This window comes from Melanerpes formicivorus, unplaced genomic scaffold (assembly GCF_026170545.1).
Source record: "Melanerpes formicivorus ecotype bairdi unplaced genomic scaffold, bMelFor1.0.p_v2 SCAF_8, whole genome shotgun sequence".
Lineage (NCBI taxonomy): Eukaryota > Metazoa > Chordata > Aves > Piciformes > Picidae > Melanerpes > Melanerpes formicivorus.
The window spans coordinates 25758168-26002269 of record NW_027142360.1 but is presented as its reverse complement, the minus strand read 5'-3'; the positions used below and the strand labels follow the sequence as shown (position 1 = coordinate 26002269).

The window sequence follows — 244102 nt, the reverse complement described above, 5'->3', positions numbered from 1 at the left end:
AAAGACCTCTGTAGGATATCCCCCATGGAGGAGCTTGTCCCAAAGTTATATGTCCTGATTAATTTTCCTGTCTCACAACAGATGCAGAGCCTAAGCTTCTGTGTCTTTCACAACCTTTTGCTCTGCAGAAGGGAGCAAATGGCTGCAAGATGACACAAATCCTCAACTAAAAAAAGAGCAACTTGTGGAGCCAGTGAGTTTCCCAGGCACAACAAAAGGCCAACTAAGCTCTTTCAGATATTGAACCAACCACTAATGTGGAAGGAAATGCCAGAGCCCTGAGATGTTGGACACTAGCATTCAGCTGATGAGCTTCATAAATCTCCATTTAGTTTGGTATTCAATCAGCACTGCACAACAAGCCTGGAATAAAATAAACCTCAGATTAACAAAAAAAAAAAAAAGAAGGAGAAGAAGAAGAAGAAAAGAGAAGGGCTACTGTTCAAGTATCTCATGATGGGCTCTCTTCAGCACTCATCTAGGAGCCACTGTAGGAGTGAGAGGATCAGCACCAGCTGTAGGTTTCTGAGAGGCCAAAGGGGCAAAGGGAGCTTAAAGATGATGTTAGGGAGAGGGAAAGAAGCCAAAGCTTTCTCAGCAAGAAGCTTGCTCAAGGGGGCATAGCTATCATAGAAGTGTTTGGTTGGAATCCAAGATCATGGAGTCCAACTGTCAGCAAAACCCCACCATGGCCATCAAACCATGGCCCCAAGTGCCACGGCCACAGGGTTCTTGAACACCCCCTGGCATGGGGACTCCACCACCTCCCTGGGCAGCCTCTTCCAATCCCTGACCACTCTTGCAGCAGAGAAATTTCTCCTAATCTCCAACCTAACCCTCCCCGGCACAGTTTCAGGCCAATTCCTCTCCATCTATCACCTGAGACTAGGGAGAACAGACCAGCCCCCACCTGACTGCAACCTCCTCTCAGGGAGCTGTAGAGAGCAATGAGGTCTCCCCTCAGCCTCCTCTTCTCCACACTAAACACCTCCAGTTCCCACAGCTGCTCTTCACCAGCCCTGTTCTCCAGACCCTTCCCCAGATTTGTTGCTCTTCTCTGGACCTGCTCCAGCCCCTCAATGTCCTTCTTGGAGTAAGGGGCCCAAAACTGAGCCCAGGATTCAAGGTGCAGCCTCACCTGTGCCCAGCACAGGGCACAATCAGTTCCCTGCTCCTGCTGGCCACACCACTGCTGCCCAAGGCCAGGATGCTTCTCATTCTCTAGATGTCCTTGCCCTCCCCTGGTCCTGCTCCAGCAGCTCAATGCCTTTCTGTAATCCTGCTCTGTCTCCTGCCTTCACTGAGCTTACAGGATCAAGAGTACATTTCAGGGCAGCTTAACAGTTAGCAGGTTCCAAGCAGCAAGAGGTAGCTATCCATCCAGCTGATGTACAGGCTCTGGCTGACCTCAGTGAAAGCTGGGGAAAACTAAACCTCTCCATGTCAATCAGGTCAGAGGAGTGGGTAGAAGAGGTCAGCACAGCTCTCAGCTGGTGAAGACCTCAGGTTGGCCTGGTGATGTGCCCCAGGCTACCAGCACTGCTCCTTCCACAAGCAATACTGCCAGGGTCTTGAGAAGCAATGTTGGAAGAGTCTGAGAGAGTTTCTGGTAGGCTTTCAGTGACAACCAACCTCTGCCTCGTCTTTCATTCATTCCAGTGGCCAATCTCTCTTTCTGGGAAGAACTTCTTCCTAACATCCAGCCTAAACCTCCCCTGTCACAGCTTCAGACTGTGTCCTCTTGTTCTGGTGCTGCTTGCCTGAGAGAAGAGACCAACCCCTGCCTGGCTACAGCCTCCCTTCAGGGAGTTGGAGAGAGCAAGAAGGTCTCCCCTGAGCCTCCTCTTCTCCAGGTGAAGCAACCCCAGCTCCCTCAGCCTCTCCTCACAGGGCTGTGCTCCAGACCCCTCCCCAGCTTTGTTGCCCTTCTCTGGACACCTTCCAGCATCTCAAAATCTTTCCTAACCTGAGGAGCCCAGAACTGGACCCAGGACTCCAGGTGTGGCCTGAGCAGTGCCGAGCACAGGGCAGAATGACTTCCCTGTTCCTGCTGGCCACACTATTCCTGATCCAGGCCAGGATGCCCTTGGCCTTCTTGGCCCCTTGGGCACACTGCTGCCTACCATCAAACATTTTTCTCTTGGCAGATTTTGCTTCTCAGTCCTGAGGGATAAAATGCTTCTGATTTTGACAGAAGATTCTCCTCTTGGTCTTCAGTTCCCTCTTGAAGAAGGAGAAAGTATCAGATCTGCTTCCTCCCATATGGAACTTCTCTGGGATACTGTGAGGGAAAGTCAGCAGTAGCCACTTCAGATATATTCAGCTTGTTAGCTCCTTTCTCCTTTGCTCCACTTAAAGGTCAGGGCAACATAATGAAATACTGAAGGGTTTTGCTTACAAAACATTGGGGTTTCCCCAATTTCAATAGCTGGAGCTTTTGGGAATGAACAAAATTGCCCTATGAATCCCCAATGTGTTAAACTGCCAGCTACAGACTGAGAGTGTAGATGTCTTGCTCAGTAGGGAAGGAAGCCCACAAATGAGCATGGAATTACTACTGCACTGTTCCCACCTTCCTCCTCCCACCCCTTTCTCCTGAGTGAATGAAGCTATACAAACTTAGAGTGCAGGGAGGCTAAAAATAACTCTATCTCAAATAAAAGTCACCTTTTTTTTCAGCCAAGCATTAACTGCTAGCAAGCTACATCACATCATTCTGATCATTTCCATCAGAAGGAGTAGAGTTTATTGTGCTGAAGCTCTTCATTTTCACAGGGTTTTATCTGCTGGAGGCTCTGCAGAGGGGCTTGGCCAGGCTGGATCAATGGGCTCAGGTCATGGGTATGAGGTTCAACAAGGCCAAGTGCCAGGTCCTGCACTTGGGTCACAACAACTCCATGCAGAGCTCCAGGATTGGGGCACAGTGCCTGGAAATATCCCAGCAAAAAAGGACCTGGAGGTGCTGGTTGACAGCAGCTGAACTTGAGCCAGCAGTGTGCCCAGATGGCCAGAAGGTCACCAGCATCCTAGCCTGGATCAGGAATAGTGTAGTCAGAAGGAACTTGAGTACTGGGTTCAGTTTGGGGCCCCTCACTCCAAGAATATTGAATGGCTGCAGAGTGTCCAGAGAAGGGCAACAAAGCTGGGGAAGGGTCTGGAGAGCAGGGCTGGGGAGGAGCAGCTGAGGGAGCTGGGGGTGTTCAGTGTGGAGAAGAGGAGGCTGAGGGAGACCTCAGTGCTCCCTGGAAGGAGGCTGCAGTGAGGTGGGGCGTGATCTCTTCTCCCTAGTCTCAGGTGATAGATGGAGAGGAATTGGCCTGAAACTGTGCCAGGGGAGGGTTAGGTTGGAGATGAGGAACAATTTCTTTGCTGCAAGAGTGATCAGGGATTGGAAGAGGCTGTCCAGGGAGGTAGTGGAATCCCCATACCAGGGGGTGCTCAAGAAACCTGTGGCCATGGCACTTGGGGCCAGGGTTTGATGACCATGGTGGTGCTGGGGTGAAGGTTGGGCTCAATGATGTTTTCCATCCCAAACAATTCTGTGACTAATCAAAATTATCTCCATGTCATACAGGTCAAAAATGACTCACTGAAGGGAGCAGCTTCCAAACAGTACAGAAGTGCCCTTTGATAGGAGCCCAGCCTAAGGAGCTAGCAGCCTTTGACTCACTGCTTGAGCCATTCTGCATCTGAGATGTGAAATGCACTTCTTGTTCTGCTGGCTATTATTTTAAGGATGCCAGGTGGAAATAATTCCCTCCTAATCTTAGGAAAACTCAAACTCCCCTCTGACATTCACAGACTAAGAACTAGACAACCACAGTAGCTGGAGGAGATTTAATTCATCATCATTGGTACTGAGAATGGGAGAGAAAGGGAGAGAGAGAACAGGCTGCCCCAAATCCATTTCATTAATGCCTGGTGAGTATTAAATGCTATTATTCACCTTAGCTTATGGGATGTATTGCAGTGACAAAACTCTCTCTGCCTTTATTTAGTGCAGACAGAATTAGCTTTTCCTCCTCATTCTGTCTGTCTGTCTGTCTGTCTCTCCTCTGTATGACAGCAAGCTTTGTTGGCCTCAATCCAGACACAATTAATACAGGATTTGTGCTTGCTAGGTCTTAGCTGGTCTTAAAAATTACCCACCTTAGGTTCAGATCTCATAGAATCATGGAATTCAGAGATTCAGAGGAGGGTTTGGGCTGGAAGGGTCCTTAAAGATCTTCTAGTTCCCTTGCCATGGGCAGGGACATCCTCCACCAGGCCAGGCTGCTTGAAGCCCTCTCCAACCTGGCATTCAATACTGTGTGCAGCTCTGGAGTCCCCAGCACAAGAAGGACATAGAACTGTTGGAGAGGGTCCAGAGGAGGCCACAAAGATGCTCAGTCATAGAAGCATAGAACTGTCAGGGTTGGAAAGGACCTCAAGGCTCAGCCAGCTCCAACCCCACTGCCATGGGCAGGGACACCTCACACTGCAGCAGGTTGCTCACAGCCACATCCAGCCTGGCTGCAAACACCTCCAGGGATGAGGCTTCCACCAGCTCCCTGGGCAACCTGTGCCAGTCTCTCACCACCCTCATGGGGAGCAACTTCTTCCTAACATCCAATCTCAATCTCCCCATTTCTAGTTTTGCTCCATCCCCCCCAGTCCTATCACTCCCTGACACCCTCAAAAGTCTCTCCCCAGCTTTCTTGTAGCCCCCTTCAGATCCTGGAAGGTCACATTAAGGTCTCCTTGGATTCTTCACCTCTCCAGAGATGAAATGTAACAAAATGAGTTACACAGGTATTAACCAATATTTATATATATATATATGTATTTATTTACACTTAAATAATTTCTATCACCTATAAATACATTAACTATTTCTCTATTTCAACATGAATATGTATATATAGAGATATTTCTCTCCTTGATAGAATATGTGAATATATTAAATCTAGGCAACCTGTTCCAGTGTCTCAGCAGTCATTGATAAAAATATTTAGACAGGACAGGTCCCAGTACAGACCCTGGAACAGGAGGCCACCCAAAAGTAGTTTTATTGGGACTGAGGTCTGTGGCCTCTTCATCAGGAGTTGGGGCAGTGTTGATTCATTTCTGCTTGGAGGAAAGGAGCCTCATGTTAGGATAGGATAGGATAGGATAGGATAGGATAGGATAGGATAGGATAGGATAGGATAGGATAGGATAGGATAGGATAGGATAGGATAGGATAGGATAGGATGGGATGGGATGGAATGGAATGGAATGGAATGGAATGGGTTGGGAAAGACCTTTGAGATCATCCAGTCCAACCTATCACCCAACACCATCTAATCAACTAAACCATGGCACCAAGTGCCTCATCCAGGCTCTTTTTAAACACCTCCAGTGATGGTGACTCCACCACCTCCCTGGGCAGCACATTCCAATGGCCAATTTCTCTTGCTGGGAAGAATTTCTTCCTCACCTCCAGCCTAAACCTCCCCTGGCACAGCTTGAGACTGTGTCCTCTTGTTCTGTTGGTGGTTGCCTGGGAGAAGAGACCAACCCCCACCTGACTGCAACCTCCCTTCAGGGAGTTGTAGAGAGCAAGAAGGTCTCCCCTGAGCCTCCTCTTCTCCAGGCTAAGCAACCCCAGCTCCCTCAGCCTCTCCTCACAGGGCTGTGCTCCAGACCCCTCCCCAGCTTTGTTGCCCTTCTCTGGACACCTTCCAGCATCTCAAAATCTTTCCTAAACTGAGGGGCCCAGAGCTGGACCCATGTTTGGCCATGGAGCAGCCAGCAGCAGTGATAAGAGTGGGGCTGCTCTCTTTTTACATCCCTGGACATTTCTCATGCTGCACAGGGATGAAACAAAAGGAGCACAATGCTGCCTGCTTCCTTCAACAGAAAGGAAGAGACTTATTTGTTTGTGGGGTTGTTTGGTTGGGTTTTATTATTTTTGGGGCCTTCTGGACAATACAATGGTGGGAGCCAGTTTATGATGACTTTTCCCACAGGCTTCCCCTTGGGAATAGCTCTCTCTACAATCCTATTCTTGTGGCCCTGAAGAAATAGAACCCAGGGGGCTTTTTTTAGCTTGAAAATGACTCCACCAGGCACCTTTCTGCAACTGAGCTGGAACAAAGCTGTGTCCTGCAGCCTGATGCTGATCTCTCTGAGTATCTCTCTGAGTATCTCTCTGGGTATTTAGGGAAAGTGGCACAGCCACAAAGTCTATAAACAAAGACTCAGGGGATGTGGCATTCTCAGCTTTTAGAATTACTTTAGAGTGCCCTAAATGGAAGTGGATTGTAAAATACAAGCATTTGTTTCAGCTGGACATTCTGGGGAGTCCAAGAAGGACAGGAGAGGGCACAGCAAAGGGCTGCAGAGATGCTGAGGGGATTGGAACAGCTCTGTGATGAGGAGAGGCTGAGAGAATCGGGGCTGTTCAGTGTGGACAAGAGCAGCCTGAGGGGGATCTCAACAATGCTGATCAGTACTTGAAGGGTGGCAGTCAGGAGGATGGGACCAGGTGGTTCAGTGGTGCCCTGTGACAGGACAAGGGGTAAGAGGCACTGATTTGAACATTAGAAGTTCCATCAGCACTGGTTAGGCCACACCCTGAGTCATAGAATCATGGAATCAATAAGGCTGGAAGAGACCTCAGAGATCATCAAGTCCAACCTATCACCCAACACCTCATGAGTGACTAAACCATGGCTCCAAGTGCCACATCCAATCCCTTTTTGAACACCTCCAGGGATGGGGACTGCACCACCTCCCTGGGCAGCACATCCCAATGGCCAATCTCTCTTGCTGGGAAGAACTTTCTCCTCACCTCCAGCCTAATCAGAAGTTCCTAACACCTTGAACCTAATCAGAAGCCTAACATCAGAAGTTGCATCTAAGCATGAGGAGGAACTTCTGTAATTTAAGGATGATGGAGAACTGGAGCAGGCTGCCCAGAGAGGTGGTGGAGTTTCCATCTCTGGAGACATTCCCAGCCCACCTGGATGTGTTCCTGTGTCATCTTCTCTAGGTGACTCTGCCCTGGTAAGGGGGGGGGGGTTGGACTGGCTGACCTCCACAGCTCCCTTCCAACGCTTATTTTGTAGTTCTGTGTGAGAAGACCTGCCCCAATCACCCTAGCAGGGACATGGAATAGCCATTCTCCACCTGTAATGCTTAACATAATGAAAATCAAAGCCCTCAAAAGCAAGAAAATATTCCCATAGCATCAGCAAACCATCCATCAGCAGGCTGGCATGAAGTGTACACAGAGCCCAGAGCAGCTTGCAAGGAGCACAGGACCTAGCCAAGCCCTGGGGATGCTAATGCAGATTCCTCGGGATTCTGTAGAACGTCTGGTGGAGCTGCAGACGTGCTGATGGCTTGAGATAATAGAAAGAGCTTGCCAGAGTTTGGCACGGGGGTGGGGATGGGGGTGGGGATGGGGAGGGGAGAGAACATCCTCCCCTCACACAGCAAAGTTAGATGCAAAGTGGCTTTTAGCAGGGGTAAGCCTGCTAAGACACCCTGAATAATCCCCAGATATCCTCAGCCTTTAACTGAGAGAAGTCATTGAACTGCATCTGCCTCTCTCCAGTGTCACTGCAGTATGCAAATTGCTTCCTGCCTGGAGTTCTGCAGAATCTGCTGCTAGGACCTTGTAAGGAAGGGGAGGGGAAGGAGAAAGGAGGGGGAGAAAATAGCCACAAAGTAGAAAAAAAGCAGATGGAAAAGTAGATTCACTTTCTAGGGGAGCTGCCACTTGTCACTGCTCTGCAACATATTTATGCAGAAGCTGCTAAGCCCAGGGGGTTGGAGCCAAGCATGCAGGCAGGCTGTGATGGATGTGGAGATCAATTGCTTGTGAAGGCAGAGAAGGTTCTAACCCAAGCTGATACTTTTCACTTAAACAAATTCTGTCACTTTTTGGGGTTTCTTTCCCTGTCTCTAAGCAAACTGTTTCCAGCTCTCACCTGCTCACATGGCATGGTCCTGGCTTTCCAGAGAGGAAGAGCCTGAATTAGGCTAATTGCCATAGATTCATAGCATGGTTTGGGTAGGAAGAGACCTTAAGGATCATCCAGTTCCAAACCCCCCTGCCATGAGCAGGGACACTTTCCACCAGCCCAGGCTGCTCAAGGACTCATCCAACCTGGCCTTGAACACCTCCAGGGAGAGGACATCCTCCCTGGGCAACCTGTGCCAGTGTCTCACCACCCTCACTGGAATGAATTTCTTCCTCATCTCCAGTCTCAATCTTCCCTCTCCCAGCTTCAACCCATTCCCTCTCATCCTGTCACTCCAAGCCCTTGTAAAACGTCCCTCCCCAGCTTTCCCGTAGCTCCCTTCAGGTACTGGAAGGCTGCACTAAGGTCTCCCTGGACCCTTCTCTTCTCTAGACTGAACAGCCCCAACTCCCTCAACCTGTCCCCATAGGGGAGTTTCTTCAGTCCTTTAATCATCCTCATGGCCTCTTCTGGTCCCTCTCCAGCAGCTCCTCAATTTAAGATGTTGAGATGCTGGAAGGTGTCCAGAGAAGGGCAACAAAGCTGGGGAGGGGTCTGGAGCACAGCCCTGGGAGGAGAGGCTGAGGGAGCTGGGGTTGCTTAGCCTGGAGAAGAGGAGGCTCAGGGGAGACCTTCTTGCTCTCTACAACTCCCTGAAGGGAGATTGTAGCCAGGCAGGGGTTGGTCTCTTCTCCCAGGCAAGCAGCACCAAAACAAGAGGACACAGTCTCAAGCTGTGCCAGGGGAGGTTTAGGCTGGAGGTGAGGAGAATATTCTTCCCAGCAAGAGAGATTGGCCATTGGAATGTGCTGCCCAGGGAGGTGGTGGAGTCACCATCCCTGGAGGTGTTTAGGAAGAGCCTGGATGAGGCACTTGGTGCCATAGTTTAGTTGATGATGGTGTTGGGTGATAGGTTGGACTTAGTGATCTCAAAGGCCTTTTCCAGCCTGGTTAGTTCTGTATTCTGCATTCTGTAAAAGAATCATTTGCTGCAGGGCAAAATAAGGTTAACCCTGGCTCATACCCAGGGGACATTAACTTTTCCAGCTTAGAGAAAGCAGAGACTTTTCTGGTGGCAGGAAAGCTGAGGCTTTGCCCAAAAACCCTGAGTCTTGCAGAGGGAACTTTCATTCTGTTCAGTCTCAGCAGGAGAACGATGACATTTGTCAGGCAGGAGCAGTAAATTCAGGCTCCACTTCCACCAATGCAGTTGGATAAAGTGAGGTTGCTTACAGAACAGGCTTCAGACAGGAAGGCTGGGAAGCATCTGTCAGCTTCCCAGCTGACCTCTGCAGGGTGGAATGGACCTTGGAAGCTAAAATGCTAACTGAATGTGTGCTGCTTCTTACTTCTGCTTGTTTGCAAGCAGCAGCCTCTAGTTCTATTTGGGAAATAAATACTTTTGGTCCTGTGTACCCTGCTGGGAGATAAAGGAGATGTAAGCATGTGGAGCATGTTGCCTGACCTGACAGCATTCCATGCTTGCTGACCCTCAGAGTTTAAGATCAGGTCCTGGGCTAGGCTGGCAAGGTTCAGCTCCTCAGTGTATTTTACTGAAGGATCCAAGAGTGCTTCCCCTCAGGCTGAACAAGCTGATCTTTAAAGACACTAATAGAGCTGTCTTAAAAAAACAGGGAGACTTTTCTGATGAGGTATCTGAAAGGTAATTTGAGGAGGTTGGACTAGTTGATCTTTGGGGGACTCTCCCAACCAGGACCACCCTATGATTCTGTGACTCTAGTTTATTTCCTTGCATACAGCTCAGCTTTAGTGCGATGAACACAAACATTGTGGAGAGTCTGGAGAACAGGGCTGGGGAGGAGCAGCTGAGGGAGCTGGGGGTGTTCAGTGTAGAGAAGAGGAGGCTTGAGGGGAGACCTCATTGCTCTCTACAGCTCCCTGAGAGGAGACTGCAGTGAGGTGGGGGTTGGTCTCTTCTCCCTAGTCTCAGGTGATAGAAGGAGAAGAAATGGCCTGAAATTGTGCCAGGGGAGGGTTGGGGATGAGGAACAATTTCTTTGCTGCAAGAGTGGTCAGGGATTGGCAGAGGCTGCCCAGGGAGGTGGTGGAGTCCCCATCCCTGGAGGTGTTCCAGAACCCTGTGGCCATGGCACTTGAGGCCATGGTTTGATGGCCATGGTGGGGTTGGGTTGCTGGTTGGACTCCATGATCTTGGAGGTCTTTTCCAACTGAAACAATTCTATGATTCTATGAACTTTAAGGTCCCTTCCATGATTTGATGAGCAGACCTCTCCTCATGCATGTGTGCTCTGCACACCCCACAGTCCTGCACATCTTCCTCTAAGAACTCTGCTTTCTCGTCCTGCCAGTTTTCCCTTTCCTTTCTCTGCCTCATTTGCCTAAGGAGGTTTTCCCTCTGTTGCTGTCACAGCTTTTTAAGGCTGCTCAGCCCACGCAGGTCTTCCCTGTTCTCTCTCATCAAAAAGAAACCATCTCTTGTTTGTAAGTAAGGGACTAAAATACAGCATCCTACCCACTTCCTTATGAATTTTCTACTATTTGGTTGCCATGGTACCACAGGCTTGTGAGTGCTGGCTGGTGAGTGTCCCTTGGGGCTCACTGCCCAGCCTCATTTGCCTCTGCACTGCCCTTCTTCTCTCAAGTACACAACTTGAGGCCAGTGTGTAAAACCCTGCACTTGGATGTGTTCAATCTCCTGCCCTTGGATTCTGCCCATCTGTGCAGCCTGGCAAGGTTCCTCTGCAGAGCTCTCCTACCCTCTAACAGATCAACTCCTGCCCCCAGCTGGGTGTCATCTGCAAACTTACTGATGATGGACTCAATGCCCTTGTCCAGATCATCAATAAATATATTGAATTTGTATTGCCCATAACTCACCTAGGAAACTCTTTGTGGGAGGCCAAACATATTCACTGCAATTCCCTGGCAACTGTGTGCTGCTGTTTGAAGCACAGGCTTGAGAGTGGACCTAAGGATGAGCTCAGATAATAGAGGCAGCTGCTTCTCCTGGGAACTGGGAGAAGTGACCTCCCTCAAGTGGAAGGCAGCATTAGACCTCCCCTTCTCACTTCCTCTGCCAGTAATCACAGCAGAAACAAGTTATTTCCTAATGCTGTATTGCTGAGGAGAGGATCAATCATCTCATCCAAGATTAGAAAAGCATATTAATTACAGAATCTTAGAATTGGGAGGGTTGGAAGGGACCGCAAGGATCATCCAGTTCCAAACCCCTGCCATGAGCAGGGACACCTCACACTAGATCAGGTTGCTCAGAGCCACCTCCAGCCTGGCATATAAAGTAACCCCCACCCTCTTCCCATCCAAACCTGGAACAATTTGAATTTGTGATGGCTTCCAGAAGTCAAAGAGACTTTGGACAAATTACTGCAGTGCCAGCAGAGCTGAGTGACTGTAGGCAGAGGTTAGCTGCAGACAAGTCTTGCCACATCTCCCTCTGGTTAGAGCAAAGAGATGAGCTGCTCCAGTGGGCAGCTCAGATCCTCTTAGGGCTTCTGAATTGTCATCTGAAATAACCTCTTTCTATTAACACCTTTCTAGTTCTCGTTCCAAGAACCTCTTCTTTGCCCTAGGGAGAAGCCATTAAAATATTCTTGGTCTTTCAGCCTCTTTCCTTCATCCTTTCACAGTGAAGGTAAATTCTGCCCTACTCAATCCTCTTAGGAAATGAAATTTCAGCTTTATCTACTGATCTGTACTTCTGTTAGGACTTACTTTCTTTCGCTCTTTCTTTCTTTCCCTCTTTCTTTCTCTCTTTCCCTCTTTCTATCCTTTCTTTCTTTCCTTCTTTCTTTTTCATTCTTTCTTTCTTTCCTTCATTGTTTGCTTTCTTTCCCTCTCTCTTTCTCACTCTTTCCTTCTCTCTCTCTTTTATCTTTTCTTTCTTTCTCTCTTTCTTTCCTTCTCTCCTTCCTTTCCTTCTTTCTCTCTTTCCTTCCTTTCTTTCTCTCTTTCCTTCCTTTCTTTCTTTCTTTCTCTCTTTCCTTTCTTCTCTTTTCTCTCTCTTTTTCTTTCTCTTTTTCTTTCTCTTTCTCTTTCTATTCCCTTTTTTCTCTTTCTCTTTCTCTTTCCTTTCTTCTCTTTTCTTCCTCTCCTTCTCATTTTTCTTTCTCTCTTTCCCTTCTTTCTTTCTTTTTCTCTCCTTCCTTTCTTCTCTTTTCTTTCTTTCTCTTTTTTTTTTTTTCTCTATTTTCTTTCTTTCTTTCCTTCTTTCCTGAATTCTTTCCTGAATTCCTTCCTGAATTCCTATTTTTTTCCTTCCTTCCTTCCCTTAGACTCTCTCCTGACATTGCCCAAACTTGCACAAGCATCCTGTAACTTCTTATCCTACTGACAATCAGGAGCAGAATATGAGACTCCACCAGACCTGGAGACTTCTTTCACATAGTTAACCAAACAGGCATCACACCTCAGCAGATCAAATCTGCCATAATTACAATTGATACAGACATTTTCCTGTGAAATAAATCTTGGTGAAAGATGTTGATAGGCAAAGGCCAAAATTTTTACGCAGTTACTCACTTCTGGAATGAAGTAGCTGATGAAAACTTGTGCAACTACAATGGATCAGGTCTGGAGGAGCTCTGTAGGGACTACAGCAGCTCAGCAGATAGCTATGAAACTTATGGACTCCAGCAGTCATCTATTCCTCAGGTCAAGGGAGGTTCTCCTGCCCACCCACTCTGTCCTTATCAGACCACACCTGGAATACTGTGTCCAGTTTTGGGCTCCCCAGTTCAAGAGGGCCTAGGATCTACTGGAAAGAGTCCACAAGAGGCTACAAGGATGCTGAAGGGACTGGAACCTCTGTGTGATGAGGAAAGTCTGAGAGCCCTGGGGCTGGTTAGCCTGGAGAAGAGAAGGCTGAGAGGGGATCTGAGCAAAGGTTACAAATATCTGAAGGGTTGGTGTCAAGAAGCAGGGGCCAGGCTTTTGTCAGTGGTGTCCTGTGATAGGACAGAGGGCAATGGACACAAACAGGAACCCAAGGAGTTCCCCCTCAACATGAGGAAAAACTTCTTTCCTGTGAAGGTGCTGGAGCCCTGGAGCAGGCTGCACAGAGAGGTTGTGAAGTCTCCTTCTCTGGAGACTTTCCAGCCCCACCTGGATGTGTTCCTGTGTGACCTGCCCTGGGTGACTCTGCTCTGGCAGAGGGGTTGGGCTGGATGTTCTTTCAAGGTCTTCTTCCAACCCCTCCCACTCTGTGACTCTATAATTCTATGATTTCTCCTATCTGCATTTTTATCATGGAAGTGTTAGGGTTGGAAGGGACCTCAAGGATCATCCAGTTCCAAGCCCTCTGCCCTTGGACAGGGACCCCTCTCCAGATTAAAGCTGCTGCACGTTCAGAACTGTTTGTTTCACACACACAAACCAAAGAAGAAGCTTTCATTAACTAGAGGCAAGGCTCCTTTGGTCTGTGGGAGATCCAGCTTGGAGTTCTCCTGGCCTCATCACAGCTGATGTGAATGGTTTGGCTACTCAGTGGGTTCCCTTCTTGCGGAGGTGTGAGAAATTCCAAACCCATCAGTTTCAGCTGCACAGGAGCACAGCTAAAACTCCCTGAAGCCACATTTAAACATGACACAGCCTGACTTTCACCAAGCAGCCTCAAATTGTAGGGCTCTGATGCTCCAAAACCTCTCTTGCATTTGCTTTTATGCAAAACAAGGAACAGATGTGCTTCCAGTCCTTACTGGCCCTCTTCCCAAAGTAGGTGGATGAGAAGCAGGCCGAGGAAGAAAGAGAGATGTGGGCAAATTATTTCCCATTCCTCCTGTTTCTGAGTTGCTAGAAGGCAAAACTGCTGCCAGCTGACCCTTAAATGAATAAGGCTGTCCAGATCTAGCTTTTTCCCTTGTGCTTTCACTTCATAACAGAAGTGTTTGAGAGATTAAAGAAAGACCTTTCTTGATGGAGTAATGGCTTCTTATCAAACCTATCAAAATATTATGGTTGCTAATGATATTCAGTAGGATCAGTGCTTGTCAGAACACATCACTCTGTGCCCCTCTTTGGTGTAACACTAATGGGGGTTTGGAAAGATTTGGAAGCTGATGAATCTTCTACCCCTCTAAATAACTCCAGAATGAGCCAGGCACGTTTCTTGCTTTTATTGTCACCTTTTTGCCTTACAGATGGGTTCATCAAGTGCCATTCATCAAACACTCTCACCAGGAAGGTGTTTCGAGGAAGCTGGGGCTCAGCGCTCCTCTGGAAATTATCCTGCAGACAGAGCAGTTGGTTCTCATGAGCTGAAGCAAAGGCAAGCACACTTCCAGCATAGCCCCAGGACTGCAGCCACACACACACACACCCCAAAATAAAATGTAAATGGCAAAGGCTGGAAATGATGATCCAAGGCAAAACCCTCCAAAAGCACTTTGCAGCTTCTGCTCCCTTCCCAAGGTGCTAAAACACAGAGCAGACTTAAGGCTTGCAAATTAGAAACCTGAAGTTCAGCCTCTGGATATGGCCAGAAGTGCTATATCTCACCTTCTGCTAGACATCTCTCTCATGTCTAAGCCAGGTAATAATTCAGAGTCTGGACATTTTTTTTCTCCTCCTTTGTGCATAGACTCAGGGAATTACAGAATTGTTGGGGTGGGAAAGGCCCTCCAAGACCACCAAGTCCAACCAGCAAGCTAACACCACCGTGGCCATTAAACCTTGTCCCCAGGTGCCATTGAACACCTCCACTGGCAGTGACTCCACCACCTCCCTGGACAAGCATCTTGCATAAGGGGAAGAGCTATGCATGCAGGACACATTCCACTCACCCCAGTCATCATGAGACTTCATCTGGGGCAGAACTGAAGCTCTAGGTGCTACCTGTTCTGGTTTGGGCCAGAGGGATGGACTCAAAAATCCAATGTCAGGGGTTTTACAGAGATTCTTTCTTTCCCCCCTACGTCCTAAGAGATCCACTGGGAGAAAATGCATACAGCAGCTTCAGGATTTCTTGGAAAGCAAGACATTAAAGGTCTGCTCCTTCCTCTGTTACATGCCACTGTCTCCCAAACATCACCAAACAAGCAGTTCTGAAGCCTTTTGTAGCTAAGCATCACAGGAGAGCTCTGGGGTCGCCCTGTGGTCCATCTGTTGTCACCCCAGAGCACCTCTCCTTGATTCCCTACTTTCCTGTACCCTGCCCAGGGCTGCTTCCTACTCTCTCACTTCACTGCTCTGTAGATTTAACTATTAACAACTACATTTTCATGCTTTCAGAACACCCATTGCTGAGAGAACTCATTTGTTTGGCCTGTGTCTAGCATCTTGGGTGAAAACCATGCTTATTATATGTTCAGGGCTGAGGTTTCTCATTATCACCCATTTAAGCTGCTCCAATTTACACAGCAGAATTAAACATTAATAAGACAGGAGAAGGGAAGAATGAGTGAGATCCTGAGGGCATTCACCTGGGAAGGAGGAGAAATGGATTCCAATGTCTGCTCCAATTAACATTTTAATTTCTGCTTTCTTAAATTGTCTCTGGTTCAATGAGTATTTCCCCTGCCGAGCTCAGCAGCTCCCCCAGATGTGCTTGAGAGAAAACCACAGCTCAGAGCTCTTCCTAGCAAAGCTCAGAAACCCTTCAGCCAAGGTGGGCCATGGCCCTTCTGCTGCAGGAGATGGGCATTGGTTCTGTTGCCTTACTCCTTGCCTCTTTCGTGACACTTCCTCCACAAGACCCCAACCAACATAACATAAAAGAGACTACACAGAGCTCCAGGTGCTAAGGGGATGACTAGTAAGTCAGAAGAAATTCTGTCTCACCTTTGGTTTCCAAGGTGTCCTAACTCCCTGAAGGGAGGTTGTAGCCAGGTGGGGACTGGCCTCTTCTCCCAGGCAAGCAGCACCAGCACAAGAGGACACAGTCTCAAGCTGTGCCAGGGGAAGTTTAGGCTGGAGGTGAGGAGAAAATTCTTCCCAGGAAGAGTAATTTGCCATTGGAATGTGCTGCCCAGGGAGGTGGTGGAGTCCCCATCCCGGGAGGTGTTCAAGAAAGGCTTGGATGTGGCACTTGGAGCCATGGTTTAGTTGTCAGGAGGTGTTAGGGATTACCTAACTGAAGGTGTTTAGGAAGAGCCTGGATGAGGCACTTGGTGCCATGGTTTAGTTGATCAGATGGTGTTGGGTGATAGGTTGGACTTGATGATCTCTGAGGTCTTTTCCAACCTGGTTAATTCTATTCTATTCTATTCTATTCTATTCTATTCCACTCTACTCTACTCTCCTCTACTCTACCCTACTCTAAGTGCATAGCAGCCTGGGGCTGGCCAATAATGTCAAATAAAATACACAATGATTTGGATTTTCATGCAACAGAGTATAGGCATCAAAAATACTCACTTGTCAAACAAGCTGAAGAGATCAAACAGAACAGGAAAGCTGTTACAAAGCTGTTAGGATGGAAGAGGGGAGATTCAGAATGGAGGTCAGGAAGGGATTCTTGACAGCGAGGTGAGGCACTGGGAGAACTTGCCCAGGGAGGCTGTGGCTGTCCCCTCCCTGGAGGTGTTCAAGGCCAAGTTGGATGAGGCCTTGAGCAGACTGGGCTGGTGGGAGGTGTCCCTGCCCATGGCAGGGGGTTGGAACTGGATGATCTTCAAGATCCCTTCCTGCCCAAACCATTCTATGGTTGTATGATGGGAAGCACATCACATGAGCAGTGTGGGAGTAAGGTAGGTGTAGTAGTTTCAGGCTACACCACAGAAGGACGTATTTTGTTGTAAGGATACAGAGTGCAATTTTTCTGTGCTTTCTCCAGTGTGATGGGGCAGAAAGAAATGCTTACTCCTTGGGAAAAATCAGGTAATATCTGGAAGAAAACAGAAACTACCCTGGCTCAGGTTTCTGCTTCATTGTGTGGCCACTCTCTGGGCATACACACAGCAGGAGGCTTTGCCACAATGCCACATTAATTCCCACTCTTTAAGGATGGAGAAGCCTTTTCCTCTCCCGGTCTCCTTAGGAAATATTTGTCAGGGATTGGCACAGGCTGCCCAGGGAGGTGGTGGAGTGCCCATCCCTGGAGGTGGTCAAGAAACCTGTGGCCATGGCACTTGGGGCCATGGTTTGAGGGCCATGGTTTGATGGCCATGGTGGTGCTGGGTGGCAGATTGGGCTGGTTGATCTTCTTCAGCCCTAATGATTCTATGATTCTGCTTAGAACTTTTCCCACACCAGAAAGCAGCCAAATCTTCTCTGAAAGGTTAGAACCTTCTATCACTATGGTCACAGAGCTGCTGGACTAGGCAGTCTCCAGGAATCCCTGCCAATCTGCATCCTTGGATGCAATCTTAGAGGTCTCTTCCAACCAAAACAGTTCTCTGATTTGATGTTTGTAGCTGTTGGTGTTACTGATCTGACTGCTCAGCTGAGGAAGCCAATCTGTGACTCCAGTGTCATGCCAAAGCTGCTCCTTCTAATCATAGAATGGTTTGGGTTGGAAGGGAGCTCAAGGATCAGCCAGTTCCAACCCCCTGCCATGGGCAGGGACACCTCACACTACAGCAGGTTGCTCACAGCCACCTCCAGCCGGGCTGCAAACACCTCCAGGGATGAGGCTGCCACCATCTCCCTGATCAACCTGTGCCAGGCTCTCACCACCCTCATGGGGAGGAACTTCTTCCTCACAGCCAATCTCAATCTCCCCATTTCTAGTTTTGCTCCATCCCACCAGTCCTATCACTCCCTGACACGCTCACAAGTCCCTCCCCAGCTTTCTTGGAGCCCCCTGCAGATACTGGAAAGCCACAAGAAGGTCTCCTGGGAGCCTTCTCTTCTCCAGACTGAACAGCCCCAACTCTCTCTTCCCGACTTCTGCCACAAACTGAACCATTCAAAAGCTCTATCAGACATGGGAACAGAGCTGAGGCATAAGACTCATCTCCACAAAAGGATCATTTGCTTTCAGATGGAAACAAAAAGGGTAATTGTCTCTGCTGGGAATCCAGGATCATGACTGCCTAGCAATGTGTTATTACTTAACAATCCCCATGTGTGCTTTCAGGTAGAAGAATGGTGTCTGGCTTGCTTTGTAAGCAGCCTGGCTTTTATTGCTTCCCTGGTGGTACAAGGAGCTGCTTTGCAAAATTTATGCTAAACATCACTTTTATTCTCACCTCCTATTGCCCCCTGGGGAAGCCAGAGTTTAATCACCAGGGCACGAGGGAGTTTGGAGAATAAGGCTGAGGCTTGTTTCCAGGGAAAGGGGAGGTCAAAAAGACAGCCACCCAAGACAGGTGTGATAGAATCAGCAATACAACAATGACACTGGGATTATCCAGGCAAATCATTGACAACAAATAGATATTGAATAACAAATTAACAGCCTGTGAAGGGCTCCATTGTGAGGTTATGAAATGGAAAACTTGCTGGAATATGAGTCACTGCTCCACAGAAAACATTGCCTCTCACAAAGGCATTGACAAGCTCTCCATGGGACAGCAATGTGCCCTTGTGGCCAGGAAGGCAAATAGTCTCCTGGATGGCATTCAGAAGAGTGTGGCCAGCAGGACGAGGGAGGTGCTCCTGCCCATTCAATCTGTCCTTGTCAGACTACATCTGGAACACTGTGTCCAGTTTTGGGCTCCCCAGTTCAAGGGGCACAAGGATAGGATAGGATAGGATAGGATAGGATAGGATAGGATAGGATAGGATAGGATAGGATAGGATAGGATAGGATAGGATAGGATAGGATAGGATAGGATAGGATAGGATAGGATAGGATAGGATAGGATAGGATAGACCAGGTTGGAAGAGACCTTCAAGAATAGAACAGAACCGAACCAAACCGAACTGGACCAGATGGGAAGAGACCTTCAAGATCTTCAAGTCCAACCTGTCACCCACCACCATCTAAGCAAATAAACCATGGCATCAAGTGCCTCATCAAGTCTCCTCCTAAACACCTCTGGTGATGGTGACTCCACCACCACCCTGGGCAGCACATTCCAATGACCAATCTCTCTGTCTATGAAGAATTTCTTCCTCACCTCCAGCCTAAACCTCCCCTGGCACAGCTTGAGACTGTGTCCTCTTGTTGCTTGCTGCTTGCCTGGGAGAAGAGACCAACGCCTACCTGGCTACAACCTCCCTTCAGGGAGTTAGAGAGAGCAAGAAGGTCTCCCCTGAGTCTCCTCTTCTCCAGGCTAAGCAACCCCAGCTCCCTCAGCCTCTCCTCACAGGGCTGTGCTCCAGACCCCTCACCAGCTTTGCTGGAGAGTCCAATGGAGGCTGTGAGGATGATGGAAAATCTGTCTGATGAAGAAAGGCTGAGAGCCCTGGGGCTGTTCAGCCTGGAGAAGAGAAGGCTGAGAGGGAAACTGATCAATGTTTGCAAATACCTTAAGGGTGGGTGCCAAGAATGTGCTGCCAAGGGAGGTGGTGGAGTCACTGTCCCTGGAGGTATTCAAAAAGGATTGGATGTGGCACTTGGAGCCATGGTTTAGTTAGTCAGGAGGTGTTGGGTGATAGGTTGGATTTGATGATCTCTGAGGTCTTTTCCAAACTAGTTGATTCTATGGAGAAGAAGGGGCCAGGCTGTTTTCAGTGGTGTCCTGTGATAGGACAAGAGGCAGTGAACACAAGCTGGAACCCAGGAGGCTCCACCTCAATATGAGGAGAAACTTCTTTGGTGTGAGGCTGCTGGAGCCCTGGAGCAGGCTGCCCAGAGAGGCTGTGGAGTCTCCTTCTCTGGAATAATAAATGGCCACAGTGAGTGAGTAGCTCTGATGTTTACAAACATTTTTGCCAACCCAATGGTTATAGATGGAGGGGGTGGGAAAAGCAGGCAGTGCAGCTCTCTAATTACTCCTCACCTTCTTCCCCTGCATGCCTTCTTCCCCTGCCAAAGATAAAATCTGCTCTGTCAAACACTTCTCCAATCTTTCTTTAACATCTTCCAGCTATGGAAAATTAACAACCTGAGGTGAACTTTCCTGCACCTCTTCTTTTTTTCCTTCTTCCTCCTTCTTCTTTATTTTTCCCCTTGGAGACTTTTTGTTGGTGCCTACTGCTACTAGAGCTTGCATTTAACAAACCCCAACTTGTATTTTATGTGTCTTTTTTAATTGTTTCTTTCTCAATATTTTTCTCTGGGTGACATACAGCAATTTCTCTGCATTGAATATGCCATTTACTTTCAAGAATTCACTGCAGCTCACTTCTCTGCTGGGGGCAGGAGTTGATCTGTTTAGAGGGTAGGAGAGCTCTGCAGAGGGACCTTGCCTGGACAGATGGGCAGAGTCCGAGGGCTTGAGATGGAACACATCTAAGTGCCAGATTCTACACATTGGCCACAGCAACCCCATGCAGTGCTACAGACTGGGGTCAGAGTGGCTGAGAGCAGCCAGGCAGAGAGGGACCTGGGGGTAATGGTTGATAGTAGGCTGAACATGAGCCAGCAGTGTGCACAAGGGGGCAAGAAGTCAAATGGCATCCTGGCCTGGATCAAGAACAGTGTGGCCAGCAGGAGCAGGGAAGTCATTGTGCCCTGTACTCAGCACTTGAGTCCTGTGTCCATTTCTGGACCCCTCAGGTGAGGAAAGACGTTGAGGTGCTGGAAGGTGTCCAGAGAAGGGCAACAAAGCTGGGGAGGGGTCTGGAGCACAGCCCTGGGAGGAGAGGCTGAGGGAGCTGGGGTTGCTTAGCCTGGAGAAGAGGAGGCTCAGGGGTGACCTCATTGCTCTCTACAACTACCTGAAGGGAGGTTGTAGCCAGGTGGGGGTTGGTCTCTTCTCCCAGGCAAGCAACACCAGAACAAGAGGACACAGTCTCAAGCTGTGCCAGGGAAGGTTTAGGCTGGATGTTAGGAAGAAATTCTTCCCAACAAGAGAGATTGGCCCTTGGGATGTGCTGCCCAGGGAAGTGGTGGAGTCGCCATCACTGAAGGCGTTCAAAAAAGGCTTGGATGTGGCACTTGGAGCCATGGTTTAGTTGTCAGGAGGTGTAGGGATTAGCTAATAGGTTGGACTTGATGATGTATCAGGTCTTTTCCAGCCTGGTTGATTCTATGATTCTCAAAGCATTCATAGAATGGTAGGGCTTGGGAAGGACCTCCAGAGATGAAGTCCAACCCCTCTGCTAGAACAGGATCCCATGGAGAAGCTCACACAGGCTCATGTGCATGTGGGTTTGGAAAGGCTCCCTGCTGTGTTCTGTTTGCTTAGGAAATATTTGTGGGGTTTTGTTGTTTGTTTGGAGTTTGTTGTTTGTTTGGGATCCTGTGTGATACTGTTTCAGCAAGGCTGTTTGGGTTGGTTGGGAGCTGAAATGGAAGGGACTAGCCTTGTCCCTTGATTTTAGTAGATACAATTGGGTTACTCTGTCAGGCCTTCAAAGTCTCTGCAACTCATCCAGCTCTTCTATTATCCATCCCTCCCCTATTGAAGCAGTGTAAACACTTTTCCCTTTCAGTGCTGCACCTGTGCCAACTGACCAACCACCCCTGAGTTTGGAAGTGAAAAGAAGGAGACGTGTAGCAGAGGCTCAAAGCAACATCACAGCTCTCTGTCCTACCACAGGAACAGAGCTTCTTCTCTGAGTCAGTATTAACCCTTCTGTCACTTCTTCATTTTACACCCCAGACTTTTTGTCTCTGTCCCTTTCTGGCTCCTTCCTGCGCTCTCCAGCCACTTTCATGTGGACTGAAACCTGATCCAACCACAATGATCTTTGTGATGATTCCTGACAGTGAGGGTGGGGTTGAACCTGGAAGAGAGGAGATTTAGGCTGGAGATGAGGAAGAAATTCTTTGCAGTGAGGGTGGGGAGACACTGGCACAGGTTGCCCAGGGAGGCTGCGGCTGCCTCCTCCCTGGCAGTGTCCAAGGCCAGGCTGGGTGAGACCTTGAGCAACCTGGGCTGGTGGGAGGTGTCCCTGCCCACTGCAGGGGGTTGGGACCAGATGATCTTTAGAGTCCTTTCCCACCCAAACCATTCTATGAATCTATGAATGAATCAATCTTGCAGCCTCTGTTTCAACAAGTAGTGCAACCCTGAAGCTTCCAAATGCAAATTGTGTCTTTTGTGACAAGGCTGTGGGCAACAGAGAAGCTCCCTGCCCTGGCTGCCATGCTTCTTGGTGCCACTCCTTCTAGAAAGGAAGAGGAATTTGTCCTTCTCCTGAGACCAGCTGAGCATATCCAAGTGCAGAGAAGCTATGAACAGCAGCAGCATAGGGCAAGCAGCCAAGGACAGAGAGCAGAGTGGAAGCATGAATCACTACTGACATATAAAAAGGAGTTTTGCTCCTCAAAGGAGCAAAGGTTCTTTCCAGGCCGGGTTGGATGAGGTCTTGAGCAACCTGGGCTAGTGGGAGGTGTCTCTGTCCATGGCAGAGGGGCTGGGGCTGGATGATCCTTGTGGTCCCTTCAAACCCTGACAGATACTATGATACTATGATCTTTAAGGTCCCTTCCAACCCAAACCATTCTGTGATTCTAAATCAAGAAGCAGGTCAAAAGCTAAGACTCAAAAGCAAATGAAAGCAGGAGACACCCAGACAAAATGTTGTGGCTCTTCTGGAGGTGAACCTCATGGAGTTCAACAAGGGCAAGTGCAGAGTCCTGCACCTGGGGAGGAATAACTCCCCGCAGCAGCACAGATTGAAGGTGGATGTGCTGTAAAGCTGCTCTGTGCCCTATTCCAGTGAGCAAACAAAGAACTGCAGGGAGGAGAAGTGGCTATCAAGAAAGTCCCTCCATTTACTGTCTGTGTCAGCATCTGGTGGGTTTATCTGGAACAAAGAGGGGAAGGCTGGATTAAGCATCATTATGAAGTACTTCCTCTTCTCTCCATTAATGCAGCAGAATAAATACTGTATGAAATTACCCAAGGGTAAAGGTCAACTTGAAAGAAAATGTCAACAGAATATTTCTGGAGTTCCCCTTCTTTGCTCTACCATTTGTTCCATCTCCTGCCTCACTCCCAACAACCCTCTTCTCTGGCCTCCCCTTCTCTCTCCAGCTGTCATGGTTTTTCTTTCAGCAGCATTCAGATTACTTCCCCTGGAGTTCCAGGTTTGTGGTGGTTCAATCTGAGAAAGCAGGTGGAGCCCATCTACCAGGAGGGATTATTCTGCCAAGGCTTTGCCTGTATCAGGAACAGGGTGGCCAGCAGAAGGTCCCTTCCAACACAGACCCTCCTAGGAATCTAACATGTTCTTTACCATGAGGGTGGTGGACCACTGGAACAGGTTGCCCAGGGAGGTGGTTGAGTCCCTGTCCTTGAAGACATTCAAGGTGAGGCTGGATATGGCTCTGAGCAACCTGATCTAGTGGAGGATGTCCCTGCTGACTGCAGGGGGGTTGGACTGGCTGACTTTGGAGGTCCCTCCCAACCCAAACCACTGCATGACTCTATGATCCCAGCCATGATTACCACGCTGGGAGGTTGTTGGAACAAACACTGTGAGCACACAAAACATTTCCTGCACACAACCAACCAACCCTTCCTGCAAAACAAGACATCCCAAGCACCTCTAAGGGAAGATAGATCTAGACCTTTAGTGTTTAAAGACATTCCAACACATTTTAACCGTTGTTCCCCTCCACTATTCCTACAGGAATGGGGAAGGGAATCCCAGGAAGCTTTTCCAGTCTCAACACACCAAATTGCACTACTGCTCTTTTCTTCCTTTTCTGTCTCCCAAGCTAGAAATTACAGAGAAAGGGAGAAAATAAACAAAATGCTGGCTAGTCTAAACAAGCAAATGAAGGCTGCTAGCAGAATCACATTTTTTTGGTCCTCCTGGTTTAAACTTCCTCCCACAGCAGTCATAACACCAGAAGACATCTCTCAAAGGATTTCAAACGTGGTTGAAAATAGCTGAAAGCTTAAGAGAGTTTTGACAGAGCAGCAGAGAATCCCAGAGCTGTTGCAGCGGGAGATCATCTCAGCCCCATCCTCCTTCACAAGCAGGGTCAGCTGGAGCAGATTGCTCAGCACTGTGTCCAAGCCAATTTTGAGTAGCTCCAGAGATGGAGACTCCATAACCTCTCCAGGTCACCTGGCCAAGCATTTGAACACCTGCATAGTACATGAGTGTTCTCCTGTCTTCAGAGGCAATCAAGGAAAGTGTGGCCAGCAGGGCCAGGGAGGTTCTTCTCTCCCTCTGCTCTGCCCTGCTGAGACCACAGCTGCAATCCTGTGTCCAGTTCTGGGTTCCCCAGTTCAAGAGACCTGCTGGGGAGATTCCAAGGGAGAGCTGTGAGGATGCTTAGGGGACTTGAGCATCTCCCCTGTGAAGAGAGACTGAGAGCCCTGGGGCTGTTTAGTCTGGAGAAGAAAAGACTGAGAGGAGATCTGATCAATGTCTATCAATATCTGTGGGGTGGGTGTCAGGTGGAGGGGACCAAGCTCTTTTCAGTGGTGTGTAATAATAAGCCAAGGAACAACAGGTACAAGCTTGAACACAGAAGGTTTCACCTCAACATGAGGAGAAACTTCTTTACAGTGAGGGTGCCAGAGCCCTGGAGCAGGCTGCCCAGAGAGGTTGTGGAGTCTCCTGCTCTGGAGGCTTTCCAAACCCTCCTGGATGCATTCCTGTGTGACCTGCCCTGGGTGATGCTGCTTTGCAGGGGGCTTGGACCTGATGATCTCTGGAGGTCCCTTCCAGACTCTAATGTAGTGTGGTACTGGAATTTCATGGGGTTTAATCTAAATTAGACACCTGAGACAGTCATCTGAGAAGACTGGCAGTGTCTCACTTGGCTTCTGCTTACTGGTCCAGAAGGGTAAAGATACCCTGTAGCTGTGATATTTGACATCTTCACACAGAGACCTGATTCTCTGTGGCATCTCAGCTAACATTAGATGCCTGTGTTTGGGTGAGTCAGCAGAGCTCCACAAGACAGATCAAGATGATCAAAAGATGAGCACCTCCCTACAAAGACAGGCTGAGGAGCTGGGGAGTTTCAGCCTGGAGAAGAGAAGGCTCCAAGGAAACCTTAGAGCAGCCTTCCAGTACCTGAAGGGGGCTATAGGAGAGCTGGGGAGGGACTTCTGAGAAGGGCTGGGAGTGATAGGATAAGAGGGAATGGATTGAACCTGGAAGAGAAGAGATTGAAACTGGAGATTAGGAAGAAATCCTTTGCAGTGAGGGTGGTGAGACACTGGCACAGGTTGCCCAGGGAGGCTGTGGATGCCTCCTCCCTGGAGGTGTTTGCAGCCAGGCTGGATGAGTTCTTGAGCAACCTGGGCTTGTGGGAGGTGTCCCTGCCCATGGTGGGGGGCTTGTAACTAGATGTGATTATGGTTCTTTCCAAACCAAACCATTCCTTGACTCCATGAATCTATGATTCCTCTAGGCTTGCTCTCACTAGCACAGGGGATTAGAATCATAGAATCAATAAGGTTGGGAAAGACCTCAGAGATCATCAGGTCCAACCTATCACCCAACACCTCCTGACTAACTAAAACATGGCTCCAAGTGCCATATCCAATCCTTTTTTTGAGCACCTCCACCACTGCTACCAAGACAAATCTTTCTCCACTTCTGTCTAGGCCAGACCATGACCATATCCTGAAGGAGAAACCATTTTAGGCAGGGAAATAGAATAAAAAGAGGTTAAAAGTTCTCCCTAGGAATAGGTTAGGGAAGCACAGCTCTGCTTTGGGCAGCCCACTCTTTTCAAACCATGAGGATCTAAGTCTTTACTGGGTGCATGGTATTTGTTATCCAGAGTTTTCTGAGACCACTCTGGTTAATCTCAGTCTCTAAACACAACAGCTTCCCTGCACAGACATTCACATGTGCCATTAATTTATGGCTGCTGGCAGGCTTGGAACCTCTTGGATTTATGGAAGGGAAGGATAAAGGCTGTTGTTGTTGTTGTGTGGTTTCAAGTGATTCCTTGTCAGGAAGATGTGTGCAAAGGGCACTGCTAGTGACAGGATTGTGTCCTCAGAGCAAGCCCTGTGAAGATTTAAAGCTGGAGGAGTATACAGAAGTGAGGGAAAACATCACACAATCACAGAATGTTAGGGGCTGGAAGGGATCTCTGGAGGTCACCAAGTCCAACCCCCCTGCCAAAACAGGGTCACCTAAGGCAGGTCACACATCCAGGTGGGTCTTGAAAGTCTCCAGGGAAGGAGACTCCACAACCTCTCTGGGCAGCCTGCTCCAGGGCTCTCCCACCCTTAAACTAAGGAAGTTCTTCCCCATGTTTAGGTGGAGCTGCTGATGTTCAATTTCATGCCTATCACCCCTTGCCCTGTCACTGGGCACCAATGAAAACAGCCTGGTCCCATCCTCCTGACACCTACCTGTAAGTATTGATCAGAAGTGATGAGCTCTCCCCTCAGTGTTCCCTTTGCCAGGCTAAAAAGCACACAGGAATGTCCAATGAGGGCTACAAGGATGCTGAAGGGACTGGAATCTCTGTGTGATGAGGAAAGGCTGAGGGCCCTGGGGCTGCTTAGCCTGGAGAAGAGAAGGCTGAGAGGGGATCTGAGCAATGGTTGCAAACACCTGCAGGGTTGGTGCCAAGAAGGGGCCAGGCTATTGTCAGTGATGTCCTGTGCTAGGACAAGGGACACAAACTGGAACCCAGGAAGATCCACCTTCCTTGCTGTGAGGGTGCTGGAGCCCTGGAGCAGGCTGCCCAGAGAGGCTGTGGAGTCTCCCTCTCTGGAGCCTTTCCAAACCCACCTGGATATGTTCCTGTGTGACCTGTCCTGGATGACCATTCTCTGTCAGGGGGGTTGGACTGGATGCTCTCCAGAGGTCACTTCCAACCCTTACCACTCCAGGATTCCATTGAGGTTTCATTGATTTCAATGGGCTTTGTCCCAGTTGATGGGGAGAATTCAGGGCTCTATGTCTCCAAGGTGCTGCTAGCAATAACAGCACAAAGGAATGGCTGAAAATCACAAGACCATCAAGAAAAACTGTTGCAGGTTGGTCTGTTGTTGTTGTTATTTCCCTCCTCCCGAAAACCTCCCTACAGCACATTCCCTGTAAACTTATGTAAACCCCACAGATGTCTACATTTTATAACACAGAGGTATTTTTAGCCAGTCCATCATCTGTGCCTTCCTGCACTAAGCAGCTCCACACAGGCCACCAGTGGGATGAAACCCTGGAGAAACCAACACCTGAATCATCACCAGGGGGAATAGTCACATTCTCAACCTCATTTGCCTTCAGGGCTTTGCAGGTGCTGAGCAGGTTGCCCAGGGAAGCAGTGGAAGCCTCATCCCTGGAGGTGTTTGCAGCCAGGCTGGATGTGGCTGTGAGCAACCTGCTGTGGTGTGAGGTGTCCCTGCCCATGGCAGGGGGTTGGAACTGGATGCTTGAGGTGCCCTCCAACCCTAACAATTCTGTGACCCTATGCTACTGCTAAGATGCATGATATGCAAAGATGGCACATGTTGGGCACTCAAAAATGGTCCCACAAATGCAAAGATCTTAGCTGTGAGGTTGTTTGGTAGAGGGTGTGCTTAAGCACTGCCAGACAGAGCTGTGTGGTGGCCTCTGCTACGTGCCACTGGGAGGAATTGGTGCAGCCCTTCTCATGTGGTATGCACAGAATTACAGAATTATTTGGGTTGGAAAAGACCTCTGAGATCATCCAGTCCAACCATCAACCCAGTACCACCATGGCCATCAAACCATGGCCCCAAGTGCCATGGCCACAGGGTTGTGGAGCACCTCCAGGGATAGGGATTCCACCACCTCCCTGGGCAGCCTCTGCCAATCTCTGACCACTCTTGCAGCAAAGAAATTCTTCATAATCTCCAACCTAACCCTCCCCTGGCACAATTTCATGCCATGTCCTCTCCTTCTATCACTTGATACTGGGGAGAAGAGACCAAGCCCCACCTCACCGCAACCTCCTCTCAAGGAAGCTGTAGAGAGCAATAAGGTCTCCCCTCAGCCTCCTCTTCTCCACACTAAACAACTGCTCCTCACACTCAGCTGCTCCTCCCCAGCCATGTTCTCCAGACCCTTCCCCAGCTTTGTTGCCCTTCTCTGGACCTGCTCCAGCCCCTCAATGTCCTTCTTGGCGTGAGGGCCCCCAAACTGAACACAGGATTCAAGGTGCAGCCTCACCAGTGTCCAGTACAGGGCACAATCAGTTCCCTGTTCTGGCTGGCCACACATTGCTGACGCAGACCAGGATGCTGGTGGCCTTCTTGCCCACCTGAGCACACTGCTGGCTTGTCTTCAGCTGGCTGTCAACCAGCACCTCCACATCTTTCTCTACCAGGCAACTTTCCAGCCACTCTGCCCCAAGCCTGGAGCATTGCTGGGGGGTGTTGTGTCCCAAGTGCAGGAGCTGGTACATTCTGTTTTGGCCATGGTGTGTCATTTGTCAGCCAAACTAATTTCCTTGCTTGCAGTTTCTTAGAGGTTCTCAGTGCAGGTCTCTAGCACTGAGCCTGCTCTGTGCTGGCCTGGGTACCTTACCTCTGTGATGTTCAGTTTGCTGTGTAGACTGACACCTAAGAGGAATGCTGGAGGCTTGCTTCACTGTTCAACATGAGAATTCACAGCTCTTACATGAACTAGCAAGGACTTTAATTATGGAGCTCTGAAAATGGAGGACTTGACAGCCCTGGGGTCACAGAGAGGCTGAGAATGCCAGAAGGTTTCTTTGGCAATGATTTTGGGATCCTGAGTATATGATGAATCCTAAATTTATATATGAGAAACTAACTAGAGCTGTGCAGAGGAGTTTGAGAGCCTGTTTCATGGGATTAAGGGATGATTAAGATGAGGGGAAGGTTTATTTCCTTTAATTGCCCCCTTTCCTTTAATTACAGTCCTTTATAGAGGAGAAATGAGGTGCTTACACAATTCAACGGTGGATGACAAATGCTAGTCCTCACCAAGGGGTTGATCTTTCCAGTGAGGCTGGTGAGACATTGGAAGAGGTTGCCCAGGGAGGTTGTGGGTGCCCCCTCCATGGAGGTGTTCAAGGCCAGCTTGGATGATGCCTTTATCTCATGGAAGCTGTCTCTGCCCATGGCAGGGGAGTTGGAGCTAGATGGTCTTTAAGGTCCCTTCCAATCCAAACCGTTCTATAGATCTATGAATCTGTTGTGGATTTGTTTGCACAAGGAGTCTCCTCCCTCTCAGGATGATTACTGAACTCCTCAGACATTATATGTATATGAAAACTGTCCTGGGATGACTCCCAGGTTCACTTTACACATGTAGTAAGCTTTAAGAGTCACTGCAGTTTTCTTCCATACAATCATTACACTTGAAGCCATGGTTTAGCAGTCAGGAGGTGTTGGGTGACAGGTTAGACTTGATGATCTCTGAGGTCTTCTCCTACCTTATTGATTTCTATGATTCAGGTTGGAAAAGACCTCTAAGGTCCAACCATAACCCAACTCCCAGAACCACTGAACTACATCCTGAAGCACCACAGATTCTTGAACACCTCCAGGGATGAGGACTCCCTGGGCAGCCTCTTTCAATCTTGACCACTCTTGCAGCAAAAAGATTTTCCCTAATCTCCAACCTAACCCTCCCCTGGCACAATTTTAGGCCTTTTCCTCTCCTTCTATCACCTGAGTCTAGGGAGAAGAGACCAACCTCCACCTCACTGCAACCTCCTTTCAGGGAGGAGTAGAGAGCAATGAGGTCTCTTTCTCAACTGAGAGCATAGCAATGCAAAACCAGGTGAGATAAATAATTTCTAACAACTTTTAAACCCCACACTCATGTGAAAATGTGGCTGCTGTAGAAACATGAGACATTTCTGCAGCAAGACAGACACATTTCCTCCTGGGAGGTGACTGGAAGGATGTTAAAAACACACAAGATGTACAGGAACTGCAAAGACTGAAGGCTGGCTAAAGAGAATCCCACAAGAAAAGCCAGGAGTAAGGAGAAGTTCAGTTATTCCATCTAACCGTGCTGCCAACAGGGAAAACATGTCTTGGCCTGAGACTCTGCCCTGGGGGTAGGGAGGAGAAGCAGCTCTGGTTTAGGAAATAGTTTTGGCTAGCAGGTAACATGAAAAATAGAATCCTGTGATTCCCAAAAGGAGATAATGAGTTTGGAGGGAGAGGAGGGAGAGGAGGGAGAGGAGGGAGAGGAGGGAGAGGAGGGAGAGGAGGGAGAGGAGGGAGAGGAGGGAGAGGAGGGAGAGGAGGGAGAGGAGGGAGAGGAGGGAGAGGAGGGAGAGGAGGGAGAGGAGGGAGAGGAGGGAGAGGAGGGAGAGGAGGGAGAGGAGGGAGAGGAGGGAGAGGAGGGAGAGGAGGGAGGACAAGCCTTCAGTTCTATTTGTCTGATGTCCTGCCTGTGATCCATCTGGCTGAACAAACACCAAATGCAGATTTCTGATGAAACCCTCAAAAAAAGTAGGTCAGATCTCGAGCTTCTGGAAGAGTCACACAGCTTGCAATAGGAAACAAACCAAAGTGTTGCTGAATGCAGGCAGTGGCTCACCACAGAGCAGCATACAGACACCTGTACCTACACACACAGCCCCAGACACACTCGTACTGCATGACTTAAGCTGTCATAAGATGATAGAATGGGTTGGATTGGAAGGATCCTACAGGATCCTCCATTTCCAAACCCTCCTGCTGTGGGCAGAGAGAGTTTCCACCAGCCCAGGCTGCTCAAGGCTTCATCCAATGTGGCCTTGAACACTTCCAGGGAAGGAACATCCACAGCCTCCCTGGGCAACTTGTTCCAGTGTCTCACCACCCTCACTGGAAACAATTTTTTCCTACTCTCCAGTCTCAATCTCCCCTCTTCCAGCTTCAATCCATTGCCGCTCATTCTATCACTCCAAGCTCTTGTCAAAAGTCCCTCCCCAGCTCTCCTGTAGCCCCCTTCAGGTACTAGAAGACTGCTCTAAGCTCTCCCTGGAGCCTTCTCTTCTCCAGGTTTAGGAAAGATGTTGAGATGCTGGAAGGTGTCCAGAGTAGGGCAACAAAGCTGGGGAGGGGTCTGGAGCACAGCCCTGGGAGGAGTGGCTAAGGGAGCTGGGGTTGCTTAGCCTGGAGAAGAGGAGGCTCAGGGGAGACCTTGCTCTCTCCAACTCCCTGAAGGGAGGTTGTAGCCAGGTGGGGGTTGGTCTCTTCTCCAAGGCAAGCAGCACCAGAACAAGAGGACACAGTCTCAAGCTGTGCCAGGGGAGGTTTAGGCTGGATGTTAGGAAGAAGTTCTTCATAGACAAAGAGATTGGCCATTGGGATGTGCTGCCCAGGGAGGTGTTTAGGAAGAACCTGGATGAGGCACTTGGTGCCATGGTTTGGTGATAGGTTGGACTTGATGACCTCCAAGGTCTTTTCCAACCTGGTTAATTCAATCCTAGTCTATACTTTGTTCCATCTGACCCACCAGCTCCACACACTCAAGGCTTTGTCAGCTCCTCTTGTGACCAGCGTGGCTCTCATTCTTCTCATGGGTCAGATCTAAGCCACAGGCAACATGTGGTAGCCTCTCACACTATCTCCATCTGGAAACAAGGACTCCTGCACATCCTGAGCCTTTTCAGCATGCAATTTTCACATGGATATGATAAAACATTTCCCATGAAGGCTAAAACAGCTTCATTTTATTTACCCTACTCAGAAGTCTAACTGCCTATTAGATTGCTAAACTGAGTGCAAATTAAATTAGTCTGTGTGAGATATTTCCTTCCCTGACTTGAATTCTCAAGTTGCCTTTTTGAGCTGGGACAGGAATGGCAATGGAAATCTTGCAGTGTTTTAAGCTGTGCAAGTCAGCTCTGGACAGTGTGTGGCCTCAATCCTCACTTGTCAGCGTGTTTTTTTCCTTGCTGTTCTTCCTCAGCTTCTCCACATTAATACCCCAAAGGATAGATCTCAATTTTGTTTTGGCTCTCCCTCTGCTAGTTCCATCCCATAAGTTTCTATCAGCTTTAGCTTTTGGGAGGTCATCTAGGCTACAAATGAGAAGGATTTGGTCATACTGTGGGACTTGAGCTAACCTCATCAATTCAGGTCATGGAATCATAGAATTGTCAGTGGTGAAAGGGACCTCAAGGCTCAGCCAATTCCAACCCCCTGCCATGGGCAGGGACACCTCACACTACAGCAGGTTGCTCACAGCCACATCCAGCCTGGCTGCAAACACGTCCAGGGATGAGGCTTCCACCACCTCCCTGGGCAACCTGTGCCACCCTCATGGGGAACAACTTCTTCCTAAAGCAGTTAATCTGATTTCAGCCTGGTATGACTCTGACCAAGTCTCACATAAAGCTTCAACACTCCGCACTTGGTTCTTAGGAACTTCTCTGGATCTAAACAGGGCTGCTTCATCAGCCAGAGGTTTTTCCTGCCTTGCATGAGATCCTCAAAGAGACAAACTATGCAAACATTTGTTGCAAGGGTGTTGATGTGTTTCCACAGTGATTCTTACAGGAACAAAGCAGCCACCAGGGACTCTGGGCACAAAGCCTGTCTCTGGCCCCTTTTCAGCTTCCTTCTCATGGAAGGAGCTTATGAAACAGCTGGGTGCCTGCCCCTGCTGCTTCTGCTGTTTGTGTGCTGTTCATGTACTGTTCATTGAGACTTACTGCTTAACTACTGGTTGGTAGTGGGCTGAACATGAGCCAGCAGTGCGCCCAGGGAGCCAAGAAGACCAATGGCATCCTGGCCTGCATCAGGAACAGTGTGGCCAGCAGGAGCAGGGAGCTCATTCTGGCCTGTGCTCAGCACTGCTCAGGCCATGTCTTGAGTCCTGAGGTGTCCAGTCCTGGGCTCCTCAGGTTAGGAAAGATGTTTAGGTGCTGGAAGGTGTCCAGAGAAGGGCAACAAAGCTGGGGAGGGGTCTGGAGCACAGCCCTGGGAGGAGAGGCTGAGGGAGCTGGGGTTGCTTAGCCTGAAGAAGAGGAGGCTCAGGGGAGACCTTCTTGCTCTCTCCAACTCCCTGAAGGGAGGTTGTAGCCAGGAGGGGGGTGGTCTCTTCTCCCAGGCAAGCAGCACCAGAACAAGAGGACACAGTCTCAAGCTGTGCCAGGGGAGGTTCAGGCTGGATGTTAGGAAGAAATTCTTCCCAGCAAGAGAGATTGGCCATTGGAATGTGCTGCCCAGGGAGGTGGTGGAGTCACCATCACTGGAGGTGTTTAGGAAGAGCCTGGATGAGGCCACTTGGTGCCATGGTTTAGTTGATTAGATGGTGCTGGGTGATAGGTTGGACTCAATGATCTCAAAGGTCTTTTCCAACCTGGTTAATTCTTCTCTATTCTATTTATCCATGCTGTTAAGTGGGAAAGCCATGTTTGCTGCACACATAACAAGTCTGTAGGCCAGATGAAATTCCCTCCTTTTGTAACAGGGTAGCTCTCAAAAAAAACCAACCCAGAGAATTTCATCCTATAGTCATAGAATTGTTTTGGTTGGAACACACCTCAAAGGTCATTGAGTCCAACCATTGAGCTAACACCACCACGGCCACTAAACCCTGTCCCAAAGTGCCATGGCCACACATTCCTTGAACACCTTCAGGGACAGTGATTCCATCACCTCCTTGGGCAGCCTGGGAGCTAGAATGCAGTCCCTCAGCAGACAGGGACTCCCTGCAGATCTGCTGCATGCCTTTCCCTACTGAGAGCAGACCATCCCAGCTGGAGAGAGGCTGCAATCAGCTGTTTCATTTGGTTATAAATAAAAGATTGAGAGATCATCTCTCCACTCCTGACAGATCCATTGATTTCCCACATTTTTGGCAGGTTTGGTGTGGCAGATGTGTGCAGGAGAGCTGAAGGCTGTGCTGGTAGCTGCTTACAGATTCTTGGAAGCTGCTGTTTCTGCTAAGTTATTCAGTTTAGAGCTGGAAGCCCACATCTTAGAATAAAACTTGATGACATCTGTCACAGCTTGATGACTCCTGGGGAGGTAGCCCCTCAGTAAAAGCAAATACCAGTGTGATCATTCATGTGCAATGCTGCCATCTATCCAAGGCCTGCAATCAGTTTCCCATCAAACCTTAGCATCATGCAATCATAATCATGGTTGGAAAAGACTTTGGAGATCACCAGGTCCAACCTTCAACCTAACACCTGCACCAGGGGAGGTTTAGATTGGGTATTTGGAAGAATTTTTTACTACAAGAGTGGTCAGGGATTGGCTAAGGGGAGACCTCATGGCTCTCTACAACTCATTGAGGAGAGATTGGTGTGAGGCAGGGGTTGGCCTCTTCTCCCCAGTCTCAGGTGATGGAAGGAGAGGAAATGGCCTGAAATTGTGCCAGGGGAGGGTTAGGTTGGAGATGAAGAAAAATGTTTTTGCTGCAAGAGTGGATTGGCAGAGGCTGCCCAGGGAGGTGGTGGAGTCCCCATCCTTGGAGGTGCTCAAGAAACCTGTGGCCATGATACTCTGGGACATGGTTTGATGGCCATGGTGGTGCTGGGTTGCTGGTTGGACTCAGTGCTCTCAGAGGTCTTTTCCAACAGAAACAATACCAACCTAAACTTCCCCTGGAAATTTCAGGCCATTTCCTCTCCTTCTGATACTGGGGAGAAGAGACCAACCCCCACCTCACTGCAGCCTCCTCTGAGGGAGCTGTAGAGAGCAATGAGGTCTCCCCTCAGCCTCTCCACACTGAACACCCCCAGCTCCCTCAGCTGCTCCTCCCCAGCCCTGTTCTCCAGACCCTTCCCCAACTTTGTTGCCCTTCTCTGGCCATGCTCCAGCATCTCAATGTCCTTCTTGGAGTGAGGGACCCAAAACTGAACCCAGCACTGGAGCTGTGGCCTCACCAGTGGCAAACATCTTACAGAGCTGGCCATGAAGGGCTAGGAGTCAGGGGGGTTTGTAGGAGCCTAAAGGACTTTGCAGTGCCAGGAAATCAAACATGAGTTTTGTGTTTATCATGCAACCAAAAGTTCTCTCCAGAGATGAAATGTCTCAGATATTGATGGAGTCTATTAAAATTTACTGGAATGTGGAAAGCCTGGACTGAGGCTTGAGGAGGAAATTATTTCAGGTCATGTGAAAAGTGAATGGGCTGGTCGAAGGGTTTTGTTTCTAATTAAGGCAGAACACCAGGGCAGCATGTACCAAGCATCCACAACGTGGATCTGCTTCAGTTTGTACAGTGTAGCTATGAAATAAAGAGGAACAAGGCAGTGATCATTATCTTTGGCTAGCTTGGAGCAAATTCAGACTGTAATCCTAGAACTAGGTCACTTCTGGTCCTCATGCCCCCCCACATAAGGAGGACATTGAATTGCTGGAGAGGGTCCAGAGGAGGTCATGAAGATGATTAGAGGGTTGGAGAATCTCCCCAGGCTGGGAAAGTTGGGGCTGTTCAGCCTGGAGAAGAGAAGGCTCCTGGAAGACCTTAGAGCAGCCTTCCAGTACCTGAATGGAGGAGCAGGGGAGCTGAGGAAGGACTTTTTACAGGGACTGGGAGAATGAACAGTGGGAACTGGATTGAAGCTGGAAGAGGGGACATGTAGTCTGGAGATGAGGAAGAAATTCTTTCCAGTGAGGGTGGTGATACCCTGGAACAGGTTGCCCAGGAAGGCTGTGGATGCCTCCTCCCTGGTGTTTCCTTTGAGTTTGGAGAACTAGAAGATGTTTTGAAGAGAAACAACTGGCCTTCAACAGCTCCAGGGAAGGGACACCCATGGCTTCCCTGAGCAACCTGTGCCAGTGTCTCCCCACCCTCACTGCAAAGAATTTCTTCCTAATCTCTAGTCTAAGTTTCCCCTCTCCCAGCTCAAGGCCATTCCCCCTCATCCTATCACTCCAAACCCTTGTCAAAAGTCCTTCCCCAGCTCTCCTGTAGCCCACTTCAGGTACTGAAAGGCTGCTCTAGGGTCTCCCTGGAGCTGTTTCCTCTCCAGACTGATCAGCCCCAACTCTCCCAGCCTGTCCCCATAGCAGTGGTGCTCCAGCCCTCTGATCATCTCCATAGCCCTCTTCTGGACTTACTCCAGCAGTTTGATATCTCTCTTGTCTTGGGGGGCCCCAGGACTGGATGCAAAACTGCAGGTAAGGTCTCCTGAGAGCTGAGCAGAGGGGCAGAATCCCCTCCCTCACTTCAGCAGATGTCTTTAAAGTGCAGGTGGCTGGGGTTTGACTGCCCAAGAAAGAAGTAGAGGAAAAATGGGCAGAAGCATTAATGAAAAGAATGCCTCCAGAAACCGGAGTTAAGTGAGACAGCCCTGCATGAAGTATCTGTGCCAAAGAACTCTCACCCCAACAAAACATAGGAAGAGAGGGAAAGCTTAGAGTAAATTTACTGCAAACTGTTTGCTAGTGGAAATAAAGTAAATCAACTTATGAGGGAGGCTTCTCAGCTAAAGACAACTGAGGACACAGCATTTTGGGGTCAGTGCAACCCAGCCAAACCCCAAGGCCAGTTAGAGGACAACAGTTGAAGGTCAGGCCTTTTCCTGAACTCATTTAGTTTATTTGTTCTCTTCCTCTCATTTTGTCAAATTCCTAGGACAAGCCACAAGAAGCCCCTGCCTTGTGAAGGGGGTCAGTTGAGGACCTGGAAAGCCTGGAGAAGAGAAGGTTTAGGGGAGACCTTATCTCCATGAATCAATAAAGGGTGGTTACCAAGAAGGTGGAGACTCCCTTTTTACCAGGAGCCATGGGGGGAAGTTACTGCTGGGAGGATTCCTGTTGGGACTCCAGAAGGAAATGTTTGTCCATGAGAACAGTCAGACATAGAAGTCACAGTCTCACAGTATCACCAAGGTCGGAAGACACCTCAAAGACCATCGAGTCCAACCTGTCACCACAGACCTCATGACTAGACTATGGCACCAAGTGCCACATCCAATCCCCTCTTGAACACCTCCAGGGATGGTGACTCCACCACCTCCCTGGGCAGCACATTCCAATGGCTAACAACTCTCTCAGTGAAGAACTTTCTCCTCACCTCCAGCCTAAACTTCCCCTGGCACAGCTTAAGACTGTGTCCTCTTGTTCTGGTGCTGCCTGGGAGAAGAGACCAACCCCTTCTTGGCTAAAACCTCCCTTCAGGTAGGTGTAGACAGCAGTGAGGTCATAGAATTGTTAGGGTTGGAATGGTCCTCAAGTATCAGCCAGTCCCAACCCCCCTGCCATGGGCAGGGACACCTCACACTACAGCAGGTTGCTCACAGCCACAGCCAGCCTGGCTGCAAACACCTCCAGGGATGAGGCTTCCACCACCTCCCTGGGCAACCTGTGCCAGGCTCTCACCACCCTCACGGGGAGGAACTTTTTCCTCACATCCAATCTCAATCTACCCAATTCTAGTTTTGCTCCATCCCCCCCAGTCCTGGAGGTGTTTAGGAAGAGCCTGGATGAGGCACTTGCTGTCATGGTTTCATTGATTAAATGGTGCTGGGTGCTAGGTTGGACTTGATGATCTCAAAGGTCTTTTCCAAGCTGGTTAATTCTCCTCTATTCTCATCATTGGTTCCCTTATCAGGGACTTATCAGGCTATTTATAAATCTCCATCTATTTCTGGTGTTTTGGATCCCCAGCTCTTCTGGAGTGAGATGTCAGCAGTTGATAGTAGGTTCATCTGTGCTATTCCATAGCAACCATGCTAAATATGGATCAGGGGCTGACTGAATTCTTTTTTAGCACACATTTTTATCACCCTGATTATTTTCTTTCTCCTCCCCAGCCTGTGTCAGTGGGTTATAAGGACTAGCAGCTACATATCTAAACCCATCAGTCACTGGGAACTGCCTCAGCTGTGCCCACATCTCTTGATGAACCTCAGGCTGGGAATAAACCCCAGCTGAAAATCAACCCCCAGAGCTGATGCACTTCACCCAAGAAGAGGAAGAGTCTAATGTCAAGGAGCTTGCACCCTCAGCAAGCCTGCAGATGATCCCAAGCTGACTGGTGTGGTTGACAAGACTGAAGTATGGGATGGATGCCATCCAGAGGGACCTCAGCATGCTGGGCTCAGAAGCAGCTAATGAATTTCAATAAGGCAAAGTGCAAGGTCCTGCACCTAGGTTGGGGCAATCTAGCTATCAGTCCAGGCTGGGGATGATGAGACTGAGAGCAGCCCTGCAGAAAGACTTAGAGTGCTGGTGGAGGAGAAACTGGACATGAGCCAGCAGTGAGAACTGGCAGTTCAGAAGGCATATGGCAGCCTGGGCTGCATCAAAAGATGGAGAGGTGATGCTGCCCCTCTGCTCAGGCCTCACCTGCAGTAGTGCCCAGCTATGGGACCCTCAACACAAGAAGGATATGGACCTGCTGGAGCAGGCCACAAGATGATCAGAAGGCTGGAGCACCTCTCCTATGAAGAAAGGCTGAAAGAATTGGGGCTGTTCAGCCTGGAGAAGAGAAGGCTCCAGGGAGACCTTAGAGCTGCATTTCAATATCTGAAGGGAATCTATAGGAAGGCTGGGGAGGGACTATTTAGAAGGGCTTGGAATGATAGGATGAGAGGCAATGGATTGAAACTGGAAGAGGGGAAATATAGGTTGGACATCAGGAGGAAGATCGAGGCCCCATCCCTGGAGATACTCAAGGGCAAGCTTGATGGGGCTCTGAGCAACCTGATCTAGTTGTGCATGTCCCTGCTGACTGCAGGGGGGTTGGACAAGATGACCTTTGAGGGTCCCTTCCAACTTGGTGCAATCTGTGGCTCTGAATAATTCGTCTGGTAAAAGCAAACCTTTTTATAGATGGCTTCAGAGCAGTTAAAAATGCAATTGGAAGTGACAAGAGGGACATGCTTCATGCTCAAGCAACAAAGGCAATGTCAGCTTTTAGAGCAGAGAGCAAGGTGCTGACTAAAGTTAACTGAATCTTTAGAGGAGCCAGAGACAATTCCAGGAAGTTTATCAAAAGTATCCATTTTTTTAAACACAATTCAGTGTAGGACATCAAAGAGGGAAAAAATAAAGGTCCTGGCAAGATCTTTGAACTCCTTGAAATAGAATCACAGAATGTTAGAAGGGACCTTGAGGGATCATCCAGTTCAACCCCCCCAGCCAAGGCAGGATCACCTGGGGCAGGTCATACAGCAGCAAATCATCCAGGTAGGTTGGGAAAGCCTCCAGAGAAGGAGACTCCTTCACTTCTCTGGGCAGCCTGCTCCAGGGCTCCAGCACCCCCACTGCAAAGGAGTTCCTCCTCATGTTGAAGTAGAACCTTCTGTGTTCTAGCTTGTACCTGTTGTGCCTGCCCACATCACTGGGCACCACCAAAATGAGCCTGGCACCTTCACCTTGACCCCCACCCCTCAGCTGTTGATAGACATTGATCAGATCCCCTCCTCAGCCTCCTTTTCTCCAGACTAAACAGCCCCAGGGCTCTGTCTTTCTTCACAGGAGAGATGTTCTAGTCCCTTCATCATCTTCATAGCTCTTTGTTGGATGCTCTCCAGTAGCGTGCTCTCTCTGGAACTGGGGTGCCCAGCTGCGTCAGCACATCCCATACTGACCCACAGCTGCAAAGCTTCCATGTGAGGAAGCCCTCCTCTGCCCCAGGAATGGATTAAAGGTTGAGGAGGGCAGATTTAGACTGGAGATTAGGAAGAAATTCCTTGCAGTGAGGGTGGTGAGACACTGGAACAGGTTGCCCTGAGATGCCTCCTCCCTGGAGGTGTTCAAAGCCAGGTTGGATGAAGCCTTGAGCAACCTGGGCTGGTGAAAGATGCCCCTGCTCACAGCAGAGGGGTTGGAACTGGATAATCTTTGAGGTCCCTTCCAACCCAAAGCAATCTATGATATAAAATGAATCTTGCCAGTGGCCCAAACCAAAGTAAAGCTGAAACTTTCTGCTTTGGGGCTCCTTCAGGAGCAACAGCCTTTAGAAGAATGTCACCCAGAGCAGTAAAGCTGCTCCAACAATCAGTGTTTTCATCTGCAGGCAGAGGAAGAGCTTGCCATGACTGAGATACCACCTGAAATACTGCCATCAAAAGTCTCTTATGGCACAGCACTCAGAACCTAGCTCCTGTGCCTTCAAACCAGGCTTCAGAGTGATGACCAAAGGGCATCTTCCAACAAAGGCAGGAGGCACTCACCCATGGTACTGCCAATAAAGCTACAACATGAGGATGAGCAGAGGGCTGGAGCTGCTCTGCTATGAGGACAGACTGAGACAGCTGGGGTTGTTCAGTCTGGAGAAGAGAAGGCTCTGAGTAGACCTAATTGTGGCCTTCCAGTATCTGCAGGGGGCTACAAGAAAGCTGGGGAGGGACTTTTGAGGGTGTCAGGGAGTGATAGGACTGGGAGGGATGGAGCAAAACTAGAAATGGGGAGATTGGATGTGAGGAAGAAGTTCCTCCCCATGAGGGTGCTGAGAAACTGGCACAGGTTGCCCAGGAAGGTGGTGGCAGCCTCATCCCTGGAGGTGTTTGCAGCCAGGTTGGATGTGGCTGTGAGCAACCTGCTGTAGTGTGAGGTGTCCCTGGCCATGGCAGGGGGGTTGGGACTGGCTGATCCTTGAGGGCAATTCTATGATTCTATCACACACACCCTCCTTGCAAACCAGGATTCTGCTCTGACACAATTTGTTTGCTGTTTCTAAGGATTTTCCAGTAAATTGGAAGGTCTTGGCCCTGCCTCTCCCATTCTATGTTCTTGGCTACCTCATTGCTAAAAGAATTAGCAAGTCTCCTAAGAGGATCACACTTAAGGTCGTTTACCAGGTCATCACAAGATTGGTGGTGGCCACTCTGCCTCCAGCAACATTGTTTTTCTGAACCCGCTGTGCATCCACCACAGCCCCCTGGCAGGTTTTACCTCTCCCAGTGAGACTCCTGTGTTGACACTCCCCTGAAACTCAGCTGAACCCTCACAAGTTCATTTGGCCTAAACAAATCTCCATAAATTGGCTTTTCCAACAGGGCTTTTTTTGCTTCAAAGGATTTATTGCCCATTCTTTTTTGCTGTCAAATGACTCCAGCTGGGACTCTTAGGGATAACATAAATCATTTCCCTGTGTCACTCTCGTGTTAAACATAAGGTTTCCTGGAGCATGGGAGAAGCTTTTGAACAACCTGTGTAAAACTTGGGCCTTCTACAATGGGAATAGTTCACAGAATCACAGAACAGCTTCTGTTAGAAGAGATCTCTAAGATCATGGAGTCCAACCTTCAGCCTAACACCACCATGGCCACTACACCATGTCCCATGTGTGTATCTAGTTTTGGGCTCCCCAAATCAAAAGAGACTGGAGAGAGTCCAATGGAGAGCTAGGAGGATGATGAAGGGATTGGAACATCCCTCCTATAGAGGAAGACTGAGAGCCCTGGGGCTGTTTAGTCTGGAGAAGAGAAGGCTGAGAGGAGAAATCTGATCAATGTCTACAAATACCTGAGGGGTGGGGGGCAGGATGAAGGGGCCAGGCTCTTTTTGGTGGTGCCCTGTCACAGGACAAGGCACAACAGGTACAAGCCAGAACAGAGGAGATTCCATCTTAACAGGAGGAGAAACTACTTGGCTGTGAGGCTACTGGAGCCCTGGAGCAGGCTGCCCAGAGAGGTTGTGGAGTCTCCTGCTCTGGAGGCTTTCCCAGCCCCCCTGGCTGTGTTCCTGTGTGATCTGCCCTGGCAGGGAGGTTGGAATGGATGATCTTTCAAGGTCCCTTCCACCCCCTAACATTCTCTGACCTTCTCTCCTTTTGGGTCCTCTTGCTCCAGTTCCCACACAATTTGCTTCCCTCTCCACTTTGACTTTGCCATCTGTGGGACATGTCATCTGCACACAGATGTGAACAATGCTTGCATTAAAGGGATGCTTCTGCCTGGAGGTTCCCAACTGCAATTCCCTAAGAGGAAAGGGAAGAGCAAACCCAAGTGTAAAGCAGCAACACAGTTTCCATTTGGAATGTTCCCAGTGTGTGTCCAAAGCACAACAAAATATGATGTAGCTGTGAAAACAGCTCTGATCATGGCTCACAAAGTGATTTTTTAAGTGCTATTTGTACAGGGAATACAATAAAACCTCTCCATCAGCATCATCTAAGTCACCTCTTGCACAATCCTTCCTCTACTCAATTATCACAACTCTTTTTGAAGTGGATTTTGTTCCTCATTTGAGCAACAAGGCAAATTGAGAAATAGGCACCAGAGTGACCACTACAAACCTCCCTGAAGTTTTCCAGACCCCCTTCTCCTCTAGGATCTGGCCCAAGGCTGCCTGCCTTAAAAATAAAGAGTGAAGAAAAGGGAAGGAAAACAAACAAGCAAAGACAGAGACACAAACCCCTTGAAGAAACTCATTGAAAAGAATGATCAATGATGAGGTGAAGCAGCCAGAGCACTGCATTTAATAGCACATATAAAATATATAGCAGAGAACATTAGAGGTTAGGCAAGTTGTTAATCACACAGTAGCATAATTGTATTAGGAACAACTAATAGGTGATTGTTAAACATCTATATTGTGCATATGGACTATGTGTGGGCACACCTTGAGTCCCGTGTCCAGTTCTGGGTCCCTCTGTTTAGGAAAGATGTTGAGGTGCTGGAAAGTGTCCAGAGAAGGGCAACAAAGCTGGGGAGGGGTCTGGAGCACAGCCCTGGGAGGAGAGGCTGAGGGAGCTGGGGTTGCTTAGCCTGGAGAAGAGGAGGCTCAGGGGAGACAGAATGCATGGGGCTGGAAGGGACTTTCAAAGGGCATCCTGTCCAACCCTTCTGCAGTCAGCAGGGATATCCCCAGCTAGATCAGGTTGCACAGAGCCCCCATCAAACCTGACCCTGAATGTCTTCAGGGACAGGGCCTCAACCACATCTCTGGGCAGCCTGTTCCATTATTTCACCACCTTCATTGTGCAGAACTTCCTCCTGATGGCCAACCTAAATCTCCCCTGCTCCAGTTTCAAATCACTGCCCCTTGCCCTATCACTCCAAACTCTTCCAAACAGCCCCTCCCCAGCCTTCCAGTAGGGTCTAGTCAGATAACACAAGCAGCTCTAAGGTCTCCCTGGAGCTTTCTCTTCTCCAACCTGAACAACCCCAAATGTCATCCTGTCTTTGTAGGAAGGATGCTCCAGCTCTCTGATCATCTTTGTGGCCTCCTCTGCATGTGCTCCATCAGGTCCTAGTCCTTCTTGTGTCGGGGGTGCCAGAGCTGGACACAGCACTGCAGGTGAGGTCTCAGCAGGGCAGAACAGAGGGGCAGGATCCGCCTCTCTCTATCCTCTGGCCACACTTCTTTCAATGCAGCCCAGGCTGCCTTCTGTGCTGCCAGTGCCCATTGCTGGCTCATGCCCAGCTTCCTCTCCACCAGCACCCCCAAGTCCTTTCCTGCAGGGCTGCTCTCAGTCTCATCATCCCCCTGCCTCTAGGATTGCCTTGACCCAGCTGCAGGACCTTGCACTTTGCCTTATTGAACCTCATGAGGTGGTTCTGAGCCCACTTCTCCAGCATGCCTAGGTCCCTCTGGATGTCATCCTGACCTTCAGTCTTACATATTAAGAGGTATCTAATATGTTTAGATGTAAAGAGCTATCCAATATACATATATTTGTGTAAGGTGGATATATTCTATGTTTTCAATGTATTTTATATCATATATTATATTATAATAATGCATATAAATTATTTCTGAAGATAGAGGTAAGTGATATAAGTTCCAAGCATCCATTTGAACAGACCTTTTCCCCCCCTAGAGGAAAACCAACCTCCCAGCTTCCCTCATCAGATCCACATCACAGAACAAAGAAACAAAAATCCTACTCTGGAATAGCAGTGACCCAAAAAATAGAGGAGGGAAACATTTCCCTCCCCCCAGCAACTAGTCTCATCTATCCTGCACTTGGGATAAGTCTCATCAAGACCCTTTCATTGTATGAGCTGCATCTGGGCTGTGAGTTCAAAGTGGAACAATTAAGGAATTAGTTGTTGTAGGCCAGAAGTCTGAGAGATTTAACAAGCAAAAGCCTTGTGGTCATCTGTCAGGTTGGTTACAAAATGATTACTGTTCCTCTCCCTTCACAAAATAAATTGGTCCAGCCAGCAAAACAAAGCATAACAAAACCCAACCCACCACCAAACAAGAACATTCCAGAGGAACAGGCTCTCCTCTGTGGGTGCAGGAGAGACTTAAATAACAACAAAACTGTCACTTCCAATCAAGATTAGATAAAGCAACACCCAAGAGAAGGATGCAAGCTCTTATATGTGATGGGAATGGTTTCAGTGTCAAGGGAATTCCTTTCAGGCCTCACAGCTTAGGTCTTCATGAAGCTCTGAACTAAATCCCTGCTGCTCTCAGCTGAACATTCTCAAAAGCAGGGTAGGGAAAACAGCCCTGGAAACGTAGCCTGAGAGCAGTCACAAATCAAGAGGCTCCTTCTCAGCCCTGACCTTCTGCATGCAAAGCAAATCCCTGCTAACAGATTGGTAGAGACACACCCTCTACCCCCTCCCAACCCCACCAAACCCAAGATTAAATGTTTCCTTGACTCATGTTTTGTGCAAGGCTGGATCCTTCCAATGGATTTGAAGAAAAGGAAAGGGAGGAAGTCCCCACAGGATTCCAAACTCAAACTGTTTGGGTTTGAAAAGAGCTCTAAGATCAAGTCCAGCCATCACCCCAACACCACCATGGCCATCAAACCACATCCCCAAGTGCCATGGCCACAGGTTTCTTGAACACCTCCAGGCATGGCGAGTCCCACCACCTCCCTGGGCAGCCTGTGCCAGTCCCTGACCACTCTTGTATCAAAGACATTTTTCCTTCTCTCCAACCTAACCCTCCCCTGGCACAGTTCCAGGCCATTTCCTCTCCTTCTATCACCTGAGACTAGGGAGAAGAGACCAGCCCCAACCTCACTGCAACCTCCTTTCAAGGAACTGCAGAGAGCAATGAGGTCTCCCCTCAGCCTCCTCTTCTCCACACTGAACACCCCCAGCTCCCTCATCTACTCCTCCCCAGACCCTTCCCCAGCTTTGTTGCCCTTCTCTGGGCCTGCTGCAGCTCCTCAGTGTCCTTCTTGAACTGAGAGCCCCAAACTGAACACAGTACTCAAGGTGCAGCCACACCAGTGCCCAGCACAGGAGCACCATCACTTCCCTCCTCCTGCTGGCCACACCATGGCAGAGCCAGGCCAGGATCCTGGTAGCCTCTTGGCCACCTGGGCACACTGCTGCCTCCAGAACAGTTGGCTGCCAACCAGCACCCCCAGCTCCTTTTCTGCTGGGCAGCTTCCCAGGCACTCTACCCTAAGCCTGGAGTGTGGGATAGAAATGGGACCCCTGTAGCCTGGGACAGCAATTCTCTAATCCCACAGCTGAGAGGGCTTGAAGGAAGCACAAAATTAGCATCAGCCTCCTGGATCACAACACTTTGCTGGTCTTGATTGCCTCCAACACTGAAAGCACTCCCTTTCAGAACTCTTCAGAGCCTTGGCTTAAAATAGCTTTTTCTTTTCCTCCCCCAAAGGTCCTCCTGGAAGGAGAGTCCCCAGATCCATTGTTCCAGCAGGCTGGGCCCTTGGCCTCATTTCCAGCAGCACTTGATTTACAATTGTCTCCCTTTTTGTTCTTGTACAAACATTGGCTTTTGGCCTAAAGGGCCATTTTTCTGCCAGTTTTTTTCTCCTCCTCAATACCTGGCTAACCACACACACACACTGGTGACTTTCTCAGCCTCAGAGAACAAGCTCTAGCTCTCTGGAGAACTTCAGCCTCCTCCTTCCCTTATTCACCCAGCAGAGATTCTTGGAGAGTTGTTTTGCAATAGGTCACCTCCAGAGATCCCCTCCAGCCCCTACATTTATTGATCTTGGATGTAGAGAGCCAAAACTCTGTATTTCTGATGAGCATCAGCAGTGTCTGGTAGGAGGAGCAGCTCCATTTCCCCCTCCCTGCAGGCCAGGTTGGAAGAGGCACTCTGGGCCATGGGGTGCTGCTAGGTTGATGCTTGGAGTCAGTGGTCTTGGGGGTCTTTTCCAATCCAAACAACTCTGATTCCATGAGTCTGTATTGCTGGTCAATGACAGGGAAGCTGGAACTGGATGGTCTCAAGGTCTGTGATGAAGAGGTTATTAATATGAATTACACAATTATAAATTCTATTAATTAATAAAATCATCAATAACCCATTAACCACTATTTTATAGAGTTACTTCAGGGCACGATCGTGAAATACATCCCATGAGTGATTTAGTGTTTGCACTTTGGACCCAATTAGAGTATCTACAGAATTCGGTTCTCTTCAGGGCACGCAGGGAGCAATTCCGCCGCTTGTCCACCAGGCGGCGACTCGAGAGAACGCTGCCGGCTTCACTATACAGAGTGGGACACTGGGCTAGGGGGTCGGACTAGGACCGTGCTGCTACGCACCTTCCTCTCCCCTGCCACCACAGCTCCTGCCCCCTCTACACCGTCCTCCCCCCTGCCTCATCGTGCCCCCTGCCTCCACAGCTCCTGCTCCAGCTCCACCAGCACCATCCTTGTACCCATCCCAGAGCCAGGGCCAGCCCCCCAGCCAGCCAAGATACCACCCAGAGGAGCTCAGCCCCATGAGGAGCCCCAGCCAGCACCCGTGGAGCATATTGGAGCAGCCAGCAATCATTGCCCTAACAACCGGGGGGCCACCAGGCCCCCCGGCCTTTGTTGTCACCACCACCAACACCCAGTGTGCACCAGGGGCACTCACCAGGGATGAGAGGAGGATCCTCAGCCCAGATGGGCTCAGCTTAGGGCTTCTGTCCCTCCTGGAGGGGATTAAATAGGGGAGTGGGTGGGGAGGGGCAAGTGGCCACACCTGGGGTGGGAGGAGACTCCAACAGAGCCCAGGTGCTCTGGGTTTGAGGGGAAAATGGGGTGAGTGGGGGGCAAAGGGGCAGATCTGGTGGGGGAGGAGAGGTGGTGGTGGAAGGAGGGGGTTTACAATAACTTTTCCATAAATCTTTCATGATGCACAACTGCAGCTCCTGCTTTGCAAAAGGAAGAACCCCAGCAATGCTTCACAACATAAAGCACAGTGGTGGCTAGTGCAGTGACAGCTTCCCATCATCATAACCATGCTTGGTGGGAAAATCTGTGCTCTGCAGAGCAATAGAAGAAGCTTTAGCAACAAAAACATGTTCTGCAAGAGAGAATTTCCCCCTGGATAGCAGCAGCCAACACCAGGATGGTTGAGGGACTGGAGCACTGCCCTGTGAGGAGGGGATGAGAGCCCTGGGGGCTTTTTAGTTTGGAGAGGGGATTTAATAAATGTTTATATATATCTGAGGGCTGGGGGGCCAGAGGGAGGGGACAGGGACAGGCTCTCCTCTGTTGCACCCTGGGATATGACAAGGGGCAATGGATTGAAACTACAACACAGGAAGTTCCACCTCAACATGAGGAGGAACTTCTTCACTGTGAGGGTGCTGGAGCCCTGGAGCAGGCTGCCCAGAGAGGTTGTGGAGTCTCCTGCTCTGGAGACTTTCAAGCCCCATCTGGATTTGTTCCTGTGTGACCTGTGCTGGATCCTATGGTCCAGCTATGGCAGGGGGGTTGGACTGGATGATCTTCAAAGTTCCCTTCCAACCCCTAACATCCTATGATTCTTTTTAGGAACACCACTACTGACCACTGTGCAACAAGGCCATCTGGTGCTGCTTGTTGCTCCTTCCCTTTGGGAATGCTTCTATCTAGGATCATTTGGCATTTGTGCCTCCTCTCTTCTCCTCCCTCTCTACTCTGCCCTGGTGAGGCCACAGCTGGAGTATTGCATCCAGTTCTGGGCAATGCAGTTCAAGAGAGACAGGGAACTGCTGGAGAGGCTCCAATGGAGGCTCTGAGGATGCTGAAGGGACTGGAGCATCCAGGGTGCTGATTAAAAGCAAAACAGTGTTTTTCCCTCTAATTATGCAGCTGCAGACAAGCAATAAATTCTCAAGAACTAAACTACTGCCCTGGAGGGCTGGTAAGAAGCAAGACCATGAAGATTGTTGCCATTCTTATTTATTTCCAAGCTGAGATCATCACATACTTCCACGATGATAAGCTTCTCAGGCCAGAGGCCACATCTTCGAGTGGTGCTGTACAGAGCACTGCAGCTGATCCTGTCCCAGGGAGAACTGGATTGGTGCCTAAGATTTATTTTCTTACTGCCCTAAACTGTAGCACAACTGCTACTAGGATGAGAAGGAAGACTGAATGCAGGATGGAAGTATAGAGCACTGCTGTCTTGAGTTCATCCTTATCTGTAGACCAGCTGGGTGTGATACAGAATAGAATAGAATTAACCAGGTTGGAAAAGACCTCTGAGATCATCCAGTCCAACCTATCATCCAACACCATCTGATCAACTAAACCATGGCACCAAGTGCCTCATCCAGGCTCTTCCTAAACACCTCCAGTGATGGTGACTCCACCACCTCCCTGGGCAGCACATTCCAATGATCAATTTCTCTTGCTGGGAAGAATTTCTTCCTAACATCCAGCCTGAACCTCCCCTGGCACAGCTTGAGACTGTGTCCTCTTGTTCTGGTGCTGCTTGCCTGGGAGAAGAGACCACCCCCCTCCTGGCTACAACCTCCCTTCAGGGAGTTGGAGAGAGCAAGGTCTCCCCTGAGCCTCCTCTTCTCCAGGCTAAGCAACCCCAGCTCCCTCAGCCTCTCCTCCCAGGGCTGTGCTCCAGACCCCTCCCCAGCTTTGTTGCCCTTCTCTGAACACCCTCCAGCAGCTCAAAGTCCTTCTTGGAGTGAGTGGCCCCAAACTGAAGCCAGTACTCGAGGTGTGGCCTCCCCAGTGCCGAGTGCAGGGGGCTGGGTGCAACACAGCCAAATGAAGGTGAGTACATGCTCAAGGTGGTATGTTGAAAATGAAGATCTATGCCTTCTACTTTTGGTTAAGACATCCTGCCATTGTTGCATTTTCCTCCCCCACCTCCTCTCATTGTGCCTGGATGAATACACATCCAATTAAAAATACCTCCCTCTGTGTGTGGAAAAAGACAATGCCCTGATAACTGCACCTCAGGAACAAACACAGATGCTGGGGAGGTAGAGAGAACCTCCATAGCATGCTGGATTTTAATGCTCACTTCCACCTGCAGTCCTTCAAGGCTCCACATTCCTGGTAACAGTGGAGAAGGGACAGAGAATTCACAACCTCACCTAAAACCTGCAAGATGTTCCTCATGGTTTAGATAGTAGGAAGAAGCTCTTCACCAGCCTGGCCTTGAACACCTCCAGGGAGGGGACAGCCACAGCCTCCCTGGGCAACCTGTACCAGTGTTTCCCCACCCTCACTGCCAAGAATTTCTTTCTCACCTCCAGTCTAAATCTGCCCTCCTCAAGCTTCAATCCATTCCCCCTCATCTTACACTCCATGCCCTTGTGAAAAGTCCCTCCCCAGCTTTCCTGTAGCCCCCTTCAGGTACTGGAAGGCTGATCTAAGGTCTCTCCAGAGCCTTCTCTTCTCCAACTTTCCCAGTCTGTCCTCTTAGGAGAGGTCCTCCAGCCCTCTGATCATCTTTGTGGCCTCCTCTGGACCCTCTCCATTAGATCCATGTCCTTCTTAACCTGCAAGTTAAAGCTTCTACAAAGGTTACAACCCAACTGTTTAACCTCCAAGCCCCCAATCTATCCACAGAGGGCCAGACAGCAATTTTCAAGCTGTGGCCAGCAGATTCTTCACTAGAAGCAGCACTTCAGCCATGTGTATGAAGAGCAGCAGCACACCACATACCTGCTGTTGCCTGGAGCTTTTAAATCATGCCTTTTAAACCCTCATTTTTTACCCCCTCAACCCCTTCCCTCCCTCCACTCCACTTATTGCCAGGCAATTGTTGTGGTAACCTCTGCAAATGATCCATGATAAAGAAGAGGTCTATGCAAGGCCTTCAAGCAGGGAAGATCTCTCCCAGAGATAAGTAGCACATCTTAGGACCTGGCTCACTGCCCAGGGCAGAAAGTTGAGGAGAGAGGATTAAGTTTAAACAGCAGTTCCACAGCATGAAATGAGAGACAAGATGAAAAGTAAGAGCCAGGTTTAGTGCTTCATTAAATTATTCCTCAACCCAGCTCTTGCCTTTCTTTTTCTTCCTCTCCTTTCTTTCCTTCTCATCATTAAGTACAAAACTTTGGTTTAGGTGGTAGATTGAAATGACTAAATAAAGGCACTGCAGGAGGATAACAGCAAGAGTGGAACTGGCAAAGGTTTTCATTCTGTGTCAGAGATCAGAATGGGGAAAAGGAAGTATTTGAGCAAAGTAAGTGTTTAATAAAACCCACACACCTGTGACAAAGGAGCAAACCAGCAGTGGCTGCAAGGAGGGCATCCACACTTCCCTGGCTTAAACATGGCTACAGTCATAGAGTCATAGAATGGCAGGGGATGGAAGGGACCCCTGGAAAGCATCCAGCCCAACCCCCCTGCCAAAGCAGGGTCACCCAGAGCAGGCCACACAGGAACACATCCAGGTGGGTTTGGGAAGTCTCCAGAGGAGACTCCACCACCTCTCTGGGCAGCCTGCTCCAGGGCTCCAGCACCCTCCTGATGTTTAGATGGAACTTCTTATGTTCCAGTTTGTGCCCATTTCCCCTTGTCCTGTCACTGGGCAGGAAGTTTTCTACAGACAGTGCAGAGAGTGCAGTCTGGTGTGGGAATGGTTCCACATTGAATCCATGCTTCACATGCTCTCTGCTGGAGCCACACTCACTGAATCACAGAGCATTAGAGGTTGGAAGGGACCTGCAAAGTTTATTGAGTCCAACCCCCCCCAGCCAAAGCAGCATCACCCAAGGCAGGTCGCACAGGAAAGCATCCAGGTGGCTTTGGAAAATCTCCAGAGGAGACTCCACAGCCTCTCTGGGCAGCCTGCTCCAGGGCTCCAGCACCCTCACACCAAAGAAGTTTCTCCTCATGTTGAGGTGGAACTTCCTGGGTTCCAGTCTGTGTCCATTGCCTCTTGTCCTAGCACAGGCCACCACTGAAAAGAGCCTGGTCCCTTCTCCTTGACACCAATCCTTACACATTGATCAGATCTCCTCTCAGCCTTCTCTTCTCCAGGCTAAGGAGCCCCAGGTCTCTCAGCCTTTCTTCATAGGTGACACACTCACATCCTTTCACCATCCTCACAGCCTCCTTTGGACTCTTGCCAGCAGATCCCTGTCCCTCTTGAGCTGAGTAACCCAAAACTGGACACAGTATTCCAGGTGTGGTCTCACACAGGAGAACCTCCCTAGACCTAGACTATGATACTATGATACTAGACTATACTATGATACTATGATACCTGCTGGACAGCCTTTCCTTGATGGACCCCAGGATGCCATTGGCCTTTTTGGCCACAAGGGCACATTGGATAACTTGCTGTCCACCAGGCCTCTAAGGTCCTTCTCCATGGAGCTGCTTTCCAGCAGGAGGATCCCTAACCTGTACTGGTGCATGGGGTTGTTCCTCCCCAGCTGCACTTGTGCTTATTCAGTGGGTTCATTATCCCCTTGATTTCAGCAAGCTGCTTGTAGTGGTGGTGTAAAAAGGCATGGGAAGAGAAACTCTGTGATCTTGACAGAAAGAGTAAAGCTACTTTGCTAGAAACAAAGACTTTACTACACCAAGGGCTCAATCCAGATACAAAGTGAGTAAGGACCACTGCATAACATACTGGTTACTGTGCCAAGAGTGCCTTGATCAGCATCCAATGAACTGGGGGATGAGAGGAGGGGGAACCAAAAGAGTAAGAAAAGCAGAGTTTTGGACATCAGTTTTTAAAGTAACCAGAGGAATGACAGGTGAAGATGAAAAAAAAACCCAAACCCACACAAATCCTTTAAAATAAAAGCAGGAAGATCTTAACAGCACCATCAGATTTCTAGCAGGTCAAACTACAAACCAGAAGGAGTGGGAGTAACAATCAAAAGGGGTTTGCATCCAGCTTTAGAAGACAGCTTGTGCCACCTTTAGGACACTCAGTTCCACCTTTAATTGCATCCTTTCAACATCTTTAGCTCCATCTTTAGAACACAACTGAAAACCTAGGTGTGGTGTTGCCTCCTCCTAGTCTACAACCAGTGGCAGTTGGATGACTCTCTGGTAAGTTCAGCCACCAAACACTGTAAAGAAAAGGGTTGGTTTTTGTCTACAAAGGTATCAAGGGATGGTGTGTAAACTGAAATCACAGAGTGCATCATCAGGTTGGAAGGGACCCTCAAAAGTCATCTTGGCCAACCCCACTGCAGTCAGCAGGGGCATCTTCAACTGGAGCAGGTTGCTCAAGGCCACATCAAGTTTGATCTGGAATATCTGAAGGGATGGGGCCTCCACCTACTCTCTAGGCAACCTGTTCCAGTGCTTCACCACTCTCACTGTGAAAAGCTTCCTCCTAATGTCCAGCCCCAATCCATGAAACGTTGATAATGTTAACATTATCAAGAGGAATGTGGCCAGTGGTGCTAGAGAGGGGATTCTGCCCCTTGACTCTGCTCTGCTGACACCCCACCTCCAATCCTGCCTCCAGTTCTGGTGTCCCCAACGGAAAGACACAGAGCTGTTGGAGTGAGCCCAGAGGAGGGCCACAAGGATGAGCCAAGGGCTGGAGCAGCTCTGCTATGGGGACAAGCTGAGGGAGCTGGGGCTGTTCATCCTGGAGAAGGGAAGGCTACAGGGTAACATTGCAATGGCCTTCCAGAACCTGAGTGGGGCTACAGGAAAGCTGGAGAGGGACTTTTACAAGGGTTTGGAGTGGCAGGACAAGAGGGAATGGATTAAAACTGGAAGAGGGAAGATTTAGACTGGAGATTAGAAGAAATCCTTTGCAGTGAGGGTGGTGAGACACTGGCACAGGTTGCCCAGGGAGGCTGTGGATGCCTCCTCCCTGGAGGTGCTCAAGGCCAGGCTGGATGAGGCCTTGAGCAATCTGGGCTGGTGGGAGGTGTCCCTGCCCATGGCAGGGGATTTGAACTGGATGGTCTTTGGGGTCCCTTCCAACCCAGCCACTGTATGAATCCTGCTGAAACCCTGCACTTTCCTCACACCAAGCACTGCAATGCCTCTTGCTGCCTGCTCAGTGATATGCAGTCAGTTATTCGTCAGACCACTTTCCAGCTGGATCACAGACTCCCAATCAGAAGCAGCCTCCTGCCCTGATCCTGCTGGCAGCTGCTGAAGACTATTCACCATTCAATATCCTCTCAATCTCCTCCAGCCTTTTCAGAGCAGCCACTCTCTTTTTCTCAATATCTTTGATTTCTTCTGAGGACTTTTTTGGGCTCTCTTTGTCCACACTGACTTTCTCTGTTCGTTTCTTGCTTTTGGAGTGTCCTTTATTGTCCTCAGCTGTTGCTGGGGTAGCTTTCTGCTCACTTTTGACTTCGTTCAAGTGTTGAAAGGAGGTTTTTTTCCCTTCTGCTGCTGCAGTTGCAGTCCCTGTCCCAGTCCCACCTGCTGGAAGTGCTGGCTGTTCTGCAGCACTGGATGAGGCAATTTTACTTCTGACTATGCTTAGGTGACGTTGGATGTACTCCTCCTGAGGTGCCAGGGCCAGTGTTTCAACCAAACACCTCTCTGCTTTTATTAAGTCTCTCTCTTCAAAGTAAACCACACAGAGATTATGTTTGCCTTGGACATTGGTGGGATCCAGCTCCAAAATCCTTTCAAAACACCTTTTGGCTCCAGCAATATCCTTCTTTTGGTTCATCAGGATGTCTCCTTTCAAAATCAAACCTTTGGTATGATCTGGGTAGTATCTGAGGAGGTCTTCTAGGACAGGCAGAGCCATCAGCTCCTTAGCTGTCTGCGAATAGAGCAGCGCCAGATTGAAGAGAGCGCTGCGGAAGTTGGGCTGCAGCCTGATGGCTTTCTTCATCCAGGCTTCTGCTTCTGTGTCCTTCTTGTCATCCATGGCCAGCATCCCCAAATTGAAGTAGCCATTTGCATCCTGGGGCTCCTCTTTCACATAATGCAGCAGCCTCTGCTTGGCTTCAGGTCTGAGCTGAGCATCACCTGAAAGGACAGAAAAGAGACTTCAGTCCTAGCTCTGCCCTGAAGGAGCTTCAGAGCAGGCCTCTGAAATGTTCATTCCTACTACAAAACAGAAAATGTAACAGCTTGAAACACAACTGTGACAGGGAGAGGGCTTTAAATGCTGCTTCTCAGCATGGCTGTGTAAAGGCAGAACAGAGAGAACCACAGAACCATTGACCTTCCTCACACAATGACTGCATCCACAGGCTGGGCTCAGTGGGATGAGTGTGAACAAAGCCAAGGGTTGGGTCCTGCGCTTGGGTCACAATAACCCCAGGAATGCTCCAGGCCTGGGGCAGGGTGCATGGAAATTGCCCAGCAGAAAAGGACCTGGGGGTGCTGCTTGACAGCCAGCTGTACTTGAGCCAGCAGGGTGCCCAGGTGGCCAAGAAGGCCAACAGCATAGTGGCAATGGTGTGGCCAGCAGGACCGGGCAGGTGACCATGCCCTGCACTGGGCACTGGTGAGGCCACAGCTTAAGTACTGGGCTCAGTTCTGGGCCCCTTACTCCAAGAAGGACATTGAGGGACTGGAGCAGGTACAGAGAAGGGCAAGAAAGCTGGGGAAGGGTCTGGAGAAGAGGGCTGGGGAGGGGCAGCTGAAGGACCTGGGGATGCTTAGCGTGGTAAAGAGGTAAATGAAGGGAGACCTCATTGCTCTCTACAGATCCGTGAAAGGAGGTTGCAGTGAGGTGGAGGTTGGTCCCTTCTCCCTAGGATCAGGTGATAAGAGAGGAAATGGCCTGGAATTGTGCTAGGGAAAGGTTAGGTTGGAGGTGAGGAAACATTTCTTTGCTGCAAGAGTGGTCAACTGAGCAGAGCCTGTCCCTGTCCCCTCCCTCTGGCCCCCCAGCACTCAGATATATATAAACATTTACTAAATCCCCTCTGTCTTCTCCTCTCCAAACTAAAAAGCCCCCAGGGCTCTCATCCCCTCCTCACAGGGCAGTGCTCCAGTCCCTCAACCATCCTGGTGTTGGCTGCTGCTATCCAGGGGGAAATTCTCTCTTGCAGAACATGTTTTTGTTGCTAAAGCTTCTTCTATTGCTCTGCAGAGCACAGATTTTCCCACCAAGCATGGTTATGATGATGGGAAGCTGTCACTGCACTAGCCACCACTGTGCTTTATGTTGTGAAGCATTGCTGGGGTTCTTCCTTTTGCAAAGCAGGAGCTGCAGTTGTGCATCATGAAAGATTTATGGAAAAGTTATTGTAAACCCCCTCCTTCCACCACCACCTCTCCTCCCCCACCAGATCTGCCCCTTTGCCCCCCACTCACCCCATTTTCCCCTCAAACCCAGAGCACCTGGGCTCTGTTGGAGTCTCCTCCCACCCCAGGTGTGGCCACTTGCCCCTCCCCACCCACTCCCCTATTTAATCCCCTCCAGGAGGGACAGAAGCCCTAAGCTGAGCCCATCTGGGCTGAGGATCCTCCTCTCATCCCTGGTGAGTGCCCCTGGTGCACACTGGGTGTTGGTGGTGGTGACAACAAAGGCCGGGGGGCCTGGTGGCCCCCCGGTTGTTAGGGTAATGATTGCTGGCTGCTCCAATATGCTCCACGGGTGCTGGCTGGGGCTCCTCATGGGGCTGAGCTCCTCTGGGTGGGATCTTGGCTGGCTGGGGGGCTGGCCCTGGGATGGATGGTGAAGCAGGAGCTGCTTAGGCAGGGGGGAGAATGGTGCAGAGGGAGCAGAAGCTGCTGTGGGAAGATGAAGTGGGGTGGTGGTGAGGGACAAAGGCTTGGTGGCCCCAGGTTAGGTAGAGAGCTTATGGAATGGAGCACAGCAACATTGAGAGGCCACCTGCACCACAATGACTTTATCCAGGCAGAGGACAAGCAAACTAAAAGCCAAGGATTTCAGTCCTGAGAGTTTCTGAATTGAAAGTTCCCGTGGGGGGTGGCAGTATCTCTGTCTAGAGAGCTACCTCTATGAGTCTAAGATTACTGAACTGCCTTCCCTTCATGAGCCAAATAGGAAAATGGGAGGAAGAAAAAAGCCTGCAAAACACTTTTGTACCTTGGGACTTTTAGAAGGCCTTAGGTTTAGTTTATTTTCTTGTGAATTAGTGGTTGTCTCATCACAAATAAAATGTCTAACAACACTTGTGGGTGCTACATAAAGGGGGGGAAATCCCTGATTTAGCAGCAGATGGACTCTGTCCCCCAGTATTGTATCACTGTTTTGAGCCTACCTTTGAGCACCAAGTCACAAGCCAGAAGAGGTTTCCTTAGGAGGTCATCTCACACTTAGAAAGCTCTTCCCTCAGGATATTTCTACCACTTCCAGTCTGCATTTACTTTTCCTTGACCCTGCTCAACTGCTATTAATTATTTACTTAAGTATCAGAGTGGGTCACACAGGAAGGCATCCATGTGGCTTTGGCAAGTCTCCAAAAGAGGAGACTCCACAACCTCTCTGGGCAGCCTGCTCCAGGACTCTACACTTGGCCTTGCTGGATTTCATTCAGTTTCTCCCTGCCCAACTCTCCAGCCTGTGCAGCTCTCACTGAATGGCAGCACAGTCTGAGGGGTGTCAGCCACTGCTCCCAGTTTGGTGTCATCAGCAAACTTGCTGGCAGTGCCCTCTGTGCCCTCAGCCAGGTTGCTAGCAATGAAGTTCTTTAGTATTGCCAAGAGTGGCCCTGGTGGAAATAGGTGAAGTGAAAATGCTGCTTGTAGCTGTTGAGGGCATCCTCTGTGTGCATTGCCTGGGCAGGGGAGTGGAGAAAAGCAGTGCACAGACAGAAGTAGTGCAGGTCACTCTTAGATGACCTTCAGTAACTGCTGATAGGAGGTGATGCAGCCTGCTCCTGCTCTCAAACTTCTGCTGAAGGACAGAAGTTTGTGAAGAAGGAAGGTGGAAGGGAACTTGACTGTCCTGCCTGACAGCAACCTCAGGAATTTCTAATCTTTCTGCTTTAGCCAGAAAAAGAAAGGACTGCCTTGAGAAGGTAACTCAAGTAGATTCACCCAGTCAGAGTGGCTTGGGTTGGAAAGGACCTGGACACCATCCAGTTCCAGCTTCCCTGGCATTGACCAGCAATACAGACTCATGGAATCAGAGTTGTTTGGATTGGAAAAGACTCCCAAGACCACTGACTCCAAGCATCAACCTAGCAGCACCCCATGGCCCAGAGTGCCTCTTCCAACCTGGCCTGCAGGGAGGGGGAAATGGAGCTGCTCCTCCTACCAGACACTGCTGATGCTCATCAGAAATACAGAGTTTTGGCTCTCTACATCCAAGATCAATAAATGTAGGGGCTGGAGGGGATCTCTGGAGGTGACCTATTGCAAAACAACTCTCCAAGAATCTCTGCTGGGTGAATAAGGGAAGGAGGAGGCTGAAGTTCTCCAGAGAGCTAGAGCTTGTTCTCTGAGGCTGAGAAAGTCACCAGTGTGTGTGTGTGGTTAGCCAGGTATTGAGGAGGAGAAAAAAACTGGCAGAAAAATGGCCCTTTAGGCCAAAAGCCAATGTTTGTACAAGAACAAAAAGGGAGACAATTGTAAATCAAGTGCTGCTGGAAATGAGGCCAAGGGCCCAGCCTGCTGGAACAATGGATCTGGGGACTCTCCTTCCAGGAGGACCTTTGGGGGAGGAAAAGAAAAAGCTATTTTAAGCCAAGGCTCTGAAGAGTTCTGAAAGGGAGTGCTTTCAGTGTTGGAGGCAATCAAGACCAGCAAAGTGTTGTGATCCAGGAGGCTGATGCTAATTTTGTGCTTCCTTCAAGCCCTCTCAGCTGTGGGATTAGAGAATTGCTGTCCCAGGCTACAGGGGTCCCATTTCTATCCCACACTCCAGGCTTAGGGTAGAGTGCCTGGGAAGCTGCCCAGCAGAAAAGGAGCTGGGGGTGCTGGTTGGCAGCCAACTGTTCTGGGGGCAGCAGTGTGCCCAGGTGGCCAAGAAGGCTACCAGGATCCTGGCCTGGCTCTGCCATGGTGTGGCCAGCAGGAGGAGGGAAGTGATGGTGCTCCTGTGCTGGGCACTGGTGTGGCTGCACCTTGAGTACTGTGTTCAGTTTGGGGCTCTCAGTTCAAGAAGGACACTGAGGAGCTGCAGCAGGCCCAGAGAAGGGCAACAAAGCTGGGGAAGGGTCTGGGGAGGAGCAGCTGGGGGTGTTGAGTCTGGAGAAGAGGCTGAGGGAGACCTCACTGCTCTCTGCAGTTCCTTGAAAGGAGGTTGCAGTGAGGTTGGGCTTGGTGTCCTCTCCCTAGTCTCAGGTGATAGAAGGAGAGGAAATGGCCTGAAACTGTGCCAGGGGAGGGTTAGGTTGGAGAGGAGGAAAAATGTCTTTGATACAAGAGTGGTCAGGGACTGGCACAGGCTGCCCAGGGAGGTGGTGGACTCACCATGCCTGGAGGTGTTCGAGAAACATCTGGCACTTGGGGATGTGGTTTGGCCATGGTGGGGCTGGGCTCACATTTGGCCTTAGAGGCCTTTTCCAGCCCAAACACTTCTCTGATTCTGCTTACAGTTGATTTGTAGCCCAGGCCCACTCCATTACTCCATCACCTGCTGAAATCAATTTAGGTACCAAAGGTGTCTCTAGAGGTTTCACAGAGGTTACTTTCATCTATGGGTGAGCAAATGGAATGCAGAGAAGCTGCCACTTCCATCCAAGCAGCTCTTAAAGACACAAACTTGAGAGGGGAAGGTCTCAGTTTGAAAGAGTTGATTGACACAGACCACCCAGGGTGACTTCATGTGCTGCCAGGCTAAAATACCTTCTAACCAATGCCCCCAGCTCCTTCTTCACCCAGCAGCTCTCCAGCCACTCTGCCCCAAGCCTGCAATGTTGTTGTGGCCCAAGTGCAGCACTCAACAATAGACCTCATTGAATCTCACACTGTTGATGCTATGAACTTCTGCTTCCCAGACACAAAGCAGCTCACTGAAAAAGGAAAAGGCAACAAAATACACTAGCCTGGATCCTATACAAGCAAAGACAGAGAAGGTACGGAAGGGACAAGCCACCAACCAGACTCCTGCATCAGTAGTGCTGAATTGAACAGGGCCAGCTTGTGTGTTGGGTTGAGCTCCAGAGCTCTGTTGAAGTTCTTCAGGGCTTCTGCTGGATCCTTCAGCTCAATGTAGACTATTGCCAGGTTGTACCACAGGTCTGCGTTGGTTCTGTCTAGCTCCAGAGCTCTGAGATAAGCTTCCTTAGCTTTCAGAGGTTTGTTCATTTTCAGAAGCAGTTCTCCCCTGTGGAAGAATTAGATTGAACAGATTCACAGATTGCACCAGGTCAGGAAGGGACCTCACAGGGCATCTTGTGCAACCCCCTGCAGCCAGCAGGGACATCCACAACTAGATCAGGCTGCTCAGGGCTACGTTGAGTCTGATCTTGAATGTCTCCAGGGACAGGGCCTCAGCCACATTGCTGAGCAACCTGTTCCAGTGTCTTGCCACCCTCATTCTGAAGAACTTCCTCTTGATGTCCAACCTGAACCTTCCCTGCCCCAGGTGCAAACCATTGCCCCTTGTACTGTTGCCACAGGCCATTCTGAACAGTCCCTCCCCAGCCTTCCTGCAGGTCCCCTTCAGATATCAGAATGTAGTTAATAAGGTCTTCCTGAAGCCTACTCTTTCCCAGGCTGAAGAGGAACAGTGTGGCCAGCAGGGAAATCATTCTGCTTGCACTCAGCACTGGATAGGCCACACCCTGAGTCCTGTGTCCAGTTCTGGGCCCCTCAGTTTAGGAAAGATGTTGAGTTGCTGGAAGGTGTCCAGAGAAGGGCAACAAAGCTGGGGAGGGGTCTGGAGCACAGCCCTGGGAGGAGAGGCTGAGGGAGCTGGGGTTGCTTAGTCTGCAGAAGAGGAGGCTCAGGGGAGAGCTTCTTGCTCTCTCCAACTCCCTGAAGGGAGGTTGTAGCCAGGTGGGGGTTGGTCTCTTCTCCCAGGCAACCACCAACAGAACAATGACCAACCTCTGAAGTGCTGAAGAGATACCTGCTGATGTAAGCCTGCTTGAAGTCTGGCCTCATGCTGATTGCTTGGCGGTAGAGCTGATCAGCTTCCTCCAGCCGTGACTCGTTGGCTCGGATTAAGTTTGCCAGGTTGATGTAAACGTTCAGATGGTTAGGAGCAACCCTTGCTGCATATTTTTTGCCTGGAATGATCTGTCAGATAGAAGGGATGTACCAAAATAAGTAAAAAGATGAGTGAAAAGATGAAAGGCATTCATAGAACCATTGAAGTCTTGGTGAGAGGTCTGACTTGATGACCCTTGAGGTCTTTTCCAATCTTATTGATTCTGTGAGTTGTCAGGGTTGGAAGGGACCTCAAGGATCAGCCAGTTCCAACCTCTCTGCCATGGCCAGGGACACCTCACACTGCAGCAGGTTGCTTACAGCCACCTCCAGCCTGGCTGCAAACACCTCCAGGCAGGAGACTTCCACCACCTCCCTGGGCAACCTGTGCCAGGCTCTCACCACCCTCATGGGGAACAACTTCTTCCTCACATCCAATCTCAATCTACCCATTCCTAGTCTTGCCTTGGGCAGGGAAACTGTGGCAGTTTTTAGGCTATGCCTTTAAAATGTAGCTGTAGATTTTGAGCAGAAAAGTAGAAAACTAGGAATAATTCACTACTGGGTGTGAAAAGGCAAACAAAAGATTATCCTGGACAGATTCATTGGGCAGCTGCTCCATAACATCCTTCACATTGCATTTGCACTCCTTTTATTCTTTCTCTGGTCTGGCTGCTCTGCTGGGGGGAGAACATGCTTTTCTGGCTGGCCTTGAGGAAACAGATAAGAATGCTAACATTGCTTCTCTGAACTAACATTCCTTCCATCTCCTCCTTTCTTCTATTACAGGGGGAAGAAGGAGGGGTTTGAGGGGAGTGAAGCAGCTCCCCTGCTCTCTGGGAAAGCCAGAAGGGGACCAGGGGGGAAGAAGGAGGGGTTTGAGGGGAGTGAAGCAGCTCCCCTGCTCTCTGGGAAAGCCGAAGGGGGACCAGGGGGGTTTCTGTGCTATTTTCCAACTGTAAATCCGTGTACAATATTGTAAATAGTGTTTTGCACATACTGTATTCCATTGTGGAGTGTAGTTCTTGCTTGTAAATACAGCTTCCATTTGCTTCCAACTGAGCTGGTTGTGTTTAGTTAACGTGGATGGGAAACTTTAACCCACCACAGACACCTCGCACTACAGCAGGTTGCTCACAGCCACATCTACCCTGGCCTTCAAAACCTCCAAGGATGAGGCTTCCACCACCTCCCTGGGCAATCCAGTGTCACACCACTCTCCTGGGGAAGAACTTCTTCCTAACATCCAATCTCAATCTACCTATTTCTAGCTCTGTTCCAGTCCCCCCTAGTCCTATCACTCCCTGACACCCTCAAAAGTCCCTCCCCAGCTTTCTTGGAACCCCCTTCAGATACTGAAAGGCCACAAGAATGTCCCCTTGGAGCCTTCTTTTCTCCAGACTGAACAATCCCAACTCCCTCAGTCTGTCCTCATAGCAGAGCAGCTCCAGCCCTCTGCTCATCCTCATGGCCCTTCTCTGGACACCTTCCAGCACCTCCAGATCCTTCCTGTAATAGAGGCTCCAGAACTGGACACAGTGCTCCAGGTGTGGTCTCAGCAGAGGGGGAGAATCACCTCCCTTCCCATGCTGGCCACACTTCTCTTGCTGCAGTCCAGTAGAGATGTATTAACTCAGCCATGACTATGCACAACCTCCCCTTTTAACCACAGGCTGAGGGAAAAAATACTAACAGCTTGAAAGGGTAGAGCAGGACAAATAGCAGGAGTCTAGGTCTGAGGGAGTTCTCTGCTGTGGTGGTTGATCAAATGAAGTCAGCAGTTACCTGTGGCATCAGGGATTTAGCAATCATGTAGGACTCCTCAGCTTCTTTAGTTTTGTTTAAGTTCTTGTAAGTTCTTCCTACATTCATGTGGGCACCAATATCATCTGAAAACAAGAAAGCAATGACAGAATCCTTTTGCTTGGTAAAAGACCTTCAAGGTCACTGAGTCCCACCATTATCTGACTCTGGTGCTAAACCATGTCCCTCAGAGCACACACCTTAGCGTTAAGGTTGGGGAAAAACCTCTAAGATCAGAAATCCAACCTGCTACCCAACCCCTCCATGACCACTTTCAAGTGCCCAACCTGCTACCCAACACCTTCCAGAGAAAGGCAACAAAGTGGTGAAGGGTCTAGAGAGAAAACCAAATCTTATGAGGAGCAGCTGAGGGAGTTGGGATTGTTTAGTCTGGAGAAGAGAGGGCTGAAGGGAGACCACATTGCTCTCTACAACTCCTTGAAGGGAGACTGGATTGAGGTGAGGGTTGGGCTCTTCTCCCTACTATCAGGTGATAGGAGGAGAGGAAATGGCCTGAAGTTGGGCCAGGGGAGGGTTAGGTTGGAGATTAGGAACAATTTCTTTGCTGTAAGAGTGGTCAGAGATTGGCACAGGCTGCCCAGGGAGGTGGTGGAATCCCCATCCCTGGAGCTGTTCAAGAACCCTGTGGCCATGGCACTTGGGGCCATGGTGGTGTTAGGTTGATGGTTGGACTGGAAGATCATGGAGATCTTTTCCAACCCAAACAGTTCTATGATTCTACACTTGGAGTGGGTAGAAGCCATTCAAGGAGAACTAGTCCAAGCTGCTACCTGGCTGCACTTGTGTGGCTTGGATGAAGAACTGCAGAGCTCTCTCAAAATTCTTTTCATTTTCCAGGGCATGCCCCACGTTGTTCCACAGCTTTGCATTGTTCTTATTCACCTACAACCAGCAAAAAACCAAAAGGCCCCCAGTCATAAGGTATTAAGCTGAAATTACACAACAGTTGCTTTCCACCATGTCTTAAAGATGGAAGAATGCACAGCACAGGCCAGATTTCATGCAAAGAGCAACAAAACCTTGCTTCCAGAATGATGACACTGAGCTTGGTGCTGAACATCTCTTTATTTTAGTTCTTTGGCCCTAGAACTACCAAAATGTTTGAAAACCCATGATGGGCTGTTGTACAAACTCTCCTAGTAGGCCATATGCACACTGAAGAAATTCTTCTGTGCAGCAGAAATTTGGGTGATTTGTTTTGTGCTGTACTGAAGCATATTGTGCTTTCCTCCAGAGAAGAGAAGACACTCAGCTGCTCTCAGACAAGAGAAAGTGATCATTGTTTCTTGCACATTAATTCCCATCTGTGCTTCAAAATACTTTTTAAAGTGCTCTCCAGAGCAACTGATCAGATGGCACTGCTGCCAACAGGGAAATCAAAGTGGAAGAGCAAGCAAAACTTAGGGATCTGTGTGGCCAGCAGATGGAGAGAGGAGGTTCTGTCCCTCTGCTCTGGTGAGACCTCACCTGGAGCAAAGTGTCCATCTATGGGACCTAAACACAAGAAAGATATGGACCTGATGGAGGGGCACAGGTGATCAGAGGGCTGGAGCACCTCTGCTACAAGGACAGGCTGAGGGAGTTGGGTCTGTTCAGCCTAGAGAAGGGAAGGCTCCAGGGAGACCTTCTAACTCATTTCAGTGTCTGAAAAGTGCCTAAAGGAAGGCTGGGGAGGGACTGTGTGGAAGGGCTCCCTTGAGCTCTCTCCAGTAGTTCCTTGTCCTTCTGGAGCTGGAGAGCCCAGACCTGAGCACAATGCTGCACACTGGCCCCACTCTTCTTAATGCACCCCAGAAGGCCATTGGCTTGTAGTGAGGGGATGAAGGCTAATGGTTTGAAACAGGAGCAGGGGAGACTGAGGCTGAACATTAGGAGAAAGTTCTTTACAGTCAGAGTGGTGAGATACTGGAACAGGCTGCCCAGGGATGTGGTTGAGGCCCCATCCCTGGAGACATTCATGGTCAAACTTGATGGAACTCTGAGCAGCCTGATCTAGTTGGAGGTGTCCCTGCTGACTGCAGGGGTGCTGGACAAGATGACCTTTGAGGGTCCCTTCCAATCTGATGTATTCTGTGAATCTGTGATTTCCCTCCATGTTTATCATGCTATTCTACAGCTTCCTGAGAAGCCCAGCAACACCAACCTGCCCTTATCCTTTTCAAGCAGAAAACATTACCTTTAGAGCTGACATAAACAGGGTGTACTCTGACTCCCAATCCCAGTTTCTGTGCAGTGTTTTTAAGGCATGAGTGAAGAGCACCACAGTCAAACAGACCCAGGAGAGTTTTCTTAGCACACTGTAAAATGAAAGAAAGATTTGTTGTAAGCACACAAAGAATTCTGCTTTATGCTGGAACAGACCTGCAGCTGGGGAGGAACAACCCCAGGCACCAATACAGTCAAAAAGTTGTCCTGCTAGAGAGCAGCTCCATGGAGAAAGACCTTGGGCTTTCCTCTATGAAGTGAGGACATCTGAGTTAAAGCAGTCATGGGCAACACCACCTTACCTTTTGTTGGCTAACTTCTTCCATCCATGTGCTACCAAAATGCAGAATCCCATGCTAGGAACATAAAGTACCCGTTCTGCCACCACAAACCCAACGGGGAAGAAGAGGTTTGATGCAGGAATGAATGGCAGCACTATTAAGCAGAGTGCCTAGAAAGAGGGAGGCAAATGAATTAGCAACCAAGGTTGGACTGAGAGGTCCCAAAACTGAACCCAGTACTTGGAGGGGGGGGGAGGGGAGGAGGGAGGGAAGGAGTGGAACAAAAAAAAAAGGAGGGCGGGAGGGAAGGAGGGGGATAAAAAAAGGGAGGAGGGAAGTGGAATAAAAAAAGGGAGGGAAGGAGGGGAGTAAAAAAAGGGAGAGAGGGAATGAGGGGAATAAAAAGGGAGGGAGAGAAGGAGTGGAATAAAAGGAGGGAGGGAGGGAGGGAAGGAGGGGAATTAAAAAAGGGAGGGAGGGAAGTGGAATAAAAAAAGGGAGGGAAGGAGGGGAATAAAAAAAGGGAGGGAGGCAAGGGGAACAAAAAAAAAGGAGGGAAGGAGGGGAATAAAGAAAGGGAGGGAAGAAGGGGAACAAAAAAAGGGAGGGAGGGAAGGAGTGGAACAAAAAAAGGGAGAGAGGGAATGAGGGGAATAAAAAAAGGGAGGGAGGGAAGAAGGGGAACAAAAAAAGGGAGGGAGGGAAGGAGGGGAACAAAAAAAGGGAGAGAGGGAATGAGGGGAATAAAAAAAGGGAGGGAGGGAAGGAGGGGAACAAAAAAAGGGAGAGAGGGAATGAGGGGAATAAAAAAAGGGAGGGAGAGAAGGAGGGGAACAAAAAAAGGGAGAGAGGGAATGAGGGGAATAAAAAAAGGGAGGGAAGGAGGGGAATAAAAAAAGGGAGGGAAGGAGGGGAACAAAAAAAGGGAGGGAGGGAAGGAGGGGAACAAAAAAAGGGAGGGAGGGAAGGAGGGGAACAAAAAAAGGGAGGGAGGGAAGGAGGGGAACAAAAAAAGGGAGGGAGGGAAGGAGGGGAACAAAAAAAGGGAGAGAGGGAAGGAGGGGAATAAAAAAAGGGAGGGAGAGAAGGAGGGGAACAAAAAAAGGGAGAGAGGGAATGAGGGGAATAAAAAAAGGGAGGGAAGGAGGGGAACAAAAAAAGGGAGGGAGGGAAGGAGGGGAACAAAAAAAGGGAGAGAGGGAATGAGGGGAATAAAAAAAGGGAGGGAGAGAAGGAGGGGAACAAAAAAAGGGAGAGAGGGAATGAGGGGAATAAAAAAAGGGAGGGAAGGAGGGGAACAAAAAAAGGGAGGGAGGGAAGGAGGGGAACAAAAAAAGGGAGGGAGGGAATGAGGGGAACAAAAAAAGGGAGAGAGGGAATGAGGGGAATAAAAAAAGGGAGGGAAGGAAGGGGAATAAAGAAAGGAGGGAGCTTGGCTGAAAATCTTAGTTTTCCCTTTGACTATATAAAACTACAGAAGAAAAAGACTACAGGCATCTTTGCATTCTAGCCCCAAAGGAGATGCATGCAGTACCTCTGTGAGCAACCAGGCTCACCCACTTACACAAACCAGAAATGCAGAGAGCCAAGCCCTGCAGCATTCATACCATCAACACAGTCTTGGAGGAGTCCCCAGGATAGCGGAGACTGAAGACAATCAAAGATCCCAGGAAGCCAAAGAAGGTAAGGGTGGCAACGTTTCTAACATCCAACACTGACTCCACCAGAGGAATAGTTCCCATTGTCCAGTCACAGCATAATTCTGAGGGGTTGAATAGAAGCCAAGCATTCACAGGGAGGAGGTAGTTGAAAGTCAGCTGTCTTGCTGGGGATGGACTAACAGCAGCTGGGTTATCAAACCTACAGCAAAGGAGAAGGAGGAGCTCAATGGGGGAAGAAAAGACTTGGTCTTGATCCACATTGTGCTCAGAAACCAGCAAACTTCAGACTCATGGACAGAACTCCCAGAAATCTACAATATCCTGATCCTCCAGTGCCTGCCAGGTGTGAAACCTGGGAGCCATGCCCCACAACTCATCTTAGCCCAGGATGGATGCTCCTCCAAGTGAATATCCCAACCCAGCCTCTTCATCAACATCAGCCTGAAGAAACAGGATGATCAACACCTAAGGCTGGACTCAGTGTTCAGGGCAAACACTTAGTTCTTGTATTTTCCCATTGCTCAAAACAAGTTTTCACCTCTAACATTATTCAGATACACTTCTCTTCAAGCCTTTGCTGATCTTCAAGGCAATGCTCTCTGCACAGGAAATACTTTCCATGCAGAAGAAGAAATATCAAGATGTTTGGAGTGCTCAGTCAAGGGTCCAACACGGAGCCAATAAAAATGCTTTAGTAAGATAATCAGTTTCTGAATTACTAAGATAAACGACCAGAAGCTTAAAAACTAATTAAGGCCTACTCAGATAACTGAGTATTTGGGAGACTCTTGTCAGCAAGTACTGAATGATAGCATTGAGCAATGTCACCCAAACATGGAATTTCTACACTCAGTGCTGGTCAATTTTCACTTGATAAACACTGAAGCTGAAGCTTTTATTCATTCAGACATCACTACAAAGTCAGAGAATGGCAGGGGTTGGAAGGGACACTTGAAGATCATCCAGTCCAACCCCCCTGACAAGGAAAATTCACCTCCAGAAGGTCACACAGGAACACATCCAGGTGGGTTTGGAGGGTCTCCAGAGATGGAGACTCCACCATCTCTTTGGGCAGCCTGTTCCAGGGCTCAGACACCCTTAGATTACAGAAGTTCCTCCTCATGTTTAGGTGGAACTTCTGATGTTCAAGTTTGTGCCCTTTGTCCTGTCACTGGGCACCACTGAACAAAGCCTGGTCCCATCCTCCTAAACCCCAGCCTTTAAGTATTGATCAGCATTGATGAGATCCCCCTCAGGCTGCTCTTTTCCAGACTTAACACCCCCAATTCTCTCAGCCTTTCCTCATCACAGAGATGTTTCAGTTCCCTCAGCATCTTTGTAGCCCTTTGCTGTAGCCTTTCCAGCAAGTCCCTGTCCTTCTTGAACTGAGCAGCCCAGAACTGGACACAATACTGCAGATGTGGCCTCATCAGGGCAGAGTATAGAGGGAGGAAACTCCCTTTGTCCTGCTGGCAACACTATTGTTGAGACCTTGGAATGCCATTGGCCTTGTTGGCCAGGAGGACATTAAGCCACATTTTACTTAGCAGTGCCTATAAATAAAGAGACATTTGACTATTACCTTGTAAACACTGGAAGCTGAGACTGGATAACCTGGACTCTGACAACTACAAGCAGCAGTGTGCTGAACATTAGGACTATGAGCTTCAAGAGTGTTCGGAGCATGGAGAAAGGAATACTGCCCTTCCCTCGAAGAATCTGTACAGCTGTGTCCAACAGCACTGGCAAGGTGTACTGCAAAAGAAGAAAGGGGTTGTAAGCAGAGGGGGCACTCATTAATCCCTCAGATGAACAGGAGCACTCAAGCTTTTCTCTCTTGGTTTTCTCCCCATAGCCACAGAACTCAAGCTCCTCAGAGCCTTCATGACAACCCCCAACCACAGAATCACAGAATTGTTTTGGTTACGAAAGACCTCTTGAGATCAGAGAGTCCAACCATCAGCTCAACACCTCAAGTAGCAAAAATCAGTGCTGAAATAGGACATTTCCAACTGCTTCAGGTCTCATTACATGATTCCTGAGGAGAAACTCATCTCACTACAGGATTCCTGAGGAAAAATTCATCTCACTACAGGATTCCTGAGGAGGAATTCATCTCACTACAGGATTCCTGAGGAAAAATTCATCTCACTACAGGATTCCTGAGGAGGAATTCATCTCACTACAGGATTCCTGAGGAGAAATTCATCTCACTACAGGATTCCTGAGGAGGAATTCATCTCACTACAGGATTCCTGAGGAAAAATTCATCTCACTACAGAATTCCTGAGGAAAAATTCATCTCACTACAGGATTCCTGAGGAAAAATTCATCTCACTACAGAATTCCTGAGGAAAAATTCATCTCACTACAGGATTCCCGAGGAAAAATTCATCTCACTACAGGATTCCTGAGGAAAAATTCATCTCAGTACAGAATTCCTGAGGAGGAATTCATCTCACTACAGGATTCCTGAGGAAAAATTGAAACATTTCAGCAGCTTACCCCTTGAGCAATAAAAACTTCATACACACAGCATATGCCCACCACTGTTATTCCTTGCTCTTTACACAGGGTTGCAACAGCTACCAGAAGCACAGTCACTGCAATTGGAGTCCACACTGCAAATCAAGGAGACATCACTGAAAATGTTCCATCTGACAGCAAAGCCAAAGATATATACAGTAAATTAACCCAAGAAGTGAAGGCTTGGACTCTTCATGTCTGAACATGCTGTGTTACAGCACCACAGAATGGCAGGGGCTGGAAGGGACCTCTGAAGATCACTGAGTCCAAACCCACCCTCCACACCATATGACATCATACACAGGACCTAAAGGTGAGGGGAAAAGGGGCTGGGAGCTGCTGCTGCTGCTGCTGCTCCATAGCTGGGTATCAGTTGGGGAGTGGTGAGAAAATGTGTTGTGCATCCCCTGGGCTTTATTGTCTAATTCAGTAGTAATGACAATAAATACAATGCAGTAAGAGTAGTGGTAATAATAATAGCAGCAGTAATAATAGTAGCAGTAATAAAAACAGTAGTAACAATGATAGTAATAATAGTAGTACCAATAATAGTAATACTAATAGTATGAATAATAACAAGAATAATTATAATCTTCTTTTTCTGTCCTATTAAACTGTCTAATAATAATAATAAGATCACCACCTTCCTTTTCTGTCCTACTAAACTACTAATAATAATATCATCTTCCTCTTCTGTCCTATTACACTGTCTAATAATAATAAGAAGAAGATCATCTTCCTTTTCTGTTCTGTTAAACTGTCTTGATATCAACCCACAAGTCTGATTCTTCTCCCCATCCTGCTGGGGCTGGGTCAGCAGCTTAATAGCTGGCTTGGCTTTACCCATGGCACCAATATGACCATTTCAAGAGCTTCAACAATCAGTGAGACAGAAATCAACTCATGCCTGTATTAGACAATCATTTACCTATGGTGTTATCTGGTCCTTTAGATTTTGTGTATGACAAAAAGGCAGCTAGAAAAAAGATAGATGACAAAAGCTCTGCTCTGCCCACGACTCCAGTGACCTGAAGAAAAGAAGCAAACCCAAGATGATTTTAGTGACTCTTGCAGCCCTGGAAGGATTCATGGCAGATGCTCTCACAATATGCATACACAAGATCTAAAAACCAAGCTTCCAGCTCAATCAGCACTGAATTCAATGACCCAGCTGGCCACCTGTGGTTGATGTGCTCCTCTCTATCACCACTCAAGACAACTGAGAAATGCTGTACTTAGGAGACTAGCTGGAAAGACTTAAAATTAGATGCATTTTAATTACAGAAGAGACAAAAGGCACCATCAAATGATACAGAAGTGTCCTTCTTAAACTGAGGAGCCCAGAACTGGACACAGTACTGAAGGTGTGGCCTAAACCAGTGCTGAGTCCAGGGCAGAATGATCTCCCTGCTCCTGCTGGCCACATTAAGTCCGACAGCAGGGGGATTCCACTGCAGCTGCACTTAAGTCTCAGTCTCCAAGGGTTTGAAGTTCAGCACCAAGTTGTAGCAATCACACGGTACTCGGGCGCCCTCCTGTGGCCACTGCCAAGCATCACACCTCTGGCACATTGCCTTACACATGAAAGCTTTCAGTACACAGCGGTTTGTAAGATTTGCACAAGATTTCTTGCTAACTCTGTCGCACAGCACTGAAAGCAATCGTGCAGCTGTTATCCCAGGAGGAATCTGACAGTCCAAGTGTAAAAAAAATCCTCATAGCTGAAATTACTCCAGTGAAGGAGACTCCACAACCCCCCTGGGCAGCCTGTTCCAGGGCTCCAGCACCCTCACAGCAAAGTTTCTCCTCCTGGTGAGGTGGAACTTCCTGTGTTTCAGTTTGTGTCCACTGCCCCTTTTCCTAGCACAGGACACCACTGAAAATGGCCTGGCCCCTTCCTGTTACCCACTCTTAAAGTATTTATGAACAGTAACAAGATCTCCTCTCAGTCATCTCTTGCACCATTTTTCAGCAGCTGCGTGGAACACCAAACAACTCCAAGGGTTGCAATCCATCCCCACCACCACCATATTGCAAAGGGCAGGGTAAACACAAATAAAAACTGCAAACCTCACCCTCTGGGGCTGTTTGGGGTCTTTTTTGGAGTTACAATATATAAGGAGATTCAAACCACCCTTACATTTGAGCTCAGCTCATGCAGCTGGAAGGAATTCAGCACGACAGAGCTACACCTACCGCTTCCGTATGTATTGGGTGCACTGCAAAGAGCAAGGACGCAATGACACTGCTCCTGTTGTCCAGAAAGAGCTTGCAGACCTTGAGGAAGACTATGCAAACCACCCCATGAAAGACCAGGTTTAGGAAGTGGTAAGAAACTGCATTTAACTCGCTGAACAGGTAGTTCAAGCGAAAGGTGAGGACCGTGAGGGGACGGTAAGATTTATGACTCCTCTCCTAAAAGGAAAGGAAAGAGAGAAATCAGTCAGTCAGCAGCAATTTCTAAAGGGATTTGTTTTTACTCCCCAAAAATACCTTTCTGAAAATATTCCTCCCCTCTATTCTCAGGCAGGTATTTTAGGTATTCTCAAAATACCTAAAAAGGCAGTAAGAGTTAAGAAAACCCCAAGACAAACCCAGTCATGGATGTTCCCCTCCCTGGAGGTGTTCAAGGCCAGGCTGCATGAGGCTTTGACCTAGTGGAAGGTGTCCCTGCTCATGGGGGCTGAAACTGGATGATCTTTAAGGTCCCTTCCAACCCAAACCATTCTGTGATTGTGTGAAATGAAAATTCAATTGAAAACTAAAATGTTAGGCAGAGAAGTTAATTCTGACTGCATCTGGTGTTAGGACAAGAGGCAATAAACACAAACTGGAACACAGCAAGTTCCACCTCACCAAGAGGAGAAACTGCCTTGCTGTGAGGGTGCTGGAGCCCTGGAGCTGGCTGCCCAGAGAGGTCGTGGAGTCTCCTGCTCTGCAGGGATTGCAAACCCACCGGGGCCTACCCTAGGTGATCCTGCTTTGGCAGGGGGGTTAGACTCGATAGTCAGAGGTCCCTTCCAACCCCTACCTTTGTATGATTCCATTCTTCCTACTTCCACATAGTATTAATGAATTGTTCAAGCATTTCAGTATTTGGGTGGGTATTTTATACAATAAAAACCTGGTGTGCTCAGCTAAATGCATTATCTACATCTTTTCAGTGTACCTCTGCTGCTAGTTAATCCAGCCCAAAACTTCCTCACCCCCAAACCTTCCTCACCACTGAAAAGCTCCTAAATCCTTTAATCACTGCCATCCAATGATGTTCATGAACAACTGTAATGCCAGTGCAGCTTTTCAGACAAAAACACAGCCACTCCACATGGGCTACTAACCAACACCTCCGAATTCACATAAATACACTACAGTTGGATTCAACACCCATTCTCTAACTTTGCTGTTTGAGCATCAGCTTTCCTTCCAGCAGTTAGAAACACATCAGTGTCTTGTGTTAGGGAAAATCATAGAGTCAGTAAGGTTAGAAAAGACCTCAGAGATCATCAAGTCCAACCTATCACCCAACACCTCATGAGTGACTAAACCATGGCTCCAAGTGCCACATCCAATCCCTTTTTGAACACCTCCAGGGATGGTGACCCCACCACCTCCCTGGGCAGCACATCCCAATGGCCAATTACTCTTTCTGGGAAGAACTGACTCCTCACCTCCAGCCTAAACTTTCCCTGGAGCAGCTTGAGACTGTGTCTTCTTGTTCTGGTGCTGGCTGTCTGTTAGAAGAGATCAACCCCCACTTGTCCACAACCTCCCTCCAGGTAGTTGGAGAGAGCAAGAAGGTCTCCCCTGAGCCTCCTCTTCTCCAGGCTAAGCAACCCCAGCTCCCTCAGCCTCTCCTCATAGGGCTTGTGCTCAAGACTTCTCCCCAGCCTCATTGCCCTTCTCTGGACACATTCAAGTGTCTCAATATCCTTCTTAAACCGAGGAGCCCAGAACTGGACACAGTAGTCAAGGTGTGATGGTCAGTTGTCCAATTTTGATATGGGAATTAGATAACACAATTAGTGTCTTGAAGCTCAACACATGACTTCGTTTTCTTACAAGCTGCTTTATTGAACAAAGGGAAAGGATATAAGCAACACCTGTCCTTGATACTACAGTACAAAACACTAACATTACCAAGTGTCACCAGAAACAAACTCTTCTGTTCAAACCACGTTAGGGAGAAGTAAAAACCCTTCTGCAAAATTTCTTGCTCTGTTTCCTAAATGTTTACCTCTGCATCTCAGAAAGGTTACCTCAGACATTGGTGTGCCCCAGAAGTCATTCTGAAACAGATTTTTTAATGGAGTAGAAGGATGCAGATCTTTATTGTCCAAAATTGCTGAAACATCATCAAAAACAAAGCCACAGAAGAGACTGTTCCAGTAGCAGGCTGCCACCACGCCCACTATTAGTGCTGCTTCCTTCAGGCTAACATCAGCCATCTTCTTGGAGAGTTTTCATGGACAAAAGCTGAAATAGAGAGGCAGAAACCTGAGTGGTTAAAAACTAAATTTGATGAATAAAGTTACATTAAGACATTAAATACTTTAAAAGTTAATGACACCACCTAGCTTTCCTCAGTTCTCAAGCACCTTAGGAATTTCAGTGTTGAAACAAAATACTCCCCTTAAAGCTATCTCCTTAAAGATGCTCCCCTGAAAGATGCTCCCCTTAAAGATGCCTTCCTTAAAGATGCTCCCCTTAAAGATCTTTCCTTAAAGATGCTGTCCTTAAAGATGCTTCCCTTAAATACACTCCCTTTAAAGATGCTCCCCTGAAAGATGCTCCCCTGAAAGATGCCTTCCTTAAAGATGCTTCCCTTAAAGATGCTCCCCTTAATGATGCTCTCTTTAAAGATGCTCCCCTTAAAGATGCTCCCCTTAAAGATGCTCCCCTTAATGATGCTCTCTTTAAAGATGTTCCCCTGAAAGATGCTCCCCTGAAAGATGCTCTCCTTAAAGATGCTCCCTTAAAGATGCTCCCCTTAAAGACACTCCCCTTAAAGACACCTTCCTTAAAGATGCTCCCCTGAATGATCTCCCCTTAAAGATGCCTTCCTTAAAGATGCTTCCCTTAAAGATGCTCCCCTGAAAGATGCCTTCCTTAAAGATGCCTTCCTTGAAGATGCTCCCCTTGATGATGCTCTCCTTAAAGATGCCCCCCTTGAAGATGCTCCCCTTAACAAGCCCTCACAAAAGCTGCCACATTCCATGTTTTCCTAAATAAAGAAGGCTGGGGATGAGTTGTGGTGCAGTTTTTAGCAGAGAGCTGTGCAAGCTGGAAAACTTCAGTCCTCTTAGAAGCCTGAATAATTTAACATGGTGACACTGAATACTAAGTTGGCAAAATGTTAATTATTCATGGGTTTAAAGGTGGCTCTCAAAATATTTCAAAAGCAACTGGGGGGGTGTGTGTGTTGGGGGGGGGAATAGTGATTTAAAATATTCTGAAGAATAAACAGGAAAGGGAAAAGCATTTCATAAACACAGGTGCTCAAGACCAGGTAAAGAAGGGCATTAGTGATAATAAAGAGTTCAACCTACCATTGAAGCTCACACTTGGCTCATTTGCAGTCTTCAGAGGAGTTCATGAAAAAGCCATTTTTTGGCCTCAGTTTTGCCCAGTTGCTCCAATGGCACTGAATGTGGATCAGATTCCTGAGCAAAAACAAAGCATGCACACACACAAAAAAAGACACAAATTAACTTTGCCTTGCATTATTTCTGCACATCTTCCACGAACCTTCCTAAGCCACTGATGATCTCTTCACTAGGATTGCATGGGTGACCTGATCAAAAGGTTTAACTGCTATGCACCAGGTTTGAAAACACTCTTTAGCCTTGGAAGAATAAAAAGGTAACTACAGGCATTCCCTTGGAGCACTAGCTGAGAGATTACTGCCAATTGTTGGGATTAAAGACACTGGAAAACTACAGAGAGCTGAACACTGACTTAGCTTTGAGGGCTGCAGCAAGAGAAGCATAGCCAGCAGGACAAGGGAGGTGATTCTCCCCCTCGGCTCTGCTCTGGTAAGACCCCACCTGGAGTACTGGGTCCAGTTCTGGAGCCTCTATTACAGGAAGGATCTGGAGGTGCTGGAAGGTGTCCAGAGAAGAGCCATGAGGATGAGCAGAGTGCTGGAGCTGCTCTGCTATGAGGACAGACTGAGGGAGTTGGGGCTGTTCAGTCTGGAGAAGAGAAGGTTCCCAGGAGACCTAATTGTGACCTTCCAGTATCAGCAGGGGGCTACAAGAAAGCTGGGAAGGGACTTTTTAGGGTGTCAGGGAGTGATAGGACTGGGGGGAATGGAGAAGTGGGGAGATTCAGCTTGGATGTTAGGAAGAAGTTGTTCCCCATGAGGGTGGTGAGAGCCTGGCACAGGTTGCCCAGGGAGGCGGTGGAAGCCTCATGCCTGGAGGTGTTTGCAGCCAGGCTGGAGGTGGCTGTGAACAACCTGCTGTAGTGTGAGGTGTCCCTGCTCATGGCAGGGAATTTGGAACTGGATGATCCTTGAGGTCCCTTCCAACCCTAACAATTCTATGCCTTTATGAAACCAACCTTTATTGCTTGCTCTTCAATTACATTTTGTAGGTTTTCACTTTTGCCTGCACAGAACAGATGTCAAGGCAGCTACTAATCCTTTAATCCCAGGTAATTCAGATGCTTTTACAAGCCTCCCTTACAATTTCTAGTCCTTCTTAGGACCCAGAGCTGTAATTTTATGTCATTACTGATTGTGCTGTTCTCTGGCAATTACATTTACCTGCATGCCAACTGCTGAGAAAGTGCTGCTTTCATCTGAATGAAAGGGAACTCTAAGGCATAAAGAAATTAAGAGTTTTAGCCACCTTTAAAATCAGGTTTAAGTAGTTAGCTCACCAAGAGAGAAATCTGCTTGAGAGCTACAAGGGCTTGTAATGATAGCACAAGGGGCAATGGCTTTGGTGAATTACACTGGAGATTAGGAAGAAATTCTTTCCAGTGAAGGTGGGGAGACACTGGAACAGGTTGCCCAGGGAGGCTGTGGATGCCCTCTCCTCAGAAGTCTTCAAGGCCAGGCTGGATGAGTCCTGGTCTAGTGGGAAGTGTCCCTGCCCATGGCAGAGGGGTTAGAACTGGATGATCTTTAAGGTCCCTTCCAACCCAAACCATTCTATGAATCACAGTTTCTGCATTTACAATTCACCCTCTCCTTTATGTGCACATTTCCATCACAGGTGTGACTGCACACACATGGCTGTAGTTTGGTTTTTCAAGAGCCACAGGCACTCCAGGCAATTCTGAACAGCTTATTAATATTGTTATGTTGATTGACTGACTAGTATTACTTATTAATTTACTGCAAGGAACAAACATGGGCAGCAAACTGCATCTTCCTGGGTTTAGCAGCGAGTCACACAAGGCTCTGCTTGAACTCTCTGAAGCTTGGTCACCTCAAACGCCTCACACATCCTCCTTCCCAAATTGTGGTGTGCAAAACCACCAGGAGGTCTTGGCAACTAAAAGGATATCTGGGAGAGCCCCCATTTTCCAGCAGCCTACTTCCAGGGCAAACACAAAGGGAGAAATGGGAAATTCAAGACCATGCACACTCTGTACCTCACACAAAACTTCATTACTTCTGACTTCATTAGGACATTCTAAAGTTATTTCATTCTGAAGTTATTTACCACCAAGGCAGTTAATGCTCTGCTGAACTGAACTATAAATGCGGCTTTGCAGTCCCCCACGACAGGTCTTTTCCAACCTGGTTAATTCTGTATCCTGTACTAGATGGTGCTGGGTGATAGGTTGGAATGATGATCTCAAAGGCCTTTTCCAACCTGGTTAATTCTGTATAACAAGTCAGATTTTGAGGAAGGCTCACCATCAGAACTTCTCCTTCCTACCTGCTGCTACAGCTGGGTCCACCACCAAACTACAAGCTTTGGACCTGGAATGATGATCAGTGTGCTGAAAATGCAAGACTGAAGTAGGATGCTTATAAAAGCTCATCTGTAGTTGGTAAGCCAGGAATAACTGAGTGTCTGCCATTAATCTCAGAGGGAGACAGTAATTGCTGTTTGACAGCCAATACTCTTCTCACACCAGCTAATCTGTCATGTTTGAGGTTTGCAAGTAAGAAGCCATATAAGGACTGTGCAAGACTGAGAACATCACAGATCACAGCTGTGCTGAGGCACTGGTATGATTTGGCTGCTCAAATGAGTTGGACAGGTTCCCCTTCTTGCCCAACAGACATGTTGAAATCTGCTATCCAACCAAGTATGGTCTTGCAAGTGGCAGTGCCTCACCACTCCCAGAGGCTGATGTAGGGATAAATACCTGTCAAAGGCTGACTAACAGCCTCTTTGCCTGCTGGGATGGAGAACCACATCACTGACTGCTCCAACACATGTAAACAGATTGATCAGCCCTCCAGGTATTTTTTCATCCCACCTACCTGCTGCCTTGACAACCTGTGTGACTGCCCACCAGACAGCTCAGCTAGCCCTTGGGCTGCACCACGGCCAGCTCCTGGTCTAGGGAACAGCCACAGTGCCCTGTGAGAATGGGTGGAATCAGGACAGGCACAAACTCCAGCACCCAGGCTTCTGTTGGATGGTTTAATTTACAACAGTATCTAACCACATCATAAAGAGCACACAGCTGAAGACAACAAGCAGCAAGAGAAGCCTTGTGAGACAGGAGCTGCAGGACTCTGAGAGCTGGGTTTGGAGAAACAATGCCCACCTGATTGTTAGTCTGATGTTTGTCAAGCTGTTTGGCACAGAAATCTGCATGTTGCATGCCACTGGTCTGCTGCAGAGACATTCAGTGGAAAGGGCAGACAAGAAGCAGAGCTCTCAAGCAGGTTTGGTTTGTAAGGCATGCAGATTTCCTCTTCTAACCTCTTGAGAACCCTCTACCAGCTCAACCAGTCTTGACTTCAAGAATTACAGACAAAAGATAGAACAAACCCAACCCAGCAACAACAAAAAAGCCCAAGTGAAAGGCCAACTGAAAGGCCAAGTGAAAGCCCAGCTCGCTTTGAGAAAAGCAGGGAAGCAAAGCATCAACCTGCAGTCCCTACCAAATCCATGACACTACAGATGGTTGAACAACACACACTGAAAAGGAAGTAGTCTGCACATACAGTAACAAAAAAAAATGTGTCATTAGCTTCTAAATTAAAAAGTATCCTCAGCTGGGAGACTTAGAAGTGTGGAAACCATCTTCTGCCCACATGAATTGAAGAAAAAGTAGGGAGGATGAATTTATTCCAACAGTGCTGTTTAGCACTCCATAATTAGCCAGTAGCTAGCTCCTAATAACCAAGTTATCTGCCACCTTACATCAGAACAGAGCCTTGCAGGAGGAAATCTATTTGTGTTGGTCAGACACAGCTCAGTACCTAACTTTAGAAGCTCAAAGCATGCACTTATTTTTATGCTTCTACTGGGTAATGGCACTAAGACAGACTGGAGGGAATTAACAACAACTTCTGATCAATCCTACTTCAAAGATGATGGCCTGTGCAAGACACTCTGAAATTCTTTAGATTAAAAAGACAGGAGGAAGTGGCAATAACAGAGAGTTTGAGAGCCAGTAATAGAGTTTGAGAACCATGGCACTATCCATAATGGAACATCAGTTGTTACAATCACAGAATCATAGAATTGTTAGGGTTGGAAGGGACCTGAAGGATCAGCCAGTTCCAATCCCCCTGCCATGGCCAGGGACACCTCACACTACAGCAGGTTGCTCACAGCCACATCCAGCCTGGCTGCAAACACCTCCAGGCATGAGGATGAGGCTTCCACCACCTCCCTGGGCAACCTGTGCCAGGCTCTCACCACCCTCACGGGGAAGAACTTCTTCCTCACATCCAATCTGAATCTCCCCATTTCTAGTTTTGCTCCATTCCCCCCAGTCCTATCACTCCCTGACACCCTAAAAAGTCCCTCCCCAGCTTTCTCATAGCCCCCTGCTGATACTGGAAGGCCACAATGAGGTCTCCTCGGAGCCTTCTCCAGACTGCACAATACCAACTCCCTCAGTCTGTCCTCATAGCAGAGCAGCTCCAGCCCTCTGCTCATCCTCATGGCCCTTCTCTGGACACCTTCCAGCACCTCCAGATCCTTCCTGTTAACAGAGGCTCCAGAACTGGACACAGAGCTCCAGGTGGGGTCTCACCAGAGCAGAGCAGAAGGGGAGAATCACCTCCCTTGACCTGCTGGCTATGCTTCTCATGCTGCAACCCAGGATGTGATTTGCTTTCTGGGCTGCAAGTGCTCACTGCAGGCTCATGTTGAGCTTCTCATCCACAACCTATGGACTGATCTCTTTATTTTTCTTTAACCTCACATTTGAGACAGTGAATACTTTCATTCAGGCTTTATTAAATGTCTGTGCATCTTAAAAACCCACATGACATTTTTCAGTCCTGCCAGGATGTTTGCATGTTCAACCATTATCAAAGTGTTCTCTGGAGAGGATGATGTAAGCATCAGTAGGGCAACTGCAACCCCACAGTGTCAATTTGATAATCAGTGCCTTGTGTGTGCTGTGTGAAGCATAACTATTATGTAAATCTCATGGAACTTCATTTTCTTCTAATTAATCAGGCTGCTGGAAAGTGGGGGGGGGGGGGGGGAAAGACACAAACCAGGCAATTTGCATAAGGATCAGGCAGCCTCTTGAAAAGCTTTGAAAACAAACTAAGAAGCAATTATGCACATCTATAAATCACCCCCAAGATTTATTTTTAGATAGGTGAGCAACAAGTGGTGGCTGAATTGTTGAGTATCAGAAGAGAAGCCCACAGGAGGTGACCAAACCCAGCAGTACAGACCCTTAAAAATGGCATTTTAATTCAGCTCTTGAGGCTCTGCCACTCTCCTGGTTTGTCTTGCTGCTCTTCCTGGACTTTTATTTTAGGCTAAAATGGCTATTGTTTCTCCTGACTTGATAGGAGTGTTTAAAGACAGAAAGAGGTCATCATTTTGTTTCTGCTGTTTCTTCCCAACACAGCATTTAAAGTTACCTTCTCTTAATAATGACACTTGAGGTGCTACTCCAATGAACCCACAGAGAGATTCACAGTTACTATTCAAATGATTGCCTTTGAATCTCATATGGGAGAAGCCAAGCAGTATTTGGGAAGATGGAAGAATGCAAAACATGTCTGGATTCCTCTTTCATCTTGCTGATATCCTAGAGCAGAATAAATGTAATAAGGAAAGCTTTATTGCAACAAATTTCCTCTGCAAATACTACAGGATCAAGAGGAATGGAATTCATCTGAAATCCTCTTCATTCCCCAGCAAGGCAGTGCCCCCCAGTCTTCTCTCCATACAGGTCTGAGAAATCAGCCAGATGAGGAACTGCAGCTCTGACATGGAATCAGAACACATGTTGCAGCCCAGATGAGAGACTTCCCAGGAGGAAGTCTGTGAAGAGCTTGCTGGCAACCAAGCAGCCTAACAGTCAGGACATGCAAGGCACTTTGCTACAAACAAGGAACAAAGCAACCTAAACCCACACTGGTTCAGCTGGTGGTTTATCAAGGCCAGGTTGGATGGAGCCTTGAGAAAGATACAGAATAAACCAGGTTGGAAAAGATCTTTGAGATCACCGAGTCCAACCTATCACCCAACACCATCTAATCAACTAAACCAACTAAGTGCCTCATCCAGTCTCTTTTTAAACACCTCCAGTGATGGTGACTCCAACACCTCCCTGGGCAGCACATTCCAATGGCCAATCTCTCTTGCTGGGAAGAACTTCTTCCTAACATCCAGACTAAACCTCCCCAGGCACAGCTTGAGACTGTGTCCTCTTGTTCTGGTGCTGCTTGCCTGGAAGAAGAGACCAACCCCCACCTGGCTACAACCTCCCTTCAGGGAGTTGTAGAGAGCAAGAAGGTCTCCCCTGAGCCTCTTCTTCTCCAGGCTAAGCAACCCCAGCTCCCTCAGCCTCTCCTCACAGGGCTGTGCTCCAAACCCCTCCCCAGCTTTGTTTCCCTTCTCTGGACACCTTCCAGCATCTCAACACCCTTCTTAAACTGAGGGGTCCAGAACTGGACACAGTACTGAAGGTGTGGCCTAATCAGTGCTGAGTAAAGGGCAGAGTGACTTCCCTGCTCCTGCTGGCCACACTAAGATGTCCCTACCTATAGCAAGGGGGTTGGAACCAGATGATCTCGAAGGTCCCTTCCAACCCAAATCATTCTGTGATTATCTTCAACTTGCTCCGTGCAACTGGTGCAACAGCCAGTTGGAACACAAACCCCCTGAGTACGATATATATTTGAAGGTATTCTACAGCTTCAGATGACCTTCAGAATCTCACACTTTAAAGCAAAAAAAAAAAAAAATCAGGCTTTTGGGGCTTTCTTTTGTTGTTTTGGTTTTCTACATTCACCCAGTAACAAAGTAATACCTTTTAGAGTTGTTGGAACTCCATACATAAAAGTGATCAGTTTCCTCACAAGACACTGATGCCCAAAGACTATCTCTAAATTCTCAGTGGTCTACAAATCCCACAGCAGAAACTCCATGTTTGTTAACTCTAAGAAAAAGAGAAAAGAAAATAAATAAAGGAACCAAAGCTACATGGGTGGCATCAGCTGAGAGGACAGCCTTCAGATTCTGCTCTGCATGTCCTCGTTTAGTATGCTCAGGCTGTATGCCACTTCTTGCAGTGTTTGTAGTAACATTCCAGGAAGGTGGGGTTGCTTTTTATTCATTTTGCAAGGTTTTGGGTTAGAATCTTTTAAATGCTTCTTGTTATCAAAGCTGTGGTTGAACCATGGGTGCCTCGCTCTTTTCTCAGGGTAAGTCAAGCTGTGTACCAGGGAGCCAAAATGCTCTTCACCTCCAGAACTGCACAAGCAGGTATTCCCACTGAAAGGGGACTGACTTATACAATTAGATGTGATGCAGAAGAAAAGCAAAACTAAGTCATTTGCTCTCAGCCCTTCTGTATTTTAAAGCTTTTCTCATTTTCTGCTAATACTGCCTTCCTTTTCAGTCCTTTTCTTTTTCACTTTTGGAAGTTTTCACAGTATCACCAATGTTGGAGGAGACCTCAAAGATCATCAAGTCCAACCTGTCACCACAGTCCTCATGACTAGACCATGGCACCAAGTGCCACGTCCAATCCCCCCTTGAACACCTCCAGGGAGTTTTCACGCCCACCTCAAAATCCCTTCGAGTTCTGCATCAATATACTTCACTCCCTGCACCACACAACTCCTACCTAAATGCGGTTTCGCTACTAGTCCATGCAGTTGTCATTTTCTGTTGATTCTGTAACAGAACACCACTCCAAAGAAGATGGAAAAACACTCAGAAAACGCTGAAGCACACTAAACAAAGCACATCAAATAGCTTTACCAGCTTGTTAACCTGATGAAGAGGATAAAAGACTTCCTTACTCAGAAGCATCTTGGCATCAATGGATGATTTAATTTTCTATGTCACAGGAGGATCAATTTCCTGACAGCTCATCTCGCACTAAGGCAGCAGCATTATTCTCTGTGGATTGCCTGCTTCACCTCTAAAAAGCCCTCCTGCTAAGAAATCACTGTTTTTCACTTAACCATCAGGAAGTTTGGGGTTTATTTCCCTTTCACAAAGTACAATCCCCTCTCTTCCCCTTCCCTAATTAAACAATTAGCTTGCGGTACCCAGCATAGAGCTGCAATTAACCCATCTCTGGCTGAGGCAGAGAAAGTCTCTCCACCAAGAACTAAGAGTTATGCCACGAGCTAAACAAGTTACATAACTACAACCAGTGCCAAGTATCTTGTGCCTTGTCAGCCTTCGTTATCAATGCTAATTGACAGCAAGGAAAAAGAAAGTAATGGATGAGCCAGAAAAAGGCAAAGCTCTCAAGACGCCTTTAGGATCACCTTTCTCTTCCCTTTAAAAATACCCAAATCATCTCTCCATAGCTGATGAATAAATACACGTTCCTCAAACGGTCGCTGGTTCTCCCTTTTATCTGAACAGATGTTTTCACACCTATTCAGCTAAAACGCAGGATCTCAAACTTGTTTGGGGCCATCAGACCACTGCCAGCGCTCAGACTTCCTCGCTGGCCACCAGGACAAAAAGGATCCAAAGTTTACAGGCGTGATCTTTATCCTGAAAGGGACCGAACAGCTTACAGACCTCGTTGTCTCCCTGTACTGCTCTGCAAGCTCCTGCCGAGCCCCCACTCTCACACACGGTGTGCCTGGGCAGCGCTGCAGCCCCCCAGCCAGCCGGCAATGCGGGCACCGCTGCCCAGGGGCAAGCCTCGGGCGAGGGGCGGACGGGGCCGGGCGAGCGGCCGCCGCCAGCAAGCCTGAGGCGGGCAGCCGGGCCGGGGAGCGCGGGCAGAGCCCGAGGCCCTCGGCGGAGCGCGGAGGGCTCACGGGTGCGGCCTGGCAGGCAGACGACCACCCCCACGCTAACGTGAAACTGCCGCGCGCGGCAGCAGGCGTGGGGAGGACAGGGAGAAACCCGAGCGGCCAACCCCCCTACCCGCCCCCGATCCGGCCTGTGGTCTCGCCGCTGCCCGCCCTACCTGAGGCCACGGCGCGCACGGCCCGATCGCCACCGGCACCGCCGCCCACGGCTCGCCCGCCGCCGCCAGCCACCGCGCACGCGCCCCGCGCCGCGCCCCCGCAGAGGCTGCCGGGAAGCACCGGGGCCGCGCGTCCCGGGCCCCGCCGGGAGCTGCCGTTCTCCCGTTCAGACGGTTCCGCCTGGGCGGGCTCGGGGCCGCCTTTCCGCGGCATAGGGCTGGGAGAGCCGGCTGGCGCCGTGGGTCCTTCCGTGCCGCGGGCGGCCTGGCTTTCCCCGCTCCCACCGGGGTCACCGGGAGCGGAGCCGGTGGGAGAGTTTGATGGCGTCGCCTAGCAGCGGCCGGCGCCGTCCGCGGGCAGCGGTGAGCTCAGAGGGGCCTGAGGCGCTCTGGGAAGAGAGGCCAGAAGCGCAGCGGGGCTCCCCCGGCAGCAGTGCGGACAGCGGGCGGGCGGCGGGGCCGGGGGCGGCGGCGGGGCCGCGGGTCCCAGCCAGAAGCGCCCCGACGGGGGCTTGGCCCCAGCAGATCCCAGCCCCTGGTGCCTGCCCTCCGCTGTTGCCTCCCCAGCTGTGCCCTGCCGTGAAGGTGGACGCTTAATAAGGGAATTTGTTAGTGGAGGGGGACAAGAAAGGCAAAATAAGGGAATTTCACCAGCTGAGACCGGTGAAAAAGAGGCAAAATTGGCTCTTAGCAGCATCCCGGAGGCATCGTGGGCTGTCAGCTCATCGTTCTTGGGGCTGGAATACAGAAATTGGAACAAAACAGGAACGTTGTGCAAGTTTCCATTGTGGGTGCTGCTTTGTATTCAAGGTCTCTGCAGGGCTGCTGGCTGAGATTTAGTCTGGGTAGTGCAATTTGAAAATCAACAGCAGCTTAACCTTGCTTATCTCGACTTCAGTAAAGCCTTTGACACCGTTTCCCACAGCACACTTCTGCAGAAACTGGCTGTTGATGCCTTGGATGGGTGGACACTTTGCTGGGTTAAGAACTGGCTAATGGCCAGGCCCAAGGAGTGATGGAGAACGGAGCTAACTCCCGTTGGTGGCCAGTCACCAGTGAGGTTCCCCAGGGCTCAGTGCTGGGGCCAGTTCTCTTTAACATCTTTATCAATGATGGTGAAGGGATCGAGGCACCCTTAGTAAGTTTAGAGATGACACTAAATTGGATAGGAGTGTTGATCTGCTGGAGGGTAGGAAGAGGGATCTGCATCGATGAGCAGAGGTCATTGGTATGAGATATAACAAAGCCAAGTGCTGGGTCTTGCACTTGGATCACAACAACCCCCTGAATGCTCCAGGCTTTGGGCAGAGTGGCTGGAAACTGCCCATCTGAGAAAGACCTGGGGGTGCTGGCTGAAGATGAGCCTGCAGTGTGCTGGGGCAGTAAGTAGATTTGAAAATGTTCTGTTTTAAAGTTGGCAGAATCTGATTTTTTGAAACATTGATAATCAAGGCTGGAGAGAACTCCAGAGGATGGAACAATCTAATGCTTAAAATCCTTTCTGCCTTTTTCAGGTGCTGCATTGACTTTCAAATGTATGGGACATCAATGTGGCCCATAGCAACCAGTAAGTAAGCAGTGGACCAAAACTGCACCACTTTGTGATCAGATTTTTGTCATTTTCCAGGTTGTCTACTGTCTTTTGTCAATTTCAGTATTCTACTCTTTTATCAGTTCAAGTGATCTTTCCACTCTTTTATCAGTTCAAGTGATCTTTCCACTCTTTCATCAAGTATTCTAATCAACTGGAAATGGTATCGAGTACAAGAGTTTAATATCTTAGAAATGAATGTCAAGAAATGGATGCTTATTGTGTCAGACTGGAGCAAGTGTTGGTTGTTTGAAATACTTGAAATAATGCCTTGGAGGTGATTGTCCTACAAGACCTCCACTGAGTTCCGACCTACAAGGTTCAACCAGCTTCCAGTTGAGATTGTTCGTTGTGATAGTTTCAGGCTGTGCCTTGAAGAAAGATAGCTGCAAATTCTCTGCCTTGAGGGGTGGGGAGGAAAAGAAGGGTGTGAGAGTGGAGGTTTCACACGTGTGCTGGTCTTCACTGTGTCACAAATTCACTGAGTAAGCATGATGTGATTTCTAACTATAAGAAAAGAAAGCTTCTGCTGCAAACTCCTTGTCCACAGTAGACCAAGATGTGAACACAGTGTCAGAGTTACAAAATCAACACAATTACTGGAATCATCCTGTGTGGTTCAGTGGCCAGCCTCCTTTAAATCATTTGACATAAAAGTCAGTGGCACTGATCATGTCTGGTGATTCTCATTTTCATTTTGTGTCCAGGATAATAAACTGTAAGCTCAACATGGCACCCATTTTAGATTGGAAGAGGCTTATGAAAGTTGATCCAGATGCTCTGCCTAATCAAGAGAAGCTAGCAGAAAAACTGCTGGAGACCATGTCCAAGGTATTCAAGGGGAAAAATAGAACATGAGGGTTTTGTTATTCATTCCTCCCTGAACTGTCTCTGGTCCTTCACATGCAAAGGTTATTTGTTTTGTGGATTTCATTAATACTTGTGTAAAACCAGTACTCTCTCTTTTCTTAGGTTGATGGAAAAGACTTAAAAATGGAAACTCCAGAACAGCTAATACAGCTTTTTAAAATTACTCAGTCACTGCTGAAGGTACTAAGCTTCACTTTATAGCATTTAAGAGATGCATTTTGGTTCACAGTATCACAGTATCACTTAGGTTGGAAAGGACCTCGAGGATCATTGAGTCCAACCTATCAACACAGACCCCATGACTAGACCATGGCACCAAGTGCCACATCCAATCTCCCCTTGAATGCCTCCAGGGTCACAGTATTGAATAAAAGCATCATTGCTCTTTTTCTTTTCCTTCCTCTTTAAATGCACCTGTTGCTCCTAGGAGTATTTAGATGCTAAAGAGTTGTTGGCACCAGAGTATCTGCTTGAAGCTGGTGAAATCATGGCAATGGCAGTGGGAAGTGAGTAGGGCTAATGCAGAGGAACATTAGTTAACATTAGAAATGTTAAGGAACATTTAGTTTCATAGACCAGAAATGCAAATGCCTATAAATATCTGAGGGGTGGGTGTCAAGATGAAGCTGCTAGGCTCTCTTCAGCGGTGCCTAGTGACAAGACAAGGATCAGTGGGTATAAGCTGGGACACAGGAGGTTCACCTCAACATAAGAAACTTCTTTACTGTGAGGGTGCAGCAGCACTGGAACAGGATGCACATAGAGGTAGTGGAGTCTCCTTTCCTGGAGGCATTCAAAACCTGCATAAATGTGTTCCTGTGAGACCTGTGTGATCCTGCTTTGGCAGGGAGACAGGACTGGATGATCTCCAGAGGTCCCTTCCAACCCCTGACATTCTGTGACTCTGTGAAATGAGTACCTCAAAAACTATTTAGCTATTGGTAATGATTTTAACATTAATGCAAGGTTTTGTGCTAAGATGTCTTAGACTAAATAAAAGTGTTTCTATAAATGAAACAAAACTGCCATCCTAAAACTGATCCTGTAAATCTCTCATATTTTCTTGTGTTTCATAGATTCATAGAATGCATTCATAGAATGCTTTGGGTTGGGAGGGGCTTTAAAGAGCCTCTAGTTCTACCCCCTGCTATGAACAGGGACACTTTTCACTAGGCCAAGTTGCTCGAGGCCATGTCCCAGCAGTAACAATCTTATTTTCTGTTACTAGTCAATAATTGTTCTTTCTTTACTATACTTTGGTTTTTTGTCCCCAGATGAAAGCTGAAGAGGTAGAGTTGGCACTAGAAGAAGTTGAAAAAGCTGGGGAAGAACAGGCCAAATGTGGTAAGCAAGCTAATTTATGATTTGTTACATGTCTTTTTTTTTTTTTTTTTTTACATGGTTTTTGAGTTTAGAGAGTTGGATAAAATAAAAGCTGCCCTGGAGTCAGTTGTTTCACTGAAGCCAAATGTTTAAAGGCTTAGGTTAACCATTGCTTTTTTTGTGTACTTCTGCATTGTGGAATAATTTCATAGATTCATGGAATGGTTTGGGTTGGAAAGGACCTTAAGGATCATCTAGTTTCAACTCCCCTGCCATGGGCAGGGACATCTCCCACTAGCCCAGGTTGTTCAAGGCCTCATCCAACCTACCCTTGAACACCTCTAGGGAGGGGATATCCACAACCTCCCTGGGCAACCTGTTCCAGTGTCTCATCACCCTCACTGGAAAGAATTTCTTCCTAATCTCCAGTCTAAATCTTCCAGGTTCAATCCATTGCCTCTCATCCTGTCTCTCCAAGCCCTTGTAAAAAGTCCCTCCCCAGCCTTCTTGTAGCCCCCTTCAGGCACTGGCAGACTGTTCTAATGTCTCCCTGGAGCCTTCTCCAGTCTAACTTAGCTATTTCTGTTCTATTTTAACAGAAAATCAGTTTAAAACAAAACTGATGAAGCTTGAAAATGAACTGAAGGTATGTTTTAAAACTTTTATTAGTTCACAGAATGCTGTTTGGTTATGTTAAAATGCATTTTTCTGAGCTAGCATTTCATTCTAGCAGAGAGATGGCAATAGCCCTGCACCAGCTAATCATTTTTGTTGGCTTTTGGCTATTCACCAGCTTCAGAGCTCTATGCACAATGGATTTTTATAGCTGAATAAACTGAGTTATTGTTTGAGATGTCTGTTTTCTGTTGAAAGGAGGTAATGATCCCTTCCTGTTCCTTTTCCTGAACATGATGAGTGTCAGTCTTACCATCTGCTTTGTCTTTTTGGTTCTATTTTTAACAGCTGTCCTATGTTTTGTAGCTTCATGGAATGGTTTGGGCTGGAAGGGACCTTAAAAGATCATCCAGTTCCAACCCTCCTGCCATTGGCAGGGATACCTTCCACTAGACCACATTGCTTCAGGCCTCATCCAACCTGGCCTTGAACAGGGAGGGAGCATCCACAACCTTGTAAACCCTGGAGGTTTGTAAGGCCAGGCTGGATGCTGTTCTGAGCAACTGAGGGAGTTCTGAGGGAGCTGGGATTGTTTAGCCTGGAGAAGAGGAGGCTCAGGGGTGACCTCATTGCCCTCTACAACTACCTGAAAGGTGGTTGTAGCCAGGAAGGGGTTGGCCTCTTCTCCCAGGCAACCAGCACCAGAACAAGGGGACACAGTCTCAAGCTGTGCCAGGGGAGGTTTAGACTCGAGGTGAGGAGGAAGTTCTTCACTGAGCGAGTCATTCGTCATTGGAGCGGGTTGCCCAGGGAGGTGGTTGAGTCATCGACCCTGGAGGCGTTCAAGGGGAGATTGGGCGTGGCACTTGGTGCCATGGTCTAGTCATGGGGTCTGTGTTGATAGGTTGGACTCGATGATCCTTGAGGTCCTTTCCAACCTAAATGATACTGTGATACTGTGATCTGGTGTGAGGTGTCCTTCCCCTGGCACTAGGTGATCCTTGAGGGCTCTTCCAACCCTGAATTCTGTGATTCTATTACTTATAATACTATTGTTTGGCCTTTGGAATGTGCTGCCCAGGGAGGTGGTGGAGTCACCATCACTGGAGGTATTTAAGAAGAGGCTGGATGGGGTGCTTGGTGCCATGGTTTAATTGATTAGATGGTGTTGGTAGATAGTGTTGGATGATAGGTCAGACTTGATGATCTCAGAGGTCTTTTCCAACCTGGTTAATTCTATTCTTTTCTGTCTTAAGGTGGCACAGAGATCTGCTGGTGGTCGTGACACTCGTTTCCTGCGTGATGAGATCCACCAGCTGGAAAAGCAACTGGAACAAAAAGAGAGACAATTAACAGACACAGAAAAAGAACTGGAGAAAGAGAAGAAAGTGAATGAACAGGTAAGAAGGACCTCAGCCTGACATCTCTAATAGATGTTCTGAAAAGAGCTCCTGGCATTATAGATCCCTGATGATATAGGACTGCTGTACATTCATGTTCTGTTTGTTTCCTGGGTTTCATCTTTCCCCTAGTTTACTCTGTTAGGGATCCATGTCAATGTTTTCCATCTTTTTCCAGCTTGCTCTTCGGAATGAGGATGCTGAGAATGAAAACATCAAATTAAGGAGAGAGGTGAGTAAAGGATTGCTGCCCATTTACGGCATTTTTAACTTTATTTCTAAATGTATTAAGCAGCTTTCTGCAGTTATAATAGTTGGTGAGGCAGGATTCTGTCCTAGAACACTTCCTTCTTACTGTTAGAAAGGAAATCTGTCATTTGATTCACATTTAGCTAAATGCATGGTACATCTGCTCCAGTGAGCAATCCTTCCTGGAGCAACCTGGTCTAGTGGGAGGTGTCCCTGCCATGGCGGGGGGGTTGGAACTAGATGATATTGAAGGTCCCTTCCAACCCAAACCATTCCATGAATCAATAAATAGCTTGATTGAGGTTAGGAGGAGTCAACATCTGAATTCACAACCTCCTGCAGTGCCATGATTTTGTTTGGATTTTGTGTTTTGAATCTTTACTGGTTTTCTGAAATGCTCTTGGCCAGTGGATTTGGCTATTAGGTAGGATAAGATTAGATAGCCTACCTAAAGCAGAGACCATTTCTAATCCTTTTCATGCTTTGTTTTCTTGCTCTTGTTCTCTCCTCTTTAATCTGGAGAAAAAACGCATAACGAGAAAGGTGAGGCTTCTAAGTTGTCTTTAAAAGCAGATTGTAGGAATTTGGAGGAGTTTTGATTAGCTTTTTGTGTTAGCTTAGTAGAAGAGCAATAACTGTGCCTTCAACGCTTGCAAAGAGTTTTAAGCTTGGCTTGCCTCCTGTGCAGAACGAGCAGCTGCGCCAGGATGTGGCTGACTATCAGAGGGAGATAGATTCCCAGAAAGAGGCAATTCTGGCACGAAGAGGAGAGGATTCTGATTACAGATCACAGCTGTCCAAAAAGAACTTTGAGCTTGCCCAGTATCTGGATGAAATTCAGGTAATAAAACCCATGCCTGCCATTGAGTATTTCTTGAAGTGCTGCTGACAGCAGTGTTTTGCACAAAGCTACAGCCTGGGTGCAGAGTGGGTTGAGAGTAGCTCTAAAGACAGAGACTTGGGGGTGTTGATTGAGGTGAAGCTCCCCAATAGCTGGCAGTGCTCTCATGCAGCCCAGAAGGCAAATTGTGTGCTGGCACCATCAAGAGGAGTGTGGCCAGCAGGGCAAAAGAGGGAATTCTCCCCCTTTACTCTGCTCAGCTGAGCCCCCACCTCCAGTTCTGGTATCCACAGCATTAGACAGACATGAAACCATTGGAGTGAGTCCAGAGGAGGGCCACAAAGATGATCCAAGGGCTGGAGCACCTCTGCTGTGAGGAGAGGCTGAGGGAGCTGGGGCTGTTCAGCCTGGAGAAGAGAAGACTCCAGGGGGACCTTAGAGCTGCCTTCAATAGCTGAAGAGATCCCACAGGAAGGCTGCAGAGGGACTTTTCATGAGGGTGTCTAGAGACAGGACAAGGGGGAATGGTTTTAAAGCTGATGGGTTTAGAATGGAGAGCACCACACTTTGGAAGAAGTTCTTTAGCTATGAGGGCCATGAGACTGTGGAATCCAGAGAGGTTGTGGATGCCTCTTCCCTGGGGGTGTTCAAGGCCACATGGTTCTCCTCTGGAGATATTTAAAACCTGCCTGGATGTATTTCTATGCAGCTTGCTGTAGGTGAATCTGCTTTAGCAGTAGGGTTGAACTAGATGATCCCCATAGGTCCATTCCAACCCCTACCATTCTGTCATTTGGGATCTGTTATGCAAGTAATTTGCATGTGTGAATCTGGCTGAGGTATTGAAGCTACTGCTAGTGGGAGATGTGTATTTGGCTTGCTGTTAAGCTTTGTTGAAATGGATCATCTACAGGTGGATCACTACTGTCCTTATTTCATGGAAGACTTTCAAGTCTTACATTTGAAGTAGCTCTCAGTTTGTGCTCATTCAGGTATTAAGGTGTGCACTTCTTAAAAGCAGCTCTTTCTTTAATCCCACAGAATTTGACTGAAGCTAATGAGAAGCTGGACATCCAGAACCAAGAAATGAGGAAGAACCTGGAGGAATCGGTGCAAGAAATGGAGAAGATGACTGATGAATACAACAAAATGAAACTCATTGTGCAACAATCTGACATTGTTATGGACCAATTAAGAAAAGAGAAAGAGCAATACAAATTTCAGGTAAGAACTGACTCATGTTATTGAATGTTTGGGTGTTTTTTAACTCTTGTTAGGTTTACACTGGGTTTTCATGACTTAGCTTATATTAAAACACATGCAACATATCCAGTGAAAAGCACAGATATCTCCTGAAGTGCTCTCTGAAAAGAATCATCTCTTTTGGTGCAAGTTTTAAAACTTGACTGCAGATCACAAGGTTTTTGTGCAAAATGTTAATCATGCTCTGTTCTTAAGAGTCATGACCTTCCCTCGCTGCTGTAATTCTAGTTGTGTAGTTAGGGGAAGTAGATAAACTAGACTAGATAAATTAAACTGGATATTGGGAAGAAATTCTTTCCAGTGAGGGTGGGGAGGTACTGAAACAGGCTGCCCAGGGAGGTTGTGGATGCCCCCTCCCTGGATGTAGGCTCGAGGTGAGGAGAAAGTTCTTCCCAGAAAGAGTAATTGGCCATTGGAATGTGCTGCCCAGGGAGGTGGTGGAGTCCCCATCCCTGGAGGTGTTCAAAAAGGGATTGGATGTGGCACTTGAAGCCATGGTTTAGTTAGTGATGAGGTGTTCGGTGATAGGCTGGATTTGATGATCTCTGAGGTCTTTTCCAACATTATTGATTCTATGATTCTGTGATGTGTTCAAGGCCAGGCTGGATGAGGCCTTGAGCAACCTGGGCTGGTGGGAGGTGTTCCTGCCCATGGCAGGGGGGTTGGAGCTAGGTGATCTTTAAGGTCCCTTCCAACCCAAACCATTCTATGAATCCATGAAATTATACCTGTTTGATGGAGTGGTTTTGTAGATATATTCTGGGATGACGCTCATCCAGATCCCATGTTTAGGTTCAGGAGCTTTCAGATGAGCTGAAGGCAAGGAATGAGGAAGATGATCCACTCATGGCAGCTGTGAATGAAAAAGTTGAAGAATGGAAGGTACATTTTCCTACTTTTTTTTTTCCCTTTTTGGTGTTTTTTAGGAACTATTTCAAGAGTTCTGATGGTATTTTGTCTTCTTTTCAGAAAATCTTGGCTGCAAAAGATGATGAACTGCTAGAGTATCAGCAAATGGTGTTGAACTTGAAAGAGAAAATGAAAATGGCCCAACTTGATGTAGACAGAAACAGTATCATGGCCCTTCAGCAGGTATGGTCACATCACACACCTTAAAATTACCATTCACTAAATATGCTACTGAGCAAATAATTGTTTAGTCTTCATAGCTGGCCAACAGCAGAATATGTGTTATTTATTCTTCTTAGTATATGCTGATTATTGCTTGAGAATTATGAGACAAGTTCGTTCCTCTTACTGCAGAATTAGCATAACAGAAAATACACAGAGGAAACTTCTCTTGTTGTGTGTATGAGCTGGGCTCTGGGTAGAGGCTTTTTTTACTTCCATATTTACTTCATCTATTAGTGGAGTGGTTGCTTGAACATCTAAGCATCCATAATTTGATGTTTTTAAAATGATCAGAGGGCTGGAGCACCTCTCCTGTGAAGACAGACTGAGGGAATTGGGGCTGTTCAGTCTGGAGAGGAGAAGGCTCTGAGGAGACCTTATTGTGGCCTTCCAGAATCTGAAGGGGGCTGAAGAAAGCTGGGGAAGGACTTTTTAGGGTGTCAAGGAGTGATAGGACTGGGGGGGATGGAAAAAAAAAGAGTTAGGTAGATTGAGATTGGCTGTTAGGAAGAAGTTCTTCCCCGTGAGGGTGGTGAGAGCCTGGCACAGGTTGCCCAGGGAGGTGGTGGAAGCCTCATCCCTGGAGGTTTTTGCAGCCAGGCTGGATGAAGCTCTGAGCAATCTGCTGTGGTGTGAGGTGGCCCTGGCCATGGCAGGGGGGTTGGAACTAGATGATTCTTGAGGTCCCTTCCAACCCTAGCAATTCCAGGATTCTATGATAGCTTAGTTTCTTTCCTTTAAAGCTGTCAGTCAGGGAAGATTCTTATCTGTTGTCTACTTTTCTGTCTTCCTGTGTCTCACCTAATGCCATACTGTCAAGTCTTTTTGTTCAGCCCATGGAAAAGCTAGTTAGGATTTAAATCTCTCTTAAACTCATGCAAAAAAAAAAAAAAAAACCTTGAAAAACTGCAAAAGAATAAGTATCTAAATCCCACAGCCCAGTAGGAATGCTGATACTGTAGAAAGTTTAGCAAATGACAGCAGGATGATTTCCTGTCTTGCTTCAAGGTTTGTAAATAAATGTGCTGTGACATGTATGAGCCCTTGCAGACTGAGAAGTAAGGTGAGATACAGAAGTTTCATGGTTTTCCTTATTTTATTTGATGAATGGGGGAAAAAATAACATTAATGTCTCTGTGAGAGCTCTAAAGATCATGGAGGCACAGAGATAGCCTAGTAGAAGTTACTGGAGATGAGGAGGCTCAGGGGAGACCTTCTTGCTCTCTACTACTACCTGAAGGGAGGTTGTAGCCAGGAGGGGGTTGGTCTCTTCTCCCAGGCAACCAGCACCAGAACAAGAGGACACAGTCTCAAGCTGCGCCAGGGGAAGTTTAGGCTGGAGGTGAGGAGAAAGTTCTTCACAGAGAGAGTCGTTAGCCATTGGAATGTGCTGCCCAGGGAGGTGATGGAGTCACTGCCCCTGGAGGTGTTCAAGAGGGGATTGGATGTGGCACTTGGAGCCATGGTTTAGTAGTCATGAGGTGTTGGGTGACAGGTTGGACTTGATGACCTCTAAAGTCTTTTCCAACCTTATTGATTCTATGAAACTTTCCCTGTCACTCTGTGTTTCTGGATGTCCATGCAAGCAAAACAAAACATTATGGTGATGTGGCTTCTGAAAAGCTGGAGGAGGAAGCTGTGAGAAGCCTGAATCTTTTCAGGAACCTCCTAGAGAACTGCTCCCTTTAAAATTCATCTACTGAATTACTGCTTTTAGTCTGTGTGTGTCTGTTTGAATGCTCTGTTTTTACTCTTTCTTTTATTTTTCCTGTTTTGCCTTTCTATCCTCAACCTCTAGATAATCTCTGATCTCTATGTTGTAAGTACAGCATATTGGTTGTTCTGTAAAATGTTTCATTAGCTACTTTGGAGTTCTTCATTTGCTGCTTTAGCTACTTTGGAGTTCTTCATTTGTTGCTTTAGCCACTTTGGGTTCCTTCATTTGTTGTTTTAGCTGCTTTAAATTCCTTCATTTCTTGTGTGGTGGTTCCTGTTGGTAGCTTGCCTGTTAGTAAAGAAGAATTCTTTAATGGAGGCTCTCTTGTTTTTTTTGTGTGTGTCTGTTTTTTTTGTGCAGGGTGTGCAAGACAGAGATGCTCAGATCAGGTTGCTCACTGAGCAGGTTGAACAGTACACCAGAGAAATGGAACAAAGTGCATTTGTGATGGAGGGGTTAAAAAATGATCTCCAAAAAGATAAAGGTAGTGTGAGCATTTCAATGTCTATAAGGACATTCTCCTCTCTAGAGACATTCATTTCTGTCATGCCTATAGAAAGAGAAATAAGAAACCCACAATCTGCTGTGCATTCTTTATTCCTAGAGACATTGGGGGGGGGGGGGGGGGGGGAATTTTACAGCATTTGATTAATATTAGTCTCTAATTTTTCTGTTCATTTCCATTTTAGTAAACATTTTGTAAAGAGTTCACATTTATTTATGACAGGTAACTGTATTTAGGTAGCAGTTTAGAGGCAAGACCTTACCTGGAGTACTGCATCCAGCTCTGGAACCCTCAGCAAAGCAAGGACATGGACCTGCTGGAGTGGGTCCAGAGTGGGACCACAAAAATGATCAGGGGGCTGGAGCACCTCTCCTACAAGGACAAGCTGAGGGAGCTGGGGTTGTTCAGCCTAAGACCTAAAAGCAGCCTGCCAGTACCTGAAGGGGGCTACATGAAGGCTGCAAAGGGACTGTTTGCAAAGACCTGCAGTGAGAGGATGAGGGGCAATGGTTTGAAATTAGAGAGGAGGAGATTTAGCTTGGCTGTTAGGAACAAGTTCTGCACCAAGAGGATGGTGGAACACTGGAACAAGTTGCCCAGGGAGGTGATTGAGACTCCATCCCTGGAGATATTCAAAGTCAGGCTTAACAAGGCTCTGAACAACCTGATCTAGGGGAGAATGTCCCTGCTGACTGCAGGGCTTTGGACCAGATGACCTTTGGAGGTCCCTTCCAAACAAACTGTTCAATGTTTCTATGAATAACATCATGTGAAGAGTTTCTTACTTGACCATAGAATCAACTAGGCTGGAAGAAACCTCCAAGATCATCCAGTCCAACCTATCCCCCAGCCCTATCCAATCAACTGGACCGCAGCACTGAGTGCCTCATCCAGGCTTTTCCTGAAGATCTCTGGGGGTGGTGACTCTGGGCAGCACGTTCCAATGGCCAGTCTCTCTGGGAAGAATTTCTTCCTAACATCCAGCCTGAACCTCCCCTGGCACAGCTTGAGACTGTGTCCCCTCATTCTGTTGCTGGTTGCCGGGGAGAAGAGACCAGCCCCCACCAGCCTACAACTTCCCTTCAAGGAGTTGTAGACAGTAATGAGGTCTCCCCTGAGCCTCCTCTTCTCCAGGCCAAGCACCCCCCAGCTCCCTCAGCCTCTCCTCACAGGGCTGTGCTCCAGACCCCTCACAAGTTTCATCTCCCTTCTCTGGACACTTTCCAGTACCTCAACATCTCCCTTGTCTTGAGGGGCCCAGAGCTGGACACAGGACTCAGGCATGGCTGACAGCAAGAGCTGCCTAGCTGAACTGTAACCAGATCAAGGTGTTTTGTTGTTTGGGGTTTTCCTTTCCAGGTCACTCATCTCTTGCTCAGCAGAATCATATTGAGGATATGCAAGAAAAACTAAAAATGCTAGAAGAGAGAACAAAGGAGGCTGAGAAATCAGCAGAGTTAGCAGAAGCAGATGCTAGAGAAAAGGATAAAGAACTTGTTGAGACCCTGAAGCGAATGAGAGACTACGAACAGGTAACCACTTAGTCAGAGTGGACAGCATATTTTCTCAGATTTTTTTAGATCCTTTTGGTCTTTATTTGTGTTCTAATTAGAAATGAAGCTAATGATTTCTTGATGCTAATGGATTGGGGTTTTTTCCTTTCACATGCATGCCCTTTGTGAGCCACACTTAGCAACTTTTTCCATCTCAGTTGTTAGATTCACTTGGGCTCCTGAAGTCTGTTGAGGTGTAATTGTGCACTCAAGAGTCTCTGAAGAATCATGCAGCAAGAGGGCTCAGTTTTGAGTCAAAAGGCTCAAAGTCCAGCAACTTACTATGGGTAGTGCAGAATACAAGGTGAAAAAAGCTCTTTTCTCACCTGTTTAAGGATGAAAGACAGATTGATCATTTCTTACCTCTTTTCTCCCCTGTTTAAGGATGAAGAACAGATTCATCATTTCTTACCTCTTTTCTCACCTGTTTAAGGATGAAAGACAGATTCATCATTTCTTACCTCTTTTCTCACCTGTTTAATGATAAAAGGCAGCTTCATCCTTTATTTTCTTCCCTCTTTTTTCACCTGTTTAATGGTAAAAGACAGCTTCATCCATTATTTCCTTACCCCTCTTTCCTCACCTGTTTAAGGATGAAAGATATTTTCATCCTTTGTTTTCCTTACCTCTTCCCTCACCTGTTTAAGGGTGACAGCCTCATCATTTCTTTTCTTGCATCTCCTATCAGTTGTTTTTTTGTTGTGGTTTGTTGTTTTGTTTTTATTTTTCACTTTCCATTTGGGTTTTTACAGGGAATATATGGTTTGGAAGAGGCTGTTGCTGAAATAAAAGCTTTAAAAAGGCAAATCAAAGTACAAGATCATGAGATTGAAACATTGATTCAGGAAGTCAATAAACTTGAACTTAAAATAAATGATTTGCTTGATGAAAATGAAGAACTCAGGGAGCGTTTAGGTATGAGACATCCATTCTGTCCTCAGTTAATTTGTTGGGAAGGAATTGAAGTAACATTGCCATGGATAGCTGCTAACCACTTGGAAATGATTTTGTATATTCTGCTCATATTTGCAAGTATTTTTAGCTGCTTAGGACAAACTGCCTGGCTGAAGGTGAATGGATCTGACTGAATGTGGCTTCCAGGTTGCATTGAGTGAGGAAAGTAGGAGAAGAGGACATTGAGAGTCTTGAATGTGTCCAGAGAAGGGCAATGAGGCTGAGGAAAGGCTGAGGGAGCTGGGATTGCTTAGCCTGGAGACGAGGAGGCTCAGGGGAGACCTTCTTGCTCTCTCCAACTCCCTGAAGGGAGGTTGTAGCTAGGTGGGTGTTGGTCTCTTCTCCCAGGTAACCAGCACCAGAACAAGAGGACACAGTTTCAAGCTGCACCAGGGGAGGTTCAGGCTGGGTGTTAGGAAGAAGTTCTTCCCAGCAAGAGAGATTGGCCATTGGAATGTGCTGCTCAGGGAGGTGGTGGAGTCACCATCCCTCGAGGTGTTCAAGAGGGGATTGGATGTGGCACTTGGAGCCATGGTTTAGTAGTCATGAGGTGTTTGGTGACAGGTTGGACTTGATGACCTCTGAGGTCTTTTCCAGAGTTGTTTCACAGAGTTATTGGAAAGAGTCCAGAGGAGGCCACAAAGGAGATCTAAGGGCTGGAGCAGCTCTGCTGTGAGGAGAGGCTGAGGGAGCTGAGGTTGTTCAGCCTGCAGAAGAGAAGACTCCAAGGGGACCTCAGAGCTGCCTTCCAGTACCTGAAGGGATCCTGCAGGAAGTCTGTAGAGAGAGTTTTCATAAGGGTGTCTAGCAATAGGACAAGAGGAAATGGTTTGAAGCTAAGGGAGAGTAGGTTGAGACTGGATCTCAGGAAGATGTTTTTCAGTGTGAGGGTGGTGAGTCTCTGGAACATGTTGCCCAAGGAGGTTGTTTATGCCTCCTTGGGGTGCTGGAGCTCAGGTTGGAGGAGGCCTTGAGCAGCTGAGTCTAGCTGAGAGGTGCCCCTGCCCATGTCAGGAGGCTCATAGTAGATGATCTCTGAGGTCCCTTCCAACCTGAGCCACTCTGATTTTTGTGTATGTATAAATATATATAGAGAATACTTATCTATATTTAACTACCAACATTGATTTGTAATTCATTGGTTTGTGGAATGGGTTGGGTTGGAAAGCACCTTAAAGATCATCTAGTTACAACCCCCCCTACCATGGGGATGGACATCTCCCACTAGTCATGTTCTAATTTCAATTAACACCATTCTAACCATGATGAATGTTCCTCGTTCATGAATACTTAGACACCATTCACTGTGTTTTAGGTCTTGAGCCAAAGACCATGATTGATCTAAATGAATTCAGGAACAGCAAAACACTGAAGCAGCAGCAATACAGAGCTGAAAACCAGGTTCTTCTGCAAGAGGCAAGTGAAAAACCCTTTTTTTTGCTACAGAATATGAATGTATTTGAGCAAAATGAAGCCCTGACCTGTGAATAATCCTTTGCAGATTGAGAGACTGGAAGAGGAAAGAATTGAACTGAAAAAACAGGTTCGGAAGTTGGCTCAGGAGAAAGGGAGAAAAGTTGCAACAACAGGTAGGATCTCTGCATTCTAAGTTGTCCTTTCCAGGGCTTGCTGGCTGTACTAACTGCTGTGAGCAGGTAGAACATAGTTACAGGTTTACATTGCAAGGCCAAAGACATTTCATTCAATCTGTAGGAAGAGGTGAGTGATTTGTGCATCTCTGTAGTCTTGCAGCCCAGTAGCTTTTGGAGTTGTGGTGGCTTGTAATGCATCACTGAGAGTTGTGTCCTTGACTTGTGGATCTCAGACGCAGGATGATAATAATGATAATAACAGTGTGGCCAGCAGGAGCTGGGAGGTCATTCTGCCCCCAGAGTCAGCGCTGGTTAGGCCACACCTTGAGTCCTGCGTCCAGTTCTGGGCTCCTCAATTTAAGAAGGACACTGAGACACTTGAAGGTGTCCAGAGAAGGGCAACAAAGCTGGGGAGGGCTCTGGAGCACAGCCCTGGGAGGAGAGGCTGAGGGAGCTGGGGCTGCTCAGCATGGAGAAGAGGACACTCAGGGGAGACCTTACTGCTATCTACAACTCCCTGAAGGGAGGTTGTAGCCAGGTGGGGGTTGGTCTCTTCTCCCAAGCAACCAGCACCAGACCAAGAGGACACAGTCTTGAGCCGTGCCAAGGGAAGTTTAGGCTGGAGGTGAGGAGAAAATTCCTCCCAGAGAGAGTTGTCGGCCACTGGAATGTGCTGCCCAGGGAGGTGGTGGAGTCACCGTCCCTGGAGGTGTTCAAAAAGGATTGGATGTGGCACTTGGAGCCATGGTTTAGTTAGTCAGGAGGTGTTGGGTGATAGGTTGGACTTGATGATCTCTGAGGTCTTTTCCAACCTTATTGACTCTATGATTCTATGATCTTGCCATGATTTCCAGTAAATCTTTACAATCCTTTTACACTAAATCTATTATGTGTGTTTCAAAAAAGTCTTAACTCTTCAATTCTGAGCCACCCAGGGAAGCCTCCTGTGCTCAAAAGGAAAGGTTTGCAGCTCCTTCCTTTGCAGGCAGAAAAGTGGAACTCAGCTCTCCTAAGTGGAACATATTCCCTTGCTTGCAGACCAATTTAAAATCCATAACAAGGCTAATTAAAATGTCCTTATAAACTATTGCTTGAACATTTGCTTGCAATTAGGATTGAGTGGTGTGGATGTCCCTAATGGCTTGACTGAAGAGGAGGAAAGGAATAAGAAGTTGGATTTCATGCACAGACATGATATTGCTGAATTAAAAGCAAAGGTAGGTGCTGTGGGTACTCCCTACCTCAGACCACATCTTCCCAGGGTGGCTGCTGCATCTTCTCTCCTCCCAGCCAGCTGAGGGCCTGCCAGCAGCTGACATGGCCCTGTCTGGGGTGCAGCTCCCTCACCAAAGTCACTTGAAGCAAAGAAATGCCCACACAATATCTGAAGGGCCTGCAGGACCTACCCTGCCTGCCAGCCATCCTTCCTGGAAGCAGGGGAAGGAAGTTGCTCCCTTCCCAAGTGCTGATACTGGCAGTTCTGCTTTGCCTGCCCCAGGGCAGCTTCCTCTTCCTGGGACAGCCAGCACAGGGTGGCTCTGTCTTAAAACCCCATGCAGCTGAGGCATCTACCCTGGAGAGGTTGGCTTCTCCCTGCTCCATGGCTCCACCTCAGATACTGGTGTGTCACCCACATAAGCATCAGGATTAAACCTTTCAGAGCCCAAGGACTGGGGAAACACCAGGATGTTTGAGACCCAAAGAGAGATGTGATGCTCCCTGCCTTCTCTCCTGAGACATGGGGAAGGGCAGAAGTGAGCAGAGCCAGCAGCTCTGGGCATTTTCCTTTGGCCAGGAACATCCCAGGTCACAAGCTGCACCAGGGGAGGTTTAAGTTGGACTTTAGGAGAAATGTCTTCACTGAAAGGGTTCTCAAAGACTGGAACAGGCTCCCCAGGGAAGTAGTTGAATCCCCATCCCTGGAAGGGGTTTAAAAGGGTGGTGCTGAGGGTCATGGTTTAGCACCAGATGTGGTACTGTTAAAGAAAGGTTGGACTTGATGATCTTAAAGGTCTTTTCCAACCCAGATGATCCTGGGATAAAGCAAGTGCACAAACTTCCTGGATTTCTCTTCCAGAATAACAACCATGTTATTTTTGCCTTGCTGTGAAGGTGAGGTTCTCTGGCTGTTGAATTCTGTAGAGCATTTCATTTGGCTTTAGACACTGTGGAATTTCCCCTGGTGAATGGAATGCATGTGGATTAGCAAGATTTGCAAGCATTTATTCCCATTTAACCACAGAGTCTTGGTGAAAAACTCCAACATGAAAATGCCTCAGTTACCATTTTTCTCTGTGTTTTCTTTGCCTGCTTCTTTAGAATGAAGATCTTGCAAATGAATTAAGTGCGAGAGAGAGAGAGCTGGAGAAGAACAGGATTGTCATGGCCAAACTTCAATCTAAATGTGAGTTGCAAACTGTTTTCAAACTGGGGAATATTATACTTGCAGATAAGTTGCTGATTTAGCTGTTGTGTGGTCCCAATCATTTCCCTGTCCAAGGTGGTGACATTTCTGCCTGTGTGAAAGGCAGGCAGACAGGCTACTGAAGAAGTGAAACAAGTGGCAGGAAACATTGAAAACTGGAAGATTTAATACAGTACAATGTCTTCCTATAAAGCCTTTCATTATTGTTTTGGGCAGTAATGTTGTCTGGGGAGGAATAACACAGGCACCAGTACAGATAGGGGTCATCCTGCTGGAAAGAGAGAAAGACCTTGGAGTCTTGGTCGACAGCAACTTCTCCATGGGACAGCAATGTGCCCTTGTGGCCAAGAAGGCCAATGGCATCCTGGGGTGCATCAGGAAAAGTGTGGCCAGCAGGTCAAGAGAGGTTCTCCTCCTCCTCTACTCAGCCCTGTTGAGACCACACATGGAATACTGTGTCCAGTTCTGGGCTCCCCAGTTCAAGAGAGACAGAGACCTGCTGGAGAGAGTCCAGAAGAGGCTATGAGGATGCAGAAGGGACTGCAACCTCTGTGTGATGAGGAAAGGCTGAGAGCCCTGGAGCTGTTTAGCCTGGAGAAGAGAAGGCTGAGAGGGCATCTTATTAATATCTAGAAGTATCTGAGGGAGGAGAGCTGAGATGACGGGGCCAGGCTCTTTTCAGTGGTGCCCAGTGGTAGGATGAGGGTCAGTGGACACAAACTGGAACCTGGGAAGTTCCACCTCAACATGAGGAGAAATTTCTTTGGTGTGAGGGTGCTGGAGCAGGCTGCCCACAGAGGTTGTGGAGTTTCCTTCTCTGGAGACTTTCAAGACCTGTCTGGATGTGCTGCTGTGTAACCTGCCCTTGGGTGATCTTGCTTTGGCTGGGGGGGGGTTGCTCTCAATGATCTCTAGAGGCCCCTTTCAGCCCCCACCATTCTGTGACTGTTCTCTTGGTATTTCTCCAGGAAAACACCCTCTCTGGATGCCCCTAGCAGCTCTGCCTTTCACTTCCTAGTTGGTAATCTCTATACATGATAGGAACATTCTTTTTATGTATCAAATCAAGAAGCATTATAATGAAACATCCTAGGCTGCTTTAATGTAAAGATGGTAATTCAGTCTTTCAGTGCTTTTAGACACATTGACCCTTTCTGTTACAGTGAAAGAGCTGTCAGAAGAGAACAAACACCTGGAGCAAGGAATGAAAGAAATACTGCAAGCTGTGAAGGAAGTGCAGAAGGATCCTGGTGTGAAGGGAGGAGAGACAGCATTGATAATCCCCACCCTGGATCGTTTGGTTAATGTGAGCTTTCTTTTTCAAGTGTTACTTAGCTTTATAGGACTTACAGCCTTTTCTTCCTCCCTCCTCACTTACTGGCCTATTGCTTAATGAAATGCTAGCTTGCTTAGTTACAAGTAGGAGTCCATAGTGTGCTACCTCCTTCAAAATGCAAATTAAAAATGAATAGAGATAGCCAGAAAAAAACTATATGGATGAGGCTCTGGCCAGCCTGATCTAGTATGGGGTGTCCCTGCCCATGGCAGGGGGGTTGGAACTAGATGATCCTTGTGGTCCCTTCCACCCCTGACTGATACTATGATATTTTAAACCAATAAATCTTCAGCTGCAGAACACACAAAGTCTTTGGCAGATTTATTGTCCCAGGCACAATACTGAGGCAAGCTTTCATTTGCCTTCTGTCTGTAGGAGGTGTTTAAATAAAAACCTCTTTATTCAAACACCTTCACAGGAAACAAAAAAAACCCAAACATCAAAAAAAGAATTTCCATCTGGCAAACACAGCATCAGGAAATGGAGAAGCAGATTTCAAAGCATCAAGACTTGATGCTTGTTGTTAATTTCACTACTCTAACCTGGAGGGCTCCAGGTGCTTATGAAAAATAAAGCTTTTCTGCCCCTTGTTTTTGTTGGTTTTTAACTTCTCTGTTTTGTGAATTGATTAGGCCATGGAATCAAGGAATTCAGAGGGGGTGTGTGATGTGGGAGTGCACTTGAAAGCTCAGGTCGACCAACTTACAGGACGAAATGCAGAACTGAGGCAAGAGCTGAAAGAGGCTCAGAAGGAGGCCACAAATTCCTCTAACCAGCTGGCAAGTGCAAATGAAAAGGTACCAAACCCCCACAGTCTATAAGGTGCTTAAGGGAACAGTTTAATTATACAAATGGTAATCAGGTTCATGTGTTGGGTTTACCAGTTTGTCCATTTTCAATTCAAGTCTTCCTCTTCTAAATGTTAACTTTAGTTTTGGAATATGGCCAGGGCCAAAGAGTGGTGGGGGAATGGAGTTTACTCCAGCTGGTGGCTGGTCACCAGTGGTGTTCCCCAGGGCTCAGTGCTGGGGTCAGTTCTCTTTAATATCTTTATCAGTGACCTGGATGAAGGGATTGGGGCACCCTCAGTATGTTTGCAGATGACACTAAGATGGGTGGGAGAGGTGGTCTGCTTGAGGCTAGGGAGCCTCAGCAGAGGGACTTGACCAGGCTGAATCAATGGGCAGAGGTCAGCTCAATGAGGTTTAACAAAGCTGAGTGCTGGGTTCTGCTCTTGGGTCACAACAACCCCCTGAACACTGCAGGCTTTGAGCTGAGTGCCTAGAATTATGACAGGACAAGGGGGAATGGTTTGAAGCTGAGGGGGAGTAGGTTTAGACTGGATCTTAGGAAGAAGTTCTTCACTAACAGGCTGCCCAAGGAGGCTGTGGATGCCTCCTCCCTGGAGGTGTTCAGTGTGAAGTTGGATGAGTTCTTGAGCAACTTGGTCTAGCTGAGAGGTGTCCCTGCCCATAGGAGGGAGGTTGGAGTAGATGATCTCCAGGATCCCTTCCAATCTAAGCCATTCTATGATTCTGTGATCTTAGAGAAGCAGAGAGCTTTTGAGAAGTTAAATAGAAGGGCAAAGGCTTGTTTAGAATAACCTACCAAATTGTAACTGCCATGATTCTTTCCAAAACCTCATCTTTTTAAAAGGAATACTTTAGGATACAAGTCCAAGTCAATTAGGTTGTTAATAACAAACCAGTGTGGCACAGGAAAAACAATTTATTTGCATAGAGTCATAGAATCAGCAAAGGTTGATCATCAAAGAGATCCTCAAGTCCAACCTATTAACTAATACCTAACACCTCATAGAATGGCTTGGGTTGAAAGGGACCTCCAAAAGTCACCTAGTCCAACCCCCCTGCAGTGAGCAGGGGCATCCTCCACTAGGTCAGGTTGCTCAGAGCCTTTGTCAAACCTGACCTTAAATATCCCCAGGGATGGGGCCTCAGCTACTTCCACAGGCAACCTGTTCCAGTGTTCCACCATCCTCGTGGTGCAGGACTTGTTCCTAGCAGCCATTAGTTGTTGGGTCTTTTACATTTAATTTAATTCCATTTTAATTGAACAGGAAGAGCTACTTCTTTATGATTTTGTTGGTTTGTTTGTTTCTTTTCTTTAGATTAAACAACTGACCCATGAAATCAGCTCATTACGTCAGACAGAAGGTGCCAGTGCTGCCTTCCAAACAGTGAATCTCCCAGAGGGAATGGCTCCTTCAAGTCTCAATGTCATTAATTCCCTGAATGAATATCTAATCCATCTTGTACAGGTAACTCATTTCACAGAATCACACAGCAACATTCAGGTTGGAAAAGGCCCTCAGGATCACTAAGTCCAGCCCAGAACACTGCTCTACAAGGGTCACCCCTAAACCATAGCCCCAAGCACCACATCCAAGCCACCTTGAAAGACATTCAGGGTTGGTGACTCCATCACCCCCCTGGGCAGCCCATTCCAATGGGCAATCACTCTCTCTGTATAGAACTTCTTCCTAACATCCAGCCTAAACCTCCCCAGGCACAGCTTGAGACTATGTCCTCTTATTCTGGTGCTGCTTGCCTGGGAAAAGAGACCAACCCCCACCTGGCTACAACCTCCCTTCAGGTAGTTGTAGAGAGCAAGAAGGTCTCCCCTGAGCCTCCTATTCTCCAGGCTAAGCAACCCCAGCTCCCTCAGCCTCTCCTCACAGAGCTTTTGCTTCAGACCTCTCCCCAGCTTTGTTGCCCTCCTCTGCAGCCTGCCCTCTCTCATGAAAGCATCTCCCTGGAAAACCCAAGGGATTTCAATTAATCCTTTCACATTTGATACCTGTTTCTTTTTGTGTTTAAAATATGTATTAATCAGTCTATTCATTTGGCAAATAATCATTAGGAACTGGAAAATAAAGAGCAGTTACTGCAGCAATTTGAAGAGGCAGTAGAAGGCTACAAGAGAAAACTTGCAGTGATTCGTCATCAGCAAGGCTTGCTGTATAAAGAATATCAAAGGTATTGTTCCCTTCTCTGAGTTACGGAAGTTCAACCATCTAAATGGGTAGGAACTTTGAATATAAGCTTTACTGCTGTTTGGTTAGTGTCCTAAAATCTGCTGCTCTTGGATAGGTACTCCATCTATCATAGAATCATAGAGTGGTAGAGGTTGGAAGGGAGCTTGAGAAATTATCCAGCCTCACCCCCTCCCAAAGCAGGATCAGCTAGGGCAGGTCACACAGGAGCATACCCAGGTGGGTTCTGAATGCCATTGACCTTCTGGGCTGCAAGTGCCCATTGCTGGCTCATGTCCTGCTTCTCCTCCACCAGCACCCCCAAGTCCTTTCCTGCTCTCAACCTCATCATCCCCCAGCCAGGACTGACATCCAGGAATGCCCCAACCCAGATGCAGGAGCTTGCACTTTGTCTTATTCCCTCATTCTATATGAAAATATCTAATTACTGTGTTTTAGTCAAAAGGAAAGCTGGCAGAAGGAATCAGAAAAGCTGAAAGAGGAAAAGAAAAAGCTAGAAGAGCAAAAAGAACAGGATGCTGCCAAACTAAAGGCATATTCTGTAAGTAATTCTGTTGCTTTCATGTTTCAGAGAGACTTTTAAGGCACAGAACTGAGGGGTTTATAAAATATTATAAAATATTAAAAGCTGGGAAATATGTTGCTGAATTCAAATCAGAAGAGAATTGATTGATTGATTGATTGATTGAGTTCTTAATGGAATGTAACTAACAGTTTGCATCCACACATAGATGCATGGACTTTGGATTGGGATCAGGTGAATATTTTCACATTCAACATTGCTCTGAATTAATGACTGTGAATGATCAATGAAAATGTGCCAGGGGAGGCTTAGGTTGGAGAGTGGGAAAAATTTCTTTGCTGCAAGAGTGGTCAGGGATTGGCAGAGACTACCCAGGGAGGTGGTGGAGTCCACATCCCTGGGAGGTGTTCCTGTGGCCATGGCACTTGGGGCCATGATTTGGCCATGGAAGTGTTGGGTTGATGGTTGCACTTGATAATCTTAGAGTTCTTTTCCAACCTTCATGATTCTATGATTCCAAGATGTGGTGGGTTGAAATTCCCCTCCCTCCAACATTAACTTTGCCAGACCAGCTCAGCTGGAAGCAACTTGAAGATGTATTTACAGGCAAAACTACAATCTACAATGGAATGCAATGAATGTGTACAAAACGTCCAGGATTGACATACATTTACAATTGACAAACAACACAAAAATCCCTCTGGTCAGAGGCCAGGGAAACTGTCCCTCTGATCCCCACCACCCTCTGCCCAAAAGGGAGCAAGGAGCAGAGAGAAAGCAGTGGTTAGACTGACCCAAAAGTCATAGCATCATAGAATCAATAAGGTTGGAAAAGACCTCAGAGATCATCAAGTCCAACCTATCACCCAACACTTCCTGACAACTAAACCATGGCTCCAAGTGCCACGTCCAATCCTTTTTTGGACATCTCCAGGGATGGTGACTCCACCACCTCCCTGGGCAGCACATCCCAATGGCCAGTCTCTCTTTCTGGGAAGAACTTTCTCCTCACCTTCAGCCTTAATCTCCCCTGGTGCAGCTTGAGACTGTGTCCTCTTGTTCTGGTGCTGCTTGCCTGGGAGAAGAGACCAACCCCCACCTGGCTACAACCTCCCTTCAGGGAGTTGGAGAGAGCAATAAGATCTCCCCTGAGCCTCCTCTTCTCCAGGTTAAGCAATCCCAGCTCCCTCAGCCTCTCCTCCCAGGGCTGTGGTCCAGACCCCTCCCCAGCTTTGTTGCCCTTCTCTGGACCCATTCAAGTGTCTCAATGTCCTTCTTAAATTGAGGAGCCCAGAACTGGACACAGGACTCAAAGTGTGGCCTAACCAGTGCTGAGCGCAGGGGTTGGATGACCTCCCTCCTCCTGCTGGCCACACTATTTCTGATGCAGGCTAAGATGCCATTTGCCTTCTTGGCCAGCTGGGCACACTGCTGGCTCATGTTCAGCTGCTGTCAGTCAGTACCCCCAGGTCCCTTTCTGCCTGGCTGCTCTCCAAAATAAGGCAGCCAAGGTCAGCAAAAGCAGATTAATCTCTCCCGAGTGACGTGAGCAGAGAAGAGAAGCCCCCAGAAGAAGAAAGTCTGGTTTGGTACAGCCAGTCTTGTAGCAGATAATTTCTCCAATGAAACTGTTTGGAATTATCTTTAGTTTTCCTTTTTACACCCAATTGTGGTTTGTTTGTATTTTGCTGCTCTTCTGCTCAAGACCTGTAACAAACCTTTAAAGGCCTAGCCTAAACCTCCCCCACCAGAGTCTGACTTACAAACCAAAATGTCTTTCACAGAATTTACTCAGTGCACTTCAGCTGGATCCTGATGAAACAAAGAAAGTCCTGGCAGAAACTAACAGGAAGATAACTGTTCTGCAAGTTAATGAGAGGTCCCTGACCAGGAGGTACACCACTGTGCTTGAAGCAGAAAGGCATCTCCGGAAGGAAAACGAGAAACTCAAGGCTGAGATAACCCAAATGGAGGCTGCAGTTATGGGCAGGATTGGGAACCTGCAGCGATTCAAGGTATAGTTTATAGCAGCAACCTGCTGCCTTTGTGTTTCCACAGGCTGGCAATCAATACAGCTGGGTTAGTGTTTTTTTAATGGAAACAGGACTAATTTCTTCAATTTGTTACCTAAATGCTTGTTAAATGCTGGGAGAAATTCTGTCCAAATATTCTGTATTCAAATAAGTATCTCAGAGGCTGGCTTCAGTCCATTTTGGGACTTGAATACTGGGTTCAGTTTGGGGCCACTCACTCCAAGAAGGACCTTGAGGGGCTGGAGCCTGTCCAGAGAAGGGCAACAAAGCTGGGGAAGGGTCTGGAGAGCAGGGCTGGGGAGAAGCAGCTGAGGGAACTAGGGGTGTTTAGTGTGGGGAAGAGGAGGCTGAGGGGAGACCTCATTGCTCTCTACAGCTCCCAGAGAGGATGTTGGAGCATGGTGGAGGTTGGTTTCTTTCCTATTACAACTGATATGAAAACAGGGAATGCCATCAAGTTACACCAGGGGAGGTTTAGGTTGGACATTAGGAGTCCAGAGGGGAGCCACAAAGATGATCCAAGGGATGGAGCACCTCTGCTATGAGGAGAGGCTGAGGGAGCTGGGGTGTTCAGCCTAGAGAAGACTCCAGGGGGACCTTCTAGCAGTCTCTCAGTACCTGAAGGAATCCTACAGGAAGGCTGGGGAGAGACTTTTCATAAGGGTGCCTAGCAGTAGGACAAAGGGGAATGGAGTTAAGCTGAGGGAGAGTAGGTTTAGACTGGATCTTAGGAAGAAGTTCTTCAGTGGGAGGGTGGTGAGGCTCAGGGAGGCTGTGGATGCCTCCTCCCTGAGGTTGTTCAAGGCCAGGTTGGATGAGGCCTTCAGCATCTGAGTCTAATTGAGAGGTGTCCCTGCCCATGGCAGGAGGGTGGATCTCTGAGGTCCCTTCTAACCTAAGCCATTGTGTGATGCCATGAAGTAACACTTGCTGTTGATTATTTTCATAGGAAATGGCCAGCTTCAAGATTGCAGCTCTGCAAAAAGCTTTGGATGGCAGTGTCCCCCTGTCTGAGCTAGAGCTGGCTAATAAGCAGTACAATGCCCTAACTGCCAAATACAGAGACATGCTGCAAAAGGACAACTTGCTGGTCCAAAGGACGACGAATATGGATCACATGGAGGTAGTATTTGTCTTGGGTTTCAACCCTAAAGGAAGGGGAAAAACTTCTTTATACATTCAGTCTGCATTGTTGTGTTTCATTTGATGGAAAGATAGAAGGTAAGTCCCAGTGCTGGAACTGCCTGAGTTTGTGCCAGGGCTGGTTTAGGTTGGAAATGAGGAACACATTCTTTCCTGCAAGAGTGGTCAGGCAATGGAACAGGCTGCTCCTGGAGTCCCCATCCCTGGAGGCATTCATGAAATGCACGGACATGGCACTCTAGGGTATGGTTTAATGGCCATGGTGGTCATAGGCTGAAGGTTGGACTTGGTGATCTTAAAGGACTCCTCCAAACAGAACATTTCTATGATTGTATGAGATGTTGGAGTCAGTCTTGCTGGCAAATTGTCATAGAATTGTAGAATGGTTTGGGTGGGAAGGGTCCTTCAAGACCATCCAGTTCCAACCACCCTGCCATGGGCAGGGACATCTTCTACCAGCCCAAGTTGCTCAAGGCCTCATCCAACCTAGCCTTGAACACCTCTGGGGAGGGGACATCCACAGCCTCTCTCTGGGCAACCTGTTCCAGTGTCTCTCCACCCTCACTGGAAAGCATTTCTTCCTAATCTCCACTCTCCATCTCCTTTCTTCCAGTTTCAATCCATCCCCCCCTTGTCTTACCACTCCAAGCCCTGTTAAAACAACCTTCCTTTCCCATTCTTAATGACGTATTTAATTAATGAGATATTTAGTGGGACAAAAAGAGACTTTTAAATTTCAATTGCATTTGATTTTCCTTTCATTTTAATTCTGAACACTGGAGGAGCCACAGTCAGTGATGATCAACATTCATGGTGAGACACCATGGCACTAAGATACAACACAGAGAGGCAAGAGTAGCATTTTTACATTTAAGAGGAAACTTTGAGCCTTTCTGTTGTCATGTGTGTAGATTATGGGGTGTGCACAGGTATGTGTAGTTGAAATGTTAAGTTAAATGCTCATTTCAAACATCAACTCTGCTGCAGTTAAATAGTTCCTTGTCCTCTTGTCACCCAGCGTGAGAACGAGTCCTTGAGGTCGCAGATGAACTCATTGAGTAAGGAGCTGGAGATCACAAAGGAGAAGCTTCACACTGTGGAACAGGCTTGGGAGCAGATGGCTAAACTGGGCAAGTATGGAAGTTCTGTTACAGCATGAAAAATCAGATGGTATGTCCTGTGGAAAAGTAACCACAGAATCATTAGGGTTGGAAAAGACCTCTGAGATGATCTTGGAGGCCTTTTCCAAGCCAAACAGTTCCATGATTCTGTGGTGTTGTATTTAAATTAGATACTTCTCTGGTATGTAATAAGGCAAGATAAGCACACCTTCAGGCTGGCAGTTGAATATAGATAAGTGTTCTGTATATATGTTTATATATACACACACAAATTATAGAATGGCTTAAGTTGGAATGGACCTCAGAAATCATCTACTCCAACCTCTCTGCCATGGGCAGGGACAACTGTCAGCTAGACTCAGCTGCTCAAAGCCTCATCCAACCTGGATTTGAACAACTCAAGGGAGGAGGCATCCACAGCCTCCCTGGGCAACCTATTCCAAAGTCTCACCACCCTCATACTGAAAAACATGTTCCAAGAATCCAGTCTCAACCTACTCTCCCTCAGCCTCAAACCACTCCCCCTTGTCCTGTCTCTAGACACCCTTAAGAAAAGTCCCTCTGCAGCTTTCCTGTAGCTTCCCTTCAGGTATTGCAAGGCAGCTAGAAGATCACCCTAGAGTCTTCTCTTCTCCAGGCTGAACAACCCCAGAAAAGTAATAGTGGAACTCTGATGAAGTCACCCAAGAAAGATAAAGCAAAACTCAGGTTCTGTTTCATGGTGCAGGCAGTTTTCACAGTCAACCAGGTTATGTGTGCCATGATTGACATACCTTTCTATTTTGATGTAGGGGGTGACAATGCCATGGACAAGGCCACAAAAGCAATAACCAACAGTGAGATTTTGTCCATATCAAAGAAGATCACAATGCTGGAAATGAAGGAGCTGAACGAAAGGCAGAGAGCAGAACACTCCCAGCGCATGTATGAGCACCTGGGCAAGACTGTGAAACAGCTGGAGGAACGTAATCTTGACTTGGAAACCAAGTTTGCTGAGGTAAAGCTGTGGAGATTTCATTTGCCACATCTTCCAAGCCCATTTGTGGGTGCTGCAAGCAGGGCATTTAAAGAGGGAGGAAGGAGATTGGGTTCTGACCAAAGCTGAATAATTTTTGTTGGGGGTTGGTCTCTTCTCCCAGGCAACCTGTGGCAGAATGAGAGAACACAGCCTCAAGGTGCACCAGGGGAGGTTTAGGCTGGATGTTAGGAAGAAATTCTTCACAGAAAGAGTAATTGGCTGTTGGAATGGGCTGCCCAGGGAGGTGGTGGAGCCACCATCACTGGAAGTGTTTAAAAAGAGCCTGGATGAAGCAATTAGTGCCATGGTTAGTTGATTAGATGGTATTGGGTGATAGGTTGGATTTGATGATCTTGAAGGTCTTTTCCAACCTGATTAATTCTGTATTGTAGTGACTTAAAATGGTACTTTTGGAGGTGCTTTTTGACTTTGCAGGCTTGGGAGCAGTTGTTTGCTTAGGACACCATTTGGTTTGGGTTTGCTTTTGTGGTTTATTGTGGGTTTGGTTTGTTGTGTTTCCCTTTTTTTAAGCTCACCAAAATCAACCTGGAGGCACAGAAAGTGGAGCAAGAATTGAGAGATGAACTGTCCAAGAGTGTGAGTAAGGCAGTAAGTGATGCAGACAAGCAAAAAATCATGGAGCTGGAGAAGCATGAGATGGAGCTCAAGGTTGAAGTGTCAAAGTAAGTGCTGAAGTGGCAGGTTTCTGGTGCAGCATGTTTGGAAGCCTGCAAAACAATTAGGCTTCTTAGGCTTATGGAATACTACTACTTAGATATGACCTAGCACCTGATTCATCTTTTTTTTTTGTCATATATGCCAAATTTGGAATTGAAATTGGAAAATGAAGCTTTTTTTTTTTAGTTCATGGCCATAAAGAAAGTAATTTGCTTATTGTGATTTGAACAAGGAATTGAAGTGCTGGCCTGGATAGATGTGGGTGAGTGTGCTCTGAAATACTTACTGTTAGGGTTTTATAAACAACCTGATTAAAGTTGGTGGTGTTTCTGTGCCACAGCCTCCTTTAAATGCCTGGAAATCTCAGGTCTTGCTTTCAGAGGCTTCGATAGCTCAAGGATTAAACTGCAGGGAGGGAACTGTTACTGACTTAAAATTGTGAGATGGGCTTTGGATGCATAAATTGAAAAGCCAACCTTTTTGCATCTGCTGAGAGGGACATTTGTCTTTGAGTAACTAATGTAAATCCTGCTGTGTTCCTGGAACAGCAGCAACTCTGAGGATGTTTTCAGTGAGAATGAGGAATTAGATTTGAAGAAGCAGAGAAGGGAATTGAGGATGAAACATTGGGAGCATTTATCGTAGAGTCACAGAATGGTTTGGGTTGGAAGGGACCTCAGAGATCATCTCTTCCAACATCCTGCATGAGGGTACTGCTGGCTCCTGTTGAGCTTCTCCTCAATCAACACCCCCAAGTCTCTCTTTCTCCTACAGTTTACTAAATGTCCTAAAGTGGGAGAGAAATAGGGGATGGAGATGCTTAGCTCTAGTAGAAACCATGGCGTTGTGTTCCTGGAGTCAGTTACTGCTATCAGACCTGTAGGTAACTTGCAGGAAGATGTCCTGTGAAGACTTTGAGAGGCAGTGTCGAAGAATTGCCATAACAAGGACCCTGAAGAGTGGAGAAGAGTTTGCTGAAAAGAGAAACGGTGTCAAATATAATCAACATCTTGTCTTAGTCTGGTAAGATACTCAGTGGTGGGGGGTGACACAATACTCTTGTTTTCTCTGCAAGGTTAAGAGAACTCTCTGATATAGCCAAAATGCAAGTGGAAGCTCTGGAGGCACGCCAGCAGCACAGAGAGAAGGAAGTGGAATCTCTTAGAATGCAAATTTTGGACTACCAGGTAAAATCCAGGCACTATTAAACAGCATTTTGGATTATGTTGGGGTTTTTGCTTTTGTTCCCTGGGGTGAAAAGAAATCATTTTACTTGGAATTAGGGAATTACAAAAGCATTTCAGAAGGATCTTAGCAAGCTGGTCCTTGTGAGCACACCCTTTGACGAGTTTTATATGACATCATTATCCCCTTCTCCGTTTCTTCCATTCCTGTCTGTACAGCTCTTGCAGATCCTGAGCTTTTTTCTGTTACTTAGGCAATATTTGTTCCTATTTTGTTCATAGCTCATGGTCAAATATCAGGAAATTCTGATTATCTTTGACAAGGCTTGTACATTTTGAAGACCTGCAGTAGACCTTACATGGCTTTGTTACTAGCAGAAAGAATCTCTTGGGATACTGGCTGGGTGCAGAGTGGGGTGGAAGCAGCTCTGGAGAAAGAGACTTGGGGTTGTTGATTGATGAGAAGCTCAACAGGAGCCAGCAGTGCCCTCATGCAATCCAGAAAGCAAATTGTGTCCTGGGCTCCATCAAGAGGAGTGTGGCCAGCAGGGCAAGAGAGGGGATCCTGCCCCTTGACTCTGCTCTGCTGACACCTCGCCTCCAATCCTGCCTCCAGTTCTGGGGTCCCCATCAGAAGGAGGACATGAAATCATTGGAGTCAATCCAGAGTGCCACAAATGTGATCCAAAAGCTGGAACGTCTGTGCTCTAAGGATAGGCTGAGGGAGCTGGGGTTGTCTTGGGGGACCTTAGAGCAGCTTTCCAATAGCTGAAGGGATCCTACAGGAAGGCTGCAGAGGGACTTTTCATAAGGGTGTTGAGCAGCAGGACAAGGGGGAATGGTTTTAAGCTGAGGGAGAGTAGGTTTAGGGTGGGGTTTTGGAAGCTCTTCAGTGCAAGGGTGGTGACACTCTGGAATAGGTTCCCCAGGGAGGTTGTGGCTGCCCCTTCCCTGTGGGTGTTCAAGCCCAGGATGGATGAGGCCTTTAGCTACCAAGTCTCATTTGGGAGGCCATGGCAGGGAGGTTGAAATAGATGATCTCTGAGGTCCCTTCCCACCTAGGCCATTCTATGATTTACAAAAACAATGCATAAATAAAAACCCTAATGTTCAAAAGATGTTCATGGTTCCATGCACAATGCATGCATGTATATCAAACAAAGAGATGTTCCTGTGGACATGCACAGAGCATGACCATGTTCCAAGTGACAAATCCATTTGTTCTGTGAACTTCTTCTCAGGCACAGTCTGATGAAAAAGCAACAACTGCAAAACTGCATCAACATATCCTAGCCCTCCAAAGTAGTGAATCTATTGCTGCAGGCAAAGTGGGGACACTCCAACTGAAACTCCAGAAGATGGAGATCCATAACCTACGTTTAGAGCAGAAGCTTGATGAGAGGGAGCAAGCCTTGTACTTTGCCAGACTGGAAGGAAGGAACAGGGCCAAATATCTCCAGCAGACAGTTCAGGCTCTGAGGCGACAGTTCAGCGGCGCTTTGCCTTTAGCACAGCAGGAGAAGTTCTCTAAAACAATGATTCAGCTGCAGAATGACAAGTTGAAGGTGCTGGAAGAAGTTCAGCAGGCCCAAGAGGAGCGAAGGAACGCAGAAAACAGAGCACTGGAGCTGGAGTTAAAACTGAAAGGCTTGGAAGAATTAGTCAGTGCACTGAAGGATACAAGAGGAGCTCAAAAGGTTTGCTGCTTTGTGGCTGGGAATTAGCTTTCCGGGGAGGGTGGGGAGGCACTGGAACAGGTTGCTCAGGGGCAGGTTGTGGATGTGGCCTTCCTGGAGGTGTTCAAGGCCAGGTTGAATGAGGTCTTGAGCAACCTGGACTGGTGGGAGGTGTCCCTACCCATGGAATAGGACTTGGAACCAGATGATTTTCAAGGTCCTTGCCAATTGAAACCATTCTATGATGCCACTTCTCTCAGTGCTGGGGGAAATCTGTTGCCTCTCCAGTTGTCTGCTGGACTTTTCAGACATTCCTCTTGCAGTTCCATACTCTTGCAAGGCCTCCTCACTCCAGAGAAGGGAAAAAGCTTTAAAAGGCAGAATATCTTTGTTCTATTGGTCTGAGAAATGACAAACTGCCTCAAAGGCAAAGTGTAGCTGCTGAGGAATGGCTGAGGGAGCTGTGGTTGTTCAAACTGGAGAAGAAGAGGCTGAGAGGAGACCTCACTGCTCTCTACAACTACTTGAAAGGAGGTTGCAGTGAGGTGGGGGTTGGTCTCTTCTCCCTGGTCGCAGGTGATAGAAGGAGAGGAAATGGCCTGAAATTGTGCCAGGGGAGATCTAGGTTGGAGATTAGGAACAATTTCTTTGCTGCAAGAGTGGTCAGGGATTAGCACAGGCTGCCCAGGGAGGTGGTGGAGTCCCTACCCATGGAGAATCCTGTGGCCATGGCACTTGGGGATGTGGTTTGATGGCCATGGTGGGGTTGGATTGATGGTTGGACTCTATGATCTTGGAGGTCTTTTCCAACCCAAACAATTCTGTGGTTCCTTCTAGATGGCCTGTGGCCTTGGCAAATGATCTTTCTGTATGTCATTCACTTGTAGGTGATTGAGTGGCATATGAAGATGGAGGAACTCCGTCTGCAGGAGCTTAAACTCAACCGAGAGGTAGTCAAGCAGAAGGAAGAGGTGAAGTACTTGCATAACATCATCTCTGAATATGAGAGTACAATCACTAATCTGGAAGAAGAAATTGTGCAGCAGAACAAGGTGTGTCTTTCTGCATGCTGGTAGGGAATTAGGAGCTTTGGTTTGACATGAGGCTAAACTTCTCTACCAAAAAGGTTCTCAAAGGCTGGAACGGGGAAGTGGTTGAATCAGCATTCCTGGAGGTATCTAAAAGCCATCTGGATATGGTGCTCAAGGAGATGGTGTTGTAGTGGCCCTGGTAGGGTTGGACTTGCTGATCTAAGAGGTCTTTCCCAACCATAGTGATTCTGTGAAGCAGCCTGTCCTTTATTTCACTGCTTCTCAAAAGGAAGGTCCTTCCCAGTAAGTTTTTGACATAGACATTTGTTTCTTGGCTCCATAATTCTTTTTAATGTCACTTTTGAGTCTTTTATACTTGTGTATCTTCCTCTTTTTTTTGCTGTTTAAGTTGGGTATAAACTTCCCAAATACCTTCTTCAAACATGTGTTGCAGTTCCATGAAGAAAGGCAGATGGCTTGGGACCAGAGGGAGGTGGAACTCCAGCGCCAGCTAGATCTGCATGAGCAGCAGCAGCATGAAATGCTGAGCACAGCTCTGAAGGTACTTGGTCTGAACTAACCAAAGACAGGCTCAGCAGCACCCTTTTCAGAGCTGTTAGGTCACCTGAATATGAATTTTTCTCTGCAGTTAGAAGAGGCTACAGGATCAGTTCCAGACCCTGCTTTGCCACTCTCCCAACAGCTTGAGTTGGCTTTAAGAAAGATTCAAGAACATACTCGAACAATCCTGGAAACCAGGGCAGCCTGCAGATCACTGGAAGAGGTAACTCAGTGTATCAGTTAGCAGAAAGGGACAAAGTTTGTGTTTCTGTGCACTTCAGGGTTTTGTATGGAGTGAATATCCTTTTATAAATGTCCCTCCCTTAGAAGTATTTAACACAGATAAAATGTCAATAATAGAATCACAGTTTGCTGATGGCACCAAGCTGTGTGGTGCACTAGACTCACTTAAGGGCAGGGATCCATCCAGAAGGATCTTGACAGACTTGAGAAGTGGGCCAGTGACAGCTGCACGAGGTTCAACAAGTCAAAGTGCAAGGTCCTGCAGCTGGGTCAGGCCAGCCCCAAGCACACCTCCAGGCTGGGAGCAGAGTGGGTTGAGAGTAGCTCTGAAGAAAGAGACTTGGGGATGTTGATTGAGGAGAAGCTCCTCAGGAGCCAGCAGTGCCCTCCTGCAGCCCAGAAGGCAGCTGTGTGCTGGGCTGCAGCCAGAGGAGTGTGGGCAGCAGGGCAAGAGAGGATTCTGCCCCTTGACTCTGCTCTGCTGAGATCCTGGTGAGAGTCTGGAACAGGCTACCCAGGGAGGTTGCAGATTTATGTTTGTATGTCCACTTAGATACATTTTTGTAATGGAATGGGTTTAGTGTAGACTATGAAATTCTCCTTAAAAGGTAAGAACTTTTTGCAGTGTGGGAACTCTGAAAGTGCAAAAATTTGCCTTTTTTGTTGCAGAAACTAAAAGAGAAGGAAACTGCTCTGTGGAAGGCTGAGCAGAATGTTTTATCCAGAGACAAAGTTATAAATGAACTAAGGCTTCGAATACCTGCAGCATCAGAGAGAGAGAAAATGCTGGCTGAGCTGGGGAAACCAGAAGATGATTCAGAGTACCATCAGGCCATGAGAAGTGCTCATCAAGTCATTGCAAGCCTGCAAGCAAGATTAAATCACAAGGATGAAGTGTTGAAGAAATACCAATGTATGCTTGCTAAAGCAAGAGAGGTACTGAGTCCCTTCATGCACAAACTTTCTCCCATGTTTAAGTTGGGTTTGGTGCTTGTTTAGCCCTCCCTGAAGGTGTTCAAGGCCAGGCTGGATGAGGCCTTGAGCAATCTGGGCTAGGAGGAGATGTCCCTGCCTATGGCAGGGGATTGGAACTGGGTGATTTTTCAGGTCCCTTCCAACCCAAATCAGTTTGTGAAATCCTCACAAGTTTCTAGCCTCAGAGGTAGCTGAATACAGAAAGTTTGTTAATTTGTTTGATGTAGAAAGTTCATGTAGAATTATTTTAACTCTCAATAGGATGCTTGCTCAGTCCAAAGGTGATGCACATGATGTCTGTCTGGGAATCAGCAGTGTGACAGGAGCAGTTTATGATTTGGCTGTGAGGAGTGAGCTCAGTCCATTGTGTATTCACAGATTGCACTGGGTTGGAAGGGACCCTCAAAAGTCATCTTGTCCAACCCCCCTGCAGTCAGCAGGGACACCTCCAACCAGATCAGGCTGCCCAGGGCCACATCAAGTCTGAAATTGAATGTCTTCAGGGACAGGTCCTTAACCATATCTCTGGGCAACCTGTTCCAGTATTTCACCACTCTCATTGTGCAGAACTTCCTCCTGATGTCCAGCCTGCATCTCATAGTATAGTATAGAATCAGTCAGGGTTGGAAGGGACCACAAGGATCATCTAGTTCCAATCCCCCTGCCATGGGCAGGGACACCCCACACTACATCAGGCTGCCCAGAGCCTCATCCAGCCTGGCCTTAAACACCTCCAGGGGCAGGGCCCCAACCACCTCCTTGGACAACCCATTCCAGGGCTTCACCACTCTCATGGGGAAGAACTTCCTCCTCACCTCCAGCCTGAATCTCCCCACCTCCAGCTTCATTCCATTCCCCCTAGTCCTATCACTCCCTAAGATCCTGAGCAGTCCCTCCCCAGCCTTCTTGTAGCCCCCTTCAGATACTGGAAGGCCACAATTAGGTCACCTCGGAGCCTTCTCTTCTGCAGACTGAACAGCCCCAACTCCTTCAGTCTGTCCTCACAGCAGAGGTGCTCCAGCCCTCTGCTCATCCTCGTGGCCCTTCTCTGGACATATTCCAGCACCTCCAGATTGCTCTGGTAATAGGGGCTGCAGTTTCAACTCCAGTTTCAAACCATTGCCCCTCATCCTATTACCACAAGCCCTTCTGAACAGTCCCTCCCCAGGCTTCCTGTAGGTCCCCTCCAGATATTAAAATGCAGCTCTAAGGTGTCCCTGGAGCCTTCTTTTCTCTCCAGGCTGAACAGCCCCAACTCATTCAACCTGTCCCTTTAGGGGAGGTGCTCCAGCCCTACAATTCATACATTAGGAGAAGGTTGTTGGGGGGTTGGGTTTGGGGTTTTTCTTGGTGTTCAAAATATTTTTAAAGTAAAATTTTAAAAAATCACTGATTATAGCAAGAAGAGAATAATTTGGACATCTGCTGGAACTGGAGGAAAACTTAGCTTGAAACTGCAATGGTAGGTTGGGGCATTTCCCTATAGTGATAAAAGTGATTGAAAATTAAAACAATCAGTTAAAAAATTAACATTGCCAAAACGGGAGGGGGAAAAAATGGCAACCAGCACCAGAACAAGAGGACACAGCCTCAAGCTGTGCCAGGGGAAGTTTAGGCTGGAGGTGAGGAGAAAGTTCTTCCCAGGGAGAGTTGTTAGCCATTGGAATGTGCTGCCCAGGGAGGTGGTGGAGTCCCCATCCCTGGAGGTGTTCAAAAAGGGATTGGATGTGGCACTTGAAGCCATGGTTTAGTAGTCATGAGGTGTTGGGTGACAGGTTGGACTCGATGATCTCTGAGGTCTCTTCTAACCTTATTGATTCTGTGAATCTATGAAAAATCCTGAGCAGCCAACACGAAGTTGCTGTTTCTTGGGCTCTTGGAAGTGTGCATCTGTAAAGCTCTGATCTAATTTTTAACAGGAACAAGAGGAACTAACAAAGAAGCATGAGGAAGAACTCAGTGCTCTCTACCAGAAGTTACATTCACATGCTGACAATTCCTTTCATAAATTCAAAGAGGTGAGTTTGGGGTAGCTGTGGGATCGGGGAAGCTTTTTCCCAAACTCTTGCTGAGAAGAAGAGGAAGTCAACAGGAATCAATAAATGATGGCAAGGAAGGCACCTGGGTGGTTGACAGAGGATTTCTGGACCATTCCTGAGAGAAGTCACAAGAGTAAGGATTAGAACTCAAGTGTAAAATAGCCCCAAAGTTATTTGGATTAAAGCTGGGGCTCAGTGTGCAGGAGCATTTTTAATTCAGGGAGGCTTCTAGGAGGGAGAGCAATATTTGGGGCTTTGTTCTTGTCATTCCATCTCTGGCTATGTCAAACTAAAGCATTTAAACCTAAATTTACTCTTTGTACATTATCATACAGTGAAACCTGGGCTGAACCTGGTTACTCTGTGCTGCACCAGGCTCCTTTCATAGAATCATAGAATTGTTTGGGTTGGAAAAAGACCTCCAAGATCATTGAGTCCAACCATCTATCCAACCCTACCATGGCCATTGAATCATGTCCCCAAGTGCCATGGCCACACATTTCTTGAACACTTCTAGGGATGATGACTCCACCACCTCCCTGGGCAGCCTGTGCCAATCCGTGACCACTCTTGCAGCAAATAATAGTTTCCTCAGCTCCAAGCTAACCCTCCCCTGGCACAATTTCAGGCCATTTCCTCTCACTTTATCACCTGAGACTAGGGAGAAGAGACCAACCCCCACCTGGCTTCTACCTCCTCTCAGGGAGTTGCAGAGAGCAATGAGATCTGCCCTCAGCCTCCTTTTCTCCTGGCTCAACACCCCCAGTTCCCTCAGCTGCTCCTCCCCAGCCCTGTTCTCCAGACCCTTCCCCAGCTTTATTGCCCTTCTCTGGACACAGGCAGCCTCTCAATACCCTTCTTGGAGTGAGGGGCCCAGAACTGAACCCTGGATCAAAGTGTGGCCTCAGCAGTGCTGTGTACGGCGGGGGGCACAATTGCTGCCCTGGTCCTGCTGGCCACACTACTCCTGAGCCAGGCCAGGATGCATGGAAGATATTAATGCTTGATTATATTCAAGACTGAGTTTGAAGCACATCAGTCATGCTTACCTTTGGGATTTAAAGCTTCAAATGTATCCACATGCATTTGTTCTGTCTCACAGGAGTTAGCACAAAAGGCTTCTTTAGCACTTTCCAACAGCCACCATCTCCTGCGTTTAGCTGAGATGGAGCAGACTGTGGCAGAACAGGACAGTGCTCTTGCTTCACTTGTTGAGAAACTGAAGAAAACCTCAGCTGCTTTGGAGAAGCAAAAAGAAATCACTGTCATGAAAAGCAAAGAGTTTGAGATCATCAAAGCCCGGTAAGTTTTCAGCCTGTTAAGGTAAGTCACGAGCGGGTTGGGTCAGGTCACTTCTGTATCGCTGCTACAGCACTGGTCTGGCAGCATGAACTGAAAGGGTTGCTCTGCTGCTTCATTCTGTATCAGTTTCAATCTTCAGCCCTTCATCAGGGCTCAGATACAAAAACTGTGGCTCGGAAAAATGCCTTTGTGACATTCATGGTTTCATAGAATGGGTTGGGTTGGAAGGGACTTTCAAGATCATCCAGTTCCAAACCCCTGCCATGGGCAGGGACACCTCTCACCAGCCCAGGGTGCTCAAGACCTCATGCAACCTCTTTTCTCTTTCTCTTTTCCTTTCTCACTTCTCTTTCTCTTTTATTTCTCTTCCTCTTTCTGTTTTCTCTGTTTTCTCCTTCTGTTTTATCTGTTTTCTATTTCTTTATTCTTGCTTTCTCTTTTCTCCCTCCCTTCCAACTCTTTGTTCCCGCTCTTTTATTCTATCTGTCTTCCTGCTCTTTGTTCCCCCTCTTTGTTCCCCCTCTTTGTTCCCCCTCTTTGTTCCCCCTCTTTGTTCCCCCCTTTGTTCCCCCCCTTTGTTCCCCCCTTTGTTCCCCCCCTTTGTTCCCCCCCTTTGTTCCCCCCCCCCCTTTGTTCCCCCCCCTCTTTGTTGCTCCCCCTCTTTGTTGCTCCCCCTCTTTGTTGCTCCCCCTCTTTGTTGCTCCCCCTCTTTGTTGTTCCCCCTCTTTGTTGTTCCCCCTCTTTGTTCCCCCTCTTTTATTCCCTGTCTTCCCGCTCTTTATTCCTGCTCTTTTTTACTGCTCTTTTTTACCGCGCTTTATTCCCGCTCTTTATTCCCGCTCTTTTATTCCTGTGTCTTCCCGCTCTTTTTTACCGCTCTTTATTCCCGCTCTTTAGTTCCCTCTGCCTTCCTGCTCTTTATTCCCGCTCTTTTTTATTGCTCTTTATTCCTGCTCTTTTCCCCTCACTCTTCCCGCTCTTTTTTACCGCTCTTTTTTACCGCTCTTTTTTACCGCTCTTTTTTACTGCTTTTTTTATCTTTATTCCCGCTCTTTTTTACCACTCTTTTTTACCGCTCTTTATTCCCACTCTTTTATTCCTCTGTCTTCCCGCTCTTTTTACCACTCTTTTTTACTGCCCTTTTATTCCCTGTCTTCCCGCTCTTTATTCCTGCTCTTTTATTCCTGTGTCTTCCCGCTCTTTTTTCCCGCTCTTTTTTACTGCTCTTTTATTCCCTGTCTTCCTGCTATTTATTCCCGCCCTTTTATTCCCTGTCTTCCCGCTCTTTATTCCCGCTCTTTTATTCCTCTGTCTTCCCGCTCTTTTTTACCGCTCTTTATTCCCGCTCTTTTATCCTGCTCTTTTATTACCTGTCTTCCCGCTCTTTATTCCCGCTCTTTATTCCCGCTCTTTATTCCCGCTCTTTTATTCCTCTGTCTTCCCCCTCTTTTTTACCGCTCTTTATTCCCGCTCTTTTATCCCACTCTTTTTCCCTCACTCTTCCCGCTCTTTATTCCCGCTCTTTTTTCCCGCTCTTTTATTCCCTGTCTTCCCGCTCTTTATTGCCGCTCTTTTTTACCTCTCTTTATTCCCGCTCTTTTATCCCGCTCTTTTATTACCTGTCTTCCCGCTCTTTATTCCCGCTCTTTTTTACCGCTCTTTATTCCCGCTCTTTTTCCCTCACTCTTCCCGCTCTTTTTTCCCGTTCTTTTATTCCCTGTCTTCCCGCTCTTTATTCCCGCTCTTTATTCCCGCTATTTTTCCCTCACTCTTCCCGCTCTTTATTCCCGCTCTTTATTCCCTCTCTATATTCCCGCTCTTTTATTCCCTGTCTTCCCGCTCTTTATTCCCGCTCTTTTCTACCGCTCTTTTCTACCGCTCTTTATTCCCGCTCTTTTATCCTGCTCTTTATTCCCGCTCTTTATTCCCGCTTTTTATTCCTCTGTCTTCCCGCCCTTTTTTACCGCTCTTTATTCCCGCTCTTTTATCCCGCTCTTTTATTCCCTGTCTTCCCGCTCTTTATTCCCGCTCTTTTTCCCCCACTCTTCCTGCTCTTTATTCCCGCTCTTTTTTCCCGCTCTTTTATTCCCTGTCGTCCCGCTCTTTATTCCCGCTCTTTATTCCCGCTCTTTTTCCCTCACTCTTCCCGCTCTTTATTCCCGCTCTTTATTCCCGCTCTTTTATTCCCGCTCTTTTTCGCTCACTCTTCCCGCACTTTATTCCCGCTCTTTATTCCCGCTCTTTTATTCCTCTGTCTTCCCCCTCTTTTTTACCGCTCTTTATTCCCGCTCTTTTTTCCCGCTCTTTGATTCCCTGTCTTCCCGCTCTTTATTCCCGCTCTTTTTTCCCGCTCTTTTTCCCTCACTCTTCCTGCTCTTTATTCCCCCTCTTTATTCCCCCTCTTTATTCCCGCTCTTTTTCCCTCACTCTTCCCGCTCTTTATTCCCACTCTTTATTCCTGCTCTTTTATCCCGCTCTTTTATTACCTGTCTTCCCGCTCTTTATTGCCGCTCTTTTTTAGAGCTCTTTATTCCCGCTCTTTTATCCCACTCTTTTTCCCTCACTCTTCCCGCTCTTTATTCCCGCTCTTTATTCCCGCTCTTTTTTCCCGCTCTTTTATTCCCTGTCTTCCCGCTCTTTATTCCCGCTCTTTATTCCCGCTTTTTATTCCCTCTCTTTTTTGCCGCTCTTTTTTACCGCTCTTTATTCCCGCTCTTTTTTCCCGCTCTTTGATTCCCGCTCTTTTTTCCCGCTCTTTTATTCCCTCTCTTCCCGCTCTTTATTCCCGCTCTTTTTTACCGCTCTTTATTCCCGCTCTTTTTCCCTCACTCTTCCCGCTCTTTATTCCCGCTCTTTATTCCCGCTCTTTTATTCCCTGTCTTCCCGCTCTTTATTGCCGCTCTTTCTTACCGCTCTTTATTCCCGCTCTTTTTTCCCGCTCTTTTATTCCCTGTCTTCCCGCTCTTTATTCCCGCTCTTTATTCCCGCTCTTTATTCCTCTGTCTTCCCGTCCTTTTTTCCCGCTCTTTATTCCCGCTCTTTTATTCCCTGTCTTCCCGCTCTTTATTGCCGCTCTTTTTTACCGCTCTTTATTCCCGCTCTTTTATCCCGCTCTTTTATTCCCTGTCTTCCTGCTCTTTATTCACGCTCTTTTTTCCCGCTCTTTTTCCCTCACTCTTCCCGCTCTTTATTCCCGCTCTTTATTCCCGCTCTTTTTCCCTCACTCTTCCCGCTCTTTATTCCCGCTCTTTATTCCCGCTCTTTATTCCTGCTCTTTTATCCCGCTCTTTTATTACCTGTCTTCCCGCTCTTTATTGCCGCTCTTTTTTACCGCTCTTTATTCCCGCTCTTTTATCCCGCTCTTTTTCCCTCACTCTTCCCGCTCTTTTTTCCCGCTCTTTTATTCCCTGTCTTCCCGCTCTTTATTCCCGCTCTTTATTCCCGCTTTTTATTCCCTCTCTTTTTTGCCGCTCTTTTTTACCGCTCTTTATTCCCGCTCTTTTTTCCCGCTCTTTTATTCCCTGTCTTCCCGCTCTTTATTCCCGCTCTTTATTCCCGCTCTTTTTCCCGCTTTTTTATTCCCTCTCTTCCCGCTCTTTATTCCCGCTCTTTTTTACCGCTCTTTATTCCCGCTCTTTTTCCCTCACTCTTCCCGCTCTTTATTCCCGCTCTTTATTCCCGCTCTTTATTCCCGCTCTTTTTTCCCCGCTCTTTTATTCCCTGTCTTCCCGCTCTTTATTGCCGCTCTTTTTTACCGCTCTTTATTCCCGCTCTTTTATCCCGCTCTTTTTCCCTCATTCTTCCCGCTCTTTATTACCGCTCTTTTTTCCCCGCTCTTTTTTACCGCTCTTTATTGCCGCTCTTTTTTACCGCTCTTTATTCCCGCTCTTTTATCCCGCTCTTTTATTCCCTGTCTTCCTGCTCTTTATTGCCGCTCTTTTTTACCGCTCTTTATTCCCGCTCTTTTATCCCGCTCTTTTTCCCTCACTCTTCCCGCTCTTTATTCCCGCTCTTTTTTCCCGCTCTTTATTCCCGCTCTTTTATCCCGCTCTTTTTCCCTCAGTCTTCTCGCTCTTTATTCCCGCTCTTTCTTCCCGCTCTTTTTTACCGCTCTTTTATTCCCTGTCTTCCCGCTCTTTATTGCCGCTCTTTTTTACCGCTCTTTATTCCCGCTCTTTTATTCCCTCTCTTCCCGCTCTTTATTCCCGCTCTTTTATTCCTCTGTCTTCCTGCTCTTTTTTCCCGCTCTTTTATTCCCTGTCTTCCCGCTCTTTATTCCCGCTCTTTTTTACCGCTCTTTATTCCCGCTCTTTATTCCCGCTCTTTATACCCGCTCTTTTTCCCTCACTCTTCCCGCTCTTTATTCCCGCTCTTTATTCCTGCTCTTTTATCCCGCTCTTTTATTACCTGTCTTCCCGCTCTTGATTCCCGCTCTTTATTCCCGCTCTTTATTCCCGCTCTTTTTTCCCGCTCTTTTATTCCCTGTCTTCCTGCTCTTTATTCCCGCTCTTTATTCCCACTTTTTATTCCCTCTCTTTTTTGCCGCTCTTTATTCCCGCTCTTTTTTCCCGCTCTTTGATTCCCTGTCTTCCCGCTCTTTATTCCCGCTCTTTATTCCCGCTCTTTTTTCCCGCTCTTTTATTTTCTCTCTTCCCGCTCTTTATTCCCGCTCTTTTTTCCCGCTCTTTTATTCCCTCTCTTCCCGCTCTTTATTCCCGCTCTTTATTCCCGCTCTTTTTTACCGCTCTTTATTCCCGCACTTTTTCCCTCACTCTTCCCGCTCTTTATTCCCGCTCTTTATTCCCGCTCTTTTATTCCGTGTCTTCCCGCTCTTTATTGCCGCTCTTTTTTAACGCTCTTTATTCCCGCTCTTTTATCCCGCTCTTTTTTACCGCTCTTTATTCCCGCTCTTTATTCCCGCTCTTTTTTCCCCGCTCTTTTTTACCGCTCTTTATTCCCGCTCTTTTTTCCCACTCTTTTATTCCTCTGTCTTCCCGCCCTTTTTTACCGCTCTTTATTCCCGCTCTTTTGTCCCGCTCTTTTATTGCCTGTCTTCCCGCTCTTTATTCCCGCTTTTTTTTACCGCTCTTTATTCCCGCTCTTTTTCCCTCACTCTTCCCGCTCTTTATTCCCGGTCTTTATTCCCGCTCTTTATTCCCACTCTTTTATTCCTCGGTCTTCCCGCTCTTTATTCCCGCTCTTTTATTCCTCGGTCTTCCCGCTCTTTATTCCCGCTCTTTTCTACCGCTCTTTTCTACCGCTCTTTTCTACCGCTCTTTATTCCCACTCTTTTATCCCGCTCTTTATTCCCGCTCTTTATTCCCGCTCTGTCTTCCCGCCCTTTTTTACCGCTCTTTATTCCCGCTCTTTATTCCCGCTCTTTTTGTTCCCGCTTTTTATTCCTCTGTCTTCCCACTCTTTATTCCCGCTCTTTATTCCCGCTCTTTTCCCCCACTCTTCCCGCTCTTTATTCCCGCTCTTTATTCCCACTCTTTTATTTTGCTCTTTTATTCCCTGTCTTCCCGCTCTTTATTCTCGCTCTTTTTTACCGCTCTTTATTCCCCCTCTTTTTCCCTCACTCTTCCCGCTCTTTTATCCCGCTCTTTTATTCCCTGTCTTCCCGCTCTTTATTCCCGCTCTTTATTCCCGCTCTTTTTCCCTCACTCTTCCCGCTCTTTATTCCCGCTCTTTATTCCCGCTCTTTATTCCCACTATTTTATTCCCTGTCATCCCGCTCTTTATTCCCCTCTTTATTCCCGCTCTTTATTCCCGCTCTTTTTTTCCGCTCTTTATTCCCGCTCTTTTGTCCCGCTCTTTTACCCTCACTCTTCCCGCTCTTTATTCCCGCTCTTTTCTTCCCGCTCTTTTTCCCTCACTCTTCCCGCTATTTATTCCCGCTCTTTTATCCCTCTCTTTTTCCCTCACTCTTCCCGCTCTTTATTCCCGCTCTTTATTCCCGCTCTATATTCCCGCTCTTTATTCCCGCTCTTTTTTACCGCTCTTTATTCCCGCTCTTTTATCCCGCTCTTTTATTCCCTGTCTTCCTGCTCTTTATTGCCGCTCTTTTTTACCGCTCTTTATTCCCGCTCTTTTATCCCGCTCTTTTTCCCTCACTCTTCCCGCTCTTTATTCCCGCTCTTTATTCCCGCTCTATATTCCCGCTCTTTATTCCCGCTCTTTTTTACCGCTCTTTATTCCCGCTCTTTTATCCCGCTCTTTTTCCCTCAGTCTTCTCGCTCTTTATTCCCGCTCTTTATTCCCGCTCTTTTTTATCGCTCTTTTATTCCCTGTCTTCCCGCTCTTTATTGCCGCTCTTTTTTACCGCTCTTTATTCCCGCTCTTATATTCCCTCTCTTCCCGCTCTTTATTCCCGCTCTTTATTCCCGCTCTTTTTCCCTCACTCTTCCCGCTCTTTATTCCCGCTCTTTATTCCCGCTCTTTTTCCCTCACTCTTCCCGCTCTTTTTTCCCGCTCTTTTATTCCCTGTCTTCCCGCTCTTTATTCCCGCTCTTTATTCCCGCTCTTTTTCCCTCACTCTTCCCGCTCTTTATTCCCGCTCTTTATTCCCGCTCTTTATTCCCTGTCTTCCCGCTCTTTATTCCCGCTCTTTTTTACCGCTCTTTATTCCCGCTCTTTTATCCCGCTCTTTTGTCCCGCTCTTTTACCTTCACTCTTCCCGCTCTTTATTCCCGCTCTTTATTCCCGCTCTTTATTCCCGCTCTTTTATTCCTCTGTCTTCCCGCCCTTTTTTACCGCTCTTTATTCCCGCTCTTTTATCCCTCTCTTTTTCCCTCACTCTTCCCGCTCTTTATTCCCGCTCTTTATTCCCGCTCTTTTATTCCCTGTCTTCCCGCTCTTTATTCCCGCTCTGTATTCCCGCTTTTTATTCCCTCTCTTTTTTGCCGCTCTTTTTTACCGCTCTTTATTCCCGCTCTTTTATCCCACTCTTTTTCCCTCACTCGTCCCGCTCTTTATTCCCGCTCTTTTATTCCCTGTCTTCCCGCTCTTTATTGCCGCTCTTTTTTACCGCTCTTTATTCCCGCTCTTTTATCCCGCTCTTTTATTCCCTGTCTTCCCGCTCTTTATTCCCGCTCTTTTTTACCGCTCTTTATTCCCGCTCTTTTATCCCGCTCTTTTTCCCTTAGTCTTCCCCCTCTTTATTCCCGCTCTTTTATCCCGCTCTTTATTCCCGCTCTTTTTTACCGCTCTTTTATTCCCTGTCTTCCCGCTCTTTATTGCCGCTCTTTTTTACTGCTCTTTATTCCCGCTGTTTTATCCCACTCTTTTATTCCCTGTCTTCCCGCTCTTTTTTACCGCTCTTTTTTCCCCGCTCTTTTATTCCCTGTCTTCCCGTTCTTTATTCCCGCTCTTTTATTCCTGTGTCTTCCCGCTCTTTTTTACCGCTCTTTATTCCCGCTCTTTATTCCCGCTCTTTATTCCCTGTCTTCCCGCTCTTTATTCCCGCTCTTTATTCCCGCTCTTTTATTCCCTCTCTTCCCGCTCTTTATTCCCGCTCTGTTTTCCCGCTTTTTATTACCTCTCTTTTTTGCCGCTCTTTTTTACCGCTCTTTATTCCCGCTCTTTTATCCCACTTATTTTCCCTCACTCGTCCCGCTCTTTATTCCCGCTCTTTTATTCCCTGTCTTCCCGCTCTTTATTGCCGCTCTTTTTTACCGCTCTTTATTCCCGCTCTTTTATCCCGCTCTTTTATTCCCTGTCTTCCCGCTCTTTATTCCCGCTCTTTTTTACCGCTCTTTATTCCCGCTCTTTTATCCCGCTCTTTTTCCCTTAGTCTTCCCCCTCTTTATTCCCGCTCTTTTTTACCGCTCTTTTATTCCCTGTCTTCCCGCTCTTTATTGCCGCTCTTTTTTACCGCTCTTTATTCCCGCTCTTTTTTACCGCTCTTTTATTCCCTGTCTTCCCGCTCTTTATTGCCGCTCTTTTTTACTGCTCTTTATTCCCGCTCTTTTATCCCACTCTTTTATTCCCTGTCTTCCCGCTCTTTTTTACCGCTCTTTTTTCCCCGCTGTGGTGGGTGGAAGGGCAAGGCCAAGAAGCCTCCTCCCTTCCCCCTTTGTAAAGTAAAAGGGAAAAAAAAATTGAAGGGAAAGGAAAAAAAACTCGCAAGCTGAATTAGCAAAGCAGTGGAGCTATATTTACAAAGCGATGTAGGGTTTGCAGGGAGATATTTACAAATTTACAATATCTACAATATATACAAAGATATACAACAGAGTAACACAGAAATGAGAGTGAACCCCCTCTGGACAGAGGGGGTTCCCCACCTCCGCTCTCCCCTCTCTCCCCCCTTTCCGCAGAGTGGGATAGGAAGAGAGAGAAAAGAGAGGAAAGAAAAAAAAATGTTAGAAGCAGTTTGTGTTAATTGGAAAGGAGTTAATACAGGCCTGTTATCTGTTTTTCTCTCAAGGCCGGAGCCTTGGCAGAAAGCCCAGCACAGGGACAGAGAGCAGCCGCACCGTAGAAAGGCGGAAGCAAGACTGACTGAGAAGTGCTGGAAATGTCCAGTATAGTCCCAGCTCAGAAGTGCTTCCTCCCACTCGTCCAATGAAATTAGTTTAGACTATTCCTTCCGTTTACCAACTTCCGTCCACCATGTTCACTTTCTTAAGGGGGCAACGTCAACCGGCCACACCCGCTCTTTATTCCCACTCTTTTATTCCTCTGTCTTCCCGCTCTTTTTTACCGCTCTTTATTCCCGCTCTTTTTTACCGCTCTTTATTCCCGCTCTTTTATCCCGCTCTTTTTCCCTTAGTCTTCCCCCTCTTTATTCCCGCTCTTTTTTACCGCTCTTTTATTCCCTGTCTTCCCGCTCTTTATTGCCGCTCTTTTTTACCGCTCTTTATTCCCGCTCTTTTTTACCGCTCTTTTATTCCCTGTCTTCCCGCTCTTTATTGCCGCTCTTTTTTACTGCTCTTTATTCCCGCTCTTTTATCCCACTCTTTTATTCCCTGTCTTCCCGCTCTTTTTTACCGCTCTTTTTTCCCCGCTCTTTTATTCCCTGTCTTCCCGCTCTTTATTCCCACTCTTTTATTCCTCTGTCTTCCCGCTCTTTTTTACCGCTCTTTATTCCCGCTCTTTTATCCCGCTCTTTTTCCCTCACTCTTCCCGCTCTTTATTCCCGCTCTTTATTGCCGCTCTTTATTCCCGCTCTTTATTCCCGCTCTTTATTACCACTTTTTTTTCCCGCTCTTTTATTCCCTGTCTTCCCGCTCTTTATTCCCACTCTTTATTCCTGCTTTTTATTCCCTCTCTTTTTTGCCACTCTTTTTTACCGCTTTTTATTCCCGCTCTTTTATCCCGCTCTTTTTCCCTCACTCTTCCCGCTCTTTTTCCCTCAGTCTTCTCGCTCTTTATTCTCGCTCTTTTTTACCGCTCTTTTATTCCCTGTCTTCCCGCTCTTTATTGCCGCTCTTTTTTACCGCTCTTTATTCCCGCTCTTTTATTCCCTCTCTTCCCGCTCTTTATTCCCGCTCTTTATTCCCGCTCTTTTTCCCTCACTCTTCCCGCTCTTTATTCCCGCTCTTTATTCCCGCTCCTTTTCCCTCACTCTTCCCGCTCTTTTTTCCCGCTATTTATTCCCTGTCTTCCCGATCTTTATTCCCGCTCTTTTGTCCCGCTCTTTTTCCCTCACTCTTCCCGCTCTTTTTTCCCGCTCTTTTATTCCCTGTTTTCCCGCTCTTTATTGCCGCTCTTTTTTACCGCTCTTTATTCCCGCTCTTTTATCCCGCTCTTTTATTCCCTGTCTTCCCGCTCTTTTATTCCCTGTCTTCCCGCTCTTTATTCCCGCTCTTTTATCCCGCTCTTTTATTCCCTCTCTTCCCGCTCTTTTTTCCCGCTCTTTTATTCCCTGTCTTCCCGCTCTTTATTCCCGCTCTTTATTCCCGCTCTTTTATTCCTCTGTCTTCCCGCCCTTTTTACCGCTCTTTATTCCCGCTCTTTTATCCCGCTCTTTTATTCCCTGTCTTCCCGCTCTTTTATTCCCTGTCTTCCCGCTCTTTATTCCCGCTCTTTTATCCCGCTCTTTTATTCCCTCTCTTCCCGCTCTTTTATCCCGCTCTTTTATTCCCTGTCTTCCCGCTCTTTATTCACGCTCTTTATTCCCGCTCTTTTATTCCTCTGTCTTCCCGCCCTTTTTTACCGCTCTTTATTCCCGCTCTTTTATCCCGCTCTTTTATTCCCTGTCTTCCCGCTCTTTATTCCCGCTCTTTATTCCTGCTCTTTTTCCTCTCACTCTTCCCGCTCTTTATTCCCGCTCTTTCTTCCCGCTCTTTTATTCCCGCTCTTTTTCGCTCACTCTTCCCGCTCTTTATTCCCGCTCTTTATTCCCGCTCTTTTATTCCCTGTCTTCCCGCTCTTTATTCCCGCTCTTTTTTTCCGCTCTTTATTCCCGCTCTTTTGTCCCGCTCTTTTGTCCCGCTCTTTTACCCTCACTCTTCCCGCTCTTTATTCCCGCTCTTTATTCCCACTCTTTATTCCCTGTCTTCCCGCTCTTTATTCCCGCTCTTTTATTCTTCTGTCTTCCCCCTCTTTTTTACCGCTCTTTATTCCCGCTCTTTTATCCCGCTCTTTTATTCCCTGTCTTCCTGCTCTTTATTCCCGCTCTTTTTTCCCGCTCTTTTTCCCTCACTCTTCCCGCTCTTTATTCCCGCTCTTTATTCCCGCTCTTTATTCCCGCTCTTTATTCCCGCTCTTTTTCCCTCACTCTTCCCGCTCTTTATTCCCGCTCTTTATTCCCGCTCTTTATTCCTGCTCTTTTATCCCGCTCTTTTATTCCCTGTCTTCCCGTCTCTTTATTGCCGCTCTTTTTTAGAGCTCTTTATTCCCGCTCTTTTATCCCGCTCTTTTTCCCTCACTCTTCCCGCTCTTGATTCCCGCTCTTGATACCCGCTCTTTTTTACCGCTCTTTTATTCCCTGTCTTCCCGCTCTTTATTCCCGCTCTTTATTCCCGCTTTTTATTCCCTCTCTTTTTTGCCGCTCTTTATTCCCGCTCTTTATTCCCGCTCTTTTTTCCCGCTCTTTTATTCCCTGTCTTCCCGCTCTTTATTCCCGCTCTTTATTCCCGCTCTTTATTCCCGCTCTTTTTTCCCGCTCTTTTATTCCCTGTCTTCCCGCTCTTTATTCCCGCTCTTTTTTACCGCTCTTTATTCCCGCTCTTTTTCCCTCACTCTTCCCGCTCTTTTTTCCCGCTCTTTTATTCCTCTGTCTTCCTGCTCTTTATTGCCGCTCTTTATTCCCGCTCTTTATTCCCGCTCTTTTATCCCGCTCTTTTTCCCTCACTCTTCCCGCTCTTTATTCCCGCTCTTTATTCCCGCTCTTTTTTCCCGCTCTTTTATTCCCTGTCTTCCCGCTCTTTATTGCCGCTCTTTTTTACCGCTATTTATTCCCGCTCTTTTTTCCCCCCTCTTTTTTACCGCTCTTTATTCCCGCTCTTTATTCCCGCTCTTTTATTCCTCTGTCTTCCCGCCTTTTTTTACCGCTCTTTATTCCCGCTCTTTTATCCCGCTCTTTTATTACCTGTCTTCCCGCTCTTTATTCCCGCTCTTTATTCCCGCTCTTTTTCCCTCACTCTTCCCGCTCTTTATTTCCGCTCTTTATTCCTGCTCTTTTATTCCCTGTCTTCCCGCTCTTTATTCCCACTCTTTTCTACCGCTCTTTTCTACCGCTCTTTATTCCCGCTCTTTTATCCCGCTCTTTATTCCCGCTCTTTATTCCCGCTTTTTATTCCTCTGTATTCCCGCCCTTTTTTACCGCTCTTTATTCCCGCTCTTTTATCCCGCTCTTTTATTCCCTGTCTTCCCGCTCTTTATTCCCCCTCTTTATTCCCGCTCTTTTTCCCCCACTCTTCCCGCTCTTTATTCCCGCTCTTTATTCCCGCTCTTTTATCCCGCTCTTTTATTCCCTGTCTTCCCGCTCTTTATTCCCGCTCTTTTTTACCGCTCTTTTTCCCTCACTCTTCCCGCTCTTTTATCCCGCTCTTTTATTCCCTGTCTTCCCGCTCTTTATTCCCACTCTTTATTCCCGCTCTTTTTCCCTCACTCTTCCCGCTCTTTATTCCCGCTCTTTTATCCCGCTCTTTATTCCCGCTCTTTTACCCTCACTCTTCCCTCTCTTTATTCCCGCTCTTTTATTCCCGCACTTTTTCCCTCACGCTTCCCGCTCTTTATTCCCGCTCTTTATTCCCGCTCTTTTATCCCGCTCTTTTTCCCTCACTCTTCCCGCTCTTTATTCCCGCTCTTTATTCCCGCTCTTTTATTCCTCTGTCTTCCCCCTCTTTTTTACCGCTCTTCATTCCCGCTCTTTTTTCCCGCTCTTTTATTCCTCTGTCTTCCTGCTCTTTATTGCCGCTCTTTACTCCCGCTCTTTTTTACCGCTCTTTATTCCCGCTCTTTATTCCCGCTCTTTTTTACCGCTCTTTATTCCCGCTCTTTTTCCCTCAGTCTTCTCGCTCTTTATTCCCGCTCTTTATTCCCGCTCTTTTTTACCGCTCTTTTATTCCCGTCTTCCCCCTCTTTATTGCCACTCTTTTTTACCGCTCTTTATTCCCTCTCTTTTATTCCCTCTCTTCCCGCTCTTTATTCCCGCTCTTTATTCCCGCTCTTTATTCCCGCTCTTTAGTCCCGCTCTTTTTCCCTCACTCTTCCCGCTCTTTTTTCCCGCTCTTTTATTCCCTGTCTTCCCGCTCTTTATTCCCGCTCTTTTTCCCTCACTCTTCCCGCTCTTTATTCCCGCTCTTTCTTCCCGCTCTTTATTCCCGCCCTTTTATTCCCTGTCTTCCCGCTCTTTATTCCCGCTCTTTTTTCCCGCTCTTTATTCCCGCTCTTTTATCCCGCTCTTTTGTCCCGCTCTTTTACCTTCACTCTTCCCGCTCTTTATTCCCGCTCTTTATTCCCGCTCTTTTATTCCTCTGTCTTCCCGCCCTTTTTACCGCTCTTTATTCCCGCTCTTTTATCCCGCTCTTTTTCCCTCACTCTTCCCGCTCTTTATTCCCGCTCTTTATTCCCGCTCTTTTGTTCCCTGTCTTCCCGCTCTTTATTCCCGCTCTTTATTCCTGCTTTTTATTCCCTCTCTTTTTTGCCGCTCTTTTTTACCGCTCTTTATTCCCGCTCTTTTATCCCACTCTTTTTCCCTCACTCTTCCCGCTCTTTATTGCCGCTCTTTTATTCCCTGTCTTCCCGCTCTTGATTGCCGCTCTTTTTTACCGCTCTTTATTCCTGCTCTTTTATCCCGCTCTTTTATTCCCTGTCTTCCCGCTCTTTATTCCCGCTCTTTTATCCCGCTCTTTTTCCCTCAGTCTTCCCGCTCTTTATTCCCGCTCTTTTTTACCGCTCTTTTATTCCCTGTCTTCCCGCTCTTTATTGCCGCTCTTTTTTACCGCTCTTTTATCCCGCTCTTTTATTCCCTGTCTTCCCGCTCTTTTTTGCCGCTCTTTTTTACCGCTCTTTTTTCCCGCTCTTTTATCTCACTCTTTTATTCCCTGACTTCCCGCTCTTTTTTACCGCTCTTTTATCCCGCTCTTTTATTCCCTGTCTTCCCGCTCTTTATTCCCGCTCTTTATTCCCGCTCTTTTATTCCTCTGTCTTCCCGCTCTTTATTCCCGCTCTTTTTTACCGCTCTTTATTCCCGCTCTTTTATCCCGCTCTTTTTCCCTCACTCTTCCCGCTCTTTATTCCCGCTCTTTATTCCCGCTCTTTTATTCCCTGTCTTCCCGCTCTTTATTGCCGCTCTTTATTACCGCTCTTTATTCCCGCTCTTTATTACCACTCTTTTTTCTCGCTCTTTTATTCCGTCTTCCCGCTCTTTATTCCCGCTCTTTATTCCCGCTTTTTATTCCCTCTCTTTTTTGCCACTCTTTTTTACCGCTCTTTATTCCCGCTCTTTTATCCCGCTCTTTTTCCCTCACTCTTCCCGCTCTTTATTCCCGCTCTTTATTCCCGCTCTTTTTTCCTGCTCTTTTATTCACTGTCTTCCCGCTCTTTATTCCCGCGCTTTATTCCCGCTCTTTTATTCCCGCTCTTTTTTACCGCTCTTTATTCCCGCTCTTTTATTCCTCTCTCTTCCCACTTTTTTTTACCGCTCTTTATTCCCGCTCTTTTTTTCCACTCTTTTTTACCGCTCTTTATTCCCACTCTTTTATTCCTCTGTCTTCCCGCTCTTTCTTCTGCTCTTTATTCCCGCTCTTTTATTCCTGTCTTCCTGCTCTTTTTTCCGCTCTTTTTTACCGATCTTTTATTCCTCTGTCTTCCCACTCTTTTATTATCCTTCTTTTTTACCGCTCTTTAATCCCGCTCTTTTATTCCTCTGTCTTCCCGCTTTTTTAACCGCTCTTTATTCCCGCTCTTTTTTACCACTCTTTTTTGCCACTCTTTATTCCCGCTCTTTTATTCCTCTGTCTTCCCGCTCTTTTTTCCGCTCTTTTTTCCTGATCTTTTATTTCTCTGTCTTCCCACTCTTTTTTTACCCTTCTTTTTTCCGCTCTTTATTCGCGCTCTTTTATTCCTCTGTTATTCCGCTCTTTTTTCCACTCTTTTTTACCGATCTTTTATTCCTCTGTCTTCCCACTCTTTTTTTACCCTTCTTTTTTACCGCTCTTTAATCCCGCTCTTTTATTCCTCTGTCTTCCCGCTCTTTTTTACCGCTCTTTTATTCCGTTTTCCCGCTCTTTATTCCCGCTCTTTATTCCCGCTCTTTTTTACCGCCCTTTATTCCCGCTCTTTTATTCCGTCTTCCCGCTCTTTTTTATCTTTCTTTTTTTTTCCCCTCTCTTTTTTACCCCTCTCTTTTTTCCACGCTCTTTTTTTCCCTCTCTTTTTTTTTTCCTCTCTTTTTTCCCTCCCTTTTTTCCCCTCCCTTCTTTTTCCTTTTCTCCATCCACTTGGACTACCTACTTCCCAAGATTGATTTCATGAGAATGTATACCTTGTTTGAAATAAGAAAACTGTGATGCTTTGTGTTCTTGTGAGGGCCGCAAATCTGAGCACACCACACTCCAGTCTTGCTTTCCTCATCGTCCTGAGTAATTGTTTATTAAATGGCTTCCTTGTTTATTGAGTCAGCCTTTTTTTCTTCCCCCTCCCCTGCTTTTTCCACATCTGTGTGTCTTTTACTTCAACAGTAATAAGAAATTCGACATCATGGCCTTCATTTATTGGGAATTTACTAAGCTGATTGTTGCAGTGCACCCCATTCATGTTTCTTTTGGGTTTTTTTCTAATTAGTCTTCAGCAAAAGCATGCAGCTGATGTGGAACAACTGAAAGAGGAAGTAAATGAATTGAGGAATGTGTTGTCTCAGGTGGAGAAGGAATTGGCAAATGTAAAAGCTGAACTAGAGGTCCAAAAAGAAGCAAATAACAGAGCACCCACAACAACACTGAAGAACCTGGTGGAACAGCTGAAGAGCCAGTTGGCCATAAAAGAGAAGCAGCAGAAGGTTGGTCAAGAAAAATTACTTCCTGTGTCACATCAGTTGTGAATGGTGTTTCGTGTTTGTGCACTTGATGTGTAGTACAGCAGGAGGTAGAACAGGATTGCAAGCATGGCCTTCAGGGGTGCAACACCTCTGATGTGAGGATAGGCTGAAGGGTTACTCAGCTTGGAGAGACTCCAGAGGGACCTTGTAGCTGCCTTCCAGTACCTGAAGGGATCCTGCAGGAAGGCTGCAGAGGGACTTTTCATAAGAGTGTCAGGGACAGGACAAGGGGGAATGGTTGGAGGGAGAGTAGGTTTAGACCAGATCTTAGGAGGAAGTTCTTCAGTACAAGGGTGGTGAGACTCTGGAACAGGTTGCCCAAGGAGGCTGTGGATTCCTTCTCCCTGGGGGAGTTCAAGGCCAGGTTGGATGAGGTCTTGAGCAACCTGGGCTAGTTGGGCATTGTCCCTGCCCGTGGCAAGGGCATTGGTACTAGATATCATTAAGGTCCCTTCCAACCCAAACCCTTCTATGATTCTGTGACTATGAGTTTGGTTGGCTGGCAGTGTTGGCTCACAGCTGTAGCTTCATCACTTAGAAGCCTTTGCATTTATTCTTTTCAGGCTTTGAGCAGAGCCATTCTGGAGCTCCGGGCAGAGATGACTGCTAATGCAGAACAGCAGATCATTGCTGCTGCCTCACAAAAACAGGCACAGATCACTGTCCAGGAGCTTGTTGACAGACAAACCAAGGGGCTTATGGTGAGTGGCAGGGCATAGCATTGCATCGTTGTGTTGCTGAGAGTCTTGACTTTGAAGCTGTGCTGTTCTGTTTGTTTGCTTTCTTCTAGACACAGATAGAGGAGTTAAATAACCAGATCACACAGCTGACAGATAACCTGAAAACAAGTAAAATCAGGGAAAGTTCATTGTCTGATGAAAAGGATGAGCTGAGCCAAGAACTTCAGAGGAAACAAAAAGCATTGGCTAAAGTGTTGGGAGAGAAGAATGAAATGGACAAAGAAAACAAAGAACTGAAGAAACAGCTTAAAAGGCTCAACAACAGCATTCAGGTAGGAGTGGTGTGGAAAAAATATGGTTGATCCTGATCAAGTTTCTTCATGGATATGCTGAGCTTTGGGCAAAAATGAAGTACTTTTGGCAAGCATTGAGACTTACACTTGATCTAAAAACTTCTGTTTGCTCCTCAGCTGTTTTCTGTGTGAGCTGTTACCTTCTGCTGCTGGAAGCATGCCTCAAATAAGAGACTAAGAAAAATATTTTCCCCTTAAAATAAATTTGAAAGAGCCTGGGGATTTGGATTACCACTTTCAGAGTTCTCTGACAGGTGGAATTTTGTGATGTTTTTCCTGCCTGTCCTTGTTTCCCCTTCTAGAAGGGAAGGATTTAAAGTGGAATTGTCTGATAAATGTTTTATCATTTCAGCTATTTGCTGCTCATTGCTCAGTTTAGTATGCAAGGGGTATTCCAGTACTTAGATTATGTTTGTTAATATATACACAAATGTAGGTTTGAGAAGTGGGCCAGTGACAACTGCATGAGGTTCAACAAGTCAAAGTGCAAGGTCCAGCATCTGGGTTGGGCCAATCCCAAGCACAGCTCCAGGCTGGGAGCAGAATGGGTTGAGAGTAACTCTGAAGAAAGAGACTTGGGGGTGTTGATTGAGGAGAAGCTCCCCAGGAGCCAGCAGTGCCCTCATGCAGCCCAGCAGGCAGCTGTGTGCTGGGCTGCAGCCAGAGGAGTGTGGGCAGCAGGGCAAGAGAGGGGATTCTGCCCCTTGACCCTGCTCTGCAGAGACCCCACCTCCAATCCTGCCTCCAGTTCTGGTGTCCCCAGCAGAAGGAGGACACAGAGCTGTTGGAGTGAGTCCAGAGGAGGCCACAAAGGTGATCCAAGGGCTGGAGCAGCTCTGCCGTGAGCACAGGCTGAGGGAGTTGGGGGTGTTCAACTTGGAGAAGAGAAGACTCCAGGGAGGACCTTCTAGCTGCCTTCCAATTCCTGAAGGGATGCTACAGGAAAGCTGCAGAAGGACTTTGCCTAAGGTTTTCTAGCAATAGGACAAGGGGGAATGGTTTGAAGCTGAGGGAGAGCAGGTTCAGACTGGATCTTACGAAGAAGTTCTTCAGTGCAAGGGGGGTGAGAGTCTGGAATAGGTTGCCCTGAGTAGGTGTGGATGGCTCCTCCCTGGAGGTGTTCAAGGCCAGGCTGGGATGAAGCCTTGAGCAGCTGATTCTAATTGTGAGATCTCTGAGGTCCCTTCCAAGCTAAGCCATTCTATGATTCTATAACAATAACTAACTATAAACACAGATTAAAGTCCTTAGGCTTTGAGTGGAGGCAAAATACATATCTGTAATGAGGATTAAACTTCTCACTTTGAATGGTTAATGAGACTTGGAAGTGATTACAAGGTTGCACTTTTTCAGAGCAAGGCTGAGGAACAAAACCTCATAGATGGGCTTCAAAAAAAAGTCCAAAAGTTGGAGAGTGAACTGGAGAAGTGTGAAGAAACAGGAAAAAAAGGTGTAAGAGAAGATAAGGTATGAAATACTGAGCCTGTGGCTTTGAAAGGCATCATCAGCCTAGATATGGGCAGTTCAGCACCCCTTCCCCCAGCTCCCTCACCTCCCCTTCCCCAGCTCCCTCACCCCCCCCTTCCCCCAGCTCCCTCACCCCCCCCTTCCCCCAGCTCCCTCACTCCCCCGTCCCCCAGCTCCCTCACTCCCCCTTCCCCCAGCTCCCTCACTCCCCCGTCCCCCAGCTCCCTCACCCCCCCCCTTCCCCAGCTCCCTCACCCCCCCTTCCCCCAGCTCCCTCACTCCCCTGTCCCCCAGCTCCCTCACTCCCCCTTCCCCCAGCTCCCTCATCCCCCTTCCCCAGCTCCCTCACCCCCCCTTCCCCAGCTCCCTCACCCCCCCTTCCCCCAGCTCCCTCACCCCCCCTTCCCCCAGCACCCTCACTCCCCCCGTCCCCCAGCTCCCTCACCCCCCTTCCCCCAGCTCCCTCACTCCCCCGTCCCCCAGCTCCCTCGCCCCCCTTCCCCCAGCTCCCTCACCCCCCTTCCCCCAGCTCCCTCACTCCCCCGTCCCCCAGCTCCCTCACCCCCCCCCTTCCCCAGCTCCCTCACCCCCCCTTCCCCCAGCTCCCTCACCCCCCTTCCCCCAGCACCCTCACTCCCCCCTTCCCCCAGCTCCCTCACCCCCCTTCCCCACACCCTCCCCAGCAATTTGAGGTCTCTTACCTCCTTGTTTTCCATGCTCTTCGTTACAGCTCTGTTGCTTGCTTGTTTTGCTTCAAAAAAAAAACCCACAACCTAACCTAGATAATTTCTGTGCTTCACAGATCTACAAAGAGGAAATAATTCGATGGGAAGAAGGTAAAAAATGGCAAACCAGAATGGAAGGCTTGAGGAACAAGCTAAAGGAAAAGGAGAAAGATGCAGATGCTTTAGCCAAGCAGCTGAATACACTGAAGGAAATTTATACCAAGTAAGTTGGTTTGAATAGGTTCAGCTACAGATTGATCACAGTATCACAGAATGGGAGGAGTTGGAAGAGACCTCTGGAGATCAGCCAGTCCAATCCCCCTGCCAAGGAAGGGTCACCCAGAGAAGCTCACGTAGGAACACATCCAGGTGGGTTTGGAATGTCTCCAGAGATGGAGACTCCACCACCTCTCTGGGCAGCCTGCTCCAGCACCCATAAAGAAGTTCCTCCTCATCCTTAGATGGAACTTCTGATGTTCAGGTTTGTGCCCATTACCCCTTGTCCTGTCATTGGGCACCACTGCAAAATCCTGGTCCCATCCTGCTGACAGCCACCCTTAAAGTATTGATCAGCATTGCTGAGATCCCCCTCAGGCTGCTCTCTTCCACACTAAACAGCCCCAATTCTCTCAGCCATTCCTCATCAGACAGATGTTGATAGATGCCATGAGGGAACTCAGAGGTGTTTGCCGTGTGATACATTTGTGATGCTTCTACAAGTGATGTCTGTAATTTGACACTGAGATTTAAAGGATCAGTTAATTTTCAACAGTCAAGCTGCTCCTCCTGTATCCTTTCCCTTGCAGGATCCAAACCTGAAGGGGGGCTACAAGAAAGCTGGGGAGGGACATTTTACAATGGCTTTGTAGTGACAGGATGAGAGGCAATGGATTGAAGCTGGAAGAGAGCAGATTTAGACTGGAGATTAGGAAGAAATTCTTCCCAGTGAGGGTGGGGAGACACTGGAACAGGTTGCCCAGGGAGGTTGTGGCTGTCCCCTCCCTGGAGGTGTTCAAGGCCAGGCTGGATAAGGCCTTGAGCAACCTGGGCTGGTGGGAGGTGTCCCTGCCCATGGGATCTTTAAGGCCCTTTCCAGCCCAAACCATGAAACTGACTTAATATTATCGTTTCTCCAAGGCTTGGTTTTCAATTTGTTTTTAGCTTTTGTGGGGGTTTTGTTATGGTAAAGCTGTGCTGACTCCAAATTCACCTTACAATGGATTCAATTGGAAGCTTCAGTGAGCAAACCACAGAGGTGGATTCTTGGAGAGAGGACAGAGCCTCCTGAAGAAAGCAAGTTAGCCAATGAAGTGTTACATGTGAGCTTATGGCTTGTATTGAAATGTGTTTGAAGTGTAAATATCTATGTTTTACGGAATGTGGCAGGACTGAGAGAGAGAAAGCTACTCTGCAGAAGAAACTGAAAGCTACTGGTGTCACTGTGGACCGTGTGGTTGGAGTCAGAGCCTCAGAGACTGATAGAGAGCTGGAAGAGCTGAGGAGACGGAACCTGGAGCTAGAAAATGAAGTTGCTCACATGAGGTGAGAGGCATTTGGAAAGCAGCTGTAAAAAGATCTGTGGAAAGAGAGAGGCTCTGTTAGCCCAACTGATTCAATAAGGCAAACAACCCCAGGAGTTTCTAAACTCCTCCTTTGAGCTTACAGAACACAGAATTAACCAGGTTGGAAAAGACCTTTGAGATCATCCAGTCCAACCTATCACCCAACACCATCTCATCAACTAAACCATGGCACCAAGTGCCTCATCCAGGCTCTTTTTAAACACCTCCAATGATGGTGACTCCACCACCTCCCTGGGCAGCACATCCCAATGGCCAATCTCTCTTTCTGTGAAGAACTTCTTCCTAACATCCAGCCTGAACCTTCCCTGGCACAGCTTGAGACTGTGTCCTCTCCTTCTGTCACAAGACTCCAAGGTCCAAGGTCCTTCCCTGTGAGGCTGCTTTCCAGCAGGACAACCCCTACTTTGTGCTGGTGCCTGGTGTTACTCCTCCCCAGCTGCAGGCCTTTGCACTTGTCCTTGTTGAACTTCATGAGGTTCCCCTATGCCCAGCTCTCCAGCCCATCCAGATCTCTTTTGATCTCATCAGTGTATCCTCTCTCAGAGCAGGTGGTGTACCTGAGGGAAGCTCTGCACATCTCAAAAGAGGAGATTCCTTTTGCCAAAGTCCTTTTGATTCCTGGGGGTTAGTTGAAATAGTGTAGATCCAGAGATTCATGGAAGGGTTTGGGTTGGAAGGGACCTTGAATATCATCTGTGGCTAATGTTTGGCTAAGATTGCTTGAGAATAACTGGCCCAGGAACCCAGAAGTTCAGGTTTTTTCCTCAAGGGAGAATCTGCATTAACAGCCATTTCTTTTGGTGTTTTTTTTCATGTAGAACCCAGCAGGCAATCCCCAGAGATTCTGTTGTGGAAGAGTTGCACTTCAAAAATCAGTACCTGCAGGAGAAGCTTCATGTGTTGGAAAGACAACGCTCAAGAGAGACCTATTCCAGGCCCTTGGTGAGCTGAGGATGCAACCACATTGCCCAGAGGCATTCATGGATCTGTGGAATGGCTTGGGTTGCAAGGGACCCTTTAAAGATCTTCTAGTTCCACCCCCCTGCCCTGGCCAGGGGCACCTCCCACCAGCCCAGGTTGCTCCAACCTGGCCTTGAACACCTCCAGGGAGGAGGCATCCACAACCTCCCTGGGCAACCTGTTCCAGTGTCTCCCCACCCTCAATGGAAAGAATTTCTTCCTAATCTCCATTCTAAATCTGCCCTCTTCCAGCTCTAAGCCATTGCCTCTCATCCTATCACTACAAGTCCTTGTATAAAGTCCCTCTCCAGCTCTCCTGTAGCCTCCTTCAGGTACTAAAAAGCTGCTCTAAGGTCTCCCTGGAGCCTTCTCTTCTCCAGGCTCAACAACCCCAAGTCTCTCAGCCTGTCCCCATAGGGGAGGTGCTCTGATCATCTTCATCACCCTCCTCTGGACCCCCTCCAGCCGGTCCACCTCTTTCTTGTGTGGTTTCACAAGGTTCATTGTATTGCAAAAACTCCATTATTAGTTTATTTTCATCCTTCAATAACTATATTTAACAGTACATTCTAGCTTTCTTTTATTTCTTGGTTTGTTTCACTGTCTTTGCTTTGCTTGGGTTGGTTTGTTTCCTCCTCCTCCTCCTTTTGGGGTTGGTTTGTTTCCTCCTCCTCCTCCTCCTCCTTTTGGGGTTGGTTTGTTTCCTCCTCCTTTTGGGGTCGGTTTGTTTCCTCCTCCTCCTTCTTTTGGGGTTGGTTTGTTTCCTCCTCCTCCTTTTGGGGTCGGTTTACCACCTTCTGCTTTCCTTGGTGTCATTTCTTCTGCTTTCCTTGTATTGTTTTACCATCTCCTGCTTTTCTTTCTTGCCTCATTCTGTCTTCTACCTGAACCAGAGTACCTGTGACCAAAATGAGATGCCCAGGTCTGTTCCTATCAGTGCCACCAAACAAAAGTATTTGAAATTCCTTCACAAGAAGCCTCTCTCAAATAGAGATGGAACCAAACCTCAAAATAATCTTACCATCCCCAGTGACAGTGAGATAGGTGAGGAAGCAGACGTGCAAACGTGCATCGGGCATAAGAAAGGCCATGAAGCTGCTGTGGATGCAAGCCCAGAGATGTCTCCTGAGGCTAGTGAGATGTGCAAGGACACAGACATTGCTAGGGAAGGACTGAAACCCAAAACCAGAGCTGAAGCTGATGAAGAGAACTGCATGGAAAAAGAAAGGAATACACCCCAAGGTGAAAATGGGAAGCTTGGTGAGGAGCTTGAAGTGGAGGAGCAGAAGCAAGAAATACTCCGGCAGTCAAATGTGGATGAAGGAGAAAGCCTGGAGCTGCCTGACCCTGACAGAATCAGCTGCAATCAGTCTGGTTCAAGGGAACCTTCTGATCAAGCTGCTGCTGAAGAAGCAGAAAAGTTAAATGGGAATAGTGAAATGAATCAACACACTGCAGAGGATGAACATCAGACTCACCAGAGTGCTACCGAGGGGGATGAAATGACCCCGGAATTGGGTGAAGTGCCCAAGGTTGGATGCTGTAGCAGTCCTCTGGCATTTCTGTTTGTTGTGTAAATGGTGTAGAAATGAAATAGCTTGGTCTTGATAGTGCAGTGGTGGTTTCCTGTGCATCATCCGCAGGGCTACTGAAGTAGTCACCGAGTGATCCATAAAGCTGACCTTATGCTTGATGCTTGCCAGCTCACAGAGGAGCTGCTGCCAGTTCTACAGTTTTGATCCAGAAAGTTTACAATCATAGAATCACAGAAGGGTTTGGGTTGGAAGGGACCTTAAAGATGATCCAGTTCAAATCCCCCTGCCATGGGCAGGGACACCTCCCACCAGCCCAGGTTGCTCAAGGCCTTATCCAACCTGGCCTGGAACACCTCCAGGGAATGGACATCCACAGCCTCCCTGGGCAACCTGTGCCAGAGTCTCACCACCCTCACTGGAAAGAAAAGTTACATTAGGTGGTTTTAATCATGGAATCATTAAGGTTGGAAAAGATCTCTAAGAACATCAAGTCCAACCTTCTACCCAACACCTCCATGACCACTGGGCCATGTCCCAGGTGCCACATCTACTCAATTTTCGAACCCCTCCAGGGATGGGGACTCCACCACCTCCCTGGGCAGCCTGTTCCAATCCCTGACCACTCTTGCAGGAAGGAAGTTCTTCCTCATATTGTAGAGGATTGGTTTTGTCTTTTAGACTCTGAGATTCAGTTCTCCTTGGTGTGATTGATTTATTTCTACCTAGTTTGAGCTATTTCTTTTTATTTGATTTATTTGCTTCTACCTAGGTTGATTTATTTGATTTCTTTCTTTCCACCTGGTTGGATTTATTTACTTCTGTTCTACTCTAAGAGTTAATTTTAGTTCACCAACTCTTTTTTCCCCACAGGTTTATACTCCTTTGTAAACTCCTCTTAAAGGTTAAGCAAGCTTAGAAAATGCTGAGAGAGGAATTAAAGTCAGAGCAGATTAGATCAAAACTGGGTGACAGATCTGTCACCCATTGTATTTCTGCCAACACCCCTAATTCTCTGGTGCTTTTCATCATCCACAACTGTTACAATGATTAGTGCATCACTACTCAATAATAACTTTTTATCCCTTCTGGTTTTTTTTTCTCCAGACATCAGGAATAGCCTCAGATGATCAGTGCAGAAGAGAACAAGAGCTCCTCAAGGAAAACTTGAGGTTGTCAACTGAAAATGTTGAGCTGAGGTTCCAGCTAGAGCAGGCCAATAAAGATTTGCCAAGGTTAAAGGTAACATCTTTTTACCTTTAATCCCTTTTTTTTGACCCTGGCACAGGGTAGGGGGTTGCTGGAAAAGGACTGGAAAAGGACTTGGAATCCTTTCTGTGAGCTGTTCAGGCTTGTGTGGAAGCTAAGAAGACCGAATGGCTGCTAGGAATGATGAAAAACATCATTGTGATGGGAAGCTGCTTTCCCTTTACATCTCCCAAAGGAAACTCCCTGCAGTTTTGCTGCTCTTAACCTCAATTTGAAATGTGTTTTGTATTTTTAGGACCAAGTAGGTGACTTAAAAGAAATGTGTGAGCTTCTCAAAAAGGAAAAGGCAGAAGCTGAACGAAAGCTGGGCAATGTTAGAGGGGTGAGTCTTGCAACAGCATTTGCCACGGAGTCACTCTTAGGCAGGGGGAGGTTTGGGATGAGGAAATCCAGTCTGTAAAACTCTTTTCATGCCCAGATTCTATGGAGGCAGCAAATTCTGAGTCTGCCTTTTCAGACACAGAGATTCATAGATTGGGTTTGGTTGGAGACAACCTTGAAGGTCATCCAGTTCCAACCCCGCTGCCATGGGCAGGGACACCTCCCATTATAACAGGTTGCTCAAGAAGTCATCCAACCTGGCCTTGAACACCTCCAGGGTTGGGGCATCCGTAACCTCTCTGGGCAACTCTTGGCCTCAAGGGCACATTGCTGTCCCACGGAGAACTTACTGTCCACCAGGACTCCAAGGTCCTTCTCTATGGAGCCACTTTCCAGCAGGCTGACCCCTGCTCTCTGCTAGGGCCTTGGGTTATTCCTCCTCAGCTGCAGGACTCTTCACTTGTCCTTACTGAACTTCATGACGCTCCCCTTTGCCCATCCCTCCAGCCTGTCCAGATCTCTTAGGATGGCAGCACAGCCTGATGGTGCATCAGCCACTCTTCCCAGTTTGGTATCATCAGCCTTGGGACTGAGGAAGATTTACTCCTGCTTTAAACTGCAGCTCTTCTGTCACTGAACTGACATGCAACTGAAGTCTGGTTGCTGCCAAGGGCCCTTCTTTGCCTCCCTTAAACAAGAAACTTCAGGGTTCAAGTCACAAAAAAGTTCTACCATCTCTTTTTATCTGTATAAATTGTAATGGGGAAATCAGTGATGAATCAGATTTGGAGTACCTCAGGATATTAACATGAACTGTTGAATGTTTTTCCCCCCTCTCTCTCTAGGCTGGTAGAAGTGGAAAGACAATCCCAGAATTGGAAAAAACAGTTGGCTTGATGAAAAAGGTTGTAGAGAGAGTTCAGAGAGAAAATGAAGAGCTGAAGAAAACTCCAGCTGTGGTTTCTAATGAGAAATTACTTGGTCTTGAACAGGAAAATGAGAGGCTAAAGGTAATGGTTTATGGCCAGTAACTGTGTTTAGATGGAAGTTGGCAGGGAAATGGAGCAGCCAGCCTGGTATTTACAGAAGACAGAACTAACCAGGTTGGAAAAGAGCTTTGAGATCGAGTCCAACCTATCACCCAACACCATCTAATCAACCAAACCATGGCACCTCCCTGGGCAGCACATTCCAATGGCCAATCTCTCTTTCCTTGAGGAACTTCTCCTAACATCCAGCCTGAACCTCCCCTGGCACAGCTTGAGACTGTGTCCTCTTGTTCTGGTGCTGGGTGCCTGGGAGAAGAGACCAACCCCCACCTGGCTGCAACCTCTCTTCAGGGAGTTGTAGACAGCAATAAGGTCTCCCCTGAGCCTCCTTTTCTCCAAACTTGAACATCAGAAGTTCCATCTAAACATGGGGAGAAACTTTTCTAATCTAAGGCTGCTGGAGCCCTGGGGCAGGCTGCCCAGGGAGGTGGTGGAGTCTCCATCTCTGGAGGCATTCCAAACCTGCCTGGATGTGTTCCTGTGTGACCTCCTCTAGGTGCCCCTGCCTTGGCCAGGGGGTTGGACTGGATGCTCTCCAGAGGTCCCTTCCAACCCCTGCCATTCTGTGATACCACCTCACAGGGTTCCTGTGAAGATTCTCTGCACCTTAAGGCTGTCTTTAAACATGTGATGAAATATTCACTCTGCTGGGCCCTGCTTTACAGATAGCAGTCTCAGGTTTTTTTTCCTCCTGAGCAATGCAGAGATGTTTTAACCAACTGTTTGATGTTTAGTCTGAGCTGGAGAAAATGAAACTGGACCTGGGGGAGCAGCTGAGTGTGAGGCATGGACTGAAAACCAAAGGCATGGAGAAAGTCATAGCTGAAAACGAGAGGCTGCGGAAAGAGCTGAAGAAGGTATGGGCCTTGGAATGCTTCCCTTCAGTCCCTGCAGCTCCTGGGTGGGCTGAGTGTCCTCTTTCTCTCTTGTTTCTTGTTTTTTTTCTTCTGTTTAAGAAGGGTTGATCTGGAGCAGACCACTTCACTAAGCACTGATATTGCCACCATCAAGCTTTTAACTGTGCGGAGAGAAGGTGTCCGAGGAGCAGGCCAAGGGGAAATGTGCAAGCCGTAGGAGCAGCGAGCTATAGGATTGTAAACTGTGTGTGGAGAGAAGAGTGTCCAGTCATAGAACCATAGAATGGCTCAGGTTAGAAGGGAGGAGTCTTGATAGGGTGCTTGGTTTAGTTGATTAGGTGGTGTTGGATGATAGGTTGGACACAATGATCTTGAGGGTCTCTTCCAACCTGGTTTATTCTATTCGAGCAAATGGACCTTAGAGGTCATCTGCTCCAACCTCTTTGCCATGGGCAGGGATGCCTCTGAACCTACTCTCCCTCAGCTTCAAACCATTCCCCTTTGTCCTGTTGCTAGACACCCTCAGGAAAAGTCCCTCTGCAGCCTTTCTGTAGCATCCCTTCAGGTATTGGAAGGCAGCTACTAGGTCTCCCCAGAGTCTTCTCTTCTCTAGGCTGAACAACCCCCTCTCCCTCAACCTGTCCTCAGAGCAGAGCTGTTCCAGCCCTTGGATCATCTTTGTGGCCCTCTCTGGACTCACTCCAACAGCTCTCTGTCCTCTTTCTGCTGGGGACACCAGAACTGGAGGCAGGATTGGAGGTGGGGTCTCTGCAGAGCAGAGTCAAGGGGCAGAATTCCCTCTCTTGCCCTGCTTGCCACGCTCCTGTTGATGCAGCCTAAGATAAGGAGCACCCCTGGAGGAAGTTTGCAAGTTGTGCTAGTGATCTTGGGTGTTCCTCTCAATCAGCACTGATCTATCTCACCATCACTTCAGACAGCCTTGTGCTTCATGTGAGCTTAAGTGCTGCACCTGCCTTTGTTTTTGCTGAACAACAGGAAGCTGACAATGGAGAGAAGCTCCGAATAGCAAAGAGTAACCTGGAGATCTTAAATGAGAAGCTCACTGTGCAACTGGAGGAAACCCTGCAGAGGCTACATTTGGCTGAGAGGCAACTTGATGGAGCTGACAGCAAAAACTGGAAGTCCATTGTCACCAGGTAGGAATGCAGAATCATAGAATAGCTGAGGTTGGAAGGGACCTCAAAGATCATCTACTCCAACCTCCCTGTCACATGTAGGGATGTCTCTCACCTAGACTTGGTTGCTCAAGGCCTCATCCAGCCTGGCCTTGAACACTCCCAGGGAGAAGGAATCCACAACCTCCCTGGGCAGCCTGTTCCAGAGTCTCACCACCCTCGTACTGAAGAACTTCTTCCTAACATCCTGTCTAACCCTGCTCTCCCTCAGCTTCAAACCATTCCCCCTTGTCCTGACTCTAGACATCCTTAAGAGAAGTCCCTCTGCAGCTTCCCTGTAGGATCCTTTCAGGGATTGGAAGGCAGCTAGAAGGTCTCCCCAGAGTCTTCCCTTCTCCAGGCTAAACACCCCCAGCTCCCTCAGCCTGTCCTCAGAGCAGAGCTGCTCCAGCCCTTAGATCACCTTTGTGGCCTCCTGGACTCTCTCTAGCAGCTGTGTCCTTCTGCTGGGGACCCCAGAACTGGAGGCAGGATGGGAGGTGGGGTCTCACAAGAAAGAAGTAACAGAGAGAAACACAAACACAAGTGTTAATGCCTCTTTAAATGCTAGCAAACAGATTGGAATTCTCAGGGGTTTATTTCCTCTTCTCCATAGAAGGATTTCAGATGTTTTTTAAGCTGTGTTTCATGGCATTTAATCCTCTGAAGATACTTTTCCTCTCCATTTCTGCAAAAGTCTAAGCTTTGCTTTGATCTTTGTTGGTTTGTTTTGTTTTTTTCTCACTAAATAAAATTCCTAGCAGGATGCAGGAAACAAAAATGAAGGAAATGGAAGTGGATATTGCTAAAAAAACTCAAAGCATTGCTGACCTTAAAAGGCTGCTTCAGGAAACAACCAAACGTGTGCACGACACCGACAAAACCTTAGAAGGCCTTAAAAAGGAGGTAAGGCAAATGTAGCCTAAGGGGCTGACATTTAGAGAAGCAGTAAGGTTGGAAGAGACCTCAGAGACCATCAAGTCCAACCTGTCACCCAACACCTCCTGACTACTAAACCATGGCACCAAGTGCCACATCCTGTCCCCTCTTGAACACCTCCAGTGATGGTGCCTCCACCACCTCCCAGGGCAGCACATCCCAATGGCCAATCTCTCTCTCTGGGAAGAACTTTCTCCTCACCTCCAGCCTAAACTTCCCCTGGCACAGCTTGAGACTGTGTCCTCTTTCTTGTTCTGGTATTTTTTATCATTATTATTATAGTTCCACTGTTCCTAGAGTGGTGGGGGTTAAAAGGGACCTCTGGAGATCATCCAGTCCAACCCCCCTGCCAAAGCAGGGTCACCTAGCACATGATAGGTCTTGAAGGTCTCCAGAAGAGACTCCACAACCTCTGTGGGCAGCCTGCTCCAGGGCTCCAGCAGCCTCACAGTAAAGAAGTTGAGGTGGAACTTCCTGTGTTCCGCTTTGTGTCCTTTGCCCCTGGTCCTATCACTGAGCACCACTGAAAAGAGATTCATACATTTCATCAGTCTCTAATTGTGGAAACTCAGTAGATGAACACTTAGTACTCCTCTGTGATAACCTGGGTTACATCCTTAGTATTATTTTCATTCTTCTTTCCTTCATCCTGACTCTAAAAGGACTCCATCTGAGCTGCAGCCTCCATAGAAACTCTTTTCACCAGTAAAAATATCTTCATTTTCCTTTTAAGCTTGAGCTTCTCAAACACCTTCCAGAAGATGCAAGCACAGAGCAAAGCCTCATCAAGAAGCTTCAGCTTTTAAGGTAACCTCTTTTACATAACTCAACACCTCAGGCACTAGGACATGCAAGAAGAAAGATCAGGGAGTGGCCACTGCTGGTTTCAGTTCTGCATTTTGTATTCCTTTAAGATGTTATTCTGAAATGGTTTTATCTTCCAGGTTAACTAATCATCAGTTACAGAAAGAGAAAGCAGAGCTGGCTCAGCAGCTGGAGGAGCAGAAGCACCACAGACACACAGATACAAGTGGAGGTCCTGCTGCTGGTAACCATTTTCAGTCCCTAATGCCCTGCTTTTTACTTAGCATGTGATCAGCAGGAAATCATAAACCCATAGAATTTATTGAATTATATCAGTGCCAGAGAAATATCACAAAGTCCAGGATGGCAGGGCTTGGAAGAGACTTCTGCAGATCATCCAGTCCAACCCCCCCTGCCAAGGAAGGGGCACCTAGACAAGCTCCCACAGGAGTGTGTCCAGGTGGGTTTGGAATGTCTCCAGAGATGGAGACTCCACAGCCTCTCTGGGCAGCCTGCTCCAGGGCTCCAGCACCCTTAAAGTAAAGAAGTTCCTCCTGATGTTTAGATGGAACTTCTGATATGCCCTTTGTCCTGTCCCTGGGCACCACTGAACAAAGCCTGGTCCCATCCTCCTGACCCCGACTCTTGAAGAACTGATCAGCATTGCTGAGATCCCCCTCAGGCTGCTCTTGTCCACACTGAACAGCCCCAATTCTCTCAGCCTGTCCTCATCACAGAGATGTTCCAGTCCTCTCAGCATCTTTGCTGCTCTTTTCTGCACCCTCTCCATGACCTCATCAGATGTTATGAACACCTGAGGAATGTTCACAACTATCTGAAGGGTTGGTGTCAAGAAGAAGGGGCCAGGCTCTTTTCAGTGGTGCCCAGTGATAGGACAAGAGGCAGTGGACACAAGCTGGAACCCAGGAAGTTCCACCTCAACATCAGGAGGAACTTCTTTGCTGTGAGGGTGCTGGGGCCCTGGAGCAGGCTGCCCACAGAGATTGTGGAGTCTCCTCTTCAAGACTCACCTGGCTGTGCTCCTGTGTGGCTGCCCTGGGTGATCCTGCTGTGGCAGGGGGGTTGGATAGGATGATCTCCAGAGGTCCCTTCCAACCCCTACCATCCTGTGATTCTATGAAAGCTCTGAAAAATGATCTGCAGTGAATTCTTGAAAGCAAATGTCATGTGTAGCCCAAGCTGGCAGCCAGTGAGAGTCCATTTCCCAAGCCCTGCTCTGAGAGTGATGGAAGACTTGAGAGGCATCAGTCCCAAGGCAAAAGCAGAGCACTGGGGTAGCAGCTTGTCATGTAACTGGGGGGGAACAATTAAACCTCTTAAAATCATGAATGCAATTAACAAGATGCTAATCCTGTGCCATTTCCTAGTTGCCTGCATTTGATTGCTTTGTGGCTGTACTGCTCAGAAGTGTGCCAGCAGAGTGGCCATGGGGGCACTGCACTCAGTCACAGGAACTGGTTTGCCCAGGATGAATTTGTGGTGGATTTTGATCCCAGCTGGGTTGCACACTTCCCTGTTTCAGCTGTCTGGAAATGCAAAATTCCTCTTGACAAGACTGTTCTTAGGTTTTTTTCCTTGCAGGATGTAATGGAATCACAGAGAAGGAGCAAAATGAGAAGTTAGTGACAAAAGTAGCTGAGCTCCAGACCCTCTTGAAAGCCTCAGAGTTGGAAAACCAGCAACTAAAGGTGAGGTGTAAGGATCACTGCAGGCAGGAGAATGAGCAAAAGCAGAGTTAGGAAGAAAAAGTCAGTTTCTAAACAGCATCTTCATGAAGCCTGCTTTGGTGGTAGTTAGAACCATAGAATGGTCCAGGCCAGCAGGGACCTCCAAAGCTCATCCAGTCCAACCTCCCTGCAGACAGCAGGGACATCCCCAACTAGACCAGGTTGCCCTGGGGAGGTTTTTCTGCCCCTAGTGAAGTTGATCATTTGCTCAGCATTTAGCCTCTTTAAAAAGGTACCCCCCTCGCCCAAAAAAAAAGCTTTCCTTGCTCTTTCTGTCCTAAGGTCTGCATTAAAGGTGGTAATTCCTTCACTCTCTTGAACAGTGCTACAGGCTGGGGTCAGAGTGGCTGGAGAGCAGCCAGGCAGAAAGGGACCTGGGGGTACTGATTGACAGCAGCTGAACATGAGCCAACAGTGTGCCCAGGTGGCCAAGAAGGCCAATGGCATCCTGGCCTGTATCAGCAATAGTGTGGCCAGCAGGAGCAGGGAAGTCATTGTGCCCTGTGCTCAGCACTGGTTAGGCCACACCTTGAGTCCTGTGTCCAGTTCTGGGCTCCTCAGTTTTTGAAAGACACTGAGAGACTTGAAGGTGTCCAGAGAAGGGCAAGAAAGCTGGGGAGGGGTCTGGAGCCCAGCCCTGGGAGGAGAGGCTGAGGGAGCTGGGGTTGCTTAGCCTGGAGAAGAGGAGGCTCAGGGGAGACCTTCTTGCTCTCTACAACTCCCTGAAGGGAGGTTGTAGCCAGGTGGGGGTTGGTCTCTTCTCCCAGGCAGCCAGCACCAGAACAAGAGGACACAGTCTCAAGCTGTGCCAGCTGTGCTGTGTTCAGGCTGGATGTTAGGAAGAAATTCTTCCCAGCAAGAGAGATTGGCCATTGGAATGTGCTGCCCAGGGAGGTGGTGGAGTCACCATCCCTGGAGGTGTTAAGGAGGAGACTTGATGGGGCGCTTGGAGCCATGGCTTAGTTGATTAGATGGTGTTGGGTGATAGGTTGGACTGGATGTTCTCAAAGGTCTTTTCCAACCTTATTTATTCTATTCTATTATAACAGGAAGAAACAAAAAAGCTGAGGAAAGAACTGGACAACTTTGACCCTTCCTTTTTTGAAGAAATTGAAGATCTGAAGTACAACTACAATGAGGAGTTAAAAAAAAACATTCTCTTGGAAGAGAGGTTAAAGAAACTTTCTGAGGAGCTTAGCATTCAAGTGGATAGCCCAGGCAGTACTTCTGCTGATCAGGCAAGTGTGTAGGGGCCTCAGGACTGCGAGGGAAAAGGAATTCTGGAGCAGGTCCATTTTTATTTTGCTTGGGTTTATCTATAAGTGACCCAAATCTGTTAAAGCCACAACAGTTTGGCACCTCCCTAAGAGCGCAGAATTGCATTAGCCCTCCCCACCCACCCCCAGGTTAGGGGCAGGATTTGCAGACAGCAGGCTAGAGAAAAGTGACTTTTCCCTCTCCCAGCTCTCTATCTTAATTCAGAACAGCCTTTTGGGTCACACACAGGTGTCAGGTGAAGTTCAAACTTTGGAGTTGAGCACATTTTTAAGTGTTTTAGGATAGGTGTGGTGAGTTCCAGATCAGTTAAGAATATGTAATTCAGTCTTGCTTCATGCTGGGGCTCTGGGTCAGGCTGCTGGCTGGCTGTCCCCACACCCCTGCTTACTTTTACCTCAATTTTTGAAGCTCTAAAAATCAAAGAACTGCAAAAAAAAAAAAAAAAGAACCTCAGCCAAGTGAGATTCTTTCAGCCAAACTAATGGTATTCTGTTGTAGATAAATTCTCCTTTGTTGCATATATTGTATATAGCTGGCTGTACACTTTCACAGCACAGATCAAGTAAAAGACCACTCAAGCAACCCTGCATTCTCCTCTCATTTGTACACCATCAGAGAATCAATAAACTTGGAAAAGACTTCAGAGATCATCCAGTCCAACCTATCACCCAACACCTCCTGACTAAACCATGGCTCCAAGTGCCACATCCAATCCCTTTTTGAACACCTCCAGGGGTGGTGACTCCACCACCTCCGTGGGCAGCACATTCCAATGGCCAATTACTCTTCCTGGGAAGAACTTTCTCCTTACCTCCAGCCTAAACTTCCCCTGGTGCAGCTTGAGACTGTGTCCTCTTGTTCTGGTGCTGGCTGCCTGGGAGAAGAGACCAACCCCCACCTGGCTACAACCTCCCTTCAGGGAGTTGGAGAGAGCAAGAAGGTCTCCCCTGAGCCTCCTCTTCTCCAGGCTAAGCAACCCCAGCTCCCTCAGCCTCTCCTCACAGGGCTGTGCTCCAGACCCCTCCCCAGCTTTGTTGCCCTTGACACCTTCCAGGCTGAACAACCCAAGCTCTCTCAGCCTGGCCTCGTAGCAGAGGTGCTCCAGCCCCCTCATCATCTTTGTGGCCCTTCTCTGGACCTCCTCCATCAGGTCCATGTCCTACTTGTGTTGAGGGCTCCAGAGCTGGACACAGCACTGCAGGTGAGGTCTCAGCAGAGCAGAGCAGTGGCAGAATGACTTCTCTCCATCTCTGGCCATGCTTCCTTTGATGCAGCCCAAGCTGCCATTGGCCTTCTGGGCTGCAAGTGCCCATTGCTGGCTCCTGTCCAGGGCCTTCATTCAGTACCCCTCAGCCAGCTGCAGCAGAATGAATTATACCTGCCTTGGAGTGGGTTGTCAATGCACTTAGTCTTCTCTCTGTTAGACCAGAGAATTCTAGATAAATCACAGAGAACTGGTATTTTATTTAACCATATTCAGAGCCATTCTTAATGTGGTTAAGTGTTAACACTTAACCTTCATTTCTGAGGGTGTTGTAGCTGCACCTATAGAGTACATAAGGGATGTAAGGTGGTCGGGATTAAAAATCACCAAGTGAACATTAAATAACAAAGGAAATGAGCCAGAATTAAAGAGGCAGAAATAGGAAGCTAAGTACATTAAATAACTGTCCTTTGGGCCAGCCCTACAAGAGGTGGATGCTGGCATCAGTCCACTGGAGTTTAATCTGCAGAAGTTCTTCACTGATCACTCTGGCATTGCACTTAGCCCACTTAAAAGGAAATAAGCTTTGGGAGTGTATTTTATGGGGAAGATCATCAATTCCAGAGTTGGCAGAGCCAATCCTGCCTCTAAAGGGCCTTCCTAAGAGGCAGCCCTGTAGCAGTTGTGACATACCGATCCTTCTACCTGGGGAAGCCCCACCCTGCAGCAGTCTCAACAGTCCCTTCCCAGCCTTCCTGTGGGTTCTTCCCATCAGATAGGCCCAGCTCTGGTAGCTACAAAGCAGTCAGAAACTTTTCATGGCCTTCCACAGAAATTGGATCAGGCCTGTTACTGCACATGTCCAAAGGAGAGAGGAGGAGTGGCTGGTTTATATTCCCAAGCTCAAAAAAAACCCTCTTCCAAGATGCTTCCAGCAGGGCAGATGTGCCTCTGACTTACTGAACTGCTGAGTCACAGCAGTCCCAGGCAACTTGGCTCTCACTGTTTCAGTGTTGGAGGGGGACCTACAGAAAGGCTGGAGAGGGACTGTTCAGAAGGGTCTGTGGGGATAGGACAAGAGACAATGAACTGGAGCAGGGCAAATTGAGGCTGGCCATCAAGAGGAAGTTCTTTACAATTAGAGTGGTGAAAGGTTGGTACAAGCTGCCCAGGGATGTGCTTGAGGCTCCATCCTTGGAGACATTCAAGATCAGACTCGATGTGGCCCTGGGCAGCCTGATTTAGTTGGCAGAGTCCCTGCTCACTGCAAAGGGGTTGGACAAGATGACCTCTGGTGGTCCCTTCCCCCCCAGTGCAATCTGTGAATATTATTTGTGCTATAAGTGGCTGCCACACTTGCCAGCCCGAGGCCACTTCCATTCTCTGACCATTTCTTCCTCCTGATTACTCAACCAGAACTCCTTCCTGCTTGAACATCCCTCTTACAGTGTGGCTGTAAACAAGCAGAAACACAAAACCTGTTTTTCCTGGGGTATCTCAGTGAAAAATCTGAGCAATCCAAGCAGCTCTCTTTGATCTAGGAGTCTTTAATTAAAAAAGCCACTTTGCATACCCACTCCTTCAGCAAGCTTTTTGGCCTTGCTACAGGCCTGGGAGACAGGCATGAGCTCTTACGGCTGCAGCACAGCCCAAAGAGTCAAGTCCCTGTTCTAATCATTCAAATTAAACTGGTGTCAAATGGTGTCATTGTAATGCCATTTCCACTTATTAGTACATTCAAAGGGAGGTGATTCTGCTCCTCTACCCTGCTCTTCACCTGGAGTACCTGAAGGGGGCTACAAGGAAGCTGGGGAGGGACTTTTTACAAGGGATTGAAGCTGGAACAGGGGAGACTGAGACTGGAGATTGGGAGGAAGAAATTCTTAGTATCATAGTATCAGTCAGGGTTGGAAGGTACCACAAGGATCATCCAGTTCCAACCCTCCTGCCATGGGCAGGGACACCTCACGCTACAGCAGGTTGCTCACAGCCACATCCAGCCTGGCTGCAAACACCTCCAGGGATGAGGCTTCCACCACCTCCCTGGGCAACCTGTGCCAGGCTCTCACCGTCCTCATGGGGAACAACTTCTTCCTCACATCCAAGCTCAATCTCCCCATTTCTAGTTTTGCATCCCCTCTAGTCCTATCACTCCCTGACACCCTCAAAAGTCCCTCCCCAGCTTTCTTGGAGCCCCTTTCAGATACTGGCAGGCCACAGTTAGGTCTCCTGGGAGCCTTTTCTTCTCCAGACTGAACAGCCCCAACTCCCTCAGTCTGTTTCCATAGCAGAGCAGCTCCAGCACTCTGCTCATCCTTGTGGCCCTTCTCTGGACACCTTCCAGCACCTCTAGATCCTTCCTGTAACAGAGGCTCCAGAACTGGACATAGTACTCCAGGTGAGGTCTCAGCAGAGCACAGTAGAGGGGGGAGAATCATCTCCCTTGCCCTGCTGGCTCTGCTTCTCTTGCTGCAGCCCAGGATGTGGTTGGGTCTCTGGGCTGCAAGTGCGCACCACTCAGGTGTATGACTGTGAGAATCTTCCTGGCACACTTCTGTGCTTGTGTAGTCTTGCAAGGGGCTGGATAGCTGCAGAGAGTCAAGGGTGCCCACAGTGGTTTCTGTCAAACAGATGTTGTGCACTTATGCAGAATCCCCTCCCTGGGAAGTGTGTTACGAGGTGGGGCTCCCTGAGACAGGAGACTAAAGAGGCTGCCTACCAGCACAAGAGCTAGTCAAATCAATACTCCTGCAAACTTAATAGCTCAGAGGCAGCAAGAGCATGCAGCTCCACACAAAGTCTTTCAGGAGTGCTGTTGCTGTATTGCAAGCAGAAGCAGCTGGATTCCACATTGCCAGCAAGAGATAGAAGCAGGCAGCATTCCCTTCAGTGCCTACAGATTTGTTTGTGGAGCTCCATAAATGCCACACTAGGAAGCTGGGTGCCTCTGCAGCACTTTTAACCTTCACCCAGCCAAGCAAATTCAGTTCTGCAGTCCTGGTGGCACCTGACCAACTTCATGGCCAAGATCAGGAAGAAATTGCATAAATGCCCTCTTTTTTTCCCTTCCCCATATGTCAGTGTTCCTAAGGAAATCCAAAGGGAGGTGCAGAGTAAGCAATTCTTCCCTTCAGCTTATCAACTTTGTCCACATTTTAAGGCAGAGCTGGTTTCATGCCTTCTGAAGAGCTGTTCAGTTAGTGCATTCATGCTCCCATTCACAGCCAGAGTTATGGAGTGAAACATATGTGATCAGAGGGTTTCCAGCAGGGGAAGGCTTAAAATAATAGCCCAAAGCAGTTATTTACCCTGTGTTCTGCTAGCAAACAGCAGTGGAGCTGCAGTGGCTGTGTAGCAAACCTTGTTGGCATCTGACCAGAGATAATCAGGGGAGGACTGGGTATTTAAACCAGATGCTGTCCAAAAAGCAGTGGGGGTTATTGCTTAACAATTATTCCCCTCCTGAGCTAACCCATGCTTTAGTGAATTGAGGAGTTCAGAGCAGCTGTTCAGGTGCTGCATGATTCTAAGCACCTCTGCTAAGCACCAGCCAGCCAGCCCAGCTGCCTGCTTCTCTTAGCTCTTTCCTCACAAATCATCTGGCTTAGGTTGGAAGGGACCTCAGAGATCATCTACCCAAACCTCCCTGCCATGGGCAGGGACACCTCTCAACCACACTTGGCTGCCCAAGGCCCCATCCAGCCTGGCCTTGAACACCCCCAGCAAGGGGGAATCCCCAGCCTCCCTGGGCAGCCTGTTCCAGAGTCTCACCACCCTTGTACTGAAGAACTTCTTCCTAATACCCTAATTCTACTCTCCCTCAGCTTCAAACCATTCCCCCTTGTCCTGTCTCCAGACACCTTTATGAGAAGTCCTCCTGCAGCCTTCCTGTAGCATCCCTTCAGGAATTGGAAGGCAGCTAGAAGGTCCTCCCAGAGTCTTCTCTTCTCCAGGCTGAACACCCCCAGCTCCCTCAGCTGGTCCTCAGAGCAGAGCTGCTTCAGCCCTTGGATCACCTTTGTGGACTCCTTTGGACTCACTCCAACAGCTCTGTGTCCTCCTTCTGCTGGGGACACCAGAACTGGAGGCAGGATTGGAGGTGGGGTCTCTGCAGAGCAGAGTCAAGGGGCAGAATTCCCTCTCTTGCCCTGCTGCCCACACTCCTCTGGCTGCAGCCCAGCACACAGCTGCCTGCTGGGCTGCATGAGGGCACTGTTGGCTCCTGGGGAGCTTCTCCTCAATCAACACCCCCAAATCTCTTTCTTCAGAGCTAATCTCAACCCACTCTGCTCCCAGCCTGGATTTTTTCCATGGGTGAGATGCTGGATGAGAGCAAGAAGCTGGTGGTGATGGGTGACTGGCCAGCACCATTGTACACATCAGGAGCTAGAGAGGAGTAGGGCAGAGTGCAATGCTTCTGATCACACCTGCAAGGGCCAAACAGCCTGCAAGACATAACCCCAAGGATTTATTTCGTGATTGTTTATAAAAAGGAAGACTGCAGTACCCCTTAGAGAGCTGGGACAGGTCTGAGCCCAGCCTATGGCTCTGCATTGAGGGTTTAGTGACACTTGCTGGAGGAAGTGCTCTGGCTGCAGAGGGTTTTGACTGGCGCAATGTGTTCTGACTCCATCGCTCACCTTGAGAGAGGAGACTGAAAATGCTTTGATAAATGGTTTGAAACATTGCCCAGTTTCACTGGCTTTGTTCTTCTAAGTGTTTGCACCTCTTGCTTCAGCTGCAAAGCTATTTCATCATGCCCTAAAACAGTGCTTTGCAGCCAGCTGCAGGATAAGAAGCTGTAAAGTAGAGCATGTTGGCCTGCCCGGCCAGCTGAGAGTATAATCTTAACAGCAAATGGGGTGGGGGTCCCTTTTTGGCAGTAAAACAGCACAGGTACATAGCACAGCCTCACCTAAACCAGCACAGGTACATAGCACAGCCTCACCTTTACATCCTAGAGATGCCTTTGGTCTGCTGTCTCAGGTGTTCTTCTTTCCTTTGCTGTGCAGGCTGGGAGAGGAAAGCTTTCCCAGTGCTGTTCTTTCCTGATGACAGTGATTTCACATTTGGAACCTGGAGCCCCACTCTTCACCTCCTCTGAGGCTTGGCTTCTCCTGGATCTCACCTTTTTGTATGCCAGGAACTCCTGGTGCCATTTACAGTCATTAACCCCCTCAGTGAGCTCTCTGTAGCTACAGCTGCCACATTCACAAGTGCCTGAAGGAAACCAGTCTCGTATCTAGCAAGGAGCTGCAACCTGTCTCCAAGATCTTGTAACGTGTTGGCAGCCACAGACTTATTCAACATGTTCACTGCTGAGCCCTTAACAGCCTCTGGGATCAAAGATGTTTGGGTTGGAGTCCTTCCCTGTGGTTTTACAGAGGGAATGACAAGACACTTGTTGTAAAACCAGATCTTTTCCTTGTTGTTTCATCACTGAGGAAACCATCTTCGTGCCTTTCTGTGTGCTCACCTGTACAGATGGCACTCCTGCCTTCAGCAGGGCTGAGAAGGGAAAAACAAACCTGTATCCTTAAGTGAGAGTAGTAACAGTTGAGGAACACAGAAGTGAGACATGTTAGCTTGGCTGCCTCCAACACGCCTCCAACACCTACGGACGGGATGGCAGTGCCCTTGTCCTGTTGATGCCCATGTGCTGAAGAAGTTCTTCCTAAGATCCAGCCTAACCCTGCTCTCCCTCAGCTTCAGACCATTCCCCCTTGTCCTGTCTCTAGACACCCTCAAGAAAAGTCCCCCTGCAGCCTTCCTGTAGCATCCCTTCAGCTATTGGAAGGCAGCTAGAAGGTCCCCCTGGAGTCTTCTCTTCTCCAGGCTGAACAGCCCCAGCTCCCTCAGCCTGTCCTCATAGCAGAGCTGCTCCAGCACTTGGATCATCTTTGTGACCCCCCTCTGGGCTCAGCCCATGAGCTCTGTGTCCTTCTTCTGCTGGGGACACCAGAATTAGATGCAATATTCGAGGTGGGGTCTCAGCAGAGCAGAGTAAGGGGGGAGAATCTCCTCTCTTGCCCTGCTGGCCACACTCCTCCTGATGCATCCCAGGATAGCAATATGCTGCTGTTCAGCCCATGCCAAAGCAGCAGCAGAAGGGTGTTGTGTGGCATCCTTTAACTAACTGCTCGAGGTTTATCTGGTAAATATATTACACTCATGAAATGCTGACAGCAGAAATGCACTTGAGGTGCTGCACCTCGAGGAGCTATGGCTAGGCACAAGACACTGTCACCTTTCCACTTATCTCCCTCTGCCCAGACTGCATGGCAGGGTGCCAGTTCTGGTCATGTGCCTCTCTCATCTCTCTCCTTCTGCCTTGGCCACCTCTACCATGGGACTCCTTTTTGTGTCTTCCCTGAAAAACTAGTTGACAGAAGCTTCTCTGCTTCCACCACTCCTGGTGTCATGCTGTTATCTGGGAGTAAAGCCAGTGGGGGGAAGGTCTGTAGTGAAATATGAGGACAGCTCTGGTATCTTCTTGGCCCTCTCTTTCATTCTAGTTTTCCTCCACAACAAAATGAAAGTTTCCACTTTAAGCCTGGAGAAGGTGTGAAGGGGAAGCAGAAGAATATCCTGGATAGAAAAGAAAATCCCTGATGAAAGATATAGCCAGATCCTGCCTCCAGCACTGCAGCTGCAAACATTGGTTCCATTGCTCCCTAAAATGGAGTGGAGCACCCCAGAGGAAAGTAGTTCTGTCAGCAAGCTGTGAGAAAGAAAGTGATTGTGGTTTTTTTATACTAGGAGTGAAGCTGAGGAATTCCTTTCTGTGAGAGGCCTTCAAAATCTGCTTCAAATGAGACAGGAAACCCCCCTGTGTGGATGGGCATACACTCATGGGTCAGTGGGTTAAATGACATGAAGCTGAGTGCAAAACTGAAGATCAAACTCTCAGGTTTTGATACCTGAGGTTGATTTCACGCCAGGGTTTCCAGGAGATAGGACCTACCATTACTTCTGAGGAGAGGCAATGTCTGAGTTTGGTATCTGAAGAAGCCTGCTGGCACCTGCAGCTCAAACTCAGTGAGCATGCCAATAAATAGGCTTTCATTTCAAAAAGGGGGGTTGTGACTTTAGCATAAATATACAACATCTATTTGAAAGACACCAGTGTGGGCACCCTTGACTCTGTGCAGCTATCCAGCCCCTTGCAAGGCTGTACACAAGCACAGAAGCGTGCCAGGAAGACTCTCACAGTCATACATCTGAGTGGTGTGCACTTGCAGCCCAGAAAGCCAACCACATCCTGGGCTGCAGCAAGAGAAGCACAGGCAGCAGGGTGAGGAGGGTGATTCTCCCCCTCTACTCTGCTGAGACCCCACCTGCAGTACTGGGTCCAGATATGGAGGCCCTATTACAGGAAGGATCTAGAGGTGCTGGAAGGTGTCCAGAGAAGGGCCACGAGGATGAGCAGAGGGCTGGAGCTGCTCTGCTCTGAGGACAGACTGAGGGAGTTAAGGCTGTTCAGTCTGGAGAAGAGAAGGCTCCCAGGAGACCTAATTGTGGCCTTCCAATACCTGAAGAGGGCCACAAGAAAGCTGGGGAGGAACAATTTAGGGTGTCAGGGAGTGATAGGACTGGGGTCAGGGGGAGCAAAACTAGAAATGGGGAGATTGAGATTGGATGTGAGGAAGAAGCTGTTCCCCATGAGGGTGGTGAGAGACTGGCACAGGTTGCCCAGGGAGGTGGTGGAAGCCTCATCCCTGGAGGTTTTTGAGGCCAGGCTGGATGTGGCTGTGAGCAACCTGCTGTAGGGTGAGGTGTCCCTGCCCATGGCAGGGGGGTTGGAGGTGGCTGATCCCTGAGGTCCCTTCCAACCCTGACAATTCTATGATTCTACATCCTAACACACACACACATCTGCATGCACACTTACTGCAGTAGTTCCTTAACACAGACACATAAGGAGGCACTGGAGGCACTTGTCCAGAGAATAGATTAGTTCAGCCATGTGAATCTTGCCACTTAAAAGCAAGTTTAATGATGAGCTTCAGGAGGCAATAAAGTGACTTATTTTTCTATGTCACAGCATGAATCCATTCATGCAAACTGAAAAGTGTTTGCTGTGTCCCAGGCTGAGTGCACAAGCAGCAGTCTGTGCCTCTCAAGGGCACTTGCAGCAGTAAAGCAGATCAAATTTATTTCTCTTCAAAAGAAGGATGTCCTGCAAAGGATGTTGATGTTGTGACCCTAGCTGATGCATGCCAGGATGTTTGGATTAGGACTGACAGGCTGTAATCAAGCTGGTGTGTGCTGGACAGAAAAAGAATATGGAAAGGAATCATAGAATCACAGAGGCTGGAAGGGACCTCTGGAGCTCATTGAATCCAGCCCCACTGCTGGAGCAGGATCACCTAAGGGCAGGCCACACAGGAATGTGTCCAGATGGGTGTTGAAAGTCTCCAGAGAAGGAGACTCCACAGCCTCTCTGGGCAGCCTGCTCCAGGGCTCCAGCACCCTCACAGCAAAGAGGTCTTTCCTCATGGAATGTGGAAGGAAGTTCACCATGAGCAGTGTGAAATGTGGAGGGGTTTGGCCATTTTTGTCACTTTTAACTTTGATTTAGCTACTTTATCTAGGGTTTAGGTCAAATCTTAGCTTTCAGAATTAAGGCCTTTATCTTGCTTATGCTAAGGGAGATCCTTTGGTGACAGCTGTCATTCTCATAGGAAGTGCTATGGAGGATAGGATAGGATAGGATAGGATAGGATAGGATAGGATAGGATAGGATAGGATAGGATAGGATAGGAATAGGAATAGGAATAGGAATAGGAATAGGAGTGAGAATGGAATGGAATGGAATGGAATAGAATAGAATAGAATAGAATAGAATAGAATAGAATAGAATAGAATAGAATAGAATAGAATAGAATAGAATAGAATAGAATAGAATAGAATTAACCAGGTTGGAAAAGACCTTGGGTGATAGGTTGGAGATAAAATCCAACCTATCCCCCAACACCATCTAATCAACTAAACCATGGCACCAAGTGCCTCATCCAGGCTCTTCTTAAACACCTCCAGTGATGGTGACTCCACTACCTCTCTGGGCAGCACATTCCAATGGCCAGTCACTCTTGATGGTGGCTGAGGAAGTACAAATGTCCTTTGTCCTCAGCAATTAGTGAGGTGGAAAATGTTTTCTTCTAGGGTTCATAGCAGTCATTTGCTCTCATGCAAGAAACCTTTCCTTTCTCTACATCCAGCCTTTTGGCTTGATATTAAGCCTCTAGTCATAAAAATTTGACCTCAGTGGATTTTTAGAGCTGAGCAAGGACTATGAGTTTGGCCTCAAGCTAGCAAAAAGAGTATTAAAGCATCATAAACACATAAATAATGGCATCAGTCCCAGAAATATCAAGAGAAACAAATAAAACATCCCTCTGTTCAACTCCTCTTGGCCACTCCCTAGTCCTTCCTCCCCTCTCTTCCCAGGATTAAACTGCACACCATTCCCTGCCATTTCTTGCCACTTAAATACAGCTTGAAAAGAAAGCATAAGATAGCCTGACAAAAATAAAATGCAAAGGAATGATGGAATCCTTATCCTGAAGGTCATAACTTCATTTGCTAGGAAAATAGTGCAGTGGGAGCTGCCTCCTGGGAAGCAAAAAAGAAGAGGTGAGTCTCTGGGTTGTCTTTCAGAAAGGGGTTTCAAGTCCTGCTGTTAGTGACCAGGTGTTTTGGCCTGCATTCAGCCCTTCCCTTATCTCCCCAGCCACTGCCTGCCTTTTCCAGGAGGCTGATTAAGAAGGGGGCAAAAATAGCTACTGTGAGGAAAAAACCACCTAACCAAACCAACCAGTGTCTTTCTCCACCTGAAAATGGGTTTCACCTCTCTCTTCTGGCCTATGGCCTGGTTGATGCAGTCTTCTCATCATGCTGCCTAGTATAGCATGAAATTGGAAAAGGCAGCAGCATTCATGAATAGAATGTGCATTAAATGCTAGAACAGCTGGCTGGCAGAAACAGAAGGACAAAGAGATCTGAGCTGGTGAGGGCAGTGCTACGGAGTGTGTCTCACTCTGTAACGAACAGAGCTAAGGGAGCGCTCCTGGATCCAGTAACTGCACTGGAAGTGCAGCATCACCTCCAGCTGCACAGATACATTGATAACAGCAGATCCAGAGGTGATTCTGCGCTTCTGCTCTGGTGAGACCTCACTTAAGAGTAATGTGTCCAGCTCTGGAGCCCCCAACACCAGGGCATGGAACTGCTGGAGCAGTTCTGGAGGGAGCCACAATGATCAGAGGGTTGGAGCTGCTCTGCTATGGGGACAGGCTGGGAGAGCTGGGGCTGTTCAGCCTGGAGAAGGCTCCAAGGAGACCTAATAGCAGCATTTCAGTATCTGAAGGGGACCTACAGGAAGGCTGGGGATGGACTGTTTGGAAGTGTTTGTGGTGATAGGACAAGGGGCAGTAGTTTGAAACTGCTGCAGGACAGATTTAGGTTGGGTATCAGGAGGAGGTTCTGCACAATGAGGCTGGTGAAATACTGGAACAGGTTGCCCAGAGATGTGGTCGAGGCCCCATCCCTGGAGACATTCAAGGTCAGACTCGATGTGGCTCTGGGCAGCCTGATCACTGGAGACGTCCCTGCTGACTGCAGCGGGGCCAGAGGAGGTCAGAAACTGACAACAAAGGGACAACACAAACGTCCCACACTACAGGTCGGTGACATGGGGCCAGGCTGCAGAGGAGAGCAGGGCCACTGGAGCGCAGCATTCCAGGAGCTTGGCCACGCTGGGAGCAGGCTGCCAAGCAGCGTCAGGCAGGAGGGCTCAGCCATTGCACAGCCCCTCAGACTCCTCCAGGCTCCCCACAGACTCCTCTCAGCCCTTCAGGCACCCATAGAGCACTCCAGTCTCCCGCACAGTCCCCCCACCCCCCCACAGGCTCCGCACAACCTTCCAGCCCGCACGGGCAACTGCGGAAGCGCGTGCGTGCCGGAAGCGCGCGGCGCGTGGAGGCCTCCGCCCCCCAGCGGAGTCCTCCAGCCTTCCCGGCGTGCCCCGCGCTCACCATAGAGCGGAGGGCCGGCCCCGCCGCTCCTCTCTCCCTCTCTCTCTCTCTCGCTGCCTCTCGCCGTGTGTGGCAGGCGGCGCGGCCGCGGCGACATGGCGGCCGTGGGGCAGGCGGGCGGCGCTGCCGCCGAGGAGGAGGAGAAGCACCTTAACGGAGAGCTGCCGCCGGAGCCTGAAGACAAGGACGGCGCGGAGGGCGGCGCGGCGGGGCTTGGCACGGAGGATGGCGCTAAGAAGAAGCGCAAGAAGAAGAAGAAGGGCAAAGCGGGGCCCGCGGGTAGGGGCCGCGCCGGGACCCTCCGCTGACAGGCCGGCGGGGTGGCGTGGGGGGGGCCGCGATCCGGTAGAGCGGACCGGGCCGTGTGCGCGGCAGCGGGCGGCTGTGGGTGCCTGAAGGGTCGTGCCGTGCGGGGCGCGGGGAGGGCGGTGGGCGCCGCCGAGGCCGCTGTCCCGGCCCGTGCCGGCCGTGGGGGCTGAGGGAGATCCCCTCGGCGGGGAGGGGGCTGGCGAGTGCCGGGAGGATGCTGCTGCCGTTCAGCAGCAGGGGAGCAGGGGCGAGGGAAATCCTCCCTCCTCGGATAAGCGCAGGAGAAGCCACCCCTTCCCTCATCCCCCATCCTGTGCCCTGAGGGGGGAAAGGCGTAAAGGCTGCCGCTGTAAGAGTCATCCCGCATGATGGAGCCTCTGTACCCCTTCCAAGTTCTCTGAGAGAGCCGGAGCATGTCTGGGCAAATAGCGTAAGGTTTAGGTTTGCTTTAGCAGGCTAGCAGCTAATGCCGAGAATGCTGTGCGTTTGTAATTATCTATCTCACGCCCATATTATCTCAGAGGAGCAGCCTGCTGCTATGGCAAGGAGATTTAGTTTACCCTGGGCGGGGGGGGGAAAGTAGTGAGAAGTGTCTGGCTAATGCTGCCTTTACACGCGAGTTTCAGTAACAGTTGGCGCTGGAGTGCCCCAGAAGCTTACATATTAGGTCTGCTTTACAAAACAGGGCAGGGTGTGCTGTGGTGCCCGTGGGGTGAGCACAGGATAGTGTTTTTATATACATATAAAGTTTGGGAGGCTATTTCTTCACTGTTGTGGAGCTGTCCTTTTGCTCTAAGTCATGCTTTACTTTTACAAGCAGGACAAGAAGCAGATAAAGAAATGGAAGGTGCTCTTGATGATGTAGCCAAGCAGTTGGATAAGCAAGCATTGGAGGAGAAAGAAAAAGATGATGATGACGAAGGCAAGTGTAACTTTATCTTCTGATGTTTCCAGTTTCACCTTCCTCCCAGACTCCCTGTTTTCACCAACCTCTGCAGATGCATTTTGGGTTTGGGGTTTAGTGGTGGTGGTTTTATTTGAGATGCAGCTGTGTATTTTTTACTTCTTGGCAACAATTTGGCTGTGGTGCACAGATATAAAACAACAAGGGTAGCCAGTTTGTTAAAACTTCTTGCTTTCAAGGCTCTTATTACTGCAAGGCAATGTTTGGTTAAGATAAAGTAAGCTATAAATCATTCCCCCTTGCATTACCATGGCTGGTATAAATTTTCCAAGTGATGTCTCTGATTCTTGGCTTAGAGTAAGAAAGAGTGCAGAAAATAAATTAATGGAGATGTGTAATTAATAGAAGGTGTTAGAGTCTTTGGCAGGGACTTGAAAGCTGCTCATATATAACCCTCAATGTTTTTATTAAAGCTGAACTGGGGAGAGATTAATACACAAGCAAGGCACATACCTTGTGAGTTGCTTGAGCTATGCAGCTGATAGAATAGAACTAACCAGGTTGGAAAAGACCTTTGAGATCAGTGAGTCACCCAACACCATCTAATCAACTAAACCATGGCACCAAGTGCTCCATCCAGGCTCCTCTTAAACACCTACAGTGATGGTGACTCCACCACCTCCCTGAGCAGCACATCCCAATGGCCAGTCTTTCTTTGTGGGAAGAATTTCTTCCTCACCTCCAGCCTGAACCTCCCCTGGCACAGGTTGAGACTGTGTCCTCTTGTTCTGGTGCTGGTTGCCTGGGAGAAGAGACCAACCCCCACCTGGCTACAACCTCCCTTCAGGGAGTTGGAGAGAGCAATGAGGTCTCCCCTGAGCCTCCTCTTCTCCAGGCTAAGCAACCCCAGCTCCCTCAGCCTCTCCTCACAGGGCTGTGCTCCAAACCTCTCCCCAGCTTTGTTGCCCTTGATGGTCTATGGTAGTGCCTTGGAAGTGTCTGATATTGAAACCCAGGCTGGCTGCATCTTTCCTGTAGGAATATCAAGGGGGAGTTAAAAAATGCTGCCTGTCCTTTGTTTTGATGAGTGGCTCTCTATAAAAATGGACATTCAGGAGTGTATATTTCCCATGTTAGTAAATGAGTTTCCTTCTTGTGAATTCCCATTTCAAGCAGGCTCAGCACCCTGAAAATGGATCCTGCTGTCCTGCTTAGAAATCTTCTTAGCTGTCTGTTGCTGGAGTTCATCATTCCAGAGTTTAATGTAATAAATTAGATACTGAAGCCTTGGGTAGTTTGTTTTTTTAAAATGAAATGTGTCCTGAGATGTAGAATTGCAAATCAATTGCTCTTTGAAGACCATCAATCTCTATATGGCACCCACTTTCATGCAGTTACCCTCTGGAAAAGGATTTTTTGGATGGATTAGTTGGTTTAAGTTGTACTTCAGGTTATGGAGTTGAAAGCTCTTCATACAATATTGTGCTTTAGCATGGCTGCCACTGAAGTAAGAAGTATTGAGGGGAACAGTGAAGACTTCATACAGTGGAAAACATTCTTTGAGCATAACTGGAGTAGTTACAGCTCTGTCTCAGGAGAAACAATACTGTTAGTTGCAGATCAGGTGCTGGGTTTATGCTTTTTGTGGTGGTACTAAATAAAGGCTCAAAAGCATTGCATTATCAAAAAGCATTTAAAAGGTGCTGTCTCCTTAATAAGAGTAATCTTCTTTCCCACATGTTAGATTTGTATGTGTTGTTAGAGGAAAAACAATGGGTTTTGAGGAACAAATGAATTGCTGCAAGCTTTTGGAAGACAACTGTGTGCTCCTGCTTGTATGGCTCCTCACTACTTGGCCCTGTTAATTGTGTAGTTCCTTAAGACTTGGTGCTACATTAGATCAAAAACCAACAAAATATCTACCCTTAATAAACTGAGTGGTCTCAGAAATGAGGCTGTATACCTTTTAAAATCCAGGAGAAGTGAGGAAGTGCTCTTCAGCTCTCCATTGCAGTGCTCAAAGATGCTGATGGGTAGCATTTCTGCACTCTATTAAGCTAAGTTATTGAACAGCTGTGCCAAAATGGCATGGAGCGGGCTCCACTTTTGCAGGGACCTTAAATTGCTTTCACTACCAGCTCAATAACCTGGAGACAAAGAGGGGATTGGTCAGATGGCAGTGGTTATGTTTCTGGCAGCAGAGGTAGTCTGCAGCAGCCGTCAAGGACACGAAGGCGTAGGCTGGGTTGGTTGGGCTCGCAGTTGGCAGACTCACGTGCAGTGATGTATGAAAGTGCCACAATAAGCAGACAGCAGCAGTGGCAACCTTTAAATGCTGTACTTCTTTTGCACTTTAGGCCTGATGTTTAAAAATAAAACGGGAGGGGAAAAAAACCCAAATCACAGAGTGAAGGAACCTGGAGTCAAATCTGATTCAATTGGCTGTTGGTGAATGGCTGGAGCACAGCTCAAGGTCAAGAGAAATGTGGCAGACCACATTTTAAAGCAGTCTGTAGCACTGTTAAGGATTTTTGGCTGCCTGTGAAATATGGATTGATGGAGAATCTGGTAGACTGGGCTGCAGTTAGACTGCTAGTAGTTACACTTGTAATAAAAGTTATGCTTGCAGTTCTTCAGCGTTTGAAGTAAGATACTTAATGCCAAAATGAGCTGGGGACTGGGGCCGGGGGGAGAGGGTGACACATCGCTGAGATTTGCTCCAGCTGCAAGATTGTAGCAGTCACTGCCCCATACCAATGTGGATGCCACTGACCACCATGAGAAGCTTGAAGACTGGAACAACTGGTCAGTGGCTTGGTTTTTAGATAAAGGAGCAAATAGAAGTTTCTGCATAAATGCATCCCAAATCACAAATGCTTTGACTTGATTCTAAAGGTTCTTTCACTTTTGCTATCAATGGTTGATTAAAACCAAACACTCCAAATGCAGATCACCAGTAGCTGCTCATTTTGAAATGAGCTTGTGGTTAGATCCAGAAGGTTTAGTGAGATGGTATCACATCACATTACATAAGGACTTGATTGTGGATGAAGTAACCAAGCTTTAGCTGTCACCAGACATGAAGTTGTTGTGAGCTCCCCAGTGTGACTGTAAAGTGGTGTGGCCAGCCCTTGGGGCTTGCATGCTGCATGCTCAGTGAAAACCTCCCACTGGTACCTCCCACAGACAGTGCTGGTTGTGGCTTTGCCTTTTGTCTCCAGATTAAATTCATCCTGAACCTAAGTGCTATCACCTTGGCTTGTTTGGGTTTTTCTCCCTTTCCAGATGCACTGAGTTCTTTAACTGAAACAGCAAAAGCTGCCTTTGAAGCAGAAGTTCCTAGCTTCTTGTTAGCTATTGTGTCTAATGCAGTCCTCTCTGAGCACCCTCCCCCAACCCCAGGCATCTCTTTGGGTGAATTGAGAACAGAGGAATTTGAAGTAGGACTTTGTGAAAATTCTTGCCCTGAGCTGCTTTTGTATTTGTTGTTTTGGTGTGGGTTTTTTCCCCCCCTCTGTTTGGTGATATGTTTAAGTCACCAGCTCTGGAAAATACTTTCTTTAGGTCTGTGTTTGGTGTGGGGATTGAGAATGCTGAGGGCTTAGTGGCAGCTACTAGCTGTCATCATTTAATTCATTCTGCTCTGAAGGGAGTGTTCCAAGAGAGTCCAGATGGTCTTGTGCCTCATTCAGAATGCTTTGGTTCTTTAAGGTTGTTTTATGTTCACCTGAGCACTTTCTTTCCTGTAGATGGAGAGGGTGAAGGAGATGGAGCAACAGGGAAAAAGAAGAAGAAGAAGAAAAAGAAGAAAGGACGTAGGTATCAAGCACACAAATAGAGATGGGCTGAATGAGTATTTGCTGGAACCATGTGTAAGAGGAAGCAATGTTTGGGGTGCAGCTTGGCTTTGTAGGCTAAGTCTCTCCTGAGTTTTTAGTCATTCTGGTGTCCCTGAATGTCTAACTGAGCCATATAAAGCCAGATGAGGGCATTGTGATATGATGTGGTCTTGGTAGAAGCCCAACTTCTAGTCAGAGTATCTTAAATACCTTGTGCCGTTTAACTCTTATGCTTGAAGCTAAGATACTTAATATTTGCAGTGTACCACATGTAAAACTCTCCTCACTTGTACTCAACAGCTAAAGTCCAGACAGATCCACCTTCTATTCCAATATGTGATCTATTTCCTAGCAACATATTCCCAAAGGGAGAAGAATGTGAATATCCACCAACACAAGATGGGTGAGTTTTCTTCAGCTTATAAACCTCAATGTTAGCAGCTGGATGTGCTAACAGGCAACTAAATGGACTGAGTGAGTTTTAATGTGCTTCTCTCTCCCACCCCCTCAGTCACCCCCAAACTGCATCATCTAAGAACTTCATGAATAGGAGTCTTCAGGCCAAAAATATTCCTTCTTCCCTGCATTATAATGAAGTGTAGCCTGTATGAACAGAATTGTCATGGTGCAAGGGATCTTGAGACCCAGGGGACCACCAGTATTTCAACAGGCAGCTTGTAAGAAAAATGCAGTCTGAATTGGGGCTGAGGGCAGGTTTGAAATTTCAGGGGATGAGGCTCTGTTATGCAGCAGTTCTGGAAGCATTTAGGTGTCAGCTTGGTATTTATTTTCTGCTAGAGACATGTCAGTCTCAGAGCATGTGCCAGTTTATTTTGCACTGTGCATCTCTGTGTGCATGAATCTATAATTATAAACTGCTTTTCTAAATCATAGTGACATGGGAATCATGTGCGGTTCTGCTGAGCATAGATAGATAGTGGGGTACTGGAATAGAGACTTGCAGTCTCAGGGACCTGTACTGGGGCCACTGATGATGTAACATCTTTGTCAGTGCCATCCAGTGCACCTTCAGCAAGCACCAAGCTATGTGGTGTGCTGGACTCACTTGAGAGCAGGCATCCGTCCAGAAGGTCCTTGACAGGCTTGAGGAGTGGGCCAGTGGCAACTGCATGAAGTGCAGCAAGTCAAAGTGCAAGGTCCTGCTTCTGGGTTGGGACAAATCCCAGACAGAAATCCAGGCTGGTTGCAGAGTGGGGTGAGAAGAAAGAGGCTTGAGTGTATTGACTGATGAGAAACTCAACAGGAGCCAGCAGTGCCCTCCTGCAGCCCAGAAGGCAAATTGTGTGCTGAGCTCCATCAAGAGGAGTGTGGCCAGCAGGGCAGGAGAGGGGATTCTGCCCCTGGACTGTGCTCTTGGGAGACCCAGCCTCAAATACAGCATCCAGTTATGGTGTCCCCAGCATAAGAAGGACAGAGAACTATTGGAGTGCATCCAGAGGAGGCTACAAAGATGATCCAAGGGCTGGAACACCTCTGCTATGAGGATAGGCTGAGGAAGCTGGGGGTGTTCAGCCTGGAGAAGAGAAGACTCTGAGGGGACCCTGTACCTGCCTTCCAGCAGCTGAAGGAATCCTACAGGAAGGCTGCAGAGAGACTTTTCATAAGGGTGTCTAGAGACAAAACAAGGTGGAATGGTTTTAAGCTGAAGGAGAGTAGGTTCAGCCTGGATTGTAGGAATGAGCTCTTCAGTGTGAGGGTGGTGGGACCCAGGAATAGATTGCCCAGAGAGGTTGTCAGTGCCTCCTCCCTGGTTGGATGAGGCCTTGAGCAGCTGCATGTAGTTGAGAGTATCCCTGCCCATGGCAGGGGGGTTGGAATAGAAGATCTCTGAGGTCCCTTCCATCCTGAGCCATTCTTATGATCCTAATGTTTTCATAGGGTCCAATTTCCTTATGCTCTGTTAGAAACTGGGATGTACCAACTTGACTGAGTTTCCTGATTGCTTTTCCTACATGAAGTGGTGTGGAAGGCCCTGCTTTACACCAGGGGTTGCAGGGTGTGTGTGTGTGGAATTAGTTTGAATTACCTGTCTGTCTGAGTGGAAAGATGAAGTATTACTGAAAACTTCCCAGGGAATTTGGAATAAAAACTGTGACCAAAGTAGTTTAAACCAAAAGGGAGAGGGAAGCAGAAATAGTTAGAGTTCTGAAAGCATTGTTTAGCTTTCAGTGGCTTTTTTCTTTTCCCCCCAGAATCAAACTGCTTTGAAATATCTATTGGTTGTTTAAAGTCAATGCCTGTTTCTCAGAGTCAGCAGCACAGATAAGAGTCTAGTACCTCCTGTAGGTTGTGTTCAGATGTTCACAGGTAACATGGCTTCATGTTCATGAGGAAGCTTTTGAGGAAGCCTTTTCATTCTCAACTTGATCAAGAGGTGTGAAATTTTCCCTCATCTCCAACCTAAACCTCCCCTGGCACAATTTCAGGCTGTTGCCTCTCGTTCTATCACCCAGCACTGGGGAGAACAGACCAACCCCCACCTCCCAAGTGGAACAAATGTTTTGGAGCAGGAGGTGAACTTCTGAAGCTGACACATTCTGGCCAGCACACTAGGAATCTGTCCTCAGAAAAGCTTCTTAGGTCCTGTAGGTGTGGGAAGACTTGATGTGTCTTTTATGTGATGTGTCCTTTTAGCTGATCAGTTGACCTTTCACGTGTCCTGAAGTGCTTAGGCCCAAGCAGGACTTCTTGTCTCCTCCTTTCCTGAGCTCCCAGGTGGCAGTGGTGCAGCTTTGGCAGCAAAATGCTTTGGGTCTGATACAGTATTTTTAAATCTAGAGGCCACTTTGTCCCCCAGCTGTCCTGCATGCGATGACCATATGCTGCATTACAGTAGATGGAGTGAGGAAAGCTTCCTGCCAGCTTGCAGGAGTTTGTACTTGAGTTTCTGAGTGACGACAGAGCAGCTGCCCAGACTGTCAGCAGCTCCAGTCTGCTCTGTTGGAATCCAGAGCAGTCCTCCAGTCCCTCTTCCCTGCTGTTTTGATGCAGCACACCTTTTCCATCTCTTGTGCTGGGACTGCTGTGCTGACAGTAGTCCAAGTGCTGTAAGGGGGTTGCTGCTTCTTGCCTTTTCTTTGGGTTTTTTGGATTGCATTTACCAGTGGTAAGGCTGGATGCAGCTGTGATGTTTGCTGCTGAAGCCTGAAAACTGCTCAGGGAATTGAGCTTGGAGGTTTCTCCTTTGCACTGTTGTTACTTGATCTGAGAAGGAGCAGGAGGTTCAAGGAAGACAAGCAAAAGGGTCTCAACATAGGGATCCTGTGATCATCCTGAGAAAAACTGTGTAGGATAGCTTCTCTATCTTTCCAACTCTGCTTTAGGCCTCTTAACACTGTAAAACCAGTTCAAAATGCAGCAAAATTGCAGGGCATGGTCTCTTGGCTCACCTGTACCCAGGTTTTGGCTGTGGAGTAGATTCTTAGAGCCAAGTTCCATGTCTATGAAACAGGTAATTAGCTACACCTGGCTTTCAAGAAGTAATCTTTAGTGGTTTCTTTAGAATCGGTTCACTTAAAGGTAGAAGCAGATGTTTGAGTTTGGAGACTGGTGTAGTTCAGTGGCTGTGGGCTGCTGTCTTCATGGATTTATAGAACAGTTTGGGTTGGAAAGGATCTTCAGGATAATCCAGTTCCAACCTCCCTGCCATGGGCAGGGACACCTCTCACTAGACTAAGGTGCTCAAGGCCTTGTCCAGCCTGTCCTTGAACACCTCCAGGGAGGGGCATCCCCAAGCTCCCTCAGCAACCTGTTGCAGTGTCTCCCCACCCTCACTGGAAAGAATTTCTCCCCATTATCCAGACTCCAACTCTCCTATAAATCTTGTCCATTGTCCCTTTCCTGCCTTCCCTACCAGGGTCTGCAGCTATGTATTGGTCCTGCATAGCAGGCAAAAGGTTCTTGGAGTTACCCCTAAGGATTTTTTGGCATTCCTACAGGGCTTCAGCTTCACCATTTGAAGGGTATCTCCCCTTTGGTGTCAGAAAGGTTGTCTCTTAGTTCAAATCCTGGCAGTGGCTGGAGTGTTTGCTTTCTTGCAATCTGTCTTGTGTGGTTTCTTGTCTAATAAAATCTCTTCAGCACTGATTTTATACATTCTTTTATTGAAGCTTATTCTTGCTGTTGTTTTGTGAAGCTACCAGAGAGCCAAAGTGGAACACAAGTTAATTCCTCCTCCAGCAAATTCAGAAATCAGCTTCCTGCCATGTGTCATAGTTTCTGTGCACTGTGTTGGGTGTTATTACCTCAATACTCTGACCATCAGCAGATGTAATACTGGAACTGCAAGCCCTTGCATTTTGAAGGAGTTTATTGTCATAGAATCAGTAAGGTTGGAAAAGACCTCAGAGATCATCAAGTCCAACCTGTGTCAGGAAGAGTTTCTGGGCCGAACAGCTGCACTGGAGTGCTGAGATTCTGCTCCAGACAGGAAGAGCACTGCCTGAGTGAGATCATGCCCCAAAAGAATACCCTTTTTGCTTGAGCAGAGCATGTTGCAGTGATGTACTGTGCCCAGCACAAGGTAGAATTGCAGGCACTGACGTGGATTCTATACATCTGTCTGCTGGGGAAGCCTTTTGTGTCCTTTGAGCACTCAGCTGCTCTGGGAGGGTTAGGAGGATAAGGCTGGTGGAAGTGGGTGTGGAATAATAGGGTTTGTGGTCTAACTGAGTTTAATTTCTATGCATAGATGGTTTGTTTTGTCTTTTGTCTGCAGTGTTGTTGCCCTTCCCAGGTGCCAGTCTGTGGTGCTGATTATTTTGTGTCTTTAATGAACCTTTACTCTGTTACAAATCAGGCTCTTCCCTGGCGTGCCGGGGAACGTGGACCCGAGCGGTTCATCAGCGTGTGGCAGGCTTTAGGCAGAAGCTGCAATGAGTGCTGTGATGCTAGGAGCTTCTCATGACACACCTCCCTTGCTTTTGAAGGAGAACTGCTGCTTGGAGAACAACTAATGAAGAAAAGAAAGCACTGGACCAAGCCAGTGAGGAAATCTGGAATGATTTTCGGGAGGCTGCAGAAGCACACAGACAAGTGAGGAAATATGTTATGAGCTGGATAAAACCTGGAATGACAATGATAGAAATCTGGTAAGGACACACATCTCTTTAAAGACCTCTGCTCTACACTTTCCTTCATTCTCTAGAAGGGGGGACAGATGGAGTCTTACCTTTTGTGTGCTTCTTTCACCATGTCACAGGCATTGGGGGATCTCTGTTTAATGTACACAACCAATATCCCAAATTACTACCTCTGAGTTTCCCCTTATAACATACTCTTAGCTTATGCAGCCTGACAGGGCCTGGGATCATACTGAGCTGGATTTCAAACTGAGCTTCCAGCTGTTTACTTATTTTGAGCACATGCTTGATTTGAATGTTGAGTGCTTTGGCTACTCTTGGACATAAGTTCTGCAGCAGTGCTGAGAGGAGCAGCAGTAATAGTATAGAGTTGTTAGGGTTGGAAGGGACCTTGAGGATTATCTACTTCCACCCCCCCTGCCTTGGGCAGGGACACCTCACACTAGGTCAGGTTACTCAGAGCCACATCCAGCCTGGCCTTGATGTTCTGGCCTTCAGAATTGCCAGTGCAATGCTGTGTGGACAAGCAGTTCAGGTGCTGTGGGCACAGCATGGCTGTGTAGTCAGTCCAGGGCAGGAAAGTTTTGTTTATGCTTAGTCTTCACTGTGTGATGTTTCTGGAGAAACACAATGTTTGTTCTTCTCAGCTGATAAGAAATAACTGAGCAAATTGATGAAGGGCAGTCGTGAGTTTAAGGTGAAGCTGAAAGAAATCATTGGCCTGAACTGATTCTCCTGACTTCTACCCTGTTGTCTCCTTTTCTGTCCTGTTGTTTATCTAGAGTGAATGTCTACTGCCCAAGCACTGCACTGACCCAGGATAGTTTAGCTTCCAAAATCAGGTGCTTTCAGCCTGGTATGCCTGAGGACTGCTGGCAAGAGTAGGATAGTAAGACAGCTACTCAGAGCTGATCCCTGAGGTAACTCTGCAAGGATCAGGGGAAGAAGCCATACACCACAGGGAAAGTGGCAGACAGACAGTTGCTTTAAAACCCACTAGTCTGGTGGAGACAAATCAGAGAATGGTTTGGGTTGCAAAAGATGTCCCAGGATCATTGACTCCAACCATTAGCCTGTGACCACCATGGCCATTAATCCCATCCCCAGGTGCCATGGCCACAGGTTTCTTGAACACCTCCAGGCATGGGGACTCCACCACCTCCCTGGGCAGCCTCTGCCAATCCCTGACCACTCTTGCAGCACAGAAATTTTCCCTCATCTCCAGCCTAACCCTCCCCTGGCACAATTTCAGGCCATTTCCTCTCCTTCTGATTGTGGGGAGAACCCTGTCACACTTAATGAGGCAGCTTCACGTTCTGAGCAATAATTCTCCCAGAACATGGCTTTCCTTCCAGGACTACCTCAGGCTGTAGGGACTTGCCTGTTAAAAAGAGCTCTCATCATTTCCCAGATCACTCAGAGTGAGCAGCTTTCCTAACTGTAACCAGAGGATGGTGCAGTGCTGTGTGCTGCGGTTCGCATCATGCCCTCAGCACTACAGGACCGAGCCCTAGGGGGCAGGGATCTGCAGCTTTCCAAGTACCTAACAGCCTGAGAGTAGACAAAAAACAAGAAATATTAGGCTCAGAAGGGTTTATTGTACCACAGCTAGTGCTTAAATTAAAAAAAAAAAAAAAGTGTTATCCTTTTTTAATTAGAACTGCTTTTAATAAGTCAGGACTACACTGGGGCCTTTTCCCCCTCTCTCTTTTCTCCTCTCTTTTGCTTTCCCCCCTTCTCTCTCTTTTCTCCTCTCTTTTGCTTTCCCCCCTTCTCTCTCTTTTCTCCTCTCTTTTGTTTTCCCCCCTTCTCTCTCTTCTCCTCTCTTTTGCTTTCCCCCCTTCTCTCTCTCTTCTCCTCTCTTTTGCTTTCCACCCTTCTCTCTCTTCTCCTCTTTTGCTTTCCCCCCTTCTCTCTCTTCTCCTCTCTTTTGCTTTCCCCCCCTTCTCTCTCTTCTCCTCTCTTTTGCTTTCCCCCCCCTTCTCTCTCTCTTCTCCTCTCTTTTGCTTCCCCCCCCCCCCCTTCTCCTCTCTTTTGCTTTCCCCCCCCCTTCTCTCTCTCTTCTCCTCTCTTTTGCTTTCCCCCCCCCTTCTCTCTCTCTTCTCCTCTCTTTTGCTTTCCCCCCCCTTCTCTCTCTCTTCTCCTCTCCTTTTCTCCCTCTGTCTCCTTTCAGTATCAGTAATTATAAAGAATGCCTTTAGTTTGCTGCCTGTGCTGCTCAGGAAGAGTGATTGAAGTGTGGCTGGTGACAGGATGGCTCTTCTAAACTTAGAGTAAAAGCACCTGTGATGTACTCTTTCCTTGAGCACAATTGAGTACAAGAGATGACACAGAGTTGAAGACTGCCATCTATTTCCAGTCTAGAGTCTCCTAATTAGCATCCAGGTGATTCCAGATTTCCTATTAAAAGACCTGCTTGCTTTTTCTGAGCACTGCTTGATTTGAAGTCCTCATAAGGCACGCTAATGACACCTGTCATGTTCTTTTGGCTTTTGGTTTGTTTTTTCCCTCCTCTCTGCCTTTTCAGTGAAAAACTAGAAGACTGCTCTAGGAAGCTGATCAAGGAGAATGGTTTAAATGCAGGCCTTGCATTCCCCACTGGGTGCTCCCTGAACAATTGTGCTGCCCACTACACTCCCAACGCCGGGGACCCAACCGTTCTGCAGTACGACGACATCTGCAAGATAGACTTTGGGACACACATCAGTGGTCAGTTGTTTGCTTGTTTTCATTTCTCTCCATTCAGACCTGGAGAGCATTCCTCAGTTGCAAAGCCTTAAGGAAGCTAATGAACCTCTGCTGCTTTCAGGTCATATTATTGACTGTGCTTTTACAGTCACGTTCAACCCCAAATACGACAGGCTATTGCAAGCTGTAAAGGATGCCACAAATACTGGAATAAAGGTATGGGCATGGTGATGATTGCTGTCCAGCCTTTCTCCACTGGCCCTTTGCTGTTTGTCTTCCACTGATGTTTGCTCTTGGCTTGCAGTGTGCTGGAATAGATGTACGCCTCTGTGACGTGGGGGAGGCCATACAAGAAGTGATGGAGTCCTACGAGGTTGAAATTGATGGCAAAACATACCAAGGCAAGTGCTCTTCTTTGGCCAAGGGTGCTTGTGCTGGTGGTGTGTGTGTGTGTTTGTACAAAGAGTTCCTTACACCATATGATATTAGTCTGGTATAAATATGTTTCTGGCTGGCTTCTCATCCTCATTCAGGAAAGATGTTGAGCTGCTGGAAGGTGTCCAGAGAAGGGCAACAAAGCTGGGCAGGGGTCTGGAGCACAGCCCTGGGAGGAGAGGCTGAGGGAGCTGGGGTTGCTTAGCCTGGAGAAGAGGAGGCTCAGGGGAGACCTTCTTGCTCTCTCCAACTCCCTGAAGGGAGGTTGTAGCCAGGTGGGGGTTGGTCTCTTCTCCCAGGCACCCAGCACCAGAACAAGAGGACACAGACTCAAGCTGTGCCAGGGGAGGTTTAGGCTGGATGTTAAGAAGCTCTTCCCAGCAAGAGAGATTGGCCATTGGGATGTGCTGCCCAGGGAGGTGGTGGAGTCACCATCACTGGAAGTGTTTTAAGAGCCTGGATGAGGCACTTGGTGCCATGGTTTAGATGGTGTTGGGTGATAGGTTGGACTCCATCTCTAAGGTCTTTTCCAACCTGGTTAATTGTATTCTGTTCCTCTGGAGGAATGCTCTTGGGCTATCTTTGAAGCATAGAATCACTGAGGTGGGAAGAGACCTTGGAGATCATCAAGTCTAAGTGCTTGCCTGGAGCACACAATCCCACCATTACTGCTAAGACACTGCCACTAAACCATGTCACCAAGCACCACATCCCAGCCACCTCCAGGCTCAGCCTCCCTGGGCAGCCAGTTTCAGTGCTTGAGGACTGTTTCTGTGAAGACATTTTCTTTACTATCCAACCCTTGGCACAGCTTGAGGCCATAAAGCCTTCCAAGTCTTCTTTGACAGATTAGATGAAGGCTAAACAGTTGTGTCAAAATGTACAATCCATTTGAGCCCTGCTGCTTGGTTTTATCAATCAGTCTTTGTTACTCTTGGCCTTGTTGATCCCCAGCACAAGAAGGACATTGAAGTGCTGGAGCAGGTCTGGAGGAGGCCACGAAGATGAGCAGAGGGCTAGAGCACCTCCCATATAGGGACAGGCTGAGGGAGCTGGGGTTCTTCAGCCTGGAGAAGAGAAGGCTCCAGGGAGACCTTAGAGCAGCCTTCCAGTGCCTGAAGGGGGTTTTTTGCAAGGGCTTGCAGTCACAGGATAAGAGGCAATGGATTGAAGTGTGAGGAGGGCAGCTTCAGACCAGATATTGGGGAGAAATTCTTTCCAGTGAGGGTGGGGAGACCCTGCAACAGGTTGCCCAGGGAGCATGTGGATGCCTCCTCCCTGGAGGTGTGCAAGACCAGGCTGGATGAGGCCTTGAGCACCCTGGGCTGGTGGGAGGTGTCCCTGCCCATAGATCTGGATGATCTTTAGGGTCCCTTCCAGCCCAAACCCTTCTACGAGTAACAAAGTTTTGCTGTAGCCTACAAAAGTAGCTCCTGGGCTGGAGTTTGTACAGGATGGGTGCATCTGTCAGGATCATTTCCTGGGGGCAATGAGGAGTGACTGTTGCTCTTTGCATGGGCTGAGAAAGCAAGCTGCTGTGCAGGGGCTGGAGGGTGAGGGAGCTGCCTGTGACGTCGCTGTTCTCTTCCGCAGTGAAGCCCATCCGCAATCTGAATGGACACTCCATCGGGCCCTACAGGATACATGCTGGCAAAACAGTGCCCATTGTGAAAGGAGGAGAGGCCACCAAGATGGAGGTAAAGGAAGCCCTGGCATCTCCCCCCCTCCCACCCCCAAACTGTCACTGCAAGAGTATTTCCTGACGTGTAGGCTGGGCAGGGACTGGCTTGAGAGCAGCCCTGAAGTACAGGACCTGGGGGTGCTGGTGGAGGAGAAGCTCAACGGGAGCCAGCAGTGAGCACTTGCAGCCCAGAGAGACAGTCACATCCTGGGCTGTAGCAAGAGAAGTGTGGCCAGCAGGGCAAGGGAGAGGATTCTCCCCCTCTGCTCCACTCTGGTGAGAAATCATAGCTGGAGCTCTGTGTCCACTTCTGGAGCCTCTGTTACAGGAAGGATCTGGAGGTGCTGGAAGGTGTCCAGAGAAGGGCCATGAGGATGAGCAGAGGGCTGGAGCTGCTCTGCTACGAGGGCAGACTGAGGGAGTTGGGGCTGTTCAGTCTGGAGAAGAGAAGGCTCTGAGGAGACCTAATTGTGGCCTTCCAGTATCTGCAGGGGGCTACAGGAAAGCTGGGGAGGGACTTTTGAGGGTGTCAGTAACATTTCTATCCTGCTGTAGCTGTGGGTGACTTTTGCAAGCACAGTTACATCTGATACCTTTCTTGAGAAGCTTCTGGTGCAGTTTCTCTTGGCAGCTACAGACTAATGCAGTATATCTCTGGTGTATAACATGAGAGGGTAGATGAAAGATGTTGAGTGGTGTTTTGGAGCAGGGGAAGGAAAACTGCTGTACACTTAGCATTTAGAATAGAATTAACCAGGTTGGAAAAGACCTTTGAGATCATCCAGCCCAACTTCTCATCCAGCACCATCTAATCAACTAAACCATGGCACCTAAGTGCCTCATCCAGACTCTTCTTAAACACTTCCAGTGATGGTGACATGATGTGACAAACTACCAAGTGGAAATCACAGAGTGGTAGGGGTTGGGAGGGACCTCTGGAGATCATTGAAACCATCCTGCAAAGCAGGACCATTTAGGGCAGATGACACAGGAGCACATTCAGGCAGGTTTGGGATGCTTCCACAGATGGAGACTCCACTACCTCTCCAGGCAGCCTGTTCCAGTGCTCTGTCACCCTTAAATTCTTGAAGTTCCTCCTGATGTTTAGATGGAACTTCTGTTGTTCAGGTTTGTGCCTATTGCCCCTTGTCCTGTCACTGGGCACCACTGAACAAAGCCTGCTCCCATCTTCTTGACTGCCACCCTTTAAGTGCTGATCAGCATTGCTGAGATCCCCCTGAGGCTGCTCTTTTCCACACTAAACAGCCCCAATTCTCTCAGCCTTTTCTCATCACAGAGATGTTCCAGTCCTCTCAGCATCTCTGCAGCTCCTTGCTGTACCCTCTCCAGCAAGTCCCTGTCCTTGAACCAGGGAGCCCAGAACTGGACACAATGCTGCAGCTGTGGCCTCCACCAGGGCAGAGCATCAAAATCTGTCAGCTGATCTTTAGCCCCCACTCTGCTGTGAGCCTGTGTGCTAACAAGATCAGAAGGCTTATTTCAAAGGCTGCTAATGAGATCAGGAGCTTTTTCCTTTCATTCCCTGAGCACCAGTGATCCCTTGTAAGCCTATCAGACTAAGACTTTAAAGAGCTGAGCAGGGAGCTGAGTGGTCTGAACAGCTCTGAATTTTGAGGTAGGCTCATTCTCATCACCCAGAGCTTTTATCATCATCATTGCTCACCTTGTCAATGCTGTGAGCAGAAAGACTCACTTCTGGCTGTCATCTTGCCTGCAGGAGTGTGCAAAGGGATTAAAGAAGGGGAAAAGGAAGGCAGGAAGAGCTGCTTGGTTTAGCTTGGTGAATGGTTAGGTCTTGTTCATCATCCAGCAGTGTCTTCCTAGAGTGAAACTCCCACTTTGTAACTGAAGCATGAAACTTAAAGCACATCTTACTGAAAGATCTCAGAGCTTTGAGGATGTTCTAATTGACCACTGAGGAGAAGACTTGGAGCTTCTGCAGCTCCTGTAGGTTACTTAGGACACAATCCTAACAGTGAGTTCTGCTGCTGAAGAACGTGGAGCACAGCCAAGCTCCTACTGTACTGTGCTAATTATAGCAGCAAGCTGCAATCCAGTCAGAGGAATACAGCCCCTGATGAGCCTCCTGCTGGAAAAAAGTGGGTGTAAAGTGACTTCTTGTCTCACTTTTGGTGGCATTGTGTGTGGGCTTTGGGGTTGTGTGGTTGTTTTGAACTTCTGTTAGTTTAATCTTCAGAGGCATCTTGACTTTGGAGCCTGTGTTAACTGCTTCTCATCTGCCTTCTTCTGAGTGGTGACTTTCAAAGCAGCTTAATACAGAATCATAGCACCATAAAACTCCAGGTTGGAAGAAAGAGACCTTGGAGGTCATCCAGTCCAACCACTCACCTGGAGCTCTCAATCCCACCACTGCCACCCAACCACATCCTGCAGCACCACAACCATGCAGCTTTAAACACCTCCAGGGCTGGTGCCTCCACCAGCACCCTGGGCAGCCTGTTCCAGTGCCTCAGAACCCTTCCTGGGAAGAAATTGTACCTCATGTCTAACCTGAACCTCCCCTGGCACAAGCTGAGGATGTTTCATGGACTCTGCACTGGTGCTAATTCAGTCCCAGGCCCACTCATTCCTATCAAACAATCACCTGGAGTTACTGCAGCTTCATTCCAAAGCCTCTTCCAGTTGCATCTCCAGAACTTACTGAAGAGTAAACTGAAAAGCCCAGGTTCTGCTGTCCACTGATGTTTGATGCTCCCTTCGAACAGAATTAACCAGGTTGGAAAAGACCTTTGAGATCATCCAATCCAACCTATCACCCAACACCATCTAACCAACTAAACCACGGCACCAAGTGCCTCATCCAGGCTCTTCCTAAACACCTCCAGTGATGGTGACTCCACCACCTCCCTGGGCAGCACATTCCAATGGCCAGTCACTCTTTGTGGGAAGAATTTCTTCCTAACATCCAGCCTGACCCTCCCCTGGCACAGCTTGAGACTGTGTCCTCTTGTGCTGGTGCTGCTTGCCTGGGAGAAGAGACCAACCCCCACCTGGCTACAACCTCCCTTCAGGGAGTTGGAGAGAGCAAGAAGGTCTCCCCTGAGCCTCCTCTTCTCCAGGCTAAGCAACCCCAGCTCCCTCAGCCTCTCCTCACAGGACTGTGCTCAAGACCCCTACCCAGCTTTGTTGCCCTTCTCTGGACACCTTCCAGCATCTCAACATCTTTCCTGAACTGAGGGCCCCAGAACTGTACCCAGTAGTCCTACAGTTAAGGCTTGGCAGAGAGGAGTTTCCATCAAGGCATTTTCAGGATGGCCTTGGCTGGAGCTTTGACAATGCCCTTGCAGACAGAGCTCACCTTCATCTCCTGAAGCAATTAATTCATCTTGTGGAGTGGCAAGGAGCAGGGTCAGGGTTTGTACTAGCAGCAGTTGGCAGAAAATCCTGGCAGGAATTGGGCACTTTAGGAAGTCTCCAATCAACAGCTTCAGTGAGGCTTCTGAACTTTCACATCCAGCTCTCTCTTGCTTTGTTAATGCCTTGGGTGGCTGTTGCTTTTCATCTTTGCCATGTTAAGGATTCAATTCCACCTTTTGGTTACTCCAGTGTGTATCTGGAAGTGTTGCATCAATGAAATGGAGGCAGTGGGCTGTAAAGTCATTCTGAGTCTCTGATGGTATCAGTGACCACAGCCTGACTGATTTTCCTTTCTCTGTATCACTTTGTCAGATCACTTCTGAGTATTGGGGTGGGTTGTTTTTTCCCCTCTCCCAATTCCTTGCTCATCAGTGCAGAAGAGAAGAGATGGGCTTGGAGATGCCACCACATCATTCCAAGCAGATATGCTTAGATACCTTGCAGCTTTCCCTGCCCTCCCAGGGACATTTGCTGCCTAAACTCTCCCTTTCCAAGGACTTCTTTCTGAGCAGCAGAGGAGAATGACTTCATCAGCAAAGGTCTGCAGCAGGATGCAGTTTCTTAGGTGATGTTAGGGATGAGCTTTGAGAATGTTTTACCTGCAGTGACTTTGAGAAATTGTGCCTAGGAACATGCTGGGGTTTGTGGCTTGAAGCAAAGACAGTGGTGCTCAAATTCAGACTGCACTGGCTTGGAAGGAACCTTCAGAGGTCACCTTCTCCAACCCCTCTGCAGTCAGCAGGGACACCTCCAACTAGATCCAGCTGCCCAGGGCCACAAGAAGTTTAACCCCCAGGGGATGGGGCCTCCACCACCCCTCTGGGCAGCCTGTTCCACTATCTCACCACTCTCACTGTGCAGAACTTCCTTCTGATGTCCAGTCTAAATCTGCCCTGCTCCAGCTTCAAAACCATTGCCTCTCATCCTATCACTCCAAGCCCTTCTGAACAGTCCCTGCCCAGCCTTCCTGCAGGCCCCCTTCAGATACTGAAATGCAGCAGCTCTAAGGTCTCCCAGAGCCTTCTCTTCCCTGGGCTGAACAGCCCAAGCTCTCCCAGGCTGTTTTGATAGGGGAGGTTCTGATCATCCTTGTGGCCTTCCTCTGGACCTGCTCCATCAGGTCCAGGACTCCCCTGTGTTGGGGGCCCCATGGCTGGGCACAGCACTCCGGGTGAGGTCTCACCAGAGCAGGGCAGAGGAGCAGAATTACTTCTCTTGACTTGCCAGCCACAATTCTTCTGCTGCAGCCCAGGCTGCCATTGGCCTTCTGGGCTGCAAGTGCACATTGCTGGCTCATGCCCAGCTTCTCATCCAGCAGCACCCCCAAGTCCTTCCCTGCAGACAGTAAACAGCTGGAGATGTTTCTCACTTTCCTGTCTGAAGCCTCCACCTTGAATTCTTCTCTCTGTTGTTTTGGTGATTACTGCTGTTCACATTTCATTGCCTTCAGAGGTGGTTACACTGAGACCATGGGGTCAGACTAGCCCCAGGGTCTCTTTATTTTCCTGCTGTTAACCTGTTCCCTGTTTTTTCTCTCTCCTTAGGAAGGTGAAGTGTATGCCATAGAAACCTTTGGTAGCACAGGGAAAGGTGTTGTCCACGATGACATGGAGTGCTCCCATTACATGAAGAACTTTGATGTTGGGCACGTGCCAATAAGGTTGGATTGTGTTCCTGCCTCTTGCTGGCTTGTGCTGCCAGAGCTACCCCCTCCTAGGGCTCAAGCCTCAGACATTCATAGAATGGTGAGGGTTGGAAGGGACCCTAAAGATCATCCAGTTCCAACCCCCTGCCATGGGCAGGGACACCTCCCACCAGCCCAGGTTGCTCCAGGCCTCATCCAGCCTGGCCTTGGAGCACCCTTCTGGACATGTTCCTGTGTGACCTGTCCTAGGTGATCCTGCTTTGGCAGCAGGGGTTGGATTCAATCTTCACAGGTCCCATTCCAGCCCAAATCATTCTATCATTCCATTGATTCATGGAATGGTTTGGGTTGGAAGGGACCCTAAAGATCATTCAGTTCCAACCCCCTGCCATGGGCAGGGACACCTCCCACCAGCCCAGGTTGCTCAAGGCCTCATCCAGCCTGGCCTTGGAGCACCCTTCTGGACATGTTCCTGTGTGACCTGTTCCAGGTGATCCTGCTTTGGCAGCAGGGGTTGGACTCAGTCTTCACAGGTCCCCTCCCCCATCCACAGCCTCCCTGGGCGACCTGTGCCAGCATCGGTAAAGAGTTTCTAATAACTGGAAACATTCTGCTCCCTGCAGTGTGCCTTTCCCTGGTGTGCCCTGTTCCTGTAGGGAATGCTTGCTGGGGCTTAGCTCTTTCTCCTCACACACGATGTGGTGGTTCTCCCTCTTCAGGCTCCCGAGAGCAAAGCACCTGCTGAATGTCATCAATGAGAACTTCGGTACTCTGGCCTTCTGCCGCCGCTGGCTGGACCGCCTGGGGGAGAGCAAATACCTGATGGCACTGAAGAACCTCTGTGACCTGGGTATAGTGGATCCATACCCCCCCTTGTGTGACATCAAAGGCTCCTACACAGCACAGTTTGAGCACACTATACTCTTACGCCCGACCTGCAAGGAGGTGGTCAGCCGAGGAGACGACTACTAAGCTCGAAGCCACACCTCAGCACCTTTCATCCTCTTTAGGCTTGGTTGGAAGATACTCTCCCAGAATTAATTTGCAACCTCTCTCTCTCTGTTTTAACAGTGGACTGATGGCAAAACTTTCCATCTGTGGAAAGGAAGGGATTTCACCCCAGGCAAGTCTTCTAATGTAACTAACCACCACCACCACCAACAACAAAGCTTTCAGGCCTTTAGACATCTTCAGAAGTTACCTTCTTTGTTGGTTGGGGTTTGGGTTTTTTTTCTGTTCAGGGAAATACATGCTAAAAAAAGAACCCAACAAGCCACCACCAAGCAGCTCAGTGTTTAGTTTGGAATGAGTTAGCCACGTGGGGCTGAACATTTGATGAGGAAAAGAGGCTTTTTTTTTTGTCCCCCCCCCCAATATTTATATCTTTTCCCATATTCCTACTGGGATTGCTTGGAGTGACTTACACCTGAGCTCTGCACCCAAGCCCTCTGTGGTGATTGCCTTTTAAACTTCCCTGGGAATCCATTTTGTAAAGAATAAAGACAGATTTTCAGATCTCAACACCTAAAACCAAAAAACCAACTCTAGCTCCTTTTTAGAAGCCTGGTTACCATTCTGGTCAGGACTCTGCTGGGAAACTGCTCTATTAAATATTTTACAAACTTGAGTTGCCATTTCTTGTCTTGAAAGGGTGGCCAGCAGGTCCAGAGAGGTGGTTCTGCTCCTCTGCCCTGCTCTGGTGAGACCTCACCCTGCCTCCAGCTATGGAACCACAGCACGAGAGAGACATGGAGCTGCTGGAGCAGGTCCAGAGGAAGGCCATGAAGATGAGCAGGGGGCTGGAGCACCTCTGCTGTGGAGACAGGCAGAGAGAGCTGGGTCTCCTCCTTGGAGCCTTCTCTTCTCCAGGCTGAAACCTTAGAGGTGCATTTCAGGATCTGAAGGGCACCTGCAGGAAGGCTGGGAAGGGACTGTTCAGAAGGGCTTGCAGTGATAGGAATTCAGTTCAATTCTTCCAGTGATAGGGTGAGAGGCAATGGTTTGAAACTGGAGCAGGGCAGAGGTAGGTTGGACATCAGGAGGAAGTTCTGCACAATGACAGCAGTGAAATACTGTGAGAGGTTGCCCAGAGGTGGTGGAGGCCCCATCCCTGGAGATACGCACTTGATGTGGCCCTGGGCAGCCTGATCTAGGTGGAGGTGTCCCTGCTGACTCTAGGGGGGCTGGAGGAGATGACCTTTGAGGGTCCCTTCCAAGCCAGTGCAGTCTGTGAAACAGGACCTGTCTGTCCATTCATCTGAAACTTGGCCTTTCAGAGCTAATTAAGCAGTGCTGGGATAACAGGGTGAGAAGTCGTCAACTCTTTGCAGGACCAAATGTGACAGCTTCAGTAAAGCTGTGTGGTGTGACTGGGAGAGAGTGTGCCCATCCATCTTCAGGTGACACTTCAGGTGACACTTCAGCTGCAGTGCAACATGTCAGACACCTTTGGGGGCCTCTGGCTCTTCTCAGCAGCCTGCAACTGGGAGCTGAAGCCAGCTGTGAAGGCTGCTGTGCATCCCTACAGCTTTGCCATTGGCATCCTGTGTTGCATGGAGTAAAGTTGTTCTTGGTGTGATCCCCATTCTCCTTAAAGCTCACATCCCAGTGGACAGGTTGTGGCGACAAGGAAAACATCACAAGGAACTTCTTTATTGTGAGGGTGGCAGAGCCCTGGAGCAGGCTCTCCAGAGAGGTAGTGGAGTCTCTTTCACTGCCCACCTGGATGTGTTCCTGTGTGAGCTGCTTCAGGTGATCCTGCTCCGGCAGGGAGGGTGGACTCAGTCTCCAGAGGTCCCTTCCAGCCCCTCCAATCATTCTGTGATCATTTTGGCAGATCAGGAGTATTTGATGTTCTCTTGGGCCAGGAGGTCATTGTCTGTCTTCTCAGTGAATTCTGCACTGAATCTGGTGGCTGAAGAGGATTTGTGAGGGGAAATGAAATCCCCTGGCTCCTCAGGCCCAAATGGCTTCCAGCCCCTGGAGCTTTACCTCCTGACTAGAACTCTGCATTGAGCTTGTGGTAAGGAAAGTGAGAGCTGCTTTCAGAGCTGCCTTCACCACATCTGCTCCCTTCTTACCTACAGAGGAGTTCCTATGCAGTTACAAACACCTCCTCTTGTCCCACTCTTGGGCCATAAGCTGCATTTTGGCCCTTACAGAGGGGAGCAGTGTCCTGTGCTGCCTGCAGCTTAAAACTAACAGACCTGGGTGCTTCTCTCTTGTGTTTTGGGGTTTTTCCCTCTGATTGTAAATACTATTTGAACTTGGTTCTGGTTCAACTTGCAGAAGTGGGATAGCCTTGGATGTGTGCTTCTGTTGTTGCTGTTGGAGAGCCTTGGCATCCCAGCAATGACTCTGAAGTGATTCATGCAGCTGTGTGGGCATGTGACTCTGCTTCCAAACAGACTGCAGCTACTGGAAGGCCTTGCTAGGTGAAACCTGGCACCTGAAGCAGTCTGGGGCAAGGACTGCTGGGTGCAGAGGCTGCTGATGTCATCTATAGCAACAGCATTCTGCTGCTGCTGCACTTTGACATGGGGCAAGCAGGTTCTGGCAGAGTGGCTGCCTTCCAGCTCACCTTGGCTGTGTAACAAGTCTGCTTACTGCAGGTTCTGACAGAAACAAGGAATCAGAGAAGTGTTAGGGTTGGAAGGGACCTCAAGGCTCAGCCAGTTCCAACCCCCCTGCCATGGCCAGGGACACCTCACACTACAGGAGGTTGCTCACAGCCACCTCCAGCCTGGCTGCAAAAACCTCCAGGGATGAGGCTTCCACCACCTCCCTGGGCAACCTGTGCCAGGCTCTCACCACCCTCCTGGGGAACAACTTCAGGAAGACAAAACTACTTCAGTTGGCCTCTCATCTGCCAATTCCAGGCTCTTCTCTCTAGAAAGACAGCTTGTGTAGCTCAGTGGCACTTGATAGCCTACTAAAAATTGCAGGGTTTTATCTTTATTGACTTCTGGAACAGCTTGCCCAGGGAGCCTGTGGATGCCTCCTCCCTGGGAGTGTCCAAGGCCATGCTGGATGAGGCCTTGAGCAGCTGAGTCTAGTGGAGGAGCATCCCTGCCCACAGAGGGGAGGTTGGAGGAGATAAGCTCCAAGGTCCCTTCCAACCTGAGCCATTCTGTGATTCTGCTTGGATGGACTGAAGCTGGGAGAGATGTAGACAAAATCCTTCCCAGTGAGGGTGGTGAGACACTGGAACAGCTTGCCCAGGGAGTTGTGGATGCCCTCCCCATGGTTCAAGGCCAGGTTGAATGAGGTCTTGAGTACCCTGGAACAGTGTGAGGTGTCCCTGGCCATGGCAGGGAGGTTGGAACTGGATGATTTTAAGGTACCTTCCAACCCAAACCATTCTGTGAACCTCTGAAAACTGAGTTACCATTGGCCCCCAAACCCCTGCAGCACAGCAGCCTCCATGAACCCAGTGCTAGACCTGCTTTGTTACAAGCCAGTCTTGGAAGCAGCAGAGCACATCCCCAGGGGCTCCATCTACCTTACAGCTGCTCCTTAGCACCAGGTTTATTTCCATGCTGCTCTGGTGGCTTGCAGCTTCAGCATGTCGTTACCATCAGCAGCTCACAGTAACATTCAGATTACAAACCCAAGCTGGTATCAGGGAAGCTTAATGATGTGTAAACACGACTGGAATTTGTTCATTGGAATTTTACAGCTGCTGTTTGGAGATGGAAGAAGCTTTGCCAAATTCTCTTCCTTCCAAACAGCTTTTTTTTCCTTGCAGGAAGGATGAGGAGAGAGAGGCTTTATTGGAGTTCATCATGTGCCAGCATTTTGCACTCCCAACTTACCCATAGCTTCATGGAATGGTTTGGGTTGGGATTATCCAGTTCCAACCTCCCTGCCATGGGCAGGGACACCTCCCACCAGCCCAGATTGCTCAAGGTCTCGTCCAGCCTGGCCTTGAACTCCTCCAGGGAGGAGGTAGCCACAGCCTCCCTGGGCAACCTGTGCCAGAGTCTCCCCACCCTCACTGGAAAGAATTTCTTCCAAATCTCCAGCATAAACCTCCCTTCTTCCACCTGCATTCCATTCCCTCTCATCCTCTCACTACAAGCCCTTGTAGAAACTCCCTCCCCAGCTTTCTTTTAGACTCCTTCAGGTACTAGAAGGCCTCTTTAAGGCCTCCCCAGAGCCTTTTCTCCAGGCTGAACAGACAACCACAGAATCAGTCAGGGTTGGAAGGGACCACAAGGATCATCTAGTTCCAACCCCACTGCCAGGGGCAGGGACACCTCACACTAGATCAGGCTAGCCAGAGCCTCATCCAGCCTGGGCTTAAACACCTCCAGGGATGGGGACTCAACCACCTCCCTGGACAACCCATTCCAAGGCTTCACCACTCTCATGGGGAAGAACTTGCTCCTCACCTCCAGCCTGAATCTCCCCACCTCCAGCTTCATTCCATTCCCCCTAGTCCTATCACTCCCTGAGATCCTGAGAAGTCCCTCCCCAGCCTTGGTGAGACAGAGCTGGAGGGCTGGGTCCAGTGCTGTTATTTCCCAGTAGAAGTTATGGACTGAGTTTAAAAACCATTTCCAAGGAAAGCAAGCCAGTAATGCTGAGGTAGGAAGCACCTGCAGCACACACACAGAGCCTTCTGTCCACACCAAGGCATTTTATTGAGGTATAAACTTTGCAGAAGATGAGGTAACAACTTGCATAGGGCTTATGCAAAAGTAACTTCACAATTACCGTTCCCTTGGCACTAAATCAACTGCAGGTGGAGAGAGGCTGAGAATTCCTGCTTGGGAGATGCTCCTGAAGGCACAGCTGCATTAATGCCAGCAGGAGGCAGTACAGCAGCTGGAGCTGAGGAAGCAAGGCAGCTGGAAAGGGCTTTCATCCACATGTTGCATCTCCTCAGTGGTTTGGCTTTGAGGTTACCAAGGCAGAGAAGGCTTGCCAGAGCTGCTTGTCCCATGCAAGAGAGGGGGTGATGGCACTCAGAGTGTGGTGGCTTAGTGTGGCTGAGGTGCTTGCTGGGAGTTTGCTGCTTTGTTGCTTTGTTTTGAAGGAAGCTTTACATTATTGGCATGAAGAAAGCCCCTAGCTGTCAGAGCCAGTCCCCTGGCTTTGGCACTTGAGTTGTTAAGGCTAAGAACATGGAAGTCTTGGGAGTGAAGATACATTCTTGTGCTGCTGACCACTCCTCTTCCTTCCAGCACACATCCTGATTTTCATCTCTTTTCCCCAGCTTCCAAGACATTCTCTCAAGGTATCTTTAGTGTAGTTCCACTGAAGCTTGCAGAAGAGCCTGACTTCAGTCATCAAGCAGGTCCAGAAAGCCTCCTCCAGCAGGGTTCAGCCACTGCTGGAGGGGTAGGACCATCCCTGTGCTGCTGCACCTTAACATCCTAAGACCTAGTAGCAATTTCTGCACAGTGAGAATCCTTCTCTCCTTAGAGCTAGACTAGAGAAGGGACACAAGCACAGAGAGGAAGAATTAACCCCTTGCCCATTTTAAGTCACTTTTCCCCTAAGATTATAAACCCAAGAAAAACTCAGCCTGAGGTAACATTTCAATGCAAAGAGCAACATTGGGTGTGGTTTTTTTTCCCCTTTTCTTCTTTTTTTCATACAAAAATAGCTGTGTGGAAATTCTAGGGATGGAGAAAGTCACTGCCCATAAAACTGTGCCTAACAAGTGGAAAGAGGACTTGAAACTAACACACACAAAAAGAGGCTAGAAAACCCTTGTAGACAAAGTTAAAACGAAGCACAAAAGTTGTCCGTCCTTTTTCTCTTTTTAAAACCAGAGAGTTCTGACCCTCCAGAAGTGGCTTTGGATTAGCTGCTGCTGCTGCCCAGGGCCCACTCAGGCGATTCTGGCTGCTGCTGCTGGCTGGCAGCTGTGCTAGGAGCTGGCCTGAGGCAGCCGTTGGCTGTAGAACAGGATGTAGGCTTGAGCGTTGCAGACCTCTTCCATAGTGCACATGTTGAGTTTGGAGTCGTTGCAGTGGACCCAAAAGCCTGCAGTGAAGAGAGAAACAAGCACAGACAAAGAGCTGTGAGGGCATTGCTGTGGAGCAATTGTGTTAATGGATCATTAACTGTAGTGTTTGGTTCCACTTCATGAGTGGTGTTGTTGGCTGTGTGAGCTGGGCCTGCTCAGCCTGGAGAGGAGGAGGCTGAGGGGAGACCTCATTGCTCTCTATAACTACCTGAAAGAAGGTTAAAGTGAATCATAGAATCATAAAGCTGGAGAAGACCTTCAAGTCCAACTATAACCTAACTACCCTGACCACTAAACTAAACCCTAAAGTGCCACAGTTCTGGGCCCCTCAATTTAAAAAGGACATTGAGACACTTGAATGTGTCCAGAGGAGGGCAATGAGGCTGGGGAGAGGTTGGGAGCACAGCCCTGGGAGGAGAGGCTGAGGGAGCTGGGGTTGGACTCTTCTCCCAGGCAACCAGCACCAGTTGCACAGGGGAAATTTAGCTTGAGGTGAGGAGAAAGTTCTTCCCAGAAAGAGTAATTGGCCACTGGAATGTGCTGCCCAGGGAGGTGGTGGAGTCTCAGGGACTGGATGTGGCACTTGAAGCCATGGTTTAGTTAGTCATGAGGTGTTGGGGGATAGATTGGACTTGATGATCTCTCAGGTCTTTTCCAACCTGGTTGATTCTCTGATTCTTTGGCACCCCCAGGGATGGTGACTCCACCACCCCCCTTGGGCAGCCTGTTCCCATCCCTGACCACTCTTGCAGTGAAGAAATTGTTCCTAATATCCAAAGGGGTGGGAGTTGTTCTCCCAAGTAACAAGTGACAGGACAAGGGAAGTGGCCTCAAGCTGCTCCAGGAGAGATTGAGGTTGGATATCAGAAGAAACTTCTTGATTGAAAGGCTTCTCAAACACTGGCACAGGCTGCCCAGGGAGGTGGCTGAATCCCCATGACTGGAGGTGTTGAAAAGAGGCAGAGATGTGGTGCTGAGGGCCATGGTTTAGCACCAGCCTTGGCAGAGGTAGAGGCTGGTTGGAGTTGATGATCTGAAGAGGTCTGTTCCAAGTGAAAGAATTCTGTGATTCAGTTACAGAATTACAGCCTGTGAGTTATAGAATAGAGAGTGCTCTGATTCCCTTAGAGATCAGAGATTTGGGGGGGGGGGGGGGGGGGGGGGGCAGGGAAGACCTCCAAGATCAACATTCAATCTTTAGGAAAGGAAGTCAGAAGCAGTGGCTCTTTTGTGCTGGAGTGGCAACACAGGAGGTGCTGCTTTGCAAGGCACTCTCCTAAGAGCCAGCTCAAGTTGCTCTGGGAGGAGTTCACCACATCATTTGAGTCTTCCTCCAAAGGACCTCTACCCTTCCAGGATCCATGTGGAGAAGTAACTTCCATCAGCAGCTGAGCATAGGCAGGAGGGAAAAATCTCTTTAGACTGTACAAGCTTACTTCACCAAAGCTATTAAAGGATCATAGCATCATTAAGGTTGGAAAGACTTCTAAGTCATCCAGTCCAACCATCAACCCAACACCAGCCTGGCCCTTAAACCATGTCCCAAAGTGCCATAGCTATGCACTGGCCCACAGCTCCCCTTGTGTATTTGCCTTTAGGTTTTCAAAGCCCAGCTTAGCTTCCTCAGCTTCACAGGAGAACAGACAGCCAGAAGCCATTTAACAAGCCCAAGACAGAAATTTAACTCCCCTGGCCTACAGAGCTGCAGCTCTCATGGCAGGCAGCTCAGCTACAAGTGATCCCCTCTTGGTCCTGAGCAGGCAGTCAGCAGCTGGGAATTGCTGGCAGCCCTTTCTCCCAGGCTCCCTCACCTCCCAGCCGGTTCCTACCTCCCTCTGAGTTGTAGCAGTAGGCTGTGTAGTGCCCTGAGCCAAAGCCCTTGCCGTGGTGCATCACCACAGCAGAGAGGTCGTAGATGAAGCAGTCAGGCAGGAGGGACTTGAGGGACTCCCTGCAGCAGTAGGGCTCCATGTTGAGCCTCTGCTCGAAGCTGACGTGCACGCCGATCTTCTCGCGGTGATTGCGTCCTGACCACCTGCAAAGCCAAGCCGGTCACAGCCTGCCCCTCTCCCCGGGCCACCACCCCACACAGCCTTCACTTGCATGCTGCCTTGCTTCTCTTGGCTTCCTCTTTCACTTCTCCTTTATCTCAAGGCCTTTCACAACATGCCTGTGGTATCTACTGTTGTCATCTTCTGCAATACCCAGCTCCAGGCCTGTCTGGTTTCCCACATATGCACAGAGCCACAGAAAGGGTTGGGTTGGAAGGGACCTTAAAGATCAACCAGTTCCAACCCCCTCTGCCATGGGCAGGGACACCTTGCACTAGACCAGGTTGCTCCAGGCCTCATCAAACCTGGCTTTGAACACCCATCTGGACATGGTCCTGTGTGACCTGTCCTAGGTGATCCTGCTTTGGCAGCAGGGGTTGGACTCAATCTTTTTGTAGATCCCCTTCTAGCCCAAATCATTCTATGATTCCATAGATTCAAGGAATGGTTTGGGCTGGGACCTTAAAGATCATCCAGTTCCAACCTCCCTGCCATAGGCAGGGACAACTCACACCAGCTCAGGTTGCCCAAGACCTCATCCAACCTGGCCTTGAACACCTTCAGGGAGACGACATCCACAGCCTCCCTGGGCAACCTGTGCCAGTGCCTCACCACCCTCACTGGAAAGAATTTCTTCCTAATCTACAGTCTAAATCTCTCCTCCTCAAGCTTCAATCCATTCTTTTGGATTCTATTCTTGGGGATCAAAAGATAAAAGTTTCAATCTATCACAGGATCCCAGCATGGTGAGGTTTGGAAGAGACTTCTGCAGATCATCCAGTCCCACCCCTGGCCCTAGTTCTGCATGGACAAGCAAAGTGGTGTAGTGGTTTCCAACGCAGTACTGTGACATCTCCTGCAAAGCCACTATGAGGAGAGGCTGAGGGAGCTGGGGTTGCTTAGCCTGGAGAAGAGGAGGCTCAGGGGAGACCTTCTTGCTCCCTACAACTACCTTAAGGGAGGCTGTAGCCAGGTGGGGGTTGGTCTCTTCTCCCAGGCAACCAGCACCAGAACAAGAGGACACAGTCTCAAGCTGTGCCAGGGGAGGTTTAGGCTGGATTTTAGGAAGAAATTCTTCCCAGAGAGATTTGCCATTGGAATGTGCTGCCCAGGGAGGTGGTGGAGTCACCATCCCTGGAGGTGTTTAGGAAGAGCCTGGATGAGGCACTGGGTGCCATGGTTTAGTTGATCAGATGGTGCTGGGTGATAGGTTGGACTGGATGATCTCAAAGGTCTTTTTCAAGCTGGTTAATTCTATTCTGTTCTAATGCACTTTAACTATCTATTCATGGTTAAATGCTTAAATCACTCAAGAAACAGAGCTTTCCAGTAACTATTTCTCCTCACACTGGTAAATGAAAGTGATGCTGAGAACCACCCCCCAGCAAAGAGCGCCGGGCTGGGCCCCGCCGCTACTCACCGGAACCGCTTGAGGTGCAACCTGAGGACCTGAGGTAGGCGACACACCATGAGCTGCTTCTGAGCTTCTGTGAGTATAACGGGTTTAGAAGAAAACTTCCTTCGTTTTGCTGAGGCCAAACACACAGTTACACAACACAAACCTTGGCAACAACCTCCTCTGCCAACCCAGCGGCCGGCCGCCGCGCTGCTGGGGCCCTAGGCGCTGCTCCCTGCGCCTCCTGCAGGAGGATGTGCCTGCTGAGGCGTTAGTTAATGCTGCAAGCATACAGTGGTCGCTTGGGTCGGTCACCTTGACTCCAGCCAGCTGGGAGGCTCAGAGCTCCCTTTAGTGTGTGAACAGACCTTACCTAAGCCTTTGTGGGCTGCCCAGGGAGGTGGTGAGTCTCCATCCCTGGATGTGTTTCAAGGTGGTTTGGCTGCGGTGCTTGGGGCTATGGTTTAGGGGTGAGCCTTGCAGAGCAGGGTTCTGGGTTGGATTTGGTGATCCCCAGGGTCTTTTCCAAGCTGAATGCTGCTGTGCTTTGTGACACTTGCAAACATCCTCCTAACTGTTCCATCTCCTAGTTAGCTGTTCAGGAACAGCTGTCAAGTGACCACCCCAGGAAGCAAGGACTTGGTTTGCAGCATACTTGTCGTGTTGTCCTCCCACACTTGCCCTGTCAGCCCGCCCCCAGTTTTAGCCAGAGAACGTATGCATGAGTACATACTGCCTTTACTCACTGTTGCACTGATCACATGCATAAATCTTTCCTTCCAGAGCTTCAGTTTCTGTAAACTTGGCCAGCATCTCTGTCAGCAGGCAGGGATACTGAGACGACATCTCCTTGCCGTTGCAGTGATACCTCTCGGGAAACTCCAGGGACAGGTCCCAGAAAGGTTCCACAGTGTTGGATTTATTGTCACAGGCAAGGCAGGTAACCTAGAAAACAGGATTTCACCAGGGGCTCACACTCAGTAACTTCACTCTGCTAAAGGTTCACCGTAAGAGAGCTCTAAACCAGAGCTAAAGCCACAGCAGTTCCTGTTCGCTTGCACTCACAGCCCAGAGAGTCAAACGGAGCAGAGAAGTGACACAGCCACCTTCTGGCCCCTGAAGCAGCACATCCAATGCTCTCAGCACAAATGGGTGAAGTGCTCTCAGGTTTAACTCAACTTCAAAGCTGGGTTTGTTTCATGGTGTCCTGTAGTGTACAGGGTTCCATTTTGGTGCTCTCACTCCAAGAAGGACATTGGGGTGCTGAGGGGGTTCTGGGGAAGGGCAACAGAGCTGCTTAAGGCTATGGGGAGCGGGTCTGTGAGGAGCAGCTGAGGGAACTGGGGTTAGCCTGGCTAAAAGAAGGCTGAAGAGAAACCTCATTGCTCTCTACAACTCCCTGAAAGGAGACTGGATCCAGGTGGAGGCCAGTCTCTCCTCCCAAAGAACAGGCAAAAGGATGAGAGGAAATGACCTGAAGCTGTGCCAGGGGATGTTTAGGGTAGAGATTGGGAAGAAATTCTTTCCTGAAAGAGTGGCTGGGCACTGGAACAGGCTGTCCAGGGAGATGGTGGAGTCTGCATCCCTGGTGGTGCTCACAAACTGTGTAGACATGGCACTTCAGGGCATAGTTTAGTGGGTTGAAGATTGGACTAGATGATCTTACAGGTCTTTTCCAATGTTAATAGTTCTCTGGTTCTACTTTCAGTCAGTGGCTCACTTGCTCTGTGCCTTAAGTCAATCTGCAGCCTCCAGACCTTCCCCAAACATCTTCTGGAGAGCTTCACAGAGAAATCCTTGACTGGCAGATGAAGCTCTGCCTGGGAGTGTCCAAGGGAAAGCAGGTGATGGGAGCCCTGGGACTCTCTTCTCCAGAAAGAAAACTCGAGATGGAAGAGAGACGCCTGAGTTTAGGTTAATTGAAAAGCAAAACAAACAAAGTCATAAACTCAACAGCTGGGGATTCTCAAGTCCTAGCCTTCTTACTCTGTAAGCCTTCCAGGGAAGCCTGGATTAGGAAGCACACTTCTTCAAAGGGCAAAAAAACCAAAAAAGTAACAGGGAGAAAGCATTTCTTGCTTCTTCAGTGGATCCAGTGTCACACCAGGGAAAGGACAAGCAGTAAGGCAACATAAATAACATGTCAAGAAGTGAAGTCAGCCTGGAAAGGGCAGATAAAACAGCAGGGGACAACCAGTTCATGGCAACCTTCAATCTTTAGGAAAGGAAGTCAGAAGCAGTGGCTCTTTTGTGCTGGAATGGCAACACAGGAGGTGCTGCTTTGCAAGGCACTCTCCTAAGAGCCAGCTCAAGTTGCTCTGGGAGGAGTTCACCACATCATTTGAGTCTTCCTCCAAAGGACCTCCACCCTTCCAGGATCCATGTGGAGGAGTAACTTCTCCCAGCAGCTGAGCATAGGCAGGAGGGAAAAATCCCTTTAGACTGCACAAGCTTACTTCACCAAAGCTATTAAAGGATCATAGCATCATTAAGGTTGGAAAAGACCTCTAAATCATCCAGTCTAACCCCAGCCTGGCCATCCAACCATGTCCCAAAGTGCCATGGCCACACATTTCTTGAACACCTGCAGGGATGGGGACTCCACCACCTCCCTGGGCAGCCTCTGCCAATGCCTGACCACTCTTGCAGCAAAGAAGCTGTTCCTGACCTCCAAACCTAAACCTCCCCTGCCACAGTTTCAGTTAGATAAAGATTTTCATGATGCTCTTGGGACAGCTTCTCCCTAGATATTCTTGCCCTTATTTAGGGCACTCATGAGCTGCAACAGCTTCCACGTGATCCATGCTACCCTCCCACATAATGATCTGTGAGCCACCTTCTACATACCCTAGGAGCTACCTCATGGCTCTTAGTGCACCAGCAGACACATTCAGCAGCCCAGTTAGTTAGGCAAGCTGTTAATTGCCTTTAATGACCAAGCAGAAGAAACCCCTACTGCCTTGTTCTTAGAAACCTCACCTTTGAACTTCCATGGCAAGGAGAGGAGAATCTTCTGCTTTAATTCACACTGACAGGAGCTGCCTTTTTTTTTTCCCCCAAGTGCTAACATCTGGCAACCTTTCAAAGCCACAGACTATTAGTAACTGAGAGCTGGAATCCAGGCTCAGGAGACAGAATGCTCCATCTGGCCACAGTTCAAGCTAACTCCAGCATAAACACAGAATGACTAATAGACTTCTGCTGTACACATGGGGGATTCTCTGCAAGCCAGGAGCTCATTTCATTGAGAAGCCGGCTTCAGAATCTGGTGCCCATGGATGCACGCTGCAGATTAGCAGGCTCAGGATGAAACACATCCATGAGCTCAGCACCAAGGAGCCTGATGAGGCCTGAGGGTTACATTTCATGAGGAACACTAATCATCTAGGGTATTGGAAGATCTTTCCCCAGCTGGCTCATACTACCCCAAAGAATAAGAACCAAATCCTTGGTCCAGCCTCCAGTTCTGCCTCTCACCCAAACAAACCTGGTGCAACAGTCCCAGAATGACAGAAGGGTGGGGGTTGGAAGGGAACCTCTGGAGATCATCCAGTCCAACCCCCCCTGCCAAAGAAGGACCACCTAGGGCAGGTCACACAGGAACACAGCCAGCCAGTGCTCCATCTCACCCTGACGTGCAGCTGTGAGCAAAGCTGGTTTGTGTTGACAAAATCCTGCTCTGATACAGAGCTGCACTTCAGATCCAGGGCAGCCCTCACCAGGATGCTGCAGCAGAGTTAACCTCCCAAGAGTTATCTGGGGTTTGCACACTTGCCAGCAGCCTTACAGGAACCCCACATATTTGTAGGGGTTAGAAGGGACCTCTGGAGATCATCCAATCCAAACCCCCTGCCAGGGGCAGGATCACCTAAGGCAGGTAACACAGGAATGCATCCAAGTGGGTCAGGAATCTCTCCTGAGACAGACTCCACAGCCTCTCTGGGCAGCCTGCTCCAGGGCTCCAGCACTCTCACAGTAAAGAAGTTTCTCCTCACATTGAGGTGGAAGCTCCTGAGTTCCAGCTTGTACCCTTTGTTCCTTGTCACTGGGCACCACCAAGGAGAGCCTGGCCCCTTCTTCTTGACACCCACCCCTCAGATACTAATAGACATTCATAAGACCCCCTCTCAGCCTTCTCTTCTCCAGACTAAACAGCCTCAGGTCTCTTAAGTCTTTAGACCTGAGCTGTTCCAGTTCCTTCCTCTCAGCTGGTCTCTCCAGTAGATCCCTGTCTCATGTCAGCCACTGTGTGCTAACTGTTCCTGTGCTCACCCTCACTCAGTGGGAAATCAGGGCTGCACAATAAAAAAGGGAAGCATTTTGCTTAGCCAGGCCTGAGCCTACTCAGATTGGATTACTCAACAAGTAGGAGGATCCCTGCCCTTCTGTGGAATCCATCTGCACTGGCCTGTCCATCAGCACAGCGTTCCCAACACCCCCCGAGCTTCTCTTTCTGTGCAAGACAGGGCTCCTTTCTCTCATGCTCCACCACCATTCACACAAAGCAATCCAGATTGGCTTTTCCCCCTCCCCAGTGGAAAGCCCTCACATGGTAGAAACTGCACACAAGTTGACCAGGATTTTTACCAAACCAACTATAGACTCAGAAGGACTGGCAAAAGCTTTCTGCATCTGTCCAGTGTGCCTTTCTCTGGGATGAGTAACAAGGGCAGGGAGCCTGCTGCAGCTGGGGGTTTGTGTGCTTTCCCATGACTCTGTTTTACCTGCTTTTACTCCATTGTACAAAGTTGGAATTCAACTCCCCATTGGATTCCATAATTACTCTTTTAGGAAGCCTTAATGATGTCATTGATATCAAAGCTGCATGAGAAGTCTGCATTAGAGCAAAGGAAGTCAGTTACTGGCTTTAGCCAGTCTGAAATCTCTACCTTTATGCTCTGCCCTGACCACCCTCTCATGCCTTCAACCCTGGGGACTATGAGCAATTGCTTGGTTAAAAACTCAGTATTCAGTCACGGGCCAAAGGGCAGGCTGGAAAGAGCTGGATCAAATTGTTTGATGCAAGCTAAGCATGGAGGCCACTCAGACAAGCATCCCTGTGCCCACAGTAATTTCATGGACAGCCCCTGCCTCAGATGGCATTCAGCCTAAACACAGCCAGAGAAAATAGTTCACACATTGCTGCAGAAGCAGCCAACTCCATCACCAGCTTCTTTGCCTATGTTCCCTGCACTCACATGGAAGACAGACAGCTGTTCCCACCTCTGGTTTGGTTTGTAAGGGCAGTAAGATGGCCAGTCCCTTGTTTTGTGCTTTCACTATTGAAGAGGCAGATCTAGAAAGAGCAATCACTTCAGTTTTCCACAGCACTCCAAGCAGAAGGGGAATTTCCAGCACCCCATGCCAGTCCATACTGCATTTCTTCAGTTATAAAAGCAACTTTGTAGTGGTGAGGAAAAATGACCTGGACCTGTGTAACAGAAGCATCACCACAGCACTCTGGGGTCTGCGATGTAATAAATGAACTTCAAATGTCACCTCCATCTGGCTGCAAAACAATCTGGCAAGCATCTTGTGACTCAGGTAACACAGGAAAGCAGAGAGTCCAATATCAAAGACAGAAATGGATCAGTGTTAAGGGCACGGAATCATAGTCAATAAGGTTGGAAAAGACCTCAGAGGTCATCAAGTCCAACCTGTCACCCAACACCTCAGGACTACTAAACCATGGCAACCAAGTGCCACATCCAATCCCCTCTTGAACACCTCCAGGGACAGTGACTCCACCACCTCCTTCATCAAGTTCTCAAGTCTGTTTAGGGTAAGCTTTAATGCCCAGCACTGTTTGACAGTCACCCTCAGCTTTCTCCCCAAACTTTAACCCAGCACAATATCCACAGCTGAAATGCTTCACCCACAGCCTGCACATTGCCACTTCTCTCAGGCAACATCTTCCTGAGACACACTGATTGAGCAAGGACATGAGGCAAGGCTTACAAGGAGAGGCACTGCCTCCTAAAACTGTAAACAGTTTACACTCTAGGTTGGGGAGAACTTGCTTCACTCTCTAGGTCTTGGGGTATTCATTTCTCTGAGCACTGCAGACTCTTACTCTGCCGTGCTGAGCAGGGCTGGGGGTGGCACTTTGCTCTGATTGCACCTCAAACATGATCAGGAAGTAATCAAACAGTCTGGGGGTGGCTTCAGTACGCCTAAAGATCCCACAAGTGAGCTCCTGCCAGGCACTGTAACAGAAATGTATTCATGGGGAAAGAAACATCACCATCCAGCACACAATCAGAGAATAGTTCTGAGGTGGAAGGGACCTTAAAGATCATCCAGTTCCAACCCCCCCTGGACAGGGACACCTCCCACCAGCCCAGGTTGCTCAAGGCCTCATCCAGCCTGGCCTTCAACACCCCAGGGAGGGGACATCCACAGCCTCCCTGGGCAACCTGTGCCAGTGTCTCCCCATCCTCACCGGAAAGAATTTCCTCCTCATCTCCAGTCTAAATCTCCCTCTTCCACCTTCAATCCATTCTCTCTCATCTTATCACAACAAGCCCTTGTAAGAAGTCCCTCCCCAGCTCTCCTGTAAAAAGTCTCTCCCCTGATTTCTCATAGCCCCCCTTCAGGTACTGGAAGGCTGCTCTAAGGTCTTCCCAGAGCCTTCTCTTCTCCAGGCTGAGCAGCCCCAACTCCCTCTGCCCTGTCCCCCCAGGGGTGGTGCTCCAGCCCCCTGATCACCTTTGTGGCCCTCCTCTGGACCTGCTCCAACAGTTTGATGCCCTTCTTGTGATGAGGGCACCAGAACTGGATGCAGTGCTGGGGGTGGGGTCTCAGAAGAGCAGAGCAGAGGAGGAGAAGCTGCCTCTTCCTAGATCAGCCTGACTGTTCAGCTACAATTATCAGCTTTCACAAATACTTTAAAGTAGTTTCCCTACCTCCCTTCCTCCCCAGCATAAACCATCCTGACAAACAACTTAGTACACACAGCAGAGCTCCTGGGAACACGTGGGACACAACTTTCCCAAAGCAGGGCTGGAAAGGTGGATTGACTTTGACAGCTGAAATTTGCTGTTTCAGTTTCTGGAGGGTTTGCTTTTTTCCAAGCTGTACCTACCCCTTTCTGTGCTTCAAATGGACAAACTTGGAAATAAAGGTAGGTAAAAAAATAGTAGAATAAATCATGGTGCATGCTGTGCTATTTAGCAGGGACCACTTAAAAACCACAAGTCAAATACTCCTCAAGACAGCACCTAACCTCCTGGAGCTCTTGAAGTGTCCTGGAGGGCTTCAAAAGGGGGTTGGACGTGGCACTTGGTGCCATGGTTTAGTCATGAGGTCTGTGGTGACAGGTTGGACTTGGTGATCTTTGAGGTCTCTTCCAACCTTGGTGATTCTGTGACTCAAACATCTGTGCATCAGGAATGTGCAGTTTGCCACTGGCACATAATCAATAACTTCAGTGTGGCATCTTCTCCTTTCACACTGAAGGGCTGAGTAGGCAGAGGGTACCCTCCACATGAGTACAAGCACTGAAGGGCTGAGTAGACAGTGGGTACTTCCACAAGAGTACAAGCACAGAAGGATCAAAACCAACTGCAGGTGTAACAGAATCACAGAATGACATCACCTACAGCTTTCTCCAGTTATCAAACAGTAACCTGTGAAAGATTCTCAGCCATCAATTTCTCTCCTTTCTTAATCTTATACCCTAAATTCAGACAGTGCTGAACCAGGCAGCCAGCCTGATGGCAAACTGGGGATTAGGCCTTCCCTTCAGGTTAAGAGTAGCTACAGGAAGAGGGGAAATGGTTTACTGCCCATGTGAAAGTAACACGAAACCCGAGTAAACACAGAGCTGATCTGCATTGTAAGTGATCCCCTGTGTACTCTATCAAGAGGAGCTCCATAGTACTCCTGACATTTGAAGGTCAGGAAGATTGCCTTCACAGCACTTGAGTATCTCAGGAAACCAAATATCTTCAGCTGGTGGATTCACAACAAAGGGATAGCAAATATAACAACTTGACTGGTGATCCTAAACCAGACAGCAAGCAACAAGCTTCTCAATTCCCTTTACTCACTGAATTCAGCCATATTTGATTAGATAGACTAAAATCCCACCCTGTTTTCAAAGAAGGCAGCAGGCTAGAGGTCCAAGTACCTCCCAGAGAGGAAGTGTAATACTGTTGTAACCTGTAGGTAGGTAGAGCAACAAGGACAAAGGGTACACTCCTTGCTTTAACAGCTAGCGCTGCCAAAGAGGGAAGGGCAGAGCAAGAAATCCTTCCTGGTTTCCCTCAGCCCTGCATGGATCTTTTCTTGCCCTTTTCAAGGCTGCTGCTGCTAGCAAACACCTTAGCAAAACCATGGTGCAGGCATCTTGCTGAGGAGAGGGAAGTAGCTGCCTTCAGATTTCTTCCAAGAAGAAATGAGTCCTGTTAGAGAGGCTGGAGTGCAACCAAGCCTTGGGACTCAAGCACTGACTTTGTTTCACTACCAAAGCTGTTGTTTTGGACAGGAACGTGATTTCCAGAGAAAACCTAGTGACATCATATACTAGACACTTACATTAGCACAACCCTGCTACAAGATAGCTTACCCAGAGGCAAGGAAATAAGCCAACAGCAATGTTCTTGCACTGAACACCCCTGCTGTTACTTTCAGTTCAATCTCCAAACCTTCACACATTAAATTCATGACATTCATGAAATGCCTCTGCAGTCCCTCAGTGAAACCTAAAGGCCAATTCCAGAGGGCAGGGACTTTCTCAGCCTCTGCTCCTGCTGCAGTCTGGTTAGTTTTTAGATCACTGCAACAGTCCCCAAGGTTTGTTAGCTCAGTCAGTTCACAGGACCATAGAATGGCTCAAGTTGGAAGGGACCTCAGAGATCATCTACCTCAAAGTTTCTTCCACAGGCAGAGACAGCTCTCAGCTACATTTCTCTGCTCAAGGCCTCATCCAGACTGGCCTTGAACACACCCAGGGAGGAGGGATCCACAACCTCCCTGGGCAATCTATTCCAGAGTCTCACCACCCTCATACTAAAGAGCTGGTTCTTAAGATTCAGTCTGAACCTGCTCTCCCTCAGCTTCAAACCATTCCTCCTAGTCCTATTTCTAGACACTCTTACAGAAAGTCCCTCTGCAGCCTTCCTGCAGGATCCCTTCAGCTGCTGGAAAGCAACTATAAGGTCCTTCAGGAGTCTTCTCTTCTCCAGGCTGGACAACCCCAGCTCCCTCAGCCTGTGCTCACAGCAGAGCTGCTCCAGCCCTTGGATCATCTTTGTGGCCTCCTCTGGACTCACTCCACCAGCTCTGTGTCCTCCTTCTGCTGGGGACCCCAGAATTGGAGGCAGGATTGGAGGTAAGGTCTCAGCAGAGCAGAGTCAAGGGGCAGAATCCCCTCTCTCGCCCTGCTGGCCACACTCCTCTGGCTGCAGCCTAGGATGTGATTTGCCTCCTGGGCCGCAGTTGTCATTTGTACACACAGAGTTGGGATATGCACGGCAGGACATGGACATATTGAAGTACTTAACAGGAAGCCCAGAAAAAAAAGGAGAGGAAAAAGGGAATAGACAGGGAAAAAAAAAGAGGAAAACAGCTGTTGCCTCCACCCCACAAATTGGGTTCCTGTGTTGACAGAGCCTTCCCTATCTTTGTGCTTTAAGAGGATTCCTGTACAACAGCAGCAGTCATTCAGCAGCAATGAATTTCAAATTCAAGCCATTCAACGAAATAATTTCCTGCTTGGCACCTATCAGCTAATGCTTCCACTCAGAGGAGATTAACACCTTCCTTAACTCCTTTTGTCTGGTATCACTGCAGTGATAAGCTAGATGCTTAGAACTGTAAATGCTCCATTCCTGCTAATCAGTTGGTGCTCAGGAGCACAGTCAGAGGTTTCTCAGGACTTGCAAAAGTGCGCTTTAAAATACCAAATGCAACACTTTCATCGGGTGACTCTGGTAGTCAGAGCCTCAGCAGCACACAAATTACCTTCCTTTTGAAACTGTGGGCATTGTACCCTCCCCATCCTCCCCCCCCCAGTAACTTAGCCTTTGAAGTATGCTCATCGCTGACCTGTATAAATCCACCAATTACAAATCATCACACACCTCAAAAAGGAAACCCGACCAGAACTGCAAAACCATACCTGACTCAACAGCTGGCCATGAAAAATGTTGTTAACCACATTCAAAACCTGTTTTATAAGCTTCCTCTGAGAAGCGGGGATGAGAGCCGGGTACCTAGCCCCCGTAGTCTCCAGTTCCTGCTGCACTTTATCCAACAGTTCACAGAGAAATTCCTGAGCATCTTGCTGGGCATACCCTCTGAAGGCTGGAATTAGTCTCCACACGGAATGAAGCATGGCAAAAGGAGACACCAGAGCCCATTTGCCAGACCACATGACTTGGAACAGAGTGTGCAGCTCATGACAGAGAGAAATATGCTTTGAACTGGGCTCCCTGGGCTGAATAAGTTCCATATTTCTGCTTTTTGATGCTCCTCCACTTAATCCAGAGGACAAAGTAGGCCGCCTCACAGAAGAGGACCCCTTGGTTTTCTCTGGGTTGCCGCTCCCATGCAGCACCGAGGCAGCTGTGGGCAGGTGCCTGGCTGAAGCTCTTGTTTTGCCGTTGGTCGCCGTCGCCAGCAGCTCCTGAGTTTGGTTGAGATCGAGCTTCAGGAAGCACTCTCGGAAGATAAGCAGGTGACTCAGTACCTGCAGGATGGAATTCATGTAGCAGGTGTTGCCCAGGTTTCTCAGTCCCGTGACCCCAGGAGTCACTGTGGGCCTGCGTTTCACCGGAGAGTCGCCCACTGTTTTCAACCTGACTTCATCTGAGGTATAAGTTTCGGCCCCGGCCTCCGCGCCGCGCGGTGGGCTCTGCAGGCGGAGCGCTGCTCCCGAGGACAGCCTGAGCTGCTCCTGCAAACGACTGCTCTTCCTGGGAGGCATCTTTTCCAGCTCTGCCTTCAACTCACGCTTCCGCTCTTGCCTCCTCTTCCTAGCTCTGTCCCTTCTTTCCTCCTCTTCCTCCCGATGCCTCTCCTCTTCCAAATTCCTCTTCCCGGAAGGCGTCAGCTTGAGCCACGACCGGAACACCTTGCCCAGGAAGGTGCGCCGCCGGTGCCAGAGGGCCGTGAACATCCGATCCTCCTTGCGAAGCAAGGCCTGGGCGCCGCCGTGGGAGAGGTAAGCGTCATCCCCCGTGCCCGCGGAGCGCAGGGTCCTGCCGCTGCGGGTGGTGCACTGGTAGTTCTGGCTCTTGATGGCGCTCAGCGTGCTGCGCAGCAGCTTCAGGTCGCCGGTGGCGTTGTCGTTCAGGACGTAGTCGTCGCAGAGGTAACAGAACACGTACAGCTCGTTGACCTCCAGCGCCACTGGGTGACCGCTCTCCTGAAAGTGCTTCAGTGCGTGTTCCTCGATGTACCTCCCGCAGGCCACGTGGGAGCAGCTGAGGCAGGCCCAGACGGACTCCGTGGTGTTGCAGTCCGCGCAGTGCCATTTCTGGGGGTTGAGGATGGAGTGGTCCTGGGCCAGGCGCAGGCGCCCTATGTGCTTGCACTTGTCCATCCTCACAGCTCACACTGCAGAGGCGCTCTGGCAGAACTCATCGTCCAAGCTCTCTGCTGCCCATGGTGCTTTGGTCTGCAACTGAAAAGCAAACACAGGAGGGGTCAGGTGATAAAAATACTCAACCCTCAACCGTGACCTGGGCTGCATCAAAAGCAGTGTGAAAGGCTGGACAAGGGATGGGATTCTGCCCCTCTGCTCTGCCCTGCTGAGACCCCACCTGCAGCACTGCATCCAGATCTGGTGCCCCCACCAAAGCACATGGAACTGCTAGAATATGTCCAGAGGAAGCAAGGATGATATGAGGGCTAGAAAACCTCCTCTATGGGGATCAGCTGAGAGCTTGGGCAAGCCTGGAGAAGAGATGGCTTCAGGGAGGCCTCAGAGCAGCCTTCCAGTACCTGAAGAAGGCTAGAAGATGGAGAGGGTCTTTTTACAAGGGCTTGTAGTGATAGGACAAGAGGGAATGTATTGAAGCTGGAAGAGGGGAGATTTAGACTGGAGATTAGAAAGATATTCTTTAGTGAAAGTGGGGAGACACTGGAACAGGTTGCCCAGGCAGGTCATGGATGCCCCCTTCTTGGGGGTATTCAGGGGCAGGTTGGATGAGGCCTTGAAAAACCTGGTCTACAGGAAGGTGTCCCTGCCCATGGGAGAGGGTTTGGAACTAGATGATCTTTAAGATCCCTTCCAACCCAAACCATGCTATGCATTTGTAAATACCCAACTGTAACACTTCTACAGCTGCCAGCATACCAAATGCATACTTGAGGTTAAGATCATGATCGCCATCCAACTAAGTCCCACCAAACACATAAAAGCAGTCAGTGGTGTGGAGCCACAATCAACATCATCAACAGCAGCTTGACTTCCAGACTAAATGGTCTGAATACCACTGTTTATCTACCCAGTACCTTCTGGCTGAGGGCTGAAGCATACAAGTTACAATTTGGATTGAGAATGTAACAAACCGGACCCAAAGCAGGATTGATTTAGTTAACAGGCAGGGTTAGGGAGTTTGGATACAAACACAACTTAGCATGGGACAGTTAGCCCAGAGATGCTGTGGATGCCCTACCACAGTTTCACAGCAGTGGAAAAGTCAGGAACATGCTGGTGAGCAACACTCTGGGTTGAGGGCCGCCAACAAGCAGATCTTTTGTTACTGTTTTCCAGGCACTGAAACAGGCTGCCCAGGGAAGTGGTGGAGTCACTGCCCTTGGAGGTGTTCATGAAATATGTAGAGATGGCCCTTCAGGACATGCTTCAGTGGCCATGGTGGTGTTAGGTTAACAGTTGGACTTGATGTTGGAGTCTTTCCCAACCAAAACAATTTTGGGATTGGAAGCATTCAAGGCCAGGCTGGACAGGGCTTTGAGCAACCTGACCTAGTGGAAGACATCCCTGCCCATGGAGATCTTTGGCTACATGGTCTTTGAAGATTCCTTCCAACCCAACCCATTCTGTGACTCTAGGATTCCAAAAGCCCCCCGAGTTCATTCCATCCCTCAGCACACAGGTGCACAAGTGCAAAGTTCACTCACATTTGTTTACACAGTGCCAACAGTTCAGACAAATGAGGCTTTATGAAACTCAAACCCTTAATTAAACCACACCTCTAATTAAATCACTGCCCCTTGGTGCTCAGGCCAGCCTGTAATGCCAACGCTTGCTTTAATAATGTATCTTTAACAAGTACATTTTAAGGTGTCATCCTAACACCTCTGAAAGACAAAGGGTGAGCTGGAGAAGCAGAACTGATTCCTTCCTAAGGCAGAACTACCACGAAGTATCTTCCCCAGCTGCTGCCAACTTTATAAAACCCTCTGTTTTGGTCTTCCCAATCCACATCTCCCAAAAGCAACTTAAAAACCTGGTTAACCTCCCTTACTGAGCTTGTATGGTGGCATTTATTTGTTTAAAGCTGCTGTGTTTGCTTTCTCCTGTAAGATGCAATTTATCTAAAACAAATAGGCAGGCTCTGACACACAAAAAATTAAAGAGACAGTGATTTATTCATCGTTTTCACCATCTTTCTAGCTGTACCTGAGACAAACAACGCACCAGGAAGTGACTCTATTTGATCTGGGGTGCTGTGCCCACCATGCCATTGACTGGAAGGGTTTAAACAGCACAAAGCAGCAGCAGCACCACTATGGGCAGCACTTGCCAGAGGAAATGGTTCATTCACCCGAGGAGTTGCAGGGGGCTGTCAAATCTCCAGGCTATGCATGCAGCTGTGGACCTAGCCCAGGCTGTACATTACCAGCATCACGGACTCCCTGTTTTGCAGGTATGTAAACCACGCTACAAAAGACACAGAATGGCTGATGTTGGAAGGACCTCAGAGATCACCTACTCCAACATCCCTGCCAGGAGCAAGGATGCCTCTCAATTACACTTCACTGTTCAGGGCCTCATCCAACCTGGCCTTGAACACCCCCAGGGAGAGGGCAGCCACAAGCTCTCTGGGCAACCGATTCCAAGGTCTCACCACCTTCATATTGAAGAACTTCTTCCTAAGATCCGGTCTGAACCTACTCTCCCTCAACTTAAAACCATTCCCCCTTGTCCCATTGCTAGACACCCTTGGGAAAAGTCCCTCTCCAGCTTTTCAGGTACTGGAAGGCAGATGGAAGTTTTTTCAGCTAGCAGCCTATTTGCTGGCTGTTAATGAGAGTCTTCTACACAACTGTGCAAATTGAGTTTGCTTTTTGTACTGTGTAAGTAAGACCACTTGTGCTACCCCAAGTCTTCTCCTAGTCCGACAACTTGCCCCCAGAACTAAGCTGTGTGAGCAGAGTGGTTTGGAAAATCCAGAACACGAACACTGATAAAATTCACATAAATTTCAGACTTAGTTCTATGTTACCTTAATTCTCCCTGGACTATTAAAGTAAGACCTCTGTAAAGTGTGCTGCAAGAACTAAGTGTGGATTTTTAAGGCAGGATTTTTGAGAGGCAAAACTCGTCTTTGTGGGTTTGGGCTAAGTGAAATAGATTTTCCTGTGTAACATCGTATTAGTCCTTGCCAGCAGGCCAGAAGTGAACACTAAACCCTGCCTTCTTCCACCAGGCTGCCACAGTCAGAGGACTCAGGTCAAACCCTTTCTGGTTGTGTTAAAGTCACTGTGTAAACACTGTGCCTTATTTCCCCTTCTTTCTAATTATTCTATGATCAGAAATTGTGTTTTCTCTCCACTGGAAAACATTCTCAAGAGTAGGGCTTCAATGTAAGCAGATACTGGACCGAGGACAAAAGCAGGCTGCTGGTTTCAGGCAGACCACTGTGTAAAAGCCAGGGTTGCACAATCAGGCTCCTCATGCAAAAGCAACAGGATTCTACGAAAGCACAAGATCAGCGCCTTGGAGGGAAAAAAAAAACCCTAAACCCCGGCTCCCCCACCAGCAACCAAGCCAGCACGGCGCTTCGATGCGACAGGGTGGAAAGGGGGAGGGGAAGGAAACCTCTTGGCGTGGGGGGAGAAGTCTTTCTTTGAAGAAAACGTGAAGAAATCAAAACGTGGTTTGGTCAAAAAAAAGACGAAGTACCTGGAAAGGCTGTGGAAAAGCTAAGAGGAGGCAACTGAGAGCAAGAAAACTTCCAGCAGCACAGCGGCAGGGTGAATGCTTCAGGATACGGAGTGCTGAGACTACACTGAGTCACAAAATCGTGGAAGTTTACCTTAGAAGCCAGAATTGGCAAGACAGAATAAATAGCTCGGGGGGAAACAAGAGTTAAGTGACAGATAATGGTAAAAGAGAAACCTAAGCTCATTCCCACGCCTGCTAGAAAGCTGCCAGTGGAGTAAAACGGCACGAATCAGAGAGTCATTAAGGTCGGAAAAAAACTCCAAGTAAGAGCTCCGACGTGAACATTCCTTAAAGAAATGTTATTCAGCGCTAGTTTCGGCATTCTTCTCTCCCGAGGTTCAGTTCTGTGCACACACACAAAGAAACTGTGAATGAGCCGACCAGCACTTCAGAGATCAAGCCCCCACTGTGTTCTCAGCACAGAAGTAGTCAGCAAAATAGCAAGCCCTGAGACATAGAACAGCACTTACTGCAGGCACTCAACTACCTGGGGAAACGGCGAGATAGAAAAGTCTTATTTTGTGCCAGAGCTTCACAAGGTAGAATTGAAGACACACAGGAAGTTTGGGGTTGTTTGGTTTGGTTTTTTTTCACTGAACCTTAACACTTCAATCTTAATGGATGTGCTCATTTCTTTAGTTCCACTAACGAATAAGCTGTCAAAAATGTGTATTTTAGGCTGAGTCCACGAGCTGGCAAAGTACTCAGTGTCCAAAAAAGCAACAAAGAAAACAGATTGTTTTCTTTCCTTCCATTTGTGTTCCATGTAAGCAAGAAACTAAGATTCATCTTCACAAGCTAATAATTTTGTCAATTGCAACTCTAAATATAAACAAAAGGAAATATTCCCCCCCCCCCCCCCCCCCCCCCCCCCTTAGTCACTCCTTCCACAATTAATTGCTTGGCATGTAAATGAAAAAGCACAACAAATGAATCCAAGTTTATCACCTCAAGTGCCAGACTAGAAATGCAGCACATCGTTTTACTAACAGATCTGTATATACTTTTGCAGTGTGCTTGTGTGTGTGTGTGCCATGAGCATTGTGACTTTTACATCAGATGAACATTTCACAGAATCGGAGAACGCTGGGGGGGGTTGAAAGGGACCTCGAAAGATCACCCAGTTCACCCTCCCCCGGCCAGAGCAGGATCACCTATACCAGACCACACCGGAACACATCCAGTTTACCAACTGATTTGCAGAGTACCTGTTCAAAATCTGACGGGGAAAAAAAAAAAAAAAAAAAGAAAAAAAAGAGAAGCTGTAGGTACCTGAGCAACTCTTAAGTTTTAGAAGGCAGATGTACTGCTTTCTTACACCATTTTCCTCCTCAACCCAAAAAGACACTGATGTGATGAACTTCAAGCTGCCCTACCATCCTGCCAGGCATAACATTAGGGAGGTGGTGGAAGCCTCATCCCTGGAGGTGTTTAAGGCCAGGCTGGATGAGGCTCTGGCCAGCCTGATCTAGTGTGAGGTGTCCCTGCCCACGGCAAGGGGGTTGGAACTAGATGATCCTTGAGGTCCCTTCCAGCCACCACACGATTCTATGATTCCATGACTTACAAAGGAAAGCAGCATCTCAAAGAGAATTTCTGTGAGCTGCTTTGTAACAGCACAGCCTTTGAGAGGAAATCCTTCTCCTCTCCGCCTCCTTTCTCGGGAGCCACAGAGCATCCCTTTAACTTCTGTTTTGGCTACCGAAAGAAGACATACGCTGCCTTGAAGCCACCAGAGCACCCGAGACACCGGCAACAACGTTTCCTTACTGCAAATAACCGCACATTTCCGGCAGTTGAGACTTCGAGGTAAACAAACCGTTCAGATTGAAGCACTTTCACGGAAAGATAAAGCAAAACCCATTGCGATTCTTGTTAGTCTGGATTTACACTTGACAGTTCTTCCCTTTTACGAGAACAACGCTCTCCGAGTGCTGACAGCTCCTCGGGCACCGCGGGGCTCCCCGCTCCGAGCCCCTGCGAGCGCAGCGGCCGCAGCTCGGCTCCCTCGGCTGTCTCCGCAGGCAGGTCCAGCGCTCCCCGAGCCCCGCGACACGGCGCAACTCTCCGCCTCTCGCCGACATGAAGCGGCACGTACGAGACCCGAGCGGCTTGGCCACCCCGGCGCAGCTCACCGCCACCTCCTCTCGCCCTGCCTCACCTCAACGCCTTTCCGACCCGCTGCGGGAAGGCAGGCTGAGGGGACCGGCGGGCTGCCCGGCGCAGCGGGGAGGCGGCGGGACGTCTCCCGCCCGCAGCCGGCGGGGAAGGGCGGTCTCGAAAGACCCTGATCCTCGCCGGAGCTGTTAGGACGGCCAAACCCCCCCTCACTCCCGCCCCAGCGGCTTCCCCGGCCCCACGCCGTGCCCGGCTCGCCCCCGTGGCAACAAGCGCCCTCTCCTCAGGTGCTCCTCCGCGGGCACCGCGACGCCACTACCACCACCCCTCCCCCGGGGAAAGGCTGTACCACCGCCCCCCCCCCCGCCCCCGTCCCCTCCGCCGGGCACCTGCCCCCCGCAGGAGTCTCCCGGTCGGAGGGGTGGCAGAGCCGTGGCTGCGCTGCCGCCCCCGCACGCACCCGTCACCCGCCGCTGCCGCCATCTTGGGCGCCCCGAGCTGCAGCCGCCGCGGAGCGGCCCCTCCGCAACGTCAGCGCCGCGCAGAGGCCAAACACCACCACCCCCCAGCCCCCCCTCCCCACACGGCGCGGAGATCCCCGCGCCGCTCGCCCCTCCGCCGCCCCCAGGCGGGCGGGAAGCGGAGGAAAAGAGGCTTTGAGCCAGCGGGGAACCGCTGCTAGGTACCCCCCAACACGGCCGCCCCGGGCCGGGCCGTGTCGCCACCCCACACCCACCTGCCGAGCGCCGGACGGGAAGCGCCGATCGCCATGTGCCGGTGGCGGCTCTGTCACCAGATTTGTAGTGGCAACCCAAGTCCTTCCCACGTCTCCTCCCACCTCCCCTGGGCCTCCCCCGCCCACCGCCGCCAGTCCAAGCGGGCTGGTCCCGCGGGGCCGGGCGCAGGAAACCGGGCGGGGAGCGACGGCGGCGCTGCGGGGCCGTTGCCCCGCGAGGGAGGTTAAGGCAGGCGGCGCCGGCGGGCGCTGGGAGCCGGCTCCCGAGGCACCGAGGAGCTGCCTCTGTCCCCGGCCAGTGCCCGCAGGGCACCTGTTTATACAGAGGCGGGTCTGTACCTGCCGGTGAGAAAAGAGGTCTCTGGCATCGCCGCGGAGGGTTTCCTTGTTCTCCCTCTCACATTTCAGTCGTGTTCGGTCTTCTGCGGCATCGCCCTTCCTCGCCCGGGGTTAAGACCTCCGCTTGCATTTCTCCAGGCGGACTCAGCGCAGCGCTGCTGCCCCGGGCTGGCCGGGCCCGGCGGCACCCCGGGCTCGCAGGTGCTGCCAGCAGCCATTTCTGGCATCGCCGCTGCCCCGTCTGCCGAGACATGGCTGTGGTCGGACGCAGTGTCCAGGGTGCCAGGATCTGTGCCGAGACGTGGCTGTGGTCGGACACAGTGTCCAGGGCGTCTCTGCCGGCGAAACTCCTTCGCATCCCTCTGTGTGTTTGCTGAAGCTTAGGCAGGGCAGTTTGTACACACACACCCCTCCCCTCTTACCGGGGCCCTGTTACCTATCTATTGAGTACTTTTCAGTCTCGAGTTTCATTCGAGTATTTTAAACAGGCAAACAGTTATAAATTCACATCCTACAGATGCCCTGGCTTGTAAACGGGAGGTGTCTTTACACTGGTCCTTTTGAAACTAACATTTCTGAAATGCAGACAGCTCTTTTTAGCTGCTTTCCAGTTCTGCTTGTCCTGAACTTAGACCTGTCCGTGCCTTCTGCTCTGCCCTGGGATGTACTGGGCAGCGGTGCACAGGCTGCCTGTGCTTGGGTCAATAAGTACCTGGTGAAAACTTCCTGGCTGGGCCAACATCACTTTTTGCATCCACACTCAAGCAGGCTGGCTGTGAACCTGCCCTTGGTGCACAGTGCTGCTAATGAGTGCAAAATGTGATCATGGTGTGTGTGTGGTGCTTGCTTCTCAGCCAGGACTGCAGCACATGGGCATGGTGCACCTGTAGAACATGGGCATGGTGCATCTGTAGAACATGGGCATGGTGTCTGTGTGGTGCTTGCTTCTCAGCCAGGACTGCAGCACATGGGCATGGTGCACCTGTAGAACATGGGCATGGTGTGTGTGTGGTGCCTGCTTCTCAGCCAGGACTGCAGCACATGGGCATGGTGCACCTGTAGAACATGGGCATGGTGTGTGTGTGATGCTTGCTTCTCAGCCAGGACTGCAGCACATGGGCATGGTGCACCTGTAGAACATGGGCATGGTGCATCTGTAGAACATGGGCATGGTGTGTGTGTGGTGCCTGCTTCTCAGCCAGGACTGCAGCACATGGGCATGGTGCACCTGTAGAACATGGGCATGGTGTGTGTGTGATGCTTGCTTCTCAGCCAGGACTGCAGCACATGGGCATGGTGCATGTGAGGTGCTTCTCAGCCACGATAAGCGAGGGTGGTTTACTGCAGAGCAGGAGCCCTTCAGATCCCCCCCACTCTCATTTTGGATCCATGTCTGCATCAGGATGTTTTCATGACAGCATCAAAATCCTGCACATCTGTTTCTGTGTTTCTCTCATAGTAGAAAATGTGTTTCGGTTTAAAACTTGAAATCTCTCGGCCCCCAGTTGTCTCAGCGCTCTCCTGGCCGTGCTTCCCAGCCCATGCTGTTTCTAATGACACTGCTGAGGCAGCATGAGCAGGATGTGGCCAAGAGGCACAATTCAACTTTTTTTTTCCCTGTGGTGTCACTTTTATCATGGTGCTTTCAGAAGCTCATAAAGAAGAGTATACAGAGACCATAAACTCGCCAGGCTTCTCTCTTTGATTCCAACTTGCAGCCTTTTTTTTTTTCCACTTCCAATGCTGTTGCCTAGTGAAAAATATTTGCAAAACCTGTTCATGCAGAGGGATTCCACATGCTGGCACATCCCTCTCCTGTGTTTTTAAAGACAACTTTCACAGTTTTCAAACCACCATTCCTTTTTGTCAAGTTACTGCCTCCATTTTTAACAGCAGCACTTTTCTTCTTCAGTCCTAGTTGGCAAACTAAGCCTCCCGTAGTGGTATGTTGCTGGAATCCTCTTCTGGTGTCTGAATCCAGTTCTTTGTGCATGCCTGTCTGTCACTTCGATGTATTTTGGGTCTGCTCTCAGGACCAAACTGAGTCACCACCCTGCTTGCTTTCACCTGAGCTCCTCAGCCCCTCTTAGTCTCTAGGGAGGGAGACCCCCAAGCTCCTGATAGCTCTGCACTCACCGGAGCTCTGGGTGGATGAAGCTTAAGTGAGGCTCAGGGTATTCCCATGCAGGGCACTGAGAAGCAATCCTAAATCCTGTCGTTTTGTTTTTTTCCCTGAGCATCCAGGAGAGACTTTGATCCTGGGTTGCCCACAGGAAGGCCATCAATGTAAATGGAAAATGGTAGCTCTCAGCCATGCATACATTTCAGCCCCACTGCAGCGCCCATTGCTCTCTCAGACACAGCCTGAGGCCTTCTCACCAACCCCTTTTATCCCTTAAATGGCCACTTTCAGCCACCATTCCCAGAGCAAATTCGATCCTCACAAATTCTTACCTCTTTAAGCTGGTTTTATCTCTTGGTACCCAAACATCTCTCTAAGGCACAGTGCTACTCCTTTCTGTTTTTTCACCAAACACCACCTATCTCTCAAAATCTCTGCCAAGGCTCTGCTGCCTCTGCATGATCTAATTTTAGACAGAATAGATAAAGTTGGAGGGGAGGGGGGTTGTGGGTTTTTTTCTGGGGGGGAGGTGGGTGGGTTCCCCATGCTGATTTTCACTAAGGTCACTTAATAACTTTATTGAGTTAGGGCCACCTTTAATCTCTGTTCCTGCCACATTGCCTAATCCATTGCAAAGTATTGATTTGGAATTGGGATTTGGCTCTGGCATAGCAGGTAAGTGACTGAATTGCTGTGTGCTGCTCTTACCATTTCTATCCAGCTCCATGTGTGCCCTTAGAGACATCCAGCTGAAAATCCTTCACCTTCACCTTTCTCACAGTCCTCCTTCTTCTCCTAATCACAGAAGCACAGAATCACAAGGTTGGAAGAGACCTCAAAGATCAATTCCAACCTGTCACCACAGACCTCATGACTACTAAACCATGGCACCAAGTGCCTCATCCAGTCTCTTCCTAAACACCTCCAGTGATGGTGACTCCACCACCTCCCTGGGCAGCACATTCCAATGGCCAATCTCTCTTGCTGGGAAGAGCTTCTTCCTAACATCCAGCCTAAACCTCCCCTGGCACAACTTGAGACTGTGTCCTCTTGTTCTGGTGCTGGTTGCCTGGGAGAAGAGACCAACCCCCACCTGGCTACAACCTCCCTTCAGGGAGTTGTAGGGAGCCATAAGGTCTCCCCTGAGCCTCCTCTTCTCCAGGCTAAGCAACCCCAGCTCCCTCAGCCTCTCCTCCCAAGGCTGTGCTCCAGACCCCTCCCCAGCCTCCTTGCCCTTCTCTGGACACCTTCCAGCATCTCAACATCTTTCCCAAACTGAGGGGCCCAGAACTGGACACAGGACTCAAGGTGTGGCCTAACCAGTGCTGAGCACAGGGCAGAATGACTTCCCTGCTCCTGCTGGCCACACTGTTCCTGATGCAGGCCAACATGCCCTCAGCCTTCTAGGCCACCTGGGCACACTGCTGGCTCATGTTCAGCTGCTGTCAACCAGTGCCCCCAGGGCTCTTTCTGCCTGGCTGCTCTCCAGCCACTCTGACCCCAGCCTGTAGCACTGCATGGGGTTGTTGTGGCCAATGTGTAGAACCTGGCACTTAGATGTGCTCAATCACATGCCCTTGGACTCTGCCCATCTGTCCAGCCTGGCAAGGTCCCTCTGCAGAGCTCTCCTACCCTCTGACAGATCAACTCCTGCCCCCAGCCTGGTGTCATCTGCAAATGTCCTGATGATGGACCCAATCTTCTTGTCCAGATCTTCAATAAAGATATTGAACAGGATATATTTACTAAGTTTGGGTCTGGTTTTGTGGTCTGAGAGTCCAGAACTGGTGAAAAGGGAGAGGCAGAGAGAAAGCCTTACTTGAGCAAAAGAACTACCTGAAAGGAGCCTACAAGAAAACCAGGAAAGGACTTTTTACAAGGGCTTGTAGTGATAGAATGAGAGGGAATGGATTGAAGCTTGAGGAGGGGAGATTCAGGCTGGAGATTAGGAAGAAATTTTGGATATTAGGAAGAAAAAAAAACCCACCTGGATATTAGGAAGAAATTAGGAGGAAATTCTTTCCAGTGAGGGTGGGGAGACACTGGAACAGGTTGCCCAGGGAGGCTGTGGATGCCTCCTCCCCTGAGGTGTTCAAGGCCAGGTTGGATGAGGCCTTGAGTAACCTGGGCTGGTGGGAGGTGTCCCTGCCTGTGGCAGAGGGGTTGGAACTGGATGATCTTCAAGGTCCCTTCCAACCCAAACTATTCTATGAATCTATGAAATGAAAAGTGAGCTTTAAGCAAGCAGCCACTTCTTGCTGTGGCTGATGTGAACCTTGTTACTTGTTTGCAGCCCCCCTCCCCCACTTAGGAGCGGTGCCCCTATGTGCCCATGGTGCTTGCAGGGTACAATGTCACCCTGGCAACCACACTGCTCAGATGTGAGGTCATGTTTGTCACCACTGTGTCTCAAGTTGCTTGCACCCACACTGCTTGCACCAGGTTTGGAGTTCCAGCTGCTCCTCTATAAAATTCCTCCTCCTGGAGAGCCAGGCACTATCAGTGTTACAGTTATAGGCTGATGCCTAGGAAAAGTCCAAAGACCTTGAGTAGAAAACAGTTAAAGGTTAATAAATTGCCATTGGATATGCTACTTTTGCTTTTACAGACATGTCCTCTGCAGGCATAAGCAGATGGAGCTGACAATGTGGAGTTAATTGCACATCTGAGGCACAGAAAGAGATGAGATGAGGGGAGCAGTAATAAATCACAAAGTTACATATAGTCGTATGAGCAGCTTGACAGTTTCCAGTCCAGCCCTAGATGATAAATAACATTTCTTCCCCCTAAAACAGTGAGAGCATTTTAGCACAGCACATAAGAAAGGGCATCTTGAAAATCTCGTCTCCTCTCTGCAGCTAAAGACACAATCTAAGGGACATGGTTGAGCACCAGACTTGGTAGAGTTAGAGAGTGGTTGGTCTTGAAGATCTTAAAGGTCTTTTCCAACCAAAAGGATCCTGCGATGCTATGATTCTGTCTAAAACCACTTGCATGCTTACCTTCACACAACAGCCTCTGTTGTGCATCTGTAGTGTTGCCAGGTTTCTTGACACAAACAAACCAGACTTTTGCTTATCTCAGGACTCAAACAGACATTCCATGAGTCACCCTGAAAATGACATAAATTTTTCTCTGTGAAGCTTCTGGGCAGCAGACCAGTTCAAGATGAAGACCACGTAGATGTGGGTGTCTACATGCAAGCTAGAGGTTTTCATTCCCAGCAGAGCTGGTGGGAGGTGGGTGAGGGTGGGGAGGTCTTGCATCAGTTACTGCTGAGGTATTTCTGGTGTGTGAGACGTTCAGCCAGGGCTGGCCAACCTGGCATGCAACATAGGGGACTGTCTGGAGAAGCAGCCCCAGGCAACGTGGAGCCTCTCAAAATGTCACTGAGTGAGAACTGAGCATTGGAGGTCTCCTTAGGATGACCTCAAGCACATAGCTGATGTCCAGTTAAGAGAATCGATCTCTAGACTCCTTTGAATACACTGACTGGAAGCTCAATCAATTGTGTGAACATCTAATGCTACTTGAGGCTTGGGATGTCTTGCCTGCTTCCAGGCTACCCTTCTGGAAAGGCATCAGTTCCCCTATGTCCTGTGCCGTATCTGCTAGCTCCAGGGAGATCTCTCAGATACCAGAAAGGTTCTCACATTGCTTTAGACACCAACATCTAAGCAACTTAACCAAGACTTGGACTTCCATTGGCTCTAACAGGTATGCAGGCATGTTTAGTTGTCTACATATAGGCCCTAAAGATGGCTTTGGGCACCAAAGCCATCCTTGGGGGCTGACTGGTGTGATGGAGATTCCGCAAAAGAACCAAACCTCTCTGGAGCTGCCTGTGGGGCTAGGCACCTCCCTCTAGCACAGATCCTTCAGTGATGACAAACATCCTTATGCAGTAGAATCCTGCACTCAGCCTGTGTGCAGATATTTAGGTTTGAGTGCCTGCTTGGTGTACTGGATCCCTCCCACACTCATGGAATCATGGAATCACAGAATCACAGAATCATAAAATCAGAATCATAGAATCAGAATCATAGAATCAGAACCATAGAATCATAGGATCATAGAATCATAGAACCATAAAATCATGCTGGTTAGATGTATAGATTTATATCCAGAATTATAGAGTCATAGAATGGTCTGGGTTGGAAGGGACCTCCAAAGCTCATCCAGTCTAATCCCCTCTGCAGTCAGCAGGGTCATCCCCAACCAAATCAGGTTGCCCAGAGCCCTTTCGAGCCTCACCTTGAATATGGATGAGGCTCTGGCCAGCCTGATCTAGTGTGGGGTGTCCCTGCCCATGGCAGAGGGGTTGGAACTAGATGATCCTTGTGGGCCCTTCCAACCCTGATTAATACTATGATACTATGATCTCCAGGGATGGGGCCCCAGCCACCTCCCTGGGCAACCTATTCCAGTTGTCCCTCATAGAAAAGAACTTGTGCCTAACAGCCAGTCTGAATCTACTCTCCTCTAACTCACTTCATTAAACCTCAACTGGGTCCAAACATAGCAGATATATTTTCCAAACACCTATGTTTCACAAATAGGATGGAAATCCGGGAGGATTCCTGAGTCTTCCACTGATCTGGGGGTTTAAAACCACAGCAAAACTTACACATGGCATGAGGAATCCAGCGGGATGTTTCCCCAAGCATTTCCCTACTGTTTCTGCATAAGAAAAAACCCCCCAACCAACAAAACCCCAGAAAGCACTCATTTTCATGCTGATTCGAGGGAAATTGTCATTAGCAGGGTTAATGCCATGCTCATTCCACTCCTCTTCCTCTCTTTTGACTTCACTTCGGCTTTGCCAAGCGGTATTCAGGTAAATCCATCCTCCTGGCTGCAATGGATTCACAGTAAGGAAGTGTTTGAGCCCAGGGCTTTGCAGGCCTATTGACCATGCTAAATTCACCACAATGCTTGATGACACTTTGGGGTGTTTTGCTTATTATTCCTTATTTTTAAATATCTTGGAAAAGAAGTGGAAATGAACCAGCTGTTTAGGCAGCTGCTGTGATTTTGACTGAAAGTTCTGAGGCTCTAAGGTTCCTTTTCATTTTTAGGCCCCCAGCTTGCTCTCCTTGTGCTACTGGGGAGCTTCTGAGTCCCAGCTCTGACACAAATGTTGTTACTAAAAGTTCTCAGACACGTCCTCTTCCTGCCAGTCTTGCAGAGAAGCCAACCAGAGGTGTGTTGGAAGTGCCTACTTCCAACAGCATTTAAAGCAATCACAACAACAAAATATATCAGCCAAATCTTGCTGCTGCTCCTTGTAAGGACAAGTGAACAGTGAGCAATGTTCTTCATTTTCCAACCCAGAAGCCGCCTTCTACAGCTCTGCATCCAGCAGATCCTGGTGCAAACCTTCATGCCAGCGTTTTCTTCATCTGGGGACCACTCCACTACTATACACAAGGGGTGCTGCAAAGGAGCAACTTGAACGACATCTCCTTTTGTTATCCTTCGATCTGACTTGGAGTCTAGACGCCAGGAGGAGATTTCTTAGCAATGTTCTGATTAACTCCTAATTCAGGGGCGGTTTTACACTCCTGTCAAGAGGAAGGAAGCTCTGCTTGCAAGCACCTTCCCATCCTGGGTCCAGCTGCCAGATGAGAGTGCTCAGAGTATCTGGCATTTTCTCTTTCCCTAAGCTCCTATATTCCTCTGCCTTTGCTCTGCGTGAGCCTGGAGAACCATCTTCCCACATCCTCCTCAGAATACAAAGCACCCTCAGTGCATGACCCCACTTCTTGGCCAAATGCTGAGTCCTTTTCTTCTGCCCTCTGAGCTTGTTCTGCATGACAGTACTTGTGTCTTTAACACGTCTTTTGTGTGGCAAGTTCTGCCCCGAGATTTGCTATGGATCTCCCATCGAGGTCAATGGATGTGGTAAGTATGTCTGCATAGCTCAAGCCCTGCTTTACTGTAAGAGCAAAGAAAAGCACAGTGCTGCGATGTGATAAATCATTCCTCATTCTGGATGCTGGCTATCACAGCTACTGTAGCCAGCTGGCTCCTCAGAGGGAAGAATGAAGGCACAGCTTGCTTTGCCCACAGCCTCAGCATCCCTTGGAGCATCCAATACCGTCACAGTCTACCAGGGAGGTGTTTATTTCTCCTTAGGCATCACAAGGGGCCAGGTGAAACCAGATCTGCTGATGGGTTTGGATTCAAATTATTTTAGATCGGGGTTTGCTCCAACCAAGCCGAAAATTCATCGGATTTCAGTTTCAGGTCCGTAGTGGGAGAGCTCTGTCTGTGAACTGAGCTGAGCCTGCAAATATTCCAGCTGTCAAAAGAAACTAGCCCCTAACCCAATCTGTAATTCCATTAAAGAGGCAGAAAGGCGACACACTTGTCCCCTTCCTTTTGTTATGTACTTTTTTTTTGGGCGTGTGTGTGTGTGTGTGTGTGTTAGTTTTGTAGCCACACATTCGATGGTTTATTATCCCCCGTGGTTTTTATCTGGCCTCTGTCATCACTGCACTGAGTTCAGACTGTTTAATAGAGGTGTTTGGCTCGGCTTGGTTTGTTTCCAACCTCAATAATCTTATTAAGTGAGGGTTTTGTCCCTGAACGTCTCCGATTTTGCTTGGTACCCCAGCTCGTGGAACTGCCTCTGCGACCGGAGGAAACAATACCTGCAAAATTTGGATCTGGTCGGGGGAGGAATTATTGCTGCCGCGGTCGAACTCCGGCACTTCTGCCGTCGGATGTCAATACCGCTCCGCAGAGGGCTGCTTTTCAATTAAACTCTAGCAACAATTCCTTGAAGTTTAAAGCCCCGAAAGAGCGGCAGCCTGTGAATGGAAACACTTAAACCATACATTAGGGTTTAGTTACAGGCTTTGCATTTGTTTTCTTAACCAAATGTGAAACAATTGTGGAGCTGGGCCCAGAGGAGAGAAGATTGGACTTGGGTTTCTTTTTTTGTTATGGTGGTTTTTTTTGGTTGGAGCACCAGCGTTAACGATCAGTGCTCAAGCGTTTTAGATTTCAATCTTAAATTAGCAATTTAAAGACGACAAAGAATGATTTTCATGCCTGTCAGTTCTGATTAATGTAACATTCACCCCTAGAGAACAGTATATTGCTCCAGTACTTTATTTCTAGTTGCAAGAGACCAGCCTTGGGAAACAATGAGAGGCTGTTTGGGGGCTGCCTTGCTCATTTTTTTTTTGCACACATCCCCTTATTCTTTCCCTTTTTCTTTCTCTTTTTTTTTTTTTTTCTCCTTTTCTATCTTTTTTTTTTCTTTTTATTTGTATTTTCCTTTATCTATTTATCTTTTTTCTCTCTTTCTCTTTCTCTTTTTCTTTCTCATTTGCTTCTCTCTTTCTCTTTTGCTTCTCTCTTTTTTCTTTTTCTTTCTCTTTTGCTTCTTTCTCTTTTTCTTTTTCTTTCTCTTTTGCTTCTCTTTCTCTTTTTCTTTCTTTTTTCTCTTCCTCTTTTTCTTTTTCTTTCTCTTTCTCTTTTTCTATTTATCTTTTTTCTTTTTATTTCTTTCTCTTTTTCTATTTATTTTTTCTTTTTCTTTTTCTTTTTCTTTTTCTTTTTCTTTTTCTTTTTCTTTTTCTTTTTCTTTTTCTTTTTCTTTTTCTCTTCCTTTCTTTTCTCTTTTCTTTTTCTCTTCTCCCTTTCCTTTTTTCTTCCTTTACTTTTTCTTCCTTTCCCTTTCCGTTTTCCTTTTCCTTTCCCTTTCCTTTCCCTTTCCCCTTCCCTTTCCCTTTTCCCTTCCCCCTCCCTTTCCCCTTCCCTTTCCCTTCTCCCTTCCCCGCTCCCTTTCCCTTTCCCTTTTTTCCACTTGAATTCTAAAGCTGCCACTACCCACTGCTGCTATCACTCCACTCCTTGCACATCTTATGGTTGTTATTTCCCAAGGTAGGTTACAATGAGAGCTAATGCAATTTCATTGCCTCCCTGTAGATCCCTGCGCTGGGTTTGCAGCTCCCATGTGGAGCCCAAGCAGCCCCCAGCTCTCTACCTTGATAATCTGGGCTTTCAAGGGCAAAAATTGCTGGGAGCATGCACAGGAAATTTATATGTTGCTCTCCTGCTGAGGAAATTACAGAGAGGGGAAAACAACCCCAGAATAGGGGGCACATAAGAGGGGGCACATAAGGGTTCTCAGGCACTGGGACAGGCTACCCAGGGAGGTGGTGGAGTCACCATCCCTAGAGGCATTTAAAAGACATATGGATGTGGTGCTGAGGGGCATGGTTTAGTGGCAGTGTCAGCATCACTGGTGGGGTTGTGAGCTCTAGGTGAGTGGTTGGACTTGATGATCTCAAAGGTCTCCTCCAACCTCAACAGTTCCATGATTCTATGATTCAATGCATACCAGGTGTGGACAGATGCCACCAGATCCTGGAGCAGAGGGGTGGCTGCCAGGTGTGCCTCTGTGCATGCCTCCCATCCAGGCTCTTCCAAACCCACTTGGAAGGTCTGTGAGGAAATGCACACTCAGGTGGTCTTGCCAATGCCTTTCAGAACTCCCCTAGCAGCTCCAAGCTGTTGGCATGTCAGTACTGTGTCTGGAGAGCAAGGGTTCACAGGGTAGGTAGGGAACTGCAGGGTAGGCATACAAGAGCGTGAGAGGCAACTCCACAGCAGAAGAGCACAAGGAGGAAGCAACCAAGAGAGTTCATCTCTCACAAGATGTGAAGCAACCAAGAGAGTTCATCTCCCACAAGATGTGATAGCCTGGCAGCAGCATCCTGCTCCTTTAGGGATGGAACAAATGTGTAGCAAGAGGAAGTTCCTACAGTGAGGAGCCTGTGTTTGAAGCTGATGATTTAGACAGACAGGATAGGAGAGGAAGTGCCTGGTGGTAATTTATTGTGGTTGTCAAGCTTCTCAGGCTGCTTTACCTGCATGGAGCCAAGTACCAGTAAGTTCTCCTGGGTGACATCTGGCTTCCCAAAGTGTAAAATGCCTTCCAGAATGCTCCCACAGAAAGAAAAAAGGGGAAGAATGAACGTGGGGAAACATGCTGGAGATTCAATGATGTTTTCTCCAGAGGCTGGATGTTCCCTCCCCAGATGACAGGGAGGAGCAGGGGGAGTGGAGTAAAGCTTGGAATTCACTATGGAAGGAGCTCAGCAGGTGGTCTCTGCTCATTCTGGCATTGGCTGCAAACAAGAGGAGAGAAGAGGAAGGAAGGCCAGATCCAGGGGAAAGGCTTGCTCCCTCAGCCTCCAGAGACAGCCCCTGGAGGTGGGACATCTAAAGCCACTTCCCACCACTTTACACACCTGTGAAGGCACACAGCTCCCTGCCTGTAATGATCACAGAGTGTTAGGGTTTGGAAGGAACCTTGAAAGATCCTCCAGTCCAATCCCCCACCTAGGGCAGGTCACATCCAGGTGGGTTTTGAATGTCTCCAGAGAAGGAGACTCCACAGCCTCTCTGGGCAGCCTGCTCCAGGGCTCCAGCACTCTCACAGTGAAAAAGTTTCTCCTTATGTTCACATGGAACCTCCTCTGCTCCAACTTGCACCCATTGCCTCTTGTCCTCTCGCTGGACACCACCAAGAAGAGCCTGGCTCCATTTCAAATCCATGCCTGATGCTATTTGAATAACCCTGATGCTGGAATGCTTCACATTTGTAAACTCTTGAGAATCTTCTCTTTCCTCCAACTTTTGTTGTTCACAGGGCAAGATGCAAAGAGAAAGCATTGATTTTGGAGCCTAACTTAGGTTTTGGGACCATTTCCAGTTACCTGATGCTGACAGTTTGCTGGGCAGTCGCTCAGTGTGACAAAGTTTTGTGGAAGCTGCAGTTACAAAACAGGTAAAACACTCTGGTTGACATAGAGGAGGCCCTGATGTAATGTTTGTGCCTCTCCACTGCCAAGAAAGCCAGGAGCCAGGGCTCCTTGGTGACTCTGATGTACTCTGTGGGAGCAGTGGGAAGTCCAAGATGTCTCTTGAAGAAATCACACCACAGGGGCATTCAGGTTGGAAAAGACCCCTGGGATCCTCAAGTCCAACCACTGACTCTACCTTCACTTACTCTAAGTGTAAGTCAACCACTTACTCTAAAACCTTCACCCCTAAACCATCTCCCCAAGCACCACATCTAAACGACCTTTAACACCCATCCAGGGCTGGTGACTCAATCCCCTCCCTGGGCAGCCCATTCCAATGTCTGACCACTCTTGCTGGGGTAAGACTTTTTTCCTCATGCCTAAACCTCCCCTGTTGCAGTTTGAGGCCATTCCCTCTTGCTCTAAAGGACAGCTGAAAATCCAGTTCTGAAAATATCTCACCTCCTCTGGGTCAAAGCACCTCCTCAGTGTACTGCAACTTGAAGCAATTCAAGGAAAGCCTCTTCCCTGTTTGTTCAGCTCAAAGCCTCAGCAATGCTGTGGGTTTAATGAGAGGCTGCTTGTCTCCTCTCTTGGGCTGCTTGGAGGCTTTGGGTGCTCCACCACAGGAGTGAGTGGTTCATGCAAGAAAAGAAAACGCTGCAAATGAAAGAAGGAAAAGAAGATTGTGAAACCTCTGCTGGTGGCAAAGGGCACTTGGCAGGCATGACCTTTGAAGCCTCTTTGATTGCTTTAATTGACTTCAATTGCAAAGAAAGGAGATCTTTCTCACTTCCCAGGCTTTTCACCAAAATGCATCTTTTTGGTAGGGCCTCTCCTTGAAACTGGGAGAGCAGCACTGAGCCTGATCCTTCTTGAACCTTATGTCAAGCATCCTTCTGCTCCAGGTTTGAATGTATATTCCCTGTGAGGAGTGGCTTGTGCAGCAGATGTGTTTGATTTTGTCATGTGGAAGATCATAGGATCCAAGAGCCACAGGTTACTTCATGCCAGAAGGGACTGGGTCCAACCTCCTACTCAAAGCAGGAGCAGCTGTGAGATCAGACCAATTTGCTTCAGGATTTCTCCCAGCTGAGACTTGAAAACTTCCCAGGGGGAAGGTTGGACAGCTTGCTCGGGCAGGCCACCCCACTGAGTGCCTTCATGGGGAAGGGATCTGCTCTTCCATCCTGTAGGAGATGTTCTTCCATCCTGTCTGAAGCTCTCATCCCATGCCTGCTGCCTCTCAATCCTCCCAGCAGACTGTGAAGCAGCTTTTGCAACCCTTACTCCCTGATAATTCCTTGGCTGTGTCAGCAGCAACATCTTGCAAGCAGCAGCAGAAAGGAAATTGTTGGTAATGTTCACCACAGTGCCACAGGCATTTCCTGCTCTAATTATAGATGCTGTGGTGTCTTGGGCATGACATGAGGGGCTGGCACGGGCTTGCTGGCCTGCTGCTGCGCAGGGAGCTGCAGCGTCCAGACTTTCAACTGTATGGGCACTGGTGATAAGCGCCGGGGCTTTCCAGCGCGGACCTCGGTAGGTAGTCTGTGGTTGGAAGGATGAGAACAGCAGCGAAGAGCTTTCAGATTGTCATTTAACGTGAAAGGTAAAGCCCAGCAGGAGCCTGTGGGCGTCTGCAAAGACACGCAGGCTGCTGTGTGGAAAACAACGCAGTCGCTGTGGCTGCAGGAAGTGCCCCTTTAGTCCTTTCTTCTCTGGTTTTGCTGCCAGAACTCCTTCTAAAATTAAAAATACCTGTCCTGAGTCTTCTCCTTTTCTTTGGGTTGAAATTTTATTTCTGCTTTCCATTTTTATTTCCTTTTTTCTTTATTTTTATATTTTTAGTTTTCTTTTTATTCTTTTATTTGTCTTCATTTTTTTTTATTTTTAATTTTTAGTTTTTTCTTTCTTTTTTATTTTTTATTTTTCTTTTTAGTTTTCTTTTTCTTTCTCTTTCTATTTTCTTTTTCTTTTTATTTATCTTTTTCTTTTTATTTATCTTTTTCTTTTTATTTATCTTTTTCTTTTTATTTATCTTTTTCTCTTTTTCTTTTTCTTTTTCTTCTTTTTCTTTTTCTTTTTTCTTCTTCTTTTTCTTCTTCTTTTTTTATTTCCCCTTTCCCCTTTCCCCTTTCCCCTTTCCTTTTTTTCTTCCCCCTCCATTTTTTCCCCTCCGGCAATACTGTTAAACACTAACCAACTTTTATGAAATCCTGACTTTGCTTTTTCTTTTTGGTATCAGCTGACCCCTATGGGTCCACTGCTGCTCCCTGGTACATGGCCCAGGGGCCTCATCCCTGCAGGCTCCTTCTGGGACCGCTGGAGCAGAGGTTTCACTCTTAGCTCATGGGGAAAGGATGCTGTCTTTCTGCTGTGTTTCCATTTGGGGCTCTGAAAACCTCTAATGACTCAGCTATCTTGGAAGTCAGCATGCATGAGGAAGTTGAACGTACCCAAGTGTTGCTGGGTGAGGCTGGGCAAAGGCAGATTTCATGGACTCATAGAACAGCTTCAGCTGCAAGAGACCTTAAAGATGATCTAGTTCCACCTCTCCTGCCATGGGCAGGGACACCTCCCACTACAACAGGTTGATCAAAGCCTCATCTAGCCTGGTATTAAACACTTGCAGGGATGAGGCGTCCACAGCTTCTCTGGGCAACCCATTCCAGAGCCTCACTGCCCTCATATTGGGGAGCTTTTTCCTAATGTCCAACCCAGATCTGCCCTGCAGTAGTTTCAAACCATTGTCTTTCATCCTACCACTCCAAGCCCTTCTAAACTGTCCCTCTCCAGTTTTTCTGCATCCTTCAGGTACTGGAAGGCTGCTCTAAGGTCTCCCCAGAGCCTTCTCTTCTCCAGGCTGAACATCCCCAGCACCCTCAGTCTATCCTTGTAGGAGGGGTGCTTCACCCCTCTGATTATCTTTGTGGCCCTCCTGCAGACTGTGATGAACAGCTGGTGATGTGACACTCTCCTGCTGTCCTCTAGTGGATGGCCTCAGAAGAGCTCAGACACACTGCAGGGCTCCATCTCTGGTGAAAATGCCCCAGGACGAACAGCCCTGGGAGATGAGGGACGTGAGGGGTCAATGACACCACTGCAAGGTTCTGAGTGTCCAGGCAATCACTTCCAGGGGGGATGCTGAAGGCTTAGGTGACCAAGCAACTGCACTCTCCAGTCTTTCTCTCCACCACTGGTGTAGGCTCCATGTCTGAAGTGACTTCTGGCCTTCAAAAGCATTTGCACATTGAATGAACATTGGTGATGCACAGGTTAGATGGATTCCTCCCCACTCCTGCTCTGCCATGGTGAGAAACTCCTTCATGTGTGGCCCCCTCCATTCACAGGGCAAGATGAGTCCCTGGGAAGGAGCAGCCAGGATCCAAGTGGGCAAGAATGGCTTTGAAGGGCTAGGGAGGAGGCTGCCAATTGCCCTGTTTGTGGGCACCCTCCTTTTTTGGTCATTTCCACTCATGTCTGGGGTTGTTGACCCGTGCAGAGCCCTCTCACATCCACAGTTGGATCCACAGTTAGCCAGGATACTCTCTGGGATCATTTTGGTGGCCAGGAGTTTTGTTGCCTTGAGACTAAGGAGCTTACCTGTGGCTGCAACAAAGTCTTGTTGGCATCTGGCCCTTGGGTTTGAGACCTGCTGGAGCAGGTCCAGAGGAGGGCCATGAAGATGATCAGAGGGCTGGAGCACCTCTTCTACGAGGACAGGCTGAAAGAGTTGGGGCTGTTCAGCCTGGAGAACAGAAGGCTTTGGAGAGACCTTAGAGCTGCATTTAAACATCTGAAGGGGATGTGGCCCTGAGCAGCCTGCTCTAGCTGGGGATGTCCCTGCTGGCTGCAGGGGAGCTGGACAAGCTGACCTCTGAGGATCCTTTCTAACACAACACATTCTGTGATCTTCATAGATTCAGAGAGTAGATTCATAGAATACCAGGCTGGAAGGGACCTCAGGGACCACCTAGTCCTCCAGCCTGGCAGGATTTGGAGGCCATCCACAGACTTCATCCGACATCAAAGACACACTCCCAACATTTATGGCCAGAACCTTCAGTCCCAGCTGGCAAAACCTTGGATGAGCAGAAGGAAACCTACGGTTTAAAATACTGCCATCAGAGGGCAGTCTGAGATAGCTCCAGAAGGAAGAGACCCTGCACAGCCCGGAGTTATCTGAACCAAGAAGCAAAGAGAAGGCTGAGAGGAGTGAGGGACTCGTCTCAAACCAGAGTTTTGTCTTTTCACTTCAGAAAGGATTGATTTAGGCAAGTAATGACTTAGAACGAGTGTAAAAAGGGAGCTCCTGCAGCAAGACCACAAATTCCAGCTTGCCTGGAAGAGATCTACAGTGATGAGTCTGAGCCCCAAAGTCAGCAGAGGGATGAGACTCAGCTTTGTACAGCCGCATGCTCCTGCTAGGAATCTGGGGTTTGAATTTTCCCTTCAGAGGGAAAAACAAATGTGTCTCTTGATGTGGGAAGCAGACCATGGCAGGAGGCAGAGGGGAGACCTCATTGCTCTCTACAGCTCCCTGAAAGGAGGTTCCAGTCAGGTGGGGCTTGGGCTCTTCTCCCTAGTCTCAGGTGATAGAAGGAGAGGAAATGGCCTGAAACTGTGCCAGGGAAGAGTTAGGTTGGAGATGAGGAGAAATTTCTTTGCTGCAAGAGTGGTCAGGGATTAGCACAGACTGCCCAAGGAGGTGGTGGAGTCACTGTCCCTGCAGGGGGCCATGGCACTTTGGGACATGGTTTAATGACCATGGTGGTGTTGGGTTGAAGGTTGGACTGGATGACCTGAGAGACCTTTTCTAATCCAAATAGTTCTATGATTCTATAATTCTATATTAATGGCAAAAGAGCAGAGCTACCCTAAGGCAGGGGTGGGGCACTATCACCAGAGAGGTGTCCCTGCCCATGGCAGGGGGGTTGGAACTAGATGATCCATGAGGTCCCTTCCAGCCCTGACAATTCTATGATTCTATTACTTACAAGGAGCTCTCAGGTCTTGCTCTCTGCTGAGGAGCCCAAGTCCTGCCAAAAGGAGACTGGCAACCACTACCAGCTGAGGATTTTTGTAGTGCACACACTCTCTAGTGTTGTAAAAGGCAGCCTGGCACAGGGCTTTGAGAGGTTACCTGCTGCCAATCTGATTGCTAGGGCCTGGAGGAGAAAATCTCATCCTTTTTAAGTCCCAGCTTGTGTTCCTGAGATGCTGGGCAAGGCACTTGCGTCCCCTAAGCATCAGCCACTAGTGAATGGATGCAGAATGCTTCCCACAGTGTCATTCAATGGCTTCCTCTTGCAGAGTGTCTTAAAATGCCACCACCACTGCCCTTCCACATCAGATACAGAGTGCACTGCCACTCCAGCCTCTGGGTGCTGTTCTGCACCATCCTCTGGCACAAAAGATAGGTCCAGGGGGAAAGAGGATTAGAGCTGTGGAATCTGCTGCCTCCCAAGGTACCGCTGAGGGACTGGTGGTGCAGTGGCAGAGATGACAACTCCTAAGGTGGCTGCACCCTTCAGCTCCAGAGCTGGAAGAGCTGGTGGGATGCCACTCTTCTTCCCTCCTGCTTGGGGATCATGGTGGCTCAGAGCAAGCCCAAAATATCTTTTAGTGAAAATATCATTTTTCTATGCTCTTTATGCAATCCAGGGCATACTTCATGCTTTGATTAGCTCAGACACAAACACATCTGCTTCAGGATGCAGCTCACAGGCAGCTGTTCAGCCACTAAAAAGTAAGGAGAGAGCAAATGTTGTTTATGTCCCAGTATCACCTTGGAGGGCAAAAATAGTCAGTGTCAGCCTCTCCTGCAAGAAGAACCACAAAGGGAACCAAACGCCAGAGGTGGCTGCTGACAGCGTGAAGCTGGAGCACAGAAGCAGGCTCAGGTTTAAACCACAGCAGTGCTCAAGGGCAGGAGACCAAACCACAACATCACAGAAAGGTAGGAGTTGGACCTCTGGAGATCACTGAGCCCAGCCCCCTGCCAGGGTAGGAGCACCTAGGGAAGCTCACACAGCAACATATCCAGGCAAGGTTTGAATGTTTCCAGAGATGGAGACTCCAGACCAGACCAGACCAGGTTGGAAGAGACCTTCAAGATCATCACGTCCAACCTATCAACCAATCCAACCCACCTAATCAACTATACCATGGCACCAAGTACCCCATCAAGTCTCCTCCTGAACACCTCCAGAGATGGAGACTCCACCACCTTCCTGGGCAGCCTGCTCCAGTGCTCCAGCACCCTTAAAGAAATCCCTCCTCATGCTTAGATGGAACTTCTGTTCCAGTTTGTGCCCATTACCCCTTGTCCTGTCACTGGCCACCACTGAACAAAGCCTGGTCCCATCCCCCTGACTGCCACCCTTTCAGTATTGATCAGCATTGATGACATCCGTCTCAGGCTGCTCTTTTTTAGAGTAAAAAGCTCCAATTCCCTCAGCCTTTCCTCATCACAGAGATGATCCAGACCCCTCACTGTCTTTGTAGCCCTTTTCTGTGCCTTCTCCAGCAAGTACCTGTCTTTCTTGAACTGGGCAGCTCTAGTGCCCCCAACTAAAGAAGGACATGGACCTGCTGGAGAGGGTCCAGAGGAGGTCCACAAAGATGATCAGAGGGCTGGAGGCTGAAAGATTTGGGTCTGTTTAGCCTGGAGAAGGCTCCAGGAAGACCTTAAAGCTGCTTTTCAATATCTGAAGGGGACCTCCAGGAAGGTTGGGGAGGGACTGTTCAGAAGGGTCTGTGGGGATTGGACAAGAGGCAATGATTTGAAGCTGGTGCAGAGTAGATTTAGGTTGGACCTTAGGAGGAAGTTCTGCACAATGAGAGTGGTGAGATACTGGAACAGGGTGCCTAGAGAGGTGGTGGAGGCCCCATCCCTGGTGACATGCAAGGTCAAAGCTGATGTGGCCCTGAGCAGCCTGATCTAGTTGGAGATGGCCCTGCTGATGGCAGAGGGCGTTGACAAGATCACCTTTGAGGGTCTCTTCCAACCTGATGCGCTCTGTGATTCAGTGAAATACAGTTTAGGTCTCATGACCCTTCCCTGATCACTCTGCCTTAGGAGGTTTGCTGGAGAGGTGCCTCTGCATGAATGAGATGTGCAGGGCTGCAAAATCTGGCTTCATGCATCCTGAACATCAGAAGGGAGCTTTGAGTCAGGGCTGGCTCTAGTTTAAGTTGCTGGTTCTTGGTTTCTCCTATTTCACCAATATTTGGTGATGGACCTGTGGGCTGCATGAGTCCTCCCCCCCTGCTCTGCCATGGAGAGAGTGTGAAGCCCCTTGGTGTTCCCAGTCTGCTTGGCTGAGCATTCTGCTCCCTGTGCTCTCCGACCCTGCACTCCAACCCCCTCAGCAGAGCTCTGCTGTCCCTTCCCTGCAGCAACAAGGTGACAAAACTCATTTTCTGCAACATACCCTCAGCTTCCTCTTGACTTGAGCTCAATCTTTCCAGGGCAGGTCACCCCAGAGCTAATTTTGTCTGAGGTGAGGGGCTGATTGGTATGGGAATAGGCAGTGCTCTAGCAAGCTCAAACTGGACATACCTTTGGGATGCACAATTAGCTCTGGTTTGATCTTTAGTAGCTCAGGCTAAAGGCTGTGCTGTGCCTTTTTCAGTGCTGTTTTCTTTTCGAGGAAGGAAACTACCAGTGAATCAAATATCCTCTAGATCCTCCTCCAGCCTACTTTTACCATCACATACAATGCAACAACATGCATTTTAAAAGAGAAAACACCAGACACCCAGAACAGCAGCCTGGGGGAGGAAGGGACTGAAAGCTTCCCAGCCTGTCCCAGCCCTAATAATCTGGAAATAGAACCCCTCCACACTGATTTCAAGGGAGTTTGGAGAGGGGAAAGGAGTTAAAAGGAATGGGATATTTGACTCCCAGTGTTACCTGCATGAGTTTATTGTCTGTCATCAAGGAAAATGAAAGAGCAGTCCTTGGATTTTGAGGTTAAGTTGACAACATGTAATAACATGTATCTATCTATAACATATAAATATATAACATAGTAGAGTAGTTTAGAGTTAGAATGAGAAGAGAATTGGGAAGGGAAGGGAAGGGAAGGGAAGGGAAGGGAAGGGAAGGGAAGGGAAGGGAAGGGAAGGGAAGGGAAGGGAAGGGAAGGGAAGGGAAGGGAAGGGAAGGGAAGGGAAGGGAAGGGAAGGGAAGGGAAGGGAAGGGAAGGGAAGGGAAGGGAAGGGAAGGGAAGGGAAAGATGGAGTAGTCAAGGTTGGAAGGGACTTCCAGGATAAGCCAGTTCCAACCCCCCTGCCATAGGCAGCGACACCTCACACTACTGCAGGATGCTCAGAACCACATCCAGCCTGGCCTTAAAACCCTCCAGGGATGAGGCTTCCACCACCTCCCTGGGCAACCTGTGCCAGTGTCTCACCACCCTCATGGGGAAGAACTTCTTTTATTAACTATTCTATTCTATTCTATTCTATTCTATTCTATTCTATTCTATTCTATTCTATTCATGAGGTATGTTGTGTTATATATATATATTCTATATTAGAATTAGAAATAGAATTAGAATACAGAATTAACCAGGTTGGAAAAGACCTTTGAGATCATCCAGTCCTACCTATCACCCAACACCACCTGATCAACTAAACCATGGCACGAACAGAATAGAATAGGATAGAATAGAATAGAATAGAATAGAATAGAATAGAATAGAATAGAATAGAATAGAATAGAATAGAATAGAATAGAATAGAATAGAATAGAATAGAATAGAATAATATATATAATAGTGAATAAACCTGTTGTTGGGAAAAGCTGAGGTCAATCAAATAAACACTCAGCCTTGCTGTAATCAGTGTGTTAAAACCAGTTAAGCCTTTGCACAGGTGTTTGCATCAGGGGAGGTTCAGGCTGGATGTTAGGAAGAAGTTCTTCATAAAAGGAGAGATTGGCCACTGGAATGTGCTGCCCAGGGAGGTGGTGGAGTCACCATCCCTGGAGGTGTTTAGGAAGAGCCTGGATGTGGCACTTGGTGCCATGGTTTAGTTGATCAGATGGTGTTGGACTTGATGATCTCAAAGGTCTTTTCTAACCTGGTCTATTCTATTCTATTCTATTCTATTCTATTCTATTCTATTCTATTCTATTCTATTCTATTCTATTGCTTTTGAGGAGTAGAAGTCAGATCTTTACTGACAGCAACTCCTCTGCCACTTTGCCTTTAAAGCTGAGAGAACAGGCAAATATTTTTGCAAGCTCCCAAAAGAGCTGGCAGTTTGCTATAAATGCACAGAGAGGCTTCAGAAGAGCAGGCTGAATTCCTCAGCTGTACACAGGCAGATTCCTTAAATCAGTGCAGTCATGCTCACAGAAGGAAAAAAATCCAACCCACCCAAAAAAACCCCGACCTGTCATCTCTGAGCAGCAGTTAGCTCACTGCTGTGCTCCCATGGGAAAGGGAAAGGCAATTTTCCCAACAGAAGGAATGGCTCTGTAATGTGAGGGACGATTGAAATGCAAGTAACAAACCAAACCAGATGAAATATGTGCAAAGTAAATAGATCAAAGGCGGGGAGATAATTAATTACCAACGGGCCAGTTCTCAGAGGGAGCCCCTTCCCTCACAAAGAGCCCACTGTACCCGACCCTTCCCGATGTTGGCATCTGCAGCAGAGATTGGCTGATGTTTCCTAATGAGTAAGGACAGATTTATGATGCAGATAACTGCCTCTCCTCGCAGCTTATCTCTTCTTAGAGTTATTCCTCAGCCTGCACAGAGCCTTCCCTCCGTCCACAACGTTTCAGCGCAAGGCGAAGTACCAGGTCCATCCTGGGGAAGTTTTGATCCCTCTCTGCTGATCATCCCTGTGTTTACACAGCCCTTGCAAAAGGAAACTCCCTGGCATTTTGAACCGAAATTCTCTTAATTCTCAGTGCCTGGATACCCATCTTTTATAATCCCATTAGCACAGCAGGAATATTTCTGCTGTAAGGAGGGCGAGCGCGGAAAGGATGAAGCCCTGCATTAACGCTGGCTCTTTGTCTGCCCTCACACTAAGACAACCTCATCCCCTGAGGAATTACTGGAATGATAGAAGAGGAAAAGAAAAAAACCAGCTGAATTGTTTGTGTGCTGATGGGGAGCTGAGCAGCTCGAAGGCCTGGCAAGGCTTGTGGCCACAGGGTTGTCGCAGGGTGATACTAGCCAGGTGTCAACAGCAAGCTGAAGGTGCTCTGGGTCTGCAGACCCAAAGGTTTGCCAGCTGGGAGGAGTTTTCTTTTTCTGGGAGCAGCTGAAAGGCATCGGGAGAGAAAGATGCTGATTGCTACCTGGGAGTGGCAAGGAAGGATGGGGAGAGACTGGTTACAAGGGCCTGCAGTGACAGGACTAGGGACAACGGCTTCAAACTGGAGAAGGGCAGATTTAGATTGGATATCAGGAAGAAGTTCTTCACTATGAGGGTGGTGGTTGCCCAGGGAGGTGGTTGAGGCTCCTTCCCTGGAGATATTCAAGGTGAGGCTTGACAGGGCTCTGGGCAACCTGATCTAGTTGGGGAGGTCCCTTCCAGCCTGGACCATTCTATGATTCTATGATCAGACACCTACCTACCTTCTGCCAAGCCCACCAGGAGCTCCACTTAGCTGTTAGTTATCTCAGTCTCTTTGAAGAGGGGTGCTGGAATCATCCTGGTGGAGTTGCATGTTTCTCAGAGGCTTTCCAAGAGTGCTCACCCCACCCATCACCAGCACCTTCTCCACTGTGTCCTTCAGCCCCTCATGATGACTCATAAAAGTTTTACAGATGGCTTGAGGGCACAGGGCTGAAGGTCTGAGCCCTGCAGTTTCTCCTACTCCTTAAAGGAAACCAAACTGTTCTGGAGAAAGAACCAGGGTGGTGCAAGCCTAGACAGTGGAAGGGAGAGAAGGACCAGAGAGAGGTGAGGTAGGTGGTGTAGGCAAGTGCTAGTGATGTGGGACTTTCATCACCCTTTCAGGGAAGGGAGAAGCATGTGAGGGGCAAGCCTGAGCTCTGCAGCATGTGGGATGGGGACTGGGGGCTCTGGGCCAGGAAGGATTAAGGATTCAAGGGGAAGAATAGAATAGAATAGAATAGAATAGAATAGAATAGAATAGAATAGAATAGAATAGAATAGAATAGAATAGAATAGAATAGAATAGAATAGACCAGGTTGGAAGAGACCTTTGAGATCATCGTGTCCAGCCCATCTCCCAACACCACCTAATCAACTAAATCATGGCACCAAGCACCATTCCATGTACCAAGAGCAGCCCATTCCAATGGGCAATCACTATCTCTATGAAGAATTTCATCCTAAAATCCAGCCTAAACCTCCCCTGGCACAGCCTGAGACTGTGTCCTCTTGTGCTGGTGCTGCTTGCCTGGGAGAAGAGACCAACCCCCACCTGGCTACAGCCTCCCTTCAGGTAGTTGTAGAGAACAAGAAGGTCTCCCCTGAGCCTCCTCTTCTCCAGGTTAAGCAACCCCAGCTCCCTCAGCCTGTCCTCATAGGGCTTGTGTTTGGGTGGAGCAGTCTTTCCTCCTCCTCTCATCTCCTCTCTATTTTTCTTTCCAAAACCCCACAGCAACCTCCCTTGGATGGATGAATAATTGGCAAGGGCTTTGGCCTGGTTTGTCCTCTTCCAGGATAACTCCCCAAACAATCCTATCCCAGCTGACTCTGTTCAGAGCAGACAGGCTTCCAAGTGTTTTCCTGTGGAGATTCGTCACAGCTTTTCTATTTTAACAACATCTCAGTAACTCTAAACCAAACCAAAACCAAACCAAAACCAAAACCAAACAAAAGACACACACACAAAAAGAAATAACCCCAAACCCAACTCCCCCAACATAAAAAACCCCAAACCACCCACCCTGGATAAAACACTCTCTGTTTTTTTTTTACACAAACAAGTGGGCTGCAGCACCTCAGCTGTGAGACTTTGGGCTGTGGATCTGACAAAGACCTCACCATTGTCAGCATGTAACCATGCCTCCAGCTCCCACACCCTCCCAGAATAGCAATGGTGCTCTCCCACCAGGTTGCAGAGCCTAAGCCAAGGGATTTAAGGAGCAGCAAGTGATAGGGGCCAAGTGTGAAGGCTTAGTTTACTTGGTTTAGCACAGACCTTTAATTTCAGCCACTGCAAATATAATAAGGCCTTTTCTTTATATATCTATGCAGCCATGGGTCAAAAGGGGCAGAGGAGCTTAAAAGACTTATTCATGCAAGCAGGGCTGCTGGGCTAAGTCCACTATTTACACACTGCAAATGTATTTCATTCACATTAATGCAGTGTGGAGGAAAATGGATGCAGGTTGTGTGTGTGTGTCTCCATCTCCACAGCAGCACAGAGGCTGAAAGTGCAACCAGAGAACCATAGAATTGTTTCAGCTGGAAAAGATATCCAGGACCTCTGAGGTCTTTTTCAACCTTATTGATTCTCTGGTTCTATGATCCTCGAGTCCAACAGTCTTTGTGTTTTGCCTTCACCCAGTGGAGAGTTCACCTCCACACAAGGGCTGGGAGGATTTTCTAAGCCAGCCCCCTCCCAAAAAAAAAGAACAAAATTTCCTCATGCCCTGTGGCTCAAGGGGCTGCTGAAAACATTCTCTATCATAAAATCAGAGAATCACAGAACTGTTTCAGTTGGAAAAGGCCTCCAAGATCATCAAGCCCAACCACCCCACAGCCCGCTCCATTTTAAGCAGAATGATGTCCCAGAGAAGGGGAAAAATAGTTCAGGTTTGAGTCATTATCAGCATTTTTGAAGAGTTCCTGCTCCCAGAATGCTTCCACTGAGCTTCAGCACAGTTTGGGCAGAATATTGCAGGAGGTTTCAGGCAGACCTTTGGGCTGCAGATTGGTGGAACCTTGATGCAAGCAAAAAGGAAAGGCTAAACCATGTGGGCTTTGCAAGCTGCACAGTGGTTTGACTGCAGCCATGCACCTCTCTCCTATTGATAGGGCAGAACTGAACTGCAATTTCTGGACAAGAAGAACTAAAAAATCAAGGCCACAACAGTTGTTTTGCCTCCAGAAGCCTGTGGCAGGGATGGGGCAGGAGCCCAGCACTGCATGATACAATGCCACCTGGTTTTAGCGGGGCTCCAGCAACCAGAAGGGGCAGGGAGACTCTGCCTGCAGGTCATGCCCAGCTGTCACTGGTTCCCCCCACCCCCAGACACCCAGAAAATGCTGCTGAAGCTGTGACAGCCATTCCCTTTCTCCTGCAGGTGCATTTGGTGCTCCATGCAGCCAGCAGTGGTCTGTGTGAAGGCCCAGAGCAAGCTGTGCTTGGCTGCCAGCACTGGGGACACCTGAGTCAGGATGCTGCATGCAATGTTGGATGCCACCATGGAAGGACAAAGTAGAAAAGGATCATTGCCTTTCCCAGTCCTGCATCCTGTCCAGCATCAGCAAAGCTGAAAATACTCTATTAACATCCTGGCAGTCCAGGTTGAGGACACCTTTTCCCATCCCTCCCCACCCAGGGGAAGTTCACAGAATCACAAAATGGTTTGTGTTGGAAGGGACCTTAAAGGTCATCCAGTTCCAACCCCCTGCCATGGACAGGGACACCTTCCACCAGCCCAGGTTGCTCAAGGCCTCATCCAACCTGGCCTTGAACATTTCCAGGGAGGAGGCATCCACAGCCTCCCTGGGAAACCTGTTCCAGTGTCTCACCAGCCTCACAGTGCCAGCTGTGCTCAGCACAAGGACTGAGCTGTCCCATGGGAACACCTATTTAAAGAGATACTTTTTTAGCTTCTCCTTTTCATAGTCATAATGCCTGGAGAGAAGCCAAGAGCGGTTCTCAGGCATCTCTGAGCCTCTGGGTAATAGGTTGCTCAGGGAAGTGGTGGAGTCACCATCCCTGGAGGTGTTCAAGAAATGCATGGCCATGGCGCTTGGGGACAGGGTTTAATGGCCACGGTGCTGATGGGTTGATGGTTGGGCTCAAAGACCTCTGAGGGCTTTTCCAACCCAAATAATTCTATGATTCTATGAATCTGACTGTGGCAGAAGTGCTGGTATGTGGGAGGCAGGGTGGTAGAAGCAGTGATGTGTGGGGGGCAGGGTGGCAGAAGCATTGGTGTGAGTGGATCAGGGTGGCAGAAGCATTGGTGTGTGGGGATCAGGGTGGTAGAAGCAGTGATGTGTGGGGATCAGGGTGGTAGAAGCAGTGATGTGTGGGGATCAGGGTGGCAGAAGCATTGGTGTGAGTGGATCAGGGTGGCAGAAGCATTGGTGTGTGGGGATCAGGGTGGTAGAAGCAGTGATGTGTGGGGATCAGGGTGGCAGAAGCATTGGTGTGAGTGGATCAGGGTGGCAGAAGCATTGGTGTGTGGGGATCAGGGTGGTAGAAGCAGTGATGTGTGGGGATCAGGGTGGTAGAAGCAGTGATGTGTGGGGATCAGGGTGGTAGAAGCAGTGATGTGTGGGGATCAGGGTGGTAGAAGCAGTGATGTGTGGGGGGCAGGGTGGCAGAAGCATTGGTGTGAGTGGATCAGGGTGGCAGAAGCATTGGTGTGTGGGGATCAGGGTGGTAGAAGCAGTGATGTGTGGGGATCAGGGTGGTAGAAGCAGTGATGTGTGGGGGTCAGGGTGGCAGAAGCAGTGATGTGTGGGGGTCAGGGTGGCAGAAGCATTGGTGTGAGGAGATCAGGGTGGCAGAAGCATTGGTGTGAGGGGGTCAGGGTGGTAGAAATGCTGGTGTGTGGGGGTCAGGGTGGCAGAAGTGCTGACATGTGGGGGTCAGGGTGGCAGAAGTGCTGGTGTGAAGGGGTCAGGGTGGCAGAAGTGCTGGCATGTGGGGGTCAGGGTGGCAGAAGTAGTGATGTGTGAGGGTCAGGGTAGCAGAGGACTGGTTTTATCTGGCTCACAGCTTTACAGTCACTCTTTCCAGGAATATTTTCAGGACCTCTCTGGCTCCAAAGGTGCTCAGCCATCCTTGTTCTCCAGCTGATTTTCTGATTTCTGCCCTGCCTTGAACATTTCAGAAGAGGAGGTGTGCCAGGATGTCCTTGCTGGGGATCTGCAGCCTTCCTTCTTGTTTCTTGTAGATTACCAAGGCCACCAAGACCAGAACATGTGTTTTTCTCCTGCTGCATTAAACATGTTGAATGCATGCTAAAAATGTTAATACATTATTGAACAGCCTGGAATTTTTCCTTCAGGTGTGATGGCTCCAGGCCATTTGTGCTTCACACACGACTGCAGGTAAAGGCTTGCTGAGCTGGCAGAAACATGCACTTAATGAAATGTTACTCTCCTTCTTATTACAGTCAATAGCAGAGCTCAGCAGTCACCCAGCTTTAAGCTAGCCTATTTTTCCCTCCAAAGTTCTGCCCTGCAGTCAAAGCTGCACTGAGGCTAGGGCAAGAGGGACATCTGTCCTCCAAGGAAGGTCCTAGAGGGTACAAAAGAGCCAAGACCCCACTGGCCAGTCTAGGCAGCTGGGAAAGCAGCCAGGAGATGTGCAGGGAGCAGGAGGTGATAGCAGCAAAGCTAAGGAGCCCAAGAAGGAGGAGAAGGGGGCATGGAAGAGCTCCAGAAAGACAACTGGTGGAAGTAGAAAGGGGTGGTGGGGACAAGGCTCCAGATTTCACCCTCTCTCTGGTTGGTGTGATTTCACTGATGGCCTGATCCTCACTGATGTTGCACAGCTCAGTGCCACAGCCCAAAGCAGCAAGGAGGCTCTCCAGGAGGCTGGGGATGTGTTTGGGTGAAGCCTGGAGGCAAGCCATGCAGACGAGGGCATGTGGTAGTTTGCTTCCACCTGAGTTAGTCTGGCAAAGTTAATGGTGGGGAGCAGGAATTTCAGCCCACAACAGGCCAGATGGCCTGCAGGTGCCAGGCATGATGCCTCTTGCCCATGATATCTCTTTCACCCCATCAGTGAGCTGTACCTCACAGACACAGCCCTGGGAGGAACCAATCAGTCCTTGTAGCCCAGGGTAGCTGTGGGAAAGGACAGTGGCACAAGCCCTTGTGCTTGGGTAAGCCAAACCTCAACAGCTCCTTTCAAGAGCTCTCCTCATAACAGCTCTTTAGAAGTTGGCTTTGAAATGGCTCTGCTCAGCTCAGAGAACACCCTGAGGGGATGTCCACCTCAGGGGTCCCAGGTGCCCTTTGGGGGCTTTGGCTTTCCTTTCTAGGTAGCTTTATATCAGTTGTAGTATGGCTAATTCATTCTCATTGCATCTTACTGGTTAAAATAGTCCCATACTGGCTCATCTTTTACCTTGAAACATTAGAGAGCCAGCAGGCTAAGGTCTCCTGAAGGTATTGATCAGTACCCATGGGTAAGGGCTGGAGCTGTGCAGCATAACTTGACCCAGCATCAGGTTTTGGTAGGGTTTGTCAGTTCAGATTTAACTGTAGGCAGTATGAAGACATGAGGGTAGCAGAGGGCACGTTCCCATCTAGCTGCACTCCTCAGGCTTTCTTGCTGGATGCTGGCAGGGTCTATTGCTTATTTTGGGAGGGACACAGCACATTCAGGATGTCACAGTATCACAGCACATTAGAGTCTGGAAGGGACCTCCAGACATCCTCAAATCCAGTCCCCCTGCCAAAGCAGGGTCACCCAGGGCAGGTCACACAGGAATGTATCCAGGAGGGTTTGGAAAGCCTCCAGAGAAGGAGACTCCACAACCTCTCTGGGAAGCCTGCTCCAGGGCTCTGGCACCCTCACTAAAGAAGTTTCTCCTCCTGTTGAGGTGAAACTTTCTGTGTTCAAGCTTGTACCTCTTGTTCCTTGGCTTATTATTGCACACCACTGAAAAGAGCTTGGCCCCCTCCACCTGACACCCACCCCTCAGCTACTGATAGACATTGATCAGATCCCTTCTCAGTCTTCTCTTCTCCAGACTAAACAGCCCCAGGGCTCTCAGTCTCTCTTCACAGGGGAGATGCTCAAGTCCCCTAAGCATCCTCCTGGCTCTCCCTTGGACTCTCCCCAGCAGGTCTCTGTCTCTCTTGAACTGGGGAGCCCAGAACTGGACACAGCATTGCAGATGTGGTCTCAGCAAGGCAGAGCAGAGGGGGAGCAGAACCTCCCTAAGCCTATTGGCTGCACTTTTCTTGCTGCACCCCAGGATCCCATTTGCTCTCTTGGCCACAAGGGCACATTGCTGTCCTATGCAGAACCTGCTGATGAAAACTTGCTGATGTCAAAGCTGATGGAAACAATTCCATGTGGAAGGAGAAGGCTTGAGGGGGACCACTGGGCTGATCTGATCATTCCCAGACCACTCTGTGTGCCACACTGGCTTGACTGGTAGAAAAGAACCTGGGGGTACTGATGGACAAGCTACTGAATAGAAGCCAGGAGTGTGTCCAGGTGGCCAAGAAAGCCAAAGACATCCTGGCTGGGATTAGAAATGCTGTGTCCAGCAGGAGCAGGGAGGGGATTGTGCCCTTGGACTCAGCTCTGGGGAGGCCACACCTTGAGCATTGTGTCCAGTTTGGGGCACCTCGGTACAAGAGAGATGTGGAGGTGCTGGAGCCAGGGCAGAGGAGAGCAAGGAACTGGAGAATAAATCTAATGGAGAGCAACTGAAGAAGCTGGGGATGGTTTGTGTGGAAAAGAGGAGGCTGAGGAGAGACCTCATTGCTCTCTACAACTCCCTGAAAGGGCATTGTAGAGAGGTTGGTGCTGGTCTCTTCTCACAGGTGATTAGTGACAGAACAAGAGGGAATGTTCTCAAGCTGCCACTGGGTAGGTTTAGACTGGAGATTAGGAAAAAACCTTTCCCAGCAAGAGTGGTCAGGGACTGGAATGTGCTGCCCAGGGAGGTGGTGGAGTCCCCAACCCTGGATGTGTTTCAGGGTGGTTTGGATGTGGTGTTTGGGGCTATGGTTTAGGGGTGAGCCTTGTAGAGTAGGGTTCTGGGATGAACTTGGTGATCCTGAGGGTCTCTCCCAACCTGCATGTCTGTGTGATTCTGTGACTGGGAGGTGAGTGGTGATGCTGTCCTCATCCCCTTGCAGGCCCATGCCCCTGCACTGACTCCTGAGCGTGTGGCCTCAGCCTGGCTGGGTGCTGGTGCCAGGCTCTCCAGCAAGCAGAGCGTGTTGT

General features: G+C 48.4%; 4 protein-coding genes across 15 annotated transcripts; 2 read left to right on the top strand and 2 right to left on the bottom strand.

Moving 5' to 3' along the window:
* Positions 1-51391: 51391 nt before the first annotated feature.
* Positions 51392-82986, bottom strand: TMTC3 (transmembrane O-mannosyltransferase targeting cadherins 3). Of its 3 annotated transcripts, none has more exons than XM_068142801.1 (15): positions 82913-82986; positions 73900-74013; positions 72610-72826; positions 70550-70768; positions 69282-69381; positions 68333-68448; positions 67410-67582; positions 65774-66026; positions 64188-64336; positions 63857-63977; positions 62451-62562; positions 61642-61745; positions 59777-59946; positions 58803-59029; positions 51392-53805 (listed from the first exon to the last, which is right to left on the bottom strand). In XM_068142801.1, the coding sequence occupies exons 3-15, from the start codon at positions 72796-72798 to the stop codon at positions 52973-52975; spliced, it is 2766 nt and encodes a 921-aa protein (XP_067998902.1). In that variant the 5' UTR covers positions 72799-72826; positions 73900-74013; positions 82913-82986; the 3' UTR covers positions 51392-52972. The 3 variants fall into 3 exon arrangements, with proteins under 3 accessions (XP_067998902.1, XP_067998903.1, XP_067998904.1); XM_068142802.1 differs by lacking the exon at positions 82913-82986 and adding an exon at positions 79383-79533; XM_068142803.1 differs by lacking the exons at positions 61642-61745; positions 62451-62562.
* An 81-nt stretch (positions 82987-83067) lies between these two features.
* CEP290 (centrosomal protein 290) lies at positions 83068-153851 on the top strand. Of its 8 annotated transcripts, none has more exons than XM_068142794.1 (57): positions 83068-83275; positions 84427-84479; positions 85211-85334; positions 85476-85553; positions 86648-86717; positions 87296-87342; positions 88568-88711; positions 88890-88943; positions 89483-89503; positions 89649-89801; positions 90843-91025; positions 91857-91946; positions 92034-92156; positions 93994-94014; positions 94273-94396; positions 95777-95949; positions 96723-96885; positions 98240-98340; positions 98426-98513; positions 99630-99733; positions 100836-100920; positions 102105-102247; positions 102910-103074; positions 104406-104555; positions 105158-105273; positions 105729-105831; positions 107598-107828; positions 108796-108969; positions 110008-110119; positions 110902-111107; positions 111660-111811; positions 112882-112993; positions 114232-114687; positions 115554-115718; positions 116152-116259; positions 116347-116481; positions 117171-117437; positions 119396-119494; positions 120618-120817; positions 136055-136268; positions 136871-137008; positions 137098-137319; positions 138694-138807; positions 139610-139755; positions 140919-141074; positions 141934-142057; positions 142969-143607; positions 144715-144849; positions 145112-145198; positions 146043-146207; positions 146981-147103; positions 148100-148260; positions 149043-149184; positions 149951-150024; positions 150162-150265; positions 151624-151730; positions 152819-153851. In XM_068142794.1, the coding sequence occupies exons 3-57, from the start codon at positions 85233-85235 to the stop codon at positions 153017-153019; spliced, it is 8070 nt and encodes a 2689-aa protein (XP_067998895.1). In that variant the 5' UTR covers positions 83068-83275; positions 84427-84479; positions 85211-85232; the 3' UTR covers positions 153020-153851. The 8 variants fall into 8 exon arrangements, with proteins under 8 accessions (XP_067998895.1, XP_067998894.1, XP_067998898.1 ...); XM_068142793.1 differs by having other exon boundaries at positions 149040-149184; XM_068142797.1 differs by lacking the exon at positions 93994-94014.
* Positions 153852-165296: 11445 nt separating this feature from the next.
* On the top strand, positions 165297-186916 carry METAP2 (methionyl aminopeptidase 2). Its single transcript, XM_068142792.1, has 11 exons — positions 165297-165566; positions 166417-166518; positions 170250-170315; positions 170640-170742; positions 175289-175450; positions 177969-178150; positions 178251-178345; positions 178434-178530; positions 180158-180261; positions 185189-185304; positions 186009-186916. The coding sequence occupies exons 1-11, from the start codon at positions 165383-165385 to the stop codon at positions 186259-186261; spliced, it is 1464 nt and encodes a 487-aa protein (XP_067998893.1). The 5' UTR covers positions 165297-165382; the 3' UTR covers positions 186262-186916.
* Positions 186917-190910: 3994 nt separating this feature from the next.
* On the bottom strand, positions 190911-213797 carry USP44 (ubiquitin specific peptidase 44). Of its 3 annotated transcripts, none has more exons than XM_068142788.1 (6): positions 213712-213797; positions 205839-207344; positions 196462-196660; positions 195740-195848; positions 194098-194303; positions 190911-192285 (listed from the first exon to the last, which is right to left on the bottom strand). In XM_068142788.1, exons 2-6 carry the CDS (start codon positions 207261-207263, stop codon positions 192170-192172), a joined length of 2055 nt encoding a protein of 684 aa, XP_067998889.1. In that variant the 5' UTR covers positions 207264-207344; positions 213712-213797; the 3' UTR covers positions 190911-192169. The 3 variants fall into 3 exon arrangements, with proteins under 3 accessions (XP_067998889.1, XP_067998892.1, XP_067998891.1); XM_068142791.1 differs by having other exon boundaries at positions 195740-195806; XM_068142790.1 differs by lacking the exon at positions 213712-213797 and adding an exon at positions 213436-213474.
* Between the last annotated feature and the right edge of the window lie 30305 nt (positions 213798-244102).

Coding starts and splice junctions, on each gene's coding strand:
- USP44 (XM_068142788.1), bottom strand. CDS start 207,263: ATGGACAAGTGCAAGCACATAGGGCGCCTGCGCCTGGCCCAGGACCAC. Junction 196,661..205,838: donor ATGGCCAGCTGTTGAGTCAG/GTATGGTTTTGC, acceptor CCTGTTTTCTAG/GTTACCTGCCTTGCCTGTGA. Junction 192,286..194,097: donor CTGCTACAACTCAGAGGGAG/GTAGGAACCGGC, acceptor TCTTCACTGCAG/GCTTTTGGGTCCACTGCAAC.
- METAP2 (XM_068142792.1), top strand. CDS start 165,383: ATGGCGGCCGTGGGGCAGGCGGGCGGCGCTGCCGCCGAGGAGGAGGAG. Junction 175,451..177,968: donor ATGACAATGATAGAAATCTG/GTAAGGACACAC, acceptor CTGCCTTTTCAG/TGAAAAACTAGAAGACTGCT. Junction 180,262..185,188: donor GAGAGGCCACCAAGATGGAG/GTAAAGGAAGCC, acceptor CTCTCTCCTTAG/GAAGGTGAAGTGTATGCCAT.
- CEP290 (XM_068142793.1), top strand. CDS start 85,233: ATGGCACCCATTTTAGATTGGAAGAGGCTTATGAAAGTTGATCCAGAT. Junction 92,157..93,993: donor GTATCATGGCCCTTCAGCAG/GTATGGTCACAT, acceptor CTCAACCTCTAG/ATAATCTCTGATCTCTATGT. Junction 108,970..110,007: donor CGAATATGGATCACATGGAG/GTAGTATTTGTC, acceptor CTTGTCACCCAG/CGTGAGAACGAGTCCTTGAG.
- TMTC3 (XM_068142801.1), bottom strand. CDS start 72,798: ATGGCTGATGTTAGCCTGAAGGAAGCAGCACTAATAGTGGGCGTGGTG. Junction 66,027..67,409: donor CAGCTTCCAGTGTTTACAAG/GTAATAGTCAAA, acceptor CCTTTGCTGTAG/GTTTGATAACCCAGCTGCTG. Junction 53,806..58,802: donor ACTACTGATGCAGGAGTCTG/GTTGGTGGCTTG, acceptor CTGTCCTTTCAG/GTGATGCTCAGCTCAGACCT.